The sequence below is a fragment of the Heterocephalus glaber genome, unplaced genomic scaffold (genome assembly GCF_053883595.1).
Source record: "Heterocephalus glaber isolate CG9 unplaced genomic scaffold, H.glaber_assembly_v1.0 deba00000281, whole genome shotgun sequence".
Lineage (NCBI taxonomy): Eukaryota > Metazoa > Chordata > Mammalia > Rodentia > Bathyergidae > Heterocephalus > Heterocephalus glaber.
This window is the reverse complement of record NW_028258139.1, coordinates 8431433-8653654: the sequence shown is the minus strand read 5'-3', so window position 1 is coordinate 8653654 and position 222222 is coordinate 8431433. Positions and strand designations below refer to the sequence as shown.

Below are 222222 nucleotides of genomic sequence, written 5' to 3'. Positions count from 1 at the left end.
TGAGGAGTGAGTCACAGTTAAAATCCCCCAACTCTGACTGCAAAAGGTAGAAGGGAAATTTTACTTACCACAACCAAAAGCATCCCCAGGCCGCAAGGGGCGTTCCCAGAGAGCTGTGTTCCCTGGGTTCCTATTTATGTCCTGTCCAAGACAGAAATGATAAATACACCACTGCCACTGCTAAGTTGTATTTTGAATATGTTGACATTTTGAATACTCCATTCTCCAATATGGAAGCTACTAGCAATTTACATAAATGTAACTATTTAGGGCTAGGCGTGGAGCTTGGTGGTAGAGCCTTGCTTAGTATGCATGAGTTTTATTCCCAGCACTGGAAAAAAATATATAGCTGTTTAAATGTGAATTAATTAAACAAAATTTAAAATTCAGATCTTCAGTCATACCAACTGCATTTCATGCACTTAGTACCCATGCATGGCTGGTGGTTGCTCTATTTGAACAATGAGGATGGAAATATTCTTTAATATATATTCTGGTCATTACAGAAAGTTCTGCTGGACAGTAGCAGGGTCACCGAATCTAGTTCTTAATCCTCCATTTGGGCAGTCTCAGCCTCTTATCAGCCCCTGCACTTCTAGCTCCCTCCATGGGCCCCCAGAAAGCCTCCCTTTACATCTGCCCTGGCCCCAAGATTCTTAGAACAGAGAATTTGGAAGTTACTGAACTAAGGCAGAGATGAGTATAAGGGAGTTTGAAGCATGTTCTGAAGTTTGCTTGTATTCTCACTTCTTCATCTTGTTTGGTGTCTTTACTAGCAGAGGTAATGGACAGGGATAATTTCCCCTAAAATTTTTTCTAATTACATAAATATTCCATTAGGAAGGTTTAGTAAGTTCAAGGGCAGCCTGAACTATAAAGCAAGACCCTGACTCAAAAACCCAACAGAACAAAACAAACAAACAAACAAACAACCCCTGTTACCCAGGAAGTATTTAATATAAAAACATTAGAAACAGGATTTAAGGGCTGCAAGGATCTTAGGAATCAACTCTTTTGACAGTTTCACTTTTCACAAAAGATAATATAAAACCCAGAGAAGTCAAGTAACTTGCCTAAGAACACACAGTGATTCAGTAGACAGAGAAGACGCAGGCCACCTGGCATTTACCTAGGGCTTTTCCCACTATTCAGAGTTAAGAGATCTTACACTTTAGTGTGACTACAGATAATGGTAATGTACTGTATATTTCAAAGAATCTAAGAGAAAGGATTTTGAACATTTTCACCATAAAGAAATGATAAATGCCAGCTACTTAGAAGGCTGAGGCAGGAGGACTGAGAGTTTGAAGTCAGCCTGGGCAATTTAGGGAGAACTTGTCTCAAGAAAAAAAGGGGGGTGGGACTAAGGATGTAGCTCATCACTAGAATGCCTGGGTTCAATTTCCTGTAATCAAAAAAGAGAGAGACAGAGACAGAGACAGAGAGAGAGAGTGAGACAGAGAGAGACAGAGACAGAGAGAAATGTTTGAGGAAATAGATATGTTTACCTTGACTTTAATGATCTAAAAACAAGATTAAGGGATCCATTTTTTAAATTTTTAGATTGTTGTTGTTGTTCGTTTGTGGTTTTTGCAACATTGTCTTTCTATATTGCCAATGCTGTCCTCAAACTCCTGGCCTCGAGTAATCCTCCCCTTTCAGCCTTCAGAGTACCTGGGACTATGGGCACACACTTCTGCACCAGGTGAAAAGCTCTTATTGCTGGCTTCTTCAGTATGCTACGATTGTGCTCTTGCCACACAACCTGATCCCCAGGCCTCTGTCCTCCCCTCATCTACTTTCCAAGTCACTCTCAGTGTTTACTTACCTGTAAGTTCAAATGTGTTCTAAAAGATATACTTCCTCAAAAGACAGTTTCCCTAGAAATCTCCCTCGGACTTTACACTACAAAAAAATCACCTTAGCAGTAAAGACAACCACAAACCCTTCCCACCTAGAGTAAAGAACTTCTGTGTAGGAGCAGTTTCAGTACCACAGCCAAACCTCGGAAGTACAGTATTTCATGCAGCGTCACCTGCCACCTGTCAGGCCTGAGTCTCACCACTGCATGCTTTTGATGCCTGGATATCCCCAGAGGGCTTAGTGTAACATCTTCAGCTGTTACCTCTCCAGTGAGAATTAGACTTCAAAGGCTCTTCCTACTTAAATTCTAGAACAAAGGTCAACGTACAACCTGTGGCCTTGTTTTAACAAGTATCTGAAGGTCTTTGTAAATAAAGTTTTATTGGAACACTGCCATCCTCATTTGTTTACATATTGTCTATGGCTATACCATTTTGCTATCATAGCAGAGCTGAATAAAAGTGACAGAAACCATATGACGCACAAAGGCTAAAACATATTGGCTCTCTGACCCTGTACAGGAAAAGTTTGCTGATCTCTGGTCTAGAGTCACATTGTGACAGGAGAGATAACCACTTTCCAAGTTCTGTGTTTTGTTTACTCCCAAAGGATGCTTTTGGACAGGGAAAGGTCCAAATCCAGAAAGCTCTTAAAAAAACAAAACTATTATCACAACCAGTCACAACTGCTTCCTTTGAAAGCCAGTGTGCTCATTTACAGGGAAATTTCCTTGGAAATATATTCAGGTGCTTTTCTCTTTCAATGTTCTTGTTCTGATTTCCCCTCTACCCTGCCAAATATACCTACATTATCTAACAGATAATGGGAGTTATCACAACAAGGATGTAAAGAGAGGGAAATGGTTAATATATTTCCAACACCCAAAATAAGTTTTTCCATCCAGGCAATATTTTTGATAGTGAGGTTTTGTTGAGTAAGAGGATTTTCTAAATTTTTCTATTTCCTCTTTGAATTATTATGATGGAATTCCATATAAGATAAATCCTGGCCAAACAAGGGAAAAAGACAAAGCCCCCCTTTTCTGATCCTAGAGAATGGGATCATGGGAAGAAGCAAAGCAGAGGAAGGGAAAGCAGGTATTCAGAAACGTGGTTTGATCTCTACTCTCTAAGATCAAAGATAAGAGCATGGACTTTAAACCAGAAGTAGTGGTACACTCTATAATCCCAAAAGATCCCAAGTTTGAGCCCAGCCTGGTCAATTTTGTGACTTAAGAAAATACTGTCTCAAAATAAGAATACCAAAAAAAGGGGGCTCAGTGTGAAGATCCTGTGTTCAAACCCCAGTACCAGCCAAAAAGAGAAAGAAAAACTAATTAACCTCTTGTTCTTGTTCCTCCCCTGTAAACCCATGTAATGATAATATCTACTTCCAAGAAGTGTTATGAAAACAAAAGAAGATGAGTATGCACCAAAGTGCTTAGAATAGTGCTTGTCACATGGTGGCATTGCCACAGTTTGTATCTGAAGTGCCCTTCTGAGGCCCACGTGTTGTGTCATTTGGAGGTGGTGGAACCTTTAAGGGGGGGAACCAAGGGAGAGGAAGTTAGTCATTAGGGGTGTAACCTTGATATTGAGAGCCCAGTTCTTTCTCTTCCTTTTTTCTCATTGCTTCCTGGCCATGAGGTGAACAAATCTCCTTCACCATATGCTCCCGCCATGATTAAATGTGTTTCCACAGGCCCAAAGTGACAAGGTCAAGTGATCACAGAGTGAAATCTGTGAAACGATGAGCCCAGATAAACCCTTCCTCCTTTTAAGTTGATTTTCTCAGGTATTTTGTCACAGCCACGGAAAGCTGAACAACACAGGCCTATTATAGGAGGAGATGGTAGATATTATTGGTAGTTTTTTGAAGGAACGCTGAGAAAGTAGAGGGCTCTATGTCTTACTGCTGTTTGGGAATCTGGAAGGAGGCCACCTAAAAGGCTGCCTTGGACCAGGTTAAGCAAAGCAAATTGTTTTTCAGGGGTGGTGCTGAGCTTGCCTCTCCCCAGTTCTTCCTCAGCAGCTCTCCTCTCCCAGGTGCCTAGGGGAATCAAGAGCGTTAGCCAAATGTCCAGCAGGAGAGTTCCCAGAGGGTTCATTTTAGGGGGTGTACCCTTGACTGCTACGGCTGGGATACATACAAGTCAGTGATGGCGAACCTTTTTGAGACCAAGGGCCCAAATGCAACCCAAAACTCATTTATTGCAAAGTGCCGACTCTGCAATTAAACCCGAATACTGAGGTTTTAGTTTAGGAAAAACAACTCATACACTTGGCTCATGTGCCAACAGAGAGGACTTTGCGTGCCTGCTTCAGTACGTGTGCCGTGGGTTCACCACCACTGACACAAGTCATGCCTGGGTCACATGGCTGGTCATGTCATTGAAAGAGCCAGGATGGCAGCCAACAAGGCAGACTATCTGGTCCTTAAAAGCAGAAGGAGTATGGGTTGCCAATGCCAGCAGGAGGCCATGAGCAGGACCTCTCCTCATAGCCAGCAAGTGCAGGTGGAAGTGCCCCACAGCTGGCCCACAGCTGCCCCACAGCAGAAAACTAGATGGAGAGGCCACAGGGTAAGATCCCATCTTCCATGTCCCTGGATGCCATCTTTCAGAGGGAGGGATGGCTGGAAATCTGAAAACCAGTCTATCTAAACTGCACTATTTGCCGCTTAAATTATTGAAATGCAATTGTGCTTATGAGATTAGACTAAAGCGTAGTCCTCACCCCATTATCCAAGCCTCTTTCACACCACTGTCTAGCAGGATGAGAGCTATTTATTAATGATATTTAATAGAAATAAAGAAATTATCTGTTTCTAAATGTTTTGTACATTTGAATGTGGTGGGGTAAATATGTCTCTGCTCCCCACACACACCTCTTTAGCCTCTGAAAGGAATTTCTCCCTGATCACCACTCTGCCAGGCCCAGGAAAACACACCCACACCCACGCCTGCACCACCAAGTGTCTAAAACCAGCTTCAGGAAGAAGGCAGAAGACTTTTAGGCTCTAAGATAAACAACAGAAAGAAATGCTTCCCAAAAGGAAAAAAACAAACAAAAAATGACTTATTTCTGGTATAGAAAAGTAGAAAAAATCCAATTAGTTGGATGAAAAGGATTTGAAGAATTTGAAACACACACCCCACCCCCGCTGCTTCAAGGGAGAAGTTGAGGGTTTCAAACAATTTGTAAATAAACATTTATTGCTTATTTACTTGTAGAATAAATTTTGTGCTTTGGAGCCTATCAGGTAAATGATCTTTTTCTTTTTTCTTTTCTTTTTCACTTTTAGGGAGTGAAGGAACCAAGCAAAGAATTGCAGAAATCCCCAAGCCTTAGCCTTGAGACTCTGCTGAAGGACACTCTGCTCTCAGGGACTGGGGACCCTCCTGAGCTCCACCAATGTGAAGTGAGAAAACATCCTCAAGCTATTTGCCAATTTTCTTGGTAGATATGCAAGATTCCTTTCCCAGTGGTAAAGCTACTCATTCAAAGCAGGCTGGGTGACCTCAGATGGATCCTCAGGGACTGGAGCGACCCTGGAGTCACTAGTAAAAAGATGCTGTCGCTACCAGTTCAAAAGCCAAATTATTGATGTGCTGCACGCCATGTCCTGGAGCACACATGTGCAGACACAGGCGGACACACAGGCTTACACGCGTGTGCACGTGCACACTGCCCCCAGGGGCTGCAGGCGAGGCAGCCATCCCACATGGGCTGGATGAATAGCTGGTCTGTCCCTCAGCTGTGTGCTCTCTCCCACCCCAGGAGAGCACAGAGCCGCAGCCAGCCAAGCCGAGGAGCCCACGCAGTCTGTCCGGCACCGCCGTGCGAGGGGACTGGAGGGCAGCAAGATGGAGTCAGAAAGAGAAATCAGCAGCCGTCAAGTAAGTTCTGCCTGGGAGAGAGGAGGGGGAACTGGGAGCAGAGGTGACATTGGAAGAACAAAGGATTCGTACTTTGGTCACTTGATATTCTCCCCCTCCCCATTTACCTTCCTCCTCTCCCTCCTTCTCCAAAATTCCCTCCGTTTCTCCTTTTTATTTCCCTGTTCTCTCGCTTTCCCGGTCTAGTTCTTTGCTTTTCTTGAATTATGTGAGAAGCAGATTGTTTAAATCCCTCTTGGCCTCTGCTTCCTCTTGTCAGTCAAAGAGCTAATTATATCTATGTTACAGCAAATGATTTTACATTCTGCACAGTGCTTTTCCCCAAACCCCAGGACAATGGAGACCATGTGGGAGCTACCAGGCAGTTCTTGGGAGACAAGGAAAGATAGAAGTTTGGAGAGCTTGGAAGGGGGCCACTGGCCAACTTTGCATTTTACAGGTTGGAAAGAACTGGAACCTTTCCTTGGATATCTTCACAAAGCTTTCCTGTGCAGGACAAAAAGCCTCTCATTTGGACAGAGCAGGCACAGAACATTAGCATAGTCTGCTAGGCTAAGGAGAGGCAGAGTCTTGTGTTCCTCCCTGTCCCAGATGGGTTTGGAGGGCACAGAAGGAATGGAAGGTTCTAGTGGCAGCAGTCGGGTCACTGCAATCTGCAGCTCTTGACCCTCTGTCAACCAAATAGAGTGGAATCAGTCTCTCTAAAGCCATCACTGAGATTATATATATATGATGTCTTAATTCATGGAATTAGACAACTAAAGAGCAGAAAAGACTTTTGAGATGAAGTATTTTTTTGATCCTGGAATCCAGTCTTCATACTAAAGATTAAACAGCAACCCAATATATACTTCAGATTTCAGAAGAGCTACTTTTGTGTGTGTGTTGAGAGAGAGAGAGAGAGAGAGAATATTGGGTAGAGTGGTAGGAGCCTGGCAGAGCTTCTGCCCTTGTTCCAACCTGGAGACCCCACCAGAAACTTGCAGGATTGCTTGGTGTACCACATCAGAATCATCAACCTAGCACAACTGAGTGCCATCTCATTTTCCTGGATTATCATGGTCCCACCGTGAGGCTCCTGGGTTCTTCTTCCAGGAATACTCTTTTTCTGGCTTATCCCTTGCTGGGACTTTTGGGTCACAGCTCAGATGTGACTGCCTTGCAAGACCTTCCCTGACCAGCTCTCCACACACACACAGACTTGTCTTTATCCCGTGCCTTGCTTCTTCGGTAGCACTGCTCACCACCTGAAGTGATTTCTCACTGACTACCTGCCTCTCTCCCTGGAACATGTCCTCTGTTGGAGGGGACCACATCTGTATTATTCATTGCTAGGTCCACTGTGCAGTGAGCAACACTTTGGTACTCAGTAAGTGGCTGCAGAGTGTTTGTTACAGGAATAAGTTAAGGGAACATGAGTTAGAGGGGATTAGTAACAGGCACAAGTCACTCAACCAAGGCAACAACAGCTAAGACTCTAGTCCAGGTCTTCTGAGGTGCATGCTCTTTTTACTTCACCAAGTTCTTGCCTGCATTTGATCATTAGTAGCTAAAGAAACAATATTTCTCACACTCAGTGTCAGAAGAACATGTTTCTGGCCAGATGTGGTGGCACACTCCTGTAATCCCAGTACTCAGGAGGCTGAGGCAGGAGGATCATCACAAGTTCAGGGCTAGCCTGAGCTACATAGTTTAAGGCCAGCCTAAACTACATAGTGAGTCTCTGTCTCAAAAATCAAACAAAAAAAAGAAAGAAGAAAAGAAAAAGTATATGTGCTGATGGGTTAAACAATCCTGAGTCAGACTAAGAATTTATATTTAAATATAAGACTCAGAAGGAAAGATGTAGGTGAGATGAAGAAGAAGGAAATAACTGGCCAGGCTTGATAAATGTCTATACGTCTAGCAGTTAGTGTAAGGCAGTCATGGTGATGCACACCTATAATTCTAGCACTTAGGAAGCTGAGGCAGGAGGATCAAAGTTTTATCCTCCTGATCTGCATAGTAACTCCCTGTCTCAAAACAACAACAACAAAGATAGTGTAGCTTTCTTTTCTACATTAGAGATATTCTCTCTCTCTTAATATATTAGTTTATTCTAGTATCTTATTCACACTTTCCTTTGGTTATTTATTAATTTGGTTGGTCAGAAGTTTATCTGTTATTTACTGCAACTTCCTGTCCAGCTCTCTGGATAAAACTGAGACTTAAATCCTCTTTGAAAGCTAACTGCAGTCTTCCAAGAGGAAGGCAAACTTTGGTTAGACAGTCAGAGGTAGGGTCAGGGATTTAGCTCAGTGGTTCCGGCACCTGCCTTGCAAGTGCAAGGACCCGAGTTCAATCCTCCAAAAAAACTTAAACAAAAAAAAAGACAGTCAGAGGTGCCTGTCCCCTAGAGACATGGTTTTACTCACTCATGTGGCAGCTGACAAATGAATCCTGGGGAAAGACATAAATGCCATAGGACAGTGATGGAGAGCCTTTTAAGCTCTCAGTTATAGGGCACACATGCCCTAGGATGAATAAATATTAGTTCTTCCTCCATTTCTCTTTGATGGCTTTGCAGGTGGCAAATTGCTGGTAGCTAAGCCATTTCAGCCGGGCATGCAACTAAGATTTCCTGATCAGTGACCATACATTTCATTCCTTGCATGCTAGGTATGTATTTTTGTTCTATTTCTTAACTTATAAATGTGTTGTTCATCCCAGGAAGAACAAGGATAAAGTATATGAGTGATTTACTGTCTTTCATCCTGTTACTGGAAAAATACTTGGGAGCTCAAGTCCAAATAATGAGGGCACAATATGGAGATGAGGGCAACCTTCTTTACCATACAAATATTGCTCACTCTACCACTGAGCTACACCCCCAGCCCTCCATTTTTGTGATGATGGGGATTGAACTTCCACAATGAGCTACATCCCAGGGCTTTTTAATTTTTATTTTTATTTTGAGACAAGGTCTCCCTAAGTTGCTATGTTGCCCAGGTTGGACTTGAACTTTTAATCCTCCTGTCCCAGCCTCCCAGGATGCTGGGATTACAGGCATGTGCCTCCACTCCCAGCAGCAATATATGTATATCAGTTTCAGGTTCAAAGCAAAATTGAGAAGAAAGCACAGAGACTTTCCATGTAACCTTTGCCTTCACACATGCAGAGACTCCTCATTAGCCACGTCTTAGTTACTTTCTCTTCACTGGAACAAAATACCCAACCCCCACAAGTTAAAGGAAGAAAAGTTTATTTTGCCTCACAGTTTGTAGAGGCTTCAGTCCATAGTCAGCTGGCTCCGAGGCAGAGTGGCATGGGGGCGTGGCAGAGGAAGCTTGCTTATGGCGTGGCAGAGGGAAGCAGAGTGTGATCAAGGGGGAGAGAGGGAGACAGACCCTGCCAGACCACGCCCCCACTGACCCACCTCCAACCAGGCTTCACTTCCCAGTGTCACCTTTAGCCAGAAGCTCATCAGTGGATTAGTTCACTCAGTGGATTAGTCCACTGATAAGTGTCACATCCCCATGATCCAGTCACCTCCCAAAACCCCACCTATGAGCATGAGGCTTTGGGGGGACACCAGTTACAAACCCTAACAATTAGCTTGCCCCAGTAGAATGGAACTTTTTTTCAAGCATTGATGAATCTACATTAACACACCATCACTCAGAGTCTATAGTCTACATCAAAGTGCTGTGCATTCTATTCACGGGAACATAATAACACCTCTCCACCATTATAGTATCATACAGAGGCCTGTTCATCCTCCCTTTGGCTCCCAACCCCTGGCAACCACCAATGTTCTTACTATCTTCATTGTTTTGCTTTTCTAGACTGTCAGATAGTTGGAATCATAGGTAGGTTTAACATGTTGACCTCTTTCACTTTGTAATTTTAGAGTCCTCTATGTCTTTTCAATGCCTGATGCCTATTTCTGTTCAGCACTGAAGAATATTCCATTGTCTTGATTCACCAGCTTATTTATCCATTCCCCTACTAGAAGATATCTTGGTTTCCTTCAAATCTTAGCATCATGTAAAAAACTTGTGCAAATATCTGTGTGAAGATTGTCATATAGGCATGTCAGGCTTATTTGGGGAAATAAACTCCTAGACATAAATTTTCAGTTCATTTGGTGGGGAAAGATCAATGAGCATAACTGCTACATTATCTGGTAAGAGTAAACTGAGTGTTAAAAGAAACTGCCAAACTGTCTTTCAAAGTGACTAGACCATTTTGCATTCCCATCAGCAGTGAACGGGAGTTCCCATTGCTGCATATCTTCTCCAGTGGGTGGTGTCATCAGTGTCATGGATTCTGGCCATTCTACTAGGAGTATAATAGTAGCTCACTGTTGTAATTTGCATTCCCTAACTGAGCATAGTGGCACATGCCTATAATCTCAGCTACTCAGGTGGCAGATTGCAAGTTCCAGTTCAGCCTGGCCAACTTAGCAAGACCCTGTCTCAAACTAAAGAAATAAACTTGGCATGGTGGTACATCACAGCACTCAGGAGGCTGAGGCAAGAGGATTGCCAAGAGTTCAAGGCCAGCCTGAACTATGTAATGAGACTGTGTCTCAAAAAGCCAAATGAAAGGGCTGGGGATTTAGCTCAGTGGTGCCACTGCCTGCCTCTCAAGTGCAAGGTCCTGAGTTCAATCCCCAGTACCCAAAAAAAACCCTGAAACAAAAGAAAACAAAACAAAAATAGGATTAAAAGGGTTAGAGATGTAGCTCAGCATTCCCTGAGTACTTTGAGTACTTTCCCAGGAACACACACACACACACACACACACACACACACACTCATACTTTGCATTTCTCTGACATATGACATGGAGTACCTTTTCATATGTATTTGCCATCTATGTTAATCAGCTTTCTGTACTATAACAAAACACTTGGGATAATTAACTGATAAAGAGAAAAAAGGTTATTTTTGGTTTTGAGGTTTTGTTTTTTTCAAGACAGGGTCTCACTCTGTATTTCAGACTGGCCTTGAACTCTCTACATAGCCCAGGTTGGCATCAAACTTCTGGCAATCCTCCTACCTAGGCCCCCCGAATGCTGAGATTACAGATATGTGCCACCATGCCTGGCTCAAAAAGGTTATTTTGGCTCATTGTTTTAGAAGGTCCAGTCTATGACTGAATGGGCCTATCCGGCTTTGGGTGGGGGTGCCAAATGGCAATGGCAGGGGAAATGTAGCAGAGCAAAACCACTTTACTTGAAGCAAAAAAGAACAAGGAGGAGGCTGGGGTCCCACATCACTTTCAAGGAAAATTTCCAATAACCTAAAAGCCTCCCACTATGCTTTGCCTCTTAAAAGGTTCCATCTCTCCTAATAGCACAACTGTGGGCACCAAGTCTTTTTTTGGTTTTTGGTTTTTGGTTTTTTGAGACAGGATCTTGTTATGTAGTTCCTCCTTGCTCTGTGATCCTCCTGCCTCAGCCTCCTACATGCTGGAATTAGAGGTGTGCACCATCATGTCCAGCTGGGCACCAAATCTTTAGCACACAGGCTTTTGAGGGATATTCAAGACCCAAACTATAGCTATATCTTCAAGTCTTCTTTGGTGTGGTGTTTTTTCAGGTGTTTTGCCCATTTTCAGTAGAATTGTTTGTTTTCTTTTTGGAGGGTTTCAAGTGTTCTTTTCATATTTTTCATAATAGTCCTTGATCAGATATGTCTTTTGCAAATATTTTATCCCAGTCTGTAGCTTGTCTACTCATTCTCTTGCCATTGTCTTTCATAGAATGAAAGCTTTAAGTTTTATGAATCCACTTATCAATTATATCTTTCATGGAGTATAACTTTGATATTGTATTTTAAAAGTCATCATGGTGGGCTGGAGATTTAGCTCAGTGGTGCTGTGCCGGCCTCACAAGCGCAAGGGCCTGAGTCGGATCCCCAGTACATAAAAAAAAAAGTCATCGTGGCACCCAAGGTTGTCTAGGCTTTATCCTATGTTGTCTTATAGGAGTTTTATAGTTTTACATTTTACGTGTAGGTCTATGATCAATTTTGAGTTAATTTTTGTAGGGATTTAAGGTCTTTGTTTGGTGTCACTTTTTTTGCAATATGGATACCCAGTTGTTCTAGCATTATTTGTTGAAAAGACTATGTTTTTGTTCCTTTGTCAAACATCAGCTGACTGTATTTATATTCTTCTATTTCTGGACTTTTTAGTCTGCTCCATTGATTTATCTGTCTATTCTTTTTACCAATATCACATTGTCTTGATTATTGCAGCTTTATAGTAAATTCTGAAGTTGGGTAGCGTCAGTCTCCAACATTGTTCTTCTCCTTCGATAGTAGATTGGCTATTCTGGGTTTGTGCCTTTTGCCTCTCTATATAAACCTTTAAAATCTAGGCCCCTACCATTCTGGAACAAGGTGCTCTGGGGTTCTCTTCCCAAACCAAGCTCTTTCACCTTTACAATTTTTTTTCAGTAACGGGGACCAAACTCAGGACCTTGTGCTTGCCAGGCAGGTGTAGCACCACTGAGCCACATTCCTGGCCCCTCACCCTTGCAATTTTGAGACTGCAAAAGGTGGAGTCCTGTTAGTTCTTGTGATGCCCTCAGGCCATATTTTCTATTGTCCTCTTCTGAAATACTTGGCTTTTTGTTGCTAGTCTTTTCAGCAACCAATATCTCCTTTGTTTCATCTTTCCAGGATACAACTTTACTGGAACTTTCTTTTTGGCCGAACTCAAAACTTTTAAAACCATTCTGCTGGGCCCTTTGCTCTTGATTCTCAATACAGATCTAGCTAAAAGCCCCCCAACAGTAGCCATGCCACCACCTCAACATTAGACTGCATTGAAATTTTCTCCACTAGATTAAGTGTTGAACACACTTAATCTCAGTCTCCTAGACATGAGAAAAATGCAGACAAATTTTCTGCCAAAGCATAACATGTGTGGTCTGAGTCTGACGCTAATGCAATGCTTGTTCCTAACTGAAACCTCCTAACCCCGATCTCTACTGGCTGCATTTTTATCAGCATTCTGGTCTTCTGAGCTCTGACCAGAATCTCCCAATCAAGTTCAGCTTATAGCACTCCAGAGCTGCTTCTTCAGCCAGCATCTCCAAACATTTCAAAACTCTTCCTACAAGGCAGTGCCAGAGGCCTTTAAACCATAATGTCACAGTACTGATCCCATTTCTCTGGTACTAAAAATCTGTCTTAGTTACTTTCTTGTTGTTGAGACACAATACCTGACACCCACAAGTTAAAGGAGGAAAGGATTATTTTAGCCCACAGTTTGTTGAGGTTCCAGCCCATGGTCAGCTGATTCCAAGGCAGGGCAGCATAGCAGAGAGGCATGGCAGGGGAGAAACAGTTCATGGTGTGGCAGGCAGGGAGTAGCAAACAGCAAGCTTCCCCTTCCCTTTCTATGTCATCCAGGCAACAAGCCTATTGGTTGGCGCCACCCATGCTCAGGTGGGCCTTCTGTCTTCAGTAAATCCATTCAGCCACACTCAGAACTATGCTAATTCCAATCAGTGGACTGATCCAATTTTCACACATCCTTGTTCCCAGTATCACATACCCTAGATCCAGCCACCTCCGAAAAGCCCCACCTATGAGTACATGAGGCTTTGGGGAGACATGTAGATACAAGCCATAACATTTATTATCCTTTTTAATGTCTTTTATTTCCAATTTTAATAATTTGTGTCCCCTTTCTTCTTTTCTTAGTTCACCTGGAATAGATATATATCAATTTTATTGATATTTTCAAATAGTTTTTTGTTTTATTGATTTCTCTATGTATTGATATTCTTTTCAATTTCAATGGTTTCCACTCAAATTTTTATTATTTTTTTCTTCTCCTTTGATTTAATTTGCTCTTCTTTTTTCTGTTTTTCTAAATTAGAAAATTAAATTATATTTTACATCTTTCTTCTTTTCCAATAAATTCATTCAATGCTCTGAATTCCCTTCTAAGCACTGCTTTTGCTGAATCCCACATATTTTGAAAAGTTGAGTTTTCATTTTCATATAGTTCAAAATATTTTAAAATTTCTTCTCTGATCCATGTGTTATTTAGAACTGTATTATTTAACCTCCACCTATTTGTGAATTTTCCAGTTATATTTCTGTTACTGATTTCTTATTTATTTCCTTTTTGCTTAAGAATAGACATTGTATGATTTCTATTTTTAAAGCATATTAAAGTATGTTTTATGGCCCAGAATTTGATTTACACTGGTAAATGTTCCATGTAAGTTTAAAAAGAACCTGTTTTTACTGCTGTTGGGTGAAATATATAGACAGCAGTCACATTCAGTTGATTGATGGTGCTGTTGAGCTCCGTTATGTCTTTACTGATTTTCTGCCTGCTGGATGTGTCCATTTCTGAGAAAGCAGTGTTGAAGTCCCTATAAAAGTAAATTCATCTATTTTGCCTTGCATTTCTTTTGTTTTGTTTTGCTTTCCTCTTTGCTTTTCTATAAGTTTTTGCCTTACATAACTCGATGCTCTCTTGTTAGATGCCTATTCATTTTTTTTTATTAAATTCTTTTATTGGTACATTGTAGGTATACAACACAATTCCATTTCTCATTGGGAATTGTACCTTTACATGATGCATCTTGATTCTTCTTTTTTCCCCGTTCCTACCCCTCCCTTCACGCCCTCCACCCTTCCCTATTTACAAAGACTTTATTTTCATTTTTTCCATTTCTCAGCATTTTTCCTTTCCCTTCTTTCCTTTCTCCTGTCCCTCCCACTACCCCTACCCCTTTGGACCTTTTCTTCCTATTTTACATTATCGATTATTCATTCTAATCATTGGTACATTTTAGGTATACAATATAATGACATTCACCATTGGAAATTTGCACCTTTACATAGTCTCTCTTGGTTCTTATTTTTCACCCTTGCCCAGCCCTCCCTTCAACCCCTCCAGTCCTCCCTATTTACAAAGATTTTGTTCCTATTTTTCCATTTTCTCATATTAATCCCATTCCCTTCTATCCTTTCCCCTAGCCCTCCCACTTCCTTCCCCTTTGCCCCTTTTCTTCCTATTTCACATGACCTATTATACATTTAGTCCTTATTTACACTTTCAGTTTCTCACACCAGAGAAACTGTTCAGTATTTATACATGTGTGTCCTATTTATTTCACTTAAGAGTATTGCCTCAATGTGCATCCACTTAGCTATAAATGTCTCTAATTTCTCATTTTTTATGGCTGAGTAGTACTCCATTTTATAAAAAAACCACATTTTCTTGATCCAGTCTCCAGTTGATGGGCATTTGGGCTGTTTCCAAGTTTTAGCTATTACAAACTGTGCTGCTATGAACATGGGTGCACATATATCACTGTGGTATGATTCTTTGAATTCTTTGGGGAAGATCCCCAGCAGTGGAATAGCGGGGTCAAATGGGACTTCCAGTCCTAGTTCTTTGAGTTATCTCCATACTGATTTCCACAGTGGTTGCACCAGTCTACACTCCCACCAGGAGTGGAGAAGCGTTCCTCTTTCCCCACAGCCCCGCCAGCATTTGTTATTGGTAGATTTCATGATAGCAGCCATTCTTTCTGGAGTGAAGTGGAATCTCAGCATTGTTTTCATTTGCATCTCTTGAATGACAAGTGATGTTGAACATTTTTTCATGTATTTATTTGCTATTTCTACTTCTTTGTCTGAGAAATGTCTGTTCATTTCACATGCACATTTTCGGATTGAATCTTTAAATTTGGGAGGTCTGATCTTTTTAAGTTCTTTATAGATTCGAGATAGTAGACCTTTGTCTGAGGAAGAGCACGTGAAGATTTTTTCCCATATTGTGGATTGTCTCTTCACACTGCTGGTGGTTTCTCTTGCTGTGCAGAAGCCTTTTAATAAGAAGAGATCCCACTTGTTGATTGTTTGTGCTAGTTCACAGGCAACTGAGGTTTTTTTCCTAAAATCTTTTCCTACACCGATGTCTTCAAGGGTTCCACCTAACCTCTGTTCCAACTGGTTCAGAGTTTCTATTTTAATATTTAGATCTTTAATCCATTTTGATTTTAGTTAAGTGCATGGTGAGAGATATAGGTCTAGTTTTAATCTTTGGCAAGTTGAAGCCCAATTTTTCCAGCACCATTTACTAAAGAGGCTATCTTTCCTCCAGTGAGGGTGTTTGGCTCCTTTATCGAAGATGAGATGGCTGAGTGTGTCTGGCGTTGTTTCTGCATCTTCTAATCTGTTCCACTGGTCCTCAGGTCTGTTTCTTTGCCAGTACCATGCTGTTTTTATCACAGTAGCTTTGTAGTATAGTTGCAGGCTGGGGACTGTGATACCCCCTGCCATGTCTCTGTTACCTAGAATTGCTTTTGCTCTTCTGGGTCTCTTCTTGTTCCAAATGAATTTTTGGATTGTTTTCTCGAGGTCCATGAAGTATGCTGCTGGGATCTCAACTGGAATTGCATTAAATCTATATAGCAGTTTTGGAAGTATGGCCATTTTCACTCTATTAATCCTTCCTACCCAGGAGCAGGGGATGTCTGTCCATTTTCTAATATCATCTTCAATCTCTCTTTTCAGAGTGCCATAATTTTCAGGGAAGAGGTCTTTGATTTCTTTCATTAGGTTGATTCCTAGGTATTTCAGTTTTTTGGATGCTATTGTGAAAGGAATTATTTGCCCTATTTCTCTCTCAGTGAGTCTGTCATTTGTGTAGAGGAAAGCTATTGAATTTTGTGTGTTGACCTTGTAACCAGCTACTTGACTGAATTTGGTTATTAAGTCTAGAAGATTTTTGGTGGAGTTCTTGGGGTCTTCTATATAGAGTATCATGTCATCTGCAAATAATGACAATTTGACTTCTTCATTTCCTAACTTTACTCCTTTTATTTCTTTCTCTTGTCTAATTGCCATGGCTAATGTTTCCAAAACTATATTGAACAAGTGTGGTGATAGTGGATATCCTTATCTTGTTCCTGATTTTAGTGTGAAGGATTTCAGGTTTTGACCATTTAGTATGATATTGGCTGTTGGTTTTTCATAGATGGCTTCTATCAGTTTGAGGGAGAGACCATCTATTCCAATTTTTTGTGGGGTTTTTATCATAAATGCATATTGGACTTTGTCAAATGCTTTTTCTGCATCTATGGAGATAATCATATGATTTTTGTCATTGGCTCTATTGATATAGTGTATTACATTGATTGATTTTCGTATATTGAACCATCCCTGCATCCCTGGGATGAATCCCACTTGATCAGGGTGTATGATCTTCTTGATGATCTTCTGCATTCTGGTTGCCAGTATCTTATTAAGGATTTTTGCATCTATGTTCATTAGTGAGATTGGCCTATAGTTCTCTTTTTCAGTTGGGTCTTTCTCTGCTTTGGGGATCAAGGTGATGCTTGCTTCCAGGAATGAATTTGGGAGTATTGCTTCCCTTTCAATTTCATTGAAGAGTTTAAACAGTGGTGGCAGCAGTTCCCCTCTAAATGTCTTGTAGAATTCAGCAGTGAAGCCATCAGGGCCCAGGCTTTTCTTAGTTGATAAGTTTTCAATTATGTTTTCAATTTCATTGGTTGATATTGGGTTGTTCAGAATTTTTAGGTCTTCTTCGTTCAACTTTGGTAATTCGTATGTATCTAGGAATCTGTCCATTTCTTCTGTGTTGTCCATCTTATTGGTGTATAGGTTCTGGAAGTAGGTATTGATGATCCTCTGGATTTCTGCTGGGTCTGTTGTAATTTCACCCTTTTCATTCCTAATTGCATGGATTTGGGCCTTTTCTTTCCTTTTTCTGACAAGGTTGGCTAAGGGTTTCTCAATTTTGTTGATTCTTTTGAAGAACCAACTCTTGGCTTCATTGATTTTTTGTATCGTTCTCTTGGTCTCCATTGCATTGATTTCCCCTCTGATCTTTATAATTTCCTCCCTTGTATGAGCTCTGGGGTTGTCCTGTTCTTCTTTTCCTAGAAGCTTGAGGTGCAGCATCAGGTTGTTTAATTGGGCTCATTCTGTTTTCCTAATATGCGTATTCACTGCTATGAATTTCCCTCATAAGACTGCTTTCATTGTGTCCCATAGATTCTGATATGTTGCATAGTCATTGTCATTTAATTGAAGGAACTGTCTGATTTCTTCTTTAATTTCCTCTGTGACTCATTGGTTATTCAGAAGTGTGTTGTTCAATTTCCACATGTTTATGAAATTTTTTGAGTTTCTTTTGGTATGGATCTCCAATTTCATTGCACTATGGTCTGATAATATACAGGGGATAACTTCAATTTCTTTGCACTTACTTAAACATGTTCTATGTGTGAGTATGTGGTCTATTTTGGAAAATGACCCATGTGCAGCTGAGAAGAATGTGTATTCTGATTTTGTGGGGTGGAAGACTCTCTAAACATCTGTTAAGTTCATTTGTTCAAGAGTTCGATTGAGTTCTAGTATTTCATTACTTATTTTTTGTCTAGTTGATCTATCTATTTGTGCCAGTGGGGTGTTGAGGTCCCCTACTACAATTGTATTAGTGCATATATGACTTTTCATGTCTGTTAGTATTTGTTTTATATAGTTGGGTACACTAGTGTTTGGTGCATAGATATTTATGATTGTCATCTCTTCCTCTTGGATTGTTCCCTTTACAAGGATGTAGTGTCCTTCTTTGTCTCTCTTAATCAGTGTTGGTTTGAAATCTACTTGATCTGCAAAGAGGATAGCTACTCCTGCTTTTTTTCGGGTTCCTGTCGCATGGAGTATTGTTTTCCACCCTTTAACTTTCAGTCTATGAGTTTCCTTTTGAATGAAGTGTGTTTCTTGTATGCAGCATATTGTTGGATTTTGCTTCTTGACCCATTCTGCCAGTCTATTTCTTTTGATTGGTGAATTGAGACCATTAACATTGATGGTTATAACTGAAATGTATTGACTTGTCATTGCCAAGACTTTTTCTTTTTGTTGGATTGTCCCCCTTTGCGTTTAATTTCTTGTCATGCCAGATGGGTTCATTCTGCTTTGCTTCCTGGGGTTGTGATCCTCAATGTCTGTTCCTAGGATATTGTGAAAAATTCTTTGGAGTGCTGGTTTGGTATTCACGAAGTTCCTAAGGTGCTCTTTGTCATGAAAGTATCTTATTTCTCCATCCATTTTGAAAGATAGTTTTGCAGGGTACATCAATCTGGGTTGAAGGCTGTTTTCCTTTAGGGCTTGGAATATGTCACTCCAAGGTCTTCTTGCCTTAATGGTTTGTGTTGAGAAGTCTGCTGTGATTATGATGGGCTTTTCCTTGTATGTGATTTGTTTCTTTTCTCTCACTGCTTGTAGAACTTTGTTCTTCTGTTGAGTTTCTGGAATCTTAACAAGTGTATGCCTATGTGTAGATTTTTTTTGATCAAGGCAATTTGGAGTCCTATATGCCTCACTTATCTGTATGTCAAGCTCTTTTCCCCTGCTTGGGAAGTTTTCTGCCATTATTTCTGTGAAGAGATTTTTTATGTCTTCTGCACTCTCACCTGTTTCTTCATTGACTCCAGTCAGCCTTATGTTATTCTTCTTTGCATCGTCTAGCAGCTGCTGGATTGATTTCTCATGTTCCCTTATAATTTTGAAGCAATTTTTCTTTTCCTGGTCGTTAATTGCAATCTTATCTTCTATATCTGAAATTCTGTCCTCACATTGGCTCATTCTGCTGTGTAGACTTTCAATGGAGTTTTTCATGTCCTGGAAATGTATTTGCATGTGTTTTATGGATTCCGTTTGTTTCCTATGTTGGGATTCCATCATGTGCCTCAGCTCCTCTCTAAATTTATTAATCATGTCTTGCACTAGGGGCACAATTTCTCCTGTTATCTGAGAAATTATTTCTGATTTCATTTTTTCCAGATCCCCTTTTGTTGCCAGTTCAGTGGGTCCAGGTGGTTGAGTATCAGAGTGTTCCATCTCATTTCCCTTTGGGGTTGCTGTAGGTGATCTGGAAGTCTGGTTTTGAGATTTATTTACGTGTTTTCTCATTTCAACGGGGGGGGGGGCTCTTGGCACCTGCACAGATTACCTCCTGTGAGCTGGGAGAGGTGGGACAGGGGCCGGGAGCAGCAGTAGGGATTGTGGCCCAAAAGCCCTTTCCTGTGGGCTGGGAGCAGCGGGAGGGATGGTGGCCGGGAAGCCCATTCCTCTGGTCCAGGAGCAGTGGGATAGCGGTTCAGAATCCCCTACCTCTGGGCCAGGAGCGGTGGTAGGGATGGTGGCCCGGAAGCCCCTTCCTGTGGGCCAGGAGCAGCGGGACAGAAGGTGGCCCAAAAGCCCTTTCCTCTGGGCTGGGAGCAGCGGGAGGGATGGTGACCAGGAAGCCCCTTCCTCTGGACCAGGAGCAGTGGGACGGTGGCTCAGAAGCCCCTACCTCTGGGCCGGGAGCAGCGGGACTCAGTACCGTGGTCTGGTGGTCCAGTGTCCTCTGCGTCTTTGTAGTGTGGAACCAGGTGGCTGCCTGTCTGCAGCAGGCTGATTCAGCATCTTCTGCGCGACTCGGGACCTCGGTAGGGCGTGTGCAGACCTGCCTGTCTGCAGCGGGGTGATTCAGCATCTTCCATGCGACTTGGGACCTTGGTAGGGCTTGCACCTAGATGCCTATTCAGTAAGAATTGTTCTATCTTCTTGGACTATTGACCTCTTCGTCATTTTGTAATGCCCTTATTTATCTGCTTTTTTGTTTGTTTGTTTGTTTGAGACAGGTTCTTGATATATTGTTCAGATTGGCCTTGAACTCACTATGTACCCCAGGCTAGCCTTGAACTCGCTAGTGATCCTCCTGTCTCAGCCTCCCAAGTGCTGGGATCACAGGCTTGTGCCATGCCCAGATATAATGCTCTTCTTTATCCCTAATAACTTCCCTTACCTTGAAGTTTGTTCTCTTGAAATTAATATAGCTACTCCTGCTTTCTTTTTATCAGTGTCAGCATGGTCTATTTTTCTCTATCCATTTATCTTTTTTTTTTTTTTTTTGGTACCGGGGATTGAACTCGGGTCCTTGCACTTGTGCAGCAGGCAGCAATACCACTGAGCTAAATCCCCTGCCCCCATTTATCTTTAATATATATGTATCTCAGATTTTTTTTCTAAACATTTAAAATATTTCAGTCCACTGTCATCTTCCTTGTACATTTGTAGAAGTCAGATGTAATTCTTATCTTTGTTTCTGAATAGGTAAGACCTTTTTCCCTCTGGCTTCTTTCAGGATTTTTCTTTATCTTTGATTTTTCTGTAGGTTCCCCCAACCCCAACTTTATCCTGCTTGGTGTTCTGAGTTTTCTAGATCTATCATTTTGTGTCTGACATTAATTTGTGGAAAATGCTTGGTCATTATTGTCTCAAATGTTTCTTCTCTTCTTTTTTCCTCTCTTTCAGCTATTCCCATTACACATTCACACCTGTCTCTGTTGTCCCACAGCCCATGAATGAGCTGTTGTTCTCATTTTTTGTTCCCTTTGGTTTTCAGTTTAGGAGGCTTCTGTTGATATATCCTCCAGCTCAGAGGCTGTTTCCTCAGCCCTGTCATCTACTAACAAGCTGCTGAAAGGCTACATTTCTATTACTGTGTTTTTTATCTCTAGCATTTTGTTTTGTTTTTTTTCTTGGGATTTCCATCTCTCTGCTTACATTACCCATCTCTCTGTTTACATTACCCATTTGCTTTTGCACACTATTTACTTTGTCCATTAGTGCCTTTAACATATGAATCAGAGTTGTTTGAAATTCCTGGTTTGATAATCCAACATCTCTGCCCTGTTTTGTTCTGATGCTTGGTCTGTCTTCTTCAAATTGTGTTAATCTACCTTTCAGTAGGCCTTGTAAATTTTTTTGATAGCCAGACATGATGTCAGGCAAAAAGAACTGCTGTAGAATGGCCTTTAGGCCACAGTGGTAAGCTCTGGGGGAGGAGGAGGCTTCTACAGTCCTAGGATTAGACCTCAGTCTTCAGTGACCCTGCACCTGGACTGTGACCTTCAGCTGCTTCTCAGTCCTGGCTGCCCTCCCTGAGGGAGCACAGGGTAGGAAGAAGGGCTGAAGTTGGGTATTTTCCTTCCCCTAGGTCAATCAGGCTCTGAGAAAACCTCAGCAGGTTAGATTCTAAACAGTTTCTCCAGAGGGCAGACCTTGCTGAGAACAGAACACTCCGGCATATTTCAACATGGCTATTCTTCCCCTCCTCCTGGCAGAAGCATGAGGAGATTTTCCTCCAGTATTTACTGTGAGAACGTGGTGGAGCATTCCCCTTGATTCCCTTCCCATGACTAGGCCCCCTGGGGTTTTAACTCTTACACTCATCCCCTCTGGGCCTCTAGAAGTTCATCCATGACAGCTCAGTCTTCTGACCTGGTACTGGCTCCTGCAGATTGGCACCTGTAAGTCTGCCCTGTGAGCTATGAATGCTGTATTTGTGGGTCTCTCTCAAGTCTTGGTTTGCCCTGTGTTCTCACCTCACTTTCAGAGCCAAGTAGAATTGTCGAAGGCATCTGACCGCCGCCCTCCTGATCGGAGACCCCTCTAGACGGCCCCGCCCAGCACAGCTACACGTCGGGGCTCACAACGCGGTCAGCTTCGCTGCTGAGCAGCTGCTGCTCCCGCGCTTTCCCACGCCTGGTGCTTGGGTATCTACACCGCTCCCTTTCTCTCAAGCCTTGATCTTGGCAGGGAGCCACAAGCCCCTCTCACTGAACCCCTCTCCCTGTGACCCTACAGAAGACCCCATCACCTGTACCAGAGCTGCTGCTCTGATCCCTAGTGCCAGAGCGGTCCCTCTCCGGTTTGTTCTGCAATAAACTTGTCCTGTTGAGCTCCTACCTCTGTTTCCTCTTTTCCTTTTTCCTAACAATTGTTGACTTTTTTTCAGCCTGTTTGGCTTCACCTTGTTTCTGCACTCTGAACATACAGAATGAGGAACCAGAAGGCTTCTCTGGAAGTCTTGTCTTTTTTCAGTTATTTATTTTGATACAAGGTCGCACTAAGGTGCCCAGGCTGGCCTTAAACTTGTGATCCTCCTGCCTCAGCCTCCCAAGTAGCCAAACAGAACCTGACTTTGGAAGTATTTTCAAATGGGAGTTCCAGAAAACAAATTGGAGCCAGGCAGGGTGGCACATGCCTATAATCCCAACACTCAGGAGGCTGTCAGTTTGGACATCTGGGACCTCTCCATCCTGACTTACACAGGGTTAGTTTTCTTCCCATTTTTTTCTGTTTCAGTCTTTGGTTTTTTGTTTTTGTACTTTTCTTTTGCCCATTAGCTTTCTTGTGAAACCTCATAAAAGGTGCTCAGCTGCCAGATCTTTCTTCATGCTTATATATTATGCAGATTGCTTCTGCAGCTAGCAAATGCCAGTGAACCCAGGAAGAAGCTGAAATCCAAGCATCTTTGTCATGGGGTTTGTTGCAAGTCTGCCTGTCAGCCTTTCACCTCCAATTCCTGTTTAGGCTCCATGTTGTTTAAACTTTTGAATTTTGAAAACTAAGAATTGGAGTTTTCTTCATACATATTGCATAATACAAATATCCTAGGTTAAAACAGTTTTTTATTTATTTAAGACAGGCTAATTTCCAGAAGTTGTCATGAGACATGAACTTTATCTCTCCTATTTCCCCTGATCAATTTTTTTTTGGGGGGGGTACTGGGGATTCAACTCAGGACCTTGAGCTTGTGAGGTAGGCGGTGGAACCCCTGAGCTAAATCCCGGCCCACCCCAAATCAATTTTTATTCACATTGTTTTTGGAAATTGACCCAGGGAAAAGGAAATGTAGAACAAAACAAGTTATCATCCTATAGTGTAAAGAAAACAGATGAAAGAAAATTGAAGGGCTTTTTTGTTTCTTAAGACTTTTTTCTTTTTAAATTAGGATTAATTTCTGTGGTGTTTGAGGCATATTCATATAACCAAAGTTTGGGAACTGAGAATTTCATGCAGGTTTATGCATATTGGAGTTTCTCTGGTATTCAAAAGTTATGCAGTTAATAGATCGCTAATATAAATAAATAAATAAATAAATAAATGGAATACCAAAATTCTAATCATATGTTATCAAAAATTTGAGTACAGAATTGTATCATGGTTTGTTTTTTTTTTTGGTACTGGGGATTGAACTTGGGACCTTGCACTTGCGAGGCAGGTGCCAGAACCACTGAGCTAAATCCCCAGCCCGAGTACAGAATTGTATAAACTTTTAATCTTGAATTCCTTCAAAAATCATATAGAATAAATATGTATATTTAACTACTGACAAGAAATATACCAAAATTTTTATGGATTATTTCTGGATTATAGGTTTATGCATGACTCATTTTCTTCTTTTACTTTTCTTTGTATTTTTTATTTCCTTTGCACATTTTCTATGAACCCATATACTATATTTAGAATAGAAAAAAAACCCCTATAGTTTAAAAAAGAAAGTTAGAGAAGCAGGTGTGTCTATATGCAAATGAATAGATTTCTAAATTTGGGCCATAGCATGCATATATATATATATATATATATATATGCACATATATAAATATATTTATCCTTGTCTCCAATTATCATAGAAAATAAATAGCTGACTAATCTTGCATATAAGTAGGCATCTCTTTTTCAGTGACTGTCCCACTTTATAGAAGTTTTACATAATACAACTCTTGTTTTTCATATTTGAACATGCAGCACAAACCAACTTTACATAGTATTATCCAGGGATAATCTAGCAGACCCTGCGTCTCTGTGTGGCTGAACAGAGAGACTGTATCAGATCCAAATAGGGTGTATGGTGGTGGCACCCCAGATTTTACTTCAGTCTTATACTTGATAGTTCCACTAGCATGGCCTATTATCACTGAAGAAAACATAAAATTCAATTGAGATAAATTAGATTAGATTAGACTAGATTTCTCGACGGATAGAAGGATTTGGTATGAAATTCGGAGTCTGGCCAGCAACTCACAGCAATCTTCCTGTCTCAGCCTCCCAAATGCTGGGATTACAAGCAGGTGCTACCATGCTGGCATTTTTAACTTTTTATTAGTACACGTTTGCATTAGTACAGATTTACTATTATGAATTATGCTGCTATAAACATGAGTATGTGTGTATCACTGTGATACAGTATCTTTATCCCTTTCATGAAGATACCTAGAAGGAGAATAGCTGGGTCAAATGGAATTTCTAGTTTTATTTTTTTTAGGAATCACCATATTGATTTCCATAGTGGTTGTACTAATTTACATTCCCACTGATAATATACAAAGGTTCTTTCTTTCCCCTAGCCTTATCAGCATTTCCTGTTATCTGATTTCTTTTTTTTTTTTTTTGATACCAGGAATTGAACTCAGGACCTTGTACTTGCAAGGCAGGCACAGTGCCACTGAGCTACATCCCCAGCCTCTTATCTGATTTCTTGATGATAGCCATTTTTTCTGGGGTAAGATGGAATCTCAGTGTTGCTTTAATTTGCATTTCTCTAATGGTCAGTGATGTTGAACATTTTTTCATGTATATATTGGCCATTGATAATTTTTTGAAGAAGTATCTTTTCATTTCAGTTGCCCATTTTTTGCTGGGTCATTTATTTTGGAGGAGTTCTTTATATATTCCAGATATAAGTCATCTATCTGAGGGATAGCTGGCAAATTTTTCTCCCTGAATAGGACTTTAACTGGGGCAACAGTATTCTGATGGTGAGAATGTGAACAAAGGCAGGAGGCAGGGAGATGTAAGTCTTCTTTGGGGAAGGACAAAGAGCCCAACTTGTGTAGAGTGTAAGGTGAACAGAGGAGAAATGGAAGGAAATATGACCATAAATGAGGTTGGAAACAGATCACCATGGGCCTTAAAGACTCAGTTTCGTCTATGAAATGACAGCCCCTCCAGGTCCTGTGTAGAAGTCTGACTCAGGGAGGAGGGGTCAGGTTTTGGAGGTCACAGCCACATTTTTTTCCTAGACCTTCACGTGAGAGTTGAGCAGACACTGCAGAGCAACATCAGTAACCAGTCACTGGTCAGTTCATCCCTCATGAAATAGTCTGTGTCTTAGTTACTTTCTCATTGCTGGGACAAAATACCTGACATGCCCAAGTTACAGAGAAGAGGTTTACTTTAGCTCAGAGTTTTAAAGGTTTCAGTCCATAGTCAGCTGCCTTAAAGACAGGGCAGCATGGCAGAGGGGTGTGGCAGAGAAGAAACAGTCCATGGCATGGCAGGCAGGAAGCAGCGAGCACTGAAGGGAGGTGGCTGCCCCACTTCTTCCCATTAGGCTTCATCTTCCAACATCACACCCAGCTATAAACCCACCAGCGGACTAATCCAGTATCACACATCCAGTAACCTCCCAAAAGCCCCACCTATGAGCACATGAGGTTTGGAGGTACATCTGGATAGAAACCATAGTAGTCTGGCAGACCAAAGCTTTTGTTTTACAGGGGAGAAAACTGAAGTCCAGAGATGTGGGATGTTTACCCGGGAATTATAATCCTCAAGTGTGATCAGCCCAAAGTCACCCATAGCATTGGGTAGAATAATTGATAGGAGACAAACAAACTCAATAAATAGTGTGTTTATTGACCTATTTATTTTTGTGGTGGTTGGGATTGAATCCAGGACCTTGCACATGCTGACCACATTCTTTACCACTGAACTACAACCCCAGCCCTGATATCCATGTACATTGAGTCTTTCAAATTTATGATGCAATCTAATCCTCTCAACTCTCCAGTGATCATCACTGCACTTTTAAGGCAGGAACTGAAGCTCAGAGAAGTCAAAGTACAAGATCACAGATCTGGAAAGTGGCAGGGCTGGGACTTGAACTTAGCATTTCTTTCTACTATATGCTAGCTCACTGGTTTTTCACATGTGGTCCCTGGAATGATAGCCACCTGTCACTGGGGAATTGTTAGAAATGCAACTGCAGTCCCCACTCCAGACCTATCAAACCCAAAACCTTGGGGATGAGACTGAGAAATCTGTATGCACCCCCTAATCTGTACGATACTCCCAAGGTTTCAGTTATCCAAGGTCAGTCTGGTCCAGAAATATTAAATGACAAATTCTAGAAATAAACAATTCCTAAGTTTTCAATTGTGCACCTTTCTGAGTAGTGGGATGAAACTTCATACCTTTTTGCATGGAATGTAAATCACCCTTGTCCAGTACCCCCATGCTGTCTTCACTACTTGCCATTAGTCACACAGTAGCAATGTTGGTTATCAGATTGACTATTGTGGTATTGCAGTACTTGTGTTCAAGTAACCCTTATTTTACAGAATATTTTTAAAGTGTAGGAGTATGGATATGCCAAAGAGAAGCCATGAAGTGCTTCTGGAAGTGAAAAGATAAAAGAAAACACAGCACTACGGGGTTTCAGGCATCACCTGAGGGTCTTGGAACATGTCACCCAGAGATAAGGGTGGGCTGCTGTATTTTAACAAGTGCCCTGGTGATTCTGATGCACACTAAATTTCAGAAGCCCTGCTTAGATGCATGACTAATTGATGCTTGGGGGAGATGGAAACTTCAGGGCCAGCCCCTTCCTCCCAGTAGTCCTAACCAAGCTGAGGGCTAGCACCTGCTAGACCTGTGGAAGGCAGCCCACCCAGGCGCAGGCGGAGATGCTGGCCAACCAAGGGGCCCAGCCTGGGGCAGGTGCCAGGTAGGAGGAGCTGCCAATTGCTCTCCAAGAACACAAAGGATCTAAGCCTCACAAGCCCAAACTTCTTATTCGGTTTCGATGCCCCGCCATGCTGTCACTGCTGCTACTTGCCTGCCACATACCTTGGGGTTTCCACCCACTCTGATGAGAGATGGCTCGGGATTACTGCAGCCTGGGAACAAGGTGTGTTTGACAGGTCTACCCCTCTAGAGAGATTAAGCATAAGGAAGGGGCTGGGTGAAGATGGATGTCTCTCTCCTGTCACCTAGCACTGTCTCTCCTGTGAGCTGCAGGAGGGAAGAGGATGACGAGACAGGAGTGGGGCTTCCCCCCAGGGCGCCTGAGCACAGACATTGGAGGGGTGAGAGGACATTCCCTTCTACAGAACAGAGGGGTGTAGGATCCCTGAACACTCTGCCAGGGGTCTTGGGAACAGGGGGAGGGAGGGTAAGGGGCAGTATGGAAACACAAGTCAGGCTGGGAACATTGCACCCCAAAGCCTGGATTGTCGCCTCTGAGCCTCATGTCCTGACTCAGGGACTCTGGCCTGGAAGTTCACCGGGCTGCCAGCCAGGAGGGTGGAAACCACCTCATCCTCTCCAGAGGTGAACTCCCCTATTTCCACAGCCGCCATCCAGGGAAGTGGGTCTGGTCACTCCCAGGTCCGAGGGTCAGCCTTTGGTCTTTTTGTTTTTGTGTGCTTGTCTTTGACCCAGGGTGGGCATGGAGTCTGGGGACTGGTCATCTGCCGGGATGCACGTTGTACACAACCTTGCTCCCGCAGCCAGGACCTTTCCCCTCCAGCTGCAGTTTCCTAGAAATGTGACTGCCCCCATGTTATGAGGCCAGTGGGGCTCGGTCCCCAGGGACAGTGGGGCAGGGCGGAGTTGTAGTGTTGGATCTTTACTGCCACACTCCACCTCTCCCTGTCTCTGTTTTTCACGGTGCTCATCCACGCCCGCTGTTGTGAACTGTAGCCAAAAGAGCCCTGGGTGGGGGGTGGGGGGGTTAAATCTTGCAAAGCCTGTGATTTGTCCTGGTTGCCACAACAGTGTCTTGGTAAATGGGATTCTGGCCTGCTGCCCCAGGCAATCATGGCCCTGGAGGAGCAGTCAGCAGGGAGCAGGCTTCAAAGCTGAAGCTGAGAGGCCCCTTTGCAGAGAACAGTGCCGCCTGGGTGCTGTGGGGCAGCTGAACAGGAGGCAGGTTGGGTGGAGGGGAGCAAGGAGGACAGAAGCCTTCTGCCCAATACAGTCTTCACCGGTGTTCCCAACCTGTAGTGAGCTGCTGCTGCCTCCACTTTCCACAGCCACAGTGGACTGCAGAGGGGAGACGGGCCTGGGTGGGGTGCGGATGAACTATGACTGTTATTTTGCTTCCCATTCTCTGTGTGCTCTGCAGTATTTTTCCTCCTCCCCAAAGAAGTTGGCTTCCTCTCCCAGGATCCCGATGGTGACCTACTTATCTGCTCCCTTGACAGGGAGGTGCCCTGGAAGGCACCCCAGGACGGGGTGGTTCTGTCTGAGTCTCAAAAAGACAAGCTCTTTGACAAGGGAAATTCTGAGGCTGTAAAGTTAAGGGGCAAGGAGATAACAGGGAGATTGGGGAAGAAGGGAAATGGTGCTTGGTGGCACCAGAGGAGAGTACTTTGTGTCACCGTTGGCCACAACGACTGACCTGCACCAACTAAGGGGAGTTGTTTTGGACCCATCACAAACTGGTGGGAGCAGCAAATGCCAGCTGCAAGGGAGAAGGCACAAGCAGAAAGAAGAGCAAGGCATGTTGGCGCACTTCTGTAATCCCAGCAGCACTCAGAAGGCCAAGGCAGGAGGATCACTGCAAATTTGAGGCCAGCGGAGGGGGGGCTACATAGTGAGTTCAAGTCCAGCCTGAACTGCATAGTGAGACCCTGTCTCGAAAAAAATAAGAAATAAGAACAAAATAAAAATCCTAGCTCTTGCAAACTAACCATGTCTACCCCTCATCTACTGAGCTGTTATCTAATCTCTGAGCCTTAGTTTCCTCAACTCAAAATGGGGCCAATCATTTTTACCTCAGATTGATAAGATTCAATTATTCACCCTACTCTGTTTCCTCCTAGAGAAAATTAGCCTAGGTCCCCAACAATGGCACATACATGATAACAGCTACGATTTATTCATAAGTTACCTCTCCTGCACCCTGTACCGTATATGTAGTTTATCTCTCTTAATTCCATGACAGATGTTTATGTCAGTTTTATCAGTAAAGCTGAGATTCGAATCCATGTCTGTCTGACTCAGTGTGTGCCCCTTGACATGCCCTCTCTGAGACTGCAACATCATTGGCCTTAAAAAAAAAGGAGTTGGCCAAGCCCTTGTCCCCAAATCTTAAGTAAATTTAGAATCTGAGTCAGCTTGGTGCTGGAGAAATCAAAGGATAATTGGGTTGTATAATGCTATCATTTTATGCTAATCTTGGCACTAAGGAGAGATTTTCTTTGAGTCTGGAAGATGGTAACTGCCTCTCTGGTCTCTAGCTGCTGGGCCTCAGGACTGGCCCACCTCCAATCCGTTCTGCTCACTGTAGCCACAGAGAAACCTTCCCTGCATTTCTCAGTTGTTCCCAGGCACCCTCAGGATGATGTCCAAGTCAACATGGCCAAAGCCCAGCTCATTTTCTATCATATTTGGTAAAATATATGCGTATCCCTCACTAAATATGGATTTTTTCATGGAAAATTTTGAAAACATTTTTTTAAAAAATAACTTTAATTTTGAAATTATTATTTTGAATGTTCATATGTAGGTTCCAATATTTTTTTCTCAGATCTCAAATACTTGAGACCTTTTGAAAGTTCACAGCCCCAAGCACTGTGTACATAGTATTGCTCATAGCCCTAGGTACAGTGCACACAGCACTGCTCATAGCCATAGGTACTGTGCACACAGCACTGCTCATAGCCTAGGTACTGTACACATTTTCCCTAATAGGGGAGGCACCCTTGTGTGCAGCCCCCTTCAACTTCCCCCTTCATGCCAGGCTTTTTATAAATGTCTCCTTTTCTGCAACTGTATACTGCTTATATTACCCTGCCTTCCCACAATGCCCTGCAGTCTATTATTACTCATTCTTTTATTTATTTACCTTTTATTTATTTATTTGTATGTGTGTGTGTGGTGTGTGTGTGTGGTGCTGGGGTCCAAACTTGGGGCCTCACACATGCTAGGCAAGTGCAGTACCACTGAACTACACCCCTGCCCACTATTTTGACATAAATACATGTCAGGGGTTTAACCTCTTGGTTTTTCATCTGTGAAATGAACCAACTTCATAGGTCACTAAGAGGTTAAAATAAATGAATACACCAAAACCTTGTTGTACAAAGTATGATCTGGGAGCCTGTTAGAAATGCATCATCTCAGGCCCCACCCCAGATACACTGAGTCAAAACTTGCATTTTAACAAGATTCCCCAGGTGATTCACTGATACTCACATACTTAGAACAATCCCTGTTATATAATGAGCACTCAATAAAAGATAGCCAATATTATTATTGCCAAGATTTTTTTTTTTTTTTTGAGATGGGGTCCTGACATGGCCTCAAGGAATCGTCCTGCCTCAGCTTCCCAAGTAGTTGGGACTACAGGTGTACATCACCACAGCTAGAAACTGGAAGAAGTTTTTTTGTTGTTGGTTTTTTGTTGTTGTTGTTTTGTTTTTCGGTACCTGGGATTGAACTCAGGACCTTGTGCTTGGGAGGCAGGCCCGGTGCCACTGAGCTAAATCCCTAGCCCAGCTGCCAGAAGTATTAGGGGTCGGGTTTTTACAATTGTGTCTGTTTCCTTCTTGCCTTAATTTAATTTCCCAGCAATAACTAGTTCAGTGGTCTTCAAAGGTGTTCCTGGGGAACCCTGGCACCTTGGGAACTAGACCGAAGAATTTCGTCTTGGTGCTAAGGTAATTGTCAGGTTATTGTTCCTGTACTCAGGTAGCTTCCTTCCATCCACAGAGAGAGAGATAAGGGATTGCAATAGATGGTGTCAAGGACCCGAGTTCGATCTCCAGTACCAAAAAAAAAAAAAAAAAATAGATGGTGTGATAAGGGTTATCAAAAAGGGAAGTAGGTCATGTGTGGTGGTGTATCCTTAATCCCAGCTACTCCGGAGGCTGAGGCAAGAGGATAACACATTTAAGGCCCGCCTAAGGCAACTCAAGAGGGGCCCTGTCTAAAATTTTTTTAAATGCTGAGATGCAGCTCATTGGTGAGTGCTTGCCTAGCATGCATGAGGGCCTGGGTTCCATCACTGAAATCACACATCCAAAAAAGAGTCCCCCTAAGAGTAATAAAACAGTGGACTGAAGTCTCTCACCACGTGAGGGAAAGGTGGTTGGTTCTAGAAAAGATGTGGGAGCAGGGTGACCCCTTCTGGCTGATGACAAAGAGCAGTTCTTGGGGCTGGAGGTGTGGTTCAGTGGCAAAACATAGCATGTGCAAGGTCATGGATTCCATGACCAGCATCGCAAAAGAAAATTAAGTAATAGCTTGCGGAAAGGGGTGCTTCAAAACAGAACAATAAATCTTGGCTTCGGCTACCTTGTATACTAGACCCTCATTAGCCTTTTGTTTTGCTTTTGGGGGACTGGGGGTGGGGCCCAGGGCCTCACTTCTGCTGTGTAAACTCTGCCGCTGCCCAGCTGTAATATCCTTAATCTCTCGGAGCCTTGGCTCCCCCTGCCCTGCACATCCCTGCAGGGCCTCCGTGAGGATTAGTAAGAGGACACGATGTGCAGTTCCAGGCGCGTGGTGGAGTCCCAAATGGAGGGCTCCTGCTCGTCTCTCTCTTTGCCTAAGTTGTGAGCTATGTGAAGCAGCTGGGGGGATTTAGGCCTGAAGGCCTCAAACTGCCAACATTTCTGTGAGTCCTTCACGAAGGCCGCCCTGCCCCAAACCCCGCCGGGAGCCCGCGCGCCAGGCAGGCAGGCAGGCAGGCGGTCTGTAGGTGGGGCGCGGGTGCAAGCGCGAGGGGGCTGCGAAGAAAGACCACCGCGCGAGGAGGCAGGCAGGGGTCGGTGAGGCCGCTAGGAACAAAAAGGCCCAGTATTGCCCGGAGACCGGAGCAGCCCGGGATCGGGGATCTGCAGGCCGCAGGGGCCTGGCCGGGTCAGCCTTCTTCCTGGGAATGTGAATGCGCCTTTTAGCAGGCGAGCCGCGGCCTCTGCAGGCTCCGGCCTAGGAGGCGCCTCCCCCGGCGCGCACCGCACCGCAGGGAGGGGCGCTCAGGGCGGAAAGCGGCCCGGCCCGGCCCGGAGGAGCCCCGCACCCTCGAAACCCGGCGAGAACGAGGTCAGCTGAGCCAGGAGCCAGGCCGCAGCAGCCGGGCAGAGGCCTCCCGCGCCTGCCTCGTCTGCCTTGCCCCCTCCCCGTGGCTTGCTGGCAGCGCAGGGTGCACTGCAGCCGGGCTGTTTTGGTTCCTTTTTTTCGTAGAAAAGTCCTTGGTTTCCTGCTGTGTTTCCCCTGGGCTTCCCTCGGGTTATTAATAGTGACAGCTGCCTCTTTCTGAGCACTTTGTATCAAGTAAGCATTTGCATAATTCTTTTTTCTGATTTTTAAAGATAATATCATGAATCCCAAGGTACAGATAAAAGTGTGAAGTTCAGAGAAGTTCATTTGCTCAAGGCCAGGCTAGCAAAAGGCCTGTAGTGGTGGTGTCCAGCTACATTCCACCCTAAGCTGGCATCGTCCTCCAAGTTAGACACAGTGTTTCCCAGGCCAGAAGGAGAAATAACCTACAGGAGCATTAGAAAAGATTTCCACCCCAGCTTGTCTTTAGAACAAGGGTCTAATCAAAGGTATCCATCCAGAATTCTTTTCTGGCTGCCAAAGGGCTCATCTTGACTTGGAGTAGCTTCCTCCTCCATCCTCATGACCACTCCCCACTCCTTCCAACCTGTTAGAGAACACACCTGCCAGCCAGTACCGAGCACCTGGAGATCACCTGGAGCAGGAAACAGAGGCCGGGAGCACAGAGCTCGAAATCCTCCACGTCCCCAGACCACCCCTTCCATGTGAGAGGATGGGAGATTTAAGTGGTAGTTTGGAAAATCAGAGAGCTTTTTGGCCATAGAAACCAGCGTTTTTGTTTCAATGACCAATCTGTAGGACAACAGCTGATTTTTATTTGAAAAGAGTATAAGCGTATTGTCAAATAATTTCACTTTGTAAGGATGATTACATAAAAGAAAGCCCCGAAAACCCTCTAGAGAACCCCTGCCTTAAGATCGCTAGACACAGAGTGTGCAGTTTATAAAGGTCATGTGTGACCTCCAACTCCTACCTGTAGCCCTCCATTCCTCCAGAGCTGAGGTTGGGAATCGGCTGCAGCATTGAGCAACCTGGCTGAGGGGTTTGAGTCTCCTTTTACATTTAAGTAAAATGAAAAATACCGGTGCACATCTGTACTCCCACCACCTAGGAAACTGAGGCAGGTAGATCACAAGTTCATAGCCAGTCTGGGCTAAATATTGGGATCCTATCTCAAACAAATAAATAGAGGATCACATTCTATTTTATGAAATGAAATGGAAATGTTGCTCCATCCTAGAACAAAACATAAAGCCAATGAAGAAAAATAAAATGTTAGGCATGGTGGCACATACCTGTAATCCTAGGACTCAGGAGGCTGAGGCAGAACGATCCCTGCAAGTTCAAGGCCAGTCTGGGCTACATAGCAAGACCCTGTAAAAACCAAAATAAAGAAAGAAATAATAAAAATAATTTTGAAAAATAAAATAGACTGGGAGGCCTTAGGATTTAACCTTCAGCACCAAACAGAACAGATGAAAACTCTTAATAATAGAATAAATATGAACATGAACTGTTAAGAGAAGAGAATAGATGTCACCAGGCACCTGGGATGAATTGTGGATATTGAGATGAAAGGGCCATGGTGTCACAGAAAGGGAGGTCTGAGCCGTCCACAGTGCTATGGCTCTAGGGGTGAACTGTATTAGAAGAACTAGACTTTCATGTGCAGGCGGGGTGGGGGTGGGGGCTGATAGTTCCCTTAAAAAAAGCAAGCTTCAGTTCGAGATTTGCAAGAGAAGGTCTTTGGTTCCTGAACTGCCTCCACGTTTAGAAACCTGATTCTGCAGGGCTCAGATACTTTCCTTAAGTGATACTTAGCTCCTCTATCTCAGGAACGTGTTAATCATCTGACTAACTGCTCAGCTTCGCTGCTTCATGAGATCGTCATTGCCAGTCCCAAGTGCACTTGGCTGCTGGAGACCAAACATTCTGTATGTGAATTGGGAGTTCAAATCACCGTGACAAGAGGTCTGACAAATTTGAGGGCCACAAACTGAAACAGCACAAGACCCAATGTCATCTCCAAAAACCCACTCAATTGGGCTACATAATTTGCTTTCAGGTAGCATCAGTGTTAGTCCCTCAGGGTTCTGGGAGTCGTATACCTCATGCCTATATTTCTCAAAAGTTATCGGCTCTGCCTCTCATCTGTAGTCAGGTAGGATTTAGTTCACCTGAGCCATTGTCAGCCTTGTCTATCAAGCTGAATTTGATGCGACCTAGGGCTGGGGCTAAAACCTGCCCTCAGTGACCTGTGTATATTACATGACTAAATACTGTCACTGCAAGCAGTCATGCCCTCTCAGTGATAACCCACATGTAGTTTTCGGTAGACACAGGAGCTCCTTATAGTTACCTCCAACTTTCAAATGCACAAGTGCAACCATAGGTTAGGTTAAGGGTGGGGATTTTTGCTTTGTTTTCAGTCATTCTCACAGTGTTTTCTGAACGGCATCATCTCGGCACTTGCAGAATGTAGAAACAAAGAACAGGGAGCAAAGGGATATGACAAAGGACGCATTAATTGAGCACTTTCAGCATAGTGGTTTAGGACATGAGCACTGGACCTGAAGTGCTAGGACTTGAATTTCTCTCTGTGCTGTCTGCTCTAGACAGCTTGTGTAACCTCTCTGTGCCTGTTTCCTATGAGACTATTGTGAGGGTTAATTGAGTTTATTCGTGTAAAGTGCTAAAAACAGTGCCTGCCCCGTATAAGCGCTATATAAGTGTGACGATCGTGTAGTAAATCCTGTGCTAACTCCCTGATATATATCATTTATTTGACACTAACTACAATTCCTTTTGAAAATGAAAATACAAGAAAGTACTGCTGGGCATAAGGCACATGCCTGTAATCCCAGCAGAAGGATCACAAGTTTGAGCCCAGCCTGGGCAACTTAGCTATAACCCTGTCTCAAAATAAAAACTAGAAAGGCCTGGGGGTGTAGCTCAGGTATAGAGTGAATACCTAGCACGTGTGAAGTCCTGGGTCTAATCCCAGCACCACGGCAAGGGGCGGGGGGAGAGAACTCAATTTGTTCCAAATTCATGTTCAAACACTGGAAAGTTTGAGTTGAACATATTTTTCCCATAAGAAATAATGGAAAACAAAATAATTGGTTCTGAGGCTCCAAAATTACTTATAAACTCATTTTTCCAAGACTTTAACAAATTTTACAATGATTTCTTTCTTTAACTCTATCAAGGTTCTCACAACGTTCCTTTTAGCTTTACTGCTGGTGTCACTAACTTTCTTTGGAGCCATGGTTATGATATTTTATGCAAATAAAAGCACACACAAAACAGCACAATGGCGAATGTTCTAGCACTAACACAAGCACTGTATGTTGTCTGTGCCGGAGCAGTGCTTAGACTGAACCTCTTGTGTCCATGGCGAGATGCGATCAACGTGTGACTCACTCTTGGCCCGTACAGATTTTTTTAAGTCGTATTTTCAGTTTAACTATTGAGCAAAGTTATAAACACCAAGCAGATTTTTTTGAATTTTGCTGTTCGAGTAGAGGAACCGCTTGTAGCGATTGGACAATCAAGGTAGCACTGTACTGAGTTCTGCTACACTGGTTTGTAACAAATGTCCTGTTACTGGGAGTACATGATAAAGGAATGAAACATATATATGGACCAGTCCCTTGTTTTTTCCACTACTTCTTCATAAAGGCTTTCCTACTCTGCCTAATTGCTTTTTTGTTTATACAATAATACAAGCTGGCAAACTCTCCATGTCAAAATATATAGATCTTTATTATTAATATCATTATCATTATTATTAGTGCTAGGAATTGAGCCCAGGGCCTCATGAATGCTAACCACATGTTCAACCACTGAGATACACCTCCAGCCCCTTTGTGGTTTTTTCGGTACCAGGGAATCAAACTTGGGTCCTTGCGCTTGCGCAGCAGGCGGTGAAACCACTGAGCTAAATCCCTGGCCCCTTCGTGTTATTTTTAATTGTTGCGGAGAATTACATACCATGAATATTCACTAGTATTTATAGATTAGCTAATGTTTACTGGACATGGGAGGAAACATGGATGGTAAAGCAGAACAAAACATGGTTCTCCAAAATATTTGTACTTTTGTGAGGTAACTCAAGACTTTCCTGAAATAATCAGATACCAATGCAAGAGGGCTGGGGATTTAGCTCAGTGGTTCCCCTGCCTGCCTCGCAAGCGCAAGGTCCCCAGTTTGATCCCCTGTAGCAAAAAAAAACCGTACATTACAGATGAGGGCCTCCTCCTGGAAGCCCTGGCTGGAGTAAAGACGAACTTTACCCTCTGGACTTGCAGCCTTGCTGAAACGTTGCTCAAGACAAGGACAAGTCTACACTCCCTTAACAAGCTTCAACGCAGCTGCAGGTGTGTTGGCAGAGGGTGGAATGCAGCCGGCCAGGGTGTGCTCCCCTTGCTCAGCATGTGGGCAGCACCTTCCGTCTGAAGCCACTCCCACTCCCACCTGAGGGAGTTGGGAATCTGACTGCTGAGGCTGGAGGCGCAGTGACTCTGCTCGGGGCCAGAATGAGAATTCTCCTTTTCAGGTCCTTAATCCTTGGCTTGGCCCTGATTCCTTGGGAACCTCTCGTGGGGCTGAGACAACAGTTGCCCCACAGGGCCAAGCTGGGGACAGGCTGTGCTTAGATATTCAGAAGCTTAGGCCAAGGCTGTGTTTCTTTCACCCCACCCCTAGGTACTAATCACTACCTAAGCCAATAGCACTTGGTTGCCACAGAATTAGGTTGTGTCAAAGCCTACTCTTGGCGTTCCTCCCAAAGGTCCTACTTGCTAGCAGTTTAATACTTAGTTGGATAAACTTTTTGACCCCAACCTTGTCCATTTACCCTTCCAGACATGTCTTTCTTTTTATACTGACAGGATAATTAATAATCAGTGAATAGACATATATTTACTAAACACCTACTGTGTATTTAGCTCTTCTGTACTAAGAGCGGGGCTTGGAATGCTGAAGTAGGGAGGTTAAAAGAAAAGACTTGCCCTGCCCTTGGGAGCTGTATGGGACACACACAGGACCACACAGCAGGTCCTGAAGTGGTTGAGGTGGGTGGCTCAGAGCTGAGGGTGTGCAGAGAGGCAAGGCCTGGCGGGTAGGGCGACCCTCGAAGAGGAGCCACAGTTGGCAGAAACAGGTGTCTATTTCTACCTCCCAGATAATCCATGGCAGCCTTGTCTGGTGGCCCTGGGGACTGAGTTCAATGAAGCAGCATGAGCCAGGGTGGCAACTAGATCAATATTCTGCTCACTGATTCACAGCAAGTCTAGTGTTTCCCTTGTCACTTGGGGATGAAAATGACTGACTCCTTTTGTCTTCTTTACCTCTCCAACATGGAAAAAAAATTGGAAAGACTATAACAATGAATACCTTTAGACTCTTCACGTACATTCATCAAATTTGCCATATCCCTTCTAGAAATTTTTTTTTTGTCTCCATTTGAACATAAGTTGCAGGGCTGGGAATACAGCTCAGTGGTAAGAGTGCATGCCTAGCAAATGTGAGGTCCTAGGTTGGATCTCCAGCACTAAAAAAAAAAAAAAAGGAAGAAAGAAAAGAAAACCATTTTTAACCTTGATTTATTGCTCATATTCACTTTCCCCAAGTTTCCACTTAATGCTCTCTCTAGCTTTTATCTTTTTATCACTTTTTTTTTTTTGTCTGGTACCAGGGATTGAACTCAGGACCTTGCAGCTTTTTTCTTTTTAAAATTAAAATGTAATCAAAGTTTACTCATTGGGTTTGGTTGTCCTGTCTTTTTTGTTGTTGTTGTTGTTGCTGAATAATGTTTATTAGCTTAATAATTTGGGCCTGCCCTTAGGATTAATAAACTTCAGCACTAATCACAAGATTTTTATTCACTGGTGAGGAAACTCTCTTGTTACAAATCCAATTAGAGAAAGGGCGTCTACTTCTTAGGGGCTGCAGTGACAGCAGGCTTCTCTTCACAAATGATGGGAATGGTGCGCTCAGGGCCAGAGACCTGTTTCCTTGGTCCATTCACAGTCAGGACCCCATCAGATGACAGGAATGAAGTAATGGTGAGAGGGTCCACATCAGTTGGGATCCTGTATTTCCTGTGGAACTCCCTGGAGATAAAACCATGTTCATCCTGGCACTGCTCATGCTTGCCATGCACCTCAGTCACATCTCCCAGCACCTTCACCTTGAGTTCCTCCGGGGAGAAGTGCTTCACATCCAAGTTGACAGAGAACCTGCCCTATTCCATGCGCATCTAGAAATAGCAAGGTGAGGGAAGGAGGAGAAAGATAGGAAGAATGTGATTGCATTGATGCAAGCTCATCGTTCTGCAGAATTGCTTTCTGTCCAGGTAACTGTTTTTCCCTTGTCTGCTAAAAATCTCTTTTCCAGTTGTCCTGTCTTTAAATCTCTGTTAATCTGTAACAGAGCCCTGCTCCCCTTTTGTGTCCTTTCATGATCTTGACACTTTTGAAGAGCATAGGTCAGTTGTTCAGGACAATGACCACAATTTTGGATTTGTCCAATTTCTTCTTCATAATTGAATCCAGACTCCATTCTTTTTTTAATTGTAAAATTATAACAACACAGAATTTATCATTTTAACCATGTTTTACTCTCCTTCACCTCCCCTTTTAAATCCCAGGCCCTCCCCAAACATTTTTTTTCTTTCTTTTCTTTTTTTTTTTTTTTTGGAGACAGGACTGGGCTAGAACTTGAGATTCTCCTGCCTCAGCCTCCCAAGTAGCAGAGTTTTCAGATGTGTACAGTAGTGCTCAGCTCATTTCATTTTAGCCCACCTTTTTGAGACTAGGTCTCACTATTTACTCAGGCTGGCCTTGAACTTGGGATCTTCCTGCTTCTGCTTTCCAAGTGTTTTAGCCATTTTTAAATGTACAAATCAGTGGTATTAAGTATATTAACAATGTTGTACAACTGTCACCAGTATCTATGTCCAGAACTTTTTCATCATCCCAAATACCATCAATGTACCCATTAAACAAGTATTCCTCATTCCTCATTCCTTCTCCCCAGCCCCTAGCCTGCCTTTCTTTCTTTCTTTCTTTCCTTCCTTCCTTCTTTCTTTCTTTTTCTTTCCTTCCTTCCTTTCCTTTCCTTTCTTTTTCTTTCTTTCTTCATCCTTCCTTCCTTCCTCTCTCTGTCTCTCTTTTTCTTTTTGTTGGGACAGGGTCTCACTATGTAGTTCAGGCTGCCTCTAACTTGTGGCAATCCTCCTGTCTCACCCTCCCAAGTACTGAGATTACAGGTGTGTGCAACCACACCTGGCTCTCTTTCTCTTTTTTTTCTTTTTCTTTCGTGTGTGTGTGTGTGTGCATGTGTGTGTGTGTTGGAGATTGATCCCAAGGAATCATACTTTCATCTTTATGAATGTACCTAGACTAGGTACTCTGTGTAAGTAGAATCATACAATATTTGTCCTTTTCTGTCTGCATTATTTTATTTAGCATGATGTTTTCAAAGTTTGTCCATCTTGTAGCATGTATCAGAGTTTCCTTTTTAAGGCTGAGTAATAGTCACATTCATGTGTGTGTGTCGGGGGGGGGGACTTTTGGCTATCTTAAATAATGCTGTTGTGAACATTGGTATATAGATATCTGCTTGAGTTCCTAGGTACTGGGGATCAAACTCAAGACCTTATAGTTGCCAAGCAGGCACAGGTGCTTAATTTTTTCAGAAAGTACCAAATTGTTCTCTACAGTGACTACATCATTTTATATTCTCACTAGCAAAGCATGAGGATTTCAATCTCTCCAAAGCCTTGCCAAAATTTATTGCTGCTGTTTTTCTTTTTTTTTTTTAATAATAATCATCCTGATGGGTGAGAACTAGTTTCTCATTACGGTTTTGATTTGCATTTCTCTAATGAATAATAATATTGAGCATCTCTTCATGCAGTTATTGGCCATTTGTGTATCTTCTTTGAAGAAAGGCCTATTCAAGTCTTTTGCCCAGTTTTGAATAAGGTTTTTTTAAAATTCAGAATATGACTCTATTAGGAAAGTCTTTTAAAATTTTTGTAATTGGGGGCCAGGGATTTAGCTCAGTGGTTTGGCCGCCTGCTGTGCAAGTGCAAGGACCTGAGTTCAATTCCCAGTACCAAAAAAAAAAAAAAAGTAAAATTTTTGTAATTAGTACATGTTTCAGTGCATAATGTTTACATTCCTTGTGGAGTTGGTGCGTGTACATAACACATTTCATTTACATGTCACATTTTTCCTCTCCTTTCCCTCCCTCTATCTGTTGATCCCCTTACCATTTGAGAAAGATCTATCTCCCTACTTCCTATTATTCATCTTTTATTTTGCCCTTTATTTATACTTTGGGTTTCTTATACAAGAGAAACCATGTGATATTTAAGCTTCTATGTCCGATTTATTTCACTTACCATTATGGTTTTGTTGTTGTTAAGTTATAGGAATTCTTTTTATATTCTGGATATTGATCCCTTATCAGATATACGATTTGAAACCATTTTCTGTGAGTTGTCTTTTCACTATCTTGATAATGACTTTTGACATTTGAAAGTTTTAATTTTGATGAAATTCAACTAATCTGTTTTTTTCTTTGGTTGTTTAAACTTTTGCCATCAGAGTCTGAAAATCATTGTCAAATCCAATGTCATGGAAGTTTTCCACTGTGTTTTCTTCTAAGAGTATTTTTTTTATATGTTCACCTACTTTAATAACATGACATATATACCATGTTATCATTATGGAATGTAAGTTCAGGTTAGACAAGAGAATTTTACAAGTATTTACAAGCATTCTGTAGTATATCGAAGTTTGTGTGTAATGTCTGACCAAACCAGCTTGCTCATAAACTACTAGTCGTTTCCATTTTGGTCATTTAGCATTTACAATTATTACAGAGAAAAGAAACATATTGCACATATTTAAAAAGTGTTCATTTATCTGTGTATTACCACTTAAAATAAATATTTCTATTTCAAAGTGACATTTAAAATTTATTCTAATACAACTGCAACAAAAATATAATTCTACCGGTACCAAAAAAAAAAAAAGGGCTACAAAAATATAATTCTATAATTATAAAAGAGCTCAAGTGGAATCCATAATTAAGCTATTCTCATGTTTACAAGTGTGATTCTGAAATAAATACTATTTCTGTGCAGCTCTGATGTAAGTTTTCTAGGTCTACACACACACACACACACACACACGTGTGTGTGTGCGTACACATACCCACGAGGGTTCAATTGAGGGAGAATTTGTAAGTTATATACCATGCAATTTTTTTTTTTTTTTGGTACCAGGGATCAAACTCAGGTCCTTGTGCTTGCAAGGCAGGCGGCAGAACCACTGAGCTAAATCCCTGGCCCTTCCCATGCATGTTTTGAAAGAGTTCTTCAAGAGCCAGGCACTCCTAAAAACTGAAGTTCTTACACCAGTCCACAGGGCAGACAGATAAAAGCTGAACTGACTGAGGGCAACAGGACTCCTATGGAACATCCAAGGCGTGTGATATCCAGCAGCAGCCCGGGAGTACATCGGGGTGGCCTGCTGTCTTCTTTAGAACTAATTGTCATGAGGGTTTAAGAAAGGTGGACATTTGAACACTATTGAGTGCATTTAGGTGACACAATTCTTTCATCTGATTCCCTGAATGACCCAGCTCATGAACTAGGCACTACTCATTTGGTCATCAAGGCTGCAAGGAATAAACCATTATTCAAAATACTATAATACAGTCCGAACAACTCAAATGACTTATTTTTGACACAAATATGTAACCTCAACACGAGATGTCTAACTAAACAACTGCTTCCAAAAAGACCAAGACAGCATCTCTTCTTCTAAGGGTTAGGTTTTGCCCAGAACTCCTGATACATGGAGTAGCCCATACCAAGGGTCATTGCTCCTACAACAAAGCCTTGGGCTGCTACGAGCGTGTGGATCAGGTGAATGGACATTTTAGTATTTTCCTTGCTCTTCAATTTGTATAATCCATGTGCACCAATTGCTGCAAAGTCTGCCTTTCCAAGAGGAACAAATGGTGCCTCTTTAGCTTTTCGGATAAGTTTAGATCCCTGATCTTCATCATATGAAGAAAGAGAAACATCTGTGTTGCTTGACATAGTGACTGAAGAATCTTCTGAAAACCACGGAACCCCTCAAACTCCACCAGCTTCTGGGCTCAGCCTCTTCTAAGAGTTTTATACTTTTAGCTCTTAAGTTTTGAGTCTTTGATCTATTTTGAGGTAATGTTTGTATATGGCATAAGACACGGGTACATTTTCATTCTTTTCTGTAAGAGAATATCAAATTTTCTAGGACCATTTGTTGAAAGATTGTTTTTTCCCCATTGAATAGTCTTGACAACCTTGTGGAAAATCAATTTACCATACATGAGAAAGTTTCTATCTGGGCTCTCTAGTCTATGGTTTTTATGTCTGCTCTATTCCCTTTTAAGAAGGATATGGTTTCTTTCAGTCATTTTCTCATACTTATATCTACTTCCTGAAAGGAAGGAGAAAGAAGAGGGAAAGTCTTATTAACACAAAGGGATTTTATGTTATGGTGACCTGGATTTGAATGCTATAAAGAGTACAACATTTCGGAGGTGCCCAATCCTGATTAGCATTTAAAATGTCAGAGCTGGGCCAGCATTGAAAAGTCTGTTTTGAACTCACCCCTTTACTATCTTAGGCACAATCATTCTCTACACTTGTTTTCTATGTTACTAAACTTGGGGATCATGTTTTCCTTGAAATCCTATAGTATTGGAATGAGATTCAATTTGGGTGTGTTCAGCCTTTTACTTGTAGAAGAAGAATTGCAGTTAATCAGCCTTTATTGAACATAATTTATAGGAGACACCTTTATATACAATTCTTTTTTTTTTTTATTTGGTATCAGAGATCGAACTCGGGACCTTGTGCTTGTGAGGCAGGTGCCCGAACCACTGAGCTAAATCCCCGGCCCAATATACAATTCTTGGTGACTTATAGTCTACTTGGGTAGGTCTACATGCCAAAGGATGGCTTAGTAATCATTTGGACATGGGGAGATGAAAATTTAAAAATTAAATTGGGATGCAAATTCCTCAAAGGTGGGGTATGTTGGGTGTTAAAGAAGGGTAAATTGGGCCGGGAATTTAGCTCAGTAGTTCCGGCGCCTGCCTCGCAAGTGCAAGGACCCGAGTTCGATCCCTGGTACCAAAAAAAAAAAAAAAAAAAGAGTAAATTAGGATTCAGGGGTGAAGGTGAAGAATACTGGGAACTAAAACACAGAGGCAGGAACAAGTAAAACTCCCTGAGGACCAAGTGGTGGAGATGCCTGAGCCTTGGGGCCTGGAGGGTGTGTGGAAGAATGCACTGGTGGGTAGGTGGGGTGGGGCTAAATTACGGAGGATTTTTAAATAACCAAGTAAAAGAATGTGTACTTGATTTAGCAGACAGTAGTAGACCCTTAAAATGTCTCAAATAGCTGAGTGAAGTGATGCACACCTGTAACTGTAGCTATGTAGCTACGTGAGAAGTTGAAGCAGGAGGATCACAAGTTCAAATCCCATCTGGGCAGATTAACAAGACCGGGTCTCAAAATAAAAATGAAAGGGCTGGGGATGTAACGTCAGTACTGAAAAAAGGTTCTCATATGACATGATTAACTTTGTTTTTTGGTATGGGGGATCGAACTCAGGACCTTGCGCTTTTGAGTCAGGCGCCGGAACCACTGAGCTAAATCCCCGGCCCCTGATTAATTTTTTTTAAATGAAGGAATGGGCCACTCTTTCTGTAGTTTGTCTAGGAGGGAATGCTGGGCCGATTACTAAACAATCAATTCAGTTCTCTTAGGACTTCCCTGGAAATGAACACAGTACATCTTTGCCCTGTGCTCAATGCTATACCGAGGTATATCTTCCAATCTTCTTGACTGGAATTCACTGTCAGACAATGCACTGGTTCTGAGTAAGATCCTGTGAGATTTTTGCCCAAGTTCAATGCAGCCCACTAACCTTTTGTGCTAATGGCATAAAATTTCCCCTCTTGGTTCTGGTTTGGGTTGGCACTGTCCCCAGCTTTCCAAGCTTCTAAGCTACATATGGGGCTATAATTTTAGTTCCCTCATTTTTACAAAAGGTCAAGTTTTCTAAAGGTCTTCATGGATCAACTGGAATTTGTCGATGTTGGTGAAGGTGCATGAAAACTGGGGGACATTGCAGTTGAAATTTAGGGCATTCTCTCCACCCAATCCCACCCCAACTCCATTCCCCTAAAACTGAGCCTCTCAAGGACCCAGCAGTTTGTCTTCATTCAGTCCTTGCCACAAGAGGTGAAAATTACCTGTGACTCATCAAGTGATTTAAACTGCCCGGTCCCAGACAGGAGTATGAGGCTTTGCCACTGACAATTTAGGGTCACTGGAAAGTGAGAGCAAGCAGGAAGTCTCCTGCAGGCTGGAATCAGGAGAGCTGTTCGGAAGTCCGAGCATATTCCAGAGTGGAGAATGGCATGCGCAGGGCCCTCAGGCTGATGCCTCAGTGGTGGGAGGCGGCTGCATCTTTACCTTCCTTTCCCAGCTGAACACTCCTGACACGAATCTCCTCAGATGGCTACTGTGTTTGGTTTTCAACCAGGAAACAAAGAAAAGAGATTATTTGTTTTCTTATCTGCTTTTGCTGAATGGAACCTCTGATTCTACTTACTGGTTGCACCTTAGACACCCTGAGGCTGTTTGGGATTTTAAACCCCAGCACACAGAACTCAAATTTTGCTGACTCCTTTTCCATATCCTGATCCTGAGTTTTCTTCATCCTCCTGCAGTCTCCCAAAATCCCTTCAATCTATGATTAATTCTGCAGCCTGGTAATATTCTGCCCACGAATTGCTGTTTTAGCTGACCTGCCCTAAAAATTGGGAAGCCACTTTCTTTGAGTGTCTTTACCAAACATCTTGGGCTTTCTCACAATCCGGTTATCTTCTCATCTGCATGCTTTTCAAGAAATAATTATGAATTAAAAACATCTCTTAATTTTCAAGGCCATGCCCAGTCCTCCATAGAGCATTGCAGAAGTATGGAGTTCTACTCCATGCAGAACTAATTCTAGCCTGCCAGGAGTTTCAAATAGTTTCCTGGAAAACATCTGAGCTTTTTTTGGTGACTTGTTTTGCAGTACTGGGGATAGAACCCAGGGCTTGGTGCCGCACGTGGAGCTGTACCCCAGTGTTGTGCTTTATTTTGGGGTTTTGTTTTTATTTGTTTAGATTTGTTTTTAACCTTTCTCCCCCCATAATGACTTGAATCAGAGTGATTAAAGCAACAACAGCAACAACAACAACAACAACACACACAAAGACCATCTGTATTTCCCATTTCTAGTCCCAGGTATCAGGAAGGAGAGGCAACCCTAAGGAGAGTAACTCCACAGATGCCAGTGCCTGTTCGGAACATTCCTGAAAGGTTATCTGAAACTGTCTAGCCCAGCATGGGGACAGTCTTCCTTTCTGGTTTTCTTTCTGAACTTTCGTCCAGAGAGCATCCTGTTCCGTTACAAACTTACCCACTGCCCTCTCCAAATTGCTAGGTTGACTATGGGAGTCCAGTCAGTGCCTGGCACTGAGTTAGAAATAGAAAATGAGCTGGCAGCCCCCACTGTGACGGGTTTTTGCTGAGTCCTTCCCCCACCCAAGCCCGTCTGCTTTTAAACTGGCTTCTTCTTCCCTTCTGGAACCCTAGGCTTAACTCCTACCTCAGTCAACATGGGAGGCATTTGTAAACGTTTTCAAATGTGCCCTGGGTCCTTGCACGTGTTTAAGAAGTTCCTCATTCTCCTCCAGAACACTGGGCAAAGCGCTGACTTCTTCTTCCACCCCTGCCAACCTGGGTGGGTGGGTGGAGGAGGCTGGGCCTGGCCTCTCCTGGGAGACTGCAGCGGCCCGGGCACACCCCAGCCAGGGGAAGAAGCTGGCCGCCAGCACTGTTCGGGCTATATTTAGAAACAGCTTCCCTGCTTATAGGAAGCAGGGCCCTCTGTGGCTATAATTATGCCTGAAGAGTTACTTTCTTTCAAAAACTATTTTCAGGTGTTTACCACTTTCTTTAAAGTGGTTTAAAAAAAAAAAAAGTAAAATAAAAAGTTGCCTAAAGGCAGGCAGTCCCCAGAGCAGGAGCCTGGGAGTGGCTGGGTAAAATTCCATTCTGCTATCTTGTGTTACCGGAGGACAGGAACCAAAGGGGACCTTTAGGGACAGCAGGGACTAAAGAGTCTTTTTTCATCACCTAGACTGTCGGTCAAGTCATTAGTGGGTTAATTGTGTGGAGGGACCTGGGAGACAGGATTCCTCGGGGGCATTTCTGCTGTCCACTCTCAGATACATCCAGGAAACAGCACCGTGGCCACTGGCTGAATGCCTAGGTTCAAGTCCAGGTGATGAGAACTGAGACAGTCTTACTACTCGGGCAAGTCCCTCCACCTTGAGGCCTGGGTCTTCCCATATATAAAATTCAAAGGATTGCTGTGAGGATGGAATGAGGCAAACACAAACAGCGTGTGGGGTAGGGATTAGGGATCGGCACAACGAGATCAGGAAACTCTTCTCTGTTCTGCCGATTATTCTGTACCAGGGCCAGGAAGTGTGAGCTGCTGTGTGCCAGACACTCACAGAAAGTGATGCCCTGAGGAAACACAGAGGGAAGCTGAGACATGGCTCCTGGCCTGAGGGAGAGGAGACAGACCCCTCAGGGAGATGCTCAGAGAGTAAGGAAAACAGGGAAGGAATCCTTACCTCATTCTCCCTCCTGACAGATGTCAGGACATGGGCTTATCTGGGCGACCTGGGCCCTTCTCCTCGTTATGCTTGTTATGCTCAGCCTGTGGGTCAGAGAAAGCTGTGGAAGGACCATCCAGGCCTCCGACCCAGGGGTCCGGCTGCCTGTCCTGTGGCCAGTCTTCTCCTTCACTCTCAGGCCTTCCACCCAGCTCCACCAGAGGACCTGGGAGGGCAGACAGGCTTTGGCCCTGCAGACTGGGACTTTGTCAAGGGTCTTGAGCTCCTGTTGTTAGGTCCTAAATCTGTCCCAGGGACCCACCCCATCTTCCTGGTCCACACTCAGAGGCCAAGCTCCGGGCATACTGGTGCCACCACTAGTGGGCCTGTGCCTCAGCCATGACCACCCAGTCTGTCTCGAGCCCCCCACTCATTCTGCACTGTTACTCACCCTTGCTTTACTTGTCTGTCCAGTTCCTCTCCGAGTGTGTCAATGTCCACGTCAGTCTCATTTCTCCCATGAGCCCTTTTCGGACACTGAGGCTCACACTCGCCTTGCCATCCCATGTCTCCTTGTTATCTAGTCCGTTCATTTGGAAATTCGAAATGTGCTTAATTACAGTCTCAAAAAAGTATGTGAGCATCTGTTTGACTGCAAGGCACTGGGGCTAGAAGTGGGATATCTATAAAAGCACAGGACAGGATCTTCTACCAAGAAGCTTAAAATCTTACGGTGTGAAAAAATTCTAAAGGAGGGCCTAGAAAATTCCCTCTTGCCATATGTTGCTTTTCAGGATGGATATTATTATTTAACTCAGCAATAATAGTAAACAGCTATAGACGTTTGTGTGTGCCAGTACTGTATTAAGCACTTTGTACAAAGTGTTTTGTTAATGGAACTCTTGTGTGGTGAATACTAGTCTTCCCTTTAGAAATAGTGAAACAAAAGTACAGAAAGGTGAAGCAGTTGCCTACTGTTGGCCATCGAGAAAGCCAGCATTTGGACCAGTCAGCCCCACTGCATTGTTTATACTCGAACTACAATGTCCTCTTTCTCCTGGGGTCACCTTTTCTGCTCAGCTAGAATGCAGTTCTTGGAAGGCAGACACCTTGTCTCATCCTTTCTAGAAGGTGCTGAATGCATTATGGTAAGTGGTGCACCCAAGCTGTGAACTTTCACAGGTGTACTATTCAAGATTCACTTTGTTGGCTTACAAACAATTCTTCCGGAATGGAACTCTTTGTAAGTCAGGGACTTAACTGTATTGCTTTTGTAAGTTGGAGACTTTCGGAGGCAAGAGATCCTCAGTCAACATTCAGGGGATCCCTTGATAATTAGGCCCTGCAGCAGAGAGAAGGGGTTGTCCAAGTTTCTTAGTTATGCACAAAAGAATTAGGAAAAGAGAGCCTAAAGATCTAGTACAACAGAGCACATGTTTAGAATACTCAAGGCCCCTGGGCTCCACCCCAGCACCAAAAAGGAAAAAAAAAAAGAACTAGGGAAAGAGCCTGAGAGTCCAGAGCCCAAATACTGCTGCGCTGGGCACTAACTTAGCTCCCAAAGGCAGCCAGCTAGACAAGTTTCAGGAGGACTTTGTACTAATGCTTCTGTGAGATGGTCGTAAACCCACTAGGAAGAGGCCAGAGGCCTTCATGACTTCAGATCAATTCCTACAAGAATGGGTGACTCCAAAACATTGCCTAGAACTTCAACTTTATATCCCACCTTGAGGACAGAGTCGTCCCACCCTTCAGTGTTTCCCATCATATCTACCAAGTTATAGTGATTGTACTTCTGAGATGAAGGGCACAAGGAACAAGAAAATATCAGTCCTCACTCAAAGGGAGAGATGCTCCTAAATTCAGTGAAAATCTTACAGCCTAATCACTCACCTAGCATGTTATCCATTTCTCTTATATTTGTTGGTTGCCTAGTTGGTACAAAAAGCTATGTAAACACTGAGAAGGAAACAATAAGCAAACACTTTCTGCCCTCCAGCAACTTACAAAGGAGGCGATTCTAGTTTTTTGTTTCTTTTTTTTTCTGCAGTGCTGCCGATGGATGAGCCAAGGGCCTAGAACATGCGTCCTGTAGCCCTGAGCTATGCTCCAGTCCCTGGTTTAGTTCTATATACACATATCTACAACACGAATCATGGAACAATGATTGCATATCCACTGTTTATTAATTGCTTACCTGTTGCCTCTAATAAGTGTTTTTAATATTATTTAATCTGTACAGCAAATCTGAATATAACTATCCTGTTCAGCTCTGAGAAGTTAGCATGTAATACAGCTGTAATCCAAGCCTCGATGTGTTTGACCTCAGAGTGCTCCTCACAGCCATGCTGCCCTGCTCCCCACAGGAAGTCCGGACAGGAGGACCAGTGAGAGCAGAGGTCATGGTCACTGTTAGCTTCGTTGAGCAGAAGTAGCTTACAGGAAAAGGCTACTGTAGAAGTCACCTCTCCTAATATCATTTCCTACTCCCACCAATAAACCTTTTTGCTTTTTCTCCAATCTAACCTCTACAGAATGACCAAATTAATATAAGACACAGCAATGATCATCATGAACTCCTCTGCTCAAAAAACCTTCACTGATCCCCCTCATAGTCACAAACAACTTTTTTTTGTGTTATACTGGGAATTAAACCCTATCACTGATCTACATCCCCACCCATCCCCCTTTTAAATTTTATTTTGATACAGGGTCTCACTAAATTTCCAAGGCTGGCCTTGAACTTGAAATCCTCCTGTCTCAGGGCCAGGGATTTAGCTCAGTGGTTCTGGCGCCTGTCTCGTAAGCGAAAGGTCCCAAGTTCAATCCCCGGTACAACCCCCCCCAAAAAATCCTCCTGTCTCAGCCTCCCTAAGTGCCGGGATTACAGGCATGTGTCACTATGCCTGTCCCTCAAACTACTCTGAAGCCTACCATTCAAGCTCATCTGCTGGCTTACCCTCGCTTTTCACCCATCCCTCTATTTTCTTTTTCTATGTCCTCGAAAAGTAGAACTGTCTGCTATCTCTCACACACAGGCCCACCTGCTGTTCCCAGCACTCTTTCTATGTCTCCCTTCTTCCTGTCTCTCTGAGTTGTTTCTCCAACTCTTATCCATCCTTTCATTTCTGACTTAAATGTCACTTGCTATATAACAGACAATTACTAAGCTAGGGCAAATATCTATGCATATACACATTTATCTATTTTTTTTTAACCATGTGTTGTGATTATGTCTTTTTTCTTTTATTACAGCAATCCCCCTGAAAGCAAAATCAAAATCATTTTCCCATACCCTAGGATCCTAGCATATCTAAATATTAATTTATCAGATGAACTGGTTTTTAAATTAAGGGGCTGGGTGTAGCTCAATGGTAGAGCACTTATCTAGCATATTCGAAGCCCTGGCTTTGATTCCCAGCAGTGCAGAAAATTACATTAAATTAAATACTTTTAAACAGAGGGAATCAGATGTGTAGAACTATTTGTATCTTTACACAATCATAAGTTTAGGATCCTTGAGCACCAAGACAGAAATGAAGGCAGCAGGATAAGCTTAGAGAGGATGATGAGTCATTTGCACAGCACACTGTAGAGGAAAAGGATCGGGGTAGAGGAAGGGCTGCAATAGCAGTGAATTTTATTCTTTGAAATATTGCCCAACATCCTGGTATTTGGGAATTTACCTCCCTTGCCTATACACACTGCCCAGCAGCCAGCAGCCCCGACTCTCTGTCATTGGTGGTCCCTGACCCCTCCACGACTATTCTCACTCATCCCAAGTTTCACGCCCCTGCAAACCAAGTCCGAGGGTGGACGCTCTTGAGTAGCTAAGCTTAGGCTCAAGCTGGTAAATAACCACTGGCTGGCAGGTCCCAAGTCTGGATGACAAGAGGGAGGTTTGGTGTGGGTGGAAATATACTCCCTATTTTGGGATTTCTAGGGCTCGTCCTGGGACTGCACAGCAAGAGCAGGCTGAGAGGGCTGTCTGGGGGAGGATGTGCCCTAGAAGAATGTCTTCTTGCAGGACCTGAGGTGGAAAGCAATTGCTTCTATCAGGACCCAAGTGTGCAGGCCCCGAGTTCCTGGGAGAAACCTGCAAACCTCCCCCCTCGCCCCGACTGTTGCCAGTCTGGTCTCAAACTCCTGTGCTCAAGTGATCTGCTTGCCTCAGCCTGCTAGGGAGGTAGGTCCATAGGCCTGTACCCCCGCACTAGGTTTTGAGGGGAGGCTCAACTCTCAGACTGCCTCTGTCTCCGAGCCCCTATCTTGGCTCCATTCCCCTCACCTGCTGCCTGGAGGATCCACCCTTAAGGCTAAGGTTACCCTTGCAGTGTGTTCATCTTGGAGCATTCGGTCTCATGTCTTTCACAGTCCAAGACTTCTAGAACAGTAGTTTGCGAAATGGGATATGCAGAGGTCCTATGGGACTTTTAGAGCTCCATGGGGTTATTTGTAGGAAACGAAGACAAGCAGCTGGGCCTAGTGGCATACACACCTGTAATCCCAGGTGTTTGGGAGGCTGAAGCAGGGGGATTGCAAATTCAAAGCCAGCCTGGGCAAACCAGCCTGGGCAAGTTATCAAGACTAAAATAAGATAGAAAGAGCTAAGTATGTAGCTCAGTGGTAGAGCACCACTAGGTTCAGTCCCCAGTACCACCATATCCCACCCCCCAAAAAAACCTAAGGCAAGGTAAATGTAATCTTGTGGAAAATAACCCACACAGATGCAGTTTTCTAACATGAGGGTTATAAATCCCCACAGAGGTCTGTGTGATCTGAAGGGGCTGGTGAACCTTCATATAAAAGTCACTCATGTGTGCATATGTATGTATGACTGCTCTCGGGGACATAGGGTGAGCGATGTGCATTTCAAATATTCAGTGTAATCTCACTGACAGGGAGGCTTGGAAGGCAATGACTCTGTCTTCCCAGTCAACACTTTGCTTCCCTGCTAATGTTGAATTTAATGTAGCAATTACAAAGTTCACATGATTTTTATTTTCAAGCGGGAACAAGTGTTCCTTTACTTAAGGACCACAGTTACGCCTTTTGAAAAAGATTATCAGCCACTAACCAGATTCTGAAAGGGTCTGTGACCTCCTGAGAAGTTAACAAAACAAAACAACACATTTTTCTCGAGGACTAAGGTGGGAACTGGGTGTCAAGGGAATTTGGAGGACATTCCAACTCCTCCCATTTCCCATGTGCTGCAAACATGTGTAGTGGGAAACAATGACAAATACAGGGAAGTGACAGGTCACTTTACTAAAAAGACATTTTTTTTTGAGACTGGATCTCGAAATGTAGTTCAAGCTGGCCTCGAACTCACTACATAGCCCAGGCTGGCCTTGATCCTTCTGCCTCAGCCTCTGGAATGCTGGGATCACAGGCAGGTGCCACCAAGCCCAGCAACATTTAAATGGATGGAATTCTGAGGATTTCTCAGGGTTTTCACTGTTTAGGTAACATGAGTCTTTTGTACCTGTCCTTCCTCTTTCCTTTAGTCTCCACCGCCTCTGGGAACAAACCAGCAGCTGTTGTTTGCCCCAGAAGGGGCTGAGGCTGCCAGGCAGGAGCCCTTGTTTGTTAGTCTGGAATGAGGGGCCCAGCTGGAGAAGGTAGAACGCATCCTCCACATGATCCATGAGAACCACACTTTCAAGTGTCTCTTTAAAACTTCAAAATTATTTTTGAATTTCTCCGAGTAACTGTAATTGTACTTTGAGTAGCCATAAATGAAAAACCACATGCTAATAAAAAGCTACAGTGCATTCCGTAATCCTTCTAGTATGTAATTAGAAATTACAGCACCATCTCTGTGGATCTGAAAATCAGCACAGAGTCTATGTGTGAGATGCATTATTTATTTGTTCTGCAGGCAGTGTTTGGTGCATCTGGATTCGGAGACCCCATCTCTGAAGGAGGGCTCCTTTCACTTCCCACAAAATAGGAATCAACTGAGCTCTAGCGCAAGGAAGCTCTTCGGGAGGTGGGGTGGCACCCACTCCAGAGCCCAGGTCCCATCGACTTTTGCAGGATGCTTGTGCAAGTCTCCCCTCCCCACCCTCCCATGCTGTCCCCTCACTAAGAAGTGTCCAAAGTGTGCCTGAGGGAAGAAAGGACTCACTAAGTTCTGTTCAGGTAACAGTCTGACAACAAAGTGATGACATAGCTGCCATGGGCCTCGGCGGCTGAGGGTGGGAAACTGTGTGGCCAGCCCTACGTCACTGAGCTCTCCCTGTAACCCGTGAGTTAAGGGTTGTCATCCTCTCTTCACAGATGTGGAAATTGAAGCTTAGAGAGGTTAATGGCAATGTCTCATGGTCACTAAAGGCCCCAGAGATAGGATCCAGAGCCAGGTCTAAATCCAGACCCTGAGGAGGTAACCACTATGCAATACTGCCCTATGCCAGGCTCCCTGGGTTCAGGGTTTGAGGGTCTTCTTTAGGACTAATGTTTATTTGCTGCTCCTTTACCCAAGGAATCATCTGAACCCAGCCACAAAGTGTTCCAGAAATGTGTAAGCCTTATTCTCCCAGGAGACTCGAGCTGCTGCAAAACACGTTTTGGCCGCATCTCCTAGGGTCTAGGACTCCACAGGCAAAACTCAATCTTGGAGAGCAGAGAATGCTTTAAAATCTTGACTGTAGCTCACAGCCTTTGTACAAGGAGGATGGAAAGTGCTGCTCCGCTCACCTCCTAGCCCACGCTCTGGCCCTTCTCCATTATAAAACCTTCCCTCCCACCTTGCCCACTGAATCCAGTGTGGGCCGGTGTAGAAGAGGCCTTCAGAACTGTGTGAGTCAGCACTGACTTTTCTCATTCCTTCCAGGACATTTTCTCTTTGGCCTTTAACAGAGCTTCTGCCTTTGCTCTTTGGATTCAGGAGTCTTCCACCCCTAGCAAGCAGACGCCACATCTTTAACATATTCTGGATTCCTTACCCTAAGAGCCCAGGGCAGGCTGGACACACCTGCAGCTGCTATTAAATAGTCACTGCATTAAATCCAAGGGTTCTGAGAACAAAGTCCCGGCTCCTGGACCATTCATTCAGACTACTGCTCCCCTCAAAAAATCACTGCCCCCCACTCCCTACCTAACCCCCCATGAGGCACATGATCTTTGAAAGTACTGGGATTTGATTTTTAAAAACATGACCTTTCCAGCTGGGCGTGGTGGTGCGCGCCTGTAATCCCAGAACTCGGGAGGCTGAGGCAGAAGGATCACTGGGAGTTTGAGCCCAGCCTGGGCTCATAATGAATTTAAGGCCAGCCAGAACTACACAGTGAGACCCTGTCTCAAAAAACAAAAACAACAATGACAAAAAAACATGACCTTTCTGAGAATCTTTTGTCTGTTGAGGCTTAGGCAGCTTTGCCTGGAAGACATAAGACCAGTTTTTCTCCCCTGACCAGGGCTCTCCTGGTGCCCTGAGAGGCCACTGAGGCTTTGGTACGTCTCCTTTCAAAACACCTGTGTCCAGGCAGTGAGCTAAAGGCAGGAGAGGGAGGAGGGTGTTTGCCATTCCTCTTCATTCCTGTCACCTTCTCAAAGGCTCCTGTTCCTCAAGAGTGTTTACCTTTGCTACCCTGGAAGTGAGGGAGCCTCTGCAGCTGAGACAAATGTCTGGGGTAAGAAGTAATTACTCTCCAGAGCTCCAGCACTGCCCTCGGCCACAGTGCCCTTTCTGGGCCCACTCAGACCATAACTAAGCCACTGGGAGTTTCGAGTTAGACGCCTCTCCAGACCTCAGCTGCTTCCTCTGTGAAAGGGGGGGATTTGGGCACAGTGGTTACTAACTCCCTTCTTGCAGAATTCTCTATAGTTAGCGTGCTTCCTTCTCAGTATTCCCCATGTCCCACCTCAAAACCAATTTCCCACAGGACTTTTAACCACACATTGCAATCAGGACCACACCTGCTTGCCAAGAGTTCCTCCAGAGTCAGACAGTCCTATGTGCCAGCTGGTACCCTAGAAAACCTCAGAGGTGCTGGGTGCAGTGGCACACACCTGTGATCCCTGTTGATTGGGAGGATGAAGCAGGAGGATGGCAACTTCACAGCCAGTCTGAGCAATTTAGTGGGACCCTGTGTCAAAATTTTAGAAAGGAGGTTGGGGGTGCTGGGTAGTTCAGTAGCAGAGTAGCCCTGGGTTCAATCCCCAGTACTGCAAAGAAGAGGGAGAGACAGAGAGAGAGAGAGAGAGAGAGAGAGAGAGAACTTGACAATAAATGAATAAATTAGACTCTCCCATCCACCTTTTTTTTTCCATTAAGTTTATTGGTACATTTTAGGTATACAATACAGTTACACTCACCATTGGCAATCCGTTCACCTGTCTTAAGTGTTGTATTCCTACTACAGTGCTATGATTCACTGAATAATAATAATGATAATAATCATATCTGAAAGTTTTATCTGATGTTTATAGTTTAGGAAATGATTTTACATCTATCATCTGACTTTAAAATCCTCAGGACAACCCTACATAGGAGACAGAAATTGTTATTTCTGTTGGTTCTGAAGGTTTTTGTTTGTTTGTTTTTTGGTACCGAGGATCAAACTCAGGACCTTGCACTTGCAAGGCAGGCGGCCGAACCACTGAGCTACATCCCCAGCCCAGGTTCTGAAGGTTTTGACCAAGAACTTGGGACTATTTTGGAAAGTGACATTCTATGTCTTCCCACTAGCAAGATCTAAAGAAAAGAGAAAAAAGTTTGAGGAAAGAAGACATGGGACCATTCCAGCCAGCTTTGTTTTTTCTTCTGAAGTTTTTGTGTTTTGTTTTTGTTTTTGTTTGGGGAGAAGTTGAGCACTGGGAACGGAAGGCCGGGCCTTCTGCATGCTGGGTAAGTGTTTCATGGCTGAGCCGCACCCCAGCCCTCTTCTGATAATTTTTGTTTGGAGAAGGAGTAGAAAGGGAGACGGGCTCTTTAGTCAGTCAAAACCTTGGCAGACACAAGAGCTCCCTTTACTGGCCCCTTTCCTCCTTTTCTCACTCCTTGCTCTCACTGGGGCCAGGAGGCAGCTCTCCGGGGGATCAAGGCTCTAAGTGTCCCTCATGCTTGGGGCTGGGGGGGATAAAGCCCTGGGTACAGGGGAGGCAGCGGAGGAGGGCTGTGGTCTCTCCACAGCCCAGGTCTCTGATTCATGCAGGTCGTGCCCTAACGCAGCTCGAGGGCCCTGCGGGAAAGTGGCACAGTGGGATTCTTCTCTCTGGAAAAGACTGAGAAGGGGCACCCAAGGCTGACTACGCACTCGCTCTAAATTGCAGGAAGGAAATTTGGTAATCCTTGGGAAGGTGGAGCAGGACCTTGGCCCCGTGTCCTGCGGTGTGACTGTCTGGAAGGGTCAGTCAGTGAACTCAGGCACCCAGTCTGTGATTTGCATACTGTCCCCTAGGCCCAGATAGAAATTGCAACTGCTTGACCGGGGAATTAGCTCAGTGGCACCGCGCCTGCCTTGCAAGCACAAGGTTGTGGGTTCGATCCCTGGTACCAAAAAAAGAAAAAAGAAATTGCAACTGCTGTGAGGCAGGACAGGCCTTGGAGGACCCTGAGGAGGGATTGACTTTGGCTATCCAAGAACAGTTTGCAGATCTCAATCCGCGCAGTGGCCAAGGGGGCACAGAGGACAGCATTTTTCAGAAAATAAAATCACTTTGCTCAAACTTGCTAAATGCCAGGCACTTCAAACAAATCATAACACTTAATCTTCGCAACTCTGCATGATAAGAAACCATCCTGAACCTCACTTTAAAGGGCTATCAAGTCAGGTGTGGTGGCACACGCCTGTAATCCCAGCACTAGGGAGGCTGAGGCAGGAGAATCACTGTGAGTTTGAGGCCAGCCTGGGCTATACAGTGCATTCAAGGCCAGCCTCAACTGCATAGTGAGACCGTCTCAAAAAAAAAAGTCACAGAGCTAGTCCAGTGTCAGTCAGGAGTTGCACGTGCAGGGAGGGACCCTGACCAGTTCCCAGAACTGTCCCTACATGAGAGCTAGGTATGGACATGGCTGTGCCTTTCATCAGACAGAACCAGAGTGTCAGGTGAAGGCCCAGTTTTGGAGCGACCGAAGCCTCTGGAGAACAAGAGACTCCAGAATGGCCTTGGAGGAGAAGACTTTTCCTAGGAGCAGGCTCGATCCCGCAGCCCAGTCTCTGTGGCTCAACCAGGAGAGCCAAGGTGAGGAAAGCGAGCAGCATGAGGAAAGAGCAAAGAGCACAGAAAATATGCTGACGCTATGGGGGCTGGGCTGGTGTGAGGGACCCACCAGCCAGGCTGAGCCCTGGCTGGGTCATGACCTCCTCTGTGAGCCACTCCTGCAAGCTCAGGGCACCGTGAGAAAAGCACAGGGCCAGGTTGAGCCTTTCATCCCCAGGAACCTGAGAGCTTCCCAGACATCCCTTAATTATAAGCCTGGGCGCACTGTTATGCTCTGCCCAGGATACTTGCCTCATTGTTGCAATGAGGACAGGTCTGGAGGCAGAAGGAGTGCCTGGGTGAGGGGTCTGGGGAAATGGCCCCCAGAACAGGTTCCCTGGCATGAGGCCATGGCTTTAGTTACGAAGGGAATGACCTGGGAACCCTTTGTTAGGGACAATGTGTCTGACTGCTGAGTAATTGTATTAGTCAGCATTCTGTTACTGTGCCCAGATACCTGAACTACTCAACTTTAAGGGAGAAAGGTTTATCTTGGCTCATGGTTTCAGAGGTTTCAGTCCATGGTCTATGGCCCTGTGGTTTGGGGCCTGTGGTGACACAGCACACCATGCAGGAGAATGTGGTATAGGAGGTCTGTTCACCTCATGGGAGCCAGGAAGCAAAGAGAGAGGAAGAGGTAGGGCATGGTGGCACACACCTGTAATCCCAGCACTCAGGAGGCAGAGGCAGGAGAATCACTGTGAGTCTGAGGCCACTCCAAGTGACCTAACTTTCTCCCACTAAGCGACACCTCCTAAAGGTTACATCACCTCCCAACTGTGGTGTGAGCTGGGGACCAAGCCTTCACCACTCTGGCCTATGGTGACTTTTTTTTTGGTGACAGGGTCTCACTATAGTGTATTGTTCAGGGTAGCCTTAAGTTCACAGCAATCTTCCTGCCTCAGCCTCCTGAGTGCTAGGATTACAGGCATGTGCTACCATACCTGGCTGCCTTTGGGGACATTCAAGACCCACACCACAACAGTATCATCCACCAGTGTTTTTGCTCAGATATCCTCTTAGCTCACATCATGCTTCCTTATACAGCAAGTCCCCGACAAACGAGTTTGATTCTGGGAGAATATTAGAAAGTTGGATTCATTTGTAAGTCTGATATAAAAAAAACAAACACACACACACACACAAATACTGCAAATAAACTATTTTTAGTTGCACAGTAAGCACATAGCAGCACAACTATGACAATGTCCAGCAGACACGTGAACTAATTCTGTGATTTGTTTGCATGTTTATAATGTGAGGTCTTTTCGCATCTGCAAAAGTTCCCATCTCGAACGTTCATATGTCATGGACTTCCTGTAACAACTTTGCTGAGGTTAGGGGACCTAGGACAGAACAGAGGGTGACCACACTCTCCTAATGAAATGGAGGCAGCTGAGCTTTGCAGGTGCCAGAGACAGCCAGGTAATTGCCCAGGGAGTTTTGCGCCCTGATTGGCTTGACTAGGTATTCTGGTCTTCAGAATGAGGCCACATAAGAAGCAAGTGTGTGGAGAAATGTTCCACTCTGGACAAACCCTAAAGGTATATCACACCGCTCAGGAGTCTTGCTCCTAACTGATGAGTTATAGTGCAGACCTTGTCATGTCATCAAGTCCCTGTTTTGGCCTCTTTCTTATGTGGAGAGAGGACAGGATTGGGTTTCCTGGTGATGCTGTGCAACTGTAATGCTATCATTGTCGTCCCTAGAACCACAGCGATTATACTTTGTACTAGGAAGAAGTAAGCACCCATGGGCACGATCTTCTAGCATTCTATGCTTGAATGATTTTTTACTGTCACCACCCAGACCAAGCCCCTGGGCTGCAAATGCTCCTTTGCTCTTTCATGTAGTTCATAGTTCATCAGAAGAAGGCAAGAAATCGAGAGGTATAAGTTGGGCATGATGAGGTATAAGCCAGGCATTGTGCATGAGCCTGTCATCCCAGCTATTTGGGAGGCTGAGGCATGAGGATTTCAAGTTCAAGGCCAATCTGAGCAATTTAGTGAGACTCTATCTAAAACAAACAAATAAATAAAGCCTGGGGATATATATAGCTCAGGTCCTAGGTTCAATCCTCAGTACTGGAAAAAAGGGAGAGAGCAAGAGAGGAAAAGAGGAGGGACCTGGAGGTGTGAACCCCAGGGGGAGTAGTAAATTATAGGTATACACTCTGGTTCCCCAGTGCAGCTTGATACAGTTAATCCCAGTGATCAGGTTATTACCATTGCCTTTGCTTCCTTCTTTCCTTCTTCCTTCTTTCTTCCTTTCTTCTTCCTTCTTTCCTTCTTCCTTCTTTCCTCCTCTAGCTTTTATTTCTGGAAAAGTCTAAGTTGGCTCCTAGCATCAGGATTTTAGCCTCATAAATTTTCTTCAAACAGTTTTTAGCCTTGTTGAGAATTTCTTCTACTCCAGTAGATATTCATTACCTTTTCTTCCCCAGTGCTGGAAATGGAACCCAAGGCCTCACATATGCTAGACAAATGCTCTATCCATGAGCCACTTCTCCAGCCCTCATTAGCTTTTTGTTAACAATTTACCCCCGGCCCTGTCTGCAGCCTCCCATCTTAGATCGAATCCCCTGCCGTATACACGGTCTCTAAGAGTACTCCTCCCCCTTCTCCTCGTTCCTTTCTTCCCACACACTTCCTATATCAGCAGCACCTCTTCACCAGTCACAGGACCCTGAAGTGTGTGTGTGAGGCACGTGCTTTGGGAGTGTGCCACCTGTGGGTGAGAGCCACAGCCCTCGGCACAGCCCTCTGTAATATCCACAGTGCGTCACTTACTCACAGAGTGCACCTAGTGCTTTAGGAGAGCTGAGGAAGAGGGACAAATCCAGCCTCTGGGTGCTGAGAAAAGCTTCCCAAGGGTGTGAGACCTGGCTGGACAGGCAAGAATGCATGGACGCTTTAAGTAGAGAAAAGAATGGGGAGCAGGTATAGCCTTCCTAAGAGCTGAGTCAGTCTTTACAAAAATCATGCTCCCTTTGATAAATACACATGCTCTCACTTACCCCCCGATTTCTGAGATTCCAATGTGCCTCTCTCACGGGGCCTTTCACTCTCCTTTGAGAGCCGCTCATTCGCTGGAAATGGGCGATGTAGGGCTCTACATTATCTCTGTAACCCATGATGAAATCAGAGAGTGCCTGCACCAACCTTGCACCCTTACACATTCACACAAATGCTCACCCTGATTCTTCAGCGAGATCAGGACATGCAGAATCATTCTGACGTCCCTGCGCAGCCTCTGGGGGTGGTGCTGAGGACATGTGCTAAATAGCAAAGGTCAAGACCTCAGGGCTGCAGCTTGGAGCTCAGGGACAGAGCTCCCGGAGCCAGGCAGCTTCCTCATCTTTGCACGACAGCTGTTTGTTTTCCATAGAGCGCTGACAGTGCACGCAGCTCGCTTGGCATGTGAAGACATAGTCCCACCCCGAGGCCTCTGGGAACTGAGCATGACAGCCTCTGGGTGCAAATACAACTCCAAAATCTGGCAGGCTGAGCCCTGAGGTATGAGCCCTTTGTTTCCGCCTCTGAGAAAACAAATAAATACAATAACATGGGCTAACCAGCTCTAGACAAGGTAGCACTCAGGAGGAAGAACCAAGCCATCCTTCGTTGAGGATAAGAGGGAGAATGGATCATGTTAGGACATGGGCATTAGGAATTTTTAGGGTGGAGGAGAGAGATGTGGTCAGAGGCAAATGGGAAACCAGGTGTTGGGGGGGGCGGTCCCAACATAAGGCAAGCAGAGGTTGGAACTGCTGTGGGAGGGTAGCACCTCCTGAGTCTCTTCTGGGCACCTCCTGCTTCACCACGGCTCCACCACAGTCCTTGAGTCTCAGGCCTGCACTGGCTGCCCAGATCAAGCCTTGCCAAGCAGGTGCCCTTGGGGAAGGCTGCAAAGTAAAGTAAAAATGATCAATAAAGATTGATCTTTAGGAGGCAGCGTGGTGTTGTGTAAAAGACACTGGCTTCCAGCCATGCCAGAATCTGACTTCCTCCTTTCCGCCATTCCCAACAGCCATATGTCTTGGTTTTTTGGTTTTTGTTGTGGTTTTTTTTGGTACTGAGGATCGAACTTGGGACCCTGCGCTTGCAAGGCAGGCACTGGAACCACTGAGCTAAACCCCCAGCCCTACAGCCATATGTCTTGAGCAGTTCACTCTCTCACCCTGGAAAGAAGACTCTTGTAGGGTTTAAATGAACTAGCACCCAGAGAGTGACACACACACACAGCACCTGGCTTAGGGTGGAGGTACAGGTGTTACTCCTTCCACGGAAGAAATGCCACTAGTTCTTTAAGATACACAGTAAGACTTAGGATTAGAGACAATGTTCTGGAAAAAGAGTAAGTTTACATTTTTCCTAGGAGCCATAGAAATAATGGGTTTGGCATCACTGTCAAAGTGAGTTTGCGCATTAGGAGGTGGGAGTGTTTCCCGGTATTCCTGAGCCTCCCAAACCAGGCCAGCCAGGGATGGAAGGATAGACTTTGGGTTTTGGATACATTATTAAACCTCTCTGGGGACACCCTGTTCAATGCCGTTTGTCCCTTTGCCTCTGATTCTGTGAGCCCAAGAGGATTGTTTAGCTTTCCCTGGAAAAACCCAGGGAGTGACCTGCTCACCCAACAATCAGTTGGGCAATCAACCTATCGGTCCATCTAGTTTACCTCGGATCCTTCTTTCAATGCAAGGATGGGGAGGACCAGGATGCCAAGGAGTGTGCTGCAGAGGTAGGGTCCCTGGCTTGGAAGGATGCACATCTTTACAAAATCAGAGAGACTTAGCCACTTCTGGTTACGGTGGACAGAAATGAACCTAAACATCTAAGATCCAAAGGAGGAGGGGTTATGACAGAGTCAGGGTCTCTCCAAGACCACAGGCAGGGAGATCAGGGAGGTTGCACAAGGGCATGGGCCAGAAACTAGGAAACCCATACGAACCCAAGTACCTTCTTTCCTTTGGCATCTCCAGGGTGGCTGGCTTCTTATTTTTGCTTCTCTCTGTGCATGTTGGTTTATGTAATCAGTGGAGTTGAATAGCAAAGTGAGTCTAATTTCCAAGTTCATGGGAGGGGGAATTTGATGGCTTCTGTACAGGGAAAGGGTAATGGGAGTTGCCAGAGACCCCTGCAGCGGTCCGGGGCTCCTGCAAGCCAGTACGACATCCTCGAGATAGGAAAGTGGGAATTAAAAGAAACAGAGTCAGAGACTTGAGAGAAACTGAGTCTTGGGCTGATCTAAGCTGCTCTGGGCAGCAAAGACAAAGGACTCCAAGGACGTCCAGTGTTTATTCATCACAAGTGTGGGAAGGGGGGAGGTGGGCAGGCCTTGGAACACCTGCTGATAACAAGTATCAAGAAGGCAGGACTGTAGAATGAAGACACAGCACATCTTTGCTGAACAGAACAAACGGTTAATTCAGAGGGAAAGAATTTAGCTGGAGTCAGTTGACCTTGACTGGGAGTGAACTCAGCCAAGCCCTGCTACTTCCAATGTAACACAGTCGAAGTATAACTTTTTTTTTTTTTTGGTACCGAGGATTGAACTCAGGACCTTCGCTTTTGAGGCAGGCAGCAGAACCACTGAGCTAAATCCCTTGCCCCACAATCGAATTATGGAGGGGCAAGAAGCTTGTGCCACTATAGCCTCCTAGTACTGGTCAGATTGTCTGCTACAGTCCTGCTTGGAGGAGACGCCTACTCCTAATCTACTTGGCCATGACCTGATGAGCTAGCCACGTACAGACCACATATAATATAAACATGCTCTCTCCAGTCCAGTAGAGTTGTGGAATCTCAGAGAAGAAAGGTAGTGATGGCCCCAACACCTCAAAGCACACTGCATTAGGATACACATTTGACTGCTACAACAGTAATGCCTTAAACGAGTTGGAAGTTTATTGCTCTCCTGTGTGTAACAGGTTGAGTGCAAACTGCCCAGGGATAATACAGTGAATCCACAGCAATAGGGATGCAGGCGCCTTCCAACTTCATGCTCTCCTCTCAGGATATTTGCCAAATACACATGCTTGAAGATGCTGCACTACAATGTCCACACTCCTGCCAGAGGGAGGGGATAGAAGGACCTTTGAAGGTGCCTTTCAAAGACACAATTGTTCCTGCTAAGTTTTCATTAGCCAGGCCTTAAACATATGGCTATAATTCAAGAGAGATTGGGAAATGCAGACATTAGTTAATGGACATATGTTCAGTCAAAAACAACCCCGCAAGAAGGTCAAATGGATATTGGGAGACAACTTCCTGCAAGGATCACTAGGGTCCTTGGTTCCTAAAACTCTGAAGCTTTTGTCTCTTTGTTTTGGTACCGGGGATTGAACTCGGGACCTTGTGCTTGCGAGGCAGGTGCTGGAACCACTGAGCTGTCTCTTCTAATTCTAGACTTTGGGACAGGTTGTTGCCACAGAAGAGATACAAGGGGCATGAAAGAATATCTATGAATATCTACATGTAAACACGTCCAAAAGCGTGACCAGGACATGCTTAGGCTTGATGCTTTCTTTGGTACTTTGACACCATTTCAAGGAAGGCCTGGGGATGATGTGCCTCTTCCCCTGTCCTAATTTAAGGTACAGAAAAGGAAGTTCTACAATTGATCTTAGCCAAAAGACTGAGAAGCGCTAAGAAAAGGAAGTTCTGGGGACGGATTGCAGAAGTGAATTTGACAGCACAGAGTTCTTTAAAGAACAGGTTCGAGTCACAGCCCAGTTCTGCCAAAGAGAGGTTAAAGTCACTTCCTTCAGACTCCAGACCCACATGTTGTATGCCTTCCTGGAAACCCATCCAGCAACTGGGCTGGGGAGAGTAGATCACAGCAGCTAATCCACCAGTAGTGCATGGTTGAGTGCCCTCGTGCACAGGGACACTGGGTCGAGGGCCCACTGTGTGCAGGAACAGCCTGGATGCCTTGGTGGGACCCAAGTAGGTGTCCAACAGAAGATGTGCCTGAGGCTCTATCCTCTTAGCTGGAAGACTGACCTCATCCTTGGCCAAGGACTTCCGGTTCACCAGTATCTACTTGGTGGGGCAAGAGGCTTTCAGTCCAAGTCAGCAGATAGGACTGTGAGTCACAGTACATATGGTAGGTGTCTTTGCTCTATTCCAGGCGGGGCTTTGCACAAGAGTAGGGGTGGCAGAGGTGGCTTTTACTGTGATTTCTGGGTCTATAGCACTGTGTGTGTGTGTGTGTGTGTGTGTGTGTGTGTACTTGTCAGGACAGGGGAGGTTAAGAGTGTGGGAAGTTAGGAATCAAACTGAACTTTATAGCTTTTACTCACAGTGATGTCCAGATGAGGGACGAGAGGAGCAGAGAAAGTCCTGGGCCAGAAATCAGCTTGGGGTCACACTGACCTGTGTGATCTTCCATGTTCTTACCTCATTTCCCCCATGTTTAAGACAGGAGGTCATAATGCCTTGCTCAACTCGAAAGGCTTTCACAGTAAAAAAGAGAATGGAACCGTGAGCCATGTAAAAGCAAAGACAGCCTTGTTTTCCCCTCTGTGGCCCTTGGCACCTGGTACTGTACCGGGTACATGCAGTCACTCTTCAGTGAGTGTTGTCCAGATTCAGTTGGGAGGGGGCAAGGGCTGGGGGATGTGGCTCAGTAGCAGAATGTTTCCCTAGCATGCATGGGCCCCTGGGCTCCATCCCCAGCACCCAGCACCACCAACAAAAACCCTGCAATCACTTGGCCCACTTTACTTGTAAGAAAACAGAGACCCTGTAGGGACAGGAACTTGCCTAAGGCCACAGAGGACACCTGGGAAGAGTAAATAGGGGCAGCGCCAGGGTCTGAGATGTGCTCTGCATTCAGCCAGCATCGGTGCTACCCTTCTGCACCTCTACTCTCCCCCTCCCTTCGTACCAGTATCCGTAGCTGCTCAAGGCTGACCTGGGATTACTGAGCAGGAGGCTGTTGCTGCCCTTGTGCAATGGGATACCATGGTTAGAGCAGTGGCTCTGGAGCCAGACTACCTGGGTTTGAACCCTGTTCTGCCATTGTTATGGTTTGGATTTTCCTTTTTATTTGGTTCTGTAGACTGAACCCACGGCCTTCACACTGAGCTACATCCCTAGTCCTTTTTTAAAATTTTTATTTTTAGGCTATTGTGGCTTTCCTCACGACAGCTCACTCTGTTTTCTCCAGGGTGTACATTTATCTTGCTTTTTCCTCTTTCGCTTGGCCCAAGCTCACTCTGCAAAGCCAGTTTCTCCCTCACCCTTTTTTTTTTTTTTTTTTTGTACCGGGGATCCAACTTGGGTCCTTGCACTTGCGCAGCAGGCGGTGAAACCACTGAGCTAAATCCCCGGCCCCTTCTCCCTCACTCTTAATTTTTACTTTTTCAAATAAACTTTGCCACACTCAAATAAATAAATAGGACTTTAATTTTGAGATAGGTCTCCACTAAGTCGCTAAATTCCCCAGGCTAGGCTCAAATGCATAATCTTCCTGTGACAGCTCCCCAGAGTGCTTGGATTACAGGTGTGTGTCGGGGCTTGGCTGTGATTTGTATTTGAAATGTCCTCCACAGGGCCATGTGTTAAAGGCTTGGATGCCAGCTTTCGGAACCACTGGAAGGTAGTGGAACCTATCATAGGAAGCGTGAAGTTATGAATTGGGGACTGCCCTCAAGGGGAATGTTGGGACCCTACTGCTTCCCATCTCCCTTCTTGCTTCCTGGCTGCCATGAGGTGAGCAGCTTTACTTCAGCGCTTGCCTTCCACCATGATAAGCTGTCTCACCACAGGCCCCAAAATGATGGGGCCAAGTAACCACGGACTGAAACATCTGAAACCAGGAACCCAAATAAATCTTTCCTCCTTTAAGCCAATTATCTCAGGCATTTGTCACGGTGATAGAACGCTGAGTAATACATCCATTTACTAGCTTTGTGAGCCCATTTAATCTCTTTATGTCTTGGCTTCCTCAGCTATGAAATGGGGATTAAAATTGTAGCTGAGTGTGGTGGCACGCACCAATAATCTCAGCACTCTGGGAGGCTGAAGCAGAAAGATTGTAAGTTTACAACCCCAGCCTGGGCTACATTGTGACCCTGTCTCAAAACAAACAAACAGGACCAGGTATTTAGCTCAGTGGCACTGAGCCTGCCTTGAAAGTGAAAGGTCCTGAGTTTGATCCCTGGTACCAAAAAACATTATAATAAATAAATAAAATAAAATTTTTAAAAAGTAAAAAACAAACAAACAAACAAAAACTGACATTGTATTTAACCCCACGACGTTGTTGTGAGAATGAAATGAGTCAAAACATACTTAAAGTGTCTGGGGCAAGTATGCATGCTGTTGGGGGTTTGCTGTTTGTGAGGTTTGCAGTTGGCTTTTCTTACTGCAATGGTGGCTACAGAGTTGGTCAGCATGGCCAGCCTTCCCAAGGACAATCATTTGGCAATGGCAGTTTGTTTTCACTGACTAGGGTAAGATTCCTATTGCTATTCTAAAGGCCTGGGGAATCTATCATGTAAATTCTTGGAGGGCTAGGGGTTCTCTCTGGTGAAGACCCTTAAGGGTAAACCACAGGGCATTTGATGGACAGTTAGAAAGCAAAGACCAGTAAATCCTCCTGAAGATCCAAACCTCAGAACCATCCTCCGGCCCCAGTACACCGAGGGCTGAGATGGGATACCAGCTACCCAGAAGCACATTTCCTCTTTGCTTTAAAATCTTTACCATTCCAGCTTCCATTTAGCTGGCTCAGCATTGGAAAGCCAAGGAACCCCAGCACAGAGAAGGCCAGAGGCCAAAGGGCCAGGAAAACTGGAGGGAGGCAGAGTTGCTCCTGCCAGGAGAGGGGATTCAGTTTCCTCCCCACCCTGCAGCGGGCCCCCAGCCTCCTCACTCCCATTCCTTTTCCCCTTCCACCCCCAGACCTTTGGGCCACAGGTTCTGCCTGAAAAAGCAATTAGGAGTTGCTACCTCAGGACATTTCCTCTGGACCTATTTCCTGCGGGCGCTCCGGGCAGGGAAGGGAGCATTAACTCAGCATTCCCCACCAGACCTTGTCATCCCGGATGCTGACTGTCACTCACTCACTCACAGCCAATTGCCACACCTGAGAGGTGGTTTCTTAATGGTTTCCAGTGTCCACACCTGTGCTGACTAACCTGGCAGGTTCCTGGAGAAGAGCTGAAGCCAATTTTCTGACAGAAATGTGTTTTGTCTTTTTGGTGTGTGCTTGTTTTTGTAATTTGGCGCAGCCCTAGGATTTGCTGTAGTTTTTAAGAACTCTCCCTGAGATTGGAATTTCAGAGTATCTCTGGTTCGATCATCACGGTCACCATCAGAATACCCTACAGAGTACTACCATGTGGGCCGGTAGTTTACATATTATCTCGAGTGTGTCCAATTCCCTACTTTCCAAGGTAGATCTGAGGACGGTTCCTCTCAAGCTTTCATGTGCACAGAAATCTCCTGGGAATCTTGTTAAAATGCAGATTCTGTGGCCTGGGACGCAGCTCAGTGGCCAAGCACTCACCCCCCACACCACCAAACAAAAATGCAGATTCTGGGTGAGCAGGTCCGCTGGAAGGCCTGAGCTTTGGCATTTCTACCAAGCTCCCAGGTAATATTGCTTCTCATTCCTTGAGTAGCAAAGATATCAGGAGGAATCTTGGTTGCAAGTAACTGAGATCCACTGTGAACCAGTTAAGCAAGAAGAAGAATTTATTACAGGGACTTGGGCGTCGCATGAGGTTAAGGGACAGAGACGGGACAGGATGACAGCTGGGTGTGGGGAAGAGATGGAGCCTGGGTGTCCGAAGCCTACAGGACGTGGGCTACTGACCTGCACTCTTCCTGCAGTGCTTCCTTCAGGAATCCAGTGCTTCCTTCCATCTCCTCCCATCACACCATCCTGTTCCTTTCTCCTCCATTCTGCTTTGTTTCCAGGGCAACTCTACCACAGTCTTGGGATCCCACTTTTTTTGTTTTAGATTTTTTGGTGGCACTGGAATGGAACCCAGATCCTTATACGTACTAGGCAAGAGCTCCACCCCTGAGCTGTGTCCCACCCTTTTAAAAACTTTTGTAAATTTTGAGACAGGCTCTCACGATATAGGCCAAGCTGGCCTTAAACTTGTGATCCTCTTGCCTCAGCCTCCTGAGCAGCTAGGATCACTGGTCTGTGCCACCATGGTCAGCTTGCTGCTCTCTTGGATTCCTCCCTAGTTCCTGTGGTACACAGCTTCCAGTAGTTCCCTATGGAAGTGAGCAGAGCAGGCACAATGTTGACAAACTAATGAGCCTGTTATTGTCTTTACACTGCTTGAGAGGGTAGGTGAGCAGAGTCCTAGTTTCTGGTGTGGCTGTGCTGTCCAATGCCACTTGACTTTCTACCCTTTGTGTCTCTGGATTCTTCTCTCTGACACCCAGTTCTGAGAAGTCACAATGGCATGCCTTGGGACACACACATCTTTCCTCATAACTATACTGGTTATTTGGCAAGCCCTTTTGTCCTGGACATTTTTTTTTCTGAATTAATTATTTAAGAATTTCTTGCTGGGCGTGGTGGCACTGTTGTGTCTAGATTGTGAGGTCTTTAAAGACTATTTAGGAGTTGATTTTAATGTAAGCACATGAGGGTCGTTTATTTAAGTTTGAGTAGGGACTCTTATCTGACACCGACGTAGTGGGTTAGGATTGAGAGTTTTGACTTTAAAACACTAGGGGTTTTTATAGAGGTTATAGTAAGGCGTGGGGTTTTAAATCACACACAAACCATACGATTGGTTAGCATTTAGCAAGTTTTGAAAGTTTAAACTTGATTGGCTGTGTCTTGTGCGCTGAACTGTAAACGGCTGTTCAAGTCATCGAAAAGAACATCTGGGATACTGGGGTATTGGGGTAACTACTGATTAGCTGTTGTTAGGCTAGTTGTTAGGGGACTGTTGAACATTATCACAGGCAGGTGGCCAAAGTACATCTTGTGGGTTTTTTTGGAACTAGAGTTTATGTCTAGGCCACCTTATTCTAAGATGGGGCCAAATTTTAAAATGGAGTCACTCAGGCCTCACAGCACATGCCTATAATCCCAGCACTCCGGAGACTGAGGCAGGAGTATCTGGGTTTGATGCCAGCCTGAGCTACATAGCCCAGGCTACAAAGATCCTGTCTCCCAAAAAACAAACAGGCTGGGGATGTAGCTCAGGCGCTACACCTGCCGGGCAAGTCCAAGGTCCTGAGTACAATTCCCTATACTGAAGAAAAAAAGAAAGAAAGCTGGAGATTTAGCTCAGTGGTTCCACCGCCTGCCTCGAAAGTGCAAGGACCCGAGTTTGATCCCCAATACCAAAAAAAAAAAAAAAGGAAGGAAGACTTTCTTAAATCAGGTATGGTGACACACACCTATAATCCCAGCACTTGGGAGGCTGAGGCAGGAGGATCATCAGGAATTTGAGGCCAGACTGTGCTACATAGTGAATTCAAGGCCAGCCTGAACTACATAGTGAGACTAATAATATAAGGCACCAAGTAATCCAAACAAGCAAAATAATCGAAGCAAGGGAAATGTTATAACTCCCAACCTGCTAGATGTCCAAAACTCAAGTTCAGATTCTCTAAAATCTAAGAATGAATTCTAGGAACAAGGGAGGTTAAGAGTAGGAAAAGTTTATTGAAAGATAGCTTCTGTCTAAGAGAGAAAGAAGGGGGATCGGAAAGTGAGTTGCCCACCCACCCCACTTCTCAAAGGTGTTTCACCAGGCAAAACCACCAGGTGAGGCAGATACAAAGTGGGACAAAACTATAAGACCCAATGGAAAATCACAAGGTGGGCAAGAGGTGGGAAAAACCATGATCAACCAATAAAATTACAAGTACAGTTCACCCAGGTAATATTGATTAAATGAGGATCAAATGGGAAAACAAGTCACAAATCAAGCGAACAAAGAATGAACAAGGAGTTTCCAGAAAGGAAGTCGGCTAGGGAGATTGATGCCTATTTAGAATATCAATCACTGCTATTTATCCCAGGGGAAGTAGGTGAGTGCAGTACCTTTTCTCTTTTTATAGTGCTGCCCAGTGAATGTGCCTCAATTGTTTTTTATGCTGAGGACCTAACCTTGTCTAACTGCTTTATAATTTCTAACTAATGTAGCTATCTGCAATATTCCCCCCTCTGAAGAAGTATCCCTAACTGCGGTTGGGGAGAAAGGGCATAGTTTTTATCATCTAACTGCTTCGAGCTGAAAAGGGTCGATGTGGGAAGAGACTGTAGTTAGGGGCTCTCTCCAGACAGCTAACTTAATGGGCCTCAGATAGAAATCATATTGTAGCTTAGTAGTTATGAACCTTTTACAAGGTTGATCTGGTGGATTGGGGTAAGAGGAGTCTAGCACACTTGTCACTGGTTCCATCTGTATGACCGCTTGGATTTTGGCAGCCTCTAGGTGAGAATAAACAAAATTTTCAAGAAATTAGAGCCTGTATAATCTAAGCATGAACACTAGAATGGAAAGGCGGGTTGGGGAAAGAGTGACACTTAGAAACTGAAATAGTGATTGTAACCTGCTGGCTCTTAGACTCTTATTGATGGAGGTTATCTATAAGTCTGATATTTTGTCATAAGTCTCTCTAGTTTTCACTGTGAGAAGACAGAGACAATTTGAAGGTCAATTTTAGCTAAGAGATTTAAAAACTGTTGTTGAACTGTTATATATTTTACTATAGTTTTTTAATGACCCATAACATTGGTCAGCTACCAGTGCAGCTGGCAACTGCCAGAAGGGGTCAGCGATTGGAGCCTTTTTTTACGTCTAACTTTATTGTTAAATTTTTAATATTATATTTATTAATATTTTAGTTATACTTTTCTATTTGGTGTTTAAGACCAAGTTAAAGTGAGACCTGTGTCTGTCTATCAAGGTCAGTTAAGTCTCCCCAGGCATTACTTTGGAACCATATATGGAGCCTCTTAGCTCTTCGGTCAGTGTCAGAGTCAGGATGGGTCATGGCCTTGTGTGACCATGTTGCTTTTGGTGAACCACGTGATATTTAAGCTCATATGCCTGGTTTATTTCATTTAACATTATGATCTCAAGATGAATCCATTTTCCTACAAATGATTTGAGTTTATCCTTCTTTATAGCAGAGTAGTACTCTTTTGCTGTCATTTTGGTTTGATTTCTATAGCTTTAGACTAAGTCTGGAAGTGGGATAGGATCAGTTCCCTTCGTCCTTCTTCAATATTGTATTGGCTACCTCGATTCTTTCATCTCTTTATATAAGCCTTAGAATCAGTTTGTTGATATCCACAAAATAACTTCCTGAGATTTTGAGTGAGGTTGCACTGAATCTCTAGGTCAAGTTGGGAAGAACTGACATCTTGATAATTTTGAGTCTTTATATCCATGAACAGAGGATATCTCTCCATTTATTTAGTTCTCTGATTTCTTTCATCAGAATTTTAGTTTTCCTCATATAGAGCTTGTACATATTTTGTTATATTTTACTTAAGTATTTCATTTTTATTGAGTGCTAATGTAAAAAAAAGCCTTTTTTCCCAGCCAGGTGTGGTGGTGGATGCTTACAATCCTAGCATTCTGAGGCAGTAGAATCATGAGTTCAAGCCCAGCCTAGGCAACTTAACAACTTGGTGAGACTGTCTCAAAGTAAAAAATTTGAAAAGGCTGAGGATGAAGCTCAGTGCAAAGGTCTTGATATCAATCCCCAGTAACACACTCACACATCTCAGAGCAGGAGACAACATATCTTTTTTCCATGCTGAGGATTGAACCCAAGGCCTCATGCATGCTAGGCAAATTCTGTATCTCTGAGCTACATCCCTATTCCTTTTCAAATTTTATTTTCAGAGAAGATCTCACTAAATGGTGAACTTGTAAACTTCCTGGCTCAGCCTTCCAAGTAGGTGGGATTACAGACATAGACTACCTTGCCCAGCCAGTATGGTGTTTTTCATTTCAGATTCTTTTTTTTTGGTACGGGAGATTGAACTCAGGACCTTGTGTTTGCGAGGCAGGCAGCAGAACCATTGAGCTAAATCCCCGGCCAGTTTCTAAGTTTTTTTTTTTAACTTTCAACTATTTAAGCTATTTGAAATTGATTAGATGAATAATTTATCTAGTTTACTAAGTTCTTTATGCTTCTTTAACATTCATAATGTTGTTTTAATTAAGATCTGTTTCAAAAGAAACAAAGTGTATTATATACATGTATCCATTTCCCAGATGATTGTAAACTGCATGGATTGCAAACATGTACTAATAAAAAAGAATTAAAAATAAAAGTATCATTAAAATATCTATTTCTTTCTTTTTTTTTTTTTTTTCAGTATTGGGAATCGAACCCAGGGCTTTTGCACTAAGCTACATCTCTAATGTAGTTGATTAGATTACAAGGGTGTGCCAGAAATCTATTTCAAGGCTGGCTAATCTATTAATTCAGTAAATGTTGCTAGAGCTGAGGATGTGGTTCTGCGGTAGAATACTTTGCCTAGCATGTGTGAGGCCCTGGCTTCGATACTCTTTATTATACAAATTTTTAAAAATTAAACTAAAAAAAAATGTTGATATTTAATAAGGTAATCCTATCCTCCTTTTTCTTTTTTTCTAAGTCTTCTTAGCAATTATGTCTTAATATTTTTCCAAGTGAATGATAGAATTATTACAATGAGTTAATATTATTATAAACCTAATATGTTGATTTGAGGATTCATATATTAAAGATATTCAGATTTCTAATTTTTCCTTTAAAATTCTTCAATCCTATTATGTTTATATAACAACATTGATAAAGATAATATCCTCATCAAATCTTTTGTCTGTTCATATTTTCTTTCTTTTTTCTTGATTACATTTACATTTATATTTATTTTATTTTTCCTTTTAAATATCCATTCCAGAGTTGATTTTTTTTTCCATTTAGTTTATTGGTACATTTTTAGGTATACAATACAGTTACATTCATCATTGGGATCTTGTACCTTTACAAGAGCATCTTGGTTCTTATTTTTTCCCCATTCCCCTGCCCTCCCTTCACCCCCTCCACCCTTCCCTATTTACAAAGACTTGTTTTCCATGTTTTTCATTTTCTCATATGTTTTCTTTTCCCTTCTTTCCTTTCCCCTTCTTTCCAGAGTTTTACTTACTAAATATATTGATATTTCTGCTTAAGAACTCACACATTTCTGGAATCATCTTAATTTTGTTCTTTCTGCTTTCTCTGTCTCCCTGAATGCTGTTGTTCTTGTCAGAATTTTTCTGAGATGAATTTGTTTATTTCATCATTTATTAGAGCAGGGCTGTGTTGAAGGCTTGGTCCCCAGCCAGTGGTGCAATTAGGAGGTAGGTCATGGGGATGTGCCCTTGCAGGGGACATTGGGACCCTGGTCCCTTCCTGGCCACCATAGGATGAGCAACCTTGTTCCACCATGTGTTCCTGCCATGATGCTCTGCTTCCCAACAGATCCAGAAATAGCACAGGCAATTGACCATGCACTGAAACCTCTGAAACCATGAGCCAAAATAGATCTCTCTCCCTTATATGTTTATTCTTTTAGATATTTTTGTCACAGAAAGAGAAAGCTGACTAACAAAAAGAAACAGCCTACTCATCAGCAGTCCCTCTGTTCTCCCACCCTCAGCTCTGGTAACTGTGAATCTGCTTTCTATCTCTATAGCTTTGCCTATTTCAGACAGTTCATGTAAATGGACTCACATCATATGTGGTCCTTTGTGTCTTGCTGCTTTCACTTAGCACAATGTCTTTAAAGGGTCTTCATATTATAGCATGTGTCAGTCCATATTTCATCTCTCTTTATGCCCAAATAATACTCCCTTATACAGGGAGCCTGCATTTATCTACACATTCCTTGATTGATACCCATTTGATTTATTTTTACTATGGCCCTTATGATACATAGCTGCTGTGAACATTCATGGCAAGGCTCTGTGTGAAAATGTGTTTTCATTTTTCTTGGGTAGCTATCTAGGAGTGGATTTCCTGGCTCACACGTTAACTCTGTCGAACCTTTTAAAGAACAGCCAGACTGTTTTTGAAAGTGATTGCACCATCTCGAATCTCAGCAGCAATGAAAGTTCCAATTCCTTCAAATCCCCACCAACAGTTGGCATTTCTGTGGTTTCTATTTTCACCATTCTAATGAGTGGAGCAGTATCTCATTGTGGCTTTGCTTTGTGAAGTCCAGTGATGACTAATAATGTGGAACATCCTTTCACAGGCTTATTGACTGATCCTGTAGCTTCTTTGGAAAATGGCACTTTAAAACTGGGTTATTTAGGGCCAGGGATTTAAAAGCTGAGTGGTTCCACCGCCTGCCTTGCAAGCACACCGATTTCGACCCCCAGTACCAAAAAACAGCAACAAAAAAACAAAAAAAACCCCTGGGTTATTTGTTCTCTTATTTATTGAATCATAAGTGTTCTCCATCTATTCTTATCAGATATGCGATTTCCAAATATTTTGTCTCATTCTGAGTTCTTTTTCACTTTTTTTTTTTTTCTTTTGGTACCAGGGATTGAACTCAGGACCTTGCGCTTGCAAGGCAGGCAACAGAACCACTAAGCTAAATCCCTGGCCCATCTTTTTCACCTTCTTGATGGTATTTAACTTTGATGAAGTCCAAATTATCTATTTCTTCTTTTATTACTTATATTTTTGGTGTTGTATCTAAAAAGAAAATTGCCTAGCTCAAATAGTTACTCCTATGTTTTCTACTAAGTGTTTTTTAATGTTAATTCTGGCATTTAGGTCTATGACCCATTTTGAGTTAATTGTTTTGTATGGTGTGAAGTCAAGATCCAGCTTTGTCTTTTTGCATATAAATATCCAGTTGTTCCTGCATTATTTATTTATTTTCTGATTCCAGGAATCGAACTCAGGACCTTGTGCTTGCCAGGCAGGTGTGGCTCCACTGAGCTACATCCCTGGGCCCTGCGTTATTTATTGAAAGATTATTCTTAGGTCAGGTGCAGTGGTATATGTCTATAATCCCAGTAACTCAGGAAGCTGAGGCAGGAAGATTTAGTTTGAGGTCATCTTGGGCATGTTAGCAAGACCCTCAAAAAACCAAAATAAAACTGAGACATGAAGATATTATGTGTATCTTGATGAATACCTATAAGGGTATCTATGAAGTACTCTTCCCCCTAAATAGACTTTTAATCTGAATACATCTCTAGATCTAACTACCAGTTTACAGGAAATCTAGGGGACAGAAATAACGAACAGACTCTAGACTGTCTGTATCAGTTATCTATCACTGTATAACAAAGTGCCCCAAAGCTTAATGGCTTGAAACAGTAATAAACACATTGTACTCAGAGCCTCTGTGGGTTTGAAATATAGGAGATAGCTCAGTGGTACAGCACTTGCTTAGTATGTGGGAGGCTCTGAGTTTCATCTCCAGCACTGCAAAGCAAAGAAAGAAAAAAAAAGAAGAAAAGAAAAAGAAAGGAAGGAGGTTCACACGTATACTTGGCAAGTCAATGCTTCTTGTTCATGCTTCAGTTCTTGCCATGTGGACCTTCCCAAAGGATGCTGAGTGTACCAGTGACAGACAGCTAGCTTCTTCCTGACAGAGGACTTCGAGTGAGAGCAAAATGAAAACCACAATAGCTTTTTTTTTTTCACAATAGCCTTTATGACCTAATCCTGGGAATCACTTACCACCATTTCTGCAATACTCTATTGGTTGCCCAAGTCAGCCTTATTCAGCATGGGAGGGGACAGCATCATGTGTGCATACCAGGAGGCAAAGATCACTGGGGCCACCTTTCATGCTGACTACCACTTTGTGAGTGACTCTACAGGACAAGTGACTTGGTTTGTTCAGCAAATAAATTGCAAGGAAAAAGAAATTGAGACCTATCAACCAATTGCAACATGAACAAATGGAGAAACTTGAACACTGACTAGATATTTAATAGTATTCATCAATTCTTGTGAATATTTTTAGAAATGATAATAATATTAGATAATTTTTTTCTTTAAAAAAGAAGTCTGGGGCCAGGGATTTAGCTCAGTGGTGCCACTGCCTGTCTCGCAAGCACAAGGTCTTGAGTTTGATCCCTGGTACCAAAATAAATAAATAAATGAGAAGTCTAGTCTCTTTCCCCTTGAGTGTGGGCTGGACTTAGTGACTTGTTTCCAAAGAATAGAGTGGGAGGGGGTTAATTTCACAATGAAAAAGCTTGTTGTCTTAGTCTGTTTTGTATTGATATAACAAAATACCTGAGGCTGAGTACTTCATAAAGAAAAGAGGTTTATTGAGTTCTACATTGTGCAGATCCAAAGCAAGGTACTGGCGTCAGCTTCTTGTAAGGACTTGTGCCAGAGAGCGTGCTCATGTGGTAGGAGCACGGTGGGGAATTTCACATAGTGAGAGAAGAAGAAGAGATGGGAGAAGGGCCAGGCACACTTTTTTATAACAACATGCTGTCTTTTGAACTAACCCATTTCTGTGAGACCCAACCCAAGCCACAAGACCAGCATTAATCCCTTCATAAGGGCAGTCATGACCCAATCACTCCACCACCACCACTAGGCCCTACCTCCTAAAATTCCCACCACCTTTCAATCCTGTTACTTAGGGAGTTAAGATTCAACATGAGTTTTGGAGGAACAAACCATATCCGAAGCATGACACTTAAAAAATACAACCTTGGCCAAATGACCAAAGTCAACATTGTCTATGGTAAGTCATGTTAATAGCATGCATCTCCTGATATGAGGTGGTGAGAAAAATCCTTCACCCTGGTAATGTTCTTCTCCAAAACCTACAACACCCAATCAAATCATGAGGAAAACACCAGACAAATTGAAAGACATTCTAGAAAATACTGAACCAATACTCTTCAAAAAATATTAAGACCATGAAAAATAAAGACTAAAAAACCACAACAGACCAGAGAAGCCAAAGGAGACATGACCGCTAAACACAATGTGGTATCGTGGTTAGGATTCTGGAGTAGGAAAAAGGGCATTAAGGCAAGAGGTGTAGCTCACTGGTAGAGAGTTCACTTAGCAGGCACAGTGCCCTGGGTTCTATCCCCAGCACAGGATGCTAGGGGTAGGGTACCACAACAAAATTGATTTTATTTTTAGAGCTCAAAAACCAAGGGAGGAAAAAACAAGGATCTGAGACAGGCGTGGTAGCATGTGACTATCATTTCAGCTACCCAGAAGGCTGGAACAGAGGGATAACTTGAACCAGGAGTTCAAAGCCAGCCTGGACAACAGAGTGAGACCCCATGTCAAACAAACAAAACCAAGGACCAAATCATATCTAACCCTACCAACTTCTGCCTCCCTGTCAGTGTGGACCTGAGCAGCCAGTTATCCTACTCTTCATGGCATCAGATGGCTGATGTGTGTGGAGCAGGCCTATATGGCGGGGCTCTTTTTCCCTGGCGATGCCACATGAAGGAGGGCTAAGCGCAGAAGCCAAGGAACCACCCAGAAAGGGCATCATTTGCTAAAATCTTATTTTCTCTCCCTCTCCCTATAATCTTGAGTGTAAATGGTATTGTCCTGGGTTCAGTTCAGCAATGAGCATCAGTCAGGAAGGACTATTGTCCCTGGTAGCCTTTGAAATACCCTGGAACAGTAATGAGCAGACTGTTGCAACTGGTCCCAGCCAGATGCATCCACGTAGATGACCAAAAACTCCCTTGCTTGACACAAGAGCTGTGTTCCTGGACAGTTGTTCATAAATTGACTCCTATTGAGCCACGATGCTGAGGGTGAGATTCTGGAATGGAATGTACAAGGGGTGTCACCCACCCAGAAGCATAGGGTGCTGTTCACTGCCCCTCCCTTTGCCATGGCCTCAGCACCCACTCGTTCACTCATCCTGCTGGTCTTGCTGCCTTGACTTCATTCTGGGTGCCATGCCCATGCTTGCAGCCCCTGCTGGGCCTCAGACCCCAGTATGGCTTCCTCGACTCTGACCTTCTCATCTCCAATCCACCCTTTGTCCTGTGCCATGTAAAATGCTGCCGTGAGGATGTCACTTGCTGAGGAAAGCCTTCTCACTGTACACATCACACTCATTGGGAAGTCTAGCTGTGTTCGGCCCTCCCTGAGGTTTTGTGTCCTTGGGTCTCAAATCCATGGATTCAAGGGAAAGGAAACCTCACCTGTACCTAACAAGTACAGACCTTTTTAAAAAATCATTATTTCCTAAAACAATATAGTGTGCCAACTCCTGGCATCACATTTATGTTGTATTAGGGACTGTAAGTCATCTAGAGGTGATTTAAAGCAGGTATGTCCAACCCAAGGCTCTGGGGAAATCATAATGTGGCCCACAAGATCACATACTTTTAACATTGTTATGTGATTTTTAAAATTATTTTTACTTTTATTTGTCTTCATTTACACTCTTCTTATGTGAATTAAAGACTCTATTTTCATTTATTTTACAACTTAAGCTTCTATGTCATGAATCTAGATCAGACCCATGCTCTTAAATTATATGATGTCCTAATCTCACATTGTTTTTCTTACTTAGAGATGAGAAAATATTTCAAAAATGAGACTTAAATGTTTCTTGATTATTTCTATAGTGTACTCCATTATTGTGTTCTTAAACATCAAAAAGATATTCTGAATGATATTTCTGTGTCTCCATTTGGTTCGTAAAGCTTTCAGTCCACAATCAGCTGGCTCCAAAGCAGGGTGGCAGAGGCATAACAGTTAATCATGGTTGAGGACAGCAAAAGCAACAAGGCTTGTTAAGTGATTTTTAGCAATATTATTCATAACTCAATTGCTCAGTCTCCACCATAGACTGCATTGATTTATTATAATACAATGAATTAATGTTCAGTGTAGTGTCTGGCATGAAATAAGTGCTACTGGAATATGTGCTGTTATTATTGTTTTGCATTCAAATAGTTTTAATTCTATGCAGTGAACTTTGTTGATCCTAGTCAGAAACACTGGCCCGCATCTGTAGTCTCAGCTACTTGGGAGGGTGAGCCAGGAGGATCTCTTAAGTCTGAGTTTGAGACCACCCTGGGCAACATAGCAAGACCCAGCCTAAAAAAAAAAAAGAAACCATTGTTGATCTTTTTTTTTTTTTTTTTTTTTGTTACCAGGGATCGAACTCAGGCCCTTGTGCTTTCAAGGCAGGCTGTGGAACCACTGAGCTAAATCTCTGGCCCTCATTATTGATCCTTTATGGCTTCTGTATTTCATGTCATACTTATAAAAGTTTTCCTCATTCTAACATTAGAAAAATATTCACAAAGGGTACTATTTAAAAAGACATCTTGGAGGAGCTGGTGGTAGAGCACTTGCCTAGCACAGGGGGCATCCTGGGTTCCATTCCCAGCACTGCACACACATAATTTGCACGAATAAAGGAGCCTATGGGGAGTTCATTTGCAGCACCAATTCTCCTTCCTTTGCCCATCTGGCTATCTTGTAAATTAATTTCGCTTTGCACACTCTGGGATTTTCTTCCAGGGGAGACTGACCTAGGCCGATGCCCTGTCCAAGGACTCAGCAAGGCTGCCTCTGCGGCACACTGGTTTGGGAAATGGCCTGTTGTAGCTGCACCTCCACACCTAAAGAATGGGCCTGGGCAGGTCATCCCTCTCTTCAAACACTAAACTGCTATTTGTCAGTCAGGTTCAGCCTCCTCCCGAGATGTCTGCCTGGAAGGAGTTCTCAGGCTGGTGAGAGACAGGACCAGCCACCAGATGACTGTTTCGTCAAAGGCCTCATGGTGGACAATCCTTCGTGGAGGAAGAACTCTCTGGGTAGTTAGCGGGAGGGGACACAGAGGACATTCCAAACAGTGGGTTCAGGACGTTTAGTCACTACGCTACCAATATGTATTAGGTATCTGTGATGTGCGCGCGGAGGCACCAAGGCCGGCGTGGGGGCGGGGCGTGAGTGTGGCTCCGGGAAGAAGTGACAGATGAAGAACAGCAGCCAGAGGCCAGATCTCAGAGCAACAGAGTAAGACTGGGAGAAACTGGCTTCTTGTCCCAGCTCCAGAACTGAGCTAGTCAGCCCCAAGAAGATTCCATCCCACCAGGGCTCACCTCGCACAGCCTTAAAATGCAGCCCCAGCTCTGGTCCTCAGGAGCTGTGTGTGCACAGACATCCTGTCCGGTGCAGTCTGAAGAGCTGAGTCCTCGGCCAGCTTTCTGCTGCCGTTGAACTGGTGCTCTTCCTGCCGGGGGGGGGGGGGGGTTGTATTTCCTGCCTGTCTGCGTTCCATGGGGTTCCTGAGCCCCTTTACCCTGGGTCCACACCTCCGGCCTGCCAGCTGCTCTAGTCTTAGTGTTAGGCCAGGACAGGACTTACCTGAATACCCCTGGCCCCTGACCCAGAGGCTCTGGGAAGGGCTGGCTTCCTTCTTGGACAGGCTTTTATCAAGTTTTCCTCGGCCCTGTTTATCCCAGGCATTGACATGGGTCCCTGTCATGCCGGGTGGTTTGGCCATCTGCTTACAACTCAACATAAGGGATTAGGGTTGGGCAGACTGCATTTTGCATCCAGACCCAAACTCCTATCCATTCTGCTAGAGCCCAGTGAGTAGTGTCTTCCAGTGGGTACTGGTTCTCTCCTGCAGGCATCGACCCAGAAGTGAAGATACCGAAGAGGGCAGCCCCACCCCCGGGGTCCCCAGAGCCCAGTCAGACAGCCCGGAAAGGCACCTGACGGGAGGGCACTTGCCAGGCATTATGGGAACCTGTGTTCTGATTTCAGCACTGCCTGCCTGTGGCCTGGGACAGGTGCCTTCCCCACTCTGGCTCTCAGTTTGCACATTTGTAAAACGAGAAGGTTGGACACAGGGCCGAGAAAGGCTCCCTGTTGGCAGATGGAAGTCTGTACAATTTGAACTTGATTGTGTTTGGCTGGGGTAGTGGATGTGGGGGCTGCTGGGGGTATTGAGCCCAGGGCCTCATGCAAGCTAGGTAAGGGCCCTATCTCTAAAAGATACCCCGGGAAATTACATGAAAATTATATGAAAATTCTTATTCATATAAGAATTTTTATTTTGAGGCAGGGTCTCACCAAGTTACTCTGGCTGGCCCCGAACTTGGATCCTCCTGTGAGCCTCTGGGGCATGCTGGGATCACAGGCGGGCACCACCACACCAGACAAGTTGAAAGCTTGTAAGTGGAGCTGACCCTTCCCAGCGAGGAGCAGTTCCCACCACTTCCGCTACTGAAGGCATCTGAGGTTCGGTTCTTTGTCACTCCCCAGCCTTGATGCTTGAGAGAAGAGCTAAGAGCCCCTGCCTTTGTTGGCACTTTTGTCTGAGAAAGGCAGAATATCCCAGGGGAAGAGTCGCATACAGAACCAGATCTGGCTGAGTGACCTCACCTTCGAGGGGCCAAACTTGACCCAAAATGCAAACAACGAAGCAGCCACTGAGTTTCCCAAGGCTTGTGGCCCTCTTGACAACAAATCCCAGTCCTTCTCTCCTGTACTCACCACACTAGTCAGCCAGCCAGGCTGGCTTAGAAGGGCCCAGTGCTGAGAAAAACCTCAAACTTGGTTTAACGTTCCACAGTTGGCACTGTGAAATTCTTAATAAACTTGAGTAAAAGGTCCCACACACTCATTGTGTATTGGGCCCCACAGGATATTGTGAGCTACATAATCTGTGAGTGTGTGAGTGTGTGTGTGTGTGTGCGTGCGCGTGTGTGTGTCTAGTTAGGAAAGGAACCCAGGCCCTTGCATGCATTTGGAAAGCTGTTCTCAGCGTGTTTACCAGTCTTCCCCATTGCTCTTGGTTCCCAAGGCAGGCTCTGTGCTACCAGATGGGCAACTCAGATTCTTCTTGTCCTCTAACATCCTGTCCTTCAGTACCCTCCTGAGGCGGCGTTGAGATCCCTGGTCTCTCTGCCGTCCTCTTAGGCTGGGGGTGCTCCTGCTCTCCCCACCTCATTCACACCTCTCCTGTGGCCCAGTCCCTGTAATTAATCACACCTCCAGTCATTTACAGCCATGCCGCCTTCTCTGTGCTCTGACTCGCCCCAGATAGATAGATGCTCAATAAATAGTTTTTGACCAGTGGGAAAGCATTCAAAGCTATGTTCTCAGAGCAGGGCAGAGGGCAGTGCATATAGTGGGTGCTTAGTTGATGCTACTGAGCCATCCACCAAGCAGGCCAAGTTGTAGACACCTGCGACAGTGGCCTTGTCTCAGCCCAGACATCACCTCTACAACCATTCTCTCGCCTTCCTTCTAAGGAGGATGGAACTGACCCTGAAGTCCAGGGGGTCCTGTTTAACTTACGACTGCTTGGTGTGGGTTGGAAGGAAGTTCTTCTGTACCCTTCCTGTGTGCCCAAAGTGCCATCAGGAAAAACTATATTAAGAATCCTCCAGGCTGGGTAAAGCAGCACACCCCTGTAGTCCCAACTACTCTGGAGGCTAGGGCAGGAAGGTTACAAGTTTGAGGTCACCCTGGGCTACATAGTGAAATCCTCCCAATATTTAAAAAATAAAAATGGGGCTGGGGATTTAGCTGAGTGGTTTCGCCTCCTGCTGCACAAGCGAAAGGACACAAGTTTGATCCCCAGTACCAAAAAAATTAAAAAAAAAAAAATGGTCAAAGGAGCACCTCAGTGGTAGAATGCCTGCTTAAGAGGCATAAGCCAGGCCCTGGATTCAATCCTCTATATTGGTTTTTCTTTCTTTTTTTTTTTTGGTACCGGGGATTGAACTCAGATCCTTGAGCTTGCAAAGCAGGCAACAAAACCACTGAGCTAAATCCCGGCCCTTCAATCCTCCATAATAGAAAGAAAAGAAAAGAAATTTTTAAAAAAGAACCCCTTCTACTTACAAAGTGCTTTACAGTTCATAAGCCACTTTCATAAAAACTATTCTCTAACTGCCCTGTGAGTGAAGAAACACAGTTAAATACTAGCTATATGGTTGTTGTTTGAACATTTTTTACTGATATATTCATTGAGGAGAAACTGGAAAGCACAGGGCTGGTGGTGTAGCTCAATGGTAGAGCAGTCCTTACCATGAGTGAGGCCCTGGGTTCTATCTCCAGCAAGGAGAGAGAGAGAGAGAGAGAGAGAGGGAGAGAATACAGATAAAACAAAAAAAAAGGAGAATGCTTCATATCCTATTGCTTAGAGATGACACTGCTGATATTCTAGTCCATATCCTATTAACCTGTCTATGCATATAAATATATATGTATGTTTAAAAATAGGCTAATACCAGTACTGTTTTGTGATCTTATTATATCCATTTTTAGTAGGTGACTAACAGAGGTCACAGGGTTAGTAAAAGGCAGCGCTGAGTCTCGGCGGCAGTGTCCTGACCCCATGTGCCACACCCCCAAAGAGGCCAGTGCCCAAACCCCAAAAGGAGCCAGGGGAAAGATGTGTCGTTCTGGTGGCTGTGGCTGGGCTCTGGGGCTGGGCTGGACCTGGCTGTTCAGGAGTCCCCAGCTCACCAAGACCAGACTCTGGCTCGCAGAAAATGGTCACAGTGGTGACAGGGACCAGCTGTCAGGCAAGAGGCCCAGAGGAAGTAAGTGCCAGGTGGCAGGACTGGGCTGGACAAGACGGACCCTGGGGAGCAACTGGAGAGCTGTTCAGTGGCCTTGGAGGGCTCGTGCCCTTTGGTATTTTTAGAAAGAGGGTGAGGGCATGGCAGGATCAGCAACTGCATCCTTGTCCTGAGGCATTGTCCTGGGCTCAGAAACTGCTCCCAGCCTGGTCTGGGCCAATGGCTGAGGGCAGAACTAGCATGAACCTCTATATTCATTCATTCATCCCCCTCTCTCCTTTCTGGTAGTACTGGAGAGCAGAGGTACACCCCCAGCCCTTTTTATTTTTCTATTTTGAGACAGGGTCTCATTAAGTTAGCCCATTTGTTACCGAACTTGTGATTCTCCTGCCTCAGCCTCCCAAGTAGCTTGGATGTCAGGTGTGCACCACTAAGCCTAGCACAGGCTCTTCTCTATCTTGATTTCATCTCACCTCACCTCTGCCTCATCTATTATCTGCTATCAGTGGTTGGGACCTGTGTCACTGCTGACCACAGGGACCATAAAGGTCTGGGAAAGTGGCTCAGGGCAAAGCACCTTGTTTTAACTCCCAGTAGCAGAAAAGAAGGAAGAAGGAGGAGGAGAAGGAGGAGGAGGAGGAGGAGGAGGAGGAGGAGGAGGAGGAGGAGGAGGAGGAGGAGGAGGAGGAGGAGGAGGAGGAGGAGGAGGAGGAGGAGGAGGAGGAGGAGGAGGAGGAGGAGGAGGAGGAGGAGGAGGAGGAGGAGGAGGAGGAGGAGGAGAAGAAGAAGAAGAAGAAGAAGAAGAAGAGGAAGAAGAAGAAGAAGAGAGAAGAAGGAGGAGGAGGAGGAAGAGGGGAGGGGGAGGGGAGGCAAAGGAAGAGGAAGGTTATAGAGCTCAGCCCATGATGCTCCTGTCTTTTAAGCCCCTTCTGAATGAATACAGTGAATGGCAAAATGATGCCATGCATTTTGCATGGCATCAGGCTCCAAGATACATCAGTAAATGAGACAAAATGCCATGCATTTTGCATGGCTTCAGGCTCCAAGATACATCAGTAAATGAGACAAAGTTGCCATTTCCACGAAGCTTATCCATTGGGTTTGTTTGAAAGGCATTTTTTAAAAAATCTCCTGTCTGGGCCGGGGATTTAGCTCAATGGTTCCATCACAAGTGCAAGGTCCCGAGTTTGGTCCCCAGCACACACACACACAAAAATCTCCTTCCTTCCCCTTTATACACTTTATTCTCTGATAAGCCTTATCATTTTAGGTGATTAGCAGAGCAGGACTATAAGACAAGCAGGATCTTTATTATATCCTAGATGCCAACCACATGATAGGAGCTAAAAACATGTTTGTTGAACTGGGCTGAAAAGGAATCTTACCAGGCTTTCTGCCAGGCTGGGTGGGGTGGGAAATTCACCACCTTCCCTTTTTCCCATCTCACAGCCAGATATGATCTGCTTTATAAGGTCTTCTCACCTGGACTATAGCCAGAGACTGTAGGCTCAGCTGTTACTGCTTCTTATTCTAATTGGCTTAAATTCCAATGAAATAATTCTTGCCTTTTGGAAATGTATGATCTGGCGGGGACACATAAAACCCGTCTACACCATCATGTAGACTGTTATATTTTGCTTTAGGATTAGTTGTTCGGAAAGTGGTCTTCACTTGCCTATTTAGCTTCCTAGCTGGATTTAGATTCCCCCACAAAATCTAAGGCTCAGGGGCTAGGGCAGAGCTCAGTGGTAGAGAGCTTACCTAGCACACATAAGCACCTGGGTTCCATCCCTTGCACCTCAAAAAAAAAAAAAGTATCAGAAACTCTGAAATAAACTCATGATGGACAACAGCTGAGTGCATGAGGTTCGAGGGCTGTGGTACAAAGTACAGGCTCTTGTTAATGTCCTATTCTGTGGAAAGATCCAGAAACACTACTATAAATCTTTTAGACTGGTCCTGTCCTTGAGGGGCTTATAGCCTGCACTTCTAGGGCTGTATCGTGTAGTGGTTAAGGACACAGTTTCCCAAGCTTCTGTGGGTTCAGATCCCAGCTGTAATTCTTAAAATCTTGGGCAAAATTCCTGAATTGTTTTGAGCCTCAATTTTCTCACCTGTAAGATAAGTGCTGTTAAAAGAACTCAATGACAAAACCAATTTGAGGGTGTTTCTCACAGAGCTTAGAAGACAGAGCACTAATTTTGCAGTTAGGCTGCATGGGATAGAACAATGGTCCTCACACTGATCTTACATCACAATCACGCGAAGACTTGTTCCAGCACAATTGCTAGGCTCTCCTCGGTGTCAGATTCAGTCTGAAGTGGAATCTGAGAGTTTGCTCTTTTTGCTTGCAGCACCAGGAACTAAACCAGAGGCTTCATATGTGCTAGGCAAGCTCTTTGTCACTGAGCTACACCCTCAGTCCAGTTTTATACATTCCTAGGTGATGCTGCTTCTACCCCAACACCCCCACTTTGAGAACCATTGTTATATAGAAAACAGAATATAGCCATAGGATCTTGATACTATTTCTTAGTAGCTGGTGAATGGAAGTTAGTCTGTTTAGCCTTTTTGTGCCTCAGTTTCTTTATTTGTGCCCGGCACATACCGTTTTCATTATTTGATTATTGTTGTTTAAATTCTGGTTCCTTTCATCGGCCCTTGAAAGACAAATAGGGCAACAGGCAGCAGAGATGAGCTAAGCAGGCTTGGACAGTGGTGCTTTAGGGAATCCCAAAGCCAAAGTGGGCCGCAGAGCCAAATGCCAGGTGGGCCTGGGAGCCCCAGAGCGAGGTGCTAACTCAGGACGTGCTCTTGTCCAGGGTGGAAATTGGAAGAGAGCAGATAAATTCTTTGGAAATGTCTGTGCAGTAAATCCTGAAAGCCACTGACAAAGTGCCTCATGTAGAGGAGGTGGAAATGCTTCCTAGAAGGAGCCAGTGGGGACTGTAGATTCCCATCACAGCCCCTATCCTGCACATTTCACCTCCTTTTGTTAGAGGCAAACCCTGTCCACCTCCTGCATGGCAAAGGGGTGCTGGCCCTGGCATCCCTGGGCTCTGGGCTCTGTGAGCACTCTTGGGCCTTGCTGAGCTGTTTCCTGGGGCCCCCAGGTGGTCCACTGAGGAACTGCAGCCCTCCCAGGAGGCCTCTCCCCACCGGCTGGTGAGTGTGACAGCTTTCAGGCCCCAGTCTGCAGCCTGGAACAAGGGCTGGCGTGTCACAGGGAGGCTACACCCAGGCTTGGAGGAGATTTCTGGGCCAGTTAGGAATTATAACCAGATTAGCACACACAAGATGCTCCACCCCAATATGGATTAGAGACTGTTGATTTTTAAGCATGAGATCGAGACTCTTGGCCCAAGAAGGCACAGAATGCCTGCAAGTAGCAGGCCCCAAACAGGGCCTCAGGGTGCCAGCTTGTCAGGTTTTGGCCCGAAGACCCTTAGGCAGCTTCCAGCCTGAGTCACTGCTTCCTCAGCGCTCCCCTTTAGACTGCTGCAAAGGTCAGCCTGGCTGGGAGATCAGGATGCCCTTGGGTGGAGCCTTTTCTTTAAAGGCAAAGATTCCCATCCCAAACACCGTTCTCCCAAGCCCAGACGCCAAGGAGACTGAGATTCCACTTCTTTTGTCGTTTTTTTTTTTTTTTGGTACTGGGGATCGAACTCCGGACCTTACACTTAGGGAGTTAGGTGCCGGAACCACTGAGCTAAATCCCCAGCCCTTTTTTTTTGAGACAGGGTCTCACTATGTAGTTCAGGCTGGCCTTGAACTCACTAAGTAACCCACGCCAGCTGCAGATGTGTAATGATTCTCCTGCCTCAGCCTCTTGAGTGCTGGGATTATAAGCCTGTGCCACCACATCCAGCCTTTTAAAAAAGTAATTCTTTCTTTTCTCTCTTCTCTCTCTCTCTCTCTCTCTCTCTCTCTCATAGTACTGGGGATCAAGTCCAGGGTCACTCTACCAGTGGGCTATACACTCTCCTCACTCTTGGTTATTTTTTTTACTTTGAGAGGTCTCGCTACATTGCTCAGGCTAGCCTCAAACTTGTGATTCTCTTGCCTTAGCCTCCCAAATAGTTGGGATTATAGACATGTGCTACCATACCTGGCCAAAGTAACTCTTTGAATAAAAAATTTAGTGCTAGGCTAAGGATGCAGCTAAGTGGTAGAGCTCAAGGCTCTGGGTTTGATCCCCAGAGCTGAAAGAAAAAAAGAAGGAAAGAAAGGAAGGAAGGAAGGAAGGAAGGAAAAAGAAAGAAAGAAAGAGAGAGAGAAAGAGAAAAAGTGCTACTGTCACAGCACTGAGGTGTTCAGCTAGGCACTGTGGGCATCCAGGAACATGAAATCTGGGGTTCAAGTGACAAAAGTCAGTGGAATGAGCCATTCAGAGGCCTAAACAAGGCCCGAGACCAGCGCAGACCAGGGAGTGGTGGCCTCCTTCAAGCAGGGCCCTCTGGAGCTCGAGTGGAGCCTAGTTCTGGAAAGGAGGTGGTGTCCCCAGGGCAGGGGGAGAAAGGCCTTCAGCAACAGCCAGGAAGTGTGGGGTGTGTTCAGGGAACAGTGAGTAATTTGGTGTGGCCCTGGCTTCTGAGCACTGCTGCTCCTGGCACAGACAGAGCCTTCGCCATCTGCCCTCTCCCTAGGTGGGAGGAGCACCGAGCTAGAGAAGGGTGGGCTGGTCTGCAGCCCAGGTACTGAGAGCAGAGACCCTGGAGACCCAAAGGTGGCCGACTTGTGTGAGCATCTCTGGCCCCGAGAGGCTGGTGCAGCTTGCTGGTGAGAGCTAGGGGATCAGGAGAAATGCAGGCCTTTCACAGCTCCAGGGACAGCTGAGAAGCTAAGACGGTAAACTTTGGGCTGGGATAGGCCCTGAGTCAGAATGTATTTAAAATAAATGCCTCTAGGCCCACAGGTGGGAGTCTAACCCTAAATGGAAGAGATTTCTCTCTCTTCTATTCCTTTAGTACTTTGCAGTTGGATCTTTCTCTCTGGCCCTGGGGATGAAACCCAGGGCCTGCTAGACAAGGACCCTACCACTCGGCCACACCCCAGTCCTCTATTTACTTTCACTATTGGCCTTTGGGGGATACGTATTTGTTTTCCGTTGAAATTTGTGTTTTTAGATAGTTCAAACATTCACATGGTTCAAAATTCAAAAAAAGACAGAGCTGGAGGTGTGGCTGGGCTTGAGTACTTGTGTAGCGTGCAGGACGCCCTGGGGTCCATTCCTAGCTAGGGGAGGGTGATTCTTTCTCAACCCTACCCTCCCAGCTACCTCTGTCTGCTCTTACCAGCTTGAACCAGTGCCTTCGTCTCTCTCCCACAGAGGTTCAGGGGCTTGCTTGGACAAGGTGGGGGGCTGCAGGGGCCAAAAAGCCTGGAGCGGGTCTCACTTCAGCAGAGAAGCAAGTGAGCGTTATCCTCACTGGACTACAGCCATGTCTTCTTCCCTCTGGAGGCGCATGTGCATCTCTAGAGCCCAAGCTCCTGGGAGGTGGCGAGTGTGCTTTACCTTCTGGGACATCAGAGGGCAAAGGTTAAACTCTAGGCTCTGGCACATAGGCACTTGGGGTAAAAACTGCTGTGTGATCTTAGGCAAGTCAGCTGAGCTCTGTTGAACTTCCATATTTTTCAACTGCGATGGTAATGCCCTCCTGACTTCCCAGAGCTGCTGCCAGCACCAGATAAGGTGACTCAGAACTTGTGTGAACCTGTGCCAGGCACAAGTATGCATGCTGTACATGGGAGCCATATCATTTCAGAGTCTTGGGGCCGCCTGTGTGCATGCAGGGTGGGACAGACCATCACCCAGACTGAGTTCTCACAGGTCCTAGGGGACACCTTAGCAAAGGCTAACTGGCATAGTACGTCACTCAGATCCGTTCATCCTTTTCCAGTGTGCCAGGCTGGGCCAGGCTGCTGGTCATTTTGAGGCCACCATCCCTCTGGGCCTATGTTCTTTGTGACCCCGAGTCAGAGCTGATGCACAGAAAGGCTGCCATGTGGCTCTTCTCAGGGCTGACAGGAGTGACTTATCCAAAGGTCACCAGAGCCCTGGAGCTGCCTGGGCCAGAGTGACTCATTGACCCATGGCTGCCTAGCCCTTGCTCTGCTCAGGGGATGTCCTCGGCCCCCAGCCCCTCCCCTCGGATGAGGGGCTTCCTCATTCCTAGAGCACTCTGGCTGGAAAGGACTCAACCCCTTCCCCCCCGCCTCACAGATATGGGGTCCATGAGGGGAACCCACTTGTTCACACGTGTAGGACTTTTTTTTTGGTACTGGAAATTGACTCCCAGGGACTCTACCATTGACCAAGCTGTACCCTCAGCCTTTTTATTTTTTAATATGAGATAGGGTCTCATAAAGTTGCTCAGGCTGGCCTCAAACTCAACATCTTCCTGCTTCAGTCTTCCAAGTAACTGGTTTAGAGGCATGCAGAGCCAGGATTTGAACCAAAATGTCAGGACTTCGGGCCTGCACTTTCTCCACAGGGCCCTCACCCCCTCCCAGCTCTAGGTCCTGAACACACTGTGTAGTGGGGTCCCTCGGCTTCAGGGTAGAACAGTTACTTATCCAACCTCTATGACCCTCAGGGACAACATCCGTGTAATCTTGTTTCCAAGAAAGGACAGAATGATCTATTGGAGCTTCTGGTCTCCACTGACCACAAGGTCAGTAAACAGTGTTAAAAGCTGTTTACTTTTCTGTTAAGAGAAGCATTCCTTTCCTATCCAACTTTAGTTTTGTAAAGAAACAAAAATATAGGCCAGCAAAGATTAAGGGATAAATAGTTGTCTGGCGGAACAATGGAGCAACCCGTGACTTCACAGGATGGAATCCACACCAGCCTTGGAGCCGGGCTTGGCAGGAGGGCCTGGTGGCAGAGAAGTCTGAGGGAAATGAGAGTGTGGGACAGGCCAGGAGTGACCAAGTGGGAAACAGATGGAGTGGTCAGTATGGTCCCCACCCCACCACCAGACTCTTAGTGGGTGCAGCCACCCCCTGGCTCCAGAACAGAACTCTGGGTTTGCCTCCAACTCCCTGGCTCCCAGGCCTGCTCAGCTCATCACCCAGCACACCGTCCAGTGTTTGGTGCCAGTGGCTGGCAGGAACCCAGAGGGTGACCTCTCCCACAAGTCTGTGCACTGTGAACAGGGGCTCCAAAAGCCCAAGGAAATGGGCCCCTGGCTCAAGGTCCCACAGTCATTGAGTGAAAGGGACTAGCAGGAGAGAATAAGCCCCAAGAAAGAAGCTGAGAGACAGAGGGTCATTGAGAGACTGATCAGACTGAGGCAGGAATGAGAACAGCTTGGATTCCGTCTTTCCTCCAGGAGGAACAAAGTGTCATTCAGTCTCTCTCCAGCATTGAGATTCTCTTCCAGCCTTAGGGCAATGGAAACAGCACTGAAGTTCCAAGCCCAGGGCAGGGCCACCGGAAGCCAGAGCCCAGGCCCATGACCCCTGCCCTGAGAAGTGCCAGGAGGGCTGAGGACATGTGGGCTTGGGCTGGGAGGAGGCCTCCAGCCATGGCCTGCGTGCCCACTGGGGCCAGCTCCTGCAAACAGCCCAGCAGCCTGCCCCTCAGGCCCAGAGGGGCCGGGGCCAGGAGAGGGCAACGAATGGGAGCCAGTGATTCAGAGCCTTCAGAGCTTTGAAACATGAATGACTCATGCAGGGTGGCTCAGATTCCCTGGCCAGCCCACATTCCCGGGCCTTTGCTCCACTGGACTGGGCCAGCCTTAAAGGGCCAGCTCCTCTGAGGCAGGGACAATGCCACGCTGCCCACCCATCCATTCTCCTCTTTCATTTTGACCTCTGGTGAGGTTGCTCCCAGACTCTGGGCTGTGGGTAAAAAGGATGGCATCCTGCAGGTTTATCTCAGGGGCTTTTATTCATCCTTGCCACTGAGCAAGTACAAGCTCAAGCTGGGCTACACCTACCTAAACTGGCCCAGCAGGATTAAGAAAACCCTTTCCCTTCTTTTTAAAGATGTTACTATTAGGGGACCCCTCTCAGGGCAAATTCACCCAGGGTCGCATGGCTGCCTCCTTCTAACTTTCACCTCCCAGGCTACAGGTCATCCTGGGCATCCCTCCTGCGCCTCCAGTGTTTCCCCTCCCTGCCCTGGTCCCATTTCAGTACTGGACTGATCGACTGATTGATTGCACTGGGGCTTGAAGTGGGCTCACTTCCCCACTGAACTACATTCTCAGCCCTTTTTAAAAATCAGTTTTTTAAAAAACTGTAAGACAAAGTTTCACTAAATTGCCCAGGCTGGCCTCAAACTTTTGCTCCTGCCCCAACCTCCCAAGTAGCTGTGCCACCACTCCCAGCTTATTTTTGAACTCTCCTTTGACACCTCTGCCTGGTGGGTTTCAGGTTGCTATTCGGACTTGTGTCCTACTCGGGGTCCTGCCCTAGGCTTTCCAGGAATCCAGCTTTCCCATAGACTTGTCCTGTGCTGGATTCCTGGGTGTAGAAACACCATCCTGCCCCGGGGGCCGGAGTAACTTCTTTGGACTTTGCACGCCACCGTGTGGACACTCTGAAGAAATGGTGCCTTGGAGAGACTGGGAGGACGGGTCCGCGGGGTTGCCCAGCACCTTACACAGGCCCCGGAAAAGCATCCTCAGTTAAAAGAAGTTCTGGGCTGGGAATGCAATTCAGGAAAAAAGCACTTTCCTACCACCTATGAGGCCCTGGATTCATCCCTAGCACAGCAAAAAACAAGAACAACAGAGGCAACAACAAATGAGGAAAATGAAAGCAGGCCCGTGTCTCTCACACACCCCAAAGGGGCGCCCAGAGAAGAAACGGGGAGCATCCCATCCCTTCCATGGCTACAGCCCGGTCTCCTTAACTTTCAGGGCTCTGAGCCCCAGTCTGATCTGGGGGCTGTGAGAAATGACTGGCGGCCAAGGCCTGGTGCGAGGGGCCTGCAGCTTCAAGGGCCGCTGCTCCCCAGGGACCCGGGAGAGAGGCAGCAACTTCGCCTCATTCATCCTGAGAGTGATCACAGCCCAGTGCCTGCCTGGACTGCGTTTTGTCTGTGCTGAAGGGGACAGTGTCCAGAGGGCTCCATTCTTTCTCTGGGGGAAAGTGTGCAGACAGCTCCACTGGGCAAAGTGCACGCTCCCGAGTGCCCTCTGTGTGCCCCACCCTGCCCAGAAGTTGAGTACACACACGTTTTGATAGTGGCAACCCCTGCACGGGGAACTGCCCTGGCGAGAGCTGGTAGCAGGAGGAGAGTGCATGGGAACTTGGATCCTCTAAGGATGCCCCAGGGGACAGCGGCCCCCCCGGGGTGCTCTTCCTTGGCACCCCATGGCCCAGCGCTGCCTTGACTATGGCTATGTGAATCTTCCTGGCAAGGGGGGCAAGGGACCACGCATTCCGGAATGGAGGGGAGAAGAGGAGGGTGACTTGGAGTCAAGCTTCGAAGGCCAAGCATGGGAGGACTGGGCATGGGCCCTGCTGTGGGGCTGAGAGGTGTGGTGCCGTCTGCAGCCAGGCTTGCGGATTAGTGCTGGGCTTCAAAACAGGGTGCTCAAGACTGTCTGTGGGCATATAATTGGAAAATGCAACTTTTTAAAAGAGGCATAACAGGATTTATTAGATAGAGTTTAACAAATACAGCATTCAAAGAAATAGAGTACGGGTCCTCGAAAGGGAGAGAGAAAGGCACCAGAAATTCAATTTCTATCTATATTTTAGGTAATCTTTCCAAATTTTTCTATTTCGGGGCCGGGGATTTAGCTCAGTGGTTCCGCCGCCTGCCTAGCAAGTGCAAGGTCCCGAGTTTGATCCCCGGTGCCCCCCTCCCCAACAAAAGAAAGTTTGGAGACCACTGCATTTCAGGGTATCTTGAGGGTTTTTAAATCCCAAAGGCTCTGGCTAAATAGCCCTTTCTCTATCAGCCAGGCTGTCTAATTACTGGAGTTACAGAGAAGTGCTTGGGTCACACTGAGTGTAAGAAGCATCCAAGCCTTCTGAAGCCTGTCCCATTCACCTATCTATGTCTCCATCCATCCATCTACCCACCCGCCACTCCATCTGTCCCTCACTCCTACCAGTCCATCCATCCCCTCAGCTGCTACCTGTCCTACTGCGGTGATCTGGGCAGCCTCCCTACCCCTAAGCTGTAACACCTTTCAAAGACCTTCTTTTCTATTTTCGTCACCACTCCACTTCTGTTCTTTGTCACAATGAGCCCAAATCAAGACCATAACTTTTGGGGTTGTAGTTTTGGACAGTGTCTTGCTGTGTAGCCCAGGCTTGCCTCAAATTTGTGATCCTCTTGCCTCAGCTTTCCAAGTGCTGGGATTACAGGCCTGGGCTACCATGCCCAGCTTAAGACCACAGCTTTTAAATGAGTCTTCCTGCTTCTGGTCCCTCCTGGCTCAATCTATCCCAAGCATCACCACTGAAACAGTCTCCCAAGCTTTTTTAAACGATTGCAGATTGCCTGCAGAATCCAGTCTAAATTTCTTGGCCCAAACCAGAGGCCCACACCATATGGCCTGCATTGGAACTCCACTTTCGGAGTTAGTGGCCTCTTGAGAAAAAAAGCTTTTTTTTTTTTTTTTTGAGACAGGGTTTCACTATGCAGTTCAGGCAATCCTCCTGCCTCAGACTCCCAAGTGGTAGGATTACAGGTGTCCACCATTACACCTGGCAAGAGCTTTATTTTATACAGCAAAATCAAATGTATAATACACATCAATAAATCCTAGAGAAAAGCTGAATTAATAGCTTTGAACTAGCATGCACTACCATGTGTGTATGTGCCTGCATGCATACATGTATTCCGACAGCCCATATTCCATGGCTGGTGTGTGCCTGAGCAGGAGTAAGGCTCCAGGCTCATGATTTAGGGACCGTGTGGGAGTGAAATGCAGCCTGTGTTTCATTTACTGAGCTGTGCACCCTCCCTAGGGATCATGCATGCTGGGACAGGGGGTGACTTTTCCATTTCACCCAAGACTCAAATCTCTTTCTGTTATCTTTCTTCAACTAGATACATGAACATCTGAGGGAAGGCGTGGCTCTCTGTGAAACAGAAATCGAAACAACAGCATCATTTCAGAACTCAAAGGGCTTGAAGAATTCTCTCTTCCGGCCCTCACTCCTTTCTCCCCCCAGGCCATAAACTGACCAGGGCATCACCATGGACAGCAAGGGCAATTCCCACCTGCTTTGGGAAGGCATTAAAATCTTTCTCCTCAGCCAAGAAGTAGTGCACTGGTCGTCCCAGATACTCAGGAGGCAGAAGCAGGAGGTTTGCTTGAGCCCAGGAGTTCTGAACTAACCCTGGCAACATAGTGAGAGCTTCAATCTCATAAAAAGAAAAAGTCCTCTGAAGAAAAGTCAGAGTGAGGAATGTCCCCTAACAAGAACTGGAATAAGAATAATTTTTTAAAAAGATCTGGAATGAGCCAGGCACACTTGCAAACCCAGATATTTGGGAGGCAGGGTCAGGAGGTTCAAGGATGGCCTGGGCAACTTAGTGAGATCCCATCTCAATAAAAAAGTGGGGTTAGGGCTGGGGATGTGCTTCAGTGGAGAGCACTTGGGCAGTATGTCTGAGCCCCTGGTTCCCATCCCTAGTACCAGCAAAGAAACAGAACAAAACACCTCTCCCTGTTTCCAGTCTATGTGCTCCTTTCCCTCCCCAGGTAATCCTGTGCTTTCTCCCTTACAGCCTGAGAACCCCAACCCCAGGAGGAACCAGCCCATCAACCTGAACCATTATGCCACCAAGAAGAGTGTGGCCGAGAGCATGCTGGATGTGGCACTCTTCATGTCCAATGCCACGCGGCTGAAGGCAGTGCTGGAGCACGGGCCATCCTCTCACTACTACACCGCCCTCATTGCCCTCATCAGCATCTCCCTACTGCTGCAGGTGGTCATCGGAATCCTTCTCGTGGTCATCGGTGAGGAGCCCAGGGTTGGGGCGGGTCCTGCATTTGCACACCCCAACCTCTCACCCCTTCACTAACCCACGTCAGCCCTCAGCACCTAGACGTGCAAGCAACAAGTCCTATACCTGGAGGGCAGCCACTGTGCTAGCCCTGCTCTCCTTAGGGTGGATGCGCTACAGTGCTTGCGGAATGACCACCCTCACTGGCTTATGGTAGAGCTCCTAATACCTTTGCTGTGAGCACTCTGTCCCTCTGTCTCTTTAGTATGTGTTTGCAGTACATGTTTACATTCATCTTCGAGGGTAGGTACATGTACTTGACATATTTTAATTTTTAAATTCTCCCTTCCCTCCTTCCCCTCCCTGGATCCCTTTCGAATTTGCAAAAGATCTCCCTGTTTTCTACTGTCTTTTTAAAAAATAATTTATACTTTGGGTTCTTTTATATATGAGAAGTTATGATATTTAAGCTTATGTCTGATTTATTTCACTTAATGGTATGGTCTATGGCAGAGTAGCACTCTGTTGTGCATAAATACATTTTCTTTATTCATTCATCTGTCGGTGGACATATAGGCCACTTAAAAGCTTTAGAACATTTATGTTCTTTATAGAACATTTATAACACATATATCATTGTTATGTCTTAAACTCTTCCAGGAAGATACAGTACCAAGAAGGGGAATAGTTGGGTCCGATGGAACCTTAATTTTGCTTTTTTTTGTTTTTGTTTTGTGTTTTTTGGTACCGGGGATCAAACTTGGGACCTTGCACTTGTGAGGCAGGCGCCGGAACCACTGAGCTAAATCCCTGGCCCTAATTTTGCTTTTTGAAGAACCTCTGTACTGATTTCCATAGTGGCTTTCTGTGTACATTCCCACCCGTGTCATAGGGGCCTTTTCCAACTCTCTCTTAGAAGATCCAGTTTAAGTTTCTGGAAGCACCACATGGCTGCCTCAGATGCCGGTCCAGAAGGGCACAGGCATTTCAGCCAGCGCCTCACCACCTCTGTGCTCTCTGCCACCCTAGCAGCTGTGGGAGGGAAGCTCCAGGCTGTGGCCCCCACTCTGACCTCCACCTCCTGCTCCCCACTGCTCCATAGCACGGCTGAACCTGAACGAAGTGGAAAACCAGTGGAGACTAAATCAGCTCAACAACGCTGCCACCATCCTGGTCTTCATCACTGTCGTCTTCAATGTTTTCATCACAGCTTTTGGGGCACAGAAGCCTGGCTTCCTGGCCGCTGGGGCTGCCAGGGATCCTCTCTGAAGCCACTGGGACCTAGGTGAGGGCCAGGATGGGGGTTGCCAGGCCCGAGGGCTCAAAGCCAGCCCTGCACTCAGCTCGCAGGTGTGGGGTCAGAGGGATGTCCCCTGCCATGCAAAAGGGGAGCGTATAGGTCTGGGAATCTGGAGTGCTGAAACGGACACCACAGAGCCTGCCCTGGGTGCCCTTCTCCGTCACTGCTGGCACCTCCTTCAGTCTTGGGCTGAGACTTTTTCCCAGCCTGAGATGGGCTTGGAGGCACTGTTGCTAGTGGCTGGCTCTGTCCCCTGGCAAGATCAGATGTGGACTTTCCCCTGGCCACTGCCCAGCAGCCCTGCAGCTCAGACTGTGGCCCACTGGCCAGCAGCAGCAGCAGCCAAACCACCAGGTGCTGGCTGGAAGTGCAGCCTCATTGGCCCCATTGTGGAGCTACTGAGCCAGCACCTGCATTTCCGTAGGGTCCCCAGGTGAAGCATCCTGTCCAGTTCTGTGCAAGTCCAGGCATGGGCAGCACTGTCTGGCCTGCCCTCCTCATTGCTCTTCCCTGCTTCCTCCACAGGAACCGGCCTTAGAACCCCTCCTGTCTCTTTCCTCCCAGATCTTCCAGGCTCACAGGCATTTTCCACAGCTGCTGGGAGAACTTCCAAAAGAGCTGTGTAGATCCCTTTGGTTCCTGCCCACAGTACCTGAACTGAGAGGTTTTGCTGGGCTAAATGATCCCATCCTGACCCGGAGCGCCGAGCTCAGACTCAGGCTCTCCCAACCCTTGTACCCAGGCAGCAGCCCCTGACGCAGATGCGCTGCAGGCTGAGCAAGCCCAGCCTGAGGACTCAGGTTCCGACTCTGTCCCATTCCATCCCTCTGCTCCAGGCCTGTTTCTCTTTCTGTAAAATGAATTATTTCTCTCCATAAAGACCCCTGCAAATCTATTCTGAGTCATCTTTTGTCTTCAGCAGCAGCGAAGGCTCCAACACCACGGTTGACATCCACATGCCCTCTCCCTCTGGGTCCTAGAAAGAGCTATTATCTGTTACAACTGCAGATGCATCAATTCTGGACTGATGCATACAGGGCATGATCAAAATATACAAGGAAGGGTTCAATTTTAAAGAATTTATTACAGTAAAAGACACATTGTGGCTGAGTGTGGTGGTGAATGCCTGTAATCTCAGCATGGAACAGGCTGAGGCAGGAGGATCTCTGTAAGTTTGAGGCCAGTCTGGGCTACATAGCAAGACGCTGTCTCAGCAACCCCCCCCCCAAGACACATTGCCATTAATCCCTCTTGCTTCAAAAACACTGATCCTATCATTCTTGCCATTTTCTGAAGCAATTCCCAAAGCCCTCTTTCATGAGTATCTTTGTGAAGTGATCGAAAATACAGTGAAGGCTGTGGCTGAGTGCCATCCAATGAAAATGGAGACTCCTTAAAAACATTATGGTGTGTCCTCATCCACCTTATTCACCAAACCTGGGGCTGTGAGACTTCTGGATCTTCCCTAAAGTCAAAATGACCACAAAAGGTAAAAGCTTTCAATCAATTCAGGACATGGAGGCAGCCATGACAACACAACTGAAGACACTCATGCAAGAGGACCTCCATCCAGAACAGTTTGAGAAAGAGCCAAGAGCAATGTGATGACTGTTTGAAGTAAGGGGAAGTATTCGGAGATGGATTAATAGCAACGTGTCTTTTACTACAATAGCTTTTTCAAAAAATTTAAACATTCACTGTATTTGTTGATCACACCTTATATACGCATGATCCTTTTTGGGAACCTTTCTGCGTTTTCACGTTAACTGTGTCTTTTAAGCATGCATCTAAAAATATAAGTTTTGATCTTTGCCTAGGTGAAAATAACTGGGAAAGTCAATTTGCCCCTGTAAAAAAACAAGGCATCTCCAGCCCAAATAGAAATTATTTATTTTTTGTGTGTGTGTGGTGCTGGGGATAGGACGCAGGACCCAATGCATGCCAGGTAAGTTTTCCAGCCCTGAGCTACAGCCCCAGCCCCATGTGCTATTTTAGAACAAGCCACACGCAGCTCCCCCACTGCTCACCAAACCATTCTGCCCTGCACGTAGCCATCTTCATCCTGAGGGTCTGCAGACTTTCTAGGCAGAAACGCAGACCTCCGTCAACCTCCTGAGAGGACATTCCTTCATTTCTGGACTGTGATATACTGGAAGAGGACAATTCCATGCCCCTTCTGAGTAAGCCGCAGCACAGAGAATGCTGTTCCCACCAGGGCAGACACCCAACTAGCGGCAAGGGGGGAGGGTGGTGGTGGAGAGTCCTCAGCATGGCCATGAAGGCCCAGAGAGCTGAGGAACAGAGATGTGATCCTTGGGCCCCTCAGCCCCACCCTCTCCTACCGTGAATGGGTGATAGGAAAACTCAGGAGCCATTTGTTTTCAAAGAAGATGCTGTATTTAGTTAATGTCTTCCCTTCCTCCAGCCAAGACATTTCCCTACAGAGCAGGGGCCGGGACAGGCCCCTTAAGGCAGATGGTGTGGAAGTAACAAACACAAGGCACTGGCCTGGAAAGAGAGGTGCAGGCAGGCTGGGCAGGCCCCAGTCATCAGAAGAAGTAGAGCAGGAGAGCTGCTGGGACTGGTTCTGGCCTTCCAGTGCAGTGCCAAGAATGAGAGCAGGCCTAGAGAGAACCTGGCCCCCAGCTGGCCAGCTGCAGCCCTACCTGCTTCCTGTGGGCCCTTTTCAGATGTCAGGAATGAGAAAAAGCCATAGCCCAGGGGCAGATAGGGCATCCATAAGCCACAACCTCCTAACCTGGCTCCTTAGAGGAAGGCAGTGATTCTCCCAGTGGCCCCAGATCTCCATGGGCTCCAGTCTCCCAAGTTCCAAGCTTCTGCTCTTGGTGTGTGCAGATGCCCTGGGCAGGCCCCACAGTGCCACATGCTGCCATCTGTCGGCGCATGGACCTTGGGCTCAGCCAAACAGCTTCAGGACCCTGCTGCCATTCCCCTAGTCCTTCCCAGAGCAGGTAGGCCGCCACACACTTGGGGCTCAAGGGCAAGCACCCAAATGCAACATTGGTGAGTTCAGCAGCAGCAGTAGAATAGTCCCCAGCCACAAGAGCACCTGGGTTTACCAGTGCAAGACAAGTGCGTGACCATTGGGTGACAGAAAGAGGGGCTACAGACTGCAAAGGCCAGGGCTATTTCCTGAACCTGCTTCATTTCTCAGTTCTTCCTACCCCTTGCGCCCTCCCCTGGGGAAGGGACTTCCCCATACCTCTACTCCCTGGTCCCAGCCACCTCTTCCCTGTCCTCTGCTTCCACACAGGGTCAGGTGGCTGGGCCCTCCCTATTTCCGTTTCTAGCCCTCTCTGCCTGGCCTCCACACCCTTAGTCTAAGGAGTGCTGCCACATTCTGTCCCAATTCTCTTTGCACAGCATTCACAGTCTCTCCAGAGGCCTCTGCCCAGGGTGAGCCCGGAGGGGAAGGGCATCTCTCTCTGGCCATCCTCACTCTACCCACTTTGCAGGGCCATACACCAGCCACTGGTGATGATGGGCCCACGGCCTTCCAGACTCCACCTCCCACCCCACTCCCCTGACCAGGAAGGCACCCCTAGCTCTGTGTTTCCAGTCACAAGTTGGTGCCACCAGGAGGGGTTAGATTAATGCCCTAAGGGTGCCCAGCAGCTCGGTAGCTACCGGGAGAGATGTGTGTTTGGAAGGCATGAGCCTGGGCTAGGGCCAGAACTGCTCCATATGGGGCCAGCACCGCTGGAAGGGACAGTGCCCAAGGGCCACACTGCAACACATAAATGGGCCTGAGGTTTACAAGTGGGGATCCCCCCTCAGCACACGCTCCCCCAGTCAATGCCAGGTCTGCACAGCAGTTCATGTCAACACTCCTTACAGTGAGCACTGAGGGACACTGGAATGCACCTCCAGGGTCGAGGAGAGGATTCTCTTCTCCCCTGACCTCACTGCTCCATCTTCTTAGGAGCCATCCCATCTCTGTCAGCTGACCAAGTGGCAGAGGAGCCCTGGTACCTGTCTCCACATGAAGGGACAGCTCCCGATGGAGAGATCAGCACAAGGCCTCTTGGGACCCAGCCATCCTTCTGCTCCCCTGCCTTCCCCCTCCTCTGCAGTGAGCAGGGGACCGGAAAGCAACCCCAAGTCAAAGAGCCACTGCAGTGGGTCCAGCCAGGCCCACCATGGGCCTCATGGCATCTTCATTTGGCGGCGGTTCCACATGCCTCGCTTGGAATGGAAGTGATGGAAGAAATTCCTGAGGGAGAGACGCTCCACTTCCAGGCCTGCTTGGAGAATTCTGAGGAGGGAGAGGTAGGGTGAGCTCTAGGCCCGGGGAATCGACCCTTCAGCCCTGACCTCAGACCCTCCTTCCTCAGGAATCTCCTACAGGGCAGAGGAAGTAGGTATGGTGAGAAGCCAGCCAGCCAGCCGGCTAGGGCTAGAATTCCAGCTCCACGACTGGGCAAGTGACATCATCTGTCAGAGCCTGTTCACTACTTCTAGAAAGAGGATGCTAATTTCATAAATATGCCTGTCTATATATACATATCCACACCTCTAGCCTTCATCTCTGATACAGACATACACTTACGCAGGGATGACAGATACCAAGTGCCCAGCGTACACCGAGGGCCTGGTGACTGTGGTCAGCCTGCTGAGACTTTGCCATATCTATGGGGACAGAGCACTCGAGCCAGACAGCTCGTTTCAGGCCCGCCTTGTTTTGTTCTGTTCAGTTCTTTTCTTCCCTTCCTTCCTCCCTTCTTTTTTCTTTTTCTTTCTCTTTTTACAGTGCCAGAGATGGACCCCAAGGCATGTTCGTGCCAGGCAAGCACTCTGATGCTGAGCACATCCTGGCCCACCCTGTTCCTTGTCTACATGTGTGGCCCACTGGGAGCAGTTTTCTTTCTTGTTGGGCCTCAGAGAATGCAAGAGAATTAGGAATTCTGCTGGAGGTCTGCACTGAAACACACAGCCCAGCATGAAGATCGAGGGTGGCATAACTTCGATATGGGAGCCTCCCAAATCCCACTCCAGGCTGCTGTGATCCAGCTTTATGAGATCACAGTTATGGTCATCCCCTCAGCTCCTCCCTTTCCACCTTTCATTCTCGTAGTGTTGTCACCATCCTTTCCTTTCTTCCCTCTAGGGGAAAACCATAAACAGGCTGCTTTTATTTGTTTGGGGTTTTTTGGGTACCTGGGATCGAACTCAGTCCTTGCGCTTGCGAGGCAGGTGGCGGAACCACTGAGCTAAATCCCCGGCCCAACAGGCTGCTTTAGGCCTCTGAGACTTCAGTGAGAGAGGTTTGGGGCAAACTGTTAACTACTCTCCATGACTTGGTCTTCTCCTCTGAAAAATGGGGCTACTTACACCTGATAACAAGGTTACTTGTGTGACTCACTTGCAAAGCACAGGAACCCCATGACAGTGACTGTACTCTGCCCCTTGTCAAGGTCAATTTTCCCCTGTCCACCTCTCCCAGAACCCTTGCAACAACTGTGCTTTTCTTTCCCCCTTATTCTCCTTTGCTCCTTCCTCTTAGGATCAAAGCTCAAGGTATCACACTCCTTCCTTCCCTTTTTTCTAGTGCAAACTTCTTTTTTTGTTTGTTTGTTTTGATACAGGGTTGATCTACCACTATACTCTAGGCTGGCTGATCTTCCTGCCTCAGCCTCTTTAGAGTTGGGATTAGGGTTGTGCACCACCATCCTGGAGGCAGCAAATTTCTTCAAAGAGGAATCTTACACATGCTGCTCCCTCATCTACAATCCAGCACCACTGCCCAACCTCACTCCCTGCCAAGCCTGCAGTCTGCACTCGGTTCTAAGTCCCTGGCTTCTCTCAGCCCAAGCTCCTTCACCCGTGGCCTCCAGGGACTCAGCGGCCCTGGGGAACCTCACTGCCCCCGAATGGTCACACCGTCTCTTGCTGGCCCCAGTACCTTTCCTAACCTTAGCCTATGTTGACTTCAGCTTCCTCCCCCAGGCAGTGCTAGCAGGGAGGAGAGCTGGCCCTGGCTGGGGTAAGCAGTCCAGAGCTCCAGCCTGGTGCTGAGAACATTGCCACTTGCACTTGTACAGCTTAATGGTCTCTGCGTTTCCTCTGACAGCTTACCAACCTTTAACTTTAGTGGTCACACTAGCCCTGTGACACAGACAGCAGAAGTGTCATCCCCCTTTGCTGGACACATAAGCTGAGAGTGAGCCATCTGAGAGCACTGGGATGTGCGACCCCAGGGTGCAGCTGGGTTGCTCCCACCCTGTCCCTTCCCAGAGGACCATGCCAAACGCAGTTCCAGCAGCTGCCTTGGTTATCCACCTTCCCCAGTCACCTGTCGAGCAGCTCCCAGTCTTCCCCACCCCAGCGGTCCCGGAACTCCTTGGTGTTCATGCCCCCGATCTTGTCCAGGTCTGACTTGTAGATGCCGAGTAGTCCAAACCCATTCACCTCCCAGTAGCCTGTGGATAGCCAAGAAGCTGCAGTGAGCCAAGACGAGGCCAGGAGGAGGGCTGTAGGGGCCTCTAGCTGTGTACTAGAGGCTCTTCTGAGGGATAGGGGTGGGGGAAGCAGGGCCTCAAAGTTGTCTCAGTTGAGCGAACCCCTTGCCTATTAGGGGAAGGCCCCTGAGGTTCAGGGTCAGCAAATGCAGCAGTAAGCCTGGGCTGGTGACAGCCTTAGTAAGATGTGACAGGCAGCCCCTGTCCACTTCCCTCTCTATAGGCAGGGCACCTCTGGCCAGGACACATGCATAGCCTCCAAGGATGAAGCATCAGGTACATGGTAGATGCTTCCTCTGTGCCTGATGAGCACATGAGGGGAAGAGGGGCAGGAAATGCTCACCGCTGCAGGTGCTTCTCTGGTGGACTGTCCACTAGGGGCGGGCTGGGAAGGGGTGCTGACTTGTACCCACATGCTGCTTCCCGCTCTGAGGTTAGGAACCGTGGCGGGAGAGGCCTTCCCTCCTCCCCAGCGCAGGCCGAGGCTCACCCTCAGGCCTCTGGGGGGTGGCCCCGCAGTGGAGCCTCATCACCATGGGGGCAAAGGCCATCTTGCCCTCCACACAGTGCTTCCGGATGGTATCGATGACTCCAGCTGGGAAGTAGATGTGGAGGTCACAGAGGAAGATGATGCTGTGAGGGTCCTGGGGGCAAAAGAGCGGGGTCACCAGGCCCTCAGGACTCCCGGGAGAACCCTCGGGCTCTTCCTAATTGCTGTATGTGATGCTGAAGCAAGCACAGCTCTTCCTAGTTGGAACGACCCACAAATCTGCACAAACCTGCCCACTGGGCAGAGGTCCAGAGTCCAGAGCTCAGAGCAGTGCTCTTACCATCAAACCGTGAACCCTGCTCTTCTCCCCACTCGTTATGGGCTCTGAGGACCCTGGACAGTTGAGCAAATGTTCCACTGTCATTTGCTTAGTCCCACTCTGCCACCTCAGCACAGCAGAGAGGATGCTCCCTGCTGTGGTCTGGACCAGTGCTCCCCAAAGGGCCGTGTTAAGGATTGGTTCCCAGCCTGTGAGCTATTGGCTGGTGGTGGAACTTTGGGAGGTGAGGCCTATGGACAAAGTAGGTCATTGAAGATGTGGCCTTGGAGGGGATATTAGGACCCTGGGCTCTTCCTGTCTCTCTTTTTTGCTTCCCTGCCAGCACAAGGTGAGCAGCCACCTCTCCCACCATGATGTGCTGTGTTGCCACAGGCCCAAAGGCAATGGGGCCAACCCATTGTGGGCTGAAACCTCTGAAACCATGAATGAAAATAAGCCTTCCTTCCTGTAAAGATGATTCTCTTAGGTATTTGTACAGTAAGGGAAAAGCTGACTAATGCTCCCAGGTCACTATTTCCTTCCCCACTGAGGGCCTGGCTACCTTACATATCACAAAGCTCTCTCTACCTCTTAACCAGTTTTCCAATCCCTTTCCAGGCCAATTACCTTCACCAGGTCAATGCCAGCCTGAAGTCCAGCTGAGCGCTCAAAGTTACCACTGAGCTTCAAGTACTGGTAGCTACAGAGGAGAGAAAGGAGGGCTGAGTGTTAGGAGTCAGCTGCTGGGATCCCCTGGAATAGAGATGATAAATGCACCTGGGGTGAGGTTATGGCCAGGGAAGTCCTGGGAAAGAGCTGAAGACTGGGATCCAGGAAAGCCAGGTAGGGGAGCTCAACCCTGGACCTGGCAGCCCTAAGCCTTCAGGAAGGAGGTGCCCAGGCTACGCCCTGGCTGTGGAGGGTAGGGGGTGTCCTCACCTCCGTAGCCTGGACCTCTTCAAGGCCACCTCCACATCCATGTCCTCACTGCTATAGTCAGTGATGATGATGTTGAAGTGTGGGTCACCAGTGACTTGGAACAGGTTTTCCATGTCTCTGATGAATTGCTGTACCCAGCGCGCCTGGTTCTTCACTACCCCAGGGTGCCAGGCAGAAAGAAAGAGAGGTAAGGAAAGATGAACAACTCTGCTCTCAGCTCCATCATGAGTCAGGAATCCCCACCAGACCCCTGCCGTGAGGATACCACAACTTCCGGGAAGCCAGGAGCAAAGCACCGGAGACCAGAAGGAGAGGACCTCTGTCGAGGGCCTTGGGCTGGGGTCACAGCAATCCCGCCAGGCTCTGGCAATCAGTCTTACTATCACAGTCTCCTGTCCTACCTCACTGTTACACCCCTGCCTGCTATGTCTTTCCTTCTCATCATCAAAACCACTTAGGGCTTGGGCTGTGGTACAGTAGCAGAGCACTTGCCAAGCACGTGTAAGGCCCTGGGCTCCATCCCCAGCACCAAAAATAAATAAAACCACTCTATATAGTATTCTCTCTCTCTCTTTTTTTTTTTTTTTGGTACCGGGGATCGAACTCGGGTCCTTGCGTTTGCAAGGCAGGCTGCAGAACCACTGAGCTAAATCCCGGGCCCTCTCTATATAGTATTCTTTGTGTTGTATTTCCTCAACTATAACCCCAGGTGGCGATCACGCCCAACCGTGAGACCTAGTCTGAATGAAGGCGCTCCAGCCTTCCCGTCACTGTCTAGTCTTAGCTCTGCCCTTCCTTCTTTGCTGAGCCTCAGCTCCTCTCTTACGGGAGATCGAATCAGGGAAAACAATCTGGTTACTGCCCCGAAGAGCTCACCGGGCACGATGAAGTGGACCACAGCTCGGTGATTCCAGGAGAAGCCCTGGGGCCAGCACAGCTTGGGCTCGGGATCCTGGACGTCCAGGACACGCCTCCTCCGCCGCCGGGGGTGTAGGTTCCAGAACAGGCCCTGCAGGTTCCGGGGCTCCGCCTCTTCCGCACCAGCCGCATCGACGCCTTGCCAGCCTCGCGTGGACACGTACTCAGACAGCCGCACCGAGCGCTGTCCTTGTTCCAGCAGCTCGAGCTCCAGGAGGTAGCGACCCCCGCGAAGCTGGTCCTGCCGCTTCTCCACGTTCACAATGCGCTGCAGCTGGTACCTCCTGTGGTGCACAGAGTGGGGTGTGAGTAACGACTCCCACAGTGCCAGGGCAGCCATTGTGCTGGAAGCCTACAGGCCCGTTGTCAGGAGACCCTCCTTTATGTCCTAGCTTTGCCATTGGCTAGGGGTAGGATCTCAGGCTAATGCTCAACCTCTCTACATCTCATGGCCTCCATCTTCAGAAATGCGCTACTGAGGTGTGACGTCTCCATGAGCTTTTTTTTTTTTTTTTTTGGTACCGGGGATCAAACTCGGGACCTTGCGATTGAGAGATTGAGAGGCAGGCTCGGTGCCACTGAGCTAAATCCTGGCCTTCCATGCACGTTTGCAGCTCTAAGATCCCGAGTTGATTGACGAGGCAAGTAAGAGGGGTCACAGTGAAGAGGCTCACTGAGAAACCGACCGTCCATAAAAAAAGTGCTCTGTTCAAATTAAAAGTCTGTAAAGGGCCGGGGATTTAGCTCAGTGGTTTCGCTGCCTGCTGCACAAGCCAAGGACCCAAGTTCGATCCCCGGTACCAAAAAAAATAAATAAAATAAAAGTCTGTAAAACCTAATGCATTATCATATAAATGTTGAATGGTTGGCTCAACGTCAGTCACTAGATAACTGGTAGTCAAAACCACAAGCAGCATGGTAGTGACATAAAAAACAGACACACAGACTGATGGAAAAGAATAGAGAACCCAGAAATAAATCCAGCACAGATGGCAAGAACACACACTAGATAAAAGACCATCTCTTCAACAGAGGGCGCTGGGAAAAGTGGATATGCATGTGCAGAAGAATAAAACTGGACCCCTATTTCCCACCAGGACAAAAACCACCTCAAGGGCCAGGGATTTAGCTCGGTGGCACTGCTCCTGCCTCACAAGCGGGGATCCTGAGTTTGATCCCCGGTACCAGAAAAAAACCACAAGCAACCTCAAAATGAATCAGACTTAAATGTAAGGCCTGAAACTATGACACTTCTAAAAGAAAACACAGGGGAAACACTTTGAGACATTGCATGAGGCAAAGATTCTTTGGCTATTACTCCAAAAGCACAGGCAACAAAAGCAAAAGTTGACAAACAGAATTACATCCAACTAAAAAGCTTCTACACAGTAAAGGAAATATTCAAGAGTGTAATGCAACAGTCTTCAAAAATGGGAGAAAATATTTGCAAAACTTATCAAACAAGAGATCAACATCCAGGGTATCCAGCGAACAAAAGGACTTATACAACTGAACAGAGAAACACAAGTCATCTGATTTATAGGTGCACAAATGACTGAATAGACATTTCTCTTTTGTTATTTGTTTTTGTGGTACTGGGAATCAAACCCAGATACACTCTACCACTGAGCTATGTCCCTAGCCCCTCTTTTTATATTTTATTCTGAGACAGGGTCTCACTAAGTCACTAAATTGTCCAGGCTGGACTCAAACTGGTGATCCTCCTGTCTCAGCCTCCCAGGGTGCTCTGGTTTACAAGCATGTCCTACCATGCCCGTGTGTGAATAAATAGTTTTTAAAAGAGGATACACAGCTGGGGGTGGTGGCACATACCTATAATCCCAGCAGCTGGGAGACTGAGGTAGAAGGATCACAAGTTCAAGGCCAGTCTGGGCTATATAATGAGATGTTGTCTCAAAAACTAAGCAAAATAAATTTTTAAAAAGAGGATATGCAAATAGCCAAAGATTCTATAAAGAAAAAGCTCAGCCAGGCTTGGGGGGACATGCTTGTAAGCCTAGCACTCTGAGAGGCCGACGCAGGAGGATTTCAAATTTGAGCCTATCCTGGGCAACTTAGCAATTTGGTGAGCCCTGGTCTCAAAATAAAATATATTAAAACAAAAGGCCTAAGTATATATCCCAGTGCAAAGGCCCCTGAATTCAATTCCCAGTACTACAAAACAAAACATAGCCTGGGGATTTAGCTCAGTGGTGCCACTGCCTGCCTTGTAAATTCAAGGTCCTGAGTTCGATTCCCCGGTACCAAAACAAAACAAAACAAAACAAAAAATGCTCAACATCACCAATTAGCAAGGAAATACAAATCGAAACCACAGTGTCAAAAAGAAACAAAAACAAAAACATGCAGAGGAGAACACGGAGAAAGAGGAACTCTCGTACTGTTGATGGGAAAGTACAGTAGTACAGCCATTGAGGAAAACAGTGTGGAAGTTCCTCAAAAACTAGAAATAAATGTGGGGTGATACACTTCTGTAATACGAGGACTCTGGAGAGGCTGAGGAGGAAGATGAACAAGTCTGAGCCCAGCCTGGCCAGTTTAGTGACCTAGTGAGGCTTCCGGGCAGCGGGGGCTACGGCTGCCCAAGGCTCACAGCTGAGGACAGGGCCCATGACACCGCAAGGAGAAGAAGCCAGAGGTGAGCTGAGATAAGATTTCAGCAGATAGGACCATGTGGACACCATCATCTCCAACTACGAGCCCCTAGAGTCATGAGAAAGTAAATCCTTATTGTTTAAATGACTCACTCTATGCTACGTTTTATAGGAGTCCAAGGTAAAACAACGTTGCATAATATAATTATATATACCAGTATACATTTCAGATAATATATCCTACTTCAAATGCATCTTCTCTAATGATGTACGGATTTAACATTCAGAAAAACAATGTCGGTGATTAGTGTGCTGTAATAAAATGGACAGTCTCTCATCCCTCTTGAAGGTGAGCTCCCTAAGGCCAAGAATCACATGTAATTCAGGGTTATATGCTATTCATCTTTGTACTCTCGTCTTTAGACAATTCTGAATGAAGTGAATAAAAATAGGAAGTTGAAAAAAAAATCTTATCTCAAAATAAAAAATCAAAAAAGGAGGCTTGGGCAGTAACTAAGTGTGAAGTCCCTGGGTTCAATACTCAGTACTAAAAACAAAACAAAGCAAACAATCCTCCCCCCCAAAAAATAAACCCCACAAAAAACCCAAAACCTAAACCAAACCAAAAACTAAAACAAAGCAAAACAAAAACCCCAAAGTAGTACTAGAACTGTCATATGAACCAGCAATCCCACTAGTGGGTACATATCCAAAGATCTGAAGTCAGTAATGTCAGAGACACCTGGATTCACATGTTTATTGCAGCACTATTCACAACAGCCAAGATATCAAATCAACCAGAGCATCGACTGACAGATGAGTGGATAAAAACAATGTGGTAGGTTTACACATGCGTGCGCACACACACACACACGTGTGCACACACAGAGAGAGAAATACTATTCAGCAATAAAAAGGAATGAATGCAACTTGTGTGAATGGAACTGGATGACATTACACGAAGTAAAGTAAATTAGGCACAGAAAAACAAACACAGCATGTCCTCACTCACATGAGGAAGCTAAAAAGTTGATCTCATGGAAGCAGAGGGTAGAACAGTGGCTACCAGAGCCCAGGAAAGGTGTAGGGAAGGGGGAGATGGAGACAGAATGCTTAACAGATACAGGGATGCAGCTGGATAAGAGGAATAACTTCTAATGCACAGTCATGTAGCTATGGTAGGAAAAGATTATTGATTATTTCAAAATGTCTAGTAGACAACATTTTGAATGGTCCCAACACAAAGAAACAATAAACGTCTAAGGTGACAGATATGCCAATTTCCCTGCCCTTATCATGACACATTGTATGGGCGTATTAAAATGTTGTTTCACATTTGATTAATCTGCACAGTTACCATGGGTCAATTAAAAGTAAAAATATGACACTTAGTGTGGGGCTACATGCTCGGGAGGCTGAGGGAGGAGGAGGATCAAAAGCTGGAGGCCAGCCTAGGAAACTCAGCAAGACCCTGTTTCAAAGAAAATAAAAAAGGATTAGAGGGTAGCCTGGTGCTCCCTAGATTCAATCCCCAGTGCCAGGAAAAATGGATTGTCAATTAATTATTAAAATAAAAAATTAAGAGGGGCCGAGGATTTAGCTGAGTGGTTCCGCTGCCTGCTTTGCAAGTGCAAGGTCCCGAGTTTGATCCCTGGTACCAAAAAAATAAAAAATATAATAAAAAGTTAAGTGAAAATGCAAGCGGGTATGGTAATCCCAGTTACTTGGGAGGCTGAGGCAGGAGGATTGAAAGTCTGGGTCCAGCCTGGGCAACTCTGTGAGAACTTGTCTCGAAGTAAAAAATACCTGTGAAAAGGCTGGAGTTACAGCCCCCTGGTAGAGCATCCCTGAGTTTGATCTCCAGTACTGTAATTGTCATCACATGACTGGTGGAGAACCGAAATAATTTATAAGTACCCTGAAGGAAAACTTAAGTCAATAGCATTATTTATTAACTATTCACATCAACTAACCGTGTTGAGTCAGCTTTATGACAAAGGTGTGACTTGGAGCATAGCAACCTGAGAAGTTAAACATCTTTCTGCCTGAGAACTCACATATTTTAACTACATTTCAGAATATAAATTTCCTTTTAAAAAAGAAATCAAACATCATAAAAGCAAATGAATCATCATAAAATTTGTTGTTGTTATAGTTTTGAGAGAGAATCTCGCTATATAGTTCGAGCTATCCTTGAACTCACTCTGTAGCCCAGGTTGGCTTCGAACTCACAGCGATCCTCCTGTTCCCTGCCCCGGCCTCCTGAATGCAAAGATTACGGACATGTGCCACCATGCCTGGCTTGTCATACAAACTTAAGTATTCATTTTTTATTTAGATTCTTTCTGGGTTTTTTTTTTTCAGTTTGAGGATCAAACTCAGGACCTTGTGCTTATGAGGCAGGTAAGGTACCACTGAGCTAAATCCCCAGCCCTGTTTTTTGTTTGTTTGAGACAGGCTCTCACTATGTAGTTCAGGCTGACCTTGAACTCACTCCATAGCCCAGGCTGGCCTTGAACTTGCAGTGATCCTCTTGCCTCAGCCTTTTTTTTTGTACTGAGAATTGAATCCAAGACCTTCACACACTCCCAAGCCCTCTTCTAAATTTTGAGTCTCACTAAGTCACTAAGTAGCCCGGAGTGCCATCCAGTTGGTTTATCCATACAATGAAATATTATTCAAAAATACAAAGGAATGAAGTGCTTGACATATTCCATAATATGGATAAACCTTAAAAACATTTTGCTGAGTGAGAGAAGCCAGCCATAAAAGGCTACGTATTATACACAGTAAGTCCCTGACTTACGAACGTTCAACTTGTGAACTTTCACAGATACAAACAGACCTCAAATTATGAACATTCATAGATGTGAACAAATCACAGAGTGTCTACGTTACCATGTTAAGGTAACTGTAAAAGTAAAAATAGTGTATTTATCATATTTTTGTGTGTGCATTTGTTTTTTTATGCTTTATATTGTATATCTGTGTCAAAGGTGTGTGTATAAGATTCGCTTTGTCAAAATTATGAACAAATCCAACTTACAAACGTCGATAAGTTGGGGGTTTACTACAATTCCATTTACATGAAATGTCCCTAATAGGCAAATTAGTAGAGATAGAAGGTAGATTAGTGCTTGTCAGGGACTAGAGTAGAGAAGAATGACAAGCAACCACTCATGAGCGTGGGGTTTCCTTTAAATCCTTTTTTTTTTTTTTTGAGATGGGCTCTTGCTGTGGAGCCCAGACTGACCTAGAACTCCTGGGCTCGGACAATCCTCAGTCCCCCATCCCACCCCCAGGAGCTGGGACTCTTTCTGGATAGTTTCTTATGAGGTGATGGAAATGGTCTGGAATTAGAGAGTGGTGATGCACATAATGGTGAACACACATTTAAAACCTCTCAACTCTACACTCTAAAGTGATGAATTTAATGCTACACAAATGTTATCTCAAAAAAAAGTTGACTGGTTGAATGAATAAATGGATGAATGACAAAAACACCCAAAGAACTCTAGTCACATCTCCTGCCCTCTCCCTTCCAACCCACAGCTGAAGTCTTCATTTGTATCTTTAGCTTTAGCTTTGCCTGTTGGTCCAAGGAGGAAACCACATGTACCAGACTTTTCAGGCTTCAGCATGTGTTCTGGACCAGGCACCTGAGGACTGCAGAGCTTTGCCTGACAGTGGAACAAAGAGCTGACTGGAGCGGAGCACAGCCAGGGACAGGGCACCAGGTGGTTACGCTGCCCAGAAGCCTGGCTGGGGGTCAAGTCCCTCTCTTCCTGTAGCAGGAGAACCTACCCCCGGCCACCAGGGGCCCGCTCTCTAGGCTGGCCCTACCGGGCCCAGCCCTGGCCCCAAGAGAGCCCTTTACCTTACCCCCGGCTCCTCTGGCTGAGCTTCTTCAAGAAGACCCGCGTGACCTCGAGGGCCTCCTGCTCAGGCAGCAGCAGATTGCCAGAAGTGTTACAGTTCAGGTCAATCCAGTCGGTCCTCAGGGCTTGGAAGTCCAGATTCTGCGCACTGAAAGTCTGGTCCCAGTTGACTACTGGGTCAAATACAGGTACATACTCAAACACCTCACTCATGTCTTCTTCCTCCTCTTCTTCTTCCCCCTCTTCCTCTCCTTCCACTGGTCCCTCCTGATCTGCAGCTGCCACCTCCTCCTCCTCCGGCCACCCCTCTTTGGGGGCCAGAGGCTCCAACTCATCACCCCTTCTCTGCTGTTCGATGTAGGAGTCCACTTGTTTCAGCCACTGGGACTGCTCCAGAGTCTTCCCGGGGCTGTTTCTTGTGGGCTCAGGCCTCTTAATTAGAGGTAGGTTCTGTGCCAGGTGCCCAGGGGCCCACTTGTCAGAATGAGGTGAGTCTTGGCTGGGCACAGGGCTGAGCTTTTGCTTCCTCTTTTCTGGTTGCTGGACTAGGGTGTCGCTGCTCCTCACTGGGAAGGGAGCAGTGGAATTCTGCTTGGGAAAGGGCACCTGCAGGTCCCCTGGAGGCCGGGCCAGGAGCTTCGGCAGGCTTCGAAGGCGGTAGTCAGTGACATCCTGCCTGGGGGTGGAGGTAGGCATTTGTTTTCTCTCTCGTGTTTTGGTGTCCTGGTCATGGGAGGCAGGCGTCTCCTCTGCTACTTCTTCATACTGAGATTCTTCTAGAAGGTTGTCCTCAAAACCTGTTGTTAATAATAATCATTCCTCATATCAGGAGTTTGCAACCTTTTCCCAAGATACACAAGACAGCTGAGATCACCTGTGTGACAGACAGCGAGGGGTCCAGAGGGGGGCTAAATGCAGGCTCTGGCACTTGTTGTGTGAACCTGGGCAATTTACATAACCAAATTTAACCCCATTTTCTTAATCTACATAAAGGCTTTAAAAACCCATCTCTCAGAGGGCTGTTACGAAGACTGAGAGACAGCAAATATACAAAGTGCCTCGTTCCTTTGAGAGATCCAATAAACTGTCCCAGCCATGCTTTAATAGCAAGAAGAAATCCCACAGGGAGACAAGGCTTCTCTATGGCAGAACTTCTTAAATGGCGTGCCAGGGATAGCGAGCGCCTCCAGCAGTCCACCTGACTCTAGCACGCTGTTATTGAGGGCCACGCCCTACATGGACCTTGGTAAAGAAGGCAAGGGTGGGTGTGTGGTTCTCTACTCCCTTGAGTGCAGGGAGAGCCATGTAGTTAGGTGCTAAGCCCTTTGGAGGCAGGGCTGTGTGGTCTGAACTTCCCCAGAAACAAGACTACGGTCACCCTCCCAGCCTGAAGTCTCAGTGGTCACTCTGTACCTGGTTGCTCTGGCCCCTGCTTCTCCGGCTGGTCAATCTTGATGTACTCCTGGAAGCTGAACCTGCAGGGACAGGGATGTGTGGAAGGGCAACCGGTGCCCCGAGACTCAGTCCTGGGCACAAGGAGGCTCCAAACAGTGCGAGTGTGAGTGTGTGTGTGTACGTGCACATGGATGGTTGTGCATGTGAGACATGCCCAGGAGGAACACAGGCTCCCTGGGCTGGAGGGCACATGTGGCCGCTTGCGAGAGCCCAGGCAGCCCCCTGACTGCTGTTCTACCCCATCTGGGGCCACTTACCTGTCCTGGTAGTAGGCATTTTCCTGGTAGAAGCATTTGTTATGGGTCTCCATGTGGCTCAGGCGGGTGTAGTCATTGGGATAAACAAAGGACAGATGAATCTGGAGGTGAGAATGCAGAAGCAGGAGTAAGAGGTAGGATCCTGGAAGGAGCCAGTTTGCTGGGGTTAATCAGGGTTTCTAAGGACCTGTCCCTGGGGGCAGTGAAGGAGCACTGGGTGAACTACTGAGTTACGTACCCCAGGATTCCCTTCTACTCAGACATCATCCTGAGTCAAGATGCCTAGTCCACACCTCATCTTCCTGAGATCACCCTTTCCCCTCTGCCATCTGACCCTCTCCTACCTCCTCCTACAGCCTGAGCATCCCTCTTCTTACTGACTACATTGCTTCTTCTGCTCCCTCAAACAGAGCTTGAGGTAGCAAACTTTGCAAGCATGCCCCTCATGCTCTGGCTTCTGATGACTCCTGTCTCCAGCTCTCCTGATCATTTCTAGATCTGGACAGATTATGTTCATTCTGCCTCTGTAGGCTGTAAGTTCTCTAAAGCTAGTCACCCCAGGGTTCATTTCCTCAGGGCCTTGTCTGTGTGTTTAATAAACGCCACTGGCTGGCTTCATGGTAGGACTGAACAGGCAGGACAGGGCACCCTCTGCACCCTCGGTGCAGTCACTGGGCTACCTGACATCACTGGAGCAGAGCTGGAGGTGGGGGTCCTAAGGCAGAGCACCCATTCCCAGACTCCACAGACAGGCCGTCCGTTCATCCAGTCAGGCCACTCAGGAGGGCGCCTCCTCCCAGCACAGGGACCCTCCCCTGTGAGGCCACCCATCTGCCAGGCTGAGGCAGTGAGGCCCTGCCCAGGCCAGCCCACCCCCAAGCAGCCACCCCCTCCAGTCCCATGATACCCAGGCCCGGACTTACAAAGCGGAGGCCCTGGTAGCGCTGCAGAGGGAGCCCGTCCACCAGGTAGCTGGGTTTGTAGGGACAATCAGGCAGGACATGGCGGAGATGGGACTTGGGGATCAGAGGCACTGGGAAGAATGAGGGAAGAAGACTGAAGGTGGGAGACGAGAGCCTCGGTGGGCCCGGCTGGGGCCACACAGGCTCACTGCTGAGTGCAAGGGCTGAGGTCCTTGGCCTGGAGAAGCCACCCTTTTGTATTCACTCTGGAAGTTTCAGCCAACGACTATGGGCCGAGGCTGCCAACTCCAGGGAATTGGCATTCAAGGAGCACCTTGGTGGCAGAGGACACAGGACACACAGGTATAGCATGGCTTCGGAGTCACTGCACAAGGCTGGCCTCAGCAAGGTCTAGAGACTTCCTTCCTCATGCAGGGCTGTGACTGGTTTCCTTCCACAGCCCAAACACCCTGCAGCTTCCAGTTGTCTTTTTTTTTTTTTAAGAAAGTTGGGCTGGGCATTTAGCTTAGTGGTTTTGCAGTCTGCTGCCCAAGCGCAAGGACCTGAGTTCGATCCCCGGTACCAAAAAAAAAAAAAGAAGGAACATTGTCATCTTTTAAAACGTAAACACATAAATATGACTGGGCTGGGAATGTCGCTCAGCTGTACAGCACATGCTCAGCATGCTCAGGGCCGCAGGTTCTATCCCCAGCACCAAAAAACAAACAAAAAAGACAACCTATTTCTCGTTGAATAAAGAGTAGGAATCTTCTTGAAGACTCACTTTTTGTAGTGGAGGGATGTGTGGGGACATCTGGATTCTAATTCTACTTCTTTTTTTGGGGGGTACTGGGTATGAAACTCAGGACCTTGTGATTGCAAGGCAGGCGGCAGCACCACTGAGCTAAATCCCCGGCCCTGTAATTCTACTTCTTGTCCTGGGTGGTGGTTACACAAATTCACTCTGCAATGATTTATAGAATTGTCAAATTGGACATTAATACTTTCGTACTCTCCTGTATATTTGTCATATTTTATACTTCAAGGGTAAAAATAAAGGTTCTGTCCCTTGGGATACTGTGCTACAATGAACAAGTTTCCTGAGTCTTCCCTATCAACACGAAGAGACATGGAAGCATGCTCCCCCTGAGAGAATGACAGCATGCAGCAGAGGCCTTACCTCGATGGAGGGTGTCCCGAGGATCAGGCCGAAGCATGTCGGCCGGAGGCTGCTCATCCACAGGGAGAGAGCTGGAGGAGCCTGTGTGGCTGGCTGCTGTCTGTGGGATGTGGCCCACTTCATCCATCCTTAAGACAGTCTCATCTAGGACCAGGGGACAGAGCAGAAGGAAGCTGTGAGTCCCGGAAGAATCCAGCTTGCTGCCTCTGAGGGACAAGGAAGGGACTTGGGCCCCACTTCTGTGTTCCAGCTCAGTCCCTCTTCCTATTAGCGCAGCCCCAGACAACCGTGGCTTCCACTAGCTCGCTCCCTTTGACACCCCTCCTCCAGCCTCGGGGTCTGCCCAGTTTTGCATAAAGTGGAAAAAGTTACCTCTTCCTCAAATTACTTTACTGCTGATAGAAATTGTTCATTATATTTAAATTTATTTAACCCACACTTATATCCTTCTTTCCTTTCCTCCCTCCCTCCCTCCCTTTCTTTCTTCCTGCTAGGGATCGAACCTAGGGCCTCAAGCATGTTCGGTAAACACTTTACCACCGAGCTACACCCCAGCCTCCAGGTACCATTCTAAGTATTTTATAAGTATTAATCCGTTTATTCTTTTTTTGTTTTGTTTTTTGGTACTGGGGATCAAACTCGGGACCTTGCGCTTGTGAGGCAGGTGGCAGAACCACTGAGCTAAATTTCCGGCCCAGTCCTTTTCTTTTTCAAAGCTATCATACAACTTATGTACAGGCTCAGTATGCCTTACCCACAATGCCTACAACCAGAAGTGTTTCAATGTGGCTCACAAACAAAAGCATTTGGCAAAATTTTGTTTGCAACTCTACATTGGGTGACAAACACAACCACGGCCATCTTTCCCACACAAACACAAACGTGGCCATCTTTCCAAAATTGTTGAACAAATGCCGGGGATTTAGCTCAGTGGTTTCACTGCCTGCTGCGCAAGTGCAAGGACCCGAGTTCAATCCCCAGTACCAAAAAAAAAAAAAAAAAATTGTTGAACAAATTAAGTTCGTGAACTGAGGAACAATTGTATCTGTGGAAGCTTTCACCAGTTGAAAATCCTCAATCTAAACATTCATCAGGTGTTCAAAGAATTTTGGATTTCAGAGCATTTCAGATTTGAATTTCCAAATTAAGAATGCCCAGTCAGTACTATTTCTGTTTCACTGACTTTGGCAGAAAGAATCTAAGTAATCTGCCTAAGAGCACAGAAATGCTAAGTAGGAAAGTCAACTTTGAACCCAGCCAATGAGCCTCTCAAATACAGCGCGCAAATCAATGTCTATGGTGAACATGGGATCAACCTCTGCTCTTTTTATCCTCAAGCCCATTCACACCGACCTCCTGCCTGTTCTGACCAAGCCACCCAGACACTGGCTGCCTGTTTGCTCTCTGCCTCCGGAACCCATCTGTCTGCAGCCCCAGGAAGAGTGAAGGAGCCCTGCTTCCCATGCCCAGGCTGGCTGCCTTGGCCAGCCTACTGCTTCTCCCCTGAACTCTGCTGTACTTCTCCTTCTCTTGACTCATACTGAACATGTGTCTCCCAGCACCCCTCTTTCCTCCGTACCACCCCAGCAGCTCACAGCCTACCCCTGACTTCATGGCCTCTTGTTTTGTCACCAGCAACTTTCTCCCATCAGCCTTGCCAACACACACCACACACACACAGACGGTCTCTCCAGTCTCCTGGGTGCTCACCTTTCCCACTGTCCCCTGAGGGTCTAGCTCCGCCTGCTTTTTTTTTTTTTTTTTTTCCAGTGCTGGGGATTGAACCCAGAGCACTGCACATGCTAGGCAAGCAGTCCACCGCTAAGCTATAACCCTAGCCCCACAATTTTTGGTGCAGCCTATGGATAAGGGTCTTGCTGAGGAGGCAACAAGCAGTGAAAAGTGCAACTGAAGTGCTCATTTCCTGCAAATTTAAAGTAGGTGAACTATGTGTTTGAACTATGGTTACAAATAGGGGACTGGATTCACTGATGGTGACTTTGTCTGTTTATTTGTTTTCTTGTCCCGGGATTTGAACACAAAGCCTTGCACTGAGTTACAACCCCAGCCCTTCTTTTATTTTATATTTTGAGACAAGGTCTCACTCATTCCCTAAGTTGCCCAGGCTGGGCTGGAACTTTCGATCCTCCTGTTTCAGCCTCCCAGAGTGCTGGGATTATAGGAGTCCGCCACCACACTTGGCTTGTTTAGTTTTTGTGGCACTGGGGATTGAACTCAGGAAGCACTGAGCTACATCTCTAGCCTTAAAAAAATTTTTTTAAAATTTTGAGACAGGCTCTCACTAAATTGCCCAGGACAATCCTCCTGACTCAGCACCACCACTCAGCCTCCCCGAGGTTTGTAGTCTCCTGTGAGGCTCAAGTCCCTGGATCCCCTTGCAGTTGTTTTTGAAATGTCTTAAGTGGGTGGAGAAGGGCATTTTTCTGAGCCAGCTGAGGGTCCAGAGAGCTTCTAGCACGTTCCCAAAGGGGTTATGGGCCCTGGAGAGTGAAGGACCCAGCCCCCAGGTTCCGCTCTGCTTGGAACCTCCTTCACCCTGCCCCAGCACCTTGGGTGTGCCCCCCCCCCCCCCCCCGCTCCTCCACTCCCTCCCTGAGTGGGCGGAGTCCGTGTGGGCACCCGGCCTCCACTCACTCGTGAAGAGGGACAAGGAAGAGGAGTCAATGATGGTGAACTCGGATCCAGGCTCATTCCGCCGCCACTGCAAGAGGAGAGAGGGTGGATGTGGGAGATTGGAGGTGTACACTGGGGAAGGGCTCTGGGACTGGGACAGGCAGGGCAGGGCGGCAGGGTGCTTACCGCCACCTCCACGTGGTCGGTGCCCTGGTCGTTCTGCTTGTGCAGCACCTCGAAGTAGTACCTGCGGGAGGCTGACAGGCTGGGGGGAGAGCAGGGAGGGCGCTGTCACCTCGGCTGGGCTGCCCTGTCCCCCCTCTGCCTGCTCTGGGAACCCAGGGACACGCCATTCAGCCCCAGGGATAGAGCCCCCACCCTGCCACTTACTAACACATGGCCTTGGCTCTTTCCTGTCAGGTGGGCACTGAGAGTACTTACTTCACGGGGTAACAGGGAACCCCACGAAACAATAACCACAGTTGCCTTACAGAGTCGCTATTTCCCAGCAGTGTCCAAGTAACCCATTGCCCGGTTATAAATGAGGACACTGAGGTACAGACATTTCCGATCATTTACCCAGTCACCCCAGTGGTAAGTGGTGGCCCCTGGCAGTCTCGACTCAGGGCCCGCATTCGGTGGGTCCCACAAGTGTCGCCTTGTGTCTGCGGCCACCAGGGGGCGCTCAGAAGTCAGAGAAGTTCCCCTTCCCAGCGTGCTAAAGCGACGCCAGCAACTCTAAGTGGGAAAGGTCTTGCTGTCCCTCCCCGTAGGGCCTTCTAGCGGCCCAGGAGGGCAGCACTGTCCAGGCTCTTATAGATATGGGTGTTTCAGGGGTGGAGATGGGAAGGTCAAGGACTAGGAGAGAGGAGACTTTTTTTCTAGTCTTGTCACTAGATAGGTGTGTGAGCTTCAGTGTCATACCCCTCCTGGGCCTCAGTTTCCTCATCTGTAAAATGAGGAAGGACAGGCCAGATTTTTGCAATCCACAGACTCCATGTACCCAGAAAGTCTGGACGCTGGGCACCCTGAACCCATGAGACCGGAAGCACCAAAGGGGCTCGGGAGAAGGCCTGCCTGTCCCAGTCTCCCACTCACCTTACTGGCTTGGAAATTTGACTCCGGAACTTTCCAAACTCTCCAGGGGCAGTCCACTCCTTCCCAGTCTAGAGGTATGGGGAGGAGGGACCACAAAGAAACAGGGAAGGTAGTGAGCGGAGAGGAGGGAGCAGAAAGGAGACCAGTGGGAAGGACCCAGAGGGCGTCCATGCCCAGAGACAGTGTCTCCCAGGCCTGACTGTGCTGCTCACTCGGCCCAGGCCACCCCTCTGCGGCACCTGCAGGTGGCTTCTTACTGCCTTCACATCAGTGATCCCAGCAGTCACGGGAGCCTCCCAATGGGCCTGTGCCTCCCCGGTGACCAGCCCTGGGCAGTGGGAGAGTCAGGCTGTGCTGACCTACCTGGCCCACACTGGCCAGCAGCTGAAGGCCTGAGACCTGGTCATCACGGCTCAGCCAGAATTCTGCATTGTCATCTGCAGCAATGGCAAACTGGATTTTCCCTGGTGGGCAGGGAAGAGAGTGGAGGTGAGAGCAGGGAGGGCACAGCATTCGGGGTTGAAGGCCCCGTTGTGATTTAGTACTGAATTCTTAGAGGCCTTCATGCTCTGACCCCTCTCTACACAGTGGGGGTTTCTGGATCATTGGGGGCAATGTGAAGATGGAGATGACTCCCAGAGACCAGCCACTCCAGGCTGCAGAAAGGGAGTACAGCATCAGCCTGGGGGAACTGGATGAGACCCTGCATGCCTCAGTTTCTCCTCTCCCTCTGATGATGGACCAACAGGGTCCAGTCAGCCCAGTGCAGGCTGACTGCACTTCCCAGTTACAGGGTTATGTTCTCTGAGTTCCCCTTCAAAACTCTGGGGTGGGAAACACAATGAGGCTTTGGGGTTGCCTCACCATCGGTGAAGGGGTGCAGGTAGCCAAAGATTCGGAGGCCATAATTGGTCCATTTGGGGGACACGGCCAGCTTCCTCAGGGTTGTGCGAATCTATCACAAGAAAGGGGAAAAATTATTACCTAGAAGCAGGAAGAGGAAATTGGCTCATTCAGAGCTGATGGGAAAACCAGGAAAGGAGCTACACAGAAAGAATCAGCGGTGTGGCTGGGTGAGTGGAGCACAGGTCACATTCCACCAGTTCCCACTGCCACTTCACCCAGTGACCCCATACAGTGTACAACACACACAGCTGTAGGTGGTGGCCCTGGGTAAACTACACCAAGTACCACGATGAGAGCCTCAAGGGAAATGACGCAGTGGATGATAGAGAAATTGAAAGAACTCCTGGGAAGGAAACAAGGGAGATACTTTGGGCAGAAGAAAAGAGGACCCTAGAGAAAACGAAAGGAATGCGGACCAGCAAAGAGGCAAGAAAAGATGAAGGAGACAGGCAGAGGGAGACGAGAGACAGGAGCGGGCAGAGGAGTTGTGTGGAGGGAATCAGGTGCGGGGCACCACGGGCACTCACGTGAGGGTACAGGGGAAAGTGCAGGTTCCTCCTCAGCTGCTGGATGGAGCTGCCACACCAGTCTTCAAACACGTGCAGGTTGGTGTGGCCCCGGAACTGCAGGGCAGGACGGAGGGAGGTAGTGAGCATGCGCCCCACACCCGCCCTGTGGACCCACAGCCCAGCCCAGCACTGCTCTCTGGCAGGCCACAACCCGCTGCACTCTACTCGCTTGTGAAGCTGCGGCACTGATGTTCAGCCCTGCTACAGACTGGATCTGACAGGTGGTGAAGGCTTGGTGCCCAGCCTGTGGCACTATCAGGAGAAGTGCTACCTTAGCAGGTGGGGCCTAGCGGGAGGAGATTAGGACACTGGGGTGTGCCCTTGGAGGGGACTCTGGGACGCCAGCCCCTTCCTTTCTCTGCTTTCTGGATGCCATGAGGTGAGGAGCCTCTGCCACCGTGAGGCACTGTGTCGCAAAGGGGACAAGGGACCGTGGACTGAAACTTTCCTCCTTACAGTTCCTTAGCTCAGGTATTTTTGTCACACAGATGGAAAGCTAATCAACACAATTCCCACGGCCTGGCCCTGAGATGGGCTCTGTCTTTCTGGCCATGCAGGTGCATGTGCCCGCGCACACACACTCACACACACACACCCTTCATGTTCCTCCCCTGCAAGAGGTGGCTGGCTTGTATTCCCCAGGAGAGGGAGTGACAGCCATAGCAGATGGAGATGGTGGTAGGAGTGGGAGAGAGGAGATGGATTTCAGGGATAGGGGTGAGGGGGGATGCTGCCTATCCTGCCCCGCCCCTGAGCCTAAGGAAGGGAGAGCTCCACAGCTGTCTACTGTTGAAACCTTATCCGCCCAGTGGTCTCCAGCGTGCCTGGGGGAGCAGCTGGGAAAGGCTGCTGGAAGCATGTGGGAACCGTCCTGTCACCCCAGTGCAGGGTCGGAAGGGGCTGCTGCTCCCAGTGCCCAAAGGCCTCTCGGGCAGGCCACAGGTAGAGGCAGAAGTGTACTCCCTCCCCTTTCAAGCGGTGGTAGTGGGCAGGGACAGGACTGGGCTTGGTGGCCCCTTTCCCCTTTCTGAAGACAGGGCTATAGCAGGACCAGCCCTCTGGGTGGTTGGGAGGGCTGAAGTTTGAGGGGAAAGGGAAGCAGGGATGTTGTCCCAATTAACCAGAGTTTCAGATTACTCCGTCTTCTGTCTGCTTTCTCTCCTCTGCCACCCCTGCCCTCAGCAGCACTTCTGAGCTGTGGGGAATGGAACCTCCATGACACTACCCAAACAGGCCCTGCTGGCCCTCCCACTGCGGCCCATCAGGTCAGAGCTGCCCTTAAGAAGACTGGGCAGAGGTCAGAGAGAGCACCAGATGACATTCAAATAGAAGGATTGGCAAGAGCCTTCCACAAGAGCTAGAGGAGGGAAGGGCTGGGAGGGCATGGGGAATGCAGAGGTCCAAGGTGGGCTGGTGGGGTGGGCACAGCCTCATAGCCAGACCCAGAAGAGACACAGGATAGCCTGTCACTCCTTGACCCTGCAGCAGCTTGGTGTGTCCTGGCATTAGCCTGGTCAGTGCTAGGAATGTGGGGTGTTGGGAAGCAGCCATGGCTTACGGGAATATGGGGGGGGGACTGGGGGGAGGACAGGGAATGAGGGCTGTAGGAGGTGGGAGGCAGTCTAAGGCTCCAGGGAAGGAAAGAATGGGGATATTGTGCTACTTGTGTGGAAATTCCTCAAGTCCCGTCTATAAGACTCAGTTGTCGTTTCCAAATTGCCTGCTCTCTGTCCCCTCTCTGGAGACTTTTGGGGCAGTGTGCTGTGATCCCTAGAAATGCAGCAGGAGGAGTGGTGGAGGCTTGTCACCAGAGAAGGGTGCAGGCCAAGGCCACAGGGGTTTGGGCAGGGAGGGTGCCCCCACTCTCAGGACCTTTTCTGCTTTAGGAAGGGAGGCTGGGGTGCTGGGGGAAGGCAGACAGGGAGGGTGGGCACACTGCTGCAGGGTCCAGACCTTCCCACCATGCTCCCCTGACCCTGAGGTAGGGTAATTCAGGGACCCGTGGCACCCTCCACCCAGGCCCTACTGGTGACCTGTGCTGCTCTGAGTGTTGGAGACTACATCCAGCAGGGATCCAGCACAAGACTGCTTGCTGCCTATTTTTTCCCCAGTCCAGCAGGGCAAAGGCGCCGGGAAGGTGCCTTGAAACACCAGGGCATGTGTCCAGCCAGTGATCCTTTGTTTCGGAACTTCCAGTTCAAAGCAGTGAAAGGCAGGTGTGGTGGTGCACACCTGTAATCTGAGCCCTTTGGGAGGCTAAGGCAGAAGGATGGCAAGTTCCAGCCCAGCTGGGCAGTGTGGTGATGCCCTATCTCAAAAGAGAAGGTGGGGGCGGGGATGTAGCTCCGAGTGAAGGCGTTTCCCCAGTATGAGAAAAGAAGAGAAAGTACTGGAGGAAATATATGTTAGAACAGGCTCACTTCAGAGGTAATGCTATTGCAGTTCAGAGGGGTAAACTGACTTCTGGAGGCCAGCAGGGTGAATGGGCTGCACATCAGGAGGGCGAGTCCAGCCTGGGGGTCCTCACACCAGAGGTGTCCTGTCATCCAGCTGCACGCCTGGCTGGGCTTGCCAGTCCTGCCCTGCGCAGGTCCTCCTGCATGGGTCTCGGGCTCTTCCCTCCACTGAGTTCCCTCCCTGCCTCCCGAATTTTCCTTCTAAAGCTGAGCCCTGATCAGGTCACTCTGGTGCCTCAGCTTGCACATGGCTTTGGAAGAAGCTGTTCTCCCTGACTGACCTACCTTTCCAGCCTTGCCTGTGACCACACCCACCCGCCACCCACACCAAACTCCCTGTCTTTGCCACAAAATTCCTGCTCTTTGACTTCTCTGTGCTTTTACAAACACTGGCACCGTTTCCTAGTCGGAAGGTCCTTTCCTTTCTCCTCCACATGGAGAACTCCTACTCTTCCTTCAAAGCTCATCTCAAATATTCCCCATGCAGGCCTTCTATCTTCCCCAGGAAGAGTCGACAGCGTCTCGCCCCTGTGTTCATTTCTTTGAATCTCAATTACTTGAATGAACAAATGCTTTCAGAAGCTGATCCCTGAGCAATGTGTCCTTGTATTTATTCTATAAGTATTGAGTGCTTTGCATCAGTTAAAGATGCAAGAGGGGGTGTGGCTCAGAGGTAGAGCGTGTTGGGGGCCCTGGGTTCAAACCCCAGCATTGCAAAAGAAAAAAGATGACAGAGAAGCAGCACTGTAAGGACACAGACATGGGAAGGTCAGAAGCCCCCGGTGAGTGTGAGCAGTAACTGACCTTGCTGCGCCAGGCTGCTGCTCAGTCACTTTCACACCCATAAACCCGGCACACCTGGCAGGCAGCTCAGCTCAGTGAGGCCTCACCTGCAGAAAAACAGAGGCTGGGCTGCACGCCTCAGCACAGCAGACTCCTGCTCAGAGTTGGGAGAAACTTGGTTTACTTTGTGTTTTTGGGGGTGGTGCTGGGGATGGATCCAGAGCCTGTGCATGCTAGGCAAACCCTCTACCACTGAGCCACACCCCAGCCCTGATCCACTCCTGATGTGCAAAAGCTCCCTACAGAATAGAAGGAACCAGGAGCCACAAAGACAAGGATAGGTCTCGAGTTGGAGGAAGGTCAGAAGTCCATCTAGTGAAATCCTAACTTGTGAATATACCCACTCTAACAGAAGGTTCGTAAATGAACTTGATGTATCACAGGTATCTCACTAACATGACCAAAGGATACAGGATATAAGACAAACAATGATGGCAGTGATTTGGGGCTCTGAAAACAGCAAAGCCTGATCCACACAAAAACTTGTACATGAATGTTCAGAGCAGCATTATTTAAATTAGCAACCCCCACCCCACCGCCGCAAGCAGCAACCCAAATGTCGACCCACAGAGGAGTGGGTAATATAATGGGATCCCCAGGCATGGTGGCGCATGTCTGTATTCCCAGCAGTTGGACTGAGGCAGGAGGATCTTAAATTCAAGGCCAGACTGGGCTACATGGTGAGTTCAAGGCCAGCCTGAACTACACAGTGAGACCTTGTCTCAAATAACTATTGATCTACTGCTCTCACCCTCAGAAACCTTCATGCCAGGAGAACAAAGTGAAGATGGAAGTACATCGGCAGCCTGAAGCCAGAAGGAGAAGGACAGCAGAGGACGAAGCAAAGTACTAGCTTGTGTGCCATGGAGAGACCAAGGAGCAGAACCAGAAACACAGAGGCAGGGAGCTGGTGTAGTGGGCGGAGCACATGCTACTATCTGCCTCTCGATGGATCTGGCCCTTCCATCACCATCGGGTCACCTTGCTCATCCTGAACAATACCTGAGCGCTATTTGTCCTAGACCTGGGATGTTCCGTCCTCAGTCATGGCCTAGTGTATCACAAATACAATAAGTCATCCTTTCTGCTGTCTTATGCAATGGCAGCTTACGCAGCCACATTAAGCAATGAAACACAGATATCTGCCTCAACATGAACGAACTTTGAAAACATCATACTAAGTGAAAAAAGCCAGTCACACAGGACCACACATTGTACAGTCCCATTTGTATGGAATGTCCAGAATAGGCAAATCCAGAGGCAGAAAGCAGATGAATGTTTGCCAAGGCCTGGGGGTTGAGGTAATGAGGGGTGGATGGCCAGGGATGGCCAGGGATGGTGTTTATTCTCTGAAATGAAATGTCCTAAGGTTGTCTGTGATGGCTGTACAATCTGTGGGCATACAAAGCACAATTTAAATGGGTGGCTGGCATGAAATGTGAATTATACCTAAACATAACTACAAAAAATTACACAGGCCCTGAGTTTGAGCCCCAGCGCTGTAAAAGAAAGAAAGAGGGGGGGAAGACAAAGGAAAGTCTGAAGACAAGTCTGTGTCCCTGCCCTCTCCATAGGCGAGAGACACTGCCTTCCCAAAACCCCTAAAAATAACCCACAAACACTGTGACTTGCTTTGATCTGACTATACTCACCAAATTTTTTCTTGTAACTCTTTGGGTTTTGGAGGGAATGGGCTGGATGAGTGTTTTGGTCAGTGGATCTGTACACTGACTGATAAACGAATAGGTTGGCATTAGGGTTTGTTAGTATCTTGTGATCTGGGTGTGTATAAGTAAGTTTGGCTTTTGTTGTTGTTGTTTTGCTTTGTTTTGTGGCACTGCGGATGGAACCCATGGGTGCTTTAGGGTTGAGCTACATCCTTAGCCCCTTTTATCTTTTATTTTGAGACAAGTTTAATTTGCTCAGGCTGGCCTCAAACTTGCAAGGCTCCTGCCTCAGTTTCCCAAGTAGCAGGAATTATGGGCATGCACCACCACGGTTCACCATGAATACGTTTTTGAGAACAGCTACTCCATGAAGCCAGGCCCCAGCCACCCAATGTGATCAGTCGCTCTCTAACACACCAAGCAGACGTTCCAGAGACTGAATGGCCAGCCAAAGCCTGGGGAGGAAACAGTGCAAGAAGAGACCACAGCTACACTTCCCATATTCTGTCCTTGCTCACCTTTAGAGCAGGGCTATGGCCCAGAGCGAGGAAGTCAACCTCACTAAGCCAGTACCTAAAGAAAGGGGGTGACAGTATAATCTGAGAGCGCCTGACTGCTGGGGGATGTTCCATAAATGATCTACTCGGCTAACCTAGGAACTTACGACTGAAATGGTTGTCAAAGGAAGGAGACAGGTGGGGAGATGTGGACACTGAGGTGCCCAGGATGTGCAGGGTGAGGACTGACTGAAGTGCGGGAGCCCTGTGAAGCTGTGAGTCCGTAGCTTCCTGACCTCTCTGGGGGCTTGTTCTTTGTGCTGGTAAAGTAAAGGGACTTGGGTTGGGGTGGATTCCGTATAGAGCCCTAAGTTCACATGCATAGGGCCCTGGGTTCCAGCACCACCACCACCAAAATAAAATAGACTAAAGCACGGGATCAGTGATTCCCTGGAGATCCATGAAGACTAATGGAGATTTTTGAGCTACTTTTTTTCTTTTTTGAGCAACTTTTAATATATAGAAAAATGAAATCAACAGAAATTGGTCATTTACCACCAAAAGGTCCCACACATGTACTAAAATCTCAAGTATTTCTTGAGCCAGGAGTGCACGCCTGTAATCTCAACACTCTGAGGATAAGGCAGGAGGGTCACAAGTTGCAGCCCAGCCTAGACAACTTAGCAAGGCCTTGTTTCCAAAAAAATATTTTTTCTTTTTTTTTTGGTACAGGGGATCGAACTTGGGACCTTGCACTTGGCAGGCAGCACCAGAACCACTGAGCTAAATCCCCGGCCCAAAACTATTTTTAAAAAAGGGCCAAGAATGTTGCTCCTATGAAGGCTCTAGGTTCAATCCCCAGTACCACAAGAAAAAAAAGAAAGAAAAAGTTAATCTTATTTTAATTACTACTTACTATTTGTTAACTGGTTTTTAAAATTATATATTCATATATACATTTATAGTCCTGATTGACAAAAAGTGAGTAAATTAGTTAATAAATACAGAATGGTATGTAGCTATCTTTTTTTTTTTTTTTTGGTATGTAGCTATCTTTAAAAATAATTAGTTCATCAAGAAAAATGATCCAAGCTGCCCTTAAAAGAAAGAAAGCTGGATCACCAAACCAGATGATTTTTAAGGCAAGTTCTTTTCAAAATACTGTCTCCAGGTAGGGTGGGGTGCAGTCACCTGATGAAATCACCTCATGCAGGCATGCCAGAGTTGTAATCCATCCCCTTGGGGGGTTTAAAATGAGGCAGTTTGCCAGTGTGGATAACCTTGCCTCACTCCGAGTACAGTCCTTTCTCCTTCACTCCCAACTCACGGCAAGTGAGTGGACTGAACACCAAACCACCCAGGCTGATGAGCTCCGTCCAAGACAGGGGCAAGTAAAGACACTAGGCTGGCCCATACCTCCAAGCCAAGAGAAGTAGTCTATGTCCACAGGCATCAAGACAAAAAGATCCTGCCTTCTAATGTGAGAAACCCAAAGTATAAATAAATGAAGGAGAAATTAAGATGTGTTAAGTACATGGACCAACTCCCCACAAGGAATGTAGTCATGATATATTGCCAATGTGTACTAATAAAAATTTTATAATTAAAATAAAAAATTAAACGATTAAGAAAAGAAGAAAAAAAACTGGCTTCCAAACAAGTAATAAACTGGGCATGGTGGTGCACGCCTGTAATCCCAGCACTAGGGAGAGTGAGGCAGGAGGATCGCCACAAGTTTGAGGCCAGCATGGGCTATATAGTAAGTTCAAAGCCTATACTATATAGGGAGACCCTCTCTCAAAGTACACACATACATACATAAACAAGTCATAAAATATGAAAACCAAAGTTAAAATTTTCATCCTCAATACACCATGCTACCATAGAGTCTTGGCACATGACTCTATGCTTGGCACAAGCATTTACTCAAAGTAATTTGTGCTTGATCATTAATTTCCCTGAGCTGCTGTCTCTTAACCAAAAAAAAAAAGAATATCAAAGCCTATAAATAAAGGATAGCATGATGCCTATTTTTTGTTTGGCCTTTTTGTAGTAATGAGGACTGAACTCAGTCTCAGGCACGTTAGACAATGCTCTACCTCTCAGCTAAGTTCTTAGCCCAATGTTCCTCCTCCTCCCCCTCCCCCCCTTCTTCTTTTAAATAAAATCAGGGTCTCACTATGCTGGTTAGGCTGGGATCATGCACTTTCCAAGTAGTTGGGACAGCAGATGGGCACCATCATGTGCAGTTAGTTATGATTTTCATTCAGACACTTAACTACTGCCTAAAACATTTTCTAAAGCAGAATTTCCAATGTATATTCCTTAGAACACTAATGTCATACAATATTAATTGATATTTCATGGAAAAAACAATTTAGGGGGCAAATAGGTTTAGCACATGTTGAGCAAAACCAAGTTAACCAGATTGCTGCACAACTTCTCAGAATCTTTCATACGCTAATGTCCATTTCCAAGGAGATGTACCCTACACTTTTGTTGTTGTTGCTGTGTTTTTTTAAGGCTTACTTAACAATGGATTCCTCTCTCTTCTGGAACATCTTATAGGACTTAATGGTCCCAGGAAGACAATTTGAGAAGTTTGTTATCTTTAAAGTCGGGGATTGGCATGGCCATAGAAGTCTTAAAGATAACAAACTTCTCCTGAGCTTTGCTTTTCTCACCTATAAAACAAGGATAATGACTGTTATGGTCTGAATCTGAGCTGTTCCCAAAGATCCAAATGCTTGGTGCCCAGCCTGTGGCACTACTAGGAGGAGGTGGAACCTTAGCAGGTGGGGGCCTAGTGGGAGGAAGTCAGGCCACTGGGGTGTACCCTTGGAGGGGACTCTGGGACCCCAGCACCTTCTTCCCTCTGCTTCCTGTTTGCCCTGAGGTGAGCAGCCATGATGCACTATGTCACCATAGACCCAAAGGGACCATGGACTGAATCTCTAAAACTATGAGCCAAAATAAAATTTTCTTCCTTATAAGTTGTTTATATCAGGTGTTTGTTACCAAGATGGAAAGCTAACACGATGACTTTACAGGATCAAAAGGCTGAGCCTGCTATACAGTAGGCCTGGAGAAAAATGTTTGTGCTCTTCCTCTACGGGAGAAAAATCAAATGAGCATGGAATTCTGGGGGGCAGGGGGACACGACACAGTAATAATCACTGGAAGAAAGTTTTCATGATCTCTGGGATTATTTTTAGAAAGAAAAAAAGGAAGGGAGGAAGGGAAGGGTGGAGGAAGGGTGGAGGAAGGGAAGAAGGAAGAAAATTTAACCTTCTCAAAGAACAGGGCCAGCAGAGTCCCTTACCTCTGAGAGCCAAGGGACAGGCTTGTTCCACTTCAAGTAGCTGCTATTCCTGCTCCCACTTCGGTCAATTTCTTGGTCCTAGTGGAAGAATGAAGAATGGACTCAGTGGGCATATTAGGGCGAGAAACTGAGGGCAGAAGGACATGACTCAGGGCCCCTTGAAAGTACCTGCGGGCAAGAGGGTGTCAAAAGTCACAGTCCCTGCCACAGGAAGCTCAGTAACCTAAGGGACCCTCCCATCTGTTAGTTACCCCACATCCCTCAAGAGAGCTCATCAGGGCTCTCACAGGGCTCATCACAGCTTATCAGGGCATGCTCCTGAGGTCAATCCACTCCCCTGAGCTTTCTCAACCTGTCCTGTGTGGGAAAAAGTTTTTAAATTAAACCAGGAACTTCCTCTTCCTCTATATCCCCTAGGCCCCTGCCCAGATTTGTCACTCCCTGTCACACCCAGTGGAAGGCCCAGAGATTCCGGGAACCCACCCTGCTGCACAGGTCCCCAGGTTCAGCCTTGAGGATCCCTGTCTGTTTTTGGCTCTGGATTGAGTTTGATCCCAGTTTCACTATTCTGCACCCCTAGGAACCAACGGCCCAAGAAATATTACCAGGAGATGCTCCATGACCAACTGTACCTCTGGCTACTTGGAGGAAGGGGTGTCTGTCTACCTTATTCTCTCTGGTTCTCAGCAGCAAATACCTGGTACTGTCACTAAGGTATGATCCAGGCTCTACGCCAGGAAGAACCGGACATCCTAGTCAACATCCGGGGCATGCCGTTTGTTTTGTTTTTTTTGTTTTTTATTTGCAGCGCTGGGGCTGGAACTCAGGGCCTTGTACATGACAGGCAAGTGCTTTACCACGGAACCACACCCTGGCTCCAGGACTCGCTGCTTGAGATGGAGACCAAGTGCCTGGAGAGGCTCAGACATAGACAGGCATCTCTAAGGATGTGGTAAAGGCAGAAACAGGACAACCAAGCCCCGTGCAGCCCAGGCTTTGAGAAGGGCAGGACGGACATCTCTGCCAAATCAGCTAGGAAATCACAGATGCCACACTAGGATTCCACTACAGAAGTGGAGGTTTCCCTCACAGCCACTGGGGCAGGGCAACTGAGGGCCCATGTTAACACACTAGCTGGGAAAAGGGCTTGCCACATACCTTGAGGTTCACCCTCTGGGGACGGTAGAACTGGAGATTTGGGTCCACAGCTGGGATGTTCCTGCTGGCCAGAGCCTTGGCTAGTTCTCTCCAGCTGGCATACCCTGTGGAAGGAAGAGAGAGAAAAACAAGGTCAATATAATGTGAGGGCCTATACATCTGTAAAATGGGGGGGGGGGGGCTGGAGATAACAGGCAGTCCTCTTCTGACCCTCACCCCCTCACACACAGATGGGACAGGAGACAGTTATAAATTCAGTGCATAGCGACAGGACAGAAAGCAAACGAGGTTACAGCCCATTAGCATTCACTGCCTTCCACTAATCAGAGAGGGAGCCAGTTTACGTGAAACGGACTAGATAGTCCTCCTACTGCTGATCCACTACTGGCTGAGCCTTTGCCAGCTGCCCGTGAAGGCCTATTTCTCTCCAGAAGCTGCTGAGGAGAAATACGTGAGAAAGGAAATACACTATTCTCTTCCAGCTCAGTCCCTTCCAAGGAAGCAGCAGGGGATCCCCACTGAGTGGGGATCCCTCTGCCTCCCCACCAATCACTAATCGAAGAGTTGCTGGATAGAACCAGAGCTGTGGGAGGCAAGAAAGAGTGGGCCCGAGACTTGGTATTTGTCAAACAAATTTATAAACTTCTGGAAATGTCAGGTTAGAGGCCCAGCTAGTCCTGGATTGATTTGGAGACTACATGTGACTGACGGAAGTCTGCACCCTGAAGGCTCTGGAACCCATGTGCTTGCACACATCTGGGAAGGCAAAAAGCCAAACTCTAGTGAGAGGGAGGAGGAGCAGGAAGCTGTCGGGTGCACACGTGCACTCTCACATGAGCAGAGAGGCACGGGCTGCACTGGGGAGGGGAGAGTCAAGTCTGGCTGGATAAGGTCACAGCTATTTCCAGGGCCACAGCCTCCTGTAAGGACATGGCCTGGATGTGGCTACTGGGCCTTGAATCAACGGACCATAAACCATAAGCCAACTGTTAGCCATAAACCAGAATCTTGGGCCATCAAAAGTTAGACTGGGCTTTCGAGATCTGTTCACATTCTAGATAAGGAAAATGGGACTCAGGCTGGTGAAATGACTAACTAGGCTCACTTAGCAAATAGTTGCAAGGCTAACCCTAGAACCAGTGTTCAGATATATTTCCCCTGGGCTGCTCCTTTACCTCTAGCAACTGTCAAGATGTACATGAGGCTGGGGTGCGGCTCCAGGAAGCCAGAAGCCAATGGTTGACAGGAAGCAAAAGCGTGAAAGGATCCCCAAGTGGGCACCAATGTAGACTTAGCCAGCCAACCGGACCCAGAATAAAGATCGCAGCTCACAGGGAAGGGCTTCACAGAAGGTGGACAGCGACACTGTGCACCTGGGATGCTTCACAGGGGTGGGGAGAACACCGGAAGGCAGGTGGGGAGAATACTGGGTGGGGATGCTTTTCTAACAAGCTCTACCTCTCCCCTAAAACTAACACAGTTGTTATGCTTGGTGTGGCCCTTTGGGATTTAGGAAGCAAGCCCAGGTACAACCTCACTGACCATTCTACGATTCTTATGAGACAGGCAGGGAATGAATATCCCCATTTCACAGATGGGGGAACTGAAGCTCAGAATCAGTCACAGAGCTAGCTGTCACCAGGTTTAGACTGGCCTCTGTCCCACAAGTCAGCACTGTGTCCCTCCGTCTACATGTTCTCCCACGGGTACTTTCTGACCTACACTTGCGAAGCCCTGGGGGCAGCGGCCTCAGCTGGAGATGTGTGCCTGTGGTGTTTCTGCACATTCAGCCTCTGCTGATGTCATGGTTACTCGTGTTCTGAACATTTCTCCCCTGGCATCAAGGTCTCTCCTGTCTTCATGCCAGCCAGCTGGCAGTCAGGAACAGGTGAGCCCCATGAAAGGACACACAATGGAGCAACACTATGACTCAGGGGCAATTTTTTTGGTAGCAGCATTGGAGATTGAACCCAGGTACCTTTACCACTGAGCTACACCCCAAGTCCTTATTTATTTGGGGGGGGGACCAGGGATCAAGCTTGGGTCCTTGCGCTTGCGAGGCAGGTGGCAGAACCACTGAGCTACATCCCCAGCCCCTCAAGTTCATCTTTATTTTAAGACAGGCTCTCACCCAGGATGACTGTGAACTTGTGCTTCTCCTGCCTCAGCCTCCTGAATAGCTAGAATAAGATATGCACTATCACATCCAGCTCAGAAGCACATTGTTTCTCATAGAATGGTTTTCAGCTCCAGGCCAATTTTCTGACTACTGGAAGTCACACCAAAGGTAAGACAATCTACCCTAAGGTCAGTGGACCTTCACTGTGGACCTTCAGCTCCCCTTGTCCTGGCACCTTCTGGGAAGTGACAAAAACTTTCCCTTTGGCCCAGCTTTAGGCAGCTCCTGAGGTCTCTACTCAGGAGGCCTCCTCCTTGGGCCCTGTCCTAGGCCAGTCCTGCCCAGACTAGCAAGAATCTCCCTACCCTTAAGTGATCATCCCAGATATATCTGACTGAGTTTCTCACTTCCCTCTCCTATAGCAAGAATCCTGTTAGGCCAGTGCAGCAAGAATGCCTTGGGTAGCTGGCTAAGCACAATTCCAGCACACGTGAGGCTGAGGCATGAAGATGACTGAAGTTCAAAGCCAGCCTGAGGTACATAGTGAGACCTCCGTTGGAAAAATAATAATAATAATGATGATGAATGAATGAATAAATGAATGACCACTCTGGGTGCATCTTCTTATGAATTGTTTACCAGCTGACCCTATCTCCTTTGGTCTCTTGGCTATAAATTCTCGGCTATCTTTGCTGTATTCGGAATTGAGCTGAGTTCTATGCTGATGTCTCTTTCCTCTATTATAATAGTACGGAATATGTCATTACCACTGTTAGCTAGTGTGCAGTTCTATATCTCTTTTTTTGAGACAGCGTATGTAGTTCAGGCTGGCCTTGAACTATGTAGCCCAGGCTGGCTTTAAATTCACAGAGATTCTCCTGCCTCAGCCTCCAGAGTGCTGAGATTACAGGCATGAGCCACCATGCCCAGCAGTTCTATATTTCTTTAACAGAAGGCAAGAGGTGGCTCTCACTGTGACCCAAGACAAATCCCATGGTGTGTGTGTGTGGGGGGGGCTGTTCAGTGAAGTTAGACCTAACCAGGGCCTGCCCTTCAGTCACAGGTGTGTCTGGATAGTTCTGAGATACCTGGAATCAGGGAATGGGTAACAGCCCAGCCTTTAGCTGGGAGAAGGACATTCTCTCTGCAGACTTCGCAGATTACAGAAAGATAAGCCAGGCTCTGGAGTGGGAGAGACCTGATTTTGTGTCCACCGCTTATCAACTGTGACTGCTTGAACATGTAATTGAACCTCTTTGGCCTTGATTTCTTCATTTGGATGGAGGGGATAAAAACACTTGCCTCTAGGACCGGTGTGAGCATCGAATTACATACATCAGACCCAGCAAGGGGTCTGACAGCAAGCACTTGGTGAGCATTCCTTCTTCCTAATAATTTTTGAGTTCAGGATTCTGGATTCAGGAGTCAAGAGGGGTGAATTCCAACTCCTTTGGGAGTCTGTAAACTGCAAGGAGCCCATACCTCTTGGGCTCTCTTCTCTCCACACTTATTGGCCAGAGAACAAGTAGATTGTAAGCCAGCAGCAACTCTGTGGTGGCAGAGCAATAGGTGAGCCCTCCTCCTTGCTCCATGGGCATCGCTTTGTCCCCCATCCTCTCCACAGCCCACACTAATATTCACTAAGTGCATATTACATGCCAGGCACTGTGCCACATATTTGGACCTTTCCTCCTCCCCTGTCTTGGCCTCTGCATTAATCCTGCCAGCGGATACCCAGGCACTGCTTAGCCCCCTGGGGGAACTCAGAACTAAAGAATGTGCTGATTTAACCACTGACACTTGTCACTTGCCCTCTGTAAGTGAACACCTTCTGCTCCTGGCCAGACCTCTCCTCCCACAGCACCAGCTGCCAGGGCCTGTTTCTCCTGCAACAGGTGTCACATTTGTGCCAGGAGACAGATACCCAGATCTCAGGTGACAGATAAAGCACCACCATGGGCCTCATATTCTGATCTCACAAAGCTGGGCTATCAAATTCACCGTCAGCCCAGAGCTTTGCCAACACCCCTCCTCTGGGCAATACAGACTCTTCAAAGCCCTGATTATCATCTTGGCTCTTAGGTGAAAATATGGCTCACATATACCCCTCGATGCTTTTATTTCCCAAAAATCTTCACATACCTTATTTTGTTGCCCTCTCAATTTGCCTGTTAAGTGTTGTCATCTCCATTTTCGAGATGAAGAAACAGAAAGGTTATTGGCCCAAGGTCACACAAGAGACTACAATAATCCACATCCACCTTAGGCCTGCAACACAGTAAGTGTTGCAGCTCATTATCTTTACTGTTAATCCTTGTGCTGCAGACCTGGAGCTTGCATTCAGCTCTCCTGGTCTAATGCTCTTTCCTACATATCAGGGTCATCCATATGGAAGAAAAATGAAGCCTCTTACTGATCAGCCTGCTGGTGGTGCTACGGATTCCAAACTGAAAGAATAGGCTTGAGCTCCTAACTCCAAGGGTTGAAACACATCAAAGCACTTTCCACTTGATGGAAAGGGCTGGGCTATAGCTCAGTGGCAAAGTACTTGCATAGTATCCGCAAGACCCTGGGTTCCACACCCAAACAAAGAAATAATTTAACAGGCAAAAAGTTCAAACTGAGGTGGGGATTTAGCTCAGTGGTGCCGCCTCCTGCCTTGAAATCCCAAGGTCCTGAGTTCAATCCCCAGTAATCCCGCCCCCCTCCAAACAACAACAACAACAACAACAAAAGTTCAAACTAAATTTGCATGTAGGTATAATGTCCTAAGACCTGTTAGTAAAGATCCTGGGCTACCTAGCTGATCCCAACACACCAGAGCCAGACCTTCTACAGGAAAATTCTTTCTATCAGCATTCAAACCTCTACCAATGCCCAATAGGGTATTTTACAAGGTACATGGCATGATATATTGCTTTTGCTCCAAAGTAATTATAAGGATAGCAATACTAATAGCAGCTAACATTAATGGGAATTTATTATATGCAAAGAATCATGCTGAGTTTTATTTTACCATGTAAAGGGTCAGTTAGTGTACATACACACACACACATCACATTGTGGTAAACAGCAAGGGACCCCAAAGGAGAAGAATATTGTCAGCCGCAAGAGAGTTAGATTTGCCTCAGCCCTGGCTCTCACATTTTCTTTCTTGCTTATGTACAAATAGACTTTATCTACCTGCACATGGAACTGGGTGTAAACAGCCCAACCCAATAATGATGAAAGTCTACCCATAAGTAAATGGGGTAAGCACTGAAGTAAAAAGGGTTAAACCCTACCCTACCCCCAAAATACACCAGCTTTCTACATCAGTAGGGAGCCTGGAAGCAACTCAAGAATGCTGGCGGGTAAGCTGGACCTGGGGGAATGCCTGATAGAGACACAGAGCATGGAGGTAGGGGTCCCATGCCTCGAGCAGAGGCCAGGAGCTGTCAGCCTTGGCTCCATTGGAGAGGGTTTGCACCTTCCCTGGCTCAGGAAAGTGACCTGTAAAGGGGAAGGACTAGCTCTTTAGGACCCTGAAAGGGGCGGGGGAGCGAGGAGGGCCGGTTCCATCTGCTCCACCAAGTGCAAAGGACCTGAAGATCCAGGGCGAGGGCAGATTTGTGAAGAAGCCCCAGGGTCTATACAGAGAGCTGCTCATCAGAGATTAAAACTGCAGAGAGAAAAGGTGATGAAATCCAATGACGCCAAACAGACCAAGTCCTTGTCCCACAGAGAACAGGAGGCTGTCAAGGGGATAAGAGGCCATGTCATCCACGACACAGTTCTACACATGCCAGGAAGCAGTGCTGATCCAGGATGAGAAAGCAGGGGCCGTGTGCTAGTGGAGGGCTCTAGAGGGCCAGTCACACATCCCCAGCAGGACAAACCTGCTACGGCTCAAAGGCAGCAGGGCCTGAACCCCACCAGAAACTGGTAGTGACAAGGACAGTCAGAAATGAAGCCGGGGACCTGTCACCTGGAGGGAAGTCTCCGAGGCAAAGCGAAGGCTCCAAAGGCAGAGATGGGTGTGGCTCAGCTTTTCCTTCCAGTCCATGGAACCCCAGGGAACTTGATGCAATAAAACTATTATTAATGTAACTATAACAATTAACATTTATGAGTTAGGCCCATACCTACAGATATACATACATGTGCCTATTTATACAATGCCTATATGTATACTAAATGAAACATAGATTATTTTGATGTAATAGCCTTACAAGAAAACAAAGCTTTTGAAATTAAAAATCTTGCCAAAAGTCACAAAGGCAGTAAGCGACCATGCCAGTATCGAAGCCAGGACAAAACCCTGTGTTCTTGATTCCAACACTCTATGTTGAATGTGCTGGAGAATTCCGTCTGCCTCCACTATCACCATTTGGTTACCAGCCTGTCGCCATTCTCTTATCCAGTCCCTAGTGACCTCCTACTCAGGCCCCAACATATGCCATACAATTCCTCACACTCTCTCACTTGATCACTGGCCTCTCTCCATAAGTGCCCAAGAAATGCGAGGGAAAGTGGAAACCCATATCTATGGTCCCCATGCAGCCAGAGCACTGGACATGAGAAAACTCAAGCAGAGCTTGCTGCCCCTTCCCTGGCTTCTGAGCTTCTTTCTCCTTAGCAGAAATAATTCAGCTGGGTGCTTGTGCACACTGGTTGGCCAAGGGGATCACTGTGGCTGCTCAGCTCTGTCTCCTCCTACAAACACAGGTATGTATGGTGGGACAGTGTGAGGGGCAACAGGAAGAAGAATCCTAAGGTCTACTGGGCTCCTCCTCTTGGCTGAGCAGATAGTCGCAGGCAGGGCTCCCTTCACCAGCCTCCAGGGCTGCCGCTGCTCAGAGCCAGGCCCAGGGGCCTGAAGAACAGTCAGCTGCCTCCTCAGCCTCTGGCCAAGCCAGCACTCAAGCTGCTGAAGCAGGGTGGCTCCTGGCATGCTGAGGCTTGCCAGCCAGCAACACAAGGACGGTACCTATTTCCCCACTGAATGCAGTCTTTAGGGGGCATTTAAACTATTGCCAGAGATGTGCCTAGGTCCTGCAACCCTGCTGCCAGCACTGCCTGCTCACCCAGCCATCCTGATACAAGCATAAAACCAAGTGGGTATATGAGGAGACAGAGAAAATGCCCTTTCTGTCCCACTGCCATTGCACTGGGAACATAGGCTCTGCCTGTACACAGCATAGCTCAGTAAATTCCCATCGCCTCATCCCCTAAGCCAGGAGTTAATCAGTGGAGAGGTCCCAGAAGGTTTTGTGAAGCCCTGGATACCATCCTTGTCACCGTCCTCATTATAAAACATTAAAACAACCTACAACATTTAAGAGCCCATTTATTAGTTAGTGTTATGACAATTATAGTGATAAACAGTCCTATACAAGAGGAATGTGGACTTGAGATCCTTGATAAAGTAGAATGGCTTCTGGAAAGCCTACAGGTAACAGGGTCCAGGACTTTGAAACTGGCCCTTGCTCATTAAAGAGGTTCATTTAATCCTTGGTGGACTTAGACGTGGGGCACTAAGGTCTTTTCAGGGTCCTACAGATCAGGACTGACTTGTTTTGAACCCACTAAGCTTGACTTCTCCTGTCTTCTTTGTGGAATGGGACAAAGACAAACTTCTGTGTGTCAGGGAAGGCATGGGACCATCCTTTACCTTCCTGGAGTATTTCAAAGAGGAAGCTTGGGTCTGGAAGTAGCTCAGTGAGGAGAGGAAGAGCAATGGTGGTCAGGAGTGAGTAACCAGGGAACTGGGAAAGAATGAGCAATGGATCGATGAGGTACCTGATCACCAGGCATCTACTAACTGAGTACCCTGATAACTGATACAATAGACACCCACAAACTGAGCCATCCAACACCGTCCATTCCTAGGTGTCCATGGACTTCTCCATGTGCTCTGCTCACCCTTGTGAGCGAGCCAATTCTGTTGGATGCACACCTGACAGCTGGGCTAACAGCACGCTGACGATGTGATGTTGCTCCATGATATTCCATTTTCCAGACTTGCAGGGACATCAGGAAAAAGGCTCTGCAAATATTTTCTGGGATAGGGAGAGAGCTTCAGGGTTCATTCCAAAGAGTCCAGAATAAGTACCAGAAATTTAAGAAAAGTCCTAATTCTATATGATGGAATGAAGAGGTTTCATCAAGGACATTAACCCAACTTGCCTGAAGGTTTAACCATTCTGAAGGGCTTGGAACAATGGCCTGGCTGCCAGTCAAAAGCCTGTACTCTTTCTTCTTCCTCTTTCTGGGTGGAAGAAGGGGACAGGCCCTCTTTATCCTGACTGGGTGGAGGTGACCCCAGCCTGACTTGCGGCAGAAGAGCGGTTGCCATAGCTGGAGGCCTAGCAGGAACAGAAGACATAACAGGCAGGAACAGGAGCCAGAATGAAAAAAATCAAAAACTGGAAAAAAGACTGAAGGAGAAGAGGGAAATGTGGCTTTGAAAAGGAACCATACAGGAGAGATGGGCATGGTGGTGAGCCCTGTCATCCCAGAGAATTAAGAGGCTGAAGCAGGAAGAGCACTTGAGTCTAGGAAGTCAGAGCCAGCCTCAGCAATCATAGCAAAGACCCCCTGGGCCTCTTTTATTTAAAAAAAATTTTTTTCCCCAATGTCCCAAGTTCGATCCCTGATACAAAAAAAAATTTTTTTAAGAGAGAAAGAAGTGAGTTTGATCCCCGGTACAAAATAAAAATTTTTTAAGAGAGAGAGAAGTGGGAAATACTTTTTGTTTTTTGTTTGTTTGTTTGTTTGTTTGTTTTTGAGACAGGGTCTCATCATGTAGCTCAGACCAGCTTCAAAGTCTCCATGTAGCCCAGAGTGACCCTGAACTGAAAATCCCCCTGCCTCAGCCTTCCAGCCTGGGATTACAGGCAGCTTGGGAAATAGCTGATAATAATTATTAATCATGAAGAGGCTAGACTTGTGGGGTGACTATAGTAAAATACCAGAAGAGACCTAGGGAGGAGAATCACACTGTTTACAAAGACCTTGTGTTAGTTACTTTTCTCTCATTGCTGAGACAAAATACCCAATACTCAAAGTTAGAAGGGAAGAGGTTTATTTAGCTTACAGTTCATAGACGTTTGGCTGGCTCCAAGACAGGGATGAACACGCATCCCAGAAGAGAAACAACATAGAATGCAGCAGGTAGTAAAGGCAACAAGAGGGTTTAACAGCATCTTCCTGCCCCTTTTATCTTATTCAGACTACTGGGATTAGGGTGGTGCCAAACTAATTGCTCACATGTAGTGATTTAGTTATCACACACCCTTAATCCCAGCATCACACATTCCAGATTCAACTACCTCTGAAAAAGAAAGTTCCACGCATCTGCATGAAGCTTTGGGGGGACCTCTAAACCCAAGCCATAACATACTACCCCACTTCTCTAACAGGTTAATACCACATGCATTTAACAGAGCATAACTACAACAGCTAACAAATGTGCATTTTCTCAGGCCAGTCATTGTGACAAGTACCCGATACACATCGTTCTGTTTGATCTCCCTAACAGTCCTTTGGATGGGTATTCACAGGATTCCCATTGTACAGAAGAAAAGCTGAGGCACCGAGTGGTAAGGAGGGGTAAGGAGGATACGTATCTCCCCAAGATGTCATGGCCTCTAGACAAGAGTTGAGATTTATCACCTGCTTCCTTTGTTTTAAAAGATCTAAGCATCTGGCAGAGCCCTTTGTCTGCTGAGTGAAAAAGCAATTAAGTCCAAGGAAAGCAGCAAAAGGTAGAGTCCTTGAGGCCAAGAATATTTTCTAGGGCCCCACAGGGACTCCATCTGGGACCGGCAGCCAGGAGCCTCACTCAGCCTCCTAGTCTTCTCCTCACTCCACCTCTCCTTTCGGAACAACACACTCTTTTTCCCCCCTTGCAGACCCAGGCCCTTAAGCACACCGAGTAAGAGCTGTGCCCCCAACTCAGGCACACCATTCTCTTTTAAGCATCTTGAGTTCTTTCTTTTCTGCATCAGGCTCAAAAAGAAGGTTCATTATCTGACCTGGAGGGCTGCCAGCTGCTAAGCCTACAAGGTCTGATGCAGGTGATTTGCCAAAGCCAAGCTGAGGCCATAACCTGTCTTGAGGAAAGAAGGCGGGACACGAAGGCAAGCATGACAGGAACTCTGCTCTCAAGAAAGAAAATATGGGGACTCTGCTTTGCTCCTCCCCACAAAAGATCATGTTAATGGAACTGCAAGGATTAGACACACCAAGGGCAGAGGAGTAGGTCACAGGGGTCAGTGCTCCATCCCGGGCTCATTCATCCCATCAGAGCGCTTTCATAGTCTTGCTCTCATCTGTATTTTGATTTTAATGCCATGAATCATTTCCATTTTGTTGATGGGAAAACAGAGACCCACACACCGGTAAATTAATTTATTTGTCTAATGTCAAAAGGAAGCTAGTGCTAAGGACCAGGCTGGACTGCAGGCCTGTGGCACTTGGCCCAGACTGACACAGCATCACACAGGCTCGACTGACCAAGTGAGCCAGCCGCAGGTGAAGAATCTCGGCGAGGATGCTGACTGGGTTTAATCTAGGAAAGGCTTGAACAGGAGTACTCTGCAGACAGAAACTGGGTCTTGCTCGTTATTACATCCCACTGTATGTGGGAGCCGAAATGAGCAGTTTCAGTGCATTCCCAGCTTGAGAGAGAAGTTAAATAACCAAGACCTGACTTTACAGTCCCACCGTATAACAGTTCCACCATATAAACCAGGCATCTGATGCATATGGAGTGAGTGAATGAACAGAAGACACGGAGGGTGTGTGAGAGGGGCCTGGCACAGTTAGCATCACAGAACAAATCGGGAATCTTCTAGTCACAGCTCTGGGCCAGGGCCTGAATGAATGAACAGACACTGGCCCCCACATACTGGGAAACTAGCAACCAGATAGAGGCTCTCTCGGCACCCTGGGGACACCTGGTGCAGCCCAGATGGCAGTCACAGCCAGAGGCTACTCTAAGGAAGTTCTTTCTATAGGACATTTTCTCTCTCTCTTTTTTAAATGTAATTTTTAGATGTGTGGATGTGTCTGTGTGTGTGTGAAAATAGACACAACATAAAATTTAACACTTGAACTTTCTTTTAGTGGTACTAGGGATTGAACCCAGGGCCTCACACAGAGGTATCTCCCCCGTCGCTTTTTATTTATTTTTTTTGATACAGGGTCTCACTAAGTTGCCAAGACTGGCCATGAATTTGCCATCTTCCTGCCTTATCCTCCTGAGGAGCTGTGATTATAGGCATGCGCCACCATGCCTGGCATCACTTTAACTAATTTTAAGTGCACAGTTCAAGGGCATTAAGTACATTCACACTGTTGTACAAGCAACAACATCATCCATAAATATACCTTTTTCATCATTCCAAACTGAAACTCTGATCCCAGCATTCAGGAGGCTGAGGTCAGAGGATCAAGAGTTCATGACCAACCTAAGGTACATAGAGCAACCCTGTCTCAAAAAGACACAACAAAGCAAAAACCCAATCATTTGCCAGAGCCTTTGAAAGTGAATTTATTTTCACCTTTGTTTCATTATCAATTTATTTTCATCTTTGTTGAAGAGAGAGAGAGAGAGAATTTAAGAACTGCTGCAATCTAGAGAGCTGAAAAGTCAACACTGCCAGCCCCTTTTGTTTTTTTTGGTACCAGGGATCAAGCTCAGGAACTTGTGCTTGCCAGGCAGGTGTGGTGCCACTGAGCTACATCCCCAGCCCTGGCCCCAACTTTTGACCCACTAGAAAACTCAAGGCTAGATGACTGAGCCATCATTGTCTGAGATCACAGAGCAAGTGTGAGGACAAAGCAGAACCAGACCCAGGCCTCCTCTGTTTACACCTCAATCCTGGTCTCCTAAGGGTGGGGTCACGGCAGACAGTGGGTACAGGTGACCACACAGCCAATGAGGAGCTGGCGATGGAGCTTTCATAGTTTGGAATCCTAGAACTAACACAGGCCCTTTTGTGGAAACAGGGTCATGGTCCAAATAGGCAGCCCAGAAAACAAGTTTCCCAGAGAATTTGAGACCCTGCTCATTTGGGTCCACACCAATTCTAAATCTAGACTCTGTTGACTCTGTTGTTGGCTTACAGTATGTATATCAGAGAATACTCTCAGGGTGAACATCCCGACAGTTATTACGAGCACTGTTGAAAGCTGAGTAAAAAGTTCAACTCTGTTCTTACTGATGAGCCTAAGCTAGGAAACAGCACCATCCAACCTGAATTTGTGCACCTGATTTGGCTTAAGGAACCTTGGTGAATCAACACATCAAACAGCTCTGGTGGGAGATGGCTTCTTAGACTACAACCTTAAAGAGGAAATCAAAGATACTTAAGAAAGCTGATAGAAACTGCTGGAGACCCAGTGACACAGGCCTATTATCCCAGCTACTCAGGAGGCTGAAGCAGGAGAATGGCAAGCTTGAGGTCAGTCTGGGCAATTTAGTGAGACACTGTCTCAAAATACAGTAAAAACAATTTTTCAAGAGATGGGCATAGCTCAGCAGTAGAGCCCTTGCCTACATGCCCAAGGCCGGGGGTTCAACAAGGGGAAAAATTGCTCAGAAATGGGTCAGACTACTCTGATCCATATCCCCCAAAAAGAAGAGAAAGTTAAAAAGAGAGGGCTTTGGAGAAGGAGCCAATGCTACAAGACAGCCTCCAAGATGAAAAGCAAAAGGAAGATTTACTACCTCTGAGCTATGTGCTGCAATAAGCTTAACATTTCAACCTTTCAGATCTCTATGACTCTGATTTTACCTGAGTGGTACTTATGTTTTCTGAAACTTTCTCCTACTTGGGGTCCCTGTGAAGGCAACCGAGACACAGAGAACTTGAATTGGTTTGTTTCTTTGTTTTGGTATGATGCTTTTGTTTTGTTTTTTGGTCTTTTTTTTCTTAGTTTCTTGAGCATAAACTTTGATATTTAATGGCCTACAATGGGTGCTGGTATCCTAGCAATACATAAAACTCTTGGGAAGCTATTAACTGTTTAGCCTTCCTGAATCTTAGGGGAGTATGTTTTCCATTTTTCAAAGAGTCTGTTGTAGGCAATTTGTAGGTAAGATGCAAATGTATTCCCCTGGGCCAGCTGAGGTGCTGAGCTAGGTTTCCCTAGAGTTCACCACTGTACAAAAACAGATACAAGTTTCTTACAAAAGCTGCACAGTCTGTTATTTATTTTGAGTTGGCTTCTTGGATCAGTTTATTAGAGTTCTGACAGCTGCATGAAATGGCTCATGGTGGGAAGGTTACTTTAAAAAGAGCTTCAGGAAGAGGCTGCTTGAGCAGTCAACAGGCTAGATTTGGTGATCATCATATGCACACAGCTGCTTCTTCTGATGATCAAATGTGTTATAAAGAACTAGGTCCAGAGCCAGAAAGGTCTGGATTGAATCCCTGTCCCACCATTTTTTAGCTGTGTGACCTCTGGGAAGTTTCTCACCATCTCCAGACCTCAGCTGTCTCATCTCCCCACCATATCATTCAGCTGGAAAGGTGAATTAGGTACACAAACCAATCAAACGAACATGAATCAAGGCAGAAGGGGTAACAGGCAGCTCCTTTAGTATTTGTGACACAAGCTACTAGTTTTTGGTTATTTATTCTTCTGGGCATTTTCTATGCATTAATTTCCAATATTCCTATAACATATTATTCTTTCCATTCCCCTAAAGATAAGGCTGAGATTTAACGGGTTCTAGATTTTTCAGGCAGCTCAACTGAGGTTCAAACTAGTTCTGTTTGGTTTCGAAGTCTTTAGGCTTCTTCACCGAGGCCTTGGGAAGCCAGTGTCATGGTGGCTGATCTAAAGAGAGGAAACAGAGGCCGAGAACCAGGCCAGGGCAGGCAATGAGAAGCCCACCTGACTCCACCTGATCCGCCAGCTCTCTCATAGCCAGGTCGGCCTCCCTGCCGAACTTGCCCCACAGTTTACAGGAAGGATTGGTTTGACTACAGGAAAAGGCGTGCCATGAAGCCCTGAGCCAAGAAAGGCTCCTGGGACTCACAAAGGAAGAATCCGGTGACTCAAGAGGACATCATGGCAAACAGGTCTCAAAAAGGGGCTTTCATGGTGAGTGGAGTCACTAGGTCTGGAAATGCAGGTAAATCACTGCTTCCAGGGACGCCTGGATTTTACAGGGCAAGCTCCAAGCCCCACCCAGATACCTGCCTTTGGTCCCAGACTAGAACCCACAGGCTTTTTACTGCAGTGTTTTGTTTGGTTTGGTTTGCTTTCGGGCAGTGCTGGGAATAGAACCCAGGGTGTTATGTGTCCAGACAAGTGCTCTACTGCTGAGCTACACTTCCAGCCCAGGACACTTTTTTTCTAAAATAAACTAACAGGACTATTACCCTCTCCTGAATCACAGAGTACAGAGGCACATCAAGCAGAAGGCTATGATCGCCTCTAATCCTCACTCTTCTCCCATAGGCCCCTCATTCCTTTGGCTAAATGCTCATTTTTCTTTGTAGAGTCCAGGGACTTCTTCCCAGCCACACTCCCATCCTGCAGACCTCATGTGGTCCTTCTGAATGTCACCTGTATATTAATGACTTTTCAAGATTTGCCATCACAGCTCCCTGAACCATTACTTGCACATCTAATGTGCTTACTCTCCACCTGGACATCATGAAGGTATTTGAACCTAATGTGTCTAAAACCAAACTCTTGCCAGTATGGTAGCGCATGCCTATAATTCCTCCTCGAGGGGGGCTGAGGCAGGAGGAGTTCGTGGAAGAGCACTTGCCTAGCATGTGTGAGGCCCTGGGTTCCATTCCCAGCAAAACCAATCAACGAACACAATTTGAAAATTAAAAAGACCCAAAGGGAGGGCCCAGTGGCAGAGCACTTGCCTTGTATGAGAGAGGCCCTGAGTTGGATCCCCAGCACCAGAAAGACCCAAAGGCACACAACTAGTGAACTGTGGCCCCGTGCTGAACCCAAGGTCTCTACTTCCTGAATCTGTGCTTTATTCACTGCTCTCCTCTGAGTCTAGACTCGCCTTACACATGAGTTGTCATTTTCTGATGTTGTTCTCTAACAACTCCAGATATTTATCTCTCATGTTCTCAAACTGTAGTGGATAAGAAAAAAGTATCTCCTTTCCTCTAGCCCTCCTCCCCCATGATAGCTACTGTTAGTACTTAAGCAGCCTTCTCTACCCTCCTCACACTCACAGGGGGAGAAAAAAAGCATCTGTCTTTTGTTTTAACCAACAGGTTCAGAGCACATTCTAACAATTACTTCCCAATGGATACCCATTCAATTGTAGCCAACCAATGCTTCCAACACACACAGCAGCTACGTTTTCTACAGACCAAGTTCCAAAGTGAGACTGTAGTAGATACTGATTCTGACATTATGTGTCTGATTCCAAACAATGTCATCCCACTGCGTATCAACATTTAAATATTTGCCAATCTAATTAGTGTATATTTTTTAAATAGTCCGGTGTATACTGTATACATTATCCTACAACTTGCTTTGCTCCCTTCGGCAATAACTTGTTTGTTTGATCCTGGAAATGGAACCCAGAGCCTCATATATGCTAAGCAAGCAATCTACTCTTTGAGTACACCTCAGTCCTCTTCCTTTTAAGACATGGTCTCACTATTTAGCCTAGACTGGCCTCAAACATGTGATCTTTCTGCCTCATCCCCCCCAAATACCTAGTTTTAGAGGCATGTGCCTCTATACCTGTCCATCTTTTCAACAGTTTCAAAAGTTTGCCATTTGTGTCATACAATTCACCTCTGTGACCTGAAACACTTTTTCCATCTTGATCTATAATTGAAATAAGGAAGGCAATGTTGCTGTACCTTAATTGGCAAGAGGAGAAGAAATTATTTTTAAAACAAGTACTGAACCATTTCACATCCATTAAAACTGTTATCATGAAAAAGGAAAGAAAAAAAGAAAAAGGCAGACAATAACAAGTGTTGGAAAGGATGTGGAGAAACTGGAATCTTCCTACACTGCCAATGGGAAAAATGCATAAAATGATGCAGATGGTACGGAAAACAGTTTGACACACAGAGTTACCATAGGACCCAGCAATTCTACTCCCAGGTACATACTTAAGAAAAATGAAAACAGTGGAGCCACATTATTCCTTACAGCCAAAAATTAGAAACAATCCAAATGGCAACCGACAATCATACAATGAAATATTACTCTGCAAAAGGAAGATGAAGAAATGAAGTACTAGTCAGCCCTGCAGATCTACAGTTCCTTATCAGCAGATGCAACTAACCTCAAATAGAAAATATTCATGGGGGCAAAAAGCAGGTCTGAATGGAGCAGACTTTTAATTATTCTCTAAGCAATATAAAATAACAAGTATTTACATGGTATTCAGTTTTTATTAGGTGCTATAAAACATCTAGAAATGATTTAGTTCACAGGAGGGTTTACATAGGTTCTACGAAAACACTACGCAGTTTTAGAAAAGGATCTTGAGTGTCCGAGGATTTTGGTGTCCTAGGAGACAGGGAGGGAACCTGTGGAGCTGAGGGAGGACTGTACTGACACATGTCAGAACACAGATAGAGCTTTAAAAATGTTACCATGCATTAAGTAAAAGAAGCTTGATACAGAAGGCTACATATTCTATGATTCCACTTCCATGAAGTGCTCAAAATAGGCAAATCCATAGAAGTAAAAAGATTTGCAGGGATGGGAAGAATAGGGAGTGACTGCTGATGACTACTGGGTTTCTTTTGGAGATGGTAAAAATGTTCTGGAATTAGATGTGGTGATGGTTGTACAACCTCACGAAGACACTAAAACCACTGAATTGTACACTTTAATGAATGAATTTTTTTTAAAAAGATAGGTATTGAGAACCTATGACCTACCCATGGCCTCTACTTTTTTCCACTGGACATCTAGGTCTCTCCATTCTCTCTCCTTCCCAAAGCATCTCCACCCCCAGTTTAATTATCACAGGTCCCTAGAGAGTTGGCAGCAGGTTTCTTTTCAAAGCCGACTCTGTAGGATTTGTAGATAGCGGGGTCCCTCCCCCCTCATGTCCAACCCCCTCTCTTTGTACCCAGATCGTTTACTTATTAAACCAATTAGATTAAATGACTCACATTGCACCCTTGGGCATGAGGCAGAGTAATGAGCTCACAAAGGAGTCTGACTCCTGCTTGAAAGGGCCTGTTTCCCTCTCAGCCTGGTGACTCTCCTTATCAGCCAGTCTCCCTCCCGCTGCCTGTCACCCCCTACAAAGTGTTTCTCAGATCACAGTGGAAGAAACCTGAAGATCAACAGGGAGTTGCCACCCCTACCCACAGGGAGTGCTGTGTCACCCTCAAGGAAGCCCACACCAAACCTTCAAAGAACTGACACAATAGCCTTCTTATTTACAGGGCTTACAAAGCCGGCAGGCAACCAGCTCTACATCTGGACAAATGCCTATAGAATTCTCTGGTCTTCAAAGCTCATCCTGTGCAGATTTTGTGCTAGGAATGGAACCCAAGGCCTCGTACATGCTTGGCAAGTGCTCTGCTACCGATCTATATCCCAGCTCCTTTTGTGCAAAATTATCTGTAGTTCTCTTGTAGGTCCAGTGCTGTCACATCCTACACTGTTTCTCGGAGTCCTCCACCCCTGTCAAAAATTGCTGGGCTGGAAGCCTTGAAGATGACAAGTTGGATGCCCCAACTAACTCAGGCAACCTGGGCCCATCACTCACCGTGCCTGAAAAGTAAGGGAGAAAACCTAGAGTATTTTTCGGGCTCTAAGACCTGGGCATTTCCAGTTCAATAAACTTGGACTGAACTCACTAGGCCCTAGACGGGAACACAGTGTCAAGCAGGTCTCCATCCTGAGGACGAGGTAGCAAGTCTAGTGAGAGCCTACGAATCCATGAATGATTTCTGTATAATGTAGCAAGGGATGAAAAAGGGATGCATGGATAAGAGGTTTCTTGGTCTCCTTTCCTTCTGGCTCCCTCCACCCACAGATCACTTCTCTGCCCTGCTGCTTGGGGCGATGGGCAGGGACACAGCTCAGCCAGGCCAGCAGGAGCTTCTCTAGGACAAGCTTAGAATGGCCCACTCTTGCTCTTGGCACCTCCTTCCAAACACTACCGCAGAGCCATCCCTCCTGACAGCCTGGAATCCAGGAGGGAAGTGTGATTGAGTCAGATCCTGTGCTGGAGTGGAACCACATTCTCCTGCCACCCCTCAACAAGCATTTCTGCCTTTGTATATTTATAAGACTCTTAAAATAGGCTCCAGCAAATAGAAGCAGAAACCTGATTTAGGTCAATGAACTCAGCATTTGGGAGAAAAAAAGATACCCTGGGAGCAAAGCTGCTACTTTTTCTCATTCCATATTTGGGTTTGGTATCATCCAAGTCCTCTAAAATACACCCCCAGACCTGCTGCAGTGCTTACTGGTCTCTCCTGGAAATCTCCCTTCCCCCTGTGCTTCCTGGGCAGATGGCTTTCCCCAGGCCGCCAGCTAATGCTCATTTATTATTAAGCACTTGCATTTTACAAAGTACTTCTCAGGCTATAGGTCAGTTTTCTCAAAGAACCCATGCATCTCCTGGTAAATGGAGTGCCATTCTAGAAGGGAGGGAGGAAAAGTTACAGCTGTAGGTCAGGAAGTGCAGGTGGCCTCAGAACAGGTTGCTCATCATGCATGAAGTATTAAGAGGGTGGACAGTGATGGAGGAAGCTGTGTCACCAGAGTGTGTCTGTCTCAAGTACCTGCTGAGACCTGGCAGAAATTCCATGCTAGGTGAGAAAAACCAACCAAGTGTGCCTCCTCCTTTCCTAAGCAGAGCAAGGTCTCAGCCCAGGTCATGCAGCCAGGTGTCTCGGCCGCTCACACACTGTCCTGTCAACTCATAGGGCTGCAAGGGAGAAAGCACCATCACCTCCTGGCTCTTCTCTGAGAAGTGAATTCTTCCATTTTGCAGAAAGTTTTCTAGCTTTCAAATCCCAAGGTGAAAAGTGTCAGCCCTAAAAGAAGTCCGACTCTATGGTCTCTGGAGGGAGAACAACAGCCCTGGAACTCTGCTCAAGGGCCTGTATAAGTCAGAGGAGAGAGGTCATGGCTGAGGTGGTGAAGCTGAGGCTTGGGTTTAGGAGGTATTAAGGCAGATTAGAGACTGACCAATTCCAAGGGACAGCTGCAGAGACCCAATCTGAGGTGAAATTTATAAACCTAAACAGGTGCCTTCCTCAGGGGACAGAGACAATGTAAGGGTCTGAATGCTTTGTCTTTATTAATTAATGTGAATTAAATGCACACACCCCCTCCCATGCCAAGGGCCCAGGCTGCAGAAGAAGAGAAGAGGTGGTAAAAGGTGCCATCCGGCCACACAGTGTGGGTCCTGGTGCTGACTCACTGCTGATCTCTTCCAGTTACAACTAGCCCTCAGAAATTTCTCTCACAAGTTAAAGGTGACCCTCTACTCAAGCACTCCAGACCAGCCGCCACCAAGCACCACTGAAAATATCCATGGATGGTGATGCTCAGCTTGCCAAAGCCGCCAGCCGCACTGTCAATGGTTTGTGCTTCTGTAGGGCCTCCCAGGACAAGCCTGGCCCTTTCATGGGAAAGCATCTCAACCACACATGTAAACCTTCATACACAGAACCGTATGTGGAGTGAGGGGAAGGGCAGCAATGACAAGGGCTTTGCTCTACACACTACTCGGCTCCTTTTCCCTGTGCTCTGCCAGGCCACTGACATCAGTGCTCCTGCCCTCTGATGCTGTCAAAGCTCCATGTGAGCAGGAAGCAGACCCTGTGCCACTTCTAGTCTGGGGCTCTTAGCATAATGATGGGGTACAGCCACTCAACAGATCATTACGGTGATTTAAAAGTACAGAAGGGGCTGCACTGCAGGGTGTGGTCAGTGGTACAGTGCTTGCCTAACATGCACAAGGCCCTGCCTGCGTTCCATCCCAGAACAACAATAACAACAACAAAAATTTTTTAAAAACAGAAGGGAAAAAAGAGCCATATTCATAACCCAGAAAGATGCTCAAGACAGCTATGTGAAAAAGGTTGCCATATATATGACAAAAGTGAAGCTATCAAACAAACACTGAACATTGTCACAGGCAAGAGGAGCCTAAGATACATGATGATTAAATGTAATGTGACATAAATGGGATCTTGGGACAGAAAAAGGAAATCAAAGTTTAGGACTGGGGATGTAGCTCAGTGGCAGAGCACATGCCTAGCATACATACGAGAGATCCTGAGTTCTACCCTCAGCACTACCAAAAAAATTAAGTATGGACTTTAGTTAAATAAAATGTATTTATACTGGTTCACTAACATAACACTTTAATAATGAAAAGAAAAGTAACCCTTTTGTAATATCTTTGGAATACTTTGTAACTATAAAACTATTCTAAAATTAAATTTATTTATATACTATGCTTATAAATATAAGGAACCACTAGATGTGGTGGCACACACTCATAATCCCAGCTATTCAGGAGGCTGAGGCAGGAGATTCACAAATTTGAGCCCAGTTTGGGTAACTTAACAAGACTCTATCTCAAAAAATAAAAAAGTAGGGCAGGGAATTTAGCTCAGCGGTGCCACTGGCTGCCTTGCAAGCACAAGGTCCCGAGTTTGATCCCCAGTAGGAAATAAATAAATAAAAATAAAAAGGTTGCCAGCCATGGTGGCACACACCTGTAATCCCAGCACTTGGGAGGCTGAGGCAGGAGGATCACCACGAATTCAAAGCTAGCATAGACTATATAGTGAGTTCAAGGCCAGCCTGAACTCCATAGTGAGACCCTGCCTCAAAAAAAAAAGGAACTGGAAATGTAGCTCAGTGTGAAGGCTCTAGGTTCAATCTCCAGTACTGCAAAGACACACACACACACACACACACACACACACACACACACGCACACACAAAATCTCTCTAACTCAAAACTTCTTATTAGTAGCAGATCTATCATGGGTTCCTTTAAATAATAAAGCATCCTTAATACATTTAACATATTTCAGCCCCTAAAAAATAACTGAATACAATTCTTCAGGGATGTATCTATAGGTGTACCATACTGAACCAGTGTAGCATTTACAGGTTAAAAAAGAGAGAGACTAATTGGGTTACAGTCGGATTTATCAGAAGAGTATTGATGCTTAACTGGCTCAAATCTATGCAAATGGAAAAAGACAAAAAAATGGATGGGGTTGCAATGGCAGCTCTCCCACTTACCACTGGTCTAGGGCTCCTCACAGGAGAGGGTGGGAATTCTTGGCGGACTCCATACAGCTTGGTTTCCAGCTCCTCTCTCCTCCCACCAACTCCTATCAATCCAGATGCAGGACAATTTGAGAGGCAGACCTATTCAAACCCTATCTCTCTGCAGATAACAGTCCTGGGCCTGGGTAATGTGAAACAAGGGTCTTCAGGACTCTCTCCCCCATGACAGTATGGTGGGGCAATGGGAACATTCTGAAAACAGGGCAGGAAAGTGTGAGAAAGGCCAGAAATTACAGAAGCCAAACCCAAGGACAGGGCAAATTTCTCCCCCAGACCAATCTCAGCAAAAGCCAGTTGTTGACTGGGGATTTATCCACAGCATGCCTCCCATCCAAGATGGAGGGGTTGGAGCAGAGGTGTATTGGCAGTGAGAATCCCTTGTGCTGTTGTCATTTCTCTGGGTGACAACAGCATGGTGACCATTGCTCCTTCTATTTGTTCACCAGACGTTAATTTATTCTCGGAAGAGTCGATCCTGGAGTTGTCTCTAGGCAGAACTACCAAATGGCTAGCTGATACATTGGTTCTATATCTCTTAAACCCCATGGTGAATTCTTCATAAGGCTGCATATGTACATGAGGGCTTTGTCCTTGCACTTGTGCAGCAGGCAGTGAAACCACTGAGCTAAATCCCCGGCCCTCATGAGGGCTTTTTTTATGTGGAGGGGGTCGATTTGGGGATTGAGCATAGAAGAGCTAAAAACAAAATAGAAGGGTTTTTGTTTTTTTTTGTTGTATATTACTCAGGACTGAATCCAGGGCCTTCACACTGAGCTGCATCCCGAGCACTTTCTATATTTTTATTTTGAGACAGGGTCTTGCTAAGTCACTGAGTTGCCCAGGCTGGGCTCTAACTCTTGATCGTCCTGGCTCAGCCTCCCAGAGTGCTGGGATTACAGGCATGCACCACCATGGCCCAAATGGAAGATTTGACAACATGGTAACTATAGTTAATACGTAATAACATATTGAGGTGGGAGGATCTGTTTTTTATCCGATGTTGAGAATTGAACCCAGGGCCTCATGCATGCCAGGCAAGTGCTCCACCATCAAGCTGCCTCTATAGCCTAGTATATTGTATTCTTGAAGAATGCTAAGGGAATGAATATTTAATGTACTCAAAACAAAAACAATTAACTATGAGAGGTAATGCATGTGTTAATTACTACATTTAGTCATTCCATAATGTAAATATATTTCAAAATATCACATTAATCCCAATAAATAAATAAATACAATTTTATCTACCAATTAAAAGAAAATAGAAAATCTGGCTCCCTAACTTCAAGGAGTTTATCACTGAATGAAAACACTAGATTAATAAAAATTTTAGTCTTTTACAAAAGTAGCAACAGATGTAAGTTAATACCATACAAACTAGAAAGTAATCAGTGACATATAATAATGGAATGATTAGAACAGAGTTGAACTAAGAAGGCTGCTTGATGTGATATTTTTATTTGTACCTGGCAAGGCATTCTTTGTGGGGAAGATGCTAACCCAGGGATTCAAGGCAGATGTATCTCTGGATCTAGAAATCAGACCTAGGTTCTTATCTCACCCTGGTTCTGTCACTCACCCATGCTACCACATTTAGTGAGTGAGTGGTGAACCACTTTCTGTTTTAGTTCCATGTCATCCTTTCCCGGGATGTTACAGAAATCAACAAGAAACAAGCACCATTTTATATGTATATCACAATTATAGATTTTTTAAAAATATATATATATATGCATATACACACATACATATATAAATAAAATCTGTGCCTTGCAGTCATGTGGGGGACTTGCTAAGGTCACTTCAACCCAGTTCTGCTTGTTAGTTTCCAACAAAACAGATTTCAAAAACAAATGTAACACAACAATGGCCTTTGCCACTTGGCCTCTGCTCATTCGCTTGTGATGCGTCATTATGTGCTACCGCATTATTGTTCCATCCCAGACCCATTGGTGGGCATGAAGAGGGACACAGGCCACACTGGCAGGGTATCAGCTGGCTTCCCTTCATCTCTACAGACATTTCTAACATGAGGGCACAGAGGCCCTTTCTCTACCTTCCCAATGCCCGTGACTTAAACTGCGACTGGACAATCCTTTTAGGTGCCTACTTTTCCCCATTAAACCCATAATCACGACCAGTGCCTTCCAGCAGCTTTTAGATAGCTCTGGATTTCAAAGACACCAGAGGCCTTGGCAGACTTCTCTAGTTCTCTTCGATCTGCAGTCTTGCTTTTCCTGACCTCTTTTCTCTCCCCACTTCATCCTTCTTTCTCTATCTTTCTCCAGCTTTATTTCCTTCCTTTTTCTGACCCATTTTCCCCTTAAATTTCTATTCACTGCCTTCTTTATAAAATCAAGACCTCTAGTCTATGAGGTTGGAAGATCCATTATTAAGGGGGTGGGGTGGGGAACCATTCCCCCCAGTTTCTGGCTAGGAGGCCCACAGGGAAGGGAAGGAGGTGTGACATCTCACACCTTCATTGGCAGTAGGCAGTGGGGACATCGCTTCACCATCTCATCTTGGGCCTTGTGCAGCAGCTTCACCCCTGCACTCCCTCAGCACTGGGCAGGGGAACATTAGACGCTCACTGCCCCTCAGCTTCAGGCTGGAGACCACTTGATAGTAGAAGGCAGCTTTAGCTGTCACCTTGGCAAAGTATCCTGGCGTACAGAGAAACAGGACACATTAATGATCCTCGATTACTGGCCCCAGACCAAGTGGCAGAAGAAGGGACCTGACTCATCAGGTGGGCTTGGGTGCACAGGCCTGTGCTCCACTCTGGATTTGCCACTTAGGAGGGACTTGGACAAATTCCTACGTTCACTGAGCTGGGTTTTTTCAGCTGAAAACTGGGCTGAATGGAACTGAGAGAAACATCAAATAGAGCTGCACAGCCAGACAGCACCTTCCAAATTAAGGATCACAATGTATCAGTGGAAATCAGCTTAGTGGGTTGCAAACTATGTGTTGTTGTTGTTGTTGCTGCAGTGCTGAGAGTGGAACTCACAGACTTGAGCATGTTAGGAAAGAGTTATTAAAACACATGAATTTGGACAACACCTAGAGAAGGGGATCCAGAAAGGAGGCTGGATTTGAGACACATATCATGATTATATAAGATAAGTGAAAGGATCAATGGTTTTTTTATTTCACTTAAATTCAAGTCTAGAGTTCAGACCTTTGTGTGTGTGTGGTACAGAGGGTTGAACCCGGGCGCTCTACCACTAAGCTACATTCTCAGCCCTTTTTTATTTTATTTTGAGACAGTTTCACTCAGTTGCTCAGACTGGCCTCCGACTTGTGACCCTGATCCCTCCATCTCCCATGTAGCTGGGATGACAAGCATGAGCCACTGTGCCAGGCTGGATTTTCTCTTCTTATACAAAGGCCCTGAGTTCAAGCCCAAATACAAAAAAAAAGTATATATTATTTTTATGCTTTCAAAAGGAAAGAAGTACAGGGAGAGGTGGGGGTTTGAGGGGGGAGATGGGATAAAATAAAATTTATTAAAATAAAAGAGGTAGATGATCAGCAGTGTGGAATGTTGCAGAGATGGGTAGAATGGAGACTATTAAGAGGCCAGTGGATTAGGGAATTGAGGTCTATCAAGCCTTTGGTAATAAAGGGCTTAACCGTGTGGCAAACGGTACAAGGGAAATATATAAGGTTTAGTTATCAGGAGTGCAGGTGGCAGTAGGGGAGAGCAAAAAATGGAAGCTGACTTTGGTATCTTCCATGTAACAAGCAACAAGTTCCCTAAAGATATTAATTCACTGCTTCACACAGCAAGAAGTTAGCCCTGAGCCTGAGGTTCATTTTACAGGCCAGTCATTCGAGTTGCAGACAGGAAAAAGCCTTTGTACAAGAGCCACAGAGGATTTGACACCTGATCCCAGAGAAGTCACAGCTCCCAGGAAACACAAACCCTGAGGAGGGAGGAGGCAGCTGGAGGGAAGAGGGCAATGAGTGGAAGTCCTGGCCTGCTGGTGAAGGAGGCACAACTGAAGACTGTCAAGACCATAGGGTGTGGTCATGAAATAGGTGGTGACAGGTGTAAAGGTACAAGGCTGAGGTTGTAAACCAGGTAGGGCTCACACTCAGGTGAGTCACTGTACACACCCTGCAATCCACCAAGATCTCACTGCTGGGAAACATCAGCCAGGACTACAAACCCAAAACTGTGCTACCTTGTTGCCTTTGTTGAGTCACTGCACCTTGTCCAGCCAGGAGCTCCCACTGAGGAACTTGTTTAACCAAAAAGGAGAGTGGTCACAGACATCACTCCTCCCGAAATAATGGCCAGAATGATCCTCTGCACACTCACACCATGGAACACAACCAGGAAGGACCTTGTGTATACAAGGCAAACGCTTTACCCCTGAGCTGCTGCCCAGCCTCACCTTCCAGATTTTAACTGCTCTTGCTTTATGTACTTTCTTCTTCACCTCTCTCTTCCTCAGTGTCCACCACTTCCTCTTTTCCCCAACTTGTTTCAACTTTCTCTTTCTCTACATCCCTTTCTTACCTTGTCCCTCAGCCCTATCTCCCCATTTCATCTTCCATGTCCTGACCTTTCAAGATGGAGTACTGGAGTTTACGTCCAAGGCAGGCCCCGCCATGTGTAACCGGGAGGCTCTGAGAACAGCTGCCAGGCACAGAGATGCTCATCACAGCTGCAGCAAGTCAGAGCACCTGACACCAAGAGGGCAAGAGAGTGTGCTGGAGACCTGCTCAGGACACAGGAAGCCCTGTTGACAGGTGGCCCGGACAAGGTCAGCCAACTGGGTCCAGGCCCTGGGAGGATGTGACAGAGAAGACTCTCAGAAACAAGCTAATCTTCCTAGAGCGGATTTCCTCTTCCTGGGCAGGAAACCCAATCCAAACCATGTCTGGGTAACCCCGAAGTCCGACAAGGAGTTCAGACTTAGTCTGCCCCATCCTTTGCAATCAGCCTTAGGGGAGACCAAAGCCCACCTGGGGGGTAGGACAAGGTCTAGGGGAAAAGGCAAGGGAACCTCCACTCCAACTGGCTTAGCAATACTCTGGCCCAGGCTATCAGTCCCTGAGCTCCTGTGGGAAGGACAGTGCCACCTGCACTGAGTAATGGGGGGAGACAAGAGCACATAAGCACACCTCTGTTCCTGACAGAACAGGATGGCCCCCGGGTTCAACTGCTAATCAGGATCATGGAAGGGCACTAGGTAAAATTAATGACTCCTGGGCCCCACCCAAATCTGCTGGATTAGAATTTCTCAAGACATCTCTATCTCACAAGTGCCCTAGGTGGCTCCTTAGCAGTCAACTGGGCAGCACTAACTTTTGGGACCCAGGGGGCCAGGTCACCATGCAACCTCCAGCCTCTCGTTCTCTGGTAACTATTTTTCTAAGCCTTTGTTGAAGACAAGGTAAGAAAGGAGCGGCTGGGGTGCTGTTGTCCTGCTTACAGTGTGGGAAATAATAGTAGGCTCATCTCAGTTACACTTCACAATGACCCCTCAAATATTAGTAGCATTATCCCCATTTTTATGGATGAAGAAAGTTAAGCTTCTGAGCCGAAGTAATTTGTCAAGGAATATTCAGACAAGTAAGAAGTGGAGCCAGGATTCAAACTCAGTTTTATCCAGGACTGAGTTCAAAGTACATGTCCAGCACTGCAGCGTGGGTACTGAGCACGGAGATGGATGTCAACCCTGTTGGGAGAGCAGAGCCCTGGAGCCCTGGCAATGGGCAGGTGTGGCTCCTTCAGGGCTAGACTGTGGGGAGCCCTGGAGGGCACAGGGTGGGGGCACCCAGGGTATCCAGGGCAGCAGCCCTTATCTCCCATCAAAGGTGCAGCACACGCAGAATGATCAGATGGGCGTGCACCTGCTGAATGTCTGCACTCCAAAGCCCATGCTCCTCCACAGTATCACTGTGCCCACCTCAGCTTGCCTTCCCACTCCACCTGCCACTGGAGCCTTTTTACAGGCAGAAGTTGACTCACCCAGGAAGCCATGGTAGGAACCAGCCAAAAGCACAACTCAGGCTGTCAAAATCCTAGATTTGCCTCCTCCTGTGAGCCTCCCCATCTAAAGCTGCTCTCAGAGCCTTTGTGTAGCTTGACAGGTAAAGGATAATGTTCTCCTAAAACCTTGTGTTTCTGCTAGAGATCAAAGCCGTAAAAGTTAGGAGCTGCAAAGTCCTTAGAGCTCACAGTGCTTTAGATCAATTTGAGCCAACATTTAAAACTTGGGAAACTGCACATACAGCTCCCAATATCTACTTTCTCTTGAAAATGCAGCAAACTGGCTGAGCAGAGTCTATTACCAAATGGAAATAAGAGGTTCAAGCCAAATAGAAATCGCTCCTTTATTTATTCATTGAAATTTTTTTTGAGTGCCTATGGTAAGCCAGCACTGTTCTAGGTGCTGAGAGCAGGGACTCTACGCCTCATTCACTTAAGTTGCCTGTGGACTTTTAAGGGTTTTTTTACCCCCCGAACTAAACGTGCAACATCAGAATGACCATAGCCAGGTAGTTATCTTGCAAGGTTCCTCCCCTTACCAGCTCAAGCTTTCCAAAGGGACAGCGTCAACCTCTAAAGGTGCCCCTAATCCCCCAAATACCCGACCCACAGATTTTACATTATAAGGGTCTTTTCCCTAAAATATCCCTCTTGCCTACACACGAAAGCTTTAGTGTCCTTGGGCCGGGGATTTAGCTCAGTGGTTCAGCCACCTGCCTCACAAGCGCAAGGACCTGAGTTCAATCCCCGGTACCAAAAAAAAACAAACTTTAGTGTCCTACTCCCAGACTGACCAACTTGCCACTTATCATAGGGTTTCTCCCTTCCATTGTCCAGGCCTATGGTGTGAATGCATCCTCCAAAGTTCAGGTGGTAGAAACTTAACCCCCAATGCAGCGGTGCTGAGAGGCAGAATTTTTAAGAGGTCATATAGACGCTCCTCATTTAAGATTGAGTCATGGTCCTGCAATTAAGTCATGAACTGAATTGTCAGCTCTCTAAATGAGAAACTGTATATGGTATGTACGTTACAATATTCAGAACAAAAAAATAGTCAAGGAAAACTCAAACCTGATGACTTGACTTTTATTTTTTTTAATTTTGCTTTTATTTGCATAACTCTTAAATGGCCTGTTAATGTATAACAGAACATAAAACTACAGTACCATACAGTACAATTAGCAAAATTTACAGTACTGTATAAACAAGGTATAATGCACAAAAAAAGACATTGAAGCTCTATAAACAAGATGTACAGACTGTACAAAAAAAAAAGACAGGCTAGGTGTAGTGAGGCATACTTATAATCCCAGCACTTGGAAGGCTGAGGCAGGAGGGTCACAATGAGTTGGAGGCCTGCCTGGGCTACATAGTGAGTTCAGGGCCAGCCTGGAATACATAGTGAGACCTTGTCTCAAAAAAATAATAATAAAATTGAAAAAAAAAATTTTTTTAAAGACAGGTTGTAAGTCCAAGTGGCAGGTCGTAAGTCCCAGCAATCATTAAACAAGTAGGTCATTAAACAAGGAATGTCTGTAACCGGTTAATGCCATTATGGGGCAATGGCTTAGTTATCACAGGACGGTGCCTGACAATTGAGATTAAGTCCTGGTCCCTTTCCTTCTCTCATTCATGTGTGTGCCGTCTCACCCTCTGGAGATCCTTGCCAGATACAGGGCCGTCACCTCAGACATCCCAGCCTCTGTAAGAAATAAACCCCAGTCCTTTATAAATTGTTCAGCCTCAGGTATTCTGTCACAGCAGCATAAAACAGACTCAGACACCAGGTGATATCATCAAGATTCTTTCTAGGGCAGGGCAATGTCCCCTGGCTGTCCAACATGATAGAAGGAGTCGCTTTAAGGACAGAGTTGGGAATATCCAAGAAGACAAAGTAGTAAGTGCTGCCTGATCGATATAAATGCCTCAACCTTGGCCTTCTGGGTCTTTTACCACCTAGCTTAGCCCCATGCATCTGCCTTCCTCTTATCCCATTCTGGAAATTTTCTCTCCATCCTATGCCAAGTCCATTACCTCACACAAGCAGACATCCTTGCTTACTGAGAACTGAGAACCAACAGGGGTGTAGACTAATACACATGCAATATATCAAGAACAAAATAAAGTCGGAAAGTCAACTTCAAATAGGGCCATAATATAGTTAAATTTTCCAAGAGGTCAGTTAGCATCATTCTGGTACATGGTAGAGGGCAGTAGTTTCAAATGTCCAAAGCCAGCATGCACATGGCCTGCAGTGACTTGCAGGCTAACATGTCTGATTTCTGGGTGGCAAGCAGACTTGAGTGGACACGGTGGTGAGGCAGCTGGGGAGGGTTAGTAGTTCATGCAAAGCCACCTCTCAGCAGAAAGGAGCATAAAGGCTGCTTCATGACACCCAATAGGAGGCAACATCAAATGAAAAAAGAAACCATGTGTGGTGGTGCACATCTGTATTCACAGAACTCTGGGAGCCTGAGGCAGGAGGATCATCATGAGTGTTAGCAAGACCTGGTCTCAAAAAAAAAAAAAAGTTCTATCACCGGTACCAAAAAAACCCAACAACAACAACAACAACAACAACAACAAAAAGTCTAGGGATATGAGAGAGAGGGAGAGAGCAAGTGAGTCAGAGAGAATGAATCCAATCTCTCTTCAGGGGCAACTGTGGGGCACTGTCATGACAGGAAAAGCCCAGGGGACATTGTAGAAAACTTGGCAGAGACTAGGACAGTGGAGGAACGTGTGTGTATATAAAACCAGGATAAGACAGCTGCTCTGTTTACTGTTTAGCAACTGCATGGGGAATCTGGGGTGACTGTGAAGTGGAGGGGAGGGGTGGAGGGAGACTAAGAAACCCAGTGTGCACCGTACCCAGAAGGGGACTTACCTTTAGGAAGCAAATAAAGGTGGAAATTGCTAAGGAAAGTGGCCGAGATACTGTTATTATTTTTAACAATCTTGCTACATATAACACTGCATCACTGAATACTTTGCCTCTAAGATTAAAAAAAAATGAGCGTGAAGGTGTGGCTCAGGGGTAGAACACTTTCCTAGCATGTGCAAGGCCCAGTGTTCAATCTCCAGCCCCGTGAAAACAATTTAAATTTTAAAAACTATCATATTTGCACACTGTAGAGTAAGGTCATAGCTCTGTACGAAATCGAATAGCTAAGAGGATACTGACTTCTCTAAGAAACTGTAGGGCTGGGGATTTAGCTCAGTGGTTCCGCCACCTGCCTCGCAAGCACAAGGACCCAAGTTTGATCCCTGGTACCAAAAAAAAAAAAAAAGAAACTATCAAACTTCCAAAACGGCTATACCATTTTGCATTCTCACCAACAATAAATGAGTTCCTGTAGCTCCACATCCCTGCAAACATTGATCAACACTTTGTATTTTGACCATTTTAATAGTTGTACAGGGTTACCTTTCTTTTCAATTTGATATTCTCCGATGACATATGATATCATGTATGTTTCCACATGCTCACTTGCCATCTCTCTCTTTTTTTTTTTCAAGACAGGGTTTTGCTTTGCTGTCCAGAATGGCCTGAGTGATCCTCCTACCTCAGCCTCCTACAAATAGCTGGGACTAGACATACACTACCGTGCAAGGCGTGTGTGTGTGTGGAGGGGTATGCTATACTTTGAACTGAGCTACATTCCCAACCCTTTTATTATCTTGAACTAAAATCTCACTAAGTTGCTCACACTAGCCTTGAATTTGCAATCCTTCTGCCTCAGCCTCCCAACTAGCTCGGATTATAGGATGTGCTGACCTGGCCTTTTATGACTGAGTATCCATTCAGGTGTCCCCCACCCTTCTTCTTTTTTGGAGCGGGGGGGGGGGTGCTGGGAATTGAACCTAAGAAGTACCTTACATGTGCTAAGCACACACTCTATCACTAGCCATATCCCCAGCCCCTCATTTGTTTTTATTCAGTTAACTATTTTTAAATTTTTTATTATTTTTGCAGTGCTAGAGATCACTCAAATCCAGCGTCTCATGAATGGTAGAAAAGTGCTCTACCAATGAGCTGGATACCTAGCCCTTTCTTGCCCATTTTTAATGGGGTTGTTTCTTTCCCATTGTTGATTTTAAGAGTCCTTTGTTTTTTGGGGTTTTTTTTTTTTTTTGGTACCAGGAATCGAACTCGGGACCTTGTGCTTGCAAGGCAGGTGAAGGAACCACTGAGCTAAATCCCCAGCCCTCCTTTGTGTATTTTGGATAACAGTCCTTTATCAAATACGTCTTTTGTAAATACTTTCTGCCAGCCTGTGACTTGCATTAGGCTTTGACATTGTCTTTCATAGAACATTAGTTTTTTCATTTTGATGAAGTGTAACTTATTGTTTCCTTCGTAGATGCTGACTTCAGTGTTGTATCTAAAAGGTCGTATACATATCCAAGGTCATCTAGGTTTTCTTCTTTGTCATTTTCTAAGAGTTTTGAATTTTACACACAGGACTATGATCCATTTGGGGTTAATTTTTGTGACAGGTGTAAGGTCTGTTTAGGCTTTTTTTTTTCTTCTGTTTTTACTACGTTGTGGGTGAAGTTTTTTTTACTAGAATATATCCGTGATTTTGTGAAGAATCTCCATACTGATTTCCATAGTGGCTGTACAAGTATACATTCCTACCATCAACGTAGGATGTTCTTTTTCCCCCACAACCTCATCTGTACTTTTTGTTTTTTGAATCCTTGATGACAGCTATTCTTACTAAAGGAAGATGGAATCTCTGTGGTTTTGATTTTCATTTCTCTAATGATGAAATGCTCAACATTTTTTTATGCATCTATTGGCCATTTGTATTTGTTCTTTTGAGAAGAAAATTCACTTCTATTGTCCATGTTTTGATTGGGTCTTTTGTACTGGGGGACCTGATATTTTTGAGTTCTTTATATACTCTAGATGTTAGTCCTAGTAAAAAGGTTTTCCTGTTCTGTATGTTGTCTCTTCACTCTATTGGTTGTTTCCTTTGCTGAGCAGAAGCTTTTAATTATTTTTTTTTAAGAGTAGGAAAAATTTATTGGGAGAAGGAAAGCTTTTGCCAAAGAGAAACAGAAGGGGGACCGGAAAGTGGGTTGCCCACATTTCAAAGATGTTTAATACAGCAAAGCCATGTGGTGAGGTGGGTACAAAGTGGGACAAAACTATAAGACCCAATGGAAACTTACAAGGTGGGCATGAGGCATGACAAAATCATGACCAACCAATAAGATTACAAGTACAGTCACCCAGGTAATATTGATTAAATGGAGATCAAATGGGAAGACAAATCACATACAAGGAATTTCCCATTTAGAATATCAATCACTGCTATCTATCTCTAGGGCAAGTAGTACTTATTTTCCTTTTTATAATGCTAACCAGTGAATGTCCCTCAGTGGTTCTCCATGTTGGCTCCTGGAGGGCTGGCACCTTAAGGGAGGCCCTGTCTAACTGCCTACAAGATATCTAATTAACTTACCTATCTGCAATATTCCCCCCTCTGAAGAAGTACCCTAACTGCAGGGAGGCGGCAAAAGGTGAAGACCAGTCTGGCTACTTCTGGCTGAAGAGGGTCATAGTTGTGATCAGCAGTCAAGAGTTACTCTACAGGGGCCGGAGATTTAGCTCAGTGGTTTTGCCGCCTGCTGTGCAGGCGCAAGGACTGGAGTTCAATCCCCAGTACCAAAACAAAACAAAACAACAACAAAAAAGAGTTTCTCTACAAAGGGTCTATCCAAAGGCCTTCGATAGGTGCCAGCAGAAGCTTTTAAATTTGATGCAATCCCATTTTTTGGTTCTTTGTGCTATTTCTTGTTGCTTTTGTTTGTTTTTTGAGACAGGGTCTCACTAAGTAGTTCAGGCTGGCCTTGAACTATGTAGCCTAGACTGGCCTCAAACTCACAGCAATCCTCCTGCCTCATCCTCCCAAGTGCTGGGATTACAGCTGTGCACCAACACGCCCAGCTCTTCCTGCTATTTCTTGTGCAACTGGGGTTCTATTCAGAAAATCCTTGCTCATGTTGGATTTTATCATAGGTTTTTTCTGATCTATTGAGATGATCATGTAATTTTTATCCTTGCTTCTATTTATGTGATATATTACCATTATTGATCTCTGTGTGTTGAACCATCCTTGCACCTCTGGGCTAAAGCCTACTTGGTCATGATGTATGATCTTTATAATGATTTGTTGCATTCTGTTTGGAAGTATCTTGTTGGGGATTTTTACACCTATGTTCATTAAGGAGAATGACCTGTACTTTTCTTTTTTTGTTAAATCCTTGTCCAGTTTTGGTATCAGGATAATATTACCTTCCATGAATGAGTTTGGCAGTGCTCCTTCCCTTTCAATTTCATGGAAGAGTTTGAGAAGTATTGGCATTAGACTTTCTCTGAAGTTCTGGTAAAATTCTGCAGTGACTCTATCAGGTCCTTGGCTTTTCTTAGTTGATAGGGTTTTTATTAGTGCCTTGATTTCATTGTCTGTCATTGGTCTACTCAGGAATTTTATTGTTGGCTCAATTTTGGTAATTCATGTGTCATTTATTTATTTTATGTCATGCGAATTTATTTATTTTTTCTAGGTTCTCTAATTTATTGGAATATAAATTTTCAAAATAGTTTCTTATAATCCCTGGATTTCAGCAGTGTCCATTGTGATTTATCCTTTTCCATTTTTAATTGCATTGACATGGGTTCTTTTCTACTTTTGTTAAGCTTGGCTAGGGATTTATCAATCTTTCGTATCCTTCTGAACAACCAACTCTTCATTGTTTGTTCATTTGTTTGAGAAAAGGTCTCCCTATGCAGTTCAGGTTGGCCTCAAAGTTGTGGTGATCCACCTGCCTCTGCCTCCTAAATGCTGGAATTACAGGTATATAACACCATGCCTGGCTCAAAGAACAAATTCTTTGGTTCACTCATCCTCTGTATTTCTTTTTTGTCTCAATTAATTTCTGCTCTCATTTTTGTTTCTTTCCTTCTACTATTCCATGCAACTGGAGCCCCAAAGCAAGCAAGAATAGCTATCTTATTCTCAAACACATCAGACTTCAAGCCAAAACTGATCAGAAGAAATAAAGATGGCTACTGCATACTGGTAAAGAGAACAATTCAACAGGAAGAGTTAACAATTGTAAATATATATGCAGTTAATATTGGCACACCTTACTTCATACAACAAAAACTACTGGACATAAAAGGACAGACAGACACCAATACAATCACAGTGGTGGACTTCAATACCCCACTCTCACAAATAGAAAAGTCAACAAAATAAAAAAAATCAAAAAAGAAGTATCAGAGTAAAACCACACCACTGAACAAAAGGCTTTAACATTTCTACAGAGTGTTTTATCCAACAATGACAGAATACACATTTTTCTCAACAGCACATTGAACTTTTTCCAAAATATACCATATCTTAGGCCATAAAGTATTCTTAAATAAACACAAAAGAATTTAAATAATCCCCTGCATACTATTGACTCAATAGTATGTAGTATAAAGCTACAAATCAACAGCAAAAGAAGTCACAGAAACTATTCTAACACAAAGAGATTAAATAATACATTATTAAATGATCAATGGACCTCAGAAAAATTAGAAAGATCCTAGAATCAAATTACACTGAAAGTATAACATACCAAAACCTACAGGACAAAATGAAAGCATTTCTAAAAAAGAAGGTTATATACCTGTAAATGCACACTTAAAAAGAATAAAATGGTCTCCAATAACCTAATGTTGCATCTCAAGGTCCTAGGAAGCCAAGAACAATCCAAATACAAAAGTAGTAAACTTTGTTTGTATGTAGATGGCGGTTGTTCCAGCGCCATTTCTTGAAACGACTACATTCTCCATGTATTGTTTTTGCTCTTTTGTCAAAGAGGAGTTGACAATATTTATGGGAGACTATTTCTGAGTTCTCCAGTTTGTTCTATTGATTTACTTGCCAATACCATCCTGTATTTATTATTGTAGCTTTATGGTACATTTTGAGGTCAGACTGTTCTGCAATATTGTTTTAGCTATTCAGGTCTTCACAATTAGTCTGTCAATATTCCAAAGTAACTCATTAGGTTCTGGATGGGATTACACTAACTTTAGAGATTTAAGTTAGGGAAAACTGACATCTTGACAATATTGAGTCTTTCTATCCAGCCCTTCATCAGAGTTTTATAGTTTACTCATATAGATCTTATATGTAACTTGTTAGTCATATACCTAACACCTTCATTGTTAGTGAGTACTAATGTAAATTGTGATGTGCTTTTAATTCCAAATTCCATTTGCTCATTGCTAGATGAATAATGTAATTGTCATCTTAATTAATGTATATTAATTTGTACTCTGCAACCTTGATATACTTGCTTAGTTATTAGAGTTTTTATCAATTTTCTCAGATTTTCTACATAGACTATGTCATTTATGAAGGACAATTTGGGGGTAGGGTACTAGGGATTGAACCCAGGGCCTTGCTCATACTAGACAAGCACTTCCCACTGAGTTACTTCCTCAGCCCTTGTTATACTATTTTTTGAGACACAGTCTCACTAAATTGCCTAGGCTAGGCTTGAACTCACGATCTTCCTGTCTCAGTCTCCCACGTAGCTAGGATTACAGGCATCATCATGCCATTCCAGAGCCTCTGCACTGAATTACGGCCCCAGCTCTTTTTTTATATTTTATTTTGAGACAAATTCTCACAAAGTGGCTAAACTGCCTAGGCTAGGCTCACACTTGCAATCCTCCTGCCTCAGTTTCCAAGATTACACTACTACACCCAGCTTCCTTCACAGTCTTCTTGCCTTTTATTTCCTTCTCTTGACTTTTGCATTAGCTAGGACTTCTAGTTCCACTTTGCAAAGGAGTGGTAAAGAGGGTTTCATAGTTCCTGATCTTAGAGAAAAAGCTTTGAGTTTCTTGGGTTCAGTGTGATGTCAGCTGTAGTTTCTGTATAAAGAAGCTCCTTCCCCTCTGTTCCTGGTTTATTGAGATTTTTTTTTCTAAGTTCATGTCAGATGGGTAATACACTGACATCATATCAAGGTTTGAGGGAGCCACATCTCATGCGCACAGCATAAACACCTAATCATTATGCTCATGAACTGAAAGATTTTCATCATAAATGTGTGTCAGATTTTGTCAAATATCTTTTCTAGATCCATTGATCTGACCATGTGATTTTTATTCCTTAGCATGTTGATGTGACAAATTATATTTACTGATTTTCTGAATGTTGAATCAGCCTTCTATACCCAGGGAAAATAGTGATGGTACATAATTATATTTTTATATTTTTGGATTCAATTTTGCTAATATTTTGTTGATTTTTTGCATTCAGGTTCATTATTCCAAGAGAGAATGAGTTAGAAAGTATTCCCTCTGCTTCTATTTTCTGGAAGTTATTATAGAGAACTGGCAGTATGTCTTCCTTAAATGTTTGGTAGAATTCATCGGTAAACCCATCTGGACCTAATACCTTTCCTTGGGGTGGGGTGGGGGAACCTTGGGACTAAGCCCAGAGCTTCACAGAGCTACATCACCAGCCCAGACTGGTCTCAGCCTCCCATGTAGCTGGGATTACAGGCATGTGCCTCCAACCTAGGCATAGTCACTCGTACCTATAAATCTAAGACTCTGGAGCCTGAGGCAGGAGGATAACAAGTTCAAGCCCACACTGGACAATTTAAGGACCTTAGTGTAACCCTGTCTCAAAAATTAAAAAATGTAAAAGGGTAGGAGATGTAGTCCAGCACAAAGGCCCTGAGTTCAATTCCTAGTATTGCAAATAATAATGACTGGTCCACTGCATCTAGGTTATCACATTTATGAGCACAGAGCTGTTGTTTATCATATTCTTTTATCACCCGCTTAATGTCAATGGGATATGTAATGATGAACCTTCTTATATTTCTGCTGTTAGTAATTTGTGCCATCTTTTTCCTTATCCCATTTCAGAGGCTCATCAATTTTATTGATATTTTCAAAGAACCAGTTTTTGGTTTTGTTGATTTTCTCTGATATCCTGTATTCAATTTCATTGAGTGTTTGTTCTGCTTACTTGGAATTTAATTTTCTCTTTTTCTAGCTACCTAAATGGAAGCTTAAATTATTATTAAGTCTTTCTTCTTTCCTAAGAACATGCATTCAGTGTTATAATTTCCCTCTATGCACTGCTTTTGCTGCATCCCATAAGTTATGTGGTAGTAATTTCACTTCCATTTAGTTCAAAATATTTTAAATTTCTATTGAAATTTTTTCTTTGATCCAAGTGTGCTTTGGAAGTGTGTTGTTTAATCTCTACATATTTGAGGAATTTCCAGTTATCTTTCTGTTACTGGTTTCTAGTTGAATTCCTTTGTGGTCTGACAGTAGACACTGAATACTATTCTTTTAAATTTGTTATGGTGTGTTTTGCCCAGAATGTCATCTGTCTTGGTGAATGTTCCAAGTGAGCCTGAGAAGAATGTGAATTCTGTTGTTTTTGGATGAAGTAGCTTATAGATGTCAATTATATCCAGTTAATTAATGAGATTATTGAATTAAATTATGTCTTTACTGATTTTTTGCCTGCTGGATCTGTCCATTTCTGAAAGACTGGTGAAGCCTCCAACTATAAAAGTGGATTCATGTGTCTCTCCTTACAAGTCTATTAGCTTTTACCTCATATATTTTGATACTCTGTTGTTAGGCATATGTACCTTAAGGATTTCCACGTCTTCTTGGAGTGTTGATTTCCTTATCATTATGTAATGTCCTTTTTTTTCTTTTTCTTTTTTGGTACCAGGGATCGAACTATTACAATCTGTGCCGCTATAAACATGGGTGCACATATATCTCTGTGGTATGATTCTTTTAATTCTTTTGGGAAGATACCCAGCTGTAATGCCCTTTTTAATCTTTGGTAACTTCCTTCTCTTTGTAATCTACTCTGAAATTAATTCAGCTACTTCTGCTTTGATTAGTGTTAGCATGATATTTTTTTCCTTCATCCCTTTTCATTTAATTTATATTTAATTTTATATGTGAAGTAGATTTCTTATAGACCATATAGTTGGGTTTTGTTTTTCAATTCACTTTTATCACGATTTTTGTTTTGTTTTGTTTTGTTGGTTCCAGGATTGAACTCCAGACCTTGTGCTTTCGAGGCAGGTGGCAGAACCACTGAGCTAAATCCTCGGCCCTATCACCTGTTTTTAATTGATTTAGACCATTCACAATTGAAGGAATTATGATACAGCCAGGTTAAGGTTTTCTATTTGTTGCCCTTATTCTTCATCCCTATTTTTGCCCTCCCCTGCCTTTTGTGATTTTACCTGAGTTTTGGAGGTGTTTTGCTTTTGTTTGTGCAATACTGAGGACTGAACCCACAGTCTTCACACTGGGTACTGACCTACATCCCCAGCTTTTTTTTATATTTTGAGACAGGGTCTCGCTAGTCACTCAATTGCCCATGTTGGGCTCAAATTTGCAACCCTCCTGCCTCGACCTCTCAAAATGCTAGGATTATAAGCATGCACCACCACATTGGCCTAAATGAGCATTTTAATGATTCTATTCTCTCTTCTTTATTAATATACCAGTTATACTTCTCTTAATTTTTATAGTGGTGCTTTATAGTTTGTGAAGTACACTTAAAACTAATTCATGTTCAGACTGGGGATTTAGCTCAGTGGTTCTGGCGCCTGCCTCGAAAGCGCAAGGTCCTAAGTGCAATCCCCAGTACCAGTACCAAAAAAAAACCCAAAAAACTAATTCATGTTCACTCTTAAACAATGCCACTACACAGATAGTATGAGTACCTTCAAATAATGAAATCTTTCTAATTCCTCCTTCTCATGCCTGTATCATTGTTGTCATTCATTTTTTTAATGTAGAAGCCCACATAAGTATATACATATATATAAAATCAAATACATTATTATCTTTAACAAACTGTTAGTTATTAGATCAATTAGTAAGAAGAGTAAGTTTTTATTTTACCTTTATTTATTCTCCAATGTTCTTCTTTTATGTTTTTTACCTATCATTTTCTTTCTTCCTGAAGAACTTCTTTCAATATTTCTGGTAAGGCAGGTCTAGTGGCACAAATTCCCTCAATTTTTATTTTTATGAGAAAGTCTTTATTTCTGCTTATTTTTTTGGTGTGTTACACCTGTGTGTGTGTGTGCATGTGTGTGTGTGAGTGACTGCTTATTACTGGGAGTTTAACCCAGGGCCTCAAACATGCTAGGTAAGCCCTCTACCATTAAGCTACTTCCCCAGCCCTTTTTTATTTATTTTTATTTATTTATTTTGAGACAGATTCTTGCTAAGTTGCCCAGGCTAGGCTTGAACTTAAGATCCTCCTGCCTCAGCCTCCCAAGTAGCTGGGGTTACAGGTTTGCACCACCATACCCACTTCATTTTTGAACAACAGTTTTGGAGAATATAGAATTCTAGGTTAGGGGTTGGTCTATTTCTTTGTCTCTCCGTCTCTGTCTCTCTCTCCATCTTCCCCCACATTCTACTCTACTCTACTCTTGCACAGTTTCTGAAGATAATCTACATTTATCCTTACCATTCTTTTTCTATAGGTAAAGTGTTTTCAACATTTTCCCTTGGACCATGAAGTTTTAATATGATATGATTATGTGTAGTTTGTTTTAATTTGGGGTTTTGCATTTATCCTCTTTGATGTTTTCTGAGCTTCCTAGGTCTGCACTTTAGTGTCTAGTATTAATTTGATAAAATTCCCAGTCATTATTGCCTCAGACATTGCTTCTGATCCTTTCTTTGTTCTTTTAGTATCTCCATTATACAAATGTCACAAGATTTTTGTGTGTCCCACATTTTTTTTAATTCCTGGTTTGGGTCCTGGGGTGCAGCTCAGAGGTAAACCACTTCCCTGGCATGTGCAAGGCCCTGGTTTGATCCCCAGCACTGAAAAAAATAAATTCCTGGTCTAATAATTCCAACATTTTGGCCTATAATTGAATCTGTTTCTGATGCTTGTTCGAGTCTCTTCACACTAGATTTGGTTGGGTTTAGATTTTGCCCTTTTTATGTATGTCTTGTAATTTTATGTTGAAAGGTAGACATGATGTAGTGGGTAAAGAAGTGTGGTATAAGTGATGATGTAGTGGTACGTTTGAGAGGTGGGTACATTCTTTAAGTCCTATGATCAGACCTTAATCTTTTGGTTAACCTCTGCGTCTAGACTGTGAACTTCAAATTTCTCAGTCTCTCCCCGTTAGGTGAGACAGGATAACTAGATGGATCTAGAGGTGGGTTATTTCCCTTCCCTCAGATAAGTTAGGCCAGCAGTTTAGACTCTGGTAAAATAACTTCTCCTGAGAACAGGTCTTGCCAAGAATAGAATGGTCTGGTGTGCTTTAAAATGGTTCCTTTTACCCTCCCCAGCTCCCAGCACAATGAGGTTTTTCCTCCAATATTTACTGGGAGGAACTGGTAGAGTTCCTAGGGGTAAAACCCACAATGGTGAGTGGGAGGGACCAACGACTGTGTTCCCATGGAGTTTTTAACTCTCAGACTTGTCCACACTGAGTCTCCAGCAATTCGTCAATTACAGTTTAGGTTTTCCTATCTGGACACTGGTTTCTTCAGAGGAAACCAGGTTTCTGCTTGTGGATTTGTTTTAGTGAGTTGTGATTCTCTGTATCCACCAGTCTCTCCAAGTGGGAGTGGGGGTATTTTTCCCTGTGATTTTTCCCTCTCTCTGATGGATCTAGAAGTATTGGTTTTTCAGTTCTGATTTTTTTCTTGTTAGGTCAGAGTGGTAACTTCTAATCTCCTTACATGTTGGACTTGTTTTAAAACTAACTTTTACAAGTGTAATTTATCTCTGTCTCATCTTTTTTTTTTTTTTTTTGGATCGGGGATCGATAGAACTCTGGTCCTTGCACTTGAGCAGCAGGCAGCAAAACCACAGAGCTAAATCCCCAGCCCTTTCAAGTGTAATTTATATACAATAAAATATATTCATTTTAAGAGACCCATTTCATGAGTGTTGATAAACATACAGGTTTGTATTTCCTGGATTATTTTTAAAGCTTCATTAGTGGTCTAGTATGCAGCTAGGGTAGAGAACCACTACTCTGTCACTCTTTGTTGCCTGCTGGGGTCTGGGGACTACCAGTTCTAAGTCATCCATATCTTTTTGTTCTTGGATGTAAACACCGTTTCTCCTCAGGAGCCTGAATTTGCTTACTCCTAATGTCATGAAATCAGGCTCAAAGTGGAGACAGGAAACGCACTTGGACGATCAAGTAATTCACTTATCCTTCCAATATCTATTGAAGCTGTACCCATTTTTCATAACTGGTCCCTTGTGCTGTAAGGGCCCCTTTCCACCCTCTACCCACCTTTCCCAGAGAAGACAGCAGCCTCCTCCTCACACCCCTGGCATATCCTTACCTGTTCCCTGTGTCTTCAACCTCCCTCATCTCCCGCTAAATCCTCTTTACCATAAGTCCCAGTTCAAACCCCTCCTCTTCTATGCTAGATTTCCTTTTTTATGAGGTGAGCTCTGCATGCTGGGGAGAACATATCAAGAGGATGTATCATCTTTGTGTGTATATTTTGTCTGTGTAAGAACAGCATAGCTCTCGGGATACTGACTGGATAGGCCATGCTTCTTGGTGTCACCCAAAGCCCATGTACACCACACAATCAAATGTTTATTGGCTGGACCTGGGCTCAGAGAACAGGTACACTGGAAAGGTCCAGGGCAATTTAGCATCTACCTTTTTCATTTTCTTCTCTATCTCATTAACTGTTTCCCATTTCTAGTCTTTCCTGGTGTTTTTATGGTGGTTATTGTTGTTTTACAGCACAGAGATCAAACCAAGAGCCTTGTGATTCTAGGCAAGTGCTTTACCACTGGGGCATATTTCCCCAACGCCCTGGTGTAATCTTCGGATTACCAGCTGTGAGCCCAGAGGCATTCTGGTTATTGCTTAGGTAAATACTTCCACATCTCTTCACTGTGTGTGGGGGGGGGTGGGTGTTGACTGGGGATTGAACCCAGGGCCTTCACACTGAGCTACATCTCCATCCCACCCCCACTTTGTAAGAACTTTAAGTAGAGTCTCACTAAGTTGCTAAATTATCCAGGCGGGGCTCATACTTGCAGTCCTCCTGCCTCAGCATCCCAGAGTGCTGGGATTACAGGCACGAACCCCCCAGCTTTTATTGCTTTTTTTTAAAGAGAGAAAATACATAAAATGTATTAAATGCTTAAAGCATAGGAATACTAGACTCTCTTCCTGCCTATCTTAGTTATTTTTTCATTGAGACAAAATACTTGACACCAAAAGTTAAAGAAGGAAAGGTTTATTTAGCTCACAGTTTGTAGAGGTTTCAATCCATAACTGGCTGCCTCTAAGCCAGGGTGCCATAGCAGACAGGCATCACAGAGAAGAAACAGTTCATGGTGGGAAGAAGGTAACAAAGCAAGCAAGCCAAGCAACCTTAGCAGCTTCTTTCTGCCCCTTTTATAGTCTGTCTAAGCTACAGGGCTTAGGGTAGGTGCCAAACCAATCAGTGGATTGATTTAGTAATCACACACCCATAATCCTAGTTACCTTAGTCCTAGCATTACACTGTGAATCAATCACACACTCTAGATCCAGCCACTTCTGAAAAAGTCCCACCTATGACTGCATTGGGCTTTAGGGGGACATCTAGACAGAAGCCACAACACTGCCTTTTACTTCTAGAACTTCCCATCAGAAGAGAAAGTGTACACCTGACATTTTCAACGTCGCTGCCCTTTAGAATTACTCAGAAGTTGATGCTTAGGTTCCCTTCCTCTCAAGTTGAATTGATTGACTTGGAGTGAGATCTTGGCACGGACAGTTATAGGGGTGTTGCTTATTTGTTTCTGTGGTGCTAGGAATTAACCTGGGGGCCTTGCGCATGGTAGGCAAGTACTCTACTACAGAGCCGCACCCCAGCTTGGTGTAGAGTTCTGAAAGCTAGAGACTTTCAACTTTAAATGTGCAGCCAGGCTAAGAACCACTGGCACAGATCAAGGACTCCAAAACCTCAGCCTTCTCAGCTGAGGATGATGGCCCCAGAGATAACTGTGGCCTGGGCTGCACCAAGACAACAGCAGCTCCGGTGGTAGGCAGGGGTATAGACAGGTGCTTTGTATCTCTAACATCTCAGCCTGGGGGACTCTCACTGACAAAGTTAAGGCCAGCACCCTTGGGAAGGCAGGAGAAGGGAGGATTGTTAACACAGGAATGCTAAAAGCAGGGACTCCACCAGCCCTGCAAAACTGTGATCTTGTGCTCTTGCAGGCAGAGGAAAGATTAAAGGAGTTAACATATGAAAAGCACAGGATTCATTCTCCATAAATGTCAGCTTTTATACTGATACAGGGCTTCTATATTCAAATTCTTTGCATGAAGGAGCAGCAAGTAAAATGAGTTCCATTTTATAGAATTTTAGACAGGTGAAATAACTTTCCTGTCTCCCCACCTCCCAGCCGGCGTACGGGGACAGCTCTTGTGCAAGCTCACCCACCCTCCACCATGTAGGGTCACACAAAGAGGTGAACACTCAAACTGACTGCAAAGACAGCTCACCAGGAAATCCTGAACAAGGGGGGCCATCTCTCTACACTTCTGCTTTATCTCCCATAAAATGGGAACCATACAAGGTTCCTACACCCCATGGGGCCACTGTATTAAATGAAATCATATTTTTCAAGTACACATAGGTGGCCGTTATCACAGCTGTGCTACCACACATACATATCATCCTGTCTTAAAATAACTAACCAACTTGATTTTCTCCTCCTTACCTAGCATCTAGGCAGCTTTCTTTAGTTTGTAAATTCCATTTTTAAATTACTTTTAAAAAGAAATATACATCTCAATGATATATAGAATGGTTTAAAGAATAACACCTGTGTACCCATCACTCTGCTTACGAAACATCATAATCAATTCCTTTGAAGCCCTTTGTATCTCTTCTGTCACATCCCCATCTCTCTTCTCCAAGTAACTGTGCTCCTAAGCTTTGTTCCATTAAGTTACTTTGCTCTGTTATTTTTTGTGATGGGGATGGAACTCAGGACTTTGCACATGCTAGGCAAGGGCTCTAAATGAACTAACCAAGTATAAATGAATTCTAGCAACTGTTTTTTATTTTTGTGTCCACACAATACTGAACTTTATAAGCACTCAGTAAATTCTGGACATCCTGCGATCCCAGCTACCCAGGACGGTGAGGATGGAGGATCACTTGAGCCCAGGAGTTCAGGCCAGCCTCGACAACATAGCAAGACCACATCTCAAAATAAATGAATAAATAAATGAATAAATAAATGTTAGATACAAGAGGGGATGACTTTCCCAGCAGGACCAGGACCAAAAGTGGACTTTTGACTTTCTGGCTATTTAAACTTGAGCGAAGTCCTCAGGAAGGAGGGAGGCGGGGCTCAATGCTCTCTGGGTTCCCTCCCAGCTTAAGTCTCCAATAAAACTAGGAGCTGTTTCCTGGGGCTGGGAACTGGCTTTTATATATGATACTGGAGGGTATCAGTGCTTCCTATGGTGTCCATGGCTCACTGGGAAGCTTCAGGTGGGTAACACATGTGCCAAACCAACAGCTTCTTGAGCCCTGGGATAGCACCAGCTGACCCATAGAGATCTTCATCTCTCTACCCCCGTTTTGATACAAGTATTATCTTTTCTTGCCATTTACTGTGAGCGTCAATAGGAAAAAGGTCAAAGAGCACTTAAATTAGATAATTAGCTTGGTGCTGAGTGGATGGATGTAATTGGTAACTCCAAGACAGTGCCTTCAGCTCTCTTTCAGAGGCTCACTGGTCCTTTCTACAGGGTGCTGAGTCAATACTTTCTGGTCTCCAAGCCACCTGGAAAGGGGAGACAGGATGAAAATACCTTCTTTTGTTCCTCAGTATGGGGGATAGAATCCAGGTCCTTCACACTGAGGTACATCTCCAGCCTTTTTAAATTTTAACCCAGGGTCTAAGTTGCCCTGTCAGGACTTGGACTTGCAATCCTCCCGCCTCAGCCTCCCAAGTAGTGGGAATTACTGGGTACATCCTGGAAAGGATGTAAATATCTTAATGCAAGAAGGAGAAAGGAAGTCTCGCAGAAAGTCATGACTTCAAACTCCCCTCTCTGGTGCCCCCCCCATACATATACACACTCTACCCTCAGGGACGCTCGTTCAGGGCTTTCTCTGCAGTGGAGACAGAGGCAGGAACATGCCCTAGAGCAGAACTGTAGGGCCATGTCTAGGGCTCTAGCAAGGACACTGAGACCTCCCCTGGTCACCCCAGCCCAGTTGCCTGTGCCCAGCCACAGACAGCTGTTGGCAAGGAGTCTCCAGGTCTAAAATTAGCCCAGAGCTCTCCACCCAGGCAGCCCCCCCCACTCGTTTGCTCTGGCAGACTGGGCCCTGCGGTGAGGTAATGACTGGGATGACTGGTCGTGTCTGCCCTGCCTCAGGCAAGGAGGGGGTCAGGTGATGGCCTACAAAGCCACCTCATCGTAGTCCTCTGGCTCTGCAAACATACAGAAGAAGTGGGGCTTTTGGGTGCATGAAGCTGGTTCTGCTTTGCTTCTGCTTTGCTCCACATCTGCATCCCTGGGGTATGCTTGGCCCAGCCTTAACTCCAGGCATACAAAGCAATGGAAAACAAGCTTACTGAATGTTCCAGATGTGCCAGGTTTTCAATTCATCACCACAACCTCGTGAGATCAGGATCATTAATCCCTTGCACAGAACACCACGGGACTGCTCATGAATTAGTTGACCTGAGCTGGTAACCCCGGGGGAAGGAATACAGGAACACAACCCCCCATCTTCTGGAGGGAAGTCTGCTTCATGCAGGGGGCACCTCTGCACCTCCATGAGGCCTCCCTCCCCCAGGCAGAGCCCATGACTCAGTAACTCCCACCTCTAGTTCCCTGGGCTTCTGAAGGTCTGGTCAGGAGGCCTGTGTCAGGAACAGCCAAAATAAGCAGCCAATTCATCAGCCAGAGCCTGGGCAGAAGTCCTCCCACCCTGGGCTACACACACAGCAGCATTTATGCGATGACTTCCCAGCAGGCAGGGAGAAATGGGGGCCAGGCCCTGGGGTGGGGACGGGTCCAGTCCATAGCTCAGAAGTGCAGGGGGTTATGAGAAAGATGACCACGTAGAACACACCCCCAACCAAGTCAGTGAGCCTTTCCATCAGAAGGCTGCCCTGAGCCCTCTCTCATTACCCACAGTTCATCAAACTCAGCTCCTCTCCCCCAGCACCCACCTATGGGAAGCCTCTTCTGTCTCCCATGGGAGAGAAAGTATGAGAAGGTGGAAGGCAGCCACCGTCTCAGGAGTGAGAGCTGGACCCTGTCCCCTGCACCCAACTCCTTGTCCTGCTTAAATGTGAAGCCAAGACTGCACAGCTAGGAAGTAGCTGGAGCTGGACGTGGTGGTGTAATCCGAGCTATTCTGGAGGCTGAGGCAGAAGGATCACAGGTTTAAGCCCAAGCTGGGCAATTTAACAAGACTCTATCTCAGAATAAAATTTTTTAAAGGGCTGAGAAATAAGCTCAGCACCAGTGTTTGCCTAGCATGTGTGAGGCTCTGGATTCAGTCCCCAGTATTAAAAAAAAAAAAGATTCCTTAGAATAATTCCCTGCCTAACTATTCATTCTGTCTCCTTCGCTGGCTGGTTATAGACATCTCAGCCCCCACCTCCACCTCCCCCCACACCGCCACATAAACCTTTCTGCTACTCATGACCAGACCCTAAGTGCCTTGCCTCTACCCAGGTTTCAGTCCATAGAACACCAACTCAGTGGTCTAGGGGAGGGACTGGGGCAGGGTGGGTCAGAAACACTACCAAAGGCACAGGCATGAAACAGAATGCCCTCAGCAAGCATTAAGTTACTCCGGAGAGATTCTAGCCTGTATCTTGTGACCTGACCTGCTGAACTTCTGAGCCATCCTATATCCCTCACCTAGTGCTGAGAGTCTTCACACTTTTGTGAATCTCCCAGCTCCGCAGTGACACGATGCATAAGCCTAACAGGTTGTCTGTGCTGACTCCTTCCTGCTTTGCTTTCTCCTCTCTAATAAAGGAGGTAGAGATGGAGGGAGAAGAGAAGTGGATCCCCTGACCCTAAAACGTGACTGAGGCTCTGATTTCCTGGGACAAAGGGTCCTCCAAGAAAACAAAGTACTGTTGTTCTCCAGGTCAACTCCTCCCCTCATGTGACTGGCTCACAAAAACCCAGCTGGGGAAGGTGTTCACTGCCTTAGGACCTTCCAAACCTTCTTAGTTACATAAAGGATCAGAAAGAAATATGGAAAAACAAATTTTTGACAATTTTTTTCTTTGAAAAGTAGAAGTGTTGCTAGAAGAAATAACTTCAATGGAGTGGTTTTTCTTCTCCTGGCTCTCAGGCCTTCCCATTTCTAAATATATCAAGTGTAATCACTTTGAGCAAACCACATTATGTACAACATGTTTATTTTGCTAAACCAACCAAAAAAACTTTAGATTTGTAAAGGCTGCTAAAAATATTTCATGTTAAAATGTTTCCCTAAAACTATCACAGTATAGTTCATTTCCCAGAAATTGAACCTCTCTCTTCTTTTTTGAATCAGCAAACACTGTGGACAAGGCATACCTATCTCTTTTTCTAAAGGTGGTAAAATTTCACTTCCAGTTTTATAGCTTTTGCTTCAATAAATACTTCCCCTTAACAGGTGGTATTTCCCAGGTAATATAATTAAAGTTTCACTCATGTAGAAAGTTTGTTATGCAAATATTTTTCCAAATTGTCGTGTATCACGGTAAAACTGAATTCTTATTTAATGTGCTAAATCAAGCTTCAACAGTATCTTTCACCTCCTCTTTGTAATCTTCCAAACATGATCTGAACTCACCTGTTGTCAAATCCCTGCAATTTTTCTTTAACTTGTCAGCCATTTCATCTTTTACCCCTACATAGAAGTACCAATAATGCACTTTTATTTGCTGACTAGAACCAGGAGAATGGAAATATCAGCTCTTGTCAACTTGCATCTTTCTATACAGAAGAAGACAATAATGTAAATATATTGCTTCTTTTCCCCTTTTGTGTGGCACTGGGTTAAACCCAGGGAGGGCTAAACTACATCACCAGCCTACTATTCCCCTTTAATTTTTTTTTAAATTTCACTATTTTACCCATGCTAGCCTCAAACCTTCCATCCTCCTGCCTCATCCTCCTGAGTAGTTGGGATTATAGGTGTGTGCCACCACCCCTGGTTGTTATTACATCTTTCTACAAAAGGGTTTTGTAATCCATGTGTTTCAGATTCCTTTGATTTAAAATCAACTTCAAGCAGGGTGTGGTGGCACCTGCCTATAATCCCAGCATTCTGGGAGGATGAGGAGAAGGATGGCAAGTTTGAGCCCAGCCTGGGCAATTTAAGTGACTTAGCAAGATTCTGTTTTAAAATAAAAAAACTTAAACAGTGTTGAGGATACAGCTCAATGTGAAGCCCCTGGGTTCAACCCTTAGTGCCACAAAATAATAAAATAAATAAAACTTCACCTATTCATTATTTTACAGATCATGATTCCATTCGCCTTTTTGGTTTTTTTTTAAGATTCTTTCTACTGGAATGGGCTATTCTCAGGATGCGAGCCTGCAGCCAGGGACCGGCTGAATGAGGAACATCAAGTCTTGGCCTGCCCCTTGCAATTCGAGAATACAAAATCAACAAGAACGTCCCTGCAGGTTACTCTCAACCATGAATGTCAAAGCAGGTGTCATGACAAATTTGAGGAAACCCACACACAGATCACCTCCATCAGAAGCTGAGCTGAGAACATGATCCACCCCCAACTAAGCAGCAATAACTTCTGCTGGCTCACTGGGAAGAAAGGATAAATACGTGATGGCTGGAGTGCAGCTCCACAGTAGAGCACTTACTTATCAACCCTGTGTGAGGTGCTATATTCACTCCCAGATAACACAAAAAGAAAATAAAATTCAAAATTACTTAAGAAAAGAAAGGGAGCATGTTGAGCAAACAAAAAGGGAATGAGCAAGACAGAGTAGTGAGTGACAGGGATGGTATGAACAGCAGTCTACACAACTGGAATTCTGAGCCCAGAAATATAATCTGGACAGGCTGACTAGCACTCTTATGCCTCAAATTGTTCACTGGTGAGCCAGGGATTTAGCTCAGTGGTTTCACTGCCTGCTGCGCAAGAGCAAGGACCCGAGTTCAATCCCTGGTACCAAATAAACAAACAAACAAACAAACAAAAATTGTTCACTGGTAAAGGCCAGGAGGTTGGGCTAACAGATTCCACTTTAAAGGCCAATTTAAATCCGTGTGTAGTGACTGCCTAGTGAGCTGTATTGAGAAAAAGTCTGAGACTGCATCTGGGCTCAGTAAAAGAAGTTCATGTATTGATGGAGATGTCTACGTGATCCTAGAATAAGAAATGCAGTAACAATCTCTGATATCTTGGGCTGAGGGCTGTGGCTCACTGGTAGAGTGTGATTATGTGTGAGGCCTTGGGTTTGAACCCCAAAAACAAAAATCTCTAAGTTCTAGTCCTGTCCTAGGATTCTTTATGTCAGAGATAGCACTCTAAGACTAATCAAAAGACACACACAGGAGCTTTAAAAGCCCATTAAGTGATAGTAATAACAGCAGCGAACATTTATTAATCACTATGATGTATCACGAACTGTTTCTAAGTACTTTATGTGTTATTTCACTTACCTGTCACAACAGAAACCTAGTGAGGGAAGTATTCTTAATAACCCCATTTATGGATAAGGAACAGGATATCCTGAGGCTCAGTGAGGCCCAACTTACTAAGCATTTGAGCTGGAACTCAAACACAGGAAGACTGACTTCACAGTCTTGCTCCTGACTGCTATGTCTTGATGAAGCAAGGAAGAAAGGGGGAGCAAGACACTAGCAGGTGGCACGGAGGGTCCTACGGCAACGGCAGAGGCTGAGACCAAAGTATGGGCTGTGCTGACTCAGAGCTCCCAGTTAACCACTGGCCTCTTTCAGCCACTCTGTCAATGTTTATAGGGAGTGTCAGGCACACAGCCCTTAGCAGAGAGGCACTTTGTACACATAACACAAACCCTGATGAAGTAGAAATAAAAAAAAGTGAATACTCAACTACAGTTTCAGACAACTTAAGTGCAGTGAAAGGACTAAAAAGGGAAGCTTCCCAGGGAAGCCACGGGATAAAAGGGTGGGCAGAGTTTTGAAAAGCAGGCAGAAGGGCCATCATGACACCAGAGCAAAGACATAGATGTGAGAGAAGCCAATCCCAAGGCCCAGCGCTGGCTCTCCCAGGATGAGAGGTGACAGTGCTCTCTGAATGGGCACGTCCAGATACTTGGTTTTCACACTCTCTTCCTCATCTCCTAGCAGCAGAGCTGCTTCCTGGCCCTTTTCCTACTACCTAACATCTGTGCCCTGCCACTAGAGCAAAGGGGTTTAATTGGGAGAATGCTCCCAAGTCAATCAGACCCTGAGAACGTGCTACATGTTGGGCACTGGGTAAGGCACTCAGTTACTAGCTATGGGTCTATGAATAGGGGTCAAGGCCTCTGTACCCTTCCTTTAAAACAGTATGCTAAAAATCCAGGGGGTAGGCAAACTTCTGGGCAGTGGGTCCATTGTTCCTTCATCACATTCTTATAGGTGTATGTGATGTACCAACGGTTAAAAAAAAATCTCTGCACCAGAGAGATGGAAGGGGCAGGGGGATACCCAGGTCCAGGACTCCAGAAATTCACAATCTCATGGGGGAAGACGAACTCAGACATAAATAACTCTGATGCAAGGCAGACTTTGATAAGTGTATTGATGGGGTATGAAAAAAATGCTGTGAGAGGAGGGGGTGCACAGGTAAACTCCAGTGAAGCTTTCAATAGGACACCCCCAGGCCCCTGTGGTTTGGGGATCCAGGTTTCTAGTGAGGGAAAAACAACCACTGCCAATTTCTTCCCAGGCCCAGACAGAGCTTTGAGCCGGCAGCTCTTTCTCATCAGTCTCAGCAGGGAGCTCAGCCTCTGAAAGTGACTCCTCCATCAGGATGTAAAGGAGGACATTATTTTCAGGACAACAGGAGGTGGAAGGAGACGTAAACGCTAAAACCCAGCAATGATCTTGTTCTACGTTCTTTTTTTTTTCCTCTTTTATGCAGCTCCAGTTCTCTGAACTTGGGAAGGTCTTGTAATCCTGACACTCACATGGTGCTTTATCATGTCCTCTATCCCTTGGGTACCTGTTTTAAGAATGCCACTTCTTAGATAGTTCCTGTCCCTCCAAGCTATTCTTTTCTATCACCCCCGGCCCACATCCAGTCACTTTGTGCCACTACCATGTTTGTCTTCCCAGAAAACAATAGCATCTGAAATTTTACCTATTTGTCCATCCAATCATCATCTGCCCCTTCTTCAGTAAAATATAGGCTCCATGAGGGCAGACTTTAATTTTCCTGTTCCCTTCTACATCCCTAATACATAGAATATTTCTGCCATTTAGTGAGTGCTCAGTGAGTATCTGTTCAATGAGTCTGTCACCCTCACCTCTGCATTCTTCTCCAAGACCAGTGTGGTATCCAAATCTCAGAGAGGAACCAACAAGAAGAAATGGAGGCAATTTTTCTCCTGAGAACATGTGTGAGATGCTGAGTAGATAAGGCAGCCCTTAAAATGATCATGACAGGTGTAGCCAGAAACCCACGCATGAAACCCAGACCTTCAGTGCTTCCTTCCCTTCTACACATCAACTGGACTGCCAAACCTGTCACGCCTTTCTACGACATGCTGTAACTTCCATCTATCTCCCTTTTCAGCTGGACACTCACTGCCCACTCTTTGGGTCACTGTAATAATCTCAAGTGGCCTTTTACCTCCAAGCCATCCTGCAGACTTCCAACAGATCAACCTACTTCCAATCACAGCTCCTGGAACATATAAGGGGTCAGTAAGAGCCGGGCTGTGTGGTGGCACATGCCCGTAATCACAGTACTCATGAGGCAGGAGGATTACAAGTTTGAGGCCAGCCTAGGCTACACAGTGAGCTCAAGGCCAGCCTGGACGACATCATAAGACTACCTTAAAAAAAAAAAAGAAAAAAAGATGGAAGAAAAAGAAAGGGTCAATAAATGTTTGAAGAATTAAAATACAAGTTAGTAGATTTAAAAAGATATCTTCATATCAAACGTCCACTTAAAAATTTTTTGTTGCTCCCACCCAGGTCCAAAGTCAGCAGCCTGGCACGAAGAGAATCCACAATCAGGATGCAACCATCTTCCAATCTCATCCCTTCACCACACACACACACCTCTGTGGTAAATGGGCTCCTTCAACAGTCACCTGGCTGGTGCTGCATGCCTGCATGGCAATGTTCACCTTGCTCAGATACACGCGCGCGCGCCAAAATCAGAGACTGGTGGAGCTGGAGCACATCTCCGAATTTCAAGCCAAAGGACTTCCTCTTGGAAAATACAGCAAACTATTTAAACACGCTGGATGAAATATGACTTCTTTTTATTGACACAGTTAAGCCCTCCATAAAGTACAGGAAATTTCCAAGGCCCAAAACATGGAGATGTAACCAGAGGGGCCGTGAGCAGATGCAAACAACCACTTGGTTTTAAAGGCAACCAACAATTTAGATGACAGATCAGGTAAAAATAAATTTGTTTAAAATGATTAAAAATACAAGACTAATATGGTATTGTATCAGCTGCTTGTTTTTTGTAGAGCTGGGGATGGAATCTAGAGCCTCACGCATGCTAGGCAAGAGTTCCACCACTGAGCTCCATGCCCAGGCCCTAAAACAGTATCTTTTTTTTTTTTTGGTACCGGGGATCAAACTCAGGACCTTGCGCTTGCAAGGTAGGTGGCAGAACCACTGAGCTTAATCCCTGGCCCCCAATACAGTATTTTAAAAGGGACCCAACAAATCTGAAATGGAACCAAATAAAACTTACAGAGCCCAAAACTATAGATACTAGAATTTTTAAAAATGGTGTAGAAGTCTCTCCTTCAATTTCTCTCTCTCATTTCTCTCCCCCTGCACAACCTTCTCTGCCTTCTGTTGCTGCTGCTGCTTCAACTGCAGCTGGAAGCCACTCACTTGGAGGCACCTTCATCTCTATCGCCTTTTCCCAAGCTCTCTACTCCGCCGTAAGGAAAGATCACAGAACCAAGAACCTAGGTGCTGTATTCTGTCTCTGGCTGCACAGGAAATCCTCAGTGTCCTCATTCCCTCTGCCAATCTCTGACCCAGAGATGGGGAGGAGCCAAGTAGGAGACCAGCCGGGAGCCGGGGAAGACCCGCCTCAGCAAAGCCACTCACATCCGTGTGATGCTGGGTTGGCCGGCAGAGTGGAAAGAAGCGCATCCGAGGATCTGAAAGATCTCAGCAGGGAGGACTTTCATCTTCAAGGCAACTACTTGTATGGAGACCATGCTGTCAGAGGTGACCCTGGAGGCCAAAGTGGCCAGAAGCCGTGGGACAGCCGCCACCTCTTGGTGCAAGCAACTGAATCTTGCAAGATCAGTACCAGAATGTCAAAGACGGATGTCCCCTTGGCCCTAGAAGAGTTCCACACCTACTTTTTTTTTTTCCTGGCTCGTAGTATATTTTTCTTTTCTTTTTTTTAAAATGAATTTTATTGGTACATTTTAGGTATACAATATAATGACATTTATCATCGGAAATTTGCACCTTATGTACTCTCTTGGTTCTTATTTTTTCCCCCTTCCCCTGCCCTCTCTTCAACTCCTCCATCCCTCCCTATTTACAAAGACTTTGTTTCCATTTTTTCATTTTCTCACATTAATTCCATTCCCTTCTTTTTTTTTCTTTCTGGTACCAGGGATCGAACTTGGGTCCTTGCGCTTGAGCAGCAGGCGGCAAAACCACTGAGCTAAATCCCCGGCCTTTCCATTCCCTTCTTTCCACACCTACTTTACTTTTTTTGGTGGGGGCGGGGGGGGGGTACCGAGGATCGAACTCAGGTCCTTGTGCTTGTGAAGCAGGTGGTGGAACCACTGAGCTAAATCCTCGGCCCATCCACACCTACTTTTAAAACAAGCAACCCATCCCAAAGATTATAAAATAAAAGGCCAAGCCAGGCTCGGTGGCCTATGTCTGTAACGGAGCAGCTCAAAAGGATCTTCAAACTCAGCATAGGCAATTTAGTGAGACCCTAACTCAAAATTAAAACAAAAAGGCTGGAGATGTAGCTCAGTGCAAAGGCTCTGGGTTCACTCTCCAGTATAAAAGATAGAAAGAAGGAAGGAAGGGACAGTGGGGAGGAGGGAGAGAGAGAGAAGGAAGAGGAAACAGACATGAAGAAACTAAAAAAGCCTGGCATGGTGGCACATGCCTGTAATCCTAGCCACTCAGGAAGCTGAGCCAGGAGGATCACGACTTGAAGAAAGCCTAGGCAACTTAGTGAAACCTTGTCTCAAAATTTTTTCACAAGTCCTAAAAAGTTTTATTTGGTTCTATTTCAAACGTTAGGTCCCTTTTAAAATATTCTATTAATCTCATGTTTTTAATCATATAAAACTAATTTATTTTATCTAATCCACTCTCCACGGTAAGCCAGTTGTAGAGCTAAGATGTAAACGAAGGTAACTACCTGCCTAATGGTCCCACCTTCTAGTCTATGTTAGTCAGCTTCCCACTGCTGTGACAAAACACCTGAGGAAAGATTTGGCTCACGGTTTCAAAGGCTTCAGACCCTGGTTACTTGGCTCTGGAGTTTCCGGGCCTGTGGTGAAGCAGAATATAATGGCTGGAGAATATGGGGACCAGGAAGCAGAGAGCTTGCTTTTACAACAAAACCCCTCCCCCAAATCCATTAAGCTTTGAATCCATAAATGAATTAATCTTTTGATGAGATCAGAGTCCCTAAAAGGTTCCACTTTTGACCAGGCCTTTAACACATATACTTTTAGGGGACATTTATGATCCAAACCTTAACCCAGTCCCTGAAATCTTTAGAGTACACTCAAGGGCGTGCTGCAAAGGGACAAGCTACTTAGTCTTTCCTAAATGCCATGCTCTTATACCCTGGTAGATCTCCCAAAATATCTCATTCTTAGCAAAATCCATGATTTCTTTTTCTTTTTTTTTGTATATCCTTTTATTGGTACATTTTAGGTGTACAATGTAATGACATTCATCACTGGAGATATGCACCTTTACATACTCTCTTGGCATGATTTCTAACCTACCCCTATCCCCAAAGGAAATCTTTGCCTAGGATAGGGATGGAGAGACAGAAGCAGTGCTGATCATGGAAAAAGAGAGTGGTTGAAGAATGTATGTTTGGTAGCAGGGGCTGGGCTTGGATGGCCTGATATTATTGTTCAGATCTAGAATCTCCCCCCAAATGACTCATGTTCAGAGGTAGGGCTTTTGGCAGGTAACTGGGTCACGGAGGCACTATACTCATTGGTGGGCTAATCCACTGATGAGTTCATTGCTGAATGTGCTGTTAAGAGGTGGGACTCGGTCAGAGGAAGGGGTCACTAGTAGTATGACCTAAAAGTATGTATTCTTTTCCCCAGCTCTTCCCTTCTGTCTCTGCTTCCTGGCTACCATGAGATGAGCATCTATCCTTCAACAGGCCCTTCCACCATTCCATTTCTGCCTTGGAGCCAGCCAACCATGGACTGAAAACATGAAACAAAATAAACTTTTCCTCCATTAAGGTGTAGGCGTTAGGTATTTTGTCCCAGAGACAAAAAAGTGACTAACACACCTACCAAGTGCTAGGGGCTGGATGCAGCTGTGTTGTGGACTCTGAAGGTGAACCAGCACTAGCCAAAAGGCCAGTTAAGAAATGTACCTATTCACAGGTGCCCACCTGCCTTGCCCTTCTCCACTCCCAACCAGACCGTAAACTCCTATGGGGAAGAGATGGGAACCAACATTCCCTGAGCTCCTATAAAATTCCCTGAGTCTATAAAATCTAACTGGGCACCCACTGTGTGGGGGGCTCACTAAACCTTGTAAGAAAAGCTCTACAGGGAAGGTGTTCTAACGCCATAACCCAGATGAAGCATCTGAGGCTCGGAAAGAGATAAGGACCCAATCTAAGGTCCCATAACAGAGCTTGGAATTGAACCCTGCCCTCTTTTCCTAAGAACCATCAGTGTTTTCATTCCATTCAGTACCCCACACAAAAAAAATGTAAATGCTCCAGAAACATTTTGCTTTAACTTTTAAAATGAGTCACCTCTGCAACCATTCCAGATTTGCAAACTAAAAATTTTAAAAAACATAAATGTACCAATAAAAGAATTTAAGCAAAAAATAATAATAATAAAATAAAATATACATCAATTTAGGGGCCAGGGATTTAGCTCAGTGGTGCTGCCAACTGCCTTGCAAGCACAAGGTCCTCAGTTTGATCCCTGGTACCTGCTCCCCCCCTCCAAAAAAAATATATATATCAATTTCTTGGGCATTTCCAGATAAAATCCCTTGAAATGCCATTTCGCTTCTCCTACCACCACATTTCTTTTTCTTTTCCCTTCCTTGGGTCCTCTGCCCATGACCTGATGCTCCAAAACACAATGTCACCTGCTATGAAGTAGGACACAACTATAGATTCTGCCAAGCAACTGGTACAGTCCCAGCACTCAGGAGGCTGAGGCAGGAGGATCACCATGAGTTTGAGGCCAGACTGAACTACATAGTGAGACCCTGTCTCAAAAAAAAAAAAAAAAAAAAGAAAAAGAAAAAGAAATGAGTAGAAGAAGCTCTTCCTTGGGCCTACTTTCTCACTGTTAACAAAGGGGCTGGATTGCTAATGTTTGTGACTTTCTGCATCCGTACGCTGAGGCCAGGCAACAGGCACCGATCTTACAGTTCACAGTCTCCCTGTTGCTCTGAGGGTATTCATTCTGGCTGGTCAGGCAGGGTGATGCCCACATGACAAATGGACTTCTGGTCTTCCTGGCCAACCACTGACTTGTTTCATCAGGAGTGTCAGGGATTCCCCAAGTTTTACTGAATTTGTCATGTGTTTATGTCATTCTTTTTTTAACAACAGTGCTCAGGCCCCAACATCTGTCACTAAATTCCAAGTTTTTGATAGTCTTTTGATACAGAAAGAGGTGAGATTTACTTTTGGATGGCACTCAACTTTTCAGTTACCCTAACTAAAGATGGAAAAAAATCAGGCATGGTAACTCACATTTGTAATCCCAGGAAGATTGAGGCAGGAGGGTTACAGATTTGAGCCCAGCCTGGGCAACTTAGCAACTTAGTGAGACCCTGTCTCAAAATAAAAAGTGACAAGTATGTATCTCAGTGGTATAGCATCCCTGGGTTCAATCTTCAGTACCACCAAAAAAAAAAAAAAAAAAGGCAAATAATTTTCCAGCTCTTAGAGTTGTTTTTGTTTTTATTAGTACTGAAGATCAAAAACAGGGCTACTTGATCACTGATCTATTCTCAAGTCTCTTTATTTTTTATTTTGGGAAGGGGTCTCTCTAAGTTACCCAGAATAGGCTGGAACTTGCTGTCCTCCTGTCTCAGCTTTCTCAAGTAATTGGGATTACAAGTATGTGCCTCCATGCCCAGCTACTGATTTCTTTTATGCCTTGATTTGGTCCAGAAAAAATTAAAGTGGTTTATAAGGTCTATAGGATATAAGATGACATAAATTATAAGCAATTGTGAAAGAAAAAGGGTAGCCAGCTGTCATGGCACATGCCTGTATTCCTAGCACTTTGTGAGGCTGAGATGGGAGGATCTCAAGGTCAAACCCATCCTGGGCAACTTAGTGACTTAGCAAGACTGTGAACCCCCGCCCCCAAATAATAAAGAGCTGGTGATGTACTGTAGCTCAGTGAGAAGGCTTTGAATCTAGTCCTCAGGCCCATCAAAAAGAGAAAAAGAGAAAAGAAGGTATAGGGATAAAACCACCAGAAAAATACAGATCAAAAGCTGAGGATGTAGATCGGTGACAGAGCACATGCCTAGCATACACGAGGCCCTGGTTTGATCTCTGGCACCACACACACACACACACACACACACACACACACACACACACACACACACACACACATCAAATACAGATCATAAAATCTCATATTTTTCTCCAAGCAGGAAAAATAATTGAGTTCTAAAGGTTTCTAGCTACCAATACAAAAGGAAAAACAAGCATTTGTGCAATATAAGTGACCAATAAAAATTAAACTGGCCAAAAGAAGCACAGATATTCCTGATATCAAGATCTGAAGAGGGGCCAGGGATTTAGCTCAGTGGTTTCCTCTCCTGCTGCGCAAGCGCAAGGACCTGAGTTTGATCCCCAGTACCAAAAAAAAAAAGATCTGAAGAAACATTTTTGGGGGAATTCTCATGCACAGAACAATCAACAATTCCTAATGCATCCTTGCAGCAGCTCAACTGGAGTTTCACAGATCTCTATCTTACAGTCAGACCCGTGCTCTTCCTTGGCCACAGCTAAGATGGTTAACATACAAAAAAGTAGTTTTATAGGGGTTACTGTGGTCCAGAAACACGGCTGTCATCTGGAATAATGAACATGCATTATTTTCAGTAATCACAAAGATTATTTTAAAAATAAATTACAGTGTATAATTCTATTATAATGATATAAAAAATAGGCCAAACCAATGTATGCTGATGGCAGTGACTGAAGGTAGTGACTGAAACCCACGCAGGAGCTTCAGGGGTACTGGTCACACTTCTTCCCAACATGTGCGTTACACAGATACGCGAGTTTCTGGAAAATGTTCATCAAGTTGTACACGTGTCTATGAGCACTTTTTCTGTACTCAGATACTTCCATAAAAAGTTTAAAAAAAACCACAGAAAGACCAAAAGGACAATTTGGATACTTATTTTCCAAAAAAGTTGGTTAGTATCAGGATTTTTTTTTTTTTTTTTTTTTGAGACAGGGTCTCACTCTGTAATTCAAGCTAGCCTTGAACTCACTATGTAGCCCCGGCTGGCCTCATAGCAATTCTCCTGTCTCAGCCTCCTGAGTACTAGGATTACAGGCATGCACCACCGTGCCTGACAGGACTTTCATAGCTAAGGGGAAAAAAATCAACTGTAACTCAGTGGTACAACGTGTGCTGAGCAGGCACAAGGACCTGAGTCCAATCCCAGCACAAAAGTAAAAAACAAGCCTACCAAACTAAAAAACAAACCTTAGCACATACTAAAATACCAGAGGACTGGGAGTTGGGCATGTTGGTATGCACCTGTAGTTCCAGCACTCAGGAGACTGAGTCAGAAGCATCACTTGAGCCCAAGAGTTTAAAAAAAGGAGAGGGTGGACGGAGGATGCAGCTCAGTGGTAGAATACTGGCCTACCACGTTTGAGGCCCTGCGTCTGATCCCCAATACTGCAAAAAATAAATAATTAAAACATCCATTTTTGTTTATCTAATGGAGACTTCCAGTATTTAAACCAGAACCTGAGAGTGTAAAAATTTAAAGAACCTATCTGTCATGCTTTGCTCAGAATACATAACACAGTAATTCAGCCCAATATCCTTTATATAAACAATCCAAACTATTCTCAGCTCCTTCAGTAGTATTACTTTATTTTATTTTATTTTATATGAGCTAACCTATAAATCTGCTAGTTATGTGTATTACAAGGTCAAAGCAGGATTGTCTAAAGGCTTAAATGTACACCGGTAGTTAGCCTAGATCAGACCTCATCATCTTTAGATAGAAGGAAAAGTATCCATAGAAAATAAAAGAAGGGGAGTTGTTGAGATGGGTAGAGCTCAGTGCAGGCTAGAGTGAGTGGCTGACTCCAAGAACAGGCTCCCTCCCAAAGCAAACTTGCTATGGCCGCTGCTCTGCTCTGCTCCGCTCCATAGAGCTCAGCACTAGGGCAACACAGGCACCACGGCCTGGAAAATTACTGCAGTGCACTTACCAGCCTCTCCTGAAACCAGCAAAGAAGCAGCTATTTCAGACCTTGTGCTGCAGGGCTAACCATGCAGGGGATCTGAACGACTCCCAGGACAGGAAGCAGCTGGCAGCCAGGAGAATGGGACCTCAGGATCCCTGGGTGGTGAGCAGGATGAAGACAGTAAATGTGTTGTTGAGATGCTGGGGAGACATCAGAACGGGGACTGAAGAGACCCAGAAAAGGGGATACACCAAACATGGATACAGTCTCTTGTCTCACCTTGCATTTCTGTTCTAGGCGGTGCTAGCCCAAAGGAAGCACAGTTCTAACAAAGCACTGCTGAGCCAACCACAGTGGTACACACTTGTAATCCCAACTACTCGTAGACTGAGGCAGGAAGACAGTAAGTTCAAGACCAGTGAGACCCTATCTCAAAATAAGATTTAAAAATGGATAGGGGAATAGTTCAGTGGAAAAGCACCCACCTAGCATGCATGACACCCTGAGTTCAATCTCCAGCACTGCTAAGAAAAAAAAGAGAGAGAGAAAGCCTTGATGGCCTAATTCTTACCTTTCACATTTATATTCAGAGGCTATCGTTGTTTATATGCATGATGGTACAAGGAACAAGAATTCCTAGGTTCTATTCTTGGTTCAGTCACTGATAAACAGAGTATCTGTTGGTGGAAAATATGAGGTGCCTGGAAATTCAGAGCTGACTGTTCATAACCACAAGGCACTTATGCGAGTGCCTAGTATGTGCCCAGAATTGAATATTAATTTGAAGACGCACACAGCAGCCAGGTGAAATAAATAAGCGTCAGTGTACAGAGAGGTAAATAGGACGAGGGAAAAAGAGCCTGAGGTTCCAGGGAAAGAGAAGCCATTTGTCCAGGCTGCAAGAGACTTACTTCCAGCCTGCAGAGACCAGAGGAAGCAGCTGTGCTTGCCCCTGCTCTGAGTTTCGACTCTCAGCCACACTATCCCTCCTTTACCCAAACATCTGTCTCATTTGTTCTCCCCCCTCCCTGCCTGTATCTCAGATTACTGCTCTGTCCTGTTACCTCTGTACTGGAGGGTTTGTATGCCTTCCAAAGTAGAATGGCCGAGGTGACCCAGAGCTGATGAGCTTGCCTGACATCTATGGGTGTGCCTCCCTCACCCACTCACAGCCATCAGCAATCAGAAGGCCACCCAGGGAGATGCAATATAGACAGAGAGGGGCTGTACAGGCATAAGGCAGAAAAAGCCAATTAGTTTCTAGGTGTGAGAGTCCAGCATCTAAGGCTGACACTTCAACAGGGACATTCCAGACCCAGCTTTGGGAGATCCGAAAGGACATGAGTGCAAACTACTCCTCAGTTGAGCCTTTGCATAGAAACATCAAGTTGGTCTCAGGGATAGATCAATTATAGAACAAAGAACTTAGAAGCCTGTTTAGTCCAGACCTCTGCCTTCAGGCTTCAGAACCTTGGCTAATCCAAGCTGAACAAATGGGCATAACATGTTAAAACCTGCCTCAATGGAGAGGCTTTAACTTCCAGCAATACTCTCTTTACTGGACTGCTTTTCAGCCAGGACACACCAGTACAGCTACATCAGTTATTAAAATACTAAAACACTTAGGCACATGTTTGTATACAATATGGCCCCGGGTCCTCTGAACAACCATGACCTATCCCTAGGGCAGTTTTTGCTGTTGTTTTTTAGTACTGAGAATTGAATGCAGAGCATTCACACTGGATTCCTTTTGTGTGTGTGTGTGTGTGTGTGTGTGTGTGTGTGCGCATGCGCGCGCGCGTTATTTTTTTTGAGACAGGATTCCCTTTTTTTTATTGTATTTTATATTCTGAGACAAAGTCTCGCTAAATTGCCCAGGTTGAGCTCAAACTTGCAATCCTCCTGCCTCCACCTCCCAGAGTACTGGGATTACAAACAAGTCCCACTGCACCCAACCTCCCAGGGCAGCTTTACAACCCAGGAACTAAAGAGTTACTGTTGGCCAGAAGGAGTGGTGAACAAAAACCCCAGCATTCAGGAGGCTCAGGCAAGAGGATCATGACTCTGAAGCCTGTTCCAGCACCACCATTTGTTGTTACATAGTTTTACTATTATCCTTCACTGTTCCATTCAACAATGCCATCCCACCTTAAAACTTTCAATGGTTTTCCTACTTTTTATGGACTAAATGCCACACCTTACAATTGTTATTCAATTGAATTGTTATTCAAAGCCTTTCACATCATCCTATAGTCTCCTTCATGGCTTCTGTCTCACCAATCCTAGTTATTCAATGTTCCCAAACGGTAATGTTGGTCTTTCTTTGTTCATCTGCTCCTTCTGCCTGGAATAGTCTTCTTTCTGTAATTTATCAAAATCTTACTAGGCACCTTAAGATCTCCCCAAATGTCCCACTTTGGTGAAATGAATTGAAAGAGTTGTGCTGCATTTCCAGAAGTGTCACAGCAATATCTAGGTTCTACATTTGGAAAACTTGATGACTATTTTGTATTCTAGTTATGTTTATAGATGCATCTTGCCCCCTCCTAGTCAGAAACTATATCCTGACCATCATATCTAAATGGTCTGGCACAATGTCTTTTCTAGTATGCACTTAACAAATATTTGCATAAATAAGTGAGTGAACAGCCCTAATTCTTTTATCCAAAAGGGCCATTTACTATGTGTTAATGATTTGGGTTGTTTTCCTCTGAAGCTAACCCAGTTGTGGTTGTATCTTTTTTTGCACATGGAGCCCAAATTGCACACCATCCATATCTTAAACTACTGGGTTATTTCACGAAAAAAGCAAGAAGCATGCTTCCCTGTCATTACTTTACCACCCTGGAGTTTGGGACTGCCATCTCTTCCAGCACTAGATCAGTGCATAGGGACCAGCAAATGAGGGGTTCTGGGCAATGCAGGCTGGCCCTACAGATGACAGGAAAGCTGGTGGTAGAGTGAGTTGGCACAGACTGCTGGAGAGAGGAGCCAGGGTGGCTTGCTGGAAAGCAGGGCCAAAATGGGGCTCCAGTTGCTAAGGTCAAGGCCCTGGATAGAGTCCTGGAGGGGCAGTTTTACTACTCTGCTACCAGTATGCTCAGATGTACCCTCTTCCCTGCCTCTTTTCCTAGTTCCTCCTCCCCCACTGTCCCTCCAGAGGAATAGCTCTGAGCTGGGCATATGACCTATAAGACAGAGGAAATTCTGATGTAAGATGTCTGGGCAACAATTTCTTCTTCTGTATTTTTATTTTATTGCTGGCAATGAAACCCAGTATGCTGTACTACCGAGCTACAGCCCCAGCCCCAGGTCTTCTTAACAACAACAACAAAAAGGAGACAAGAAGGTAAAAATCAAAGCCACTGCCTGAATCTCATCCCATTGAAAAATCCAGAAAGAGAAGGTCATAGTCTCAGCAGATGAATTTCAGGGTTCTAGGAGGCTGAGATAAAGAAACAAGTGACCCATCAGTGTCCACGTTCAGTCTCTTGTTAAAAGTCACAGAGTAACAGCCAGTTCTAGAACAGGAAGCTGGGAACGATTTTCTGGAGAAGGTTTGGTCTGGAAAAAGAAACTGAACAAGAGGACCAAATCAGACTTAACCAGGAGGTAAACCCAGCAGATCCAAGTGCTGATGGCTCAGACTGGAGGCTCCATACAAGAGAGTCCAGACTTGGAGGAAAAAGCTCACCAGGGCAAAAGAAATGGTGAGCAGGGAGAGGGAAGGATGTCAGTGACTTCAGTGTCACAAAGCTGGAGTTTTTCTATCTTCAATGTGTGCAAAGGATCCCCCGGAGTCCTTTAAAGGCCTCTCACCTGTACACACTCAACTGAGCCCAGTCACCTGGGACTGAGTGGCCAAGATGAGGAGAAGTAGAAAGACTCAGGGGAGGGAGAAGGTTAGCTGCGAGAAGGCAGGCTGGGGCCCTGGAAGAAGACTCTTCCTATGCAGAGCTGTGCAACCCTGGCTGAGCGAAGCCATCCTCCAGCGGCCACAAAATCTTAGCATCCAGACTGAATGGAACCTTAGAGGTGTGGTAGACTAAATTCTTCCTTTTCTTAAGAAGCTGTCACTACCCTCTTTGAATCCTCGGCTAACTCCTGGTAGGGCCAGTCAGCCAACTCACTGCCACAGACAGGTTACGCCATAAATATACGCCTCTAACCTGATCCAGCTGTTACTGTCCCTAGTAATTCCCTCTTTTTGGCCACAGTAGGCAAAGCACCACACCCTACTCTAGGAGAGGAATTGACACAAGTACACATCTCTCCTCGAGTTTCCTGAAAGGGGAAGTGAAGCCTGGGAGCCAGAGCTTCAGAACCCTGAACCTGCTGCCCCTCAGGTTGGGAAGGGCACCTGGAGTTCTTGAAATCACCCCCTTCCAAGCTATTCCAATGACCTTTTACTTTGTTAGGCCCATCGAAAATACACTGAAAGTCACTTGGCGGCCCACCCTTACTTTTTAGTAAAAAAGAGACTTTTTCTCCCGTTTTCCTAGAAGAATTGAGGCACGGAAACACCCAAGTGGCTTTGGTGAAATTAAGATGGAAGTAGGAATCTACCCACTGCCCTGTCCACTGCCGCCTACTGTCGCCAGGGCAGGGTCTGGAAAGTTTGGTAGAATCGGCAGATTTTGCGCGGAAGGCTTCAGAAAACTAGCAGAAAGCGGCCGGGAAGAGGAGAGGACGCGGCTCAGCGGAAAGGTGGGAGCCCCGGCGTTAGAAGACGGGGTTAGTAGGGGTGCTGGGCTGACAAGGTCGCTCTGAGAAGTCAGGCTAAGAAGAGAATCGCCGAAGACGCAGCAGGAGAGGAAACGCAGCGAGCGCAGAGAAGGAGGTCGGCAAAGTTTGGGCCCCGCCGCCGGGAGCGCGCGGCCTCGGCGCAGCCGGCCGAAGGCATCACGGACCCGGACCCCAAGTCGGCGAGCAAACGCAGCCGCGAGCCCGGAGCGGTGGGAAGGGCCCAAGCACCGCCGGCGCCTCGGCCAGGCACCCCCAGGGAGAAGTGAGGAGCCCCGAGGACGGCCCGGCCCCCCTCGGCCCGGCGCAGGCCCGGCGGTGAGCTCGGCTCGTGCCCCGCAGCCCTCGCGCGCCCTCTCCGCGAGCGGGCACCTGGACGGGGTCTGGGCGGAGAGGCGGGTCCCCCGGCGGGGCGCGCCCTCACCCCCGGGGCTACTTACTCCGATTCAGGGGGTTGCCGCCGACCTGCGCCGACGCCACCAGTTCCAGATAGAGCGTCCAGAGCCCCACAGACACCACGGCGAGCAGCAGCAGCAGCCGGAAGCGCCTCCGCAGCAGCCTGGCCGGGCGCAAGAGCAGCAGGAGCGGCGCGGCCCGGGGGCTCCCCATGGCGCAGCGCCCAGGCCCCGCCAGCGCGGGCTGCTGCCCCCGCCCTGCCCCGCCCCGGCCGGGCCCCGCGCCCCGGCGCCCCGAGCCCGGCCCGGCCCGGCGTCTCAGGGCTGCGCCGAGGCCGTGTCCCCCGGCCGCGCTGCCGCGGGGCGCCCGCTCATGCTCCGCTCGCGGGGGCCCCTGGCTGCCGGGCGCCTCGCACGTCTGCTCTTCCCCGAGTGTCCTCCGCGCCCGGCTCCGGCTCTCCGCTCCACGCCTCTCCTCGTCGCTCTCGTCCTCCCTCCCTCCCTGCTCGTGCTCACTCTCACTCGCGCCCAGGGGATAGCTTCCCTAGGGCCCGCCCTCCTGCCTCTCCCCTCTCCTCCTCCAGCTCCGGCGCTGGCTCACACCCCACCTGTCCCGCCTCCGCCTAGGCCCCGCCCCGGCGCAGGTGGGCTCCGCCTCCGAGGAGCCCGGGGACTGGGAAGAGCCCCTCGGGACCCAGCGGGCAGCCAGAGGGGGCGGGGCAACAGGTCACCCGTGCCACCGCCGACTGGGGACGGGTGGAGGCGGAAGGGAGGGGACGAGTTGTGCTCTCGACTCTGACCGAGGGAAACCGAGTCATCGCCCAGGCGCTTGAGGGTGTTTGTCCCAAGCAGAAAAGTGGAGTAGAGGCCAGTTGGGGTTTAGGTGACCCCTGTGTGGCTTCAGGGCTTTTTGTTGCATACAGGTTCCTTGCTTGGGAACCAAGAGTAGACATATTAGTTGAGAGGCAATGAACATTTAATTCAGCCAAATCAGTTTGAAGATCTTCCTTCCTGCCTCAGTCTCCCGTTTGAGAGGCACTGGGGAAGTCATACGGCCCCAGGGGACTCTAACAAGTAGTTTTCTCCCATTCTGGGATGGAATAGCAGTTGGGAGAGAATAGATGTTGGAGAGTTCTGAAGAAGAATTAAAAACCCAAAAAAGGATTTAAGGGTGTACTCAGTTGTAAAGAACCTGCTTAAACCATGCAGGAAGCTCTGGGTTCAATCCTCAGCACAAAGGGGAGGGGAGAAGGACTTGAGAAGACTGTGGCTTTTTATATAGTCTGCATTCCAATTCTGACCTTCAGGAAGTAGACCATTATTATCTCACTTAAATGAGATAAGTGAAGTCCAAAGGAGCTGCTGGAGGTCATTCAGCAGGTGACAGTACAGTTTTCTTTTCCATTCTTGCCTGGAGAAAAAGGTAAGACTGTGGAGAAGATGGAAGATCGAAAATGTCCCTGGACATCTTCAAATCAAGTGTATATCATGCAAATATTGACAAAATAGAGGTCCACAGAATTAAATACTATATTTGCCTTCTCTCTTCTCCACCTTGGTTGGCAGTTAATATCCAATAGTCTCTACTGGACTATTATAACTTTTCCCAACAGCCCGCCTAGCTCCATCCTTCTGCCACACTAACCCTGCCACTGTCTCCTCTGTCTCCAGATGGCCTTAATAAAATCCTGATGTTAGGGGCCGGGGATTTAGCTCAGTGGTTCCGCCGCCTGCCTTGCAAGCGGAAGGATCCGGGTTCGATCCCCAGTACCAAAAAAAAATCCTGATGTGTCCACATACCTGCTCAAAAATATTCAATGGCTTCCCAGTGCTTACTGACTAAAATGCAGACTGTATTAGGCAGGACAATCACAAGTTTGACCCCAGCAGAGACTGTGTTTCAAAATTTTAAAAATAAAAATGAACAAGAATGTGGCTCCACGCAAAAGTCCTATGTTCAATCCCAGTACCAGAAACATAAATTGATTAAATTAAATACAAACTATAAATCTAATTCAAGGACTTCTAAAACATTCTCCATCTTTATATAACCTTATGAAACCTACCCCAACTAAAATGAGTTTTATTCTCAGCCCTCCAGCATACTTTGCTTTAGGCATTTTTTTAAATGGTACTGAGGATTGAACCCAAAGACTCACCCAAGCACTTTACCTCTAAGCTACATTCCCACGTTTTCTTTTCTAATTGATCAAGTTTAACCCTTTCTCTAAGTACATTTCAGGGTCTAGAAAGCTTTCTTGAACCAAGTGTAGAGCTCCGCACCTGTAATTCCAGCTACTGAGGCTGAGACAAGAGAATCATAAGTTTGATATCAGCCTGGACAACTTAGCTGAATCCAAAATAAAAAATAAAAAGGACTAGGGATGTAGCTCAGTGCTAGAGCATTTGCCTAGCATTCACAAGGCCCTGGTTTCAATCCTCAATACCACAAAAAGTAAAAGAAAGCTTTCTTGGGGCAACCCTGTCCTCAACAATGCCTTCCTCCTGGAAATGTAGTAGAACTTGTCATTTATCTTCCATATTGAGACTTAACTTTAAATATGAACTTTGTTTTCTCAGTTTCACCAGAAGGCTTGTCATGGCTTGTGTCTAGATGTCCCCCCAAAGCGTCATGCAGTTTTAAGGTGGGACTGAATCTAGAGTGTGTGATGTTGGAATTAAGGGCATGTGATTAGTAAACCACACAGTGATTGGTTAGGCACTGCCCGAATCACGGAAGTCTGGACAGGATAAAAGGAGCAGAAAGACGCTGTTAAGGTCTCTTGTTGCTTCTGCTGTCTTCCTCCACTAAGAACTGTTGCCCCTCTGGCACCCTGCCTTGGAGCCAGCTGATTATGGATTGAAACCTCTTTGAACCATAAGCCAAATAAACCCCTTCCCCTCTAACTTTGGGTGTCAGGTATTTTGCCTCAGCAAGGAAAGAAAAGTAACTAACACAGGCTTCAAAAGTGGGAACTTCGCATTCCTGGCTCCTAGTAAAATGTAGCACTCAGTAATGTTTGAGGAGGGTAGCACTTTGAGCAAACATCTCCCGTGTAGATCCAAAAGACTACTATTTAGTAGTAACACTTGGGAAATCTGTGACGTTCCAAAGCCACAAATTTGGAGGTCAGGCATGGTAGCGCATGCCTGTAATCCCAGCACTTGGAGGCTGAGGCAAGAGGATCAAAGTGAGTTTGAGGCCAGCCTGGGCTACATAGAGAGTTCTAGGCCAGCCTGAACTACATGGCAAGACCCTATCACAATAAAACAAAAAATCCAAAGCTACAGATTTGGGAATTTTTTAAGTCCTTCTTTCGGAAGTCCACCGTAGGCATGTGAGCATATACAAGTACAGCTGTCACGTGGGAAGTGACCTGGGCCCCTTTAACCAGAGTCTGTCTCTCACTGGAAGCCACACAACTGGGTGTTAGGCAGAGTCATTTGCAGCACTTTGTCGGGGAGACAGGCAGCAGCCCTACCATGACTCTCCAGGAGACTGGCCCTCCCAAGACGACTCTTACAACCAGTTCATTTAACTAAATGCTCAAAGTAACTGGTAGAGATATAAAATAAGAAATGTGCTGTTTAGTTGAGGAAAAAAAGATATTCACAGAAAAAGAAATCAGACTTTTTTTTCAGCAATGGCAAACAAGGCTTTCTGCCACTGAGCTCTATCCTCAGCACCCCCTTTAATTTTAATTTTAATTTTAATTTTGAGATGGAGTCAAGCTAAAGTTGACCAAACTCCTTTCCAATTTTCAATTCTCTTGCCTCAGCCTCCTCAGCATCTGGGATTACAGGCGTGCACCACCATACCCAACAAAATCAGATACTTTAAAGGCCAAGTTTCCAGTCCAAACAGTGAATTGCAAAGAAATTCAGAGGAGGAAAGAGATCACCCTGCACCCTTCAGTTTTTGTGCCCCTCTTCTCAGTTCTACTCTATTTTGCTTTGTTTTGGTTCTGGGCATGGAGCTCAGGGCCTGTGTGTGCTAAGCAATGCTATACCACTGAGCTACATCTCCAGCCTCTGCATACTCTGAATTCTGTGGCTCTCCTTTCCTCCTCTTCTATTCTCTTTCCTGATGTGGTTGCATCCTTGGCACTGAGATACCCCTCACAGTCAAACCCTGCTTGCTCCATATATATATATATATATTTTTTTTTTTAATAGAATTTCACTGTGTAGCACCCACTGGCCTCAAACTCCTCCTGCCTTAGCCTTCCAAGTAGATGGGCAAAGAATCACAAGCGTACAATCCAAATGGCAAGTGAAGAGCAGCTACATTTATTGAAGACGACAGGAAGTTGTGCTCAGGGCAAGTCCTTGCTTACAAACGATATAGCCCTGTGATAGTTAACTGGTTCGTCAACTTGAGTAAGAAAGTCCAACTGATTGGATTAACATAGTTCTGGGAATGGCTGAATGGATTTACTGAAAATGGAAGACCGGCCCTAAGTGTGAGTGGTACCAACCAAGAGGCTTGCAGCCTGACTGGAATAAAAGGGGAACAAAGAAGGAAGTCTCACTTCTGCTTCTTCAGAGGACCTCCAGTCTTCACCTCACCTTATATACCTTATACACCTTACCTCTCCTAGCTGCAGGCATTCAACCATTGACTGGATGCTTTAGATCTCCAGCATGCACACAGCCCTTTTTTACTCTCCCGTTCCTGATTCTGAAGGTGGCCATTGTAAGTTCTTATACATTTGTGTAAGTTCTAGTAAGCACTGACTAATACAGGCAGAAACAAAAAAACAGTGCCAGTGTGATAGGATAGCAAAAGTGCTGCACACAGATCACAGCACACAGCAACAGAAACAGTCCCCAGACAATTCAGGCTTCTGGAATTTAGATATGCACCTCAGCCCAGGTGCCTCTCCTGGATCTCTAGGTGTGATTGACAGGAATGATTGACAGGGTATTGAGTAATCTCAGGGGCTCTCAACATGCATGCTTGTCCCAGAATCCACTCTGGTCTTAATTACATGCTTGACGTGTAGTACATATTTATGAACCTTAAATGAGGTTTGAGTAGGGTTAAGTAGGAGATCATCAATGCATGCACTCTCACCTAGAGGATCAGATAGAGGATCAGAGAGCTCCTAAGTTATTGTTATATGATTTTCTACCTCTCTTAGGACAGTGAAAGGAGGAATGGCCCTAGGGTGCTGTTTAAAATTAAATGGGTGAAAGGGAGTGACTTTCTCAGCTCCATTGTTTCTAACTGTATTACTATGCCTGCTTTTAATTAGTATATGTTTGTGATACATAATGAATATATTAGTCAGGAAGAGTTGGTACACATACATATTGTATGCCTGACCCTTTTTGACTTACAGTGATGTCACATCAGGAGAGGACTTGGATTTTGGTACCTACATTCCTTTCCCAGTCAGTTGAGCTCCAGGGCTAGGTATGTATATAGACTTGAGCTATTCATTGTGGCCCAATTGGATAGCAAAGATATTGTCAGCAGTGTCTCTTCATTGTCATGCCGATTTAACTAGACACTCAGTAGTTCTTTGATGGTTTTCACTGTCTTCTTGCACTCCCACATATGGCCCTCACTCACAGATTGTACTTGAAAGGAACATCTGTAAGGCTATTGGGAACGACTGTCTTTGGGTTGGCAAGGATGTCAGAGTTAGGGCAGGTCAAACCACAAAGGTTCTTCTCCTCCAGTTACAGAGGCCTTGTAAGAGAGGCCAGTGCAAGTCTGAATTGGGCCAAGGTTAACACTTAGCATGCACAAGGCCTTGGGTTCAATCCCCAGCAATATTAAATAATTAGGTATCTAGTAATCTGTAGGTAATGTGGCAGAACTGCTGTATCCAAGGCAATTCTTTTTCTGGTTAGTCTATAAGGATCACAAAAGATGCCAAGTTAAGTCCTGTGACCCTGTCCCTCCCTTTCCATTTCCTAAAACCTGACATCTACATTATAAGGTAGCACCTTTGAGCTTACAGAACATTTTTTCATCTTTACTATATGTGTCTTATTTTTCATAACCACATGACAACATCAGGGAAAGTAATCCTCTCTGGTAAGAGGCAAACTTGCCAATCCTTGGTTTCTTCAAAGTGACTTGCCCAAGCTCACATGACCGGTAAGTGGTAGAATCAGAACAAAGGCTGCTGGTCCTCTTTCCATAGTACCCAGAGACCTCCTCTTTCTCTGACCTGATCTTTTGTGTCTATCTATTTATCTGCAAACTTTTATTCTCCCTTTTCTCTTTCATTTTGGAAACTCCTCTGCTATTCAAATGCACTTCATGGAGATTTCTGGTAGTAGAAATTCTAATGATACATAAATGAGTGTCTCTGGATCATCATTAAGCCAACATCTTACTCAGAGACATGGTAGACTGAGTTCCTTTCCTTTGAGACAATTCCTAAGAGCAAAAAGAACAGTGCTGTAGTGCCATGGTCACTGGGACAAGCAATCATTTATCTCTCTCAACTTGTGGAAATCATTTATATAGGAGCTACAGGTTTCACTGATACCACTATTCAGATAAGAATATGGGCTCAGAGGTGTTAAATAACATGCTGACGGCCATGCAGGTGGCACGTATGTGTCTTAGTGGAATCCAACTCAGGCGTTCTAACTTCAGATCCAGAGTCTTTTTATTCCCCCTTGGCACATGGCTCTCTTGGAAGTTCCCCTGGAGAAATAAATTCACCTTGGAAACTCTGAGCTCACTTTTAGCACATTCGTAACTCACTCAGCCACAAGATAATTCTCATCCCTTGCCTCCCCGCCCTCATTAGTGCTGCCTGCTCCGTTTTTTTATTGAGAGCTTTTCTCCTGTGCCTCCTTCTGTGAGTCACTCATCGACTGATCTATCTGCAGAGTTTGCTTCTATGGGGATCATTCCCAGGAAAGTGTGGAAACCCTCACTGAATACTCTGTGTGTGTGTGTGTGTGTGTGTGTGTGTGTGTGTGTGTGTGGTGCTACTGGGAATTGAATGGGAATTGAACCCAAGAAGCTACATCCCTAGTCTTTTTATTATTCATTTTGAGACAGGATCCCATTAAGTTTCCAAAGCTGGCCTTGAACTCATGATCTTCCTACCTCACCTTCCCAAGTTCTGGGATTACAATCACTGAATACCTCTTACTGACTGCTTCTCTTTTTTCTAATGCAGTCAGGACCTTCTTTCAGGAAGAAAAAAAAAATGATTGGAACTCTATTGAATCCCCAACCCTTAGGTTCTCCATCTGTGGTCCTACACAGTTTTGCATATTAGACTGAAAAACAGATGAATATTTACCATCCCTGGAGAAATATGTGTAAGACTGCATTCTAGAGAGTCAACCAATCAAATGAAGTCAAAGAAGAGAAAGCAGAGGTACTATGCTGAGGGTCAAAATCAGGCTAGGAAAGCTCTGGGCAGCTCACTATTGAGGGTTTGGACTTCCTCACTTACTCAAACCTCAGTCCTTGGTGGACCATGAGGGGTACCCCAAACCAGAACCGCATGTCTTAAAGTTCTAAGTTCAGCAATCTACTGCTCAGTCTTGCTTCCTCTTCCAGTCTGCAGTGTGAATACCTCCAAATTATTGCAACCATTCTTTCTGCCTTCTTCCCTCAGGGAAAAGGATTCCCCAGAAAGACAAGAGGCAATTATCCAAGTAGGAAAATTAACTTCAGCTTGTTCAAGCTTTTCAACGAAGTAACACCAATTATTTTCCTCCACTCGGGTTTGCTTTGTTGCAGGGAAGCCTACCTAGGGACAGGTGAAAAGCGTTCTTCTTTTTCTTTTCCTTTTTTTTCTTTCAGTGTTGGAGAGCAAACCTAGGACCTTAGTTCATGCTAAGCAAATAACTCCACTTCTAAACTATACTCCCAGCCCCAGAAAAACACTCATGACTGCTCTTTAGTTGGCACTGAAACAGAAGCTAAATGAGGCTTCCAGAAGCACTGCTTCTTGCTCTCTCTGTTCACTAAACTCCACTCAAGGGGCTGGGAGTGTAGCTCAATGGTAGAGGCCTTGACTGCCATGCTTGGAGCTCTAGGTTTCATCCCCAGTGTCTCTCTCTCTCTCTCTCTCTCTCTCTCTCTCTCTCACACACACACACACACACACACACACACACACACAGAGTCAAGTGTGCTGGTTCACACCTGTTATCCGAGCTACTCAGGAAGCCAAGGCATTAGGATCACAAATTAAAGGCCAGCCTGGGCAACTTAGTGAGACTCTGTTTCAAAACAAAATATGAAAAGGGCAGGACTGGGGACTTAGCTCAGTGGTGCCACCGCCTGCTGCACAAGCGCAAAGACCCAAGTTCGATCCCCAGTACCAAAAAAAAAAAAAAAAAGAAAAGGGCTGAGGCCAGGTGTGGTTCCACATGCCTGTAATCCTAGCACTCAGGAGGCTGAGGCAGGAGGATCGCCCTAAGTTTGAGGCCAGCCTGGGCTACATAGTGAGCTCAAGGCCAGCCTGAACTACATGGGAAGACCCTGTCTCAAAAAGGAAAAAAAAAAAAAAAAAGGCTGAGGAGATAGTTCAGTGGTAGAATACTACTGGGTTCAATCCCTAGAACCGAAAAAATAAACTACTAAACACCATCCCATTCAAATGACCTTCTCTTCCCTCACCATTCTCCAGAAGGACAGTCTCTCTTGTCTGCATCCTGTGATCTGCACCTGGAACTAAGACCTAACAACTTACAACCTTAAGAGGCTTCTTGCCCCGTCCCAAGTTGTGGTGCACATCTTATGACTAAATGGAGCTGTGTGACTCATGGTCACTTCAGGGTAGTGCCCAAACCTCAGAGTAGACTTGGTGCTTCCTTCCCTTCTCCCAAGGACACAGCCCACTGGTCCCTGCAAGTGTGCACAGAGAGGTGCACTTCTCTTCCGGAGGCTGCACAGACATGACCCTGAGACAGCTTCTGTGCTTGCCTTAGCTCTCTGGCACCACCTTCTGCAGCTCTGAGGCTGTTCCCAACATTTTCTCCCGGCCTCTGAGGGAAGCTGCATTTCCTATGTCTATTCTTTGTTTTGTTTTGTGTTTTGGTACTGGGGATCGAACTCGGGGCCTTGTGCTTTTGAGGCAGGCGGCAGAACCACTGAGCTAAATCCCCAGCCCCACTATGTCTATTCTTTTCAGCCTCAAGCTTGCTGGGTGAGCACTCTGCCACTGAAATTACATCCTCATCCCTGACCATATCTTTCATTAAAAATTTTTTTTTCCAGTCATGGGAATTGAACTGAACTACATCCCCAGCCCCTTTTTATTTTTGATATTGAGACAGGGTCTCAATAAATTGCCCAGGTTGGCCTCGAATTTGTAATCCTTCTGTGTTATGGCTTATGTCTAGAAGTCCCCACAAAGCCTCATGCACTCACAAGTGGGACTTTAGGGAGGTAACTGGATCATAGGCATGTGATACTGGATCATAGGCATGTGATACTGGATTAGTCCACTGATTGGTTTAGCATAGTTCTGGGTATGGATGGACTTATTGAAGAGGGAAGACCAACCCTAGTTGTGGGTGGCACCAACCAATAGGCTTGTAGCTTGAATGGAATAAAAAGGGAAAGCAGGAAGGGTCACTGTTTCCTGCCTACCATGCCATGGACTGTTTTTCCTCTACCATGCCACCCTGGCATTGGAACCAGCTGTCTATGAACTAAAACCTCTATAAACTGTGAGCTAAAATAAACTTTTTCTCCTTTAATTTGTGGGTGTTGAATATTTTGTCCAAACAATGAGAAAGTAATTAGAACATCCTACCTTGGCCTACTAGAATGCTGGGATCACAAGTGTGTACCACCACAGCCAGCTTCTGTACCCTACTTATAGCATTCAACCCAGAAGTCATTCGATAAACACTTTGTAATAATGGAAAATGTTCTTACTTTCCATTCATATGAAGCTCTGTCTCCTCTACAGCCTGTTCATTTAAAAATGTCTTCCCCTAATAAAAGAGAAGTGGGGCAGACTGGGGATACAGCTCAGTGGTAGAGTGCTTGTCTAGCATGCATAAGGCCCTGGGTTCCAACTCTAGCATCACAAAAAAAGAAGGAAGGGAGGGAGGGAGGGAGGAAGGAAGGGAACGTAGAGAGGAAAGGAAGGAAGGGAAGAGTATGGATTTTCCTTCCCTTGCCTCAAACGCAGTTGACTCTACTCCCCCTCAGGGGTCATTGCAGGCAGCCCCGGGCCGGCCGGCTGAGTGGCCTGCATGGCTCTGTTAACCTACCTAGTGGCTTAGCTAGGGAAGAACAGTGGTCCTGAAGCCCAGTACGTGTGCAGAGCGCCACAAAACAGCTCCAGTGCTCAAGCCCCAGCCAGACTTTCTGAAAACCTTCTTTGTGTAAATTCATAGGTCCAGGCTATAAACCCAGACAGGGAGCCCCAGCCTTGCCCTTGAGCACTCAATCACTGTGGCGTCTCAGCGGCAGGTCTCAGTTTCCAGCCAGGGATGGCGGCCGTGATGAGAGTCGGGGCTCTGGTTTCAGGTTTCTCAGCCACGTTATCTAAGGACCGGTTACAGGGGATTGATCAGGGCTGGTTTGGGAGAGAGGCAGACGCAGTCTTTGCCCCAGAACAGACTACTCTTTGAGCCCTGCCTCCTCCCGGACTGGGGATGGAAAAAAGAAAACAAAAATCCCCACTGTATGTGGCTCTGTGGAATTCGGCTTGGCCCTAGAGAGAGAAAATTAAAGAGCAACGTTGCTCTCCTATCTGCAGCGCCCTCTGCAGGCAGCAAACCTCAGTGACGCGGGGCCTTGTCAGCACCGGGCAGCCTTAGCAGTGAGGACGCCAGCTCAGCGGTGGTGCCGGCTACGTGAGCACGGAGGTCCTGAGTGAAGAAGACTGTTGTTCTAGTTGCTGCTGCTGTTTTGCAGTGCGGGGACGGAACCCAGGACCTTCTGCATGCCACACAAGTGCTCAACTCCCGAGCCCCAACCCTAGCTCTGCAACTCTGATGTGAAGTCAGTTTGCAAAACAGAGTCCTCTCACCTGGCTAAGCTTGGAAGAAAGTAAATGAAGCCCATTTAATGGCAAGATAAAGACAGTCAGTGAGACCACAGTCAGGGTGAGGTTATTTTATTCTGCAGTGCCCTCATCCCAGTGCTGCAACAGGGTGTATAGGTGGATTTTGGAGGAGGGAGTGGTCAGGGCAGGTGTTTGGCATAAGAGAAGGTCCTTTAGAGAAAGAGATTGCTGTGTTCTCCCTAAGCTTTTTTTTTTTCTTTTGTGGTGCTGGGGATGGAACCCAAACCCTCCTGCATGCTAGGCAAGTGCTCTACACTGAGCTATACCACCAGGTCCCCTGTACTCTTTTATTACCCCGGAGCTTCTAAAACATCTGTCTTCATGAGGATTCTGGTGTTCATCCAGGCATCCCACCCTCAGAGGAGGGCTACTGGGGCTGGCTGATGGAAGAGGCGTGCACTGAAAGCTTGCATTCTCCATTATAGGTGTTTTTGAGCGATATTTTACACTCTGACTCTTCCTTCAGAGGATTTGTTTGTTTGTTTGCTTGCTTCCTTGTTTTTAGACAGAGTCTCACTATGTTGCTCAGGTTGGCCTTGAACTTGTAATTCACCTGCCTCCTGAGTAGTTGAAATTACAGATAAACATAACCATGCTTCTCCTTCAGAGGATTTAGAGGGACCTCAGGGACTTCAGCTCAGTCTCTGAATTAGTATTCTCTTCGAAATTAGCACTCTCTTGTCCTACATTTTCAGTCCACTGTTATCTTGGCTTTGTAGGCTGAACATTTTGCCTTTAGATAGGTTTTTCCTTTATGTTCTATACTATTCTCAAGAGAGATTCCTCCTGCTTTTAGAGGAAAGCATCTCTAGGAAAAGCAGCCCACAGCATTCTTATTATTAGTGAGTAGAGTCAAAAGAATGGGAGCAACTGTGGAGAGAATGAGACATCCTGCTATAGTTCGGATCTAGAGCCTCCCCCAAAGTTCCAGTGCTTTAAAGTCTTGGTCCCCATTGCAGCGCTGTTGGGAGGTAGTGGAGTGTCGTCAGGTCACTGGGGGAGTGTAATGAAAGGGGATAATAGGGCCACAGTCCCTTCTTTGACTGTTTTGCTTCCTGATCATGAGGTGAACAGTTTTGCTCCACCATGTGTTGCCACCGTGACCTGCTTCCTTATTGTAGACCCAAAGCAACAGGCGCAAATGACTATGAACTGAAACCTCCACATTCATGACTCTAAGTGACTCTTTTCTCTTTGTAAGTTGATTGTCTCAGGTATTCGTAATAGTGACCACTGATTGGCTTTCATGTGAAGAGAACCCAGATCAGAGTTTCCGGATACACCTACACTGGAAGAGGAGCTGGCAGCAAGGAACAGGCAGATGCAGGAGATGCAGAAGCCAGAGCAGGAAATTGACCTTAGGAGCAAGGACAACCAGAGGCAACACCAGCGCCTGGTGGACAGAACACCAGTCTCACAATATCAGTGCTCAGGAGATGAGGATAGGAGACCAGGTTTGTTGGCTTGCAGAAGAGTGGGATCTTGAGAATCATCTGGCCAAACCTTACTTGAGGCCAAATACAGAATTGCAAAGATGAGGACAAAATAGGCTTTAGGAAACAAGCAGAGAACAGATAGCACAAGAAGAGTTTCATAAAGCCATTTTTCAGGGAAAGGAGTTCATTGCTTTAACATAAAGCAAGAAAGGAACATGGCTATTTGCACATAGAGAATACAGCTGCTTCTGCAGAAGTTGATCAGATGCTGGGTTTGCCTAGGGACTGACACAAGAGATGTGGGAGTGGGTGGGGAAGCACTGTAATATAAGTAAAAGAGCCCCATACCAGTTCAATCCGGACTGATTTATTGAGCTTGGGACCAAATGAAATCTTATTTTAAAAATTGCATGATGATACTATATAAGGTTCATTCAGATTCTGGATCCCTCTGTTTAATATTTAATTATCCTTTCCAAATGTCAAACCAAGATTGCCAATTAAAAGGCTCTGGAACATCGCTTCTTGGCCTTTTGGCTAAGATCAAGTGTAAAAGGCTCTGGAACAGCCACCATGACAATATTGAACTTGTGTGAATTTAAAATTAGCACTGCTATTGTTAAATGCTAAGGTGATTAGTGGGTATGACAATGGTGAGCCAAAAAGAGGCAGAAAAATGTCACAAAGCCAACACATGGGCAACTAGAAACCTTGTGATCCAATTTGGAGTCATGGGGAACATAAGAGGATAAGCTCACCAAGTCAAAAGGGAATCACTGATCAGCAGGAAACTGGGCAAAAGACACACAAGATCCCTATATTGTTTCTTACATCTGCATGTAAATCTATAATTATCTAAAAATTAAATATCTATGTAGATAAATGAGCTGAGTTATCAAACATAATAAAATTAATATTTGTCCAAAAGAAAAACATATTTGGCAACCAGTTTGAAATACCTCTATTATAATAACCTAGTATCTAATATTAATCGAGTCTATTCAAGTTCATATTCTTTGCCCATTGGTGGGCCTGTTCATGTGTCAACACAATATTTTTTTTGGCAGTACTGAGGATTGAACCCAGGGCCCAGCAAGCAAGTACCCTACCACTGAGCTACACCCCCAGCCCCAACAATACAACTTTTAAATTTATTTTTTATTTTTGAGACAAAGTCTCACTATGTAGTTCAGGCTGGCCTTAAACTCCCTATGTAGTCTATGCTGGCCTCAGACTTGCAGTGATCTTCCTTCCTTAATCTTCTCAAGTGCCAGGATTACAGGCATCCACCACCATATCTAACACAATACAATTTTAGTTTTTCAGTTTTTTTTTTTTGGTACCACGGATTGAACTCAGGTCCTTGCACTTGCGCAGCAGGCGATGCAGCCACTGAGCTAAATCCCCTGCCCACAATTTTAGTTTTTTTAAAAATGTTTTGATGTTCCTGTAAACTTGCTTGGGATCTACTTGAGATCTTTATCCTGAGCACAGTAATGTGAATAGAACAGTAGCCTCAAACACTCAGGGTTGTTAGCATCAAAGAGCTCTGGAGCTCAGTAGCCAATGAAGACCAGCACCTGGTATAGGTATGAGCGGTGGTGACTAGCTATTGGCTGTGTCAGCTGTTGGCATCTAGCACCATCTGGTGACATCATGACTGCTAGCACAGCTGCCCTTTGCCAATCCACAATTTCCGTCTCAATCCACCAAAAGAAACCTCCCCTCATCTTCCTCATCTGGTAATCTAAAAACTCACATCATCTCCAATGTGAGGGATATCTACACACCGTAACATGAGTACACAGTGACATCACCTTCGACTGAGGCAAGGAACCAATGGCTCCACAAGGCTAGGCTGTGTTCACAGTTGCTCTGTGTAGGGAGAATTTGAAACCAAGCTACCAGCCAGTCCAGGAGTGGAATACTTCACATCTTAAGCCATAATGCAATGTTTTCATCTAGAGTTTAAAAGAAAAAAGTTTTAAAACCATTTTCTTTGTAGGGCCTCCCTTCACTTGACAACCAAATCCTTCCTCCAGGTCCATTCACCTGCCTTTTTTTTTTTTTCCCAGCTGCCCTGCCCAATCTAGACCCATTTTGACTCTGTGTCCTTGACTTGCTGCAATCCCAGACATTTTTTCACTGGCAGTCAATTCAACTCAATAAATCCCTCATCAGGACTTGCTCATAGTGATATAGGAGAAATATAACTCCCAACCTGTTAGATGTCAAATGTGCTGAGTTTGTTTTTCTACCATATCAAGGAATGAAGTCATGAACCAAAGGAAGAAGTTAGGAAAGCTTTATCAGAAATAAGGAGCAAAGAATTGCTTCTGGACCATTATTAAACTGTTACTTTGAAGATGAAATGAAACATGTTGTGACTATGTGAGGTTGGACCATAGAATGTGTCACTTGGTCCACAGAAATGTAATTCAGAGGCCCAAATTGGTCCAGTATTTTCTACTGCAATCCTTTAATAGTATTTTGGGCACCCACATCCACCACTGGGTATGCAAAGCCCAGTCTAGAGTAAGAGCGAGCAGCTGTTCTTGTCAGGACTCATTTACAATCCCCAGGGCCACTGGCATCAGTCCGGTGTGATCTACCTTCGCTCTCTGCAGGGCCTTCCCCGGGGATCTTCCCCACAGGCATTGCAGTCTGTTCTCTGCCAGCCGACAGAACAGTCATTGGCGTTGGTGTCTGAGTGGGTGTAAGAGGAAGCCTTCTAGGTTTAGCCCATCTCTGCATTTCTTCAGGGCCCATCATCTACTCATTCTATGGATCCAGGTGGCCACCTTACCTAAGCACACAGAGACATCTGCTTGTTGACACCAGTCACCTTCGGAATGTGGAAGGGCATTTATCTGATGGGCCTTGAGATGTCCTACTTTAAGGTACCCCTTAAACTTTCACAGGCTGTGTCTCACACGAGCATCTCATTAATAGGCGAGGATGTGTTTATTGCCTTTCTGTCTGACCACGTGGCTAGGCCATTGGTCACTGCCCGAGAATCAGTAAAAACCTAAACATGGGGGCTTCTACTACTTCCATTTATTTAGCAAGTCACTTACCACTTAGCCCACAGCAGGCTGATTTTGGGGAGTGGGGCAATCAGAGTTCTTTCTTTCTTTCTTTTACTTTCTTTCGTTCTCTCTCTCTCTCTCTCTCTCTCTCTCTCTCTCTCTCTTTCTTTCTTCATGTGTTACTGGCTGAGCTACATCCCCATCTCTTCTTCTTTTTTTTTGAGAAAGGATCTCTCAGTAAGTTGCTCAGGCTGGGCTCATACTTCTGGTCCTCCTGCCTCTGCCTCCTGAGCAGCTGAGATTACAGATGTGTGTCACCACACCTGGCTATGTAGCAGCCTTTTAAAGAGGATTTTTGTTTTGTTTTGGTTGGGGTTTTTTTTTTTTTGGTACCAGGAATGGAACTCAGGATCTTGTGCTTGTCAGGCAGGTGTGGTGCCACTGAGCTAAATCCCAGAACCAGGATGTTGTCTTTTTATCTTGGAACTGTCCTGTGGCTCCTCATCCAGTTTCAGAGTCAGTGCTACGGGAAAGAGGCTCCTGTTCCAGAGCATCTTCTCCTTGCGCTTTCCAGGTAGCCTGGTCCTATGTCAACCATTCCTGTGTCATTATGGGGCTCCTCCTCACACGGCTATCCCCACAAGTGTACTTCTCTACCATTACCCAAGACATCCTGGGTATTTAGTAGACTTTAATCATGGGTTAGCTTTAATTATTGTCTCATAACAAGGGAGTAAATGCTCCTCAGTTGGAAATTCTCTCTCTCTCTCTCTCTCTCTCTCCCTCCCTGCCTCCCACCCTCTCTCCCTCTTTTTGAGACAGGGTCTCCCTATGCAGTTCAGGCTGTCCTTGAACTCACTATGTAGCCCAGGCCGGCCTGGAACTGATGGCAATCCTCCTGCCTCAGCTTCCTGACTGCTGAGACTACAGGTAAGGGCCACCATGCCCAGGTGGTGGAAATTCTCTTGGCCAAAGCCTCAGCACCCCCTTGCTGGGAGGCACTCACAGAGTTTTACCATAAGAGCTATCCAGTAGAGAATTTCTCTCCACTAGCACTCCAGTTTCTGTTCCCCCCCCCTCTTTCTTTCTTTTTTCTTTTCTTTTTCTCTCTCTCTTCTTTTTTCTTTGGTATTGGGGATGGAACTCACACCCTTGCACAGGTGCAGTGCCACTGAGCTAAATCCCCAGCCCCCTCTTTCTCTTTTTTAATTTAGACAGATCTCACTATATTGCCCAGGCTGATCTAGAACTCCTGGGATCAAATGATCCTCCTGCCCCAGGCTCTTGGCTAGCTGGGACTTCAAGTGTGTGCTACTTTGCCCAGCTTCTGTTTTACAGTATGTGGGCTTGGGCAATCTTACTGCTTTCCATTTGACGGATACAAGCATTGTACCTTGAAGGACAGATTTATATATCTTCTGTGTTACAGTAGTAGGTAGGGGAAGTGTTCCCTGGCCAGACATACTGCCCATGCTCATAAAATTTGAGATAGCCAGGTGTGATTGTGCATGCCTGCAATCCCAGTGCTATCGAAGGTTGAGGCAAGAGGGTCACAAGCAAGCCTAGCCTGAGTAACTTAGTGACTTAGTGAGAACCTGTCTTAAAAAAAAAAAAAAAGGCTGGAACTGTACCTCAGCTGAAAGGTCATGAGTTCAATTCTTAGTACCACAAAAACAAACAAACAATGCATGGGTGAAGGAGATCTTCCACCTCACACAAAGTTGGTTTAAAAAAGTCCCAGTTTTCATCCAAACTTCCATCTTAATCCTGTCATCTGTTGCCTCTCTCTCTACTTCCTAACCTCAGCCCCCACTAAGATTGCATCAACAGGCTTTGGAATCACTATGCATGGGGGTACCCAAAAAAGGTTGCTTCTCCCTACCTGGCCACTTTAACTGCACATGTGCATACAGCCTCTGGTTCCTAGCCAGGGGCAGGGCCAGGAGACGCTCGTCTTGTGTCAGTCTTTGTCTCTATTAACAAGTCCAGCTATCACTCCCTGGCAGTTTTAACTGGGGTTTCTCATCACCAACTTTGCCTCTGGCTTCCTAAATTCCTGCAAACTGAGACAAATGGAGTGGAATTTCTTGAGGTCTGTTAAGACTGGGGGGAAAAGCCAGGTGTGGTGGTGCATACCTGTAATCCTTGCACTCAGGAGGCTGAGGCAGGAGGATCACTGTGATTTCAAGGCCAGCCTGGGCTACATAGAAATACTCTGAAACAAACAAACAAAAAGATTGGAGGACAATAAAGGGAACTATTGTCCCAGTCAGGCCTTGCTAGAGTTGCAACAACACCTTTACTTTATTTTATTTTATTTATTTTTGTTTTTTTGAAACAGGGTCTCATTTTGTAGTTCAGGCTGGTTTTGAAGTCATTGTGTAGCCCAGGCTGGCCTCAGACTCACAGCAATCCTCCTGCCTCAGCCTCCCAAGTGCTGGGATTACAGGTGTGTGCCACCACGCCTGGCTAACACTTTTACTTTAACACCATCATATTCTTCCCATCTTTCAGTAATCACCTCAAGACTTCTACTGTACCCCGAAAAGTTCCTCAAGGCCCCCCCCATCATGTATTCTTATCATTTTAACATCCTCAATGTCAGTGAGACCCATACAGGGAAGTTAAGACACCAAATGAAAAAACGCTTCTTGAAATAAAATGTTTGTGTTTGCAGGATGGATGTCACAGGGGCGCCCATGTAGAAAGTGCTTCCTAATCACATGTACTGTACCCTGGGGAACAGGCATATTCAGTGGGTGAATACCCCAGTCATCTCAAAGCCAGTCCCATGTGGCTTGCATATGGGGGATTTCAGCGGCATCATCTGGAGTGCTCCCATTGGTACTGATAGGGAAAGTTAGGCAGCCCCCTTTCCAGCGTAAACACACTTCACACTGGCTTTTCTCCCGTCCACCAGGCTGGCTGTTCTCTCAGGAGTAATCTGCTATGTGTCTGGATCTTCAAGATTCATAGCCACCTATGATCATTTAGTGCTGAGCTGTGGGTTATCATCAACCCAAACATGCTCTATCTACTCTGCATTTAAAACCAAAGCTACCGCTTCTAAATAAGTTACTCCTAACAGTCTGTTGTAGTAAAGGCTCCCTGGGGAGCTGATATTATTGAACCACAAAATGAAACAATTCCTTCACACTGAACCCTCTAGTTCTAGTAATTTTCTTGGTTTTGCGCTTCCCACATTGACTATCTCCCTGAAGTCCAAAGGTCTTTTAGAGGAGCTTTCTATGGCCCCGGCATAATTTTGAGCAGCCTTGAGGCTAGCGGTCTGAGCTCAGGCAGACGTTTGAGCTTGGTCCAGTTTGCTCAAGGCCTGACTCCCCACTCTATTTTATTTTAGCGGTTACACGTAGGAATAGACAAGAGATTGGAGTTTAGCCCGCTTCTTCTTCTTTTTTGGTACCGGGGACCGAACTCAGGTTTTTGTGCTTGTGCAGCAGGTGGCGAAAGCACTGAGCTAAATCCCCACTTCATAGCACGCTTCTTATTATTTTGCCCTTCCTTTCATATCCAATGAGCCAAATCCTCGGGAGCTAGGTCTACTATCATCTCTAAATTTCACTGGTAGAGCCGGGGATTTAGCTCAGTGGTTCTGCTGCCTGCCTTTCAAGAACAAGGTCCCGAATGCAATCCCCGGTACTAAAAAAAAAAAAAAAAAATTTCACTGGTAGATTTACCTTCAGTAACGGAACACTGTGCAGCTCTGTCTTTATACTACTGGTGACTAGATAGTCACACCCTTTCATCTTTTCCCAAATTGCACGTCTCTGTGAACCAGGACAGTTACATTCCTGACCCCAAATATATTATTAATAAATATATTAGGGAAAAACAAAGTATCTTGTTTTTCCTCTGTTCCCACCCCACAATCAACACAGATTTCATGACCTCAAAAGGTATGAGGATTTCTCCTCACCAACAAATAAGCAATTAATAATGCAGCACATACAGGTTGAGGGCTTAGTTCCCAATTCTGCCCCCACTTCAGACCCAGTTACAAGTCTGGGCTTCTGGAAATTCTGGCCAGCTAGCTACAAGTTGGGGTTTTCACAACTTCCTTTTTGGATTTGATTAACTTGCTAGGGTGGCTGAAGGACTCAGGGAAACACGGCTATCATGACTCTTCCTGGTAGCCCACTCCTGCTCTGTCTTCTAGACCAGGGTGTGCTTTTATTCTTACTCTTTTTTGCTCTTGTTCAGCCCCAGTTCACTCTGCAGAGCCAGTTTTCGCTTTATCCCTTCACCCCTCATTTTTCAAATAAACTTTTGGCACCATTAAAAAAAATAAAAGAACTCAGGGAAACATTATGTTTATATATACTGGCTTATTATAGAGGATATTTTAGAGGATACAAGTAACCAGCCAGATGAAGGAATACACAGGGCAAAGTCTGAAAGTTCCTGTACACAGGCCTATTACTGGGCTTCCATCCCCTGGAGTTGAGGTGTGCCACCCTCTTGGCCTTTCTGTGAGCCTTCACATATTCAGCTATCCGGAAACTCCTGGGGCCTTGTCATTTCTGTAATTTTTATTTTTTGGATACTCCATTATATAGGTATGGCTGCTATTGCTCATAGACTGAGTGGGGAGCCCTAGCAAGCAAGGCCTGTCTGTTCAAATTCTTCTTGGTCTCTTTGAGCAGAATTCTTTCCTCCAGGATCTGGTACAGAACCCCTCTGTAATGACTATCAGGCAAGGGTAGATCAGAGAATTTCTTTATGGCCAGGTCCAAGACAGAAAGGCAGGAAAAATTGGAATTTTTATGACCTGCCTTGGGAAGAGAGTTATGAGCCAGGTATCATGGACAAAAAACAAAAATATAATCCATCAATACTTTTCTTAACTCTTAAGCTACTTCCTTACCTCATCCTCCAACAGTCCACCAATATCTCTTTTCTCTTTGAACCCACAGCCTTGTGCATGCTAGGCAAGTACTCTACCACTGAGCTACACTCTCAGCCCCAACATCTTCCTTCCTGAAGTTCTTGTTACCCTAGGTTTCCTGAACACTATTTGCTTGTTATCCAAACCATTCCTCTTCTCCAACCATTAGGGTTTGTCCTCATTGGTCCTCTTATTATTTTATATGATATCTTTCTTTTCTTTTTTTTTTCGGTACCGGGGATCAAACTCAGGACCTTGCACTTGCCAGGCAGGTGCGGTGCCACTGAGCTACATTCCCAGCCCTATTTTATGATTTCTATTTCTAATCTCATCCACAGCAGTGGTTTGGATCTATGAGTTCCAATTATTTTTTATATGTCTACCTTTAATCTCAACTTCCAAATCCCTAGTTCCCAAATTTATTGGAAATCTACTGATTCTCATGTACACTGAATCTCAGTTAATGGTGTCACTATACACATAGTTCCCCAAAACAAAATCTTTGGAGCTAAAAAAAGGGGTGGGGACTAGGGATGTACCGCGGTTAGTAGAGTGCTTACCTACCATGCACAAGGCCCTGTTAGGGAAGTGTCCTTAATTTTTCCCTAAGCCACGCAACTCATCCATCACAAACATATACTGTCCACTCTACTCCTAAATGTCTCTCAGGTCTATCTCTTCCTCTTTATTCTCAATATCTTTCTTTAACTTAGACTCTGAAGATCTCTTCTGAATAAAGACAGTAGCCATCTTCTTCCTTCTGTGCCTGTATGCAGTGAGTGTTTACAGTGCAATCTGCTGTGTTGTAAATACTGTAGTAAATTTTGGTAGCCAAACTAGTGTAGTGTATGTAGACAGGCAGTGAGAATCAAAAGACTGGACCCAAAAAACATAGCCAGAGGCTATTTTATGTTGTGAAAAATCACATATACTTCCTGGATAAAAAAGTAAAATTTACTAAATTACTCCTGTATATAGGCTAAAAGAGAAATTTTATGTATATGTTTATAATACACAGTGATCACCTTCCTTTTTTTTTGGTACCAGGGATCAAACTCGAGTCCTTGTGCTTGTGCAGCAGGTGGCGAAACCACTGAGCTCAATCCCCGGCCCGCCTTCCTTGTCGGGAGTTGGTACATGTACATAACACATCTTTTTTAAAAAAAACTCTTCTTCCCTCCACCTCTTGGTTCCCTTCTCATTTGCAAGATATCTATCTCCCTATTTTTCAATAGCTATCTTTTATTTTGCTATTTATTTATATTTTGAGTTTCTCATATAAGAGAAACACACAATATTTAAGCTTGTAAATCTGGTTATTTTACTTAACATTATGGTATCAAGTTACATTCATTTTCCTACAAAGCTTATCCTTCCTTATGGCAGAATAGTACTCCATTGTGTATAAATACTACATTTTTAAAAATCCATTCATCTATTGACAGACATATAGGCCACTTTCAAGATTTAGCTATTATGAATTGTGCTGCTACAAACATGAGTATGCAAGTATCACTGTAATACAATGGCCCTAACTCTTTGGGGAAGATATGTAGGAAGGGAATAGTAAGTAGAATGGAATTTCTAGTTTTAATTTTTTGAGAAACCTCCACACTGATTTCCATAATGGTCGAACTAGTTTACATTCCCATCAAGAATCTAGAAAAGTTCCTTTTCCCTTGTAGCTTCACCAGCATTTGCTATGGCTTGTATCTAGATATCCCCCTAAAGCCTCATGCACTCATGTGGGGTTTGTCAGAGCTGGCTGGATCTAGGGCATGTGATACTGAGATTAAGGGTGTGTGTTACTAAATTATTCCACTAGTTCTGGGTGTGGATAATGGAGACCTCACCTTAGGTGTGGATGGCACTAATCAATAGGTTTATAGAATGGATGGAATATAAAGGGAGAGAGGGGAGGAAGGCTTGCTGCTGCTGCTTGCTGCCTTGCTGTCTCCTGCCTGCTCTGCCATGGACTATTTCTCCTCTGTCATGCCCCTCTGCCATGCCACCCTGCCTTGAAGCCTGCTGACTATGGACTGAGACCTCTACAAACTGTGAGCTGAAATAAACTTTTCCTCCTTTAACTTGTGGGTGTCAGATATTTTGTCTCAGCAATGAGAAAAGTAACTAAGACAGTTATCATTTGATTTCTTAATGATTGCCATTCTTTCTGGAGTAAGATGGACTCTCACTGTTGTTTTAATTTGCATTTTTCTAGTGGTCAGAGAGTTTGAACATTTTTTTCATGTATTTATTGCCCATCTGTATTTCTCTCTCTGAAAAGTATCTGTTTATTTCAGTAGCCCATTTTTTGATTGGGTCTTTTATTTGGGGGGCCTAATTTCTTTTTTGCTTCTTTATATATGTTAGATATTAGTCCTCTGTCAAGGGATAACTGGCAAAAGTTTTCCCATTCTCTATTTTGTCTCTTTACTCTGTTGTTTCCTGTGTTCTGCAGAAGCCTTTATATATATATATAATACCATTTGTCAATTCTTGGTATTATTTATTTATTTTTAAAATTATTTTATTGGTACATTTTAGGTATACAGTACTTTTACTTTTATTATTGGGTGCCTGTACCTGTACATGATGTATCTTGGTTCTTATTTTTTTCCCCAATTTCTTGGTATTATTTCTTGTGCGATTGGGGGTTTTGTTTTTTGGTTTTTTTGGTACCGGGGATCGAACTTGGGTCCTTGCGCTTGTGCAGCAGGTGGCGAAACCACTGAGCTAAATCCCGGCCCAGCATTGGGGTTTTGTTAGAAAGTCCTTGCTGGGCTGGGTATTTTTTTTAAAAAAGAAAGAAAGTCCTTGCCTATGTCTACATCTTCAAGAGTTTTAACTCTTTTATCTTCCAGTAGGTTGTTTGTTTTAACATATAGATCTTAGATCAATTTTGATTTTAGTTTAGTACATGGCGCAAGATAAAGGTCTAGATTTAATCTTCAGCATCTGGATAGCCAGTTTTCCCAACACTATTTGTTAAAGAGGCTATCTTTCCTCCTTAACAAAGAAGACCTTTGGCCCCTTTGTCAAAGATCAGGTAGCTGAATGTGGTTGAAGTTGTTTCTACATCCTTTATTCTGTTCCATTGACCCACATTTCTACTTTGTTTGCCAAACGTGCCATTTTTATCACTACCTTTGTAGTATAACTTGAAGTCTGGGATTGTGATACTTCCTGTTTTGCTCTTGTTGCTCAGGATTGCTTTTGCTATTCTAGGTCTCTTCTGGTTCCATACCAACTGTAGGATTGTTTTCTCTAGTTCTGTGAAAAATGCTATTAGTATTTTTATTGAGATTGTGTTAAATCTGTGTATCAGTTTTGGAACTATGGCCCTATTGACTATATTGGTTCTGCCTATCCAGGGAACAAGAGGCATCTTTCCATTTTTCTGATGTCCTCTTCAATCTCCTTTTTCATTGTACTGTAATTTTCATTGTAGAGGTCTTTCACTTTCTTGGTTAGGTTAAATTAAATTCCTAAGTATTTATTTTTTATTCAGGATATTGTGAATGGTATTATTTCCCTAATTTCTTTCCCAGCGAGTTTATTATTGATGTATAGGAATGGTATTAATTTTTGTGTGCTGACTTTGTAGCCTGTTGCTCTACTGAATGGTTTGATTTGGTTTTGGGTTTTGGTTTGTTTTTGAGACAGGGTTTCTCTATGTAGTTCAGACTGGCCTTGGACTATGTAGCCCAGGCTGACCTCAAACTCACCGCAATCCTCCTGCCTCAGCCTCTCAAGTGCTGAGATTACAGGCCTGCACCACCATGCCTGGCCTGAATTTGGGTAATAATTCTAGGAGTCTTTTGGTGAATATTTTTGGGTCTTCTATGTAGACGATCATGTCATCTGCAAATAATAATTTGACTTCTTCCTTTCCTATATATATCCCTTTTATTTCTTTCTCTCGCCTGACTGCTCTGTTTTGAGAACTATACTGAATAAAAGTAGGGATGGTGGACATCCTTGTTGTGTTCCTAATTGCACAGGGAAAACTTTCAGCCTCTCCCCATTTAACATGACATTGGCTGATTCCTTTTGTTATTGTTATTTTGGGTTTTTTTGTGTGTGTGTGATATATGACTCTTACCAGATTGAGATAAGGTCCTTTTATGCCTATTTTCTTAAGGGGTTTTTTTTTTTTTTTTTTTTGAGACAGGGTCTCACTATGTAGTTCAGGCTGGCCTCAGACTCAGGGCGATCCTCCTGCCTCAGGCTCCCGAGTGCTGGGACTATAGATGTGAGCCACCACACCTGGGTTAAGGGTTTTTTTTGTTTTTTTTAACATGAATGGATGTTTTGTCAAAGGCT

At 45.5% G+C, this 222222-nt stretch overlaps 2 protein-coding genes, 1 non-coding gene and 2 pseudogenes across 11 annotated transcripts; 1 reads left to right on the top strand and 4 right to left on the bottom strand.

The window, feature by feature from the left end:
• The first annotated feature begins 5264 nt into the window (after nucleotides 1–5264).
• Ninj2 (ninjurin 2) lies at nucleotides 5265–98321 on the top strand. Of its 7 annotated transcripts, none has more exons than XM_021249152.2 (5): nucleotides 5265–5283; nucleotides 5643–5761; nucleotides 95908–96139; nucleotides 97229–97411; nucleotides 97952–98321. In XM_021249152.2, the coding sequence occupies exons 2-4, from the start codon at nucleotides 5729–5731 to the stop codon at nucleotides 97393–97395; spliced, it is 432 nt and encodes a 143-aa protein (XP_021104811.1). In that variant the 5' UTR covers nucleotides 5265–5283; nucleotides 5643–5728; the 3' UTR covers nucleotides 97396–97411; nucleotides 97952–98321. The 7 variants fall into 7 exon arrangements, with proteins under 7 accessions (XP_021104811.1, XP_012924164.1, XP_012924157.1 ...); XM_013068710.3 differs by lacking the exon at nucleotides 5265–5283 and adding an exon at nucleotides 8328–8419 and having other exon boundaries at nucleotides 5360–5761; XM_013068703.3 differs by lacking the exon at nucleotides 5265–5283 and having other exon boundaries at nucleotides 5363–5761.
• Nucleotides 38315–38986, bottom strand: LOC147830208 (alpha-crystallin B chain pseudogene; annotated as a pseudogene).
• On the bottom strand, nucleotides 39034–53536 carry LOC110346992 (HIG1 domain family member 1A, mitochondrial pseudogene; annotated as a pseudogene). The gene is made up of 3 exons (XR_015440773.1): nucleotides 46462–53536; nucleotides 45056–45327; nucleotides 39034–43017 (listed from the first exon to the last, which is right to left on the bottom strand). The product of XR_015440773.1 is annotated as an HIG1 domain family member 1A, mitochondrial pseudogene (transcript).
• A 169-nt stretch (nucleotides 98322–98490) lies between the features above and the next one.
• On the bottom strand, nucleotides 98491–198060 carry B4galnt3 (beta-1,4-N-acetyl-galactosaminyltransferase 3). Of its 2 annotated transcripts, XM_004837568.2 has the most exons (20): nucleotides 197553–198057; nucleotides 132009–132112; nucleotides 130851–130928; nucleotides 122024–122119; nucleotides 121455–121545; nucleotides 120954–121054; nucleotides 120591–120658; nucleotides 119679–119757; nucleotides 119514–119580; nucleotides 116859–117002; nucleotides 115700–115809; nucleotides 114777–114877; nucleotides 114478–114539; nucleotides 113069–113861; nucleotides 106530–106855; nucleotides 105654–105807; nucleotides 105342–105414; nucleotides 104396–104549; nucleotides 103740–103866; nucleotides 98491–101702 (listed from the first exon to the last, which is right to left on the bottom strand). In XM_004837568.2, exons 1-20 carry the CDS (start codon nucleotides 197719–197721, stop codon nucleotides 101594–101596), a joined length of 3006 nt encoding a protein of 1001 aa, XP_004837625.2. In that variant the 5' UTR covers nucleotides 197722–198057; the 3' UTR covers nucleotides 98491–101593. The 2 variants fall into 2 exon arrangements, 1 of the variants encoding a protein (XP_004837625.2); XR_015440769.1 differs by lacking the exons at nucleotides 98491–101702; nucleotides 103740–103866 and having other exon boundaries at nucleotides 104445–104549; nucleotides 105654–105802; nucleotides 197553–198060.
• Nucleotides 168434–168535, bottom strand: LOC147830207 (small nucleolar RNA U13). The gene has a single exon (XR_015441926.1). It is a non-coding gene; the product is annotated as a small nucleolar RNA U13 (small nucleolar RNA).
• Nucleotides 198061–222222: the final 24162 nt, after the last annotated feature.

Bases quoted from the DNA above. Each gene is read 5' to 3' on its own strand.
- Ninj2 (XM_013068701.3), top strand. From the start codon at position 27,458: ATGCCCCGCCATGCTGTCACTGCTGCTACTTGCCTGCCACATACCTTG. The intron at 27,563-95,907 runs GTGTGTTTGACA...TCTCCCTTACAG, and splicing joins TACTGCAGCCTGGGAACAAG to CCTGAGAACCCCAACCCCAG. The intron at 96,140-97,228 runs GTGAGGAGCCCA...ACTGCTCCATAG, and splicing joins AATCCTTCTCGTGGTCATCG to CACGGCTGAACCTGAACGAA.
- B4galnt3 (XM_004837568.2), bottom strand. From the start codon at position 197,721: ATGGGGAGCCCCCGGGCCGCGCCGCTCCTGCTGCTCTTGCGCCCGGCC. The intron at 122,120-130,850 runs GTAAGGGACTCT...CCTGCCCTGCAG, and splicing joins CTGTCCCTTGGCTCTCAGAG to TTCCGGGGCCACACCAACCT. The intron at 113,862-114,477 runs GTACAGAGTGAC...TATTAACAACAG, and splicing joins GCAGGGGCCAGAGCAACCAG to GTTTTGAGGACAACCTTCTA.